Here is a 288,358-nt window from a genome sequence, read left to right as displayed (position 1 = left end):
GAGTTGCAGAGGACTCTTCAGAGGGCACCGATGAGCTGCCCCCCTTGCGATCTCTCTTCCTGGCGGTGGACGGGCTGTTGCAATCGGCCGTTCACCCCGTGAAAACCTCCGGTCATGGCTAGCGCGGTTATGGTGAACGGGCTGACGGCCTCGTCAAAATGTTTCTCAAAACGGATGATTTATGGCCACCACAGGAGTGCCTCGGTCAGGAGAGGTTTGGGCAAATAGTGCAAGGGTACGGTCCATCACTTGTCAGCCGTCAAATTGGCATGTCCACGCCGAGTCAGTGTACGATCAGAGTCAGTGTACGATCCCCTTTCCCCTGTTTGTGCCCAGTGATGTGCTTGTGTTTCCGACCAAACTCCCTTCGGAGGGAAAGGGCAACAGACCTCCTGATTGGTGGGACCTGATGTCATCGGTCTCCTGACGCCGGATTGGGGGAAGTGACTGAACAATGGCCGCGCAGGGCATTAAAAGGACAACGGACGGCGGGAGTGATTGGCTGCTGATACTTCTTCATGAACTTTTTCTGTACTGCTTTGAATTTCTTTTAAATATGTAAATATAAGCGTGTTTGTAAAACGTCCTTGATAGATAGATAGATAGATAGATAGATAGATAGATAGATAGATAGATAGATAGATAGATAGATAGATAGATAGATAGATAGATAGATAGATAGATAGATAGATAGATAGATAGATAGATAGATAGATAGATAAAAATGGTTGAAGTATGCATAGAATGTTCATCGAAATGCAACATAACGCAAAGCACCCACACTTTACAATTGAGGAGATAATAAATGGCTGTTTAATTACTGCTTGGGCATCATAATTTTCCGTGTAAGTAATGTGCGCTTCTTGGTTCAATACACCTGAATGGGTAGGGTCGTGCTATGTGCTTCATAAAAATGTATTTAAAAATTTATTTCGAAGTAAAAAAACAAAGAAAAACAACTGGTACATTAGTAATATCTGTATGGTGCACCTATTTACATCACTCTGTATTGCAGCTGCTGGGAAATGAAGAAGACCTTGTACTGCTGCTCGTGTCAGGAGACAATTGGCTAACATACAACTGGAGATGCATCAGGTCGAGCATGGTCTGCATTGAAAGCCCCAATAGGACGTTTATTCGAGGTCAACGCTACTGGATACCAGAGAACTGGATTAGGCGAGTACACACAAATCCTATATCACTGTCTTGTGTCTGGGTCTTGATTTTTCCAAAAATATGTACGTCAGCCAATATAACTAATCCGCCAATCCAAGAACCATCTATTAAAATAGCTCAAGGAGTTTAGAGAGCCTGAGAAAAAACTGAATGAGTGAATTTTTTTGGGGTTTTTCATCACGTGTGGGCAAGGAGAATGAAAAATATCGAGTAGTTTTTGATGACAAGTTTGTTCATGTTTAATAACAACGAGGAATGCTTCACAAAATCAGAGCGGCAAAAGCAGTAAACAATCTCTCCGTGGTATTGTTAGTGGAGGTATGAATTCACATCGCGTTCCCTCACATGCACCGGCTTCGCGCAATCGAACGTTCTTATATTGTCTAGCACTAACAGGCAATCACGTCAACCCTCTCTCATCAGCACTCCCTCTCACCTCGCGTAAAGTTACACTCAACACGATTTTCTCGCGCTCACATATTCACGCCCACTCGTCTTCATGCTATGGGCCCACAAACGCTCGCGCCCACTCACTTACTTGTAATGGTGGTGATGTGTAAGAAGGCGGGATTAGCCTGGCATATACATAGTCGGTAATCGTTCCGCCTGAGCCTTCTATGAGTTGAGACGCAGGGTGTGTCATCAGGTGTCGAAGAGCCATATGTCTCATATGAAGACAATCAGTAGTCGTTGCACGCTCTTGCTGCTTGCCGCGGGCCCTCCGTGGAAAAAGATGTTTTCAAAGCTTCAGTGCGAAAGGCCATTCTTTTGGAGGCTGTCGACCATCGTTTTTCTTTCTACGAGGGCGAATGAGAAAGTATATTGAAGGTGAAAAGTTCAGCGCAAACACCCAGGACAACCCACAAAGACGAGAGGAGACAAGCACTGGCGCTGTGCTTGTCTCGTCTCTTCTTTGTGGGTTGTACTGAGTGCTTGCGCTGAACTTTTCACCTTCAAATTACTATGTACTAATTAGCCCCAACCGAAGTATTATTGAATCAGAAAGTTTTTGCCCTTATTTCTTAGCCAAATTACGGCTGTGAATGCGAAGTGAAGATATTCATTCCCAGGGGCGGACCTTTCTTGGGCCTGCCCGGCCTTATCTTCCGGTAGCGCCGCTGCATGGCGCTGCTCTTAGCTGTTGAAGATGGCGGTTGTGCTTCACACGTCCACGGCGTTCAAGCAACGAAGTGTGATTAATTTTCTATGAAGCAAGGGACGAACGCCCATCGAAATCCACGGGGAAATGCAGCCCGCGTATGGGGAAAGGTGTCTCGCTTTGAGAAGTGTGAGGTGGTGGTGTTGTGAGTTCGCAAAAGGCCGTGAGGACTTGCATGACAATGAGCGTTCGAGGAGGCCATGTGCGTCACTGACTGACGACATCAAAACCACCGACAAGCTCCGGTCATTTCACTGGGAGAGTATAAAGCACCCACCATACAGTCCGGACCTCGCCCCCAGTGATTTCCATGTTTTCGGTCAGCTGAAGAAGTTCCTGGCAGAACAGCGATTCACGTGCAATGATAAAGCCAAGAGCACAATCCGACGGTTGTTCCACAGTAAGCCAGATGAATTCTACCACAGGGGCATCTCAAATTTAATGCTGCGATGGGACAAATGTCTGAACCGGTGTGAGGGCTATGTGGAAAAATAGGTTAAGGTACGTAGAACAGTGCGTATTGTTGTAATTACATGTATGTACCTTATTTTAGCAAATAAAAATAGGGGCACATACTTTCTGATTCGCCCTATGTCGAACTTCGGGCATAGCCAAACGATATGTTCAGTGTCACCGATATCACCACAGAAGGTACAGAGCGGGAAAGCGCAAGGTACAGCCTTGAATAACCAAGCGCGGAGTCCGTTCTGATGCGGTACAAGAGCGTCGATTCCTCTCGAGCAAGTCCATGGATCACACGGGCTTGATGGAGAGTATTATGGTTCGCCCTAAAGTGATGCCGGATTACGTCCTTAGAGTTCTGAAAAACGCTTAGCGCTCTCACTTTTGGGACACATGGCAGTGCTAGGCATGGAAGAGCGCTAGCTTGTATAGTGTAAGCTGCTATGTGCTCATTCCAATAGCCGTTTCGGTTGGCGATGGAGTCAGCCACCTCCACCGCCACCTGGCTCCGATGTCCGTCACAGCTCTCGCTTAGCGCGCGAGAAGTCACGCGGTGTCACAGGCGCGACACGTAGCGTCGTCGATACGTGCTCACTTTGCATTGCAGTTACATATTGTAGTGCGCACAAAGCCATACGTATGTCAGTGATTCACGTTTTAATGTTTTGTGCATGCACACGCTCAACTTTCCTATTGGGACGAGGTATCCTTTGAAAGGCAGGAAGATGCCGCGTCTCTAGTGCGGCAAGGGCAATGACGATATGAAGACATATCGCCATTTAGAAGTTCAATGGGGAACAACAAGTGACTAGCGCGCGGCATTAAACACTCCGTTCATGTTACTGCTCCTGCGGACTGAGTGCTTTCGACTATCCAGTTTCAACTTGCATCGTATCGTAACACGTATCAAGGAATGTTACATGTACGCCGCGTAGTCTCGCTACTTGTGTTGCCTCTTCGCAGCGCGTTATGGCGCCTCCTCGCAAGGTACGAACAGCTGCTGAAAAAGACTTGTAGAGCTACGCGGTCGTCTGCAACCAGTCAGCGTCGGGCTCAGCACACCACTGTACAGGGCGCCGCGCAAGCCGCAGGTCACCGTTGACGCCGGGTGGACAATTTAGTTCGTTCTCGCGAAAACGATGCAAAAGGAATTTGCGGCGAAGACCCTCCCGTGCGTGCTGCTGAAAGTGCGGCCTGACAGGTTCACCGACGAGACCCTCAAGTGCGTGTTGCCGAAAATGCGGCCCGGCAGCTTCGCCGCGAAGACGCTCTAGAGCGTTTTGCCGATAATCAGGAATAACAGCTTTTACGCGAGCAAGCTCACGTGCGATCAGCCAAAAATGCGGCCCGACAGCTTCGCAGCGAAAACCCTCGTGTGCGTGAAGCAGAAAATGAGGTCCGGGAGTTTCGCCGCGCACACTCTCACGTGCGAGCAGGCAAAAATGAGGCCTGGGAGCTTCAGCCTATACCATGACCGTCAATATTGTTACGCCCACAAAAGGCGTTACTTTGAAGCCGGGTAGAGTTAGAAGCGATGGCCTTGGTCAACTGAGCGCCTGTCGAGATTCAGCGAGCCAGCCACACGTCGTCGTCCTCGTTCACCACCCTTCGGTGCCCCCGCATAGTGTTTGTTGAGGCGTGAACCCACTATGCACCTAAGCGCGTCACATTCGTGAACCCACTATGCACCTAAGAGCGTCACATTTCCCTCCGCGCAGACGAAGCCCGCCGGGCAAGTCAAACAGGCTGTCGAGAAATAAAGGGTTTTAAACGGGCGACATGCGAAAGTTCAGTCTTTGCTGACCGTCGGCCATTTGATGTGAGACGTGCTATGCGGTAGGTTAATTCGCTGATGCGCTCCGTAATAACATAGGGTCCAACATAGTGGGCCAGCAGTTTTTCACATAGTCCACGTTTCCTGGTTGGTTTCCAGAGCAACACTAAATCACCAGGGTCATATATCACGTGTCGGCGTCGGCGGTCGCAGCGTGCCTTCGAGCGGTCTTGTGAAACAAGAGTGCGTAACGAAGCAAGTCGTCGGGCTTCTTCAGCAAGACAGACTGTCTCTGATATACAAAGATTATCGTGGCTGGAAAACGGGAAGATAGTGTCTAGTGTATAACGAGGCGGACGAGCGTAGAGAAGAAAGAAGGGACTGTAGCCCGTAACTTCATGCCTTGAGGTGTTAAATGCGTACGTAATGAAAGGTAGCACGCTGTCCCAGTTCTTATGATCTGACTCGACATACATGGACAGCATGTTAGTAAGAGTTCTGTTCGTGCGTTCCGTAAGGCCATTTGTTTGGGGATGATACGGGGTGGAATGTCGAAACCTTGAAGCACATAGACGAAGCATCTCTTCGACCACGTCTGCAGTGAACTGCCGCCCACGATCGCTGATGATGACTCTGGGAGGTCCATGTCGGAGAATGACAAAACGCAGCAGAAAAATACACACTTCGGTTGCAGTAGCCGATGGTATTGCAGCTGTCTCACAGTAGCGTGTCAAGTGATCGGCACACACGATAATCCAGCGATTCCCATCGGATGAACGCGGGAAAGGACCGAGGAGGTCGATGCCAACTTGCTCAAAGGGAGAGCTGGGGGGTGGCACTGGATGGAGTTGACCAGGAGGAGCACTCGTCGGACGCTTATAACGTTGACACTCGCTGCAGCTGGACACATACTGGGCGGTCGTCTGGCGCATTTTAGGCCAGTAGAACCTTTCTTGGAGGCGGTAGAGAGTTCGCGCAGAACCCAAATGTCCAGATGTTGGATCGTCATGCATAGCGCGCAAGACGGAGACACGGAGACTCTCCGGGACCACCAGAAGATATCGTGGGCCTGTAGTAGAATAGTTCTTTTTGTAAAGAACCCCATCACGAACACAGAAACGAGTGGATGGTGCTGATCGCCTTGCAGTATTGAGCAGTGGTTCTAAAGTTCTGTCTTTTTGTTGCTCGACCTTGAAGGTATTTATATCAGGAAATCCCGGCTCCAGTGATGCGATATAGCAGTCGAAGTTGTCCGCGTCGCAGTCCGTCGTTGGAAGCGGCATGCGCGAGAGGCAGTCAGCGTCGGCGTGTCGGCGGCCGCTTTTATAAGAAACGGTAAAGTTATATTCCTGTAAACGGAGTGTCCAACGCGCAAGCCGGCCCGACGGATCACGGAGATTAACCAGCCAGCAGAGAGAATGATGGTCTGTCACCACAGTGAAGGGGCGCCCGTACAGGTACGACCGGAAGCGCTGTACTGCGAAAATAACTGCAAGACATTCTTGCTCTGTAACGGTGTAGTTACGCTCGGACTTACTTAAAGAACGACTCGCATAGGCGACGACGTGTTCTTTGGTGTCGACGCGTTGAATAAGGACGGCGCCGATGCCAATACCGCTAGCGTCCGTATGAACTTCTGTGGGAGCCGCATGGTCGAAGTGTCGGAGAATGGGATGAGACGTCAGACGAGACTTCAGCTCACGAAAACTAGCTTCACATTCAGGAGTCCATTCAAAGGGAACGCCCTTCTGGAGGAGGCATGTCAGCGGATACGCGATGTTGGCAAATCCACGAATAAACCGGCGGAAGTACGAGCAAAGCCCTAGGAAACTGCGTAGCTCTTTTACATGGCGAGGTTGCTTGAAGGCTTCCACCGTAGCAGTCTTCGCTGGATCAGGCCGTATACCGTCCTTATCCACTAGGTGTCCCAGAACGAGTGTTTGGCGCTCTCCAAAATGACACTTCTTCGAGTTGAGCACCAAACCCGCTTTGTCCAAGCAGTCTAGCACAAGATCGAGACGTGCGTTGTGCTCACTGAACGTGCGCCCGAAAATCACTACATCATCTAGATAGCACATGCATACTTCCCACTTCAAACCACGCAGGATGTTGTCCATGAAGCGCTCGAAAGTTGCAGTGCGACTCCGTGGTACGTTCTGTCGTACCCCGCACCTCCACCACTCTGTTACGCCCACAAAAGGCGTTACTTTGAAGCCGGGTAGAGTTAGAAGCGATGGCCTTGGTCAACTGAGCGCCTGTCGAGATTCAGCGAGCCAGCCACACGTCGTCGTCCTCGTTCACCACCCTTCGGTGCCCCCGCATAGTGTTTGTTGAGGCGTGAACCCACTATGCACCTAAGCGCGTCACATTCGTGAACCCACTATGCACCTAAGAGCGTCACAATATTGATGTAATGGACGAGCAGGTTAATGATGCGGTAGGAAACCTCGCCCACACTGAGGTAAACGAGTCGGGAGTCGCAAAAATACTGTTGCTCAGGTTCGACTGTGGTGCCACAGGTAGAATGGCATCACTAAAGGCGGCACCGTTGCGCAGTGTACGAGGGAGCGCGGTCCGCCCCGAGTGGGTACCAATTTAACAACGCACGGTGACCGCTGTAGGTCGCTAGACCATCAGGTTGACTTCACATGTCACCGCACACAGTTTCCTGTGGTGTAGGATAGTGCAATAACGATTCGTAGGTTTCAGGGTGCCATATTTACCAGCGTTGTTTACGAATACAACAAACGTCACCCCCAGAAACTTCTGTACGTGGCACTGAGTCGAACCACTTCACTTGATGGCCTTTACAACACGAAGGCTGAAGACGACTTTACCTTTAACACGCCGTTGAAAACCCAGGTCGATCTCCGCGTGATGAATTCGATAGGCTCAAACAACATCGCCTTGACGCAATCATGCAACGTTGTTTTGTACTGCTCGATCATTCCTACCGATTTGCCATCTGCTATCTTAAGCGCGTTCTCTGGCTGCACACAGGCTTGACGTCATACACGACTACATCTTAATGTGAGTGAACCTACTCTGTTTCTCCGAGACCTGGGGTTGTACAGATGTCATCACCAGCTACAGGTGTGTCGTGTCAGCAAATAGAACTGCACACCGGGCGTCGGGTATGGCAATATACGAACGAGGAAATGAATGAGTGCCATTCCAACGCGTAGGAGCGTCGGATGTAGACTTTGCCGATGTGTGCGCAGGGCGCAACTCCGATGGTATTGTGGCTGCCTCCGTGTATGTGTCGGTTGGTGGTCAAAATAGGATGATTGCAGACTTCTTGAGACATATCTTCGTTTTCCAACACGATATGCCCCTAATTTATACGGATGTCAACATAAACACGAAGGATCCCCACAACGGCTGTTTCGTACACTGTGTGCAAGAAGGCCTCGGCATGGAATTTCTGTCAAATACACAATGCAGCTCTTCGCACACAGATTCTAGTTTGGACTTTGTATTTACAAGAATCAAAGTAGCTTTACTGCCCCACTGCATGTCTTTCTCGACCTACTTTTCGGATATAAAGCACACTTGAGTGTGTTTCAATAAAAGTATGCAAATAAAAACATGACTTTCCATATAATTAGTACTTGCAGTTGCCGTCTTCAAAACGCTTACGATGGTCTCCTATGGAGACGCTCTTCCAACTTACGATTTGATTGTGCTGCATGTGCCTCGCAGGCCTGTGGCTTTTTTCGTTTCCTTCAATTCCTACGTGGGATGGGAACCATTGTAATTTTGCGTTGAATCCCTTGCTCAATAGATCTTTGGTGGGTGACAGAGACTGCCTTGTAAACTTCTCTCTAGGTAGGCCACGATGGAATTGTTGTAACGCTGACTTTGTCAGCAGCACGACAGATCGTGCAGAATAGGCCCATAGTTTTCATAACGCCGCCTAATTGCGGCGCTTTCTACTGTTGTAGGTGAAACTACGCGATCCAGGCGGCCAGACCATGACACATCAAGGGACGGTACGCGGAGTACCGCTGCGCAGCGATCTGTTTGTGGACTCACCGACCTGTCTGTATACACTTGTAGGCTGAGCTCATGACGGCCAGTACAATAAACTTTGCTTCGGAAGTTATAATGGTGCATTTCATCGGTAGCTGGGGCAAGCTTAGACTGCAGGTAACACCCTAAAAAGACCACGACGGGTCGAGACGACTCTGCTCAGGCTATTCCGATCCTAAATATCGGAAGGTGTTCAGCGCCGCATGCAAATGAGAGCGAGGTCTCGCTCTTAGCCGCCGGACAAGCGCCGGGCCTTAGGGAGACAAGCCCAGCCTTAATAGCTATGTTCACAAGGGCTGAGATGCCAAAAGGCGGACTGGTACAGACTATCCTTCATTCGTAACCTTCTTGCTTGAAGCCGCCGGAGAAACACGCATCGCCCAAGCGAAGACCCTTTCTATGTACTGCCAAGCGCTCAAATTCACTTTTTGATGGTGATGTCAGTGGCAGCTGATAGAGAATAGGGCTTGTAATCAGTGTGGCGTTCAACTTAAGCGTGGACATCGAATTGTTTCTCCAACGAAGACAAGCCATGCTACGAAGTACGTTGACTCTGTACTGATGCAGCCACAACACTTTCAACGCGCGTCTCCACAGTAGCTTGCTCTCGATGATGACACCCAGCAAACAAACATTAGTAGCACGACGAATTGGATGGCCTCGAATATTCAGCGTCAGGCGTGTTGACTGCCGCCTCACTCCCGACAGAAGCATGAAAGCCGATTTTTCCTATGTGAAAGATAGGCCAAGCGTTGATAAGTGACGTTCGATGATGGAGAGTGCGCCCTCGGCTATACGGGCTAAAGGTTTGTATTGGTACCCTGAGATCCATATTGACACAATGAGGTGGGGCTCCCGCACCGCGGGACGGCACGCGCAAGGGCCGGCGCCATGAAAGACGACGAAGCGCGTAAGCTACACGCTCTTCTTCTGGCCCACCATTAAAGAGAAGCGTCTATTTTGCAAGACTCCGTCTTCAACCTACGTTACATTATTCTAATGGAGGTGCGGTGTGCATGCTACCACTCCCAGATCGAACACCCTCTACAAGCCAAGTACGAAGTCCGGTAGAGCTGACTCCTGTTCACGTACAGACAATCCGTCGACTTCAAGGGCTGCCACTTGAGCACGAGCCTCTACCTAATAGTACATCAGTTCCGTCTTCTTCCTCAGCGGCTCCGACCGAGGTCGTCCTTAACCAGCCACGAATCCCCACATCCTTCCATGGGGACACCTTCGAGGATGTTGAGGACTGGCTCGATCACTTTGAGCGTGTCGCAGAATTCAACGGCTGGACTCCAGAGCGCAAGCTACGCAATGCCTACTTTGCCCTCGAAGACTTTGCGCGCACATGGTTTGAGAACCGTGAGGCGGCCTTATCGACATGGGACGAATTCCGACGGCAGTTAATCAGCACGTGTGCCAGCCTCGATCGCAAGGAGCGAGCTGAATCGGCAATTCAGGCGAGAGTACAGCGGCCGAACGAAAGCGTTGCAAGGTTTGTCGAAGATATGTGCTGACTTTTTCGACGCGCGGATCCATCCATGCCGGAAGAAAAGAAGGTCAGGAACTTGATGCGTAGTGTCAAGCAAGAGTTATTCGGTGGCCTAATACGCAACCCACCAAAGACCGTTGCAGAGTTTCTCGCGGAAGCCATATCAATGGAAAAGGCACTGCAGCAACGAACAAGGCAGTACAACCGCGACGTGTCGACCCTATCGCGTGACCCTCTCGCTATAACCTTGGACAATACCGACGCCTTGCGGGAGCTCATTAGGCTTCTTGTTCGAGAAGAGCTCCAAAAGCTTCAGGTGGCTTCGGTATCGGTACCGCGACTTCCTCTGGCTGAGGTCGTCCGGGAAGAAATCAGGCAGGCAGTACAAGTCCCGGAGTGAAGTGAGGCACCACAGCACGAGGTACGGCAGCCACAGCCTCGCATGTCGCATGCGGAAGTTGCGCGATGTTCGTTGTCTCCGACTTTTCACGCTGCGCGCGACGTCCCGGACTTTCATGGTGTGCGCGCCGTTGAACAAGCAACTGGCGACTTCAGGACTTGCCACACGCCATTCATGGCTGAAACACGACCACACCGCAAGAGCGACGTATGGCGCACTGCAGACCGGAGGCCTTTGTGTTTTCATCGCGGTGATCACCTCTACAGGGCGTGTCCTTACCGCCGAGCTGGGCTGCGTGAATGTTCACGGAATGCGCCGTGCCCGCACAATGGTGAACGCCCCCTGGAGATTGCAGCCTACCTCGCAGACGCCAGGAGCTCGTTTGACCCTCGATTCTGTGACCCCCGGTCACCGTCACCTGCCCAATACAGGTCTTCCAGCCCCGTCTTCACGCCGAGCGTAACAAGGCGTCGCTCACTCAGCCCTGCCTCCCGGGAAAACTGAGTCCACCGACCTATGGAGGTGAGGTCGCTGACGTTGCGAACGCTGAGGATCCTCCACTACGAGGACCACGAAATGACGTAATTGAGACGCAGAGAAAGCAGTCTAGTTCGGTGTCAGTATCTTGCAACGTACCAGTTACCATAGAAGACCACGAAGTCACGGCGTGTTAGGATCGGCCTGCAGCTATTTCAGCCCGTTTGCACGTGTTCCAATCCAACCGGACGGGGCGCACTTCAGAGAACTGCGGATAACCGGCAGCCACGTGGCGAGGGCTCAGCTCAGGGGAGTTCTCGAGGGGAGGTAATTTGCGGAACCTCCCCATGCGCTTTTCAAGAGCACTCACCCTCCTCCAAGTAGAGAGGCCCTCCTCCAAGTAGAGAGGCCCTCCTCCAAGTAGAGAGGCCCGTATCCAAGTAGAGAGGCCGTCATCGTCCTACAATTAGAGAGGCCCTCATCCAAGTAGAGAGGCCCTCCTCCAAGTAGAGAGGCCCGCATCCAAGTAGAGAGGCCGTCATCGTCCTTGAAGTAGAGAGGCCGTCAACGTCCTACAAGTAGACTTGTACGGTAGACCCTTTAAGGCTATCAGCGATCACCACGCACAGTGCTGGCTTGCCAACCTGAAGGATCCTCCGGGCAGACTAGCCCGTCGGAGCCTGCGCTTACAAGAGTACGACATAACAGTTGTCTACCGATATGGGAGGAGGCAGAACGACGCTGACTGTTTGTCACGTGTACCACTCCCTACAACGTCATCGGACCCTGACCATGACTTGCGATTTGTCGGCGTTATCGACGCCATAAAGATGGCTGAGCACCAGTGCGCTCACCGTGAGCTGCTGCCGCTGATCGAGCACCTTCAAGAAGTTGAAATTGTTTTAGCCCGCTCGCTCGTGCGCGGCTTGTCATCGTACTACTTGCACAACAACATCCTTGACAGGAAAAACTGCGGATGCGGTCCCGATACGCACCTCCTTGTCGTGCGGTCAGCGCTGCGCCAAGACATTTTGCAAGCTTCCCAAGATGAGCCACGCGCGGGACACCTCGGATTCACTAAGACATTAGCAAGGTACGACAGAAGTATTACTGACCCCGGCTTTATTCTTCTGTGAAACGGTACGTGAAGACCTAGACCTGCCGCGAATGTCAGCGCCGCAAGAAAACACCAGTTAAACCGGCTGGCTTTCTCCACGCTGTGGACCCTCCTCAAGCACCGTTCCAATAAATAGGAATGGATCTATTTGGGCCATTCCCATTGACATCTTCGCGCAACAAATGGATAGTCGTCGCTACCGACTACTTAACCCGGTACGCCGAAACTGAAGCTATTCCGCAAGCAAACTCGTATAAAGTGGCCAAGTTCTTTGTACGCCACATCGCCCTACGACATGGTGCACCGTCTGTTGTCATCACCGACCGCGGTACAGCATTTACAGCCGAGCTTATGCAGGACGTTATCCAGCTGACGCATTGCTCTCACCGCAAGAGCACTGCGTATCACCCTAAAACCAATGGATTAACGGAACGTCTGAACAGAACGCTGGCTGATATGCTCTCCATGTATATCGGCGTAGAGCACAAGACGTGGGACGAGATTTCGCCATATGTGACCTTCGCGTATAAATCTGCTGTACAGGAGACTACACAGTTTACGCCGTTCGAACTTGTATACGGGCACCACGTCACGTCCACACTTGACGCCATGCTACCTTTGGCTGATAATAGCCCGACCAGCGAACACGTAGAAGGGTTCCTACAAAGAGCCGAAGAAGTACGCCAGGTTGCTCGGCATCGTATCCGGAGCCAACAACATACCGACACCCTTCGATACAATCAGGGTCGACGCGACGTCCATTACAATACCAGCGCCTTCGTGTGCGTCTGGACGCCCACCCGTCGCCGTGGACTCTGAAAAGTTGCTCCGCCGGTATTTTGGTCCCTACAAGGTTACACGCCGCCTCAATGACGTGACCTACGAAGTAGTACCCTGCAGTTCTGACCCCGGTTCGCTCCGTCGTCGTCCTCGCGCTGAAGTTGTTCATGTAGGGCGCATGAAACCATACTATGCGCGTACGTGAACGCCGAGATGCACCTGAGGAGCTCCTTTTCTCGTCGTCGCTGAAAGAACTTTTTCATGCGACCGAGACGGTCGCTTTTCGCATGGGGGACAATTGACACAATGATGTGGGGCTCCCGAACCGCGGGACGGCGCGCGCAAAGGCCGACGCCATGAAAGACGACGAAGCGCGTAAGCTACACGCTCTTCTTCTGGCCCGCCATTAAAGAAAAGCCTCTATTTTCTAATACTCCGTCTTCAATATACGTTACAATATTCAGGTGTCATCTGCGTAGATGGACATTTCTACTGCTGTCAAACCTATAATGTTCAGGCAACGTTAAACAGCAAGGGAGATGGGCTATTTCCTTGTGGGACACCCAGGGAAATGCGTCACTTTTCGCTCACTATATTTCCGAGATTAACCCGGACACAGCGATCCTTGAGAAATTCATGTACGAATCGAAGAGCATTTCCAGAGATGGCAATGGTTTGGAGTGCGTTGATGATGCCCGCATGAAGCACACAATAGTATGCTTTGGCAACGTCCATAAAAATGGGGAATGTCTAAAAGCCGTCGACGCGATTGTGCTCGATGCCGCTTAGAAAGTCCAAGACACTGTCCTGGGCACTCATTCGTAGATGGAATCTGGTCATACACGATGGCTATCTACTTCCTTGCTCAAGGTACTAAGTTAACTTTGATACACATGATGTCAGCGATACTGGTCAATATGAGGCAAGGGTCGCAGGATCCTTTCCGGACTTGAGCACTGGCACTACCCATGCGGTCTTCTACGCTTCTGAAGCTCTCCTGTGATCCAGATATGATTAACTAAGTGCAGAAGGGCGCGTCTTCGCTCGTATGGCAGGTATGTCAGCAATTCGGAATTGAGATAGCCAAGCATTTAAAAAGGGATAACAATGCCTTCGGCTGACTGGCGTCCTTAGCGTGTTTTGTGCGTTTGCGCATGTGTATGTTTGTGCATATATATGTAAGATACTGTGTTTTCAAAATAAACAGTTGTGTAAGTGTAGCGCTTGTCCTTCTTTTCGTTTCACCCCTCTCTTTTTTTCTTTTTTTTCGAGCTTTTGCGCTAAAAAGTACCATGTTGAGATATGTCAGCATCTGAGTGCTAATCAAATCGGGACCCACAGCACAGCTTCTTCTTAATTTGCTGAGCACCAAATCCAACGCACGAAAGGTGAATGGCGTATGCATGGTATGGGATGATTGAGATGATAGAGGGTTCCCCCTCCTGCTGATCTGTCAGATATGTATACATCTGCGGAATCTTCTGCAAGGCTTTGTAAATCTTTTCCTTGTTTTAACGCAAGTGCTTCAAGTGACCTGTGCGGGCGAATCTTTCCAGAAAAGCTATTGTTTATTCCCGATGTCCTTGTCATGGGAGAAAACGCCGATAAGCTCTCGCAGAAAGCAGCCCATTGAACTCTTCACGGATGACCGCGTTTATCCTGTTATATTCAGTTTTCGCAGAGGAGTTGCCCCTTTTCTCATTAGTTTCCGCTCCGCTCTCCTACGCACTGCGCAGATTTTTTTTAGTTTCAAGTCAGCAGTAGGGAAATGATCTGGCAGTTTCAACACTGAAGTAGTCACTGTCTTGCTCCGCAACATATCTGCGAAAAGCTCACCAGGGATTCATCCAACGCTTCTCTGTATGTATCCCAGCGTATCACAGTACAGATTTGTCTACCAGCAATCTGAAATGTGGTGATGTTGGTGATTATGGGAAAATGGTCACTGCCCATCCTTTCCGGGGCCGTTGTCGATGATACCAGGTCCGTAAATGTAACACGAGGTCTATGGCACTACATGAATCTGGTGGCCTGAAGAAGGTCGATTTGCCATCGTTCGCCACATATATGTCAACTACATCCGCAGCTGCTACAAGTTTATTGCCTCGACGATCTACGATATTACCTCCCCAGAGCGAATGATGGCCGTTAAAATCGCCACAGATTATTTTAGGAGGCGGGCAACGAATGCAAATGTCCGTTAGAAACGCCTCGATGGAAACGTTCCTTCGTGGACTGATGTACACCGATACCACACTGAGTTTTCGGTTTCCTAGGCATACTTGCACAGCGGCAACTTCGCAAGGAGGTAGAGCAAAGGTCTAGAACTGGTAAGGCGACATGAGGTGTTTCTCGCGGGATGTACATGATGGCACTTCCATTTGCAAATGATGGTATACGCAGATTGCTTTGTCTGGTGCACTCTGAGATATTCCTTCCATTTGGGAGAATGGCCAGCGAGAGGGCTATAATTAATATAAGGACGTCTCAAAAGAACAGATTAAGTTCACACAGACACCACAGAATACCAGCACAGTTCCACTGCATTATTAAGAGCACTTTTTAACGATGGAATGCACCAGGTGAGCGATAAATTGCCATTGTGCTCTAAGTATATGTAGAAGTAGGGTATTACTGATTCAAGAGCCAGCATTGCTTGCAGCATATCTTTCATATATCTCACAGGCATCTTCGCGACGTGTGAGCGTAGTGCAGTGTACAAAGCGCGTATCACATGCTGGCACTTTTCCTTCTTACTGTTTGCAAGTGGTACTTGACGTCAATTCAATGCGGCCGCATAGGTGCACTTTTGGTACTCTTTTGAACCGTTTGCATAGGCTCATTAGCTTCTTTTGTTGGTTTGAGACGTGGGAAATTAGATGCCTACTCTGTTTCCAAGCCACTTAGTTGTGGCACGCTGGACGTCTTCGTATTCGATGGTGCGCTTGCAACCTTTGGACCCAAGAGAAACATCGTATTCCTGGGCTGAGCAGCTTTCCGCACAGGACATCGGCCGTAGCTGGCTGGGTGGTACACACAAAATTGTCTTTACTTGCACACGCTTTAAATTCATGGGGCCCTCACAGCGCTTACATCTCTGTTCCCCACAACAGTACTTAGCGACATGTACGAAGCGCTGGCACTTACAACAGCGATGTGGTGTCTCCACGTAGTCCACAAGTTTGTGTCTGGCAAACCCAAGCTTAATCTTCCTTGGGCGTTCAGAATTTGGAGCAAATGTGAGAACCACAGAGTCAGTGTGCCTTGACTCCAATTCAGATGACGAGGTTCGGACCCGACGGATGATTCTTCTTGCATGGAATACTCCCTGAAGTTCCAGGTGGGTGAGCAGCTCTTCATCTGAGTAACATTTTGGGATTCCTCTAACAAATAAATGCACGTGTTTTTTAAATAACTCTGCGGGACACGGGCAGATATGGCTATACTGCCATTATTCTTGGTCTCTAGAAGGACGTTAGCTTGTCCTTCTGTCTCTGCATCTAAGAGATGTAGAGTCATGAAACATGTAGTTTCACAGCACAGCTCCATGTGCTGTGAAATGGTTCTTGACTGGGGCCCCACCAAGAATGGTTTCAATCTCAAAGTATAGAGCAATATGGTTCACTTGCCTTAAAGGAACTCTTTTGAATGCTGCAGCAATTAATACTGGAATGCCCACCATCCTGCCTTTACGATCGCGCGCAGTTCGAAAGCTACCCTTGTCCATACCTAGGTCTAAGTGGTTCGCCACGTTGTGATCCTCGATTATTGTTCACTCTTCCTCAAAATCACCACTGTCTTGTTGCTTACAGTCAGGCATGTTTGTGCAAACCAGCGGGAGCTTCTGATCCGGTGTCACCTCTGTGGAGGTGATGGCGGAGTACTCGTCGGTGCCAGCTTGGGTCCTTCTAACAAGTTTTGAGGCGGTGGGTGTCGCAGCACCCATCGGTCTCCGATACGGAAGGTACCGTTTTGAGTCGTCCGACGTCAGGAACAGTTGCGACCAATTAAATGACGAGAAACTAACTATAAATGCATGCGGAGCTGCTGAGGAAGGCAGAAGCTGCTTCGTCGTCTTCTCCTATACACGTCCACACTTACATTCGCTCACACTCATCAGCACTTCATCCAGACCCACGCCAATTCATATTTACCAGCGCTTATCTCATCCACAATCGTGCCAATCTTTTTTTCTTTGCTTGCCTCAGCCACGTTATTTCGAGAAATTTTTAAATTATACCGTTGAATCTTAGTATAAATTGATTTGTGGTGGCAGTAGAGTAGAGTAGATTTTAATGAAGGGAAACGAGGGGAGGTTGGTCTGGAGAGCATGTCTCTAGCCTTCTACTCCTCCCTGTGTAAGGGGAAGCGGGAGATAGAGGGAAAGGTAGGTGGAACGCGATTATGATATGGTACAAGGAAGCACTATTTACAAGTTGTACAATACGCGGATCCGCGCTTTAGACACGGTACACACAGGAACAATCTTATCACTACAAAACTTTATCGCGCAAACACATTTCGCACTGTCTTTGTGTCTCACAGGTTCTAGAGACGACAGTCTAAGCCAGTTTCACATAGAAAGTTCAAGAGTGATATTATGGTGCGTTGGGCATCTTTCAACTCTTCTCCACGCGCGGAAAATATTTTCTTCCGACAAGAGGCGTGAGTCCAAGCAGTCAACATTAGACTTAAATTACCTTCGCTCGGCCACGTATTGTAGGCACACACAAAGTATGTGAGCTATTGTCTCGAGGAGGAAGGCGAAGAAGCCATGGAGTGTGGATGCGCGTCGCGTCAGCTCCTCATTTTCTTATAATTTTCGGGGGAAAATCGCATTTTGTGGAAAAATACATTGATAATCAAAATAACATGAAGGACCCCAAGGATACAATTCTCTACCAGGTGGGCCCGTTTTTCGGCCGTCAATTGTTCTTTCCTCTCGCTACGCGTGGCTGGAGATCTAAGCCTAACGCGAACGCCTCGACGCCTCGAACGTCTCCGCTGTAGCGGTGGCTGAGAGAGCTCGGCCTAGCGCGTCGACGGAGATATCCAGGCCCTGCTCCATGCTGGAAGTCGTGCGCGTGGAAGGCGAAGAAATGCTGCCCGAGCAGTTCGGAAAAGAATCAGGTTGGTGTGAACTTAGAAAAGGCACAAAGAAGCGATGCAGCGGTGGGGCCGGTTTGGCGGGACACGAGCAGCAGGGAAGACCCTCCGTTGGGGAAGCAACAAATAGAAACAAATGGAAGGACGAACGCAAAGTGCGACAAATCATCAAAGCAAATAGGCTGCCTAACCTGCCAAAAGAAGACTACAGAGTTATCGGGCGTCCACATGGCAGACTTAACGCATCGGACTAGAAGCTGGATCGCATTTACTGCTGCCTGCGCAACGATGCCGGGGTCGGTTGAGAGACGGTGGAGGAAGACAGCATATGCATAAACAGCAAGCAAACTATAGTGGTGCTCAGCACGCCTTCCGAGGAGCGGGCCAGGGAATATGGGGCTATCAATAAGCTGTGCCTTGGAGAACGAGAATTTGAAGCAAGCGCTTACAGAGCAGCTCCTGATAACACATCCAAGGCTCTCAACAGATGAGTATCCCAGGAGGAGAATCCGGAAGACATAGTGACCAGTCTGGTCACGCCGCGTAATCCTGGAGTCTTGCACGCCAAGAGAATGGTTAACAAAGGAAACGTGGTCGTTTTGTTTGAAGGTTTTCACGTAACAAAATATGTGAGATATGGAACGATGCTTATCCAATGCTCCTTGTATAAAAGCACATCGACATATGCTATGTGTGTGGAAGAACAGGGCACATGGCTGACGTGTGCCCCAACCCTGAAGACAAGATTTGCCGGGGGTGTGGGTGCAAGAATCCGCCCCAGGATCACAACTGCGACGCGGAGTGCCGACTGTGCGGCAAAGACCACCTCACGGGAGACAAGAACTGCAAGGCACGATACAATATACCGTACCTGGTCAGGAGACGCCGCTGGGAGCGACGGAGGAGGGAAGAAGAGAAGGCCCAAGAGGAAGAAGACTACTTCCACAACTACAAAGAAACCAGAGGGAGCAGCAACAATAAGCATAAGACTGTAGTGAGCAAGCAGCCCTCAACCGACAAAGAAGAAACAAGCAGGAAAAACTATGGAATAGACCGCTCCGGTTCCTTCCTGAGACTGCCCAGGAAAGCGAGTCGCGGACGTTGCAAGTCCAGGTCCAGAACGAGATCGTGGACGAGATCAAGGTCGAGGTCCGGTTCGAGAACTAACCGAGGGGGAAACGGGAGCAAAGCGCAGGTTAGCTGGGCAAGTACGGTCTCCGGCACTGCTACTCAATCGCCTAATGTTAAGGGGTCCGCTCTAGAACAGGAAATTACACACATTAGAAACATGTTAGAACAGATTACCCGAGAGAATGCAACGCTTAAAGATGAGACCAAGCAGCTTAGGGCAGAAAGCGCGAAGCTTCAGCAACAAAAAAAGAATGGCAACACACCCTCCGCCAGTCGAGCTCCAACACCCGTTCCCACACAAGCGAACGGGGAAGCACCACCACACAAAAAGAGGGTGCAAGAAACGGTTTAAGAAAAGAGCGTCTTTGCAATCAGCCAGGTTATGGGAACGTTTAAAGGAATGTTCGATGGGTTACAGCAACAAATCACAAACATGTGTGTAGAGATTGAACAACAATTCGATGGAATGGAGAATAGAGTAGCGGCACTAAAAAGCACACCAGCATATTCGGCTGGCAGGCGCAGGACCGGTTAAAAGCAAACCGTATAGCAGACCGAATGCGGTAGAATATAGCAAGGCCACCGCGGAAGAACAGATAAATCAACATGGCGCCGCGTAACCAATACGTGATTTCGCAATGGAACTGCCGCGGGTATCGTCGCAAGCGAGGAAACCTGCAGCAGTTCGTAACCAGTAAGGAGACGCCAGATATCGCCTTGCAGGAGACCGGGGGATGGCAAAATTATCGGGGTATAAATCTTACAGTGCTTCTGGTGAGAAGGCAACCGTCACGACGCTGATACAGAGAAACGTCTCTGCTGTCGAGCACGATACCGGTATGTGCGGCAGAGACCACGTCTTCATTGAAATAATCCCCTCCCGTAAAGAAGAGGGCAGTCTGTTTATTCTTAACATATGCAGTCCACCCTGACACAAGCCCAAATTCGGCCCACTCTTCCGCAAAGTGTTGAGCGTAGCGCACAAGCAGGCGCTAGTCGTGTTCGGCGATTTTAACGCGCCACACGTGGCTTGGGGATACAGCATAGAGAACGTTAAGAGCGGAAGCCTATGGGCAGACGCTCAGCCGGAAGGACTAACGCTCAGAACGGATCCTCAGGCACCAACCAGAATAGAAAATAGCGTAACCTACGACACGACACCAGATCTAACATTTACGAAGAATGTAGCAGATTCTCAATGGACAAACATGCAGGAAAACTTAGGTAGTGGCCACTACATCGTCATCACAACGGTAAAAGCAGGCCCAAGGAAAATGAGGGGTAGAGAACTGAAACTTTTAGAATGGGACTCTTTCCGCAAAATCCGACAAGAGGTTGCGGAAGACACTATAAAGGACATTGAGAAATGGGCAGAGAAACTACAAGAAAGCATTAAACGAGTTACCAAAACTGTTCCAGAGGAGGCAGGGATAGAGGAGATGCATAGCAGGTTATTGCACGTGTGGGAAGCGAAAGGTAGTATGCTGAAAATATGGAAAAAGCAAAAACATAATCGGAAATTAAGGAAAGAGAATTCTGGAATTAAACAAGGAAATCGAGATATATGGAAATAGGTTATCCCAACAAAAGTGGGAAGCCACGTGCGACTTGATGGAAAGGCAGATAGGAATGTTCATGACCTGGAACATTCTCCGATGCTTCTTGGACCCCGGCAGTACAAAAACCATAAAAAGACACAATCTAGAGAAGGTTATACACAACTACGACGGTACAGAAGAAGAGCTCTTTCGAGAGCTCCAAAAATTTACTTTGGAGATGTGGAGAGAGAACGACTCCCGGATTACTTAGGTAACGAGAATCCAGATCTTGATACCCCTATTACGGAGGCAGAAGTCAGATATGAACTTACCAGGCTCAACCCGAAATCTGCTCCAGGACCTGATGGGATAAGCAACAAAACACTCAGGAACTTCGACGATGTATCTATCCGAGCTCTCACGGACTACATGAATAACTGCTGGGAGCAAGGTGGCATTCCAAGCCAATGGAAATCAGCCCAAATCATTTTTATACCGAAGCCTGGAAAGAAAGCACAACTGACGAACTTAAGGCCCATATGGCTACCATCCTGCATCGGTAAACTCATGGAACATGTGGTTCTCACACGCCTCACGAGATACATGGATGATGGAGGACTTTGCCCACATACCATGGTTGGATTTCGACCCAAGTTATCGACGCAGGATATTATGCTCCAACTAAAACATCAGATCATAGATGCGGGTGAGAAAACTCTAGAGACCAAGGCAATACTAGATCTCGATCTAACTAAGGCCTTTAACACCGTCACGCTCAATGCAATACTACAAAATCTCAAAAAGCTGGATGTAGGACGTTAAACATGCGCGTACATCAAATACTTCTTGACGGATTGTCCGCAAAGATTTCAATTGGAGAATCCAAATCGGAGGCGCTCAAACTCGGTAATAGGGGTACCCTGCAGGGTTCAGTCCTATCGCCCTTTCTATTCAACGTGGCAATGATCGGTCTTCCTGCGAGACTCGAAAAGATAGAAGGACTCGGACACAGCCTATACGCGGACGACATCACCCTTTGTGTGGCGGGTGGAAGCGATGGGCATGTGGAAGAGATCCTTCAAACAACAGTAAACACGGTCGAAAACTACGTCAGAGACAAGGGACTGAGATGCTCCTCGGAAAAATCACAACTTCTGCTCTATAGACACGCATGCCGAGGTCGAAAAAGCATTAGCGAAAGGCCAGGCATTGTGGCCACAGTAGAAGGAGCCACGATACCGATAGTGGAGAGCCTGAGAATAGTGGGACTCCGCATATCCGAAAACAGCTATAACGGAGAAACTATTAGACTACTTAATAAATAGTTTTCAACAAACAATCAGACTAATAAAGCGGATATACAACAGGCACTATGGCATGAAAGAGCACAATCGATCATCCGATTAATAGAAACATTCGTAATCAGTCGTATTGTATATGCGGTCCCTTACCTCAAGCTTTACGCTGCGAAGAAAGCCATGATAAAATGCATTATTAAATTAAATTATGGGGTTTTACGTGCCAAAACCACTTTATGATTATGAGGCACGCCGTAGTGGGGGACTCCGGAAATTTCGACCACCTGGGTTTCTTTAACGTGCACCAAATCTAAGTACACGGGTGTTTTCGCATTTCGCCCCCATCGAAATGCGGCCGCCGTGGCCGGGATTCGATCCCGCGACCTCGTGCTCAGCAGCCTAACACCATAGCCACTGAGCAACCACGGCGGGTAAAAAAAAATGCATTACTAGAAGGGCGTATAAGCAAGCCTTGGGGCTTCCGGCAAATACGTCAAACGAGAAATTCTCGGCGCTCGGCGTGCAGAACACACTAGACGAACTTATTCAGGCCCAGAGAGTACCGCAGTATGAAAGGCTTACACAGAGTTTGACGGGGAGGCACATCTTAGATGACATCGGAATAACCTACGAAGCACAGCACTGAGTGCGGAGAGACATCGCAAGAAAAATAAGGGAAGATCTATCAATACCCCCAATGCCCAGAAGCATGCACCCGGAGTTTCACCAAGATTGAAGAATCGCAAGAGAGAGAATTCTCCACAATAGATTCCGTAGTGCCAGGGACGTGGTCTATGTGGACGCGGCGGAGTACGCAAATAGACAGAGTATGTCGATAGTTGGTACGAGTCTAGAGGGTGACTGCAGAGTTAGTGGCACGGTAAAAACAGGGAAGGCGGAGGTGGCGGTGGCCTTAGCACTGGGAATAGCCTCTACGGAGGCTAACATCGTAGCAAGCGACTCCACGAGAACCGTCATGAACTATGCAAAAGGAAGAATCGCGCCGGAAGCGCTGAGAATTTTAAACAACTTTCGTGATGATCGCGACATTCACATTATATGGGCATCCGCACACTCCTCCCTTCCCGGGAACGAAATAGCGCACAACCTGGCTCGAGAACTGACGGGCCGAGCAGGTGACACGCAACAAATACTGGGAACGGAGAGAGACCGGATGACCAGCTTCAACGAGATCACCAAACACTATAAATTGGGAAGGGGCCATTTCCCCCCGGCACTCTTCTCGCTGAGTATAGACGGCAAGCGACGGCATGGCGGCTCTTGCAAACAGATACATATCCGAACCTGGTGGCCTACCACCGCTACTACCCGGACCTTTACACGGATACGCACTTGAAAAACACAGCAGGAAATTTTTAGTCTGTCGTATTTTGCGACGTTGTTTCTGTAGTTCTGTCGTCTGTAGTTCTGTCGGCTGTAGTTCTGTCGTCTGTAGTGTGACGTCATGTAGTCGAAAGTTCCATAGTTCCTGACCAATATTCAATTAAAAATTGACAGAGATCTGTTTAAGGATATGTAAATTTATTAGTACAAAAAAAGAAAAATATAAAAGTAAAAAAAACCCTAGCCACGCAGGATTCGAACTTGGGACCTGAGTATCTTACCATTGCACCACGCCGCACATGTTCGTCAGGGTACATTTCGGCTGCGTTAACAGTAAAAATCGCTGTCTGCGTTGATGTTTCCATTTGTATTTTACAAGCCAAGATGCGCTTTCACTCCACCGCGTCAACTGCCGCATCTCTAGAAGAGCAAAAGTGATGTTACCATCGACAGGTACATAGTGGAGTACGAGAACATCGAATATGCTATACGATATCCATATTGAATAAGAAATCCAGAAATAGACAACGGTGACCAGGGACGCTGTTAGGATTGTTACTGCTAATTTTGACAGTTCTCTCTCGCTCTTTACGCTTTTGAGCGCGCACATAATTTGTGTGTTCAATGCAAATTAGCTACATAAACATTCGTGGATTAGTCTTCATTCTGACAGAATACTGGCTTCTCACGGCAGCGCTGTACCAGATTAATGAGACCCGAGCGAGACAGTTTTTCACGCAACTTTGTGGAACAACTCAAAACTTCTTTCCCGCTTCGCATAAGCTTGTGCGAACATGATAGGCTTCAGAGCAGGCCTTTCGACGCAAGACGCCATGAGGCTGATCAAGGATCAGGTCATCGATCACAACACGAGAGGCACGCGAGCCATACTTGGCCTGGACTTCGATAAGGCCTTCGTCAACATCCTCCATTTCTTTGTCTTGGGAACGATCTCGAGCCTTGGTTTGGGTAAACACTTTCATGACTTCACGAGATCTTTCCTGGCGGACAGAGAAGCCATCCTCCAAGTGGGAGACCTCGCGTCAGACTCGGTTAGGCTTGGTTCTAGAGGGACACCACAGGGGTCAGCTATATCGCCGACCATCTTTAACCTCACCATGATTGGTTTATCGAAGAAACTCTCCGAGGTCAACGGGGTTAACCACACGATATATTGTCACGAGCCTTCAGAAGTACGCTTGGGGGATAATAAACCGCAGAGCAGGTGGCTCTTTGTGTGTTTAGAAAAAGTTTATTTCGGCAAGAGACGATACGAAGACTGAGTGACAATCACGGCACAAATCCACCAGGACGATAACGTGCAAAAAAAAAAAAACGAAGCATTCTATGAACGGTACGTTTTCAAAGTAGTGACCGGGTGCTCACTCACCAGCATATAATCACATAGATAAGCGCGTCCGTCGGGCTTGGCTCGCGTGCAGGGAAGCTGCGCGGCCTTCATTCTTTTGGGCTCGACCCACTCTTGCCGTCAACCCACTACCCACATGTGGCATTATCCCCCTTCCGAACAAAAGCATCATCTCGATGCTGTAAAATAGCCGTAAGCAATAAAAACAAAACAAACAAAAAAGGATACCACAACCCAGACGAAGTGAAAGTACAAAAAAAAAGAAAAAGAAACATACCGCTGGCACAGCCAATGAACAAAGAGGCAAGCTCACGAAGATAAATGAAAAGCAGAAATAAAGAAGTGCGAATGAGCGAAAAAATACGAACGCGCAGTCTACGGTGCGCACAACATGAACTATGTTCGTGCTCGGTTGTCTGTGTCCGGGTCCATGTCTGTGATGATGTCTCCGGGACCACTTTGTAGTTAACGCCACTGACGCGGAGTAGTACTTTATACGGACCAAACTACCAGCTCACCAACGTTTTACAGAGGCCCCGGCGGCGAACAGGGGTTCATGCCCAAACTTGGTCTCCGGGGTTCTAAGACACGTCCCTGTGACGGACGTTGTAACGTTATGCGTCCGCCTGCTGCCACTGGCCGATGTGCAGCCGCGCGAGCTGCGGAGCTGCCTCAGCACGCTCAGCAAATTCATCGGCGTCAGTGGTCAACTGGTCGGCGTCTTGACACGGCAGCATAGCATCCAGCATCGTCTGCACTTCGCGACCTTAGAGGGGGCGAAATGGTGTGAATCTCGTCGTCTCTTGCATGGCGCTGTTATACCAGAAAGTCACGTAAGGCAAGATCTGATACCATGTTTTGTGTTGAACGTCGATGTACATGGAGATCATATCTGTCATCGTCTTATTCAGTTGCTCGGTAAGTCCGTTGGTCTGTGGATGATACGCGGTCGTTGTTCGATGCCTGGTGTTGCTTTATTGAAAAACTTCATCCATAAGCTTGTCTGTCAATGCTGTCCCTCTGTCTGTTATGACAGTGGAGGGAGCACCGTGACGCAGTACGATGTGGCGCATGAAGAATTGCGCTACCTCTGAAGCCGTGGCTCGTGGGATCGCCTTCGCCTGAGCATAGCGTGTTGAATAATCAGTCGCAACGATCACGCATTTGTTGTCGTCGGCAGAAAGAGGAAACGGTCCGAGAATGTCCATGCCGACTTGATGAAAGGCGTGTGAGGTGCTTCAATTGGCAGAAGGAAGCCAGCCAGCTTAACTGATGGTGTCTTTCGGCGCTGGCATTCACGGCAGCGTTTAACGTACTATTTTACGTTTGCCGAAAGACCGGGGCCAATAGTACGTCTCGCTTACTCTAGCGAGTGTTCGTGAGAAGCCTAAATGGCCAGATGTGGGTTGGTCATGGCAAGCGAACAGAACGCATGTCTGGAACCACCAGGAGGTAAGCACGGCTGTTCGAACGGGCATTCTTCTTATACAGCACGTTGTCTCGTAGACAGAAGGATATCAACGAACGGGACAGATGGCTTGGTATGGCTGTGCCGCGGCCCTTTATATAATCGATGACCGGTGGAATTTCAGCGTCGTCACGCTGCCCTCTGATCAAGTCCGACGGAATAATGGCGCCCAGGAAACCGTCATCGTCCTCTGTTTCCTGACTGACAGGATCAATGGGTGCGCTGGACAGTGTATAAGCGTATTCGTGCTTACGGTCAGACTTATAAACGATAGTGACGTCAAATTCCTGTAGCCGCAAGCTCCACCATGCCAGTCATCCTGAAGGGGCACGCATGCTTGCCAACCAACAGGGGACATGGTGGTCCGTCACTACTTTGAAGGGACGACCATAGAGATAAGGGCGAAACTTGATAATCGCGCACGCGACTGCGAGGCATTCTTTCTCCGTAGTCGAATAATTCACTTCGGCACGGGACAGTAAGCGGCTGGCAGAGGCGGCTGACTCTTTCCACTCCATCAGGACGTTGGACGAGCACTGCGCCAAGGCTAATGCTACTGGCGTCGGTATGCACCTCTACATCGGCATCATCGTCAAAATGTGCAAGAACAAGTGCTGACTAGGCGCTTTAGTAATTCAGCAAAAGCTACCTGTTCCTCATTATGCCAGACAAATGCCCGGTCGTCCCTTGTAAGGCGAGTCAGGGGCTCCGCTATCGTAACATATAATCGGAGACATTCCTCGCTTGGGTGTGTGCATTAAAAAAGAGCTCCATCTATATTATGATATACGGTGCGCTGTCGCTATTCAAAAGAGAGATGCACGAGCTCTGCCTCCATGCAGATATTTGTGGCATCGCTTCTGCCTAGCCGCAAACGTACGACTTACTTGCAACTTGGATAAATTTGCGGAATCGTCATTTCCGACGCAAGAAGCAGCGCAGTGCTTGTCTGTAGTTGCGCAACTACCTGCTGTATGCACGATTCAGTAATTTACGCACCGACAGGGCAGCTGAAAACTCTGAAAGAAACGAAAATTATTCTGTAATCACAATTAGTTCGTGATTTGCCATGCTCAAGATATCACGCAGACTGGCCGGAATGACACTCGCTGAAGGGTCTTTGTGATACAAGGGTTGGCGTCATGATGCATTTGCCAATCATAGCCAGCTAATCGGATAGCGGCGTGCTCTGCGGCCACTGGTGCTAGTTTGTACAGGATAAAAGCAAGGTGCATTAACTTATGGCATGCTAAATGAAATTTTTGCATTCGTGGAACGAAGAACTAAACCAAGTACACCTGACTCAGTTTTATGTATGCTTTTATTAATTATTTCAGCTTCGTTTCCAAGACGATTTCAGGCTTTCGAGTTTGAGCAAGGGTTGTTAAAGTATAATTTTAAATAATATTCAATAGCTCTCCATAACTATCTGAATGCCCAAACATAAAGCTTCAGTGTTGTCAACGTAGTTGCGCTGGCATGCAGTTCGCCTCTTCAGAATAATAGGCCCAGATTCTTTTTTTTTTATTCTTTAATGGTTCAATTTGATCGTATTATGTCGCGCGCAAGCATAATATGACGCTGACTTTAAAGTTGCTACAACTTTTTCATTCCTTCGTAATCAATGAGTACTTGCTGAAAATAGTAAAAAACTTGCCCGTTCCGATTAAACTTTTTAGGAATTGTGGAACGTACGGTTATACGCCATTTGTTTTTTCCACAACTGAAAAATAACTTCAAGATGTCCTCAATAATGAAACCAAAAGAAAGCGAAGGAGTTTTCGACGCATTGCTTTTGTTTCACTGTTATTATTTTTCTCATTTCAGTAATGGCAGTACGGAGAAGATGCCGGGGTACGTGCGCAAGATTTCATTCCACAGCGCATCACAATTGGTGCAGCTATATATCACTTGAACCGTAAATCGTTCAGTATGCGAGATGCAATACAATGAATGTTTTCTAAAATACCTTTCAGGAAACTCACCTTCCGGTACGATGTGATTCGCAAACCGAACGAATATACGAAAGTTAACACCACTCTCATAACCGAGTCAAGTAAGATAGCCTTTATTTTATCCTTACCGCGCGCAACAACAGCAGCTGGTAGCAACCTCGCTGACACGTGTTTCAGAGGCCTCACAAAGAAAAAAAAAAGCAAGAGAGAAGGGAAATTGCGAGAGCCAGGAAACAACGAAAACGAATTATTGCCGTGTAGACTGCGTTTAATCGGTTTTGTAAAGGAACTTCAAAAACATTTCTGCAACCTCAAAATAATTCATTTCATCTGAGTTATCCTACGAATTTAACAATTTGAAGACAGCACAACGGCTTCCATATCAACGTTCTTCTACTTATTATTTATGATTCTTGGATTTGGGGTATGACAATATTTATGTATGGGAAAGGGGGTGGTGTGAAAAAAAAGAAGCGATATTTTCTAAATCCATCATCGCGGAGAGATCTGGTTTTCTCCGAAACCAGTTCGAATGTCTGTCATTACTGGCTTATTTTGTCATTGTAAAATAGCGATAATAGCGAGAACTTGTACCTTCTGGTTCATAGTTCATACTTTATTTGAAAACTAATAAAGCGTTGCTCCAGAGAAGCGCCTTCCTTCTCACCTCTAAGGTAAAAAAACGAATTAATGCACAGGCGCGTTAGCAGCTATATTCCCAGCATTTGTGTATACCCGCAAGGTGTTTATGTTATGCGCAAATACTTATCGTTACCTTAAAAGAAGAGGCAAGTGTGTGCCCTGCGTAGGCGAGCATTTTCCACTCGTTTTCTTACCTTCTTCTTATGTTCATGTAGACACCTAGTAGACACAATGCGGGCACGAAGCCTCGTACGTTGTGCACGATCCTCACCGATGTTCATTTTTTTTTCAAAATTATTTTTTGGTATCACGTCTTTCTACAACAGAATGACAAAACAGCACTGTTAGGACCATCTTTGCAGGCGTTTGTTAAAAGGTAGCCGCTGAGGTAACAGTAAAGGTACAGGAAAGAGAAATTTTCCAGGATTATTACAAGGCAGCTGAAGCACGCACAGTCGTCAGATATATCATAGTTTGGAAATGGTTTTGGGGGAGTGGCGACCGTATTTAACCTGATCTCTAAAAAAATGGGTGGTAACGCGAAAGTAGTTAGAAATCGGGTTTTGCTCATAGACAAAGGGCACAATATCTATGTCACTAGATTGCGCGACACTGCAGAGAATCTGAACCGTTCTTCCTAAACTTTTGTGATCACAAAATCAAGCTACCTAACCGAAAGGTTCAGCGAACTATCCGTGCTGCCTCTCAGGAAGAGTACCTATAATTGCCTTATTCTTATATGGACTTCACAGAAACTGCAAAAACCTGTTGCTTTACTTCTTCCTAATTCATCGATGTTATTCCATAAAAATATGTTAGTTATTAAATTGACCCAGTGAATACTCACACCATCTTTATGATAATTATATCATCACTTTATTCTAGCGAGGAGGTCAGTACATGTTGCATAGTAGGCTGCACTGTCAACCACACGTGATCGTGAGTCAGTCAGCATATTGAAAGGAGCTACAATATGTTCGGCTGGCATTTGGGAGTCTTACATTACAATAAATCGCATACAGGTCATATAACCTATTCTAGAAATTACCGATCTAAGATGTCTTTGCTGCTTGCTGAGTAAGCTGGGCTCACTCCAATAGCCGTTCTTGGTGGTGGTGTCCACCGGCCTGGTGCTCGTAGCAGCTGTTGTTTATTGTAAGAAAAAAATTGCCTAAGTGGCAGCCGGAATCGAACACGGCTACCGCGCGTGAGTCGAGTATTTTACAACTAAGAGTTAATATTACTAACAATAGAGGAACAGCTCCCCATTGCGCCCATACATTGAAATCGGTAACCGCAAGGGCTCCGCCATATTGCTACTCAGTGCACGCGCGCAGGCGCATACTGCGAGAAGCGATTCAGACGAGACGGGAAATCAACGGGATCCCGAGCCTCGCTCAGTCCCGCGCACCGCAATCCTTTCATCCTTTCACGCACCGCAAATGTTACATCAAAATTTTATAAATAAACTTCCTTCGGATCTTTTTGAAAGCTACACCGAATCAATTTCACACATTGTCAGTACGTATGTGCTACCTGTAAATGCTTGTTTTTGCACCATATTTAGTATATTTTTAGCATTACAAAATGATGCACATGGCGCAACATGGCGGCACCTTTGCGCTTGTCACTTGCTTCGCTCAGCTTTTCCCCCAGAGGCAGTATAGACCGTATTATTGAGGGCAACGCCATTTTGCAATCACAGCGTCATCTACCGCCCGGCGCCATGCTGGCATGTGGCATCGCGTTGGAGACTACACAGAGGACGTGCTGTTGACGAGTGGCCAGCTTTCGCGTTTTCCTGAGAGGTGTCAACAAGTTTTTGCAATTGAGAAACTTCTTAGCGTGTCGTTGCTAAGCTTTGAGCTAGCATATAGTCCCCATATCGAACGGCGACGGCTCTGAAGCGCTTGCACAGCTCTGCCCGCGATCGGAGCAGGGGGCGAGTCACCTCTGAACATTGCCGACAGGCAACATACGTGCAACGTGTTATTACTGTATACCTAGCCTTTCACTCTATTTGGGTATCACTGAGGTGGAAACAATCAGAGCTGTCTCCGTGCGGCATTCCGTGTGCATCGCCAGCGTACATCCCAATTCATCTAACTCAAGGAGCTCCGGTCAAACATGTTTTGCATACATTTATTTACTACTACTGCTAGCTCCTAACATTTTCGTAGTATGATTATCTAAGCATTGTTTACGTGGAACCCGGGCATCAAGCTTTACAAAGTAAAGAACTGTAAAATAAGTCGACCAGAAGGATCCTTAAAGTGGATCAAACGACCTGATGTCAGGGCCGTGAATATGCCACGATGAACCAGCCGCACGCAAAGTGTAGCACCAGCACCACTTTTTTCGACCAGCTTTTCCTCTAAAGTCGGCATACTAACGCTCTGCTTTTAGAGGCATCCTATCGCGCGAGGTGTCGTGTGTGCAGCTGCGTAGTTGCATGCACTACTTGTAGTTGCACACGGTAGCCGCAAGTGTCACGCCATGTCAACTGAGCGCACTGACTACGTGGCTCGGCTAGCTTTCCTATATAGTCGACAGAATTGCGCAGGCTGAGACTACCATGTCTCTTCGACCCACGCAATGGCGCTTCCTCGCAAAGTGCGGACTGCCGCTAAGAAGCGAAGAAAGCTACGCACGCGGCTACAGCCGGGTAACGTCGGTCTTAACAGACCACTGTGCAGAGAGCCACACAAGCCGCAGCTCGCTGCCATAGGACACTGCATGTTCTACGCGCCCTTTTTTTCCCATCCCAAACCATATCTGACTGTATAAGGATGTATATGTTGACTTTACAGAACTCACTTCATGATCAGTACTTGCAGTAGTCATCCTCAAACAGTTTGCGATGACCTACGAGGAGGCAGCTCCTGCAGCTCACGTTGTGACTGTGCTGTGTGCTTTTTGTTTTGAAACCGGAGACTTCACTTGATGCGTAAGGTACGCGCACATGAACAGGCAGATCGTGACACACCAGTTCTCACTGCTTCTGAAATCGATGAGTACAGCACTAGAGAAAAATGAAGTTTTCAAACGCCACTGTTATCATTTGCCATGTACAGACGGCCCTCGTTTCCCACTTGAGCGCTGGAACGCGGAAGTATAAACGTAGAAGTGTAAAACAGATATACACATGAAACCCACTTGTGCCCGCTGACGAATAACTTTCTCACATACCGGCATCTGTTGGAAGAAAGAATTGTGCTTCCCACCATCGACATTATTCATCAGCAGAAGGTCTTGCGAGTATTACTGTGCTTTCTGCGGTCCACCGGCCTGTGAGAACGCCATTATAATTGCAAGGCGCCTCCTGTTTATTAAAGCGAAACTTTGCCTACCCTCCTGGATTGGGCGTGGATGCTGGCTGCTGAGTAAGTCGGTATCTCGGCGGATACTTGTGGATATATACACTAATATTATATGTGCGCTGAATTAAAGTACCAGCGAAATATAATCCTTGTTAGCAACGCAGCCTATGACGAACACACTGAACCCCTTTTTAAGGAACTTCAAGTTTGTCCTGCAAATTTACTATAAAATTAATTACTCTTGCAACGGTACCTTACGGGAAAAAAGCGAGGAACTCACTTTATTCAACACATATCCAACTTATCCAAAAGCATAAAAAGATTCAATACTCGTCATAATGTGACCTGATTCACACCACGGACATGCACCAACTATGGAACGCAACTACTTTCTTACTCATTACCGTCCTTGTTAAATTCACTTGGTTTCTGATTACTCACTTCGTTCCTTATGTTTCTGCAAAAATGACGAATGTAAATTGCATTACATTGCTTTGATTACGATTCTTCACTGCGTATATTTAGATTCCTCTCTTGTCATAGTTTAAGTGCTACCTAACAATGTCCGATTGGTGTTTCGAATTGTTTCGTTTTTCTGTGCAACAATGATGATTGTCCTTGTAACTACACTGCTTGAATAACAATTTTTTTTTCTTTTCTCATTGCGTACATTTAGATTCTTCTCGTGTCTTTGTATTATGCTACCTAACAATGTCCGATTGCTGTTGCTAATCTTGTTTTCCTTAATTTTGTACACAAATTTTGAAAGGGGCGCCGATCCTAGTCAAGCCAAATTGATTTTAGCTTTTTGTCTGTGCCGCCTACATTATGTATAGATGTGATATAAATTTGATTTAATTTGATTTTATTTTATTTGTATGCTGACAATGAAAAGGCCTGGTCCGTGGAAGAGATAAAAGTAACGTCATCAACATTGCCTTAGTTGTATGCAAGAAAACAGGCGACGAAATACGTAATAGGGCAGCTTCAGCTAGAATCGACAATTTTCACATATTCCAAAACAGCAATGGAAAACCTTGGGACGAAAAGCACTAGATCAAGCAATTATATTTGGTCCACGACATAGCAAACCTACACCTTTTGGCATCTGACGCTGGACATGTGATAGCATTTCAGTGTCTTCCACAACATTGCCGTATGATAGTTAAGGAAAGAGTGGATACGGCAGCCCGCAAAGGCCATAATCCCACAAAATTTATAAAAGTGTTCTTCACTAAAAGTGAGACTTCAGCATTGGCGAAGCCATATGTGCTCAATGAAGGGCACCGAAGATAGTCTTCACCTTCAGGCAATAACAATCTTTTTTTTTTGTTCGCCATCTACCCAGAACTCTAAACAAGGTTTCCACAATGTCTTCCACAGCATTCGGAGACCGTATATCACTGGCTTCGACTAAACATTGCATACGCGAACAGCCTTATTTTTCGCAATAACCAAACTACAAGCATATGTTGTGACAACTGCGGTACCGTGTAATCTCTAGAGCACATCTTGTTTGAGTTCCCAGCTTACCGAGAGGAGCGATATCGACATTAAATTAACACGGAAAAACTCGACCAAGGCCCCTTGACATTGACACGAATTGTGGCCTTGCCCATCAAAAGAGCGAAAAGCTGTTTTGATAGGGAAATTTTTATATATGGATACAATAAGTTTACTCTCTAACCATACCCTCTAACCATACACGTCGGCTCATCAAGACTGTCATTTTATGTTATTTTCATTAGCCGTCAAGTTTTAAGAAGGCTACCTACCTTCATCGCCTAGCTCGGACACTTATTCGCCTGCCGATAACTTCACAAGACCTGCACTTTTTCTTCCCTTTTTCGTCTGCCCACCTTCTTCTAGGGCAGTGGCGCACTAACTATGTTTTCTCACATTGGGGGGGGGGGGGGGGGGGGGGAGGGAGGACAAACTGCATCAATCACATATGGTGAACCATGGAGGACAAAACATTATTTTAATGTATTTTTGAAATTATATACATTATCAAGATGATACAGTGACAAAAGGCAATGAATGCCTGACAGAAGTCTCTGACACCACAGAGTAGCAGTAGTACAGCGCATAAAAATAGACATTTGCTACAATTTTATTCATTCAACGAGTAATATTACTAGATGTATAGGTCTACAGCACAAGCTTACCGCTAGTTAAGGCAATGCTATTGTCAAGGTTATACAAAACAAACTGCAGTCAACATAAAACACTCGCAATATTCAAAAGAAAAAAAAAAGAAAGAAACGTCATCAGATGTTTGAAACCACTTTCCAGCGAAGCTGTTTCTTTCCAGTACTTGAATTAAAATTTTCAATTTCCTTTAATTACACTTTATAAAGTTGCTCGTATATGACGGTTGCGTTTGAAACCTTGCCCGCATGGAACGCTTTCGAGCACTCATTGTTAGGAACATTTTAAAAGCCAGTAATTCATCAACACACATTTGACTTCGCCAGAACATTAACCAGAGCCTCCCCTTCTATATTTGCTCTATTTCAACTCGGTATCATTTCCGATTCTCCCAGAGCAGCGGGATAAATTCTGCTTCTTTGCTTGGAAAAGGCATTGATAGACATCGCTTGCATGCGTAATTTACTGCGAATGTCGTAATTTTCCCCCCACTTTGAACTTAGCTTGCACATTGCCCATAACGCGCTGTTTATTTGGCGAAATATAACTATGGTACCTTCTTACTCCGAGGTCCTACACAAAGGACCTAGGAGAAACCAACTACGAAAATCTTATGACCCATGGATATAGAGGAGAAAAAAAGACGAGGGTTCCGTAATTATTTTCAACGCTTCTAACTGAACCAGGATCGCAAAAATCTTGTCTGACAGAGCACTTATCATGACCACGCCTTCCATTCCCACGAAATACAAACATGCTGTAACCTCTAGCTATGTCAAGATAATTGGAAGCATAGCTGCTAGCGGCCGTACCACATGTTCTAAAAGTTGCGTATAATTTTTTTTTCTTTTTTTGAAAAGAAAAGCTGTGCTTGATGCAACGCATTTAACTCGGCACATAATTATTCCATAACGCTGCACCCATTTTTCGCTAAATTTCATCTCCGTGGCATTTGCGGTCCTGCCAGGACAACGGGCTAAATTATTATCTGTTCGTTAGAGCCACTCGTAACGCTTTAGAGCGTTTGCAAACGGAATTTATTACCACAGCCCCGATTACCCACCCACTACACAACCCCCATTAGCTTGTCTTTACTGTAACCAAACATAAAGAGGCTGCTTCGATTTGTTCACTGAGGACACCAGGTGAATCTAATGCACATACCGCGCGTAACCCCCCTCCCCCCCAAAATATCAGAAACGAGGAATTATTATTTATTCGTAACCCTTATACGCAAACCAGCAATGTTAGAACTTCGCGACACATTGCACTTAAAGGGACACTAAAGCGAAACAATAAATCAGTTTAGACTAATGAAGCATTGTTTGAGAACCCTGCAGGCAGTCATTTCAAAAAAATAGTTTGATTATTAGATGAGAAAATGAAGGTCCAAGTATCAGTATTTGAATTTCGCGCCGAAACCCCAGCGCCGGTACGTCAGCGTGACGTCAGGGATTCCAAAGTATGTTTTCACATTTGGGCCGCGTTGGCTGAATGAAGGTTCCCGAAATTTGCCATGTTTAATATTTGGTTCCTTTAGAACACAATGTAGTCAATCTGTACCGCTATATTTAATTAGTAGGCTCTAGAAGATGCCATCAAAATCCAAGACGTCACAGCCCCCAGGTGCGGAAACTTAAGTAGGCGTCGCCACCCGTATTTCGTTCTCGCGTTTTTTTCTGACTTACCAAACGTCTCATCGTTGTGAGAGTGGTGTGTTTGGTGTTGTAGAACGGTAATTTACTGATGCAGAAGAAATCATCTTTCACTTTAGTGTCCCTTTAAGCTCCGGCCATTCCTTCTAAGCAAAAGTTTGTGAAATGCGAACTTCTCTTGGGAATTAACGAAACGTATACCTGTAACGGCAGCTTGAAACTTTCCAACGCTCGCTAAAGATTTTTAAAAAAAAAAAAGCTGTATTTTATCAACACGCATTTAGCACCACGTACAAGCTTGGCGTAGCGTTCCCCCTATATTAGAAATATTTGACCTCGGTTGTAACTATAATTATGCCAGGGTGGCGGTATAAGTTTTACAACGCTCTCAAGACACTAATAATTCTTCGGACTACTCGAATACGTAACCTATTCCAAAAATGCGCATTTTGCCCACCTATTTGGAACGTTGCCTGCACATTACCAATACCGTGCCTCTAATTGTCCCCACATATGACTAAGGTGCCCTATTTAGTTCACCGAAGACAGGGAGAAACAAACTGTGAGCCTCGTTAAAACGACTAAAACGACTACGTGAAACGACTACGTGAGAGTTTCCCAACACATTAAGGCTGTTTCACATGACGTGATTGGGGCAAAAAACTCGTTCTGCCGCCCATGTCGCAGAGCAATTTTCGCTGACAGCTTTCACGTGCGTTTGTGGCAGCGCGATTTCCGTCGCAACGATGCGCAAGGTTGCCCCCTGCTCACGAAGTATCCATGCCTGCGTCGTTAAATAAAAACAGCATGGAAACCAATCAAATATTCGAATTTTCCTATTATTATTCGATAATAAACAAGTACACCATTTTTTAACGTTTAATAGCGTGCAGACTTTACGACAGCTTGCAGATGGGGTGAGTCAGCTAGACGCTTCCCAACACCGCAAGTATGAACGTGCGGCTTGTGCGGCGTCGGTGGGGTGGTTTCGTTTAGTACACTCTAGTTTCGTTGTTACTATGGAAGCCACAACTTTCTTCCTAGATGAGTATTTGCTTTTGCAGAAGAACAAGCTACTATTGCGTGCGCATGTATAAGCAGCAGCTATCACAATTTGTAGAGACGAAGAGGTTGACGACGGTGGCGATCAAGTGGGTACGTGCCTTACGTTGAAGCGGCGTCCTTCTCCCTACCTGAATAGCGTGCAGTTTCTCCTTTTAAACGAATTGTGTAGGCGGAAGAAAAAAAATGTTTAAAACGCTCAGGCACTGGGGAGTACGCCCTATTAGAACATAACTAAAACTCGCGCGCGACATTGCTCCACAGAGCTACCAACGCGCGGTAAAACAGGAAAGCACCTATTTTGACGGCGCTTTGTTTCGTCACATCGCGCCGATCGCTGCGACTCGGCGACGGCGCGACCAACTTGTTGGAATACAGTCGCGGGAGAGCCCACGACGTCGCGGCAGTCGCTGAGCGACGGAATTCGATGTGTCACTGATTGAAAATCGCCCCATGTGACACAGCCTTTACAAGAAAACATTATCCCTATTTACACGGAATTTGAAGTTAGTACTTCATGTAGTTGTTTTAGGAGTCTGGGAAACATGTTAAATAACGGCAGTGTAACACCTTGGAACGCTTGAATAAATAACTTTCTACAAACCCTGCAATGAACCAACACAGATTAAGCATTTATCGCTCGTGGCTGCGAACCGGATTTCTACGTCAACGAAATATAAACATCGTGCCCTGGATATTTTAAAGAGGAACCCTAGGAAAGCAACTCAATGCTTTGTTAGCGTATAAAAGTTGGGGAAAAGCAGGTATTTAGTAAACAATTTCAAAGTACATAAATGAACTACAGAGGTGAAGCTTTCGGTGTATATATCACCCGAAACGAATATCACCCATTTCGTCAAAATTTGAAGTCTCTACTTTTTTTTTTTTTTTGCTTCTACCAGAGAACGTGTGCTAGCACAACTCTTAGGCTGAAACAGCCTAAAAACAAAATGAACAGACAACGTGAGAAATGACATGCCGACAGAAAAAAAAAAATCAAGGCAGTGCTGTATTGGTATAGTAATAGTAGTGTAATGGCTCTGCAGATTCGACGATGCAGTTTTCTTTTTACCGTATGGAACACCAAACAAAAACGCGATAGGAACCCCGAAACCCGCCGTGGTTGCTCAGTGGCTATGGTGTTGGACTGCTGAGCACGAGGTCGCGGGATCGAATCCCGGCCACGGCCGCCTTATTTCGATGGGGGCGAAATGCGAAAGCACCCATGTACTTAGATTTAGGTGCACGTTAAAGAACCCCAGGTGGTCGAAATTTCCGGAGTCCTCCACTACGGCGTGCCTCATAATCAGAAAATGGTTTTGGCACGTAAAACCCCATAATTTAATTTTTTTAGGAACCCCGAAAGGACGCACAGGACGAACGCGAGCTGCCAAAATGATGGGTCACCAACACGCCCAACTGTCAATATTTGTGAAGGTCAATTTTACCAACATACCTAAGATAACTGATTACATGAAATATCGGAACTATTGAATATATATATATATATATTCAATAATTCCGATATTTCATGTTGAGCGCGGCTGTTCATAACACTTTATCCGGAACCCCTTAAGTGAAATATACAGGCTAATTTTGTGTTTTGAAATGTTATTGGGCGGCCTAAGTAAACTAGGAATGATGCAAGAAGCGCAACGTGAAATTTGTTCGTCGTTTGCTACAGCTCTTCGTGGCGATCTACGAAAGACAATCCTCGCTGCCCAAACAACGGATACGTAATAAAGAATAGCATTGCTAACATGGCTATTGCATTCAGAAAGAAATTTGGCCTCAACTGTTGTTTTGTTTGATTTTCCAGCGTTCAGCCGAAAGAGTCCGATTTCAAAAGGGGGCCGGGGTGGCAAATGGCATAGTTTGCCACTCCACTCCTGACAGGGGCCAAGTGCTCCACCTGCCCGCCCTCTCAGTAAATACGCCTATGTTCTAGGGCCTTTCTTCTCCTTCCCATTCTCTACAGGGTAGCATGTAGGTGAAAATATGCTGTTTATCACTCTGTTTCTCTAAATAAAGAGCTTCATCTCTCTCTCTCCCTCCCTCCCTCCCTCCCTCCCTCCCTCCCTCTCTCTCTCTCTCTCTCTCTCTCTCTCTCTCCCGTATGCTCACTGACGTAGTAGTGCAAATCAGCGAACCACCTGTTCTGTGTAACAAAAAAAAAAAAAAAGAACTGCTTCCCACTTGACACTTTAAAACATCGTCGGTTTACAATATCTGTGAGCCTACAATATTTGAAAGTGTGATCTCTGAAGCACACCGACCTGTTAATGGAATTTTGAATCATATGTAGGATGCCGTGATTTACTTTATTTTCTTTGACTTAACCCTTCGGTATCTGCCACTGTCCTCCCGTGATTGGTCAATCATCCGGTTTGGGTATGTGCCACAGTGACAACACTAGGTACAGAATCCTTAAATATTTATTGCTTTAATTTTAGGTCCACACACCTGTCATCAGAATTCTTCCCTCCACAATCATCACACATCGCTTTTCGCCACGTGACATCCCTGGGTAGGCACCTCACACTGTGTATCCGCCTGATATGGAGTTTGTATTTCAGCACAGCACGTGAGCGGTGCCGCATATAAACAAAAAAATGCGATAAGAATACAGTTATGACCTTTCTGGGGGGTAAACATAAACATTCCTTGTAATTATGCATTGCATAGGTTGGAAGTAAACAAAATTCTACGCATCGCCGTTGGTTGTAAAGCATTTAAGTTACCGCTCCACTTCACTTAGATTCCAACATGTGCGTTGGACCTGCATCGACATTTTTTTCCCCTGTTTCTACATAACTTTTTTCTCTCTCCATGTACCAACTCATTAATCAAATTTCCCTCATCCCTGTGCAAGGTAGCAAACCGGAAGCTGTTCTGTGGTTATACAACCTGCCTTTGTTATTTTGTATCTCTCTCTGTCTCTCATTCGTCAAATGACAACCTCGACACTTTACATTCTACTTCTTTCCAGGGAACTACTCTTATGGAGAATACCCCGTTCACTTCGCAGATAATTCGTGTATAGTTATCGCGGATCCAAAGATGCCAACCTACCTTTACAGTAAGTATACTTTCATTACTCCTCTAAGGATAACTTATGCAAATTAATTTCCGTGCAGTAGAAATTGTGAAAGTGGCTTGTAATAGCAGGCTTTTGAAATGAGATTTTGGTAACTTCATACTATAGTCTTCATGGTTTGCAAATCTTCGTATTGGCAGCCCGAGCGGCGCAAACAATTATACCTACGATTATGCAAGCAAAACGACTTCGCCCTGATCAGTTCTACGCATGGAACCGACGACGCACTAAAGCAGTCGCACTGCATAGCACACGTTCATTTTGCGTGCATATGCCAGTTTAGGGGAAAGAACCTGGAAGATCTTTCTTTCATTGCTGCAACTATTTGTTACTCGTTTCGACTTAATGCCATGGAGAGACCTATATAAGACATGTTTCTTTCCGAAACGTCCGTGCTACAGAAAAGCAAGAAAAGTTATGCCAGGTGGTGAGTACGTGAGAAGACGGTATTTAGAGGTAAATTTCGACCCTAGTATAAACAAGCTCATGTGCGATATCTGATTAGACAATCACAGCTGGCTAGTCTAATGCCTTCAACCCTAGTGGAGCGATACTTGCATACATTTACGTCATCACATTCGTTCACTTATCATCGTTATTATAGTAACACTTTCTCTCACTCGTTATTACTTTGATGTGGTCGGAGTGGGTCCAGTCCTATATGCAATGATTTTTGTTTGTAACCATAGTCTAGCCTGTTTTCAATTCTTATAATTGTCTTGTACCAGTAAAAACGGCCCCGAACAATTGTTTCTCAAAGATTAGAAAGAACACTACATAACCACAGTATGTTTCACCATTTAAATGGAAATATCAGCCCACAGAAACAAAATTTTCGACCCAGACTCAGTTATTTTTACCAGTGAACGTGTGAAGTGTCGGCGTTTTGCGAGATTTCTATGGCACAATGACAACTGACTACGTCGCGGTGCTCTCAACCATGTTTTTGTGTGTCAAGATGGAATGCCTCTGCGTTTCAGCGCCGATTGCAGTTCAGAATAAGCATACAGACTCACATGGTGTTGTATAGTTCTACTATAGATGTCTGCGTTAATCGCAATATTGGCTGCTTTTACTTTGAAAAGAAAAGTAATAAAAAACACGAAAGAATTTTTTTTCTGCATACGACTCGGTGACCCCGTTCAAAGACCCCTTCTTTACCGGAACTGCCTAAGCACGGGCCCAGAGGTGACTTACAAGCCATCGAGTGTCAACATACTACGCTGCCCGCAAGATTGCCCGCACTAACATGCCCGCAAGCTTACGTGCACTCTTGGTGTGCCTTTGGCGTTATATTGCTTTCTGCGTTGCATCTGGCGCACGTACTGAATAGACCTCAAAGCGCACGTACACAATATAGCTAATAATGACAGGCAGTTGTAACTATAGGCTCTTTTGACGGTGATCCCGTGGGCGCCGCCATGCTTGATCACGTGGTGTGGCGCCCATTGCTTGCCTCAGCTGCCTTCTTGTTTACAATGGATGTGAATGACGCCTGTGCAGCTCAGGAAACCTCTGTTCTGGCAGTTATCGTAGACCGTGACTGGGTGGATGACAGGAAGCTCTGGCCGCAGCTTGTGAGAATATGTAAGAGCTTTCAGAGCTTAATACGGTTTGTTCAAATGGCGCAAGCAAGGCATACGTAGGTTGTACTTAATGTGGGGCTAGAAATGTGTTGCAAACTGTCCAAACCTTCCGCTTATCAATTAAACCAGGATCAGTGCGCTTAATTTTTGCTCTTAGTTCTTCGATACACAATTTGAAGCAGCGGTTTGCCATGTTTCCGACTCAGCAAAGTTCCTCGGTGTGGTCTTTATCTCCTAATAAGACACGATTACTAACGTGACAAGACATGGACTAAAAAAACACGGGACCACTCTGGACTTCAACTGAATTTATCACTTGCACAAGGAAGCATATATACGAGGGTTGATCCAGAAATAAGGTCCCCAAAGAGCTCCAGCCACACTGAAAGGTGCGAGGCGAAATCCGGCAACACTGCTGGGTGCGGATGTTCCCTCACTCACGATTCCCCCCAGCCGCGCTTCACAGCGCCGTTCATTCTTGGCTCAGCAGCCTTCTGATATGAAGGCTCCCATTGCTGATCCCGCCAAGAGCGAGATACGTTCCGTAATTCGCTTTTTGCACGCCAAAGGGACTCCACCCGTGGATATTCATCGTCAGTTGACAAAGGTGCATGGCGAGAAGTGTGTGTCCGTTCAACAAGTCCGAAGGGAGTTTAGTGCCGGTCGGAAGGAAGTTCAGGATGAAGAACGTAGTGGAGACCGTCAGTTTCGGAGGCGGTTATCGAGACGGTGCAACGCGAAGCGCTTCATAACAGGAGGATCACCGTCCGTGAACTTGTTGCTCAGATTCCTGGGAATCCTTACGGTACAGTGGAAAGAGCTCTGACGGAAAAATTGGGGTATCACAAGTGTTGTGCTCGATGGGTACCGCGACTATTGACATCAGACCACAAGGACAAATGCCTTGACTGTGTTCGCCAGTTTCTTCAAAAGTGTCAAGAATATAAGGAAGGATTGTTGGACTCCATTTTTACGGGAGGCGAAACGTGGGGGTTTCATTTCACTCCCGAACAGTGGCATCACCCAAACAAAAATTCAAACAGTGGCATCACCCAGAGTCCCCAGTCGCAAAGAAGTTCAAACAATCTCCTTCTGCTGGCAAACATGGCCAGTGTGTTTTGGGATTATAAGGGCATACTCCTGATTGATTTCATGGAACGTGGGACAAGAATCAACTCAGACAGTTATTGCGCAACACTAAGAAAACTCAGGCGAGCTATCCAGAACCGCCGGCGAGGACGACTGGCAGCCGGTGTAACGCTGCTCCACGACAACGCCCGACCTCACGTCTCCCGTCAAACCCACGAACTTTTGACGAACTTTGGGTGGACTATCATGCCCCACCCACCGTACAGTCCAGACCTCGCTCCTAGTGATTATCACTTGTTCCCCAAGTTAAAGAAACATTTGAGTGGCCAACGCTTTCGGAGCGACGATGAAGTCAAAGAAGAGGGGAAACGCTTCCTCAAAGTGTTGGTGGCGGAGTTCTACGACATTGGGACACAGAAATTGGAGCACCATCTACAAGATGCGTAGAAAAAGATGGAAATTATGCAGAAAAATAGAGCAAAGTTTCATCTTTCCAATGATGTAACTTTCGATGAAAATAAACAATGTTGTCTATTTCTAAAATTGATGGGAATCTTTTTTCTGGATCAACCCTCTCGCATCCGCTCAACGCATGCGCGCTGAAAACACGTTTTCACTGGACACCTTAATCAAAACCATGGACCTTATAACGTAAAACTATTCCAATATGTTTTTATTCCAATCTCCTGACATCAAATTTTCGTAACCGCCGACACAAACCTCGGGCGGTGACCCGCAGTGTTGTCTGAACAGACCAATCAAACGCTCTCTCTTTATAGGAGGTCACTTTTGTTTACTTTAAAAAGGAATAACATTTAAACGAACAACAACTAATTGGCTGACAAGAGGCGAGGAGCACGCTCAAGTGGAGAGGGATTCGATGGGGCCGGGACAATGCGCTGAAAATCGATAACCGGATGAAGCGGGTGGTGCCGGCGTCTACGATTGGTACGCTTTCCCTTACTTGGCTTGAGGTGGCAGGTCGAAAATCACGGCGGCATGCAAAGGAAGGTTAAGAATGCCGCTAAAATGGATCCTCAGCAAAGTTGGCAGAGCTAGGTCGTAAACGTGCCGAAAGTGCTTGAAAACGTTAACGGCCACGCAGAAAAGTTCATTGTACGCAAATAAACCCATGCTCTCCGGCAGGTGCGAGTAGCCAGTGCCTGAGCGATCGGCACCAGCCATCTTTCATTCCTGTAGGAACGGAGCAGCCTGCGGCTACTCGCAAAAAATTCAGTTTTGTTCGGCATGTTAATGCATCTTTAACGCGTACACGTCACTTTGACGCGGTGAGTTTTCGCGGTTTTGTGACGTCGCGGGACAGGCAGGTGAAGTAGGTGCAGCCCGAAAACTTTCGTCGGCATCTCGGTGTGTAGTCATGTGGTCCATCTAGAAGGAGGTGATATATATCTTCGTCTACAAATCCATACTCGCATTCGGGGGTTTCCGCATGGCCAATTCTGTGTAAGAAATGCTTTGTGTAGGCAGTGCCTAGCTTTAATCGATGAGTAAGGGTTTCCATAGTTCTGTCTGATGACAATGAAAATTTGAATTCAATAAACGGATCAATATGGTATAAGTCCGAGGTCTTCAAATTCTGGTCAAACCAAGTGTTTTTACACATGTCGAATGACGTTGTCCTTATAATGCAGCGTAATTCATTATTTGATATTGGGAGGAGAACCGCATCATCTTTGAGGTGTGCTTGTCGTGCTGCTTCATCGGCTGCTGTGTTGCCAGGAATGTTACAACTGGTATCCACTGGAATGCTATTGCATGGTTCGCTTCGCTTGCCTTTGTGAGGTTTTTAAGTGTTTCGTATATTATACTATCACTGAATAATTTCCCTTTTGTGCTGCAGAGTGATGTTAGAACCGCCTGTGAGTCACTGAAAATTACCCATTATTGCCCCTCTCTTACTGACAATATAAATTTTATCGCACATAGGATTGGGAACAGTTCAGCTGTTGTGGACGAAGTCGGACGAGTTAGCTGAAATGATTCTTGTTTATTGAGGTGCGGTATAATGAATGATGAAGTTGAAAAGGTTCTTGTACTGGAGCCATCTGTATAGATGTGTGCGTATCCTGAATACCGCATATATATCTGGTAAAGTGCTAGTTTTTGTGCAGCTTGTATGAACATGTCTCTTTTGCTGAATATCCCGTCTACTGACAATTCGATTTTTGGAAGTGTAAGCAGCTATGGAGGATATTCGACGTCTGAGTTCCAAAATTCATTTCTTGGCAATATGTGAATATTTTCTCGAATTTCTATATGAACATAACTTCTACCTCGTTTCATTATGTCTAGAGCCAATGGGTGGCTTTTATGCTGTGTTTGACTACGGAAATAATGTCGGCATGTTTCTGTAGTTCGCATAACTGGAAATGGTGATTGACGAGCCTCAGCTATTACAAGAGAGCTAGAAGTTACTCGTGGAATTCCGAGACACATGCGTAGTCTTCTAGCTAAAAGTTTTGAAGTCGCTCTTCTGATGTGTGGGAAAATCCGTGCAAGATAGGCACGGAATACGCAATTTTTTTGTCGTATTAATGCATTGTAAAAAGTCAGCATGGACGACAGTGATCCGCCCCATGATTCGCCTGCAAGTTTGCGAAGTACAGTCACTATGGCATTGACCTCGTTTTCGAGTTTTCTTATGTGGGGTGCCCAGGATAGCTGCCTATCAAGTATTATGCCAAGAAATTGATGCTGCGTAACAATCATTAGAGGGGGTCCTTCCAGATTAATAGTGAAATCTTTTAACTGCCTCCGAGTGAAAGGCAATACAGCTGTCTTTGCGAGTGATAGAACCATTCCTCTCTCTTTCAAAAATTGGTTAATGATATTTGTGCCGTTCTTGCAATACCATCTGAAACAGTTGAGCATTAGACCCAGATGTCCAAATACACACATCATCTGCATACAGTGAAAACTTTAACTGTGATGGCAGTCTTCGTGTTAAATCAGCCATGACCCAGTTAAAAAGAAAGTCCCTGTTTGACAACATGTTCGGCACTCTTTCCTTCACCCGTCTGAACAAATATTTTGCGACCTGATAAATATACAGAAATCCATCGCAAGGACCTGCCAGACAGTCGAAGTTCTAATATACTTAGCAGAACATGGACGTGACTAACAGTGTCATATGCCCTCTTGATGGTTGTGGGTTCGGTTCCCACCTGCGGCAAGTTGTTTTTTCATCCACTTTTATTTCCATTAATTTATCGTTTCGTTATTTCATTTATTAAGGACAAGTAATTTCCCCTATGTTGTCCTTGGTGTCAGTGTTTGTTGGCTTCTTATGATATGACTAATAAAAATCGGGCCCCTTGGTTAACCCCCTTTCTTCTCGTTTATTACATGACGAGGGTCTCGAATGCGGCAACATTGATGCCTTCAGGTAGCATATGTGGGTTTGTTGACCAATTGCCTTCACCCAAAAGATCACGTTCTCGTGACGCCTGCGGCAAAAAGGACGTTCCACGTCCGCCGCCAAGGTCTAGGAGTGGTGGCGCTGGCTAACACACCCAGGGTTCTATTAGGACACATAAATATCCAGCAAAGTGGATGGGGAAACGGCGCCGCGGTAGCTCAATTGGTAGAGCATAGCACGCGAAATACGAAGGTTGTGGGTTCGGTTCCCACCTGAGGCAAGTTGTTTTTTCATCCACTTTAATTTCCATTAATTTATCGTTTCGTTATTTCATGTATTAAGGACAAGTAATTTCCCCTATGTTGTCCTTGGTGTCAGATTTGTTGGCTTCTTATGATATGGCTCTTGATGACTAGGAATACTGCTATCGTCATGTTTCCAAGTGCACGCTCGTGTTCCACACAGGTTACTGTATCTAATATTGCATCCATTGTGAATCTTTGTTTTCTAAATCCTACTAAGTAGTTGGACAACACATCCGTTTCATTACACCACCATTGATGTCGCGCGTCAATCATTTTCTCCATTACTTTGCATATGCAACTTGTCAAACTAACTGGGCGGAAGGATTCAAGGCATAAGGGCGTCTTACGCGGTTTTAAAATTGGTATGATTCGAGCGACTTTACAAGAGTCAGGTACAGTTTCTTCCATCCATAAATTATTATATATGTCTAAGAGAGCACTTGTACCTGTCGGTCCGAGATTTCTTAGCATATTCTACGTAAGGCCGTCCGGCCCAGCAGCGGACTTTTGGCGACATGTTGCAATTGCACATTGAAACTCGCTTAATGTGAAATTATGATCTAATTGAAGATGTTGGGCCCAGTAGCAAGCAGTAATTTTCTTCTTAGCTAACACTACTGAAATATCAAATTCTGCACATTGCGATGAAAAAGTGGGTCTGGAAATAATCTCACAGAATTCATCTGCAACTATTATCTCCCACGTGTCCCGAGCTACAGCGAGAACACGAAATGGGAAGTTCTGTGTTGTAGGTACGCTTAAAGAACGAATTACTAGAAAAATTCGTGGGACAGGCGTGTGAGGAGACAGCGTGCCGCAGAAATCGCGCCAGCTGCGTTTGCCTAAATTTTCCATGCGTCTGCGCATTACATTGTGTATTTTCTGAGCGTTTATGTATGCTTCTAAACTTCTGCTCCATCGGTACGCTCTTTCGGATCGGCGTCTGATGGCTCTTAGGTGTTCATACTCTCCGTCAACTGCAGCATAATCTTTTGGCGTTGAGACCTTCCTTGTGCATATGTTCATATTATCCTGCAAAAATTCTGTAAATCTTTCCACTGTTGCATGTTGATTAATTTGATCCGTTAGACGATACCGAAAAGCTTGCCAGTTGGTTAGTCTGCTGTAACGGCTGATATCATAGTGCATGCTAGGGTGATTTACAAAGATGGGAAAATGATCACTTCCGCACGTTCCTGTATCTGTTGTCGATCCCACATCATTCACTAGATCATGTGAACACAGGGTAACATCTATGCAGCTTGAATAATTGTATCCACGAATAAATGTTGGCGACCCATCATTTAAAACAGTCAAGTTGCATTTATCTATGGCGCACTCAATAACGTTACCACGTGCATCACAATGATCACTACCCCAGATGATGCAGTGTGCTTTGGAGTCGCCACATAGAGATACATTAGAAATAGCTATGTTGAAGATATCCACTAGCCTTTCTACTGAAATCCGGTTTGAAGGTTGTAGATATAGATCAAGCACTGTTATGCAGAGCTTGCCAAAGGATACTTAACATGCGATGAATTCCGGTAAGTCTGAATCACTGGACTGAATTTGATAAGATGGTAGGTCCTTTCTGACGCACAGGAGCACTCTGCTAACAGCACCTTGACGAGAAGTCTTATATATCACATAATTCGAGAGGCGAAAGTCGTCATTGATTGCCGCCTCTTGAATGCAAAGTATTGGAAAGTTGTATTGCACAAGCAGTTTACGAAAGTCAGCACACTTCCTTCGAAGACTGTTGGCATTCCACTGAAATATGGAAACATTTTTGTAGCGGTTATTCATGTACTGCCTGCCACAGTTTCGGCCCGGATTGTTGACACAATAGTGCTTCCAGAGGCAACAAGGCTTTCACTTCTGGTAGGTTGTTTGCTTCCGACAAAGTAGATAGGATTACCTTAAGAGCTGCGAAAAACATTGGCAAAATTTGTTGTGTCACCAATGCGGTGGTATGTTCGCTATTAGCTGGCGTACCTTCTGCAGTAGGTGCGTAAGGTCGCTGAGAAAAATGTGTGCGAATATTGGGGCTTTCTTGCGTATTACTGTCTCCCTATTGTCGTCTGGGTTTCCGTAGCACTGATGCATAAGACTGCGCGCTTTACTGTGATCCTCTTGATTGGTCTCTGGATTGCACTGTTGGTTTTTCTCTTGGGGAGGAATAGTTTGTTGGTTCTCTTGGCTCTGGTGGTTCTGATGCCCGCTGAGGTGGGTGATCTTGCATTGGATGAACAATCTCAAAGTTTGGGGCGGGTTCATTGCGTCGCGGTTGTCTTCCATGGATAACTTCATCTCGACGCATCTGTGCCGCTGCCTTGTTCCGAGGGCAGCCTGATAAGGAGGCGGCATGGTTCCTCGCACAGTTCGCACATTTAGGTTGAAGAAGTGACTTGCACTCCTTGTGGTCATGATCTTCTGAGCAGATTTTGCGTCGACGTGTGCTGCGGCAGGTTTTCGCCATGTGCCTAAATCTCTGGCAATTATAGCAGCGAAGTGCTGGTCCTAGGTATTCCTTGACAGGATGATTGGTGAAACCCAAGTAAACTCTTCCTGGAATAGAGCGATCGTCTCTGAAAGTCAGAATTACAGTATGATGTGGATGTGACTTTATTGCTGCATCTTCTTGGCGAGAATACCTTATCTGTCTGCGTGCCGATATAACTCCTGCGTCTTTCAAGAAGTCTAGGAGTTGTTCGTCTGTATACTGCAGAAGCACATGTCTTACTTTTCCAACGTTTCGCGTGTTTGACTCAGGGATTAAGGCCTTGACTTCCAGGCCGCCTTCACCTGAGAGCATCAAAAGGCGTTTTGCGGATGCTAAAGAAGCAATGCTGACACTGAAACTTCCATCTCTGGTCATCCCGAAAGACTCTACTTTTTCTTTGGTAGCGGAAGCTATTTCGGCAGACACTCGGTTTGAATTTACTAGCCAAAAAGTAGTACCTTCACTTGTTGGGCGAAAGACAACCGGAATGCCTTGTGCTTGCTTTTTCTTATACGTGACCAAAGTAAATGGTGCATCTTCACCCATCTCTTCTTAATCGCTTAGCTCATAATTCACCCGCCGTGGTTGCTCAGTGGCTATGGTGTTGGGCTGCTGAGCACGAGGTCGCGGGATCGAATCCCGGCCACGGCGGCCGCATTTCGATTGGGGGCGAAATGCTAAAACACCCGTGTACTTAGATTTAGGTGCACGTTAAAGAACCCCACGTGGCCGAAATTTCCGGAGTCCTCCACTACGGCGTGCCTCATAATCAGAAAGTGGTTTTGGCACGTAAAACCCCACAATTAAATTTAAAAATTCGCTCATAATTCGATGTTGCATCATCATACTTGCTGTCTTCTAGGCGAGGTTTCTTGCTCTCGGCTTCACCGTCAGTCATTATTCCTGAATTCACCGAAGTTGCAATTTTTCCCTATGTACCATTTTCCCTTTCATGTACTTTCCTCCACTTGCGGGCTTCGGCAGAACTGACTTCCCATATCCAGTGTCCCAGTGCCTCGAGTTGTCGATTAATTCGCCCTCGCTCTGCAATCGGCTAGCCTCCTGATTAGCTCAGATGGTAGAGCGACCGTCCCGGAAAGGCGTTGGTCGCGGGTTCGTATGCCGGAAAAGGACGAATTTTTCTTCAACTGCGATGCTTCCTTTCTGAGAAACCCGTATGGGTTTCCTTTGTCTCTTCGTGCTATAATTCAGGTGAATGCCAATTTTTCGCTTTCCCTGAGGCTATTCATGCAGCTTTATCAATGAAAATTAGTGATCTTATGTTAAAACTGACCCTCTGTCCGTGAGAGCTGTCTTTTTAGGACTCGTCAGTGAGAAATACAATAGCGCATGAGTGCAGTCACGTGGTTTTATTTCATATTTCGCGGGTTTTCTTTAAACGCTAAAAAAAAAAAAAAAACATGCAGCATGTACGTTGCCACAAAGATTGGATCGGTCGTTTCCGAATCTCCTCTTGAACCTGAGGAAACGCACTTGGCCCTAAAGCGAATATTGAAAATTTTGAGCAATTCATCTTAGTTAATTAACTAATTAAGCGGAATATAGAACTATCTTGAGGAGCGCCACATGACGGAAAACCATGTGTCGTTAATTTTACCCAGCTGCGTTCAGTCACTTCATTTTTAAATCCTTGGTTCAAGATACGCGAAACACCCTGTATATCATTGCATGCTGCCTTCAAAGTGTACTTATTCTTATTGCCACTCCTGTGTTGTTTTACTTTTTCCCGTGACGACTTTGACCAAGTTTTCTCTACTTTCATGTTATCACTCTCTCAGAGACCTACTTCTTTTATGAGAAATTTCGTGAACATTATCGTCAATTTGGTAGCAAGCTGGGCTTATCATTATCACATTCTACACGCGCTGCCAACGCCGCAGTCCATTCGCGAAATGATGCCAGCACCGTCGACTACGATGGCGGATCTTGGATTAGATCCGAGCAATATGATTCGATCCGATTACTGCCGACCGTTCTCGCCACTATCGTTGTCCCTTAAGTGCTACTTTACTTTGGGGACACAAATTCGCCTATTAAATAGTGCGACTAGTCAACTGCAATCTAAACATTCAATATTATACCCGAATGAATTATTTGCTACATGAGGCCACGTTGCAGAACTTGCAGGGTTATGATTCTACCTAACTCTCAACCTGTGTTGTGGCTGTTATAATGCCTTTGATTGATAGAATAATGGCTTTTAATGGCGCAAGGGCTAGTTGTGGCAAAAAAGCGCCATCTAATGCATTTCTTTTTTACTTCTAGGGAAACCTCGTTGCGCATTAAGTTCTCAATACGACACTTGACTTACCGGAGAAATACCGACATTGCGTCTATATTTCGTTTGAGACCTGCAGAACTCCTATATATAATGTATATGCGTGCGAAAAGCAACAATGCACAAAATGGGGCGAACCTCCTGAGCCGTAAAATGTTGGCACTGAAACCCCAGGCAATAAACATTAGGACCGGGTCGAACTGCTTCTTTCTGCTTACACACAATTTAATCACTATAAGGGTAATTTCACACAAAAAAATGAGTACTTAATACGAAGTAATTGAAAAGCATTTGGACAGCGCAAAAAAATCAAGGCCACAAGAAGAAACGAAGACGAAAACAAGCGCTAACTGTCAACAACGAAATTTTACTTCCGGGATCGGTTGTACTTGTACCCCAAACAGCCATGTGCACAGCGATATGATCCATGAAGGTACACCTTCGTACATTATGGCGTGAAAACAATCTTTAGCCGTATAAGTACGACCGATCCCGGAAGTAAAATTTCGTTGATAGTTAGCGCTTGTGTTCGTTTCTTCTTGTGTTTATTTTCTTGCGCTATCCAGATACCTTTCATTGATGACCGACCAACAAGTCCATATTGCCACCCTAGTTTTAATACTAAGAGTCGTGTGTGTAATTATTATTCGCACGTCTGTACTAACATCTGGATCAGACGCCATTACACAGTGTCGTTTACCTCAACAAGGAATTAGGAACCACCTGCATAAAGTAGTTGGTACGGTAGAGAGGCCCAAAGAAACGGCACTATGAAGACAAGTATGAAACAATCAGCAAAGAGGCAGTTCTGTGAAGCGCAGTTGTTTACGACGGGAATATCGATCCGGTCCTTTTGGGATACCGAAAACAACGTCCAATGATATTAAACAGTTTCAGAATAGCGTTCGTCGCCTTACGTACGTTAAACGAAAGCACCTTTGCGTCCAATGACGTCCCTTCAAGACATTTAGTGTAACGTACAGGGCAACGCAAGCATAAGAAAGATGTTACAAGACAGGGTGCAGTCAGGTGCCTCGTGTCTAAAGCATCCAAGCCAAGAGAATCAATTAGCAACCATTTTGTTGTTTTTATGCAGGCGCGCCTTTTTTGGGAATACGGACGCCGTAATCGTCGAACGATCTCAGATATTGGACGCACTATACGCTGGTATATCATATTGACCGCTAGTAAAGACGAAGACAGGGGAAGAGAACACAAAACGACGACCGTCCGTGTTGTCGCTTTGTGTTCTCTTCCACTGTCTTCGTCTTTACTATTTTATTTCTTTGTTTGAGTACCCTAAGGGCCCGTTAGGGCATTACATAGGAGAGGACGAAAAAGTTCAAGCGTAAGTGGAATGTGTACAATGCAAATATGTGAAATGCAAAGCAAAATAGGGGTCAATATGATAGGCAGTAAACAGCGACTAGGCCAAACTCGAGTTCTCAACTATGCGCTCGTAACTAGCGGTTGAGGTGCGTTCAGAAAAAGTGAAAGCTTATTTCAATAGTTGCTGGCGATCAACGAGAGCGTAGCCATGATGAGAATTGACGCTGAAGCGGGAGAAATGGGTGCTGCCATGTTCGACAACGCTATTTCTTAGTGTGTAAACTTAGGAACATTAATTTTTTTCTTGTTGAAGCTTGGGCAAGTTGGTGTGACATTCTTTTTACAACAGCGCAAAGGACTAGAACGACACGAGTGCACATACACAGAGCTGATTACATTAAACTCTCCAAACCATGTGCGTTATCAGAGCGCACGAAACCACAGAAACCCTATAACATACGGAGCATACCCAGTCAGGACAACGCTACTGCTTTACGTACGTAATGCTTGCGTTCGGTTGTGAATGCTACTCTAAATCTCTATTATTTCATTTTCTTGTTAAATTCTCAGCTCACAAGAATGAAGTATTAACTATATAGCAAAGTCTTGAAATGGATTCATGCAGTTCCTCCCAGGTATCGGCGCCTCCTGGAAAAGGTGCTGACAGGCGGCTTTTGCAGCTGTAGTTCTCAAACGCCGGTCCACAGAATTCCTCTGAAAAATATGCACCAAATTATGTGCCAAATGTTCAGAAACTATTGTCGCCGGTGCTCCCTATGAAGTTGTTGTTGAACTTGTCCAGTCAACAAGAGTTAACATTGATTAGGAAACCGGCAACAGAAGATCTAGAGTCATACTACAGCCTCCGCTTTAGAAAAGCTTCAGACTTCAAGATTCGCTCCCAAAATGCCTCGATTGTGCTAAGAATGTAGCAAAATAAATTCACACAACAGTTTTAAGTTGCACTGTTGAGTGACAAGGTAAACGAAGTTTGCCTGGTGCTATGAAATGTTGTGGTAAGCGTCGTTCGAAGATGGCAGATTGATTTAATTGTTTTATTAATTTATTTGGTTATTCATTGAAGTTACCCTCCATTGTTTCGGAATTGGTTGAGGGGGTCAGTACAATAATCTCGTAACAGATTATTGTGACAATAACAAGCCAATTTAAAGAAATTATGCAAGCACATGAACTACACTGACATCAATAAAAATACAGTCAACATTATAGGCATAAATCTGCACGTATCAGGTAAAACTGTGCTAGAAGCATATTAGACATTTGGCCAAGTGCGGTTTGCACGGTGGTTAAGAATGGCCTCGCTCGTGTCAAAGAAATTAGGCGTGTCGTTTTAAGCCGCTAATTCAATAATGCGACGAGCCTCGATCGCAGAATACGAAGTCTTGAACGTTACACTTTGCTCCAGCCTAGTCTCTCGCCCGCGGCGAAGTTTTTTCTTAAGCCTATTATAGTGTGTAGAAAAGAAGGCCCACTTTTTGGGGGGGGCATCAACCGTACAATGCCCGGCAGCACAGAAAAGCAGGCAGCTCATGGAAACTGTGCCCGTGAGACACAGCTTTTTTTTTTTTTTTTTCGAGTGGATTTTATTGCGGCGCATGACTAGGCGAGTATCGCGTGTTTCGACTCGCCCTGTATTAGTCGCCTTTTATTGCACTCGCCCTTGTACGATTTTATGAGCTAGAAGTTCAAAGGAGAGAAAATACAGAATAACTTTAGAGTCTGTGAAACAGTTCTTTAAGCTGTAAAACTAAGATTCTTTTTAAAATAATTTCTTTATTGCGCACGTAGCCGCCACTGTGCGCCATTGGCAATCTAGTTAGTGTGCCGAAAATGCGGTGGCGGGTACGATTCCGGACCGCGGTGGCTTCATTCTAATACGGGCGAAATGCAAGAATACGCGTGCAACGGTGCCCTGGGTGCATTCTAACGTAACCTATAGCCTGTGCGTTGCTTAGTACGTTAAAGCCAATCACTCAATCATAGGAGCCACAGCTAAGCCGGTTTTTAACTTTTTTACAGAGGGTCTATCAAAACCTTCTTGAGCCATAGACTCATCGGACAGATGGCTCAGAGGAACTGGCCGTTGAATTGACAATGAACATCCCAGAATTTTAAATAAATTAAAAATAATTCATAACGTGTCAAGGTAGAGGCAGGGATCCGATGCTGTAGCAAAATCGCTCTTTTCAGCTCATCTTTCAAACGCTCTGCTAAAATTGCACATTTCATTACGACGCGCAGTGCGGTTCGTTCTATGGTGCGTGCGATAGAGAACGCACATACGTCACATTCAGTCTTGTAGAAGGGCAAAAGCTAACCGACCAGCTTATTTGTTCCCGACCGCATCGCCTTGCCCAAAGGTAAGGCAGGACCACGCAATACGGTTTCCGCTGGCTAAGAGGAGCGGACCCTGGTTTTTCCGCAATAATTGGTCGCAATTGTTCAAAAACGTTATTTATTGAACACTGCGTATTTAAAGTGTCTCTTCGTCGAAAGTGACGGAAGAGGACACGTTACAAACTGTCACTGGCCTGAGAACTCAGCGTACGGAAGCGAAGGGGTGTATATAAAAAAGAGAGAGAGATGACAGCAGAGGCAGGCGATTCTTGCATGCGCAGCCGCTTCTTGCGTGTTCAGTCCATGGTGGTGCGGAGGTAGTTCTTTCCGGAAGGCACGTTGTACTGCTTGATGCCCGTCGGGAAGAGCTTGGGAATCTCCTCCTCGGTGACGCTGGGGAGCACCATGCAGGGGGTCCCTTTCTGCATTGCCAGTAATGCAAGCCGTGGCACAGTGTATTAGAATCGGCGATTAGCACGAACAACGAAATAGAAAGAGACACTTGAAGACAATCAGGTAAACAAGAATGCATGGAATAATGTTATTTAAAAAATAGGAGCTGAAATCCCGTTTACGGCACTTTGATATAGCTAATGTGACGATTCACACAATCAATATGGCTGCCGTGTGCACCAAATATATCTTGGCTGTCGTGTAAATGCCGATGAGACGGAAGCAAAGTCAAGCGCGAAAAACTTTGCAACTTCTAGCTGAATTCCAAGTAATGACTATTAGTAATGATGATTACTAATAATGGTGGGACCTTGTGCAGATCGTTAAAAAAAAATGTAAACAGGCTTCCACATATTTTCCAGCCTGTCTCTGGAAACCTCGGCATGCTTCGGGCAGAAAATTCAAGCACTACCCCGCATTCTTCCACTGATTTGAGGCATCTGTCGATATAAAGTCGACCCTAATTATTAGGCAGAACACGCAGCCTTTAAAAAAAAATCTAAAAAAACGAAAATAGGAAACAAAACGAAAGAGAAAGAAAATAAATAAACGAAACCTGCGTACCGGGATTTCGCAAGGAGAGAGAGAGAGAGAGAGAGAGAGAAGTCATAAGAAAAAAGCAGGGAGATTTCCAGCACGTATTACACCATGGATATACGGATGCGTATCGGGATTCAAAAGGAACGCTCGTATTATTAAAAACATCGCATATGCATGTACTGTGTCCTACGATTTTGCTTCTTCAGAGTGTGCGCTTACCAATACCGATGAGCGATGCGATGCCAAAAGAGGTTGAGCTGACGGTACAATTAAACTGAATCAATGTAACTGATATAGTATAAGTGGAGACCCGACCAAAGTCTCATCTTGCATTGACATGAACAAGGCTTCGGTCACTCACCTTCCAACCAGCTGGAGTTGCCACCTTCCTGGTTTCAGTCACCAAAAGAGAATCAGTAGCACGCAGGACCTCGCTGGAATGGGGAAAATGATTAAAACATAAGGGCTGCGCAAGGGATCGATTATTCTCGAGATCAGTCAACGGATGCTTTAATTACAATTGTTCTTTATCGATTACTCCGTTGATATTTCACCCAAACTGCAGAAGCCGTACCTTCAGTTCGCTGCGCTTGTGTGGACAGCTTTCTTTTTCAGCTTTACATTTTTTCCCACGTTTTATCATATTGCCGCTCGCTGAAGCTTTCTCAAGAATGTTATTACAACCGCTGCAAGCTTGAAGCGGTAACTTTAAAATGACTCAAGTAGCGTTAACGTTCGTGTCTACTTTAACAATAGTACGGTCAGCTATCTTACAGTAGGAAAACCTGTTCAGTGCAAAAATTTGTAGATTTAAAGATTGCTAATGCAAGCCCCCCCTTGGTGGTTATTTCTTAGTTCGTCAATTAAAGAATTGCTTCCATATGAAAAAGGTGACCCCCAATACAGCGTATTCGCTGGTCGAAGTTGGGTGCATTCCGACACATCATTCAGGTAACTCAAAGGAATAAAAAGACGGTACACGAAAGTTCAGTGTATACAAATGGGCCCTAAGTTCACGATTCCCGAAGTCGTGCTGCGTAAGTAAAATCACTTTTTTCAAGGCAGACGCATTATTTGCAACGTAAGTTTTTATCGTTCTTTGGCGTGAATTCATGATCACTGTTATAAATGCAGTGTAAAAGATGTTGCTTGATAGCAGCGTACTATACGTGCTTGAATACACTCCGTGTGGGTTCAAAATACAATACGTTTATTTAGCATCATAACAATGTTGGGTGCGTCGGCAAAAAGCCATAGGCAAGTCAGAACGAGGCTCTACGCTTTGCACGCGCTTTTTATTAAAACTTCAGCCTTGTGCAGCTAAATAACCGTTTTAAGTATATGCGCCTTCAGAAAGTAAAAAAACAAAAAAAGAAATAGGAAAGACAGAGAAAAAAGAAAAACTTGCTAAAGTTCATATCGTTAGTGCAAAATTTGACACATTCGCTGAAAAAGTTTTTTTTAACTGTTCCCTAAACTGAGAGCCCTCATACGTGAGAGATTGTACCTGCTTTTAATGTTGATGTTAAAGCGTCAAATGGCCCATCGAGCGAGAAAGCCGGCGGGGTCTGTAGCAGCGAAACGACACCTAACTTCCTGTTAGCTGTGATGCTGGCTCGCGCTTGGTGGCTCAGGCCTGGACGGAGCATAGCGGGCGAAAGGGGACACCTGCTGCTGCCGCGATACTGCGTGAGAGGAGAGGGCATCGCCGCGACGCGCCGACATCCTCGCTGTCGGAAGCCTGTGTTATCCGCGCATTTATTGTACACGCAAGCTCTCGCTTGCGTTCGAACTGCGGCTCGGTAAGGGGAAATCAAAACGCGCCAAGCGTCTCAACGCGCTCGCTTGCCCGCGAGGAGTTCATAACTCGAAGGACCGTTAAGCGGCGTGCAATTGGACGTTAATGCCTTCGCATTCACAACTCATAAGAAGTGCTTAGGTGTCCTCAGAGCTTTTTTGTTCTTGCTTCTTTAATTTCGTCTATGCCCTTCCTCACCTGCAGCTGTAATACCCATGTTAAATATGCAACAATATGCAACGAGCTAGTGCATTCGGCGGGCTCTTATTTGTTTTACGGCGAAGCTGTTTATGGCTAGGCTTCCGTGCATTTTTTGTTCTGCGTCAACAAAAGCCATCATCATCATGAGCAATGGCTCATACCCCCTAAGCAAGAAAAAAATGCACTGGCTTATCCCTCTCGTAATGGCAGGCTGTACATGTACACATATACGTACATGCTATAAATAATGCATGTTTTATATAGATATATTCGTCCAGGCAAACGTATATAAATAAATGTGTGTTCGTACCTTCGTTCAAAATTCTGTGTCACCTCTGTGTCAAACACTGACAAAATTTAGAGGACGCTTAAGCTTCGCCTTTAAGAGTGGAACGCGATAGCGTTCGAAGACCCCTTACTGCTTCTCATGCTTCCCGGCAACTGCAGCTTCTGTAACCGTACCGGAAAACGCTGGCTGCGAACGCTATGCACGAAGGCGACCTTTCTTGTAGAGACGCGGCCTCTTGCGTGGGTTGATCTCCTGTTATTGTTTCGCACTTTTCATATTTCAGTATAAAAAGCTAACCAAAGCTAAAGAATGCTAACATAAAGGACATGCGCTGTCGGTTTTTTTTTTTTTCATTAAATTTGTTTGTTTGCTGCCATTCTCAGAATTCCGAGGAATAACTTTATGAAGAATGAAAGACAAGGTATGAGCAACCTTGGTGGTAGAGAAGTGGTTGGGTATGCGTGGTTCAGAAGGTTCGAAATTCTTGACGAGGCGACGTCCGACGCTGGACGCCGACGTGGGACGCCGGCACGCCAGATTTTCTGCGACACTGGCTCCTTAACGCTGACGCGTTAAATGATAGCACCACACGGGCTCACATGCCTGGAATATAGCGCTGCCAAGTGCGCTCATAAATAACGAAGCACTGACTCCGACCTCAATTATGCTTAGCGAAGCTGCCGAGGCAAGCCGTGCAACCGACAATTGTCAGTTGTTCAGAGGCTATGACCTTCCGCTGTTAAGCGCGAAGTCTTCGGTTTTGGTACCTCGATGTACGGTAGCATTTCGAAGACTGTGCAAGGCAAAAAGCGTTCGTGTACTGAGCAAGGGTGCACGAGCATAGTATCCTAGGCGATCAAAAGGAAGCACTCCACTACTGTTACTCTCAGAGGCCCTGTGTTATCTTGGGGAGTTGAATCGAATCAATCGACGTAGGCTTGAATCTTAGCGGACAGCGTAGAGATTGCGCTTTTAGAGTGTTTTAGTTGAGCGTGTTTATGCTCCGCTAAGCAGCTAAGCGGAGCGGAAGCGCGAATGCGCATGCGCCGTCCGCTTAGTCGTAAGCGGGCTAGCGGAGCGACGAACACTCCGCTTAGAAGCTGCCTGAGCGGAGCGTGCCGAGCAGCGCTTTGGCTAGCGTTGGCGTCAGAAAGGATTGGATTGGATGCAGAAAGCAAGCGCGCTGGCTATCACGTGGCGTTCCCCAAGGCGGAACTTTATTTTCCATTGGATAAAATGGACCGGTAACGCATTACAAGCGCACGTCTAGATACTTAGTGCAGAAATAAGTTATACATATAGATATATACATTTTACTGTATAACAGTGATCAATAGGTGTATTTATTTTCTTTCATTACCCTGAATTTGGCCAGGGAGCGCTGCAACTACGAAAGGTCCGCTCCGCTACGCTAAACGTATAACTAAAACGTGAAAATCGCCCGCCGCTCCGCTGTGGCTTAGCGGGGCAGCTCGGAGCGAAGCGTACCGTAAAGACGCTTAATCTTTTATAAAACGCGCAGAAGTAACTTGCTTCAAACAACCCCATACTTCAGACAACGTCCAAACACCTTCTACACATAAAATTCGGGCCCTCGAATGCCTTTAATTATGATCTTCTTGCATATTCTGATAATTCGAATTTCGCGATAGCCAATTGTACATAATAAGCATACTAAGCATACTAATAATTATAATTACGGCAACCCCACTACCGCCCCTCAGTTCCGTTGGTTTCACATGCTTGCATTTTCAGATGCTTGCAATAAAGCGCTTTGTCACCCAGTTGGACGCGGTTTTACATCCTCAAATTAGAACCCAATTTAAGTCAGAAAAGTCCAACAGCAGCCGGCACGGCACGAGCCCCCCCCCCCCGTTCCCCCCCAAAAATTTCACTTTCTTGTTGAAACCGAACTATTACTGAATGCAATGAAACGAAGCTATTCGCGACAGCTCTATGCCGCGAGCTGTCACATGGTTCATGTACCCACATTGAAGGCGCGACTGAATGGTGAGCTTTAGTAGAAACAGGTTGCGCCGGAAGCATTCCTTTCTGCTATTAACATTGAAATAGCACACGGGAAAAAAAATTCGATGTAGCGTTTCCATTATATCACTACATCGACGACGAAGATGTCGCCGCAGGTGTAAAAAACTTTTGATAGTGCCTCAAGCATTTCACCTACTTTCAAATCCTTCGCGCGTTTCTTTGCTGATCGTCCTTGTGAGTATGTGCCGCAGTCATAGAGGTCAACATCATTATTTCGGGTAATGAGTGCGACCGGTAAGGGCGTCAACGTCCCTGGGACTTCATGACTCCTGCGTAGACAATGCCCTGCCATCGAGCTAGTTGTCGAAGCAGACGACTACGACAACCATGCTACAGAGAGCGTATATGGCTGCCTGTTTCTAATATAGTCAATATTCTGAACCCCCATATGACGCGTAATCGTTGCTTGAAACAAGGTTCGACATACTTCGTCTGATGCTTGTGGTGAATGAACGGTAGGGATGACGTTGCCTCAGAAGTGGAACACAATTAAGCACGACATGCTTACACCTTGTGTAGGATGCTAAATGAACGAATATATAAATTTCAATACTGCTCAACGTGCGTAGCACATACTGCGTCTGTTCTTATTGCACGTGAGTGCACCTAAGGTTTACTCACCGTGCACGCATGCGAACAGTATTCACAGCCCTGAGATAGCGCGCGCGAAAAAACCATTTCAGTCACGATTATGTTATTTTACTTTAGCAAAATAAGAAATTTCCCAGCTTACTCGAAGTTCCTTCCTGTTGTAGCTGGGTACAGCATTGAGAGCTTCATCTTCTTGTCAGGGCCAATGACGAACACCTGCACATGTGAAAAACAAAGAGCAAACGAAACGATTCCCGTGTTATACGCAATGACCCGAGAAGTTCTGACGTAGCTACACTATGCTACAATACAAACACTAATCACGGTGCGGTGTCCGTGCCAAGAGGTACACATTTCGAAATGCGTACGATAAAAAAAAGTTAGAGGGTCCCCAAGTCTAAGTCCACAGATCCTGCTTCGAAACTAAACAAAACAGTTACTGGTCACACGAAATCTCCATACTAACCAAGAGATAGGACATTTTCTCGATTGGATTCAGCACAGCTTTTATGCAGCCAGCCAAGTCTTTCCAACCAAAATATACTGCAATCACTGGCACTAAATTGTAACAGCGCGATGTCGGTAGTCGTAAGCGGCAGGTAAATAATCAGGCAAGGAATGTGAAGCCAACGAATTAATTGCACTTGACTCGTAAAGCGGAGCACGGCTTAGATGCTTAAACGTTGCGCCGGTGGCGTCATTAGGAGGAAGGGTACGGGCTCACGGCCGTGGTTGCAGCCCGCTGAGCGGCGGTTGTGCTGCGGTCGTCACTCGATCCTTTTTCTTCTCCGGGGCTCGTAGCCGGATACGGTAAACGCCTACGCCCGGGGCCCGGTTCTACGAAGAGAATGGGCTGAAGCAGAAGTGCTGACGGAAACGCATGCTTGTGGCAAGCTTTCAAGCACTTGAAATCATGGCGCGAGACGTAATGACGCCACCAGCGTCATACCCGAGACGCGGCGCGCACGCGTGGCTTAGAGTTTCTGTTCTTCACTGCAGTTAGTCGATTCCAAGCAGACACGTTTCGAAGATTCGAAACGTGTCTTAGATTCGAGGATTCGATTCGAGAAACGAAACTTAGATTCGAGGATTTGCCCCGTGTGGCCGTCTGGTCGCATCAAGCGCGCGCCGCTGTGGCAAGTGGCAAGCTGGATTGCGACTGCATGGGAGTACATCCCGGCTGCCGCCATCATGCGCTCGGTACGGAAGTTTGAATTTCCAACGCGCTGGACGGTACAGAAGGCAACGCACTGTGGGAGGAGACCGACAAGAAATTCCGTGGTCTCAACGCGGAGGACCATGAGAAGTGACCGGCTGCATGCAGTAAGCTGCAAAAGATTCACTGCTAGCGTCGCGTGGTGTTCGAAATAAACATCACTTGAGGCTTTAAAAGGTTAGTGCCTTTTTTTTTTCCGTTGGCTTACATAAGAGGATACTTGTATTTTCTATCTAGCTTCTCGATTTTAGGTTGTCTACTCCGATGTAAGCCGACTCTTATTCTGACTAAATATGTTATGTGATCGTTTTAAAAACACTCCGCTAGGCTGCTTACGATAAACAAAATCACCGGACAGGGCCGGGGGGGGGGGTCGAGGCAAGGAGATTACAAAATCCAAAACCAACACTTGCTTCTTTCGGAGAGTGGGAGACGAGCGAGGCTGACCGTCAAATGTATCGCATCTTCCTATTTCCTCGCTCTGTCGCTAAAATATTGCACACACATTCTCAACGTTGTTTTTCCATGTGCAGAGATAGTTTTGAAGGCCAGAAAGCTCGTCGAAGACTGTTTGTTACTAAAACTCCACAAAATATCTACTCTATGCCTACCGGTATGAATCGGAGGCTATTTAATGTATGTTTAACGCCGCCAACGGCTCTGCAGGCGTCGCACCTCAATGGCGTAGGTGATAACAGAGAAGCAAAAGAGTCAGTGTTTGTAGTTTATTGTACGTCCGGCTCGGACCACAGTACGCACCACGGTGCAGTATGCAGACAGCGGAACAGCAGGAACGATAGTGCTTGCGCGCCCAACGCTCATGCCAGCAGCGAAAGACAGAACGCTGCCTTGGCTCTGCTGTAGAGTCGATTGAGCGTAGCGCGAGGGTGCGTCCACTTTGCTTCGTCGTTAATGCAGCCAAATGCAGTGTGCGTCTCTCGTGTCTACGGAGACCTTCTGACGTTCCACACGCACGAACTACGCTATAGCTGGCACCATCGATACCAGGACAGCCCAGCGGCGGGGGCGGCGCCGAGTATCCATAAAATTTCTACTCCAATAACACATGCTGCCCTTACGTGCCAAATACCAATAATATTGGTACATAGCCGTTTTCTTTTAAATATTCGCCTGGGTTGCCACACGGCGCAATGTTGCCATGAAACTACATTAAGCGTGCAGTTTTCGTTTGGATTTTTATAGCAGTCATATACTGCTCAAATTTTTTTCATTACACGTACATAGCATTCCGAGTTTAATCATTTAGGAGCGATATTTGAACTACGTCTTTCACTATTCTCTATCTACGATTCGTCAAAACGCGCGCACAAAGAACCCTGACTGACGGTGGCACCACTAAATATGTGCAGCGTTGCCTTCACGAGGCGCGTAGACAGCGAAGAGTTCAGCTTCGAACAGTGTTTAAGGCATGCGCAGTCGTCGACGGCGAACAGACGGGCGTGTCAGCAGTAGCAATCTACGACGCTACGCGACACATGTTGCAAGCTTCAGCAGCGCAGAGGCTGCTGCGAACCCGTCTTTCTATATACACGTCCTACGACATCGCGCTAAAACGCTTGAAACACGGCACTACACGCTATAATATACTGCTCGCCTCGCTTGACCCAACTGCTACGCTGTCTGACACTGCATTGCATACAGCGATGCAACGCCTGACAGGCATTGTACGTACACAGCCGGACGGTCTCTCGGCTACGGCTTCTAATAGCTTTCAGTCGCCAAGTACCAGTCTCCACGTTGCCCTCGGCCCATATCGCCACAAGCCGACCTCCTATATCAGGACGGTGCACACTGCTTGCGCAAACGTTCTTTATGTGCTTATCAAAGTCAAACGGGACGCTGTGCGAGAATGTCAAGGAAAAAGTCACAATGGCAGTGACCTGCGCTCCAACCGCGAAAGCAGCTGCATCCGTTAGACTTCTGGGCACTGCAACATTGTATGAATAAACAAATAAGTTAACTGATTTTGCATCTGTCCTCCATATGATTGATTGATTGATTGACAACTTTATTGTTCCACCGAGCTGGGGTGCCCGCCTTAGAGTGTCACGTATGCCACTTAACTATGAAGCTAAAATGTTATCCTTGTTTCAAAGAAAATTGACGTAACGTACGAACGTTAAACGCGAATACTACATCTTCAGTATCACCGCCGCATGATTATTGTTTTTTATTTATTTAAATTTTTTTTTATGTCACCGAAGCGTTTTGGTGACATGCACTGAAGCCATGTAGGTACGACTATATGGCGCACCCGTGTAACGACAGCACCAGCTCGTAGCTATGAGCTGCACTCGAACAGTGCACTCGAAACGGTGCCCTCGAAAACAGTTCGGCGCTAGCACGGCCATTATAAGCATACGGCAAACGTGCAATGCGAGTAGGCAATACAATAATGTATCTAAAGAAACATTCTATAGCTTCTGCGACGCACAGCCGTTGCCGCTTTTTTTTTTTAATTATTTCGAAGAGAAATACTTTAAGCTGAAGAAAGCGCAGACAATATTCTACGCTTTATACTTTACTGTGATCAGCTCGGTGCCAGTGGATGAATAGTGCCGAACAGGAACGGTGTACAGTAACCAACCCTGTGGAACACATGCAGGCAGGAACGCATGCGATATAGAAACTCGCCGTTTTATTAAGGCTTCGCGTAAGAAAATTTAGCAAGACCAGGCGTCTAAACATGAGGGGACACTCGTACTTTCTTGAAAATAAAGAGTGCCATATAGTGCCAGTGAAAGCACAGCCGCGGTTTAAGAAAATTTCTAAAGTTGTGAAGCAGAGGAACAAAGCCATTAGCGTGTTAGAAATATGTTCGAAATAAGCAAAAGTATTACATATACACAACAAGTTTGCTTCCACAAATGAAACAATATAAGAACGACGCTCTCCGCCTCATATATGTGGGCACTCAAGTTCCTGTCGGTGCACATTTTCATCTCCACTTTCGTTCGAAATCGACACGTCGTATCGGAAACTTCTGAAAGTTCTACTTTCCATTTGCAACGAACAGTAAACTTTAGCACTGCACTGTCGGACCGTATAGCAGCAAACAGCACAGGATGAATGCCAGAGCCGTCGTGGGCGAGCAAATACTGAAGAAATAAAAAAAAGAAATTAAAAGCGACTTAAGCAAACCAAGGTGCCAGGGCGGAGCTGTTGTCGGCATGCTTTCGCAGTGCGCCGTCTGCAACAGCCTTCCCTCCTCCACCTGCTCAACCAATCTGTTGTATCAATAACCGACGGCGCCTACGCCAGGAGTCTGTTCTGGCTAGCCTTGCCATCGAACGTCCCGCGTTCCCTAGCTCAGGACGTACTAGCAACAGCCTGCACACCCTGGAAAGACAATGCACCGACGCCACCACTGCAGACGGTGGAGGACGCAGATAGACGCGTCTGTAGCGAATGTGATCGCTTTGCATATACAACAGCACTACGACCTCCGACAGATGCCTTTGGTGCGGCACCGAACCGAAGCTGTCGCCCTGAGCGCTCATCTCAGCGGCACCTATACAGCAGCGAGCACGGATCTAGTTTCCTGCGCTACTCGCAGAAGACAATGGCCAGCCGCGCTACTCGATCACGACCGTCAGCGCATTGTCACCGACCTGTGGGAGAACGACCCGCTCGTCTGGGACGCTGTTCAAGGTGAAAACTTCGGCTACGCAGCCTTGTCACTTTCCAACCAGGTAGACAAACCTCTACCCGTATTTGTAATATACGTTACAAACATACCAGTATCTCTAATACCGTTGCGACAAGTGTATTCTAGCTGTCAAAACCGATTTTCAAGTTTTATTCTTTTTTCTGCAAGCTCGTCGCAGTGCAAGCGAGCCTCTGAACACTTGACGAAGCAAATATTGATATTCTAATAACTTTGAGACAGTGTTGTACCGCTGCACTAGAACAATCCCGAAATAGGGTTTTTCCCACGAGACATCAATCTAGAAGATCTTACCCATGGTAGTCATTAGTGGATTTTCGTGAGGCGCTTAAAGAAACATTTATGCAGGGTCACGCAGGACATATGCACAGCTTAGCAAACACGCAAAGAAGCGATTGTGCTTCACTACAAGACATCTGTAGCAATAAACAGTCGAACGCCTTCATAACGAAGCACATGAGAGCTCCAAATATCTTCGTTATACAGGTTACTTCGTGAAAATGGCGCACCGTACCACTCCCAATAGAGCAAGCAAACCATGTTCGATAGAAGAAAAAAGAAAACACTTATTCAACACGACTATAACATATACTTAGTGAAAGAAGTCTCGAATTTTCTTCTGCACACCTCCTCTGACAGAATCAGCGTGTGCAGCCGCCGTTATGACATCTAGGTTCACGGCACGCTCTGCGGTGAAACGTGGAAGCGACGCAAGGCACAGCTTCCGACTATTGCCTCCCGTGTCAAAATGCTTGCTACATCTGCAGCCGCTTCATTACTCCTGCCTTTATCAACCTTCACCTCTTTGCCGTCCTCAATGACTTCGCACAACGTCGTCGGTCGTAAGTTCCGCGCAGTTCATCCATCTGTCGTCAACCACGACGTATGGACCAACAGTCACACCCGACGTCGAGTTGCAAGAAGCAGCGTACAATGCGAGCCATTACTCGAGGTGCGCTGCAGGACTAGAACACTTAGAGCCATCATGCCGATCACTAAGTGGCCACTAAGTGGTTACCAATCATCACTAGCTGATCGTATATTCTCGGATTTTTCAAAAGTATTCGACAAGGTGTGTCACAAACTATTGCTTCGCAAACTAAAACAACTTAACATTGACTGTAACCTTTTGAAATGGATAGAGTGTTCTTCTCAACTGCTCGCAATTTGTTTGTGCTAACGGCATTAACTCCGGTTTTACAGAGGTCCGTTAAGGTGTTCCACAGCTTTCCGTCCTTGGACCCCTATCATTTCTAATTTAGATTAATGATCTTCCCTCGCTTATCAACTCCTATGTCCATCTGTTGCCTGATGATTGCGTCATTTTCAGAGAAATTGCCGATGCTAACGACATTGAATTACTTCAGTCGGACCTTACCACTATAGGGAACTGGTGCAATGAATGGTTAAAGGAGCTAAATATTAACAAATGTAAAGTTATGCGTGTGTCTACGAAAACATCTACCATAGCGTCGTGCTACATTGACATGTCGTTGGAATCAGTTTCTTCATATAAATATGTTGGTGTTTACATCACTTCTAATCTCAGCTGGTGTCTCTTCACTGAAAACATAAAACGCTAATCGCATGCTTGGCTATCTACGTCGCAACTTTTTCAACGTGCCTACTAATTTGAAACTTTTGTTATATAAAACTTTAGTACGACCCAAACTCAAATACGCGATTCCGGTATGGGACCCTGCTCATGAAAACTTAATCACTGATCTCGAGATGGCTAAAAATAACTACGTTTTATTCTTGATAACTACAACCGCACAGCGAGTAAAACTAACGTGAAATCTAATATTTGCCTCCCATCGCTGGCATCTCGCAGAAAAGTGTCTCTTATTGCCCTCTTCCACATGTACTATCATCATACTCTACGAGATCACCTCATCCCTCATCCAATTTATGTATCCCGTCGCATTGATCATCAGTACAAAGTCGACATTTTGTTATGCAACACTAAAAGTTTCTCACAATCATTCTGCCCCGAACATCACGTGACTGGAACCATCTTCCCGCTGAAGTTGTAGGCCTTACTAATTAGGAACAGTTCCGTGAAGCCTTAGCTAATATTGTATACACAGGTGCTATTGAAACGCTCATGTAACCAACTGCATTCGTCTTCTTCATTCTGCTGTATTTACCACTCCCCCTCTGTAATGCCCTCGGCCCTGAGGGGTATAATAAATGAAATGAGAAAGTGCCTCGTTAGCACTTACCGCAGTGCACTGGTGGCAGCGGCGGACCGCGGCGTCGTTACATTCGTTAGTTATAAAGCAACAAATAAATAAGCCGTCGGAGTCGCCTAAATTGCATCGCTGTACACGCAAATCCCTTGATGAACTACACCCATCTCGTGAGTATAACGCTCCGCGAGGCCTTGGTAAGCAGGACCAAGCGTGCCTTCACTACATCACTTCTAGGTGGCTTACTCTTCTCTTTTTTTATATTCAGCGCTATATGCTCATTGGGCAGTGTTTGTGAGGACTTAAAACACGTCTCTATGCGACTTGAATGATTGCTAAAAAAGATGCAAACTAAAGGCACCGCTGCATTTTTTACCGCGACTCAGGCTTGAAAGTGCGGGCATTCATGGCCCGAAGAGAAACAGTGTGTGTGTGTGTGTGTGTGTGTGTGTGTGTGTGTGTGTGTGTGTGTGTGTGTGTGTGTGTGTGTGTGTGTGTGTGCGTGTGTGCGTGTGTGCGTGTGTGCGTGTGTGCGTGTGTGCGTGTGTGCGTGTGTGTGTGTGTGTGCGTGGCAATGGCTCCGGTGTGCAAACCATGTTTCTCACGCAACACGTGGATTAGCATGCCAAGATGTCGTCAGGCAAACATCGCCAGCTTTTTATAATCATGGTCCTCTACGAAATACGGATATATTGGATGTCCGCCGCAGTGCTCGACCAGAACTACCGAAGTACTCCAACGTATATGCTCTCGACTGCTCCGAAATTTAATAATAGACAGCTTACGTTTGTTATATGCTATATTACCATATAACAGACGGTTTAGTTTAGCGGTGCTCATGCTTTACTTCGCTCATGTTTCAAGCACTCAGGCACTGCAGAGAGCCACGTTGATATCATTTTTTTTTCATAGATAGGTCGATGTTATAAGCGTCTGTTTTGGAACGGGGTGGTGGGTTGTGCCACCAAGATCTTGCTGTTGTACTGCCTAGTGTCCTACTTAGGTTAAAAAAGAAAAAAAAAACAAGAAAAAAACACGCATGATGAATTCCCATAACCAAATTTTCTGACCACCTACTGTGAACCTTGTTTTCGTACGTCTCCGTTTTTTGTCGTTTCCCTACTCTTATTCCCCCAATCTTCCAATCGCCTCTTACCAGTCTCCATATTGCGGACATGTTTACTTTCCCGCTGCTTTCGCTGAACCCAAGCGCTTCAAGGAGTCCAGTGGTGCCCAAATCGACCACTGGGCAGATATCTTCACATTCTAATAAAACATGCTCCATCGTTTCGCTAGCTTTACCGCAGCAAGCACATGCTTCTTCCTTCTTATATCTCACTTTATAGGTGCGTGTACTAAGTCATCCTGATCTCGCTTCGAAAAGTAATGAGCTTCCCTTTAGGTTATCATAAATTATTTCTCCCCTGATCTCGTTTTTTCCTCTGAAGTAGTTAGTCACAGCAGGTTTCTTTTCCATTGCAATTTTCCAGCATAAGCGCGTAATAATGCGCCTCCCAGCGATGCTCATCAAAGACGCACCGTCAACTTTGTTGAAAAACGACTAAAATACTGGGTGGGCGCCCCGGAAGACTTCGCTCACTCGGCTCTGTAGTGTAACAAAGACGCGCTTTGCCTACCACTAACAGCATGGGCGATGCACGCTCAGCTAAAGCTCAGTTCTCAGCTAAACATCTCTGAAGTCATCCGATAAAATCAACACGCTCCTTCGTCGCAAGACAGCCCGTAGCAACGACCTGATGGAAAAGTGTAAAGCTATCACTCACAGCACGGCAGGTGAGAGGCAGTCCCTCCTTGTCCTTCTCGACGGGATCCAGCATGCCCAGCTTGACGGCGATCTCGCGCTTCTCATCGGCGATGATGGGATACGGGAAAGGCCCGTCGGGCAGCTCGCCATAGGCCTCTATGTCCTGCAAACGCAGATGTGACAACGTGGAACGTTCTACAGTGCGTCATTCTACACTGGGAAAGGCCATACAAGTTTCTTCAAATAAATCGAGGACTAACAGCTAACTAAAGAAGGCTTAAAAGTAGGCAACATGAATTCCCATCATTCCCGCACAAGCGATGTATAGCCTATAGCTCCCACGAAGTGCGACGATGAGTCGGTAAAAAAAAAAGCAAAAAAGATAAACGAACGGCAGGAGATCACCCATGCGCACGATGACGGACGCAACAGGCATTCGTGGGCTAGCTAGTCGGCCATTATCATTTCAAAGGGAGCACACTTGTTGAGACATCGACGAGCACTAAATCACACAAACACGTATGTGCGAGTTGCCTTTTGGCGACATTTTTCAGCTCAGCCCTCAGGTTTGGGTGATTTAGTGTCCGTCGATGTCTGAACAACTGCGCTTCCTTTGAAATGACGGACACAGACCGGGCAAAACAAAGTCGCAAATGGCGCATCGGTGAAGCTACAGCACAGAACAAGTGCAGCCGTGCGACAGGCAGAGGACTACCGACTATACTCGTGAGCCGACGAGGCCCTCGAGCAGCGGGTGCGCGGTAGCCGAAGATTTGGCGGTACACATTGCAGCGTTGCGAGCTTCCGCTATCTGACAGTCTCAAAATGCTGTGGTTTCGACAGACAAATGGTGAAATTAAAGTCGCGAACGCATTTGTAAAATATGAAACAAAACAGCGCAGGCGTTATTCGCTGAAAGCAGTTCGGAAAATTGTATCTGTCAATGGGCTGCGGTTTGCCCCTAATCAAGAAGACGAGAATAAAACGTTTTATTAGGTGAGATGAATGAAGAACTCTCGACATCACAAAGGCTGGCTGCAACGTACCATTGTTTAGCTTAAGTGAAAGGCCATCTAAAATGATATGCTGGCACCTGTTCAAAAATTGAGCCAACATGGCCGCGCCCGCAGATTTGCGAGCGTCCAGTGGCCTTTTGCTGCTGCCCTTCAGAACACACATCGCCCCCCCGCCCCCCCCCCCCCAGCCGAAAGCTTTCATACACTTTTTGAAGAGTAGATATACAAAGTGTCCTTAATACCGTAACGTCACCTCCCAGTCAGTATGGCTGACAGAGGACTTCATGTCTATACGGCAATAATTCCAGCTGGGCATCACCTTCAAGCAGAGATTCAAGAACGCATATGGTAAATAAATTGGTGCCGTCTACAGCAGCACGCTGCAGATTACGGAAAGCTAATAAGACGAAAAACAAGTGGGCTTCCTAACACTACGGATCGAGGCGCACCGCATAATGTGGCGTGTCAAAACGCGCTCCAAGCCCTCTAGCGGCGAGGAAATTCATCGTACTGTGGATTGAGGGGCCGTAGGCACGAATCCATCAATTCGGCACTTCGTGCTCTGCGTGTACTGTAAACCTTCAGTGCTCAGGTTGCAACAGCCGTCTGTAACCTCATCCAACCAGTGGTGCGTATACCTTGATCCATCCGTGGTGGCTGTCGACGCTGTCGCAGGACAGGGCGATGATCTTGACGCCCTTCTGCTCGAAGACGTGCGCCAGCTGGGCAGCCCTGGCCAGCTCCGTGGTGCACACCGGCGTGTAGTCGGCCGGGTGCGAGAACAGGATGCCCCACCTGCGCAGGCAAGAGCAGAGAGTGCGCGCAAGGGACCGTTATAAGAATGGGTAGAACTTCAAACACAAACTGCGGAATAAAAAAAAAAAATCACGTTGACACAGCTGGAATTATTCATATTATATAGGCACCGTGCGCTCGAGATTTGCACAGTTCGCGCGCGCGCACACACGCACACACACACACGCACACGCGCACACACACACACGCACACACACACACACGCACACACACACACACACACACACACACACACACACACACACACACGCACGCACACACGCACACACGCACACACGCACGCACACACGCACACACGCACACACACACGCACGCACACACGCACACACACACACACACACACACACGCACACACACACACACACACGCACACACACACGCACACACACACGCACGCACACACGCACACACACACGCACACACACACGCACACACACACGCACACACACACGCACACACACACGCACACACACACGCACACACACACGCACACACACACGCACACACACACGCACACACACACGCACACACACGCACACGCACACGCACACGCACACACGTTAACTTCCAGCACATTAAACTTCGTGGTGCACTTTAGTGCCCCTTTAACAGGCGACCCATACTCAATCATATGCCAAATTTGTGATACTTCGATACTGCGTGATCACGGTCATCAAAACATTATTAAAAAGGATTTCTTACTTTTCCTTGTTTCTTTAAACAAGGACACTTGTACGCGCGTGTTTGAGTGAGTGGTCTTATTCTTTAAAAGGATAAAAAGCGACCTGCCAACGTGACCCAGAATTTTCGGAGGCAGCGCCGTTCCGCGTCAGGGCCTTGCAGTAGACACGCCACAGACAAGACCTCCTGACTGTGATCGCCGATCCCGACGACCATCTACACAAAGCGCTATGCCAAAAAGGCAAAAGTTATTTTATGAAGCCCAGAGTAAGATACGCAATGACAGACAGCATCGCCTTATACGACAGTTGCGACGGCAACCCCCACCACCCGCAATCACTTGCGCAAATGAAATGGAATGCATAAGCAGGCATTCAGGTAACTGCAAGTGTGCATCACCACAAGCGAGAATGCGAAGGGATTCCGGGACATGTACATTACGGGATACGGGACAAGTACTAGCCGAAGACTAACGTTGTTCGACGACTGGCTCCAGCGGTCGGGCACAGGCTAGCATCAAAGAAGCACCACGCAGCTTCGCATGTTAAAATTCCATAGTGAGCCACGCTTAGCCCGGTTTCCCCTTCTCTTACCCACTTCCCCAAACAGGCCTAGAGGCATCATTTAAATATATTATTTGTTTCTCTCTCAGCGTGGGACATCCTGGTCTGCACTAGGGCGTGGAGTGGGAAGGTACAGAGCTGTCTTGCTGCGGCCTTGGCGGTGACGCGGTTACATCATGCATCATCCCTTCGACAGCGTCTGGCACAAAGTTTAGTCCCGACATTACCACGCCGGTCTAATGGACGCCGCGCCACACACGCGTCCTTGATTGCATGAAAGCGCGTCAGGCGATACCTAAACAGGCAAGGCCGGCGAGCCAATTACCCGCAGTCGCACGCTGTTAGTATCTGCATTGTTTCTGCGGCACATTTCCTACCCCCGCAGTCCATTATATGAAAGCCCGTTTCCGGGAAAAAAAAGAACAAAGAGGTACCGCATGACTTCGCTAGCAACGAACGCCTGCACACTGCTAGCGAGAGAGTGCGAAAGCGTGAACGCCCAAGTTCTCACGGCTTCACTCAATGCGTACCTCGAACGCTTCATTGTTGCCGCCTCAGCCTTCTTTCTCCTTGACAGACAGGCAGATACTCTGTTTACACGACATAATTACGACCCACGAGTGCGCAGACGAGGGTGCATACCGGGGACAATACGGGGTGATCATTTTTAAGCTTTACGGAATTTCTAAATATGGCCTGTTGTAAATAACCTATTTCTAGTCCTTGAGCTGGATTATACAGAGAGGCGGGCATTACTTGGACGAGAAATCGAAGCACGTATTCAACCAGTTAAAAAGAAATCACTAGGAGGAGGAGGAATAGATTTTAATGAGGAGAAAGGAGGAGAGGTCGGCCTGGAGAGCGTCTCTAGCCTGCTACTCCTCACTGGGGAAAGGGGAAGTGGGAAAGACAGGTAAAGGTGGGTGGCGGGTGATTATGTTATGGTACAATGAGATACTATATACACGTTGTGCAATATGCGGGTGCGCACTGAAGACGCAATACACGTAAGAGTAATCCTGTCCATAATTAATTATTTTACGGCACATATGGCCATTTACGAATTAGCCGGTGAGTTTGCAAGCTGTATCCGCTCGGAATCAATTTCCAGAATGACATCATTTCGGAGATATACGGCATCAAACTCGCCGTAAGAAATGCAGGGTTGTGTCACTTACTTTTATAACGAAACAGACTTTTATGCATCGAAAAAGAAAAGTAACTGGAAAGCCCATGTATTTCGTGCCATACAGGGAAATATGTCAAAGGTGGTGTCATCCTGACAATTCACTTGAAGTCTTCGAAACTCGCCACTGTTACGTTTCGCCTACAACGCGCGGTAATGCCGGCGCGGATGCAACGGACGCCGGGGCTTTGTTCAAAGCGGCGGACATTTTGGCCCGTCCGACGCCGCCGCAACGCCTACCCGCCAAGCGTGCCCAGGCGTGTTTCAGTGCCACGTGTCTTCGTGTGTGCGTGTGTGTGTGTGTGCCCTCGCTTGTCAAAGCGCGGCAGCCGGGGAGCGGAGTTCCCCGAATGAGGAGCCTGGAGGTCTCTCGGCTCAACTGTTCGCGCCGTCGTGTGGGTGAGGGTTGGCGATGCGTCACTACACCCGGTTCAGCAGGTCTCTCGGCCCGACAGTTCGCGCCGTCGTGGGCTCCTGCTGCGCCGTCCCGTGACCTTCATCCCGTGACCTTCCCTCCTTCCCTTTTGGACCGCGACGCCGGGAGTATAAGAGCAGCTGCCCCCGGACGCCAGGAGAGAGGCTCCGATTTGTACTGTTGAGTTACGTGCTCTCCCGTCTCTCCACTTCGGTCGACCTGACCGGCCGCTCTTTTGCTATGTTAGAATAAACAAGTTGTTCTGTTACCAGTCTTCTCTTGCTTTGCCGGGACCTTCGGATGCTTCCAGTGCCCCAGGCCGCCAGGCCAACGCTACCCTTGGGGCTTGCGACCCATTGGCAATATCGGGCGTCAGCACCGAGACCCCAACAACTCGGGCCAGCGGTGCGATTACAACATCTGGTTGCCAGCGGTGAGATCGCGACAACGGAGGCCAGCAGCGAAGAGATGCGGTTGACTGTATGCTGAGCAGCACAACGACCATCCGGGAGCAGTGCAACGAGCCCTGTGTGATGACTGGTTGCCTGCAGCGGAACGACTGCGCTGAAGTCTTGGCTGCGAGGTTTGGTGAGTGCGGGACTTTCTTCTTCTGAGTTTTGCCAGGCTTTTGTTAGTGTTAGAAACAGAGCTGGTAATTGTGGTTGTCGTTGCTACCGGGTTAGTTTGCGGCAAGACAATAGTGGACAGTAGAGAAAGCAGCATTCAGAGCAGCCATGGATTTGAAGTCGTTGCGCAAACCGAAATTGCTGGAGCTTGCAAGAGAGTTGGGTCTGGATGTCTCAGACAAACTCAGAAAACCAGAACTGCTAAGGGCTATTCTTGAGTTAGAAGCTGAGGATGACGAGCTGTCGGAATGCCTTGAGACCATTGAGGAGAGGGAGCGTGAACTTAAAGAGCAAAAAGAGAAACAGGAGCGTGAACTTAAAGAACAAAAAGAAAAAGAAAAAGAAGAGCGCGACCGTCAACACGCTTTGGAAATGAAGCGTCTCGAGTTAGAGATGGAACGCGCTCGTAATGGAAGTCAGGCACACGGTGCAGGAGAACGAGTATTGTTCAAAATGACTGACCTGATGCGGCCGTTTAAGCTTGGAGAGGACATTGGTTTGTTCCTGGTTAACTTTGAGCGAACGTGCGAGAAGCAGGGGTTCTCTCGGGAAACGTGGCCACAGCGCTTGCTCACTTTGCTACCCGGCGAGGCGGCCGACGTAGTCGCTCGCTTGGAGAGAGAGGAGGCAGAGGATTTCGACAAAGTGAAATCGAGTCTGCTAAAAAAGTACCGGCTGTCAGCGGAGGCGTTCCGTCGGAAGTTTCGGGAAAATGAGAAAGGCAAAAGTGAGTCATATACAGAGTTTGCCTACAGGCTTATGTCAAACATGCAGGAGTGGCTCAAAGAAGAGAAAGCGTTTGGTGACCACGAGAAAGTTCTGCAGTGTTTCGGGCTAGAACAGTTTTATAGTCGGTTACCTGAGAACGTGCGGTACTGGGTCTTGGATAGGCCAGACGTTAGTACGGTGGCTAGAGCCGCTGAGCTAGCCGAGGAGTTTGTGACGCGTCGGGCTCGCGGAGCTAAGGACGGTCAAAAGGGTGAATTTGGCTCCAAGTTTGAGAGGCCGAAATTCACACCCATGAGAGCAAAGGGGGATACACGTAGTGCGGATGCGAGTGAAAGCAGTCCGACCGAACGTAAGGAGACGGCGGCAACCGAAGCCGAACGCAGAAAGCGGTTCGAGGCGAGGCAAGCGCGCCTGTGTTATACGTGCCAGAAGCCGGGTCACTTTTCGGCGCAGTGCCCAGAAACAAAACCAAAAGTCGTGTTTTTTTCATTAGGCAGCACTGACGAGAACATCAAGCTTCTCGAGCCTTACATGCGAGACCTCCTCGTGAACGGGAAAGAGTGCCGAGTGCTTCGCGATACCGCAGCCACGATGGATGTAGTTCATCCCTCTTACGTAGAACCCGTTATGTTCACGGGCGAGTGCGCATGGATCAAGCAAGCAGTGGAAGCTCATAGCGTGTGTCTGCCGGTAGCAAAAGTGCTTATTGAAGGACCTTTCGGAGCACTTGAGACGGAGGCCGCAGTGTCATCTATGCTGCCCCCCCAGTACCCGTACCTATTTTCGAACAGGTCCGATCACCTCCTGCGCGAGAAGGGGCTTTTGTTTGGTGAGGCTAGCGTTCAGGCCTTAACCAGATCGAAGGTTCGGGAGCTCGCTGCAAAGGCGGTAGTTGCGGGGCCGACGTTGTTGAACGATGAGAAAGGGTCAGAGGCGCAGCAAGCTAGTATTCAGAGCACGCCCGAACGGGATAAAATTGAGCCTGTAGCGTTAAAGGCACCAGATACTGGAGAGGAAATTCCCGATGCGGGAAAGTTAGAAGAGCTTCCGGTCGAGCTTCCGGGACTAGGCTCAGTGACGAACAGGAAAGACACCGATCAAGTCATTAGTGACTTAATAAGTAAAGCATCGCTGTCGCCTGAGCAGAAAACCGAACTACACCAGCTCTTACAAGAGTTTCAAGGTCTGTTCTCTGAGAGGCCTGGTAGGACTTCTGTCCTTACTCATGACATAGAACTTACCTCCCCAGAGCCAGTACGATCCAAGGCGTACCGGGTGTCACCCCGCCAGAGCGATATTATGGAGGCTGAGGTAAAGAAAATGCTACAGCTCGGTGTTATTGAAGCGGGTGAGAGTGATTATACCTCCCCTTTGATTTTAGTTGAGGTACCGGGCAAGGAACCTCGTCCTTGCGTCGACTACCGCAGGCTTAATTCCATCACTAAGGATCAAATTTATCCGATCCCTAACATCGAGGAGCGCCTTGAGAGAGTGAGTAGCGCTCAGTTTATTTCCACCCTAGATCTTGTCAGGGGTTATTGGCAGGTTCCACTTACAGAAGAGGCTAGTAGGTATGCGGCGTTCATTTCACCAATGGGGACATTCCGTCCTAAAGTTTTGAGTTTTGGTTTGAAGAACGCGCCATACTGCTTTTCAAGCCTCATGGATAAAGTGTTGCGGGGACAGCAAGAATTCGCTTTACCGTATCTAGACGACGTAGCGATATTCTCCGCATCCTGGCCTGAGCATATGGCGCACTTGCGGGCAGTGCTAACCCGCCTGCGCGATGCGGGCTTGACAGTCAAGGCTCCCAAGTGCCAGTTAGCACAGGCCGAGGTTGTCTACCTCGGACACGTGATTGGTCGGGGTCGTCGCCGCCCCTCTGAAATAAAGGTGGCCGCTGTGCGAGACTTCCCGCAACCGCGCACGAAGACCGATATTCGGTCGTTCTTAGGTGTCGCCGGCTACTATCAGAGGTACATCCCCAGGTACTCTGATATCGCGGCTCCCTTGACGGATGCTCTGAGAAAGACAGAGCCGCAAACAGTCGTCTGGGACGAGACAAAGGAAAGAGCTTTTAGCGCCCTAAAGAGCGCCCTAACAAGCCAGCCTGTGCTACGATCGCCCGACTACACAAAAGGGTTCGTTGTTCAGTGTGATGCTAGTGAGCGAGGCATGGGCGTTGTACTGTGCCAACGGGAAAATGGAGAAGTAGAACACCCCGTCCTGTATGCTAGTCGTAAGCTGACCAGTCGTGAGCAGGCGTATAGCGCCACCGAGAAAGAGTGTGCGTGTATCGTGTGGGCCGTTCAGAAATTGTCATGTTACCTAGCTGGCTCGAGGTTTATCATTGAAACGGATCACTGCCCTCTCCAATGGCTGCAGACCATCTCTCCCAAAAATGGCCGCCTCCTGCGCTGGAGCCTCGCTTTGCAACAATATTCCTTTGAGGTGCGTTACAAAAAGGGGAGTCTCAACGGTAACGCCGATGGCTTAAGTCGAAGCCCCTAACGTGGGAATCAGCCTCAAAATTGCTTGTTACTGATGTTTTTCTTCCTGAGGCAGGATTTTTTTTAACTTATTGCTTTTGTGTAGTGTTTCAAAGTGATGATGTGCTTTTTAGTGCAATTTTTCCGATTTGTGGACGCGTTCTGAGTGCTGCTAAACTACTGTAAGGAACTAGGCAGCAGTATAAAAGGGGAAAGAGCCTGGCAGGGCTTAGTGAGGGTTGTGCCGTGCTTGCTAACTGAGCGGTTGACTTTTGGCGTGGTTCTAACGCTTGCCGGAAACGAGAACAAAAATGTCAACTCTCCCGAAGTCACTTTGCAGTGTCCTGTGTGCACCTGAACGTGAGAACGAGGCCTTCTCTGTGCGCTGCGCTCAAGAAACGCCCAAGGACGCCCAACTTCGGTTATGAGCATCATCGAGCGACATCCCTCCGGACAGCGGATGCAGTCCCCTGACCATCGGGATCTCCTTCCCCCGGCGGGGCGGTCTGTTACGTTTCGCCTACAACGCGCGGTAATGCCGGCGCGGATGCAACGGACGCCGGGGCTTTGTTCAAAGCGGCGGACATTTTGGCCCGTCCGACGCCGCCGCAACGCCTACCCGCCAAGCGTGCCCAGGCGTGTTTCAGTGCCACGTGTCTTCGTGTGTGCGTGTGTGTGTGTGTGCCCTCGCTTGTCAAAGCGCGGCAGCCGGGGAGCGGAGTTCCCCGAATGAGGAGCCTGGAGGTCTCTCGGCTCAACTGTTCGCGCCGTCGTGTGGGTGAGGGTTGGCGATGCGTCACTACACTCGGTTCAGCAGGTCTCTCGGCCCGACAGTTCGCGCCGTCGTGGGCTCCTGCTGCGCCGTCCCGTGACCTTCATCCCGTGACCTTCCCTCCTTCCCTTTTGGACCGCGACGCCGGGAGTATAAGAGCAGCTGCCCCCGGACGCCAGGAGAGAGGCTCCGATTTGTACTGTTGAGTTACGTGCTCTCCCGTCTCTCCACTTCGGTCGACCTGACCGGCCGCTCTTTTGCTATGTTAGAATAAACAAGTTGTTCTGTTACCAGTCTTCTCTTGCTTTGCCGGGACCTTCGGATGCTTCCAGTGCCCCAGGCCGCCAGGCCAACGCTACCCTTGGGGCTTGCGACCCATTGGCAATATCGGGCGTCAGCACCGAGACCCCAACAACTCGGGCCAGCGGTGCGATTCCAACACCACCTACAATTCGTAAATTGCAATATGGGCCGTAGATAATTAAGTAGCGATTTTTCGTTTATTAGCTGAAAAAAAAATGTTTCGATTTCTCCTGCTAGTAATGTCCGCGTCTATGAGTAATCCAGGTCAAGGAGAAGAATGATGCTATCCGTCAAGTGTTTAAAAAGAAATCCGTAAAACTTAAAAATGACCACCCCGTTTATATGAGAAGAGAGAATACTTAGCAGAACGCTCTTTATTATTAGTCAGCGGGTAGCTGTGAAGACGCCGCGAACGCGAGCAAGGGGCAAATGAAAGCGCTACACATTTAACATTTCCCCGCACTTAGCGTTCCAGAATAAGAAAATACATTTTTTTAGGTTGAGGACATGGTAATACTCAAGCAAGAGGAAATTCTCACCTAGACTATGTTAATTAATAATAATAATAATAATAATAATAATAATAATAATAATTAACAATATTAACATTAATATTACCAATAATAATAACAATAATCGTACAGTGCCCATACAGTGAATCAGGGAAGAATGGGTTCGTACAGAGAATGCTGACTGAACAGCAGGGTACAGGAGCTATCTTTCGGTGCTTTGCAAGCCCCTGTACAAATTGAATTGGCAGCTTATATGTATAGAGTCACGCAAAATCGTTGCACATGGAAGTGGCGAACAAGATTACATTTTCTCGTAATCTCACTGCGGTGGATGCACAAGGTATACGTATTACACGGTAAACCTTGAAATCCCTTGATGATAGCGCTGGCCGAGACAAAATAGACTTTCTTTGCGTACCTCGTTCTTTGAAAACTTCTGCCCACAAGGGCACAATACATTTCGTAGCACGCAAGTTACTACCCCGTTAAATCTTTGTGCGACTTCGCAACTCAGCTTATAACTTTGAGAGCAATGTGTGGGTTTTGCGAGCGAATATCAGCTGCATTCTGCACTTGGAAGGCGGCTGTATGAACTGAAAAAAAAAAAAAAAAAAAAAGGAAGAGCAAACAAAAGTACGTTTTTTTCATGGGACACGGCGCTCTGACGCTTCTTGAGTTTGATCTACAGACACTGTAACGCGCGAAGTGGTTTATCAAGATGCGAAGGGTATGACGGCTGAGGTCAGTCGCTTGGGCGTCTGCCAGACATAGTTAGGCCAGTCGTCGTCCTTTTTCTAGTCCGTCTGGATGACTGTTAACGCGTAGTCGTCCTTGGTTATAAGGAGGGCAAGTGACATATCCCCCGGCACAGCCGAGGCCTGCCGGGCGAATAATGCAGACGGTCTGATGTTACAACATTTTAGGCGCGGGACATGCAAGACGGAAATTAATTGCGTCACAAAATCGGCTGCTTCCGCTGAGGCGGCTGCATTGCTGTTTATAAGGCTTGATTGCGCACGTGCCCACACAGTGCATCAACGACTTTCGCGCATCAACCAATGGCTCCGATGCTTCTCCACAGCCACACAATACCACTGTGCCGTAGGGTGGATAGTACAGATGACGCGTCAAGGCTTTGTCATTCTGCGAATAGCGTCACTACGGAAGATACGGTCGCCACGCGACGAAGTACATTTCTGCAAGACCTGAGCTGGCACTGTGGCACGGTGGTTCACGATGACTGAGAAATATGCCGCCTAATAAAAGAACGGCCAACATTTCGGGCTGCCAAATGTATAGAGATTGAGCCATTTCCGCTCAGTTTTCGGAAACGTTAATTGAGCTCTGAATGCGACAAAAGGAGACTGGCGTAGGCGATCGACACCGCAGTTGCGTCCTCGTTACCGTTGGGCGAGCACAGCGCTTGAGCCGTGCACAGGCATCCTTTCGATCTTCGATGTTTGCGGACGAGTCAATATGCCCCGTTTTGAAGATTGCGAGAAATGCTCCACCTTGGGCAGCGCAACAAGAACACGAGATGTCTCGAACGAGCTAACGCATTTCGTGTCAGCTCTAACATATATTCATAGACCAACCTATGAGGAAATGCAAGGCGGAACTGGCATGCCCAACGCTGGCACGCCTTGCGCTCTTACAACGAAACAGCAGAAACGTGTCCGTGCGTGCCGGCGTCTGTTTTCTAGCGGCGAGTTAAAATGTCTGATCCGCATAGACGATCTGCTTTCCTTGCCACTTTTTTTTTTTCCCTTCTTTTTTAAGCGAGCTGGGCTCAGCGTAGATGTCTAGAGTCAGTTTAAGGGGCTCTCTTCGCTAGGGAATAATTTTGGTACAGAACAACGAAATTCGACAATAAGGCAGTCGCGCAGGCCGACCTACTCGTCACAACGCAACAAAAGTACAAGAGCCTCTTCGTCGAGGGTTCGAGGACACCTTCATTGAAACCCACCGCGGTGGCTCTGCGGCTGCGGCGCTGTGCTGCTGAGCACGAGGTCACTGGTTCAATTGCCTTCATTGAAGCTCCTGCCATCCAGGATCGACGTCATGGGTGCGCGAGTTTCCGGCTCTTTGCCCCTGAACACAAGGACGAGTGGTCAGTGGTAGGCGTAATGTGTTAGGAACCTATGTCGGGGGTCTGCTCCGTGCATTCTTTAATATACAGTATTGACAGACAGATGCCACAAAACGTGACAGCATATTTGCACTCGACACCACGCTTGTATTCCGCGCCGATGAGGTAAGATGGCGGGGGAAAAAATAGAAAACAAAAAAAACTGACGTGAAGGGAGGGGGCCGGAAAGGGCACGCGATACTTGTGGGGGCTTGCGTCCAATGCTAGGGAGGGAGAGGGGAGGATGTCGTGCAAAAGGATAGAAAGTTGGGCGAGTTGGTACGGTAACACGATTTTGAATTGTAGCGCGAAGCGACACAGCGCGGCCGTCAATAAACGCCCGCCAGCACAGCAGCCAGCGACATAAAAAGGCGCATCAAAGCGCCTGACACGCCCCGCGTACCCCCTAATTGACGTAGCCTTGTCTGCCGCGCAGTCGCCGACAAATTGACGTCGCTCGCTCCCCCGCTACGAGTTGCATACAGACGCTGCCGGAAGCCAGATTCGCCGCCAGCTCCGTACAGAGCCTGTCGTTGAAATGGGAAAACACGTTAACAGCCGCTAAGGGAGACGAAACACGGAATGAGCAGGGCGGCCGCTGGCACTGGTGGATGCGTGGACGCGCAGTCGCTGGCGCCCCGCGAATCCTTACGATGATGTGATGCAAGGCCTCGTCTGCCGATGGCAGCGAAACGGGAAATAGAAGCACGGGGTGTTCGGTCAGCTTCAGGAGAACGGGGAATCGCCGGTCAGTCCCGTATGTGTGCGTAATTAGAAATTTCAGGCAAACTGACTTCACAGGCGCTTATGTTCTCAGTGCGTCTCCCTTTCTGTCCTTGTCTTTCGCGATACTTCACCGCTCAAGATACCAAACCAAACTAACCCAAGCTTCCAGCCTCTTCTTTTCATTGCTTCAGAGTTGCTGGTATTTTTTTTTTTTTCGTTTTTTACAGAAGGGGAGGTGTGCTTTTCAGAGTACGTCAATCGTCATAATTCTTATGCGCAGTTTCCCACTATGAAAGAAATTCAACACTCAAAAAAGCCATCTAGACCCTGATAAAATAGTCTCAAAATTCTATATTCGTAATTTTGCGGTAATAGGATGATTATACGAAAGCATAAATGAAATTTACATTTTTTTTTCATTTCACCCCGAAACCCCAGTGTTGGTACGTATCTGTGACGTCACAGATTTCGATGTATTTTTTTTTCTGCGTTTGTGCGCTTGTAGGCCAGTGAAAGTTTTTGATACATGCTACGCTCATTCTGTGGCTTTTGTTTTTAAGAATACGATGAAGTATATCTTTACCGATAAACAATTAACTAGCCCTGAATAGACGCCATCAAAATCGATGACACGATGGCGAGATGTTGCGGGAATTTCAAGGTGGCGTCGCAGCCGGTCCTTGGTTTTTGCGTCTTCTCTGGCGTATATCAAGCTTTTTCTCCCAGTAAAATTGGCCTCCTCGGTATTGCAGACGGGCAATTTCCCAATACAAGCTGAAGCATGTTTTTTTCAGTGCCGCTTTTAAATACTCAAGTCCACTCGTAACCTCCCCCATCATATGAGCTCCCCCATTGCTGTTATATATATAACTGGCACGTTCGGCTAAATGCGGCCGGCCTTCACGTCTTACAGGAGTGAGCCAACATTAGGTACACATCTCCGTTACACGCAACAACAAGCACTACTTTGCGACCAACACAACCCGACTGAAAATCAATCGCTCCATTTCTGCACAGAATACGTACACATCTGCGAGTGCAAATGTGTTCACTTATTCCAGCGCCCTTGCTTCGAGAAAGAACGAGGCTGTACGATTTGTGCATGTTTGAACAGCAATGCACGCACAGACGTTGTTCGGTCGCATTGTACAACTGTACCATAATAACCCCTCCCCCCCCCCCCCCCACACACAGACAAACAAAAGAAGTGGCTGGGGTTCAACGTGCGTTGAACCTAGTCATACGAGCGAAAGCTCTGTTAAACATGGTTAGACGCAGTTCTTCAGAGCTTCTTCCCGGCGAGCTATATCGGCAGTGTTCTCAGACTCAGCCTGGCGCCTGGGGCACTGAGTTGAAGCGATCGCACCGGCGAAGCAGCTGTTAAGAGGCAGCTTGAGCTCGGGCCCAACTCCGACGCGGCCTATTCAAATACGTGCAAAACGCAAAAACGTTTTTTTTTTTTAAATAACCCCTGGACTGATTTTAATGAAATTTGTTGCATTTGAGGGAGAAACTTACATTCTAGTGACTGCTGGGAGCGGAACTTCGATTTGGGGCCTGAATTTTGTTAAAATGACTTTCAAACTTTCGAAAGTTTGAAAAATATAGAAGCACGAAGTGTACAAGTTCATAGCTCTGCATCAAGAAAAGATATCGCGGTTCGGTAAACGGCACCCATTAGATCATTCAAAGCGGACAAATTAGGTATATCAATTGATATCTTGGGTGATTTGTCCGCTTTAGGTGTACTATCAGACGCAGCACAAATAATTAGTATCATTTGTCCTTGCTGTGTTGATAGTTTCGTTTTGTGAAAATTTTTCTATTTTTTGTCAATTTTTAATAAAAAATTGACAGCATAAATCAAAACTCCGAAACGAACAGTCACTAGATCTTAAGCTTTTCTTTTAAATGCAACAAACCTGGTCAAATTTGGTGCAATGGTTGCCGAGAAAAACGAATTCTCCTCTTTTACATGTATTTATATAGGAGTACCCGAGCTAGAGCTTCCTCTTAAGAGGAAGGTTTAATTTTAATTTAATATGCTTAACTACCCCCTCCACCCCCCCAAGAAAAACTACTGGGCTATAATAGATGCTGTAGTGTGGGACTACACATTAATGTAGACTTCCTGGTGTTCTGGTGGGCAAGCAACAGGGCCTCCGAAAGAGGAATGAAAGCTTGGACATTTCCTCTCTTCTGAGAAATTATTCTCGTGCCAACGTTACAAAGCTGATACTGTTGCTAAGAAACAGCCACGAAGCTCGGAGTAAAATATGGCGGGGTGCCAATACTTTCGTAACTCTCGCCGAGGCTTTGAAGTGGCAGATACGACAGGGATCATTCACTCGAGTCCGCCAGCTTTGTAAGACCAAGGTGCCGTGAACAGATACCCGTAAAGCCAACGCGAAAGGTAAGCGATAAGGAATGACACGTGGGAAACGTGAACTCCGATAGCAGGAAAGCCCGCCTCTATCAAAAAGGCAGCGGAATTCAGACGGCGCTCGCCGAAGCTACGGGGAACAGCGAAAAACAAATAAAAAAGAAAGGTAGTCTTGGCGGGCCAACGGTCACCGAGGCTTAATGAAAGCCACTCGTAAACGATTTCTTCAATACAGCTGCCAGGTTGCGACAGCAGCATACGATGTTGACGCAACTCAGATAAGGCTGTCTGGATCATGCAGTGACAGAGCCACGGATAAAAGTAGACGCTGTGTGCAGTGAGGGAACATAGGAACACTGTCTAGACTGAACATAGACTGCTTTGTGTTCATAGGAACACAAAGGAAAAGGCGCGATTGATGCTCAATTGAATGAAAACCTGCTGTTGACGGGGGGGGGGGGGGGGGGGGGGGGGAAGCCGAGTCATCATTTTGGGAATATTTTCACTTTACGGAGACGTGGTGTCCGCACTGCGCGACGCCGTCACTGGAAATTCCACCCTCTGGCTTACCCTGGTACTCACAAACTATCCTCGACTCGAAGCTCTTCCTCCACTCCACCGTGTTGAGCTCCTCGGCTGAGCAAGACGTTACGCTTCACAAGAACTGCCGTGGAAAGTCAATGAAGCGCAGTCACCACTTCTCTCGAGGGTCGGCGCTGCCACTGACTTACTCAAATCGAAGAGCACTGAAGGAACATTCTAGAATACAGGGGTTAACCGATCCAAAGGAAGGCCACTGCAGACATCAGCATTGAAAGATGCCGTGCTTGCTACCTTATGCAAGACTAGAACGCCGTCAGCTGGGAGCAACGCACAGACCATTTCCTCGCCATTAAAAATTAATCTGGGGTTGTACGTGTCAAAACCACGATCCTATTATGCAGCACGTTGTAGTGGGAAACTCCGGTTTAACTTTGATCGCCTGGGGTTCTTTAACGTGCACCCAATGCACGATAGACGGACGTTTTCTTTTCTTTTCTTTTTTTTTATGCGGCCGACGTGGCCGGGATCTCATCCCGCGACATCGCGTTTCCCCGCCATGCCAAGAAAGTATATACGACACCCGCATATACAAGGCACAAGTCGTGACAAGGACGTGCCGCGACTTTTAGGGATCGAGAGCCTGCAGGACCAATAGCGACTACAGACTCCATGCCCCGAGTGTATACGATTGGAATATCTAGACACTGCCAGTGAAGCCGTTACCAACCGTTTGCCGCTCCCGCTTCTATATTTTTCAATCAGTTGATTGACAAACGTCCCAAAAGGACACTCTGGCTATGGGAAACACAGTAATGGAAGGTACCTTTAACGTGCACCCAAATCTAAATACGCTTGCGTCGTTGCATTTAGTCCCCCGTCAAAATGCAGACGCCGCGGCCGGGAATCGAACCCGTAACCTTGTCCTCTGCAGCAGAACCCCGTAGCCACCGAGCGCCCGCGGTACGTGCTATATTTTCTGCTGCTTACATATCAGCCTCTCAGACTGCTCAGGCTCTTACGGGAAGTGGCTAGTACAAGCAGCGATGAGTCAGATTCTGTGAAAGAATGCTTGATTCCGGTTGCCGACAACGCAGGCTGGTGCATCACCGGACTTGCACGTAAGGAATTACATGGAATTACTTGTGAATTATGCGTTTGGTAATTTTGTAATGTAAGGATTACTTTGTTTATTCGGTAACGCTCATTAATTTAATTGCTTTTTTCCAGTAACCAATTATATTTTTTTGCGAGACAAGCTGTAATAGGCAACGCTTTGAGCCCTTAATGTGACGGGATCTGCATTGTCTAAAGGGACAATAACATTTACCTGGGTTACCTACTTCCCCCAGTCAGCCTCCCGCAGCAAACCCGTCGATCAGCTGAACATGGCAAGCTTGCAGATTGGCACACCTTTCTTGAAGTCCAATTATCAGCTTTCCTGTTAGAATAAATCTCCCTCACTCCCTCCTTCCATGTCTCTCCCACCTAATAGTGCTCTTAAGCGGCCTTGAGAAGCAGCTAGCTCTTACCGCCTATGAATGCTTATTCATATAGTGCATTCTACAATTTCTCCGACATATTGTTGACTGTAAAACTAAGCGCGACTATAGTTTAGACAGAGACACATGAAACAGACGAGGGCAAGCGCTACTATCAGCTGTTTACTTCTATCAACCTGTCAACACACTAACTATTTATAAGCTCTTCAAAGCACATGCGTCAGGCCACTTTTTCGGAAGAAAGTGCGAAGGCGCAACAGCCGGAAGCATCGCGCCCGTCGGATGAAATCCTTTAGAAAATAAACCTCGACCTTGAGCAAAACAGTTGACGCCTCGCTTATGCAGATAGCGGAATGCTTGTTAATAAAAGAAGCTTCCAAAGCCAACCCAGCTGTGTTAGATTTGCATTGCAGATGGTATAGAGAATTTCTTGGCCATATATATATATATATATATATATATATATATATATATATATATATATATATATATATATATATATATATATATAACATTTATGCTTCTATCTGTCTTATATATGCGTGACTTATATGCATCTATTTTCTGCGACTATAACACACGAGCAGCATTTTCAGGTCTGAATAATAAGCAACATTATATTTAACTACATCGCACATTTGGCAACTTTCTCAAGGAACGTGAACGTTTGCTGGCGCCAACGAGTAACGGGTGCCGGAAGGAGCTCCGCCAGATGTTGGCCAACAAATATAAACGACTAGATAGTGATAGCCACTTCGGACGTCGGTGCTGAGGAAAACCACCTATGGACAAATTTTCTGTTTTTCACTGGTCCTGTCGTCTCGCCCTAGCCCCAGCAACAATGAAACGCCGCAACGCTTCATAGAGCACCGAGACCTGAGCAGCACGGCATTGAGTAATCACAATCTTGTGTGCAAGGTTTTCGTGCGCTACAACAAAGCGCTCCTCTCCAGTGCACACATTGCGCGAATTTTCACTGTCACTGCGGATGTGTGTCCATGAAAATGAAACAAAAAATTAATTATGGGGATTTACGTGCCAGAACCACTTTCCGATTATGAGGCACGCCGTAGAGGAGGACTCCGGAAATTTCGACCACCTGGGGTTCTTTAACGAGCACCTGAATCTAAGTACACGGGTGTTTTCGCATTTCGCCCCCATCGAAATGCGGCCGCCGTGGCCGGGGTTCAATCCCGCGACCTCGTGCTCAGCAGGCCAACACCATAGACACTGAGCAACCACGGCGGGTTATGAAAACGAAGACTACCGAAGAAAATTTTTAAAAGCAATTGCTAGTGTAGACGAATAACATGCGAAGTGCTGCAGAGGGCGCATTGAAAGAGCCAGGCCAGCTCATTCTATTTATTGCATTTCTCCAATGTTGATAAACGTAGAGAGGGAAGTAAAATAAAGGTAACTGATTGGGCTTTTTACTAATTGCTGAATTACTTTTGTGGGGCATAAATAGGCAACTGTAATCAATTACAATTTTGGAAGTAGTAAATGTAATCGGTTACTACTTTTCTGTAACGTGTAGAAGCCTGTGCGTCACACAGGCTTGATCACATTGCAGGCGTATCACAGGCTTGCGCATGTGTCCGTCCAACTACTGCCTTGTGTGTATCCAGTACACACTAGCTTCGTTCGTGTCCCTCTATTGCTCCGCGAACGTGCTCCACCACCTCTCCTGCCCACAAAGTGTCAGGTTGTCATGGGCTGCAACGTTTAGTAAGAGTGCCCATGCAGGAACGCCTGACTGTATCCTTCTGTCAAGTCTTGCGCTCTTTCACCGCTCCTTTTCCAAAGTTATCAATCACCGACGAATACCACTTCGGTATGCATGTAGTTTAGTTGCAGAGCGTTCTCAATCAGCTCCCTTATGCACGAGTGTATGCGGCAGGGCGGCAGAGTGTGAGGGAGTGCTTCAGTTTGCAGGGGCGATGCTTCAGTAAACGAACATCGCGTGCAATTTCTAAGCCGTGTTCGAGGAGAATTGAGAGCTCAAACGAAGCGTACAGCGATGTCCATATACACCAAAGTTGTCGCATTTGTTTCGTCACAAGTACGCGGACGGAATATTTTGCGAAACTGTTAGTTCCGATTAGAAACGTAGCATTCGCCAGACACCACATACCGTATAACATTGTGCGGTAAGTTCAGAGCCAAACAGCCAGCTTATTACACGTAACACAGGGGGCTCGGTATTGCTCGGTAGCATTAAAATTTATTCTCATATTAACGTACACAGAACTTTTATTTAATTAGTCGGTCATGCTGAATTACCACAGGACTGTTGAATAATTGCTCGGTTTCGCCAAAATGACACAGTATTGAAGGATATGGCCTTCTAATCGCCTTCACACATTTGTGCAAATACCACGCGCTTTGTGCTTGAACTCTTGAGCGATTGTGACCCTATCCTTATATACAGGACAAATTGCGCATTCGGCGTGGGTGCTTAATGGTTATGGTGTCGAGCTGCTAAGCACGAAATCGTGGGATGAAATCCCGGCCAGGGCGGCCGCATTTCGTAGGGGGCGAAACGCGCAAAACACAGATGTCCCGTGCGTTGGAAGCACGTTAGAGATGACCTGGTGGTCAAAAGTAATCCGGAGTCCCCCGCTACGGCGTGCCTCATAATCAAATCGTGGTTTCGGCACGTGAAACTCAATTCATTCATTCAAATTTGGTGTCAGTTCCAGATGAAAGTTTGTTGTTGATGGAAATTTAGATTGTGCACAATATTTTGTACGAAGACCAAGAGCAATCTAGATTGGCCAAGTCCAAAAAAAGACAGAAAAAAAAAGCGACGTTTCTGCATATAAGTGCTCGTGTTAAAGCAATTTGAGCGTTAGCGCGACCGAAGTCAGTCGGCCTACAATATCGGCGTTATTCTCTGGCACAACGTCAAGTGCCCTAGGTTTTAGGACTGGACGCTAAGTACTAAGCCTGTATCCTCTTCACAGCACTTCAATTACTTGTTCTGTTTTGAAATTTAATATAGACCCAACCTACCCTGATAACGGCTTGCAGTTGAGCCTAGTTAAGTACAACTGCCTATGACGGCGCCCTGGTGTTTCAAGAGAAACTAAAGAGAGCTAGTGGTAAATTATGCTTCTGCAATACCAAAACTGCCACTCTTTCGGTAAAGCTAGGTGACCGCGTCCGGCGCGCCAGAAAAGGCGGGAAGAAAAACGGGCACCGACACCGCGCCGAAGTTCCCGCCAAAGCTTACCGTGAAGTCATCGACACGAGTTCAGTTATTTACTCATTCGCGAAAAAGATCACCAATGCATTCCAAGAAACCAAAGACTTAACCTAGCATGTTTGAAGGACAAGTGCCAAAAATAGCCCAAATATGTTTAAGTGCTTTGGAGTACGTGACGTCACACTGACGTATACCGGCACCGAGCCTCCGGCGCATAATTTAACGAAATGGAAGTGCGCCTTTCATTTTTCTTATTCAGAATCACGTTCTTTCTGTCAGATGATTAAATATAGAGTTTTGAATGAATTATTTATCAATCTCAATTGATCTATCGCTTTGTCATGGTCAAGCAACGCCGTTTGCTTTCCGCGAAGTTTCACGAGTGCGTGGTAATCTGCTGTCTTTCGTAAGTGGATATAGACAAAGATAAGCAGACTTGACAAATTCCCCACTCTGCTGAGCAAGTTCCTTTCCCTTTTGCGCGCGTTTCAGTTCTAACCTAATGCTAATATCCTACGGAGAAATATAGCAAGCTCAAACCGGATTTTGCACAGTTTCTTAGTTAATCAGGAAGTACATAATTTCTTTGTTTATTCTTCAGACTTCTCCAGTCGAGTCTCTTCAGCTTTAATTTATTTTCTGCATTTGTCTTTCTTTATTATTCGCACTCTCACGGATCGTTCCATCACCGCTCCTGAATGGTTCGGCCACGTTTTATTTAATGTAAGGCAGTGTGCCCTCTGGCGCACAACGTAAGTGCACCAGAGACAGCGGTTGTAACAGGATTACTTCAGCACGCGCTCAGGCGCGACAGCCGGCTTCCACAGCAGACCACGTGCTGCGATGCCAGCGTGCCATTCGGGCGTGAAAAATGGCCTCGGTTTGGAGAATGCGTCTCGGCGGGATGAGCTCTCCACCCACTTCCCAAGAAACAGAGCGTCCTTGAGCGGGTGCCGTTTGAAGAGCCAAGGAATGCTGGGCCGAGCAACAGGGGCTCCGGGGGGGGGGGGTCAGTCGCCCCGTCTCCGTGGACCCCCGGCATTCTGCAGACAGTAATACTAGTAGATGCAGGCCGGATCCCACAGCGAGAAAGCCCATGTTGAAAACGGCCACTCGAAGCCCTCCCGCTACGAAGTCCCGCTGCAGATCATTCGTGCCCCACGAGAACGGACTAGGCCAGGCAAACTTCAGCGAGGCTCACAACGTTTGTTTGTTTGATACGTTGATACAGGACGAAAACCAGACTGTCAGTGCAAACACAGCCAAGGACGGGACCTTTCCCTTCTGCTGTTTGCTCTTATTACAGCGGAAGCTGTACACCTAAACCCCCCCCCCCCCCCCCCCCCCAATGCATTTGTCGTGTCCGTGCTCAAAAACTCAACCAATCACAGCGGGAGGCGCGTGCCGCCTGCGCCGCTGGGTACCTTGCAGTACCACAAGATCGCACTCGCCTCCGCGCATCCGCGGCGCCGACCGTGCGGGGCAAGGAAAAAACAGAACGCTCGTCTTCGCGCATAGCGCGAGGTAATTATACCTGGTAGCGAAGCTTCCATAGGAGCCCATACGTTCAAAACATGGCGGTTGATCGGCGGTTCATGGGGCTCAGCGCTACCTGTATGTGGAGGGAACACTTCCGGCAGTACAAAAATAATGTGACGCCATACCCGTGAAAAACAGAAGTGACGTCATCTTATTTTCGAAGGCGCGAAATTTGTTTTGTTGGCCTGACTTTAGAGCTACATATTCAAATGCCCCGCCATGCGACTTGATGGGCGTTTCGAGCTTTCAGCGAGGAAAGCGATGCAGGAAAAGGCCAGCCGTACGGTTGTCGAAATCTCATACCTGCACAGAACCAACTTTCTTTGGAGGCCGACGTAAGCTTTAGGTGTAGAGCGCTGGTCCTATCGTCGGACGCCAAGCCCGTCAGCAAGCGTAGTCAGACGAAAAGAACTAAACAATTATCTGGCGGTCGTAACTCAATATACTTTTGACTGAACAGGTTAAGAAGCGATGAAGCTACTGGCGTCACCAAATTCAGACAAACGTCGACAAGCAAAAAAGCACAATGTGTGAGGGGGGCGTATTTCAACAGGTGAACTTTACGAGCGCGATTTTCTTGCACATTTCAAGAGCTGCATTGCATTGAGAGTGATAGCGGCGTCAACATCCCCTGTAAGGATGGGCGCCGAAAAGAAATGTATTTATTAAAGTAATAAAACTAAATAAACTTGTATTTTCTTAACTCGTCACGAATATATAAAATTGACCAGAATCTTTATTTTCGTTCAATGAATCTATGTCTAGCTTGAATTAAAAAACGCTTTTTCTTTCCCAATGTTTGTTCCTTCCAAACATAGTCGCGCTTCAATCGCTGCTCCCATAACCACCCTTGCTGATGTCGGTGACAATTTGTAAATTAAATTATGGGTTTTACGTGCCAAACCACTTTCTGATTATGAGGCACGCCGTAGTGGAGGACTCCGGAAATTTCGACCCCCTGGCGTTCTTTAACGCGCACCTAAATCTAAGCACACGGGTGTTTTTGCATTTCGCCCCCATCGAAATGCGGCCGCCGTGGCCGGGATTCGATGCCGCGACCTCGTGCTCAGCAGCCCAACCCCATATCCACTGAGCAACCACGCCGGGTGACAATTTGTACTGAACCGCTTTTCGCCCGAAGCTTCGCGACCTATTTAGATCGACCTCGCATAGCGTTCGCTGCAAGCGTTTCCCGGGAAAGATTACGGTTGCATAAGCTGCAGTTGCCGGGAAGCGCCAAATGCATATCATACGAAGCAGGGAGTGACGTAACTACACTTTTATATGCAAAAGAACCTGCCTATCAATTGATTTCATTTATGTTCTGATAGCTCTATGGGAAGGCGGCGCATAGTTAGGACTCTCGAGGAGCAGCGTGAAGACGATGAGCGGCGCGACAGGAAGAGCAACGTCAGCATGCAGAACGGCGTCGTGTTCTGGCTCGGCAGGACCCAGTTAAAGGCTATGTCACATTGGGCTATCGCATCAGTTGATACCACAGCTTCGCTGGCCAACCGCTTTCCCAGCGTAGATTGGAGCCCACGTCTTTTTTTTTTTTTTTCTTTTTTTTTTTTTTTTCGCATGACGAGGATGGCGGGAAAGATACGACTGGCCTTCTCTACTTAGGGCTGCGTGTGAAAACAAAACTCTCCGATCCTCCCTTCCTCTCTCCTATTCTTTATTTCACTATCATATTTCTATGTACCTTTTTTTTTTTTTGCTTACAGATGATCTATTCGTCTCTACATTGAAACGCGCCGTGACAAAGTCACCTAGCCTGCTTCAGTTAATCAGGTATGCTCTACACGCTTGTCATTCTAGCATTTTTCTATACATCTCCTTAATCTTTTTTTTTCTCTTCCTCAAAACTTCTCTATCTACCTTGTACCGCTACCTATGCCTGTAACGGATTCAGTGATATCAATCTCTTTCCTGTTTTTTTTTTTTTCCTCACCGTTACTCTAAACGTCTCTTGCTTATCTCGCCTGGATGCCGACCAGTTGATATTTTCCGTCCACTTCAAATCCAAGCGCTTCTGGAAGGTGTTCTATAACAGGCAGACGTCGTGCGCCTCCTGGTGGAAGCTGCCTGCCAGTTCTTATATCTGTGGTCATTTTCATGTATGCATACCTAATAATAATAACTGTTATTGTACACGAAGCTTCTGGTTACCACGCGTCACGCTAGCCTTTCTAGACAACATTCCTGGAACCTGCAGTTTCGTACCGGACTCACGCTCGACTGTCCATTACGTTCCACACGAGAGATGATCGCTCCCAAGTGCGTTGGGCCACTGTCTACACAATTTCCCTACACGCAATCCTGATAAACAGCGAGGCTGCATTAGAGCGTTCATTTCCACACTGTAAGAACGATCAAATGAAATTTGATGACCGCCGATGAAACAGCAACCACTTGGGAATACTTAAAGTAGACGATTTCGATTTAGTTATATTATTCATTTATGCACTCGACACGCAAGCGTCGAAAGCGCGAGGGTCGTTTTACACTCCGCTGCTAATCAACAATTTCTAGGTGGGGCAGTTGGCGCGGGAATGCTATTATGAAAACAGACGTAAAAAAGAGATTGTAAATGTGTGTGTGTGTGTCTCTTCTCTTGTTAAGTGTCTGCATCGTTTTCAAGACACGTTCTTGCTCCTTATAAGCTAGCTGTATTCCCCTCTCCCTTTAAAAAGGCTCTCTACTATATGAAAAAACAAAACGAAAAAGCTACCTACAGACTATTCATCGGGCAAAGCCCCCCCCTCGTAATTTTCTTTAGACATGTGTCTTAGAGCTCTGAGCTTATTTGTTATCTGGTTGGTCTTGCTAAAATTAAAAATTAGATTATGAGGTTTTACGCGCCAAAACCACGATGTAAAATGGGGCCCGCCGTAGTGGGAGACTCCGGATTAATTTTGACTACCTGGGGTTCTTTGACGTGCACCTAAATCTAACTACGCGGGTGTTTTCGCATTTCGCCCCCATCGAAACGGAGCCGCCGTGGCTGGGACTGGATCCCGCGACCTCGTGCTTGGCACCGCAACACCAAAGTCACTAAGCAACCACGGCGAGTGGGGTGGGCTTCCTATTAAGGGAAACGTAAGCACTAGAGGAGGTTTTACACAATGACAATTTAGAAAAAAAAAATAAACTTGTGCTTCCCTTCGCGTAGAAAAAGCTTTTTCTCTCTCTCGCTCTCTCTCTCTCTCCTGTGGCTCGTTGCGGTTTTGGACCCTTTGTAGCCCGTGGCCTAACTGTGGCAAGTAAACATGATAGCTGCGGATGACAGCTGTAATGTCAACAAGAACGTTTTCAAATAACACATCTGCAATAATAGCTAGTTGGCAACCATTTATGAAGCAACATCCGTTTCGTCCGGTAGAATTACCAATAAAGGCGCCACGAGTACGTATGGCGGCAGGGGAAAGAAAATAAGATCAATGAGGTAACATCGGTAGCGCAGCATTTGTTCAGATCTGTTAGGAAACGAATCAAAGCAACGCGCATACTTCCAGGTGCACTTCACATGGAGGCGTCCGTTCTCCAAGTGGGTGCATATATCACATTGAAGCGTAAATACGGCGCGCCCACACCATATTCACGCTTACAAAACATGTGCGCTTATTCCTTAGCACTGCTCGTGCCTGATGAAGAGGCGACTGCTATTCATGCAGCGTCACGACATTTCTAGCGCACGTGCCCATGCAAGAGGTCGGTACAGAAGAAACGCTACAGCCGGCAGCCAGTTGACGCGAGTCTTGCCGGAGCCGGCGTTTCCGACTTCCCTGGCTTTCCGAGCCACGCCGGCCGCGCTGGGACGCAGCCGGCTTTCCTCGCCGCCGACACCCTGCCAATTGATACCGCGAGTACGCGCAGAAGCGGCAATTCACTTACGAGTCGCCCAGCCACTCGTGGAAGTTGATGGTGCCGATTGTCGTCTCGCAGGTGAAGTTGGGAAATGGATCGCCAAGGTTCAGCGGCGGCATCTTCGCAGGTGATATTTGCCCAGGGAATGCAGACAAACGTGGCGCCGCGCGGCGAATGAGGGAAGCTGCACAACTGGCCTCAGGCGCCGGTGCAGACGCCCTTTTCTTGCACGCCCCGCGCCGCGCACGCGCAGTTTGCGTTCCCGAAGCCCTCGCCTCGCCGCGCGCTTGCGCAGTCGAGGGTAAGGGCTTGTACTAGCGGGCTCCTCTCCAGAAGAATTTGAGGAGAAGGAGGGAAAGGCGCAGCAAGAGAAGTGAAAGGAGGTAGCTTCGGCTTATGTGACAGCTGCGGGCGTTAAGCGTAGCTGTTAAGCGTAGCTTGTTCACCAGCTTGTCCCGTCGCGTATTGTAAACTTTAATGGGACCGCGCTCGATTATAGAGAGAGCGCGTGGTTTGAATTGGCAATGTGCCGAGCGTCTGGAGGCTCGTCTGCGCGTTGTGGCATTCAAGTTCACGGTGGCCGTGTATCCCGCTCTCTGCTCCTTGTGGACCTGGTTCCAGGCTTTGGCTACAGCCTCAGAGCCTTATTAGTTTTATTTGTTTATTATCGCGTACGGTTTGTTATGGAACGTGGCGGCGTTTTCGGTTAGGTAGGTAGGTAGTAGACAGCGTAGCCATTGTCTGGGGTGTTGAAAGGCCGGTTAATTGGTTGGCGAAACGTCATGGGCTGCTGCAGTTACGATCGCCCGCTAGAAGAGCTACCTCACCTCTCGCTGGGGACCGAGAAGCGCCGAGGCTCATTATTTCACTTCCTACCACATGTGATGCGTCATAATTGGTGTTTCTCGTTGACAACATTTTCTTTTTTTCGGCCTTTATTTATCCGCATAAGCTAACATTTCGTGAGTCGCATATTATCGTGTCGGAAGCGCATAGTAAGCCTTGAAAAACGAAGTGTCAAGGCCCAAGTGAGATTAACAAAGGAAGCAACAGCGGTAAATGTCATGAAACCACAAGACAAAAGCAGGAAGAGCTTTAAGTGGGAGGTCACTTCTCTGCAGTTCACGTGCAAGTTAAGAAAGGGTTATAGAGCCTAATTAGGCGCGCTCTTTAAGATTCCGGTGCCACCAACTCACCATTAAACACCTGTACCAAGAAAGTATGTCTCTCGTGCCGCATGCCAAAGTTTCAGTACAGAATGTGCTTTGTTCAGGATCATTGCTGCCATATTACCGACAAAATGAAATTCGTTTCACAGCACTGAAATGAAAGTGTTTTTTTCGTTTCATATCCCTTTCTCTGGAAGCGCCTACTTAAGCTTCGTTTAGATGAACTCGACGTGAGGGGGTCGATTCAGACGTCGAGCTGACCCAGCCCAATACGACCGCATATACATGCATCTTGCCAAGCGTGTTGGGCGAGTCGACCCGTCCCTTGCCTGGGATGGGTCGAGGAGGGGTCTATTTATTGACCGAACCATCATCGGCGCTAGCTCCACCGAACACGCTGGCGTTTACAGGATCCAGATGACTGGATTTAAAATTCATTGAGTTGTGGAGCTTTACAAGCCAAAACCACGATTTCAATATGAGGCATGCCGTAGTGGGAGACACTCGGGATTAATTTTGACCACCTGGGATTATTTATAGTTCACCCAATGCACGGTACTCGGGCGCTTTTGCATTTCGCCCCCATCGAAGTGTGGTCGGTGTAGCGGGATTTTATCCCACGATCTTGTGCTTGGCAGCGCAACGCGATAACCACTGAGCCACCACGGCGGATTGACCGAATTTCGACCCGACAAACCGACTCAACCCGGACATTATCGGGTTGGCTAACCGTAGCTAAAGCCCCTCCAGTTTCAACTTCTACAAGCCTGACGACTCTGCTCTCACATGACGACATCCTGGTACCCCTTGAAAGAAAGATCCAAAGCATTTAGCAAGTACGTTCGCTTTTTGGCAGTCCAGCTCTTGTGCAGAGAGTTTACTACAACCTCATTAGGCAAATTCATCGTATTCGCTGGATCGTTTAAGGCGGCAGAAATCTGGCTCAAATATATATGTAGTAGACAATAACATGAAAAAGACAAAGGTAAACTTAAACAGCCTGGCAAGGGAACAAGAACTCATGAACGCCAGTCAGCCTCTAGAACCGGTGTAGAAGTACAGTTATCTAGGTTAATTACTCAGAGGGGACCCTGATCATGAGAAGGAAGTTTACAGAAGAATAAAAACGGCTTGGAATGCATACAGCAGGTTTCACCAAGTCCTCATTAGGAGCTTACCAGTGTCGTTGAAAAGAAAAGTGTACAATCATTGCGTTCTGCAGATGCTAACATATGGGGCAGAAACTTGAAGGTTAATAAAGAAGCTCGAGGACAAGTAAAGAAAAATGTTAGATGTTATATAAAGTAAATAGATAGGAAGAAAGCGGTGTGAATCAGAGAGCAAACGGGAATAGCCAATGTTCTAGTTGACATTAAGAGAAAAGAATGGAGTTTGGCAGGCCGGGTAATGCGTAAGGCAGATAACCGGAGGACCAGTCGAGTTACACAATGGGTCGAGTTACACAAAGGAGAGGGAAGCGCAATCTAGGACGGCAGAAAATTAGGTTGTGTTTAGAAACGAGGAAATTAGCAGGCGCAAGTTGGAATCAGGTAGGGAAAGACAGGGGTAATTGGAGATCGCTGGGAGAGGTGTCTTCGTCCTAGAGTGGACATAAATATATGATAACGATGATGATGACGGTGATGTATATGTGTGTTCATGTATGTATGTATGTATGTATGTATGTATGTATGTATGTATGTATGTATGTATGTATGTATGTATGTATGTATGTATGTATGTATGTATGTGTGTATGTATGTATGTATGTATGTATGTATGTATGTATGTATGTATGTATGTATGTATGTATGTATGTATGTATGTATGTATGTATGTATGTATGTATAACCCTGTCGCAGCAGGCTATCAATAGATCAACATATCATGAATTACGGGTTCTTTCCATGTCAGTCAGGACACACTCGATGTTCCTTCCCTTCGAGAATTATCAAATATTGATCGGCAAATGGCGAATATAAGTTCGACATTACCTTTGAGAGGCACCCATTCCCATAATCAGCACGCCCGCTGAAATGTAGTTTTCATTAGTTCACTTTTTTTTTTGTGGCTGTACGATTGTCTTGTTCCCCCCTAATCGCGAGCTGCCGCTACAGGCACGTTTTCACAGTGAAGGCTTGACATGCTAGGCCTCGCAACCTATGCGTACAAAGAGACGTGGTATTTCTTAAACGTCACCTAAATTTCTACTTGGCTGCTACGGCCGCTATCAATATGTTCCACTATAGCAAGCTCCTATGGTGAAGGAGATTGCCCTCACAGCAGGCAGTACAAGTTGGCTTGTGTCAATGGGTACTTTCGCGACTGCTTGGCCCACATCCGAACTCGAGGGACTGTCGATTTCTTCGCAGTTTTGATCCATGGCTCGAGATATGACGTGTGGAAATTGCTGAAAGACGGCGCTGCGGACGTTACGTGAGTCCGGCGACGTTAGGCTGCCGTATACACGTTACCGTGCTTCTCATTGCCATCCCATTGCAATACAGCGGCGCGCACTTGCACTCGCGTGAATCTCCGCAGCTATGTGCCGAGAACTTGTAACCACGGATCGTAACCTTTATTTTGTCGTGTTTGAAGTCATATTCTCGCCAGTCCGTGTATTACGCTTTTTCCGGCGGCCTGCCCTAAATAATAATGACAATGATGTTGCCTTTGTATGCATATAAAACGTTATTACTCAGCCCTTTTCTGCATATAATGCTTGCAAGCGTTAAAATGCAGTGTGCCGTTGAAAACAGGTTGAAACTTCGTGCATCAATAAGTAAGGCTGAAATTCAACAGCCCCAATGGAAATCGTTTATCGCCGCGATACAAAACTAAAACATGGCGCAAACCAACCGCAGCAGCATACTTGGACAGCCTACTAAATACGGAAATCATACGGATACGTGTGCTTCAGCATGCAGGAAGCGATGAGACGGTTAGAACTGCATCGGTAAATAGATAATGCACATTTGATATTATGAACCACTGCATTTCTCGAATGAAGAGTACGTTTTGTGAACTGCGGCCTTGTGTAAGCTGAAAGGTAGTTTTAAAAGCGCGCGTTCTGCTTCCGCAGTGTGTGTATACGAGGATAATAGCAGTGCTGCCAACCGTAGTATAATTGCCTTACAGTAGAGTACGTTCGGCATTTTCTCAGCTTGGTAGAGCCGTAGAGCCGTCCCACAATTTTTCAGTGAAATGTAAGGTATTCTGCCCTGCCCTGGTAATCTTTATTGGGAAACTCAGGAAACGCACAAAATCTCGCGAATCATACCTGCTGAAACTAAGAATACCACGTTCAGCCAATATGTATGTAAGTACATTACTTGTTTTAAGGCGAGAGCCTTTCTAGGCTCATGGTGAAGTTCGTGTTGGCAGACCTGACCGCTGGAGTGTCCGCCGAACCGTCATCACGCCATATCAAGACAGATTAAAGACACATTAAAGAATGAAAGGAGGAGGAGGAGACAAAGGGGAGGAAAGACAGGGAGGTTAGCCAGTGGAAGTACCGGCTGGCTACCCTGTGCTGGGGAAAGGGGTAAAGGGAATAAAAGGAGAAAGAAGAAAAAGAGGGAAAAATGGAAACCAGAAAATTCCCACAGTAACGCGAAACTACGGGCTACAACATTCAAAGGCGGTCGCACAATTCACATGTCCTTACAAACTTCAGCAAAGCCCTTAAGGCCTTGAGTGCCGTAGCCCGTCTGGACCAGTGTCCTAGAGCTTTTTCCTCTGTAAAGGTGCGATTGTCAAGTTTTTCGAGCGCGGTCACGAGCACTTTTCTTGGCACTTTGTAACGAGGACAGTTACAAAGGAGGTGCTCAATCGTCTCCTCGCAGCCGCAGGTGTCGCAAGTAGGGCTGTCGGCCATTCCAAGGCGGAATGAATAGGAGTTCGTGAATGCCACGCCGAGCCACAGGCGGCACAAAAGTGTTGCTTCCGCTCGTGGTAACCCTGGTGGTAGACGGAGTTGCAGACGTGGATCCAATCTGTGGAGACGTGCGTTCGTGAATTCACTGGTGTTCCACAGATTCTTCGTAAGCTCGTGGGCGAGGGAGCGAAGACTTGTGGCTGCATCTGTTCTTGACAACGGTATGGGTATAATCTGGGCACCATCATGGGCCGACCGGGCAGCGTCATCCGCGCTGTCATTTCCCGAAATTCCGCAGTGACCCGGTATCCACTGGTAGATGATGTTGTGTCCCTTGTTGGTTGCGTGATGGTGGAGTAGTCGGATGTCTGCGACTAGTTGCACATTTGGTCCGTGGTAGAAAGGGGACATCAGACACTGGAGAGCTGCCTTTGAGTCACATAAGATGGACCATGAATGTGAAGATTTGTGAACAATAAACCCCAGAGCAGCACGGATAGCTGCCAGTTCTGCAGCCGTCGATGGTGTAATGTGAGATGTCTTGAACTTGAGGGTGACACACTCTGCGGGAATCACCAGTGCTCCAGCTGAACGTTTAGAGGAGACAGAACCGTCCGTGTAAACGTGGATGCGTCCTCTGTGCTTGTCATGTAGGAATGAAAGCACGGTTTGTTTGAGGGCGAAAGTTGACATCTCCGTTTTCTTTTTCATACCGGGAATAACAAGAAGAGCCTGGAGTGGATGGAGGCACCACAGCGGTAGAGATGGTCGTGCTGCAGGCCTGAAGCTTGACGGAAAAATTCTATGGTTGGCGGCAATAATCTTGCTAAACGCTGAACGAGGTCGAGCGGCAGGAAGGGAGGCGAGATGATGCGATGGAAGTCGGGCGAAGCGCCTGATATGCATCCTTAAAGTGTCGACTTGAAGATACGTATTGATGGGGTGGTCATGCGCGATGGCTATTGTTGCTGCCGTGGATGCACATCTGGGAAGACCAAGGCAAATTCGCAGAGCTTGAGCTTGTACAGACTGGATGGCGCGGAGGTTGGTCTTACCGGTCCCATCCAGTACAGGTAAGCTATAGCGCAGGAGACCGAGGAACAGTGCGTTATAAAGTTGGAGCATCGCACTCACAGACGCACCCCACGACTTTCCCGCAAGAAATCTGAGCACGTCGGTTATCATGACTAATTTCCTTTTTAGGTAGGAGATATGAGGACTCCAGGAATGGTCTCGATCTATAATCACTCCTAGAAAGCGGTGCGTCTTCTCGCACGCAATTGGCTGTCCATTAATTCTGATAACGTACGGTTTCATTGATTTACGCGTGAAAGCGACTATAGAGCACTTCTCGGAAAACAGCTCCAGACCTCGCACTCGAAGATAACCTGATGTTAGTGTGGCGGCTTTTTGAAGTCTGGCGCGAACCTGGGGACGCGTCGCTCCTGATGACCAAATGCATATATCGTCTGCATAGATCGACACATGGACGGATTGCGGAAAGGTATGAACCAGGTCGATGAGCACGAGGTTAAATAGAGTGGGGCTCAAGACTCCGCCTTGTGGTAGGCCACGGTAGGTGTTGTGTTGTGATGATGCACCATCCTCTGTTTGCACAAAGAATGACCTGTCCTTTAAGAAGCTGGATATCCACCGAAAAACAAGGCCGTCTAGGCCGAAATCGCCCAAGGCGTCCAGGATGGCTTGATGGGTTACGTTGTCATAAGCGCCTTTAACATCCAGGAACATCGCCGCTGACAGTCGCCTGAGGCTTTTTCCGTGCTGAACAGACGAGACAAGATCTATGACGTTGTTTGCAGAAGAGCGTCCGCGTCGAAAGCCTGCCATAGCGTCAGGGTATAACTTGTGGTGTTCTAGATACCACTCTAGACGCGTCAGCACCATCGTCTCAATCACCTTTCCTAGACAACTGGCCAAAGCAATGAGACGATAAAACGCCACGTCTAGGGGTGATTTACCTGGTTTGAGCAGAGGCACAGCAGGAACTACTCCTTCACGCCATGAGTTATTGTACACGTCTAGAAGTGCATGCCGGGCTGTTTGACCGAGGTTTCCAAGAGCTGCGTATGTCACCCCATCAGGCCCAGGCGATGAGGAACGTCTGCACGCTGCCAACGCCGCCTGCAACTCCTCGATGGAAAATAGATTGTCCATACGAGAATCCCGCGAGATTGGAACATCACGGGGATCACGTGTAGCGAACGATGGCGGTAGACCAGCAACCTTGAAACAGAAGTCCTCCGCTACGTCGATCTCTCTGCGACCTCGGTAGAGAGCCAGGCATTTGAAAGGGTGGCGTTGTTGCGGTGAAGTTCGAAGACCACGCACTGTTCTCCATATATGTGACAGGGGTTTATGTGGATCAAGGGAATCACAGAAGGTCTTCCATCTTAGAGACTGCAGGGAGTTTATCCGATGCTGGATCTTCTTCTGTATGCGTCTCGCCTCCCTTAGGTCGTAGATGGACTTGGTGCGCCTGTACCTTCGTTCCGCACGACAGCGGATTGCTCGAAGCCGCTCCAATTCTGCTTCGAATTCAGAAAATTTAGGAATAGGCCTAAAAGATCTTGTGGCTTCTTGAGCCGCAGCGTTAATTAGCTTCTCGATGTTGCCAGGTAGACCGTCCTGGATCTCTTGGCAATTCTTCTCCATGAGCAACGTGTATTTAGGCCAGTCGATGTGATGAAGAACTGTAGTAGAGTGTGACTTGCGTATGCCGTCGATTTTAACATATCTTGGAACGTGGCCACTACCATGCGTTTCGTTGTCCGTGAACCATTTCACACTGGCACTGAGGCATCTTGAAACAAAAGCCAATCTTTGCTTGATCTGGTATTTTTGCCCATAATGTTAACTGAATATACCGTTGCAGTTGTAGAAGGTATATCTGATCATCTACTTGTCAGTATAGATATATCCATAGTCTCTTCCACCCCATCTGAAAAACCTGTGAAGCGTTCCTTCAAGGACTACTCACGCGCAAATGATGCAGCCATAATAGAACATATGGAAACATGTCTCACCGATTTTAACGACAGTGATGTGACAGCACTCTGGCACCGTTTTAAAAACATGTGTAAGTTCTGTATTGATAAATTTGTGCCTGATAAATACAAACTAGTCCGCATATAACGTTATCATTCCCTAACTGTCATTAAAGAATGAAACATGATTGCTAGTGACAGTTAGTGAATGATAACGTTATAATAGAGATTGGTAGAGGTTAATAATGACTAGTAATGACTATTAATGACTACTAATGACTTGTAATCACTCCGAAATGACCAATATGTCTAACAACGGCTTGTAATGACCACAATTGATTTAAAATGACTAGAAATGCCTAGTAATTAGTAGTAATGACCGAAATGACTACTAATGACTTATAATGATTACTAATGACTACGAAATGACCAATATGTCTAACGACGGCTTGTAATGACCACAATTGATTAGAAATGACTAGAAATTTTTAGTAATTATTAATAATGGCTGAAATGACTACTAATGACTATGAAATGATCAATATGTCTAACGACAAATTGTTACGACTACAATTGATTAGGAATGACTAAAAATGCTTAGTAATGACCAGTAATGACTAATAATGACTGAAATGACTTGTAATGACTACTAATGACAACGAAATTACCAATATGTCTAACGACGAATGGTAATTACTAAAATTTATTAGAAATGGCTAAACATGCTTAGTAATGACCAGTAGTAACTAATAATGACTGAAATAACTTGTAATCACTACTAATGACTAAGATATGACCAACATGTCTAACGACGGCTTGTAATGACCGCAATTGATTACAAGTAACTAAAATGCTTAGTAGTGAGCAGTAATGACTAAAAGAAAGAAGTGAAAGAGAAGAGCCAAAGAGAAAGAGGCGAATGATAAGAGGAGGAAGAGTAGGCTTTCGCCGTTCACCTCTTTAGAGAAATCTTAAGAGACCCTGTAATTTTTGGTTGAACTACTTGAGAATTTGCGATAGGGGAAGATGATTCTTGCGTATAACGTTGCCCAAACATGAGTGACGCTTGTCCTCTTGTCACGCAAGCTTTGTCGCTATTGGAAGATGTTTATTTTTGGACGAGGACTGTAAGTGCTGGACACGCGTTAATCGTGGTTGCTACTCGATTTTACCAAGATCATGTTCATTCTTTATGGTGATAGCCCGAGAGTCGTCCGATAAGAAGACGCTTTAGCTCGAGGCCAACTTCGATTTCCTTATTAAGATGCATGCGAAACTCTGAAATTCTCTATTAACAACCGAGTGATTAGAATAATCTCGGTTGCACCTAACAGAGAAATCTAAATTCCAATGGCTGTAGCAAGCAGAATCTTGATTTATGGCCTCATAGTTTTTGCAACAATTTTCTAAAATCCTGTAGTGCGAGATACGCTTTCATTCTAACGATAAGAAACCCGTCTTATGCGTCGTCTCACCCAAATACAGAGTTTCTTCTCTTCCTATCCTCAACACCGCGGTGCAGCTCTCCATGTCCGGCATTTTGCTGCAAGCTGCATAGCGCCTTTTGACACAAATGGTTCTTATTTACGGCTGCCTTCTGTGTCTGTGACGGCGTTCCCCTTGTCATAAAACATGAAATATTCAACCACGGACAAGAAAACCAGGGGGATATTGTTGATAGAACTGCATAAGGACTGGGACGACAGCGTTTCTCTGCAGTTGGTTTTCCACACCACCAACCTCAGGCTTTGTGTTTGCGCACTGATCCCACCGGTCACTGCGACTTGGTTGCAGCCCAGGCAATCCACGCAGCACCGGCTAAGTTAGAAATTGAACCACAAAGCTTAGAATCCATCACTCCATAACTAACCAATCCATCGTTGTTATGTAAACTACATCTGATAAGCATATTAAGCTATTAAGCAGACAAATGTGCTGTATCAATTTTTAAGCTTACGTGAGATTGTCACAATGTTTACGAGGGTTTTGTGAAAGTCACACTCATAAACAAGTGGCAAATTTCAGAGTGGTGTATAGTGTATAGTGTATAGTGTATAGTGTATAGTGTATCAGTGTATAGCATGCATATTTTGTCCCCTTTATATTCTTTAGTCCGTGCAGCTTGCAGAATAGCGATACTGAGTTATGGAAGTTTATCTGTTTATTTTGTGATATTCATCTTTCATCGCAAAACATTGTTGGCCTTAATAAAAAATCGCTTCCGCGCAGTCGGTAGATTTTAACACCTTCCTTTAGACGCCACAGATTTCATCAAATTCGGGGCAATGGATGCTGAGCAGAACGATTTCTTCGTTCCCATGTATTTATGTAGGAGGTCTTGAGGTAGAGCTTCCTAGTAAGCTGGCAAGCATGCTGGAGTGCATGACTTCTGACTTCGATACCAGTTGGTCTATGACACAGCCGTCATCGAGCGTCAGAAAGGACTGTTGTCGTCTGAGCACTTTTTTTTTTGTTATCGACGGACCAGTAATTGTAGCTGTTAGTACGGAGGCCAGAACGAAGCTGTCTATATTTCCGAAGCATATTGCTCACTTGTTGCTTAATATATGGAGAACTCAGCAACAATGGAAAAGCCTGCCTTCTGAATTTCGCCAGTGACTAGAAGACCGGAATCAACTGCTTCATTCCCGGTAAGCATTAGAGAGGTAAATACATAATAATGGAACAGAAGAGTTCAGAAGCACGTCTACCTTGTGCCAACCCGTATAGCATTACATGTATCGCACTTCTTACGCTCCGACTGAAAGAACCCTCTCCAGCATCAGTAATTTGAAAACAAGAAAAGCAGGATAAACTTCAGCTGAAAACCTAAACACGGCAATTTCAAACTGGCTTTCGCTGTGCCTGGCTGGAACTGTCTATGTGAGCTTTGATTTAGTAAGAAATAAAAAAAAATATTATACCCGATTGAAAGGAAATGTACTGAACAAAAACATTTGCTTGAATTTTATTAATTAGTTAACAGGTGCTTGTTCTGTCGGAGTGTGTTCGTTGCAGTCATGGAAGGCAGTCCAACTTAAAAAAATTATCACTTAATTATTGGGCCATCTCCGTTACCATACGCAAAGAATGGCCGCGTGTAATTGTGCCACTACGATCCTCAAAACATTGCCTCAGAAAAATATCCAAGCCTTTCACATCCTAGTTTCCCTGCTGGTGAAGTCAAAGCTCAACGCATATTGTTAGATACGGGGCCGTTTCCTAAGCCTACTTCGAGTTCCCCAGACCACATCGAATCGCACCACCGCTAATTAGGGAAAGCAGAAGCACGGATGCCACATTCCTGAGGCACGACACGTGCAAACAAGTTGGCGGACCCCACTTCGTGTGCAGCCGGTGGAGCTATTCACGGCTTGACTCTTCCAGAAAGCGAGGGGATAGCCCGGCACTGTTGCAAGTGGGTCCCGAAGCAAGACGGCTGTGATGTACCGGGAAGGCCTGGCAGCGTAGCCCCCATACGCCCATTGTGCCGACGCGTTGCAAGCCAGCGAGGCAAGACCGCAGGGAGAAGTAAGACACCGTGAAATTCTGCCCGCCTTGGTCCGCCGTCACCCCAACCTGGCTATTATGACGGCGAGTTGTAAGTCAGCAAGGCAAGACCGCAGGGGGACCAAGCGGCGACTCTCTTCGCCGGGTATGACACCATCGCACGGGCGCCTACCATCGGCCGAAAATGGCGTCATCTGAGCGGGCTCGCCCATTGGTCGAACGTCGTTTTAAGCCAAGACACCGAAGGGCTTAAAAGACGCAGACCGGGAGCAGCAGGAGAGGATTCCTAGAGCATTCCTTGATTCTTCTCTCTCGAACTTCTTGCGACGGGCCGCAGCGTCCGAGTTGCTGCCGGCCCGTAATGACTCTACGACTGTTAATGGACTCTCACTGTAAATAATGTAAATAAACCTCCCAAGTGTTTCATCCCGAAGTCCGTCCTCAACTCCTACAACTGGCGCCAGCGGTGGGATTTCCTCCAACTCCTACAATATGTTCTCAAATGTGCGATACTTAGTCATGGAACATGGCTCGGTAATTGTACATGTAACCTAGGTTGCAAGGAGCTTAACTTATTAGAAAAGGTCACATACTTAATTATTTAGTGGCTGTAGTGATTTGTTACGACAGCCTTTTATGCATTATTAACACTGCTGTTGTTTGAATTCAATAGATAAACGCTTTAACAATAAGTTGGTGCCTGGGATCAAACGCAGGATCAAGGTGAGGGACGCGTACTGTAATGTAGGGCTCTTTCAGTAAGAGCGCGTAGGTTTTTTTTAACAAAAAGCAATTGGCAGCACTGTATATTAGTCACTCTTTCCTATGCTGCAGACTCGACTTAGCGCTATCATTTGGTGAGCGTCGTGATACGTAATAGGCTGGCGTGAGAAAACCTTCACATGTCGAATATCACCAATAAAGCGCCAGTAGTGCGAGATTCACTTTCATTCTAATGATCCGGAACCGGTTATTTGCGTCGTCTCACGAGTTGCGTCATACAGCACACGCTAAGTTATGGTTCTCCACAAAGACAGTTTCTTCTCTTGCTATCCTCAACTCGGCAGTGCAGCTCTCCATGTCCGGCAACATGGTGCAACCTGACTAGTGCCTTTTAGCACAAATGATTCTCATTTACTGCCGCTTACTGTGTGCCTCTGAGGACGTTCCTTCTCATCAAACATTAAATCTTCATCTAGGATAAGAAAACCAGGACGATATAGTTTATAGAACTGCATAGGCGCTGTCACCACCGCGTTTCTTTGCAGTGCGTGTGCACCAACCTCAGGCGTTGCGTTTGCGCAGTGATCCCACCGGTCATTGCGACGTGGTTAGCCACACCAGCCGTTCACGAAACGAAAAGTCGACTCATTCCTCTTTGTCTTGCAGCTCTGGCACATATTTCCCATCTGATTCTGACGACAGGTTTGTTCTCGCTTTCACTCACGGCTTACAGGCACAGGTGATGATGATGATGATGATGATGATGATGATAATGATGATGATGACGACGACGACGACGACGACGACGACGACGACTACCTCAGAAAGCTGAATTTCAGCTGATTTCAGTGACCATGCACTGTATGCCACATTATCAGCACAACAATTTGCACTGTGATATCATCTGAGCTAGAGTTGATTGACTTCATTAGTTTTATATATTAAAACGGCATTAGATATAAATTTAAACTATAAAACCTGCAGTCTATTGGCATAAAATAAACTAAAGTTTATCATTAAAGAAATCATACTGAGGAGTTGAACGACATTGTGCAAAAATTTAGCGAAATTTAGGGACTTCTTTCCATACGAGTTGGAGGAAAACTGCCTTCAGGGGTTGGAAGCATGGCTGCTGACGGATGCGACAGCGAGAAACGCGTTATCTATCTGCAATATTTGCGCAGTTTTTCTCCCAGTTTTGGTGTTTACGCGAGGTACATCAACTAGTAGCGCGGCCTTTTTCGAAAACCTGAATAAATGATGTTGACGTACAGGGTGTTCAAAATTAAGCTTCATGGTTTTGTTAAAATTAGGCACTGGGAGGCACGCGAAGACCTCCTGTGCAAATAAGTTATGTGGCCAGGGGGACACAGAGTGAGTTGCTAATTATCGCTGTCAGCAGCCCAATTAACTAAAATTGAATAATTAACTTTTTCTTTACTGCAGTAAGAGGGCATGCTTGTATTGAAAAGTAAGAGTCAGTCGTGTTTCTACACAGTATCAGTTGGAAGAATTCTTCTAGCGTGTCTGTGCTCCGAGATATACGACTCCAAATTTTAATTGTCGTTCGCATGATTACGCAAGCAAGAGAGTGAGGATCGGCGCAAAGCTGCTCCCTGATGTGGCGCCACTGTTGCGTGCGGCGTTTGGTCTCACAACGGGGTGGAGGCATTGGCAAAGATGATAACTGTCCCCTTTGCCTTCTTGGCTGGCGAAATAAAAAAAAAAATCAAAGAACCCGGAGACGCTGTCGTAACACGCCACCGCGCAGCCTGTAACGATGGCGGCAGCTGCCATGCCGAGATAATGGCGCGAGCGGAGAAGCCCGAGGGCAGCGCACGTGCGTAATGGCGACTAGACGAGCGGACATGGTCCTTGCCTGGGCTACGCAAATAAAGTGACTGCCAATTTCCAAGTATTGTAAGTTTTATTCAAATCAAGGGCAACAACTGCAAGCTATTTGTAAACTAGTAGCGAAGCTTCCATAGAAGCCCACATGTCAAGAAAATGAGGCTCGTTGTAACTGTCGCCATCTACGTATCGTGGGAACAACCAACAGCAAGCAAAAAATAAAAAAATAAAAAGGTCACGTCACAACCGAAAATGGTAGTGACGTCAAGATGTTAAGCTAGATGGCGCGAATGTTTGAATTTATTTAGCGTCCGACGTTACGGCCGCTACGACAGCAGTTATGTTTCTTTTGAGACTGAGGCGAGTTTGCGACTCGCCTGAGCTGAAACGCCAGCGTGTCCTTTAACTATTGGGAGTGGCGTATGTTTCAATGGGAACGTAATTAGGCTGTTATTAACGGCAATTACTCCAGTAGATTCCTTAGGAAGGTGAGCGAATAGGATGGAAATAAATGATACTGCCAAAGAGCTTTCAAAATCAACTTCACTTTTATTCGTCTTGAATAATGCAACCAATATAATTGACCAAACAAAACATTTTTCAGGGATGGAAAGTACTATGGCCAGCACACAGTCATAACGCAAAGCAACCTATGCGAATCCTTTTCACAGAATCATTTGTAATTTCTTGCCACACCATATATTCATATACAACAGTCATCAGACAACATTGCCCTACATTATCATTTTGAAAACATTCCACTTACTAATTTTGCTGCCCGTCGGACACTCAGAGCTTGTGTTACGGAGAGTAAACGAACATACCGCGACGTTTATTTGTGGCGCGTTCCGTATTTATCGTGACGACGAGACAAGCGCGTCGAATGCCGCAGTGTGAACTTGCATGATAACAAAAAACCTGCACTCACACTTTCCGCAAACGAATACAGTCATGCAAAATTTGAAGTGAAGCGCACGCCACAGTTTGAAGTGACGCGCAAGGAGATAATAATAAAAAAAATAAAAAAAAAAACTCGGACGAGACCGCTGCGTTGAAATGAGCAACGCCATTCCTCACGACGCAATAGCTGGCTTGCACAGCCTTGCCAAGTCTGGCGCCAGAATCACTGATTGGTACGGGTCGCCAAGAAAGAACTAATAAATTGTGAAAAAGACAAAAATGAACATTTGTCCTTTTAGTGCAGGAAAAATATATCTGAAATGGAAAATTTACTCGTATGCCAGTATTCCGATTAAAAGTTTTCGAACATTTTCTTTTTCACATAGGTTTTCTAGTTTCAGTGTTTGACCCAGCGTCCAAATACACATGTCGTCGGCCTAGATGGACAGCCTAACGGTGCATGGAAGGATGTCGGCAAGTCCAATGAGTGTTAGATTGAAGAGCATTGGGCTCAGTACTCCGCCGTGAGGCACCCCATGGTTACTGTAATGCTGGGAGGTTGGGCCACCTTCAGTAAGCATGAAAAAAATCCCTTATGTAGATAGCTACTAATCCAGAAATAGACCTTGCCGCCAAGTTCTACTGCCTCTTGCGCGTTGAAAATTGCCTCGTGCGCTACGTTATCGTATGCTCCTTTAACAGGCAGAAACAGGGTAGCAGGTAATCTTTTGCAAGACTTCTGGAGTTCAACGTACGTCACCAAGTCGATAACGTTGTCTATGCGACGCCCATAGCATGCGTACCTGTCACGCCCAAAGAATGTCGTTTCCACAAGTCCACAGAACGTCTTTCAGATATGCGCGTTCCTCGGCCTTACATTTCAATCAGCATTAATTCACAATAGATTTTTATCTAGGCATAAGCATTTGGATAAAGCTGGAAACATCGCTGGAAGCATGTTACAGATGTCGCGTTAAAAAATTTCGCAGCAATCCTTCAGGAAACAATAACGACTGAGGCTTTGTACGTGACCCTTCCCCCGTATTTTCTTTTTTATACAGCACACCCATGTATTTCCCGTGTTTATTTTTTTCATTCATGACTGTAGGTAAAAAATGCGGGTATGAAAATTACATGGACAAGCTGTCGAAACTATTCTAGCTTGGTTTTGGAGCTAAGCATTCTTTGATACGGGTGCAGCTACCCACGGCTACACAATCTCATTCCTTACTGCCCTCATTGCTTGGAAATCTCCCTCCCCAAAATTAAGAACTGTAGCTTTTACGATATATATAATGGGAGTACTATTCTTTATGCCAATGAAATATAAATAATTAACAAAGAACGAAGAATACTAGTTAAGTACGAGTCTGAGTGACGTCTCTTGACTATCATTCCACGTAATCATCACAATTATTGAAATGTTTTTCATACTTCTACACTAGATTTTGCGCATTCTCCTTGAAAGAAGCTGCCACCATATACACCTGAGCCACAATATCTTAATGCTATATCTGTAGCAGAGAAAACGCTGCCCGAACAATTAGGTTTAGCGTTGCGGCGCAACACGACAGGCTGGGCCCTATAATATAAAACTATTCCTATCTATTTTTATTCGAATCTCCTGACGCATAGGCGACAAGTTGTAAATTTTCCGGGGTAAGGAGGGGGAGGGAGGTGGTGGCTGGGGCCAGTCCAGCTTTCCGAACCCCATGAATATATATATATATATATATATATATATATATATATATATATATATATATATTCCGCTTGAAGAAACTTCGTTTGACCTCGACGAATTGTTCACTGAAGTGACGGCCTTATATAAAGATTTACAAGACCTCATAGTAGGAGACAGTTCAATTTCACAGCCTGAGTCCTCTCGCACGTGAAGAATCTCGCATCTCTTGGTGGTGTAATCTTCTTTGGTGTGATTGTCGTATACTTCGCCATCACTAATACTGCTGCCCTTCCCGACGAAACTGCAGCCTTTCTATGTATTTTTTCTTTTTCTCTTCCTGTGTGTCCGAGTATAAGCTTTCCTGCGCATGACTGCTGCTGATTCTGATTTCGAGTGAGTCCGGCTTGGCCTCATTTCGGTTACTGAGTGAATTATACAGGGTTCCCTGACTATCTTGCACCAAGATAGGAAATAAGAGCAGTTGCGTTACTCCAAGGAGACCTAGTGCATATTGTTTACAGTAGAGTGGAGTAGCCGCCAGTTATTCTTTCGTTACTGAGGTTTAATTCGGTAATTGCGACTAATTATCTAACTCGAGAAGTACCGTCCTGATCATAAAAGTGTCAGTGATGCATTTGTAGGCACCCCAAATGACATCTAACTGCGGTGTTTTCAGCGACGTACTAATTGCGCAGAATATTTTCCGACTGGCAAAAGAAACCTCACCAAATATGAAAAATACCACGTGAGTGCGCTCCCACCCGCATCATAAAGCAGCGCCCTCAAATAAGCTGATTGAAAGCAACTGAATTGCCTGTCGCAAACCCGAGGAGACAGCGCATTACCCCGATAATGGTGCGGAAGGAGCACGAACAGCAGGTTTCGCGGCTTCGCAGCTATTCCTTGCTCTCATTTCTAGGTCACACTTATTATCCGTCTCTCAAGGCCGATTGATAACACTAATAACAAAAGCCCCTTGATAACGCGGCCGAAGTGCCGTTCTGACCACGCACGAAATGCGAAAAAGATGTAATAGGCATGGAATGTTTCAAAACCCCGGCTTTGCTCCCACCGCTTCGAAAGAGCGTGCGCGCAGCTATATTTCGCGCCAGCAACTTCTTCGGACAAAAGCCAAATTAAAGTAAAAGTTTTATTTTTAATGAGAGTGTATACGTGCTGCAAGAACAGGTTCCTGCCAAAAAATAAAAGCGAATTAACAGACCGGGAAGCGACCCACGTGTAGAGAAAAGACAAAATTGATGCGTTCAAAAAAGTAAATTCACCCCTTCTAAATCAGCCCAGTTGGCAATCGGGACGTCTGCAGAAAAAACAAAACAAAAACAAAGAGAACACCAGATTTCAGCGTGTCCTTATTTTCTGTGAATTCGAAAGCGCCGTCTAACACCATATGCTGCCTAGAGGACGTGTAGCTTCGCAGTACGTCTGTAGCCACGCAGTACTGAGTCCGCTTTATCACATCTCCCGTGGCTTTCTTGATGACCGACGCAGGAATTCTACGGCAGACATCCGTTATCCTTGCCTTGAGCTAATCTGACGTCCGTCTCGATCATGTAAGCACGATCTTTCACATAACCCCAAAGAAAGAAATCGAGTAGAGAGAGGTCAGGTGACCTAGCCGGCCAATTTACTGGCCCGTGCCTTCAAATCTGTTGCGCATGAAAAGTCGCATCGAGCCTGCTTCGTGCTCGGCTGCTGCTGTGTGCGGGTGCCCAACGTTGCTGATACCACAGAAGTGGAAGACGTGACAGCGGGACTTCGCTGAGAAACTCATCAGCCACTCATTCAAGGATTTCATCGAGGAAACGCTGTCGAGTCAGTATGTGATCGAATAAGATGGGACCGATTATGGCAGCGGCGTAGATTCTGCACCACACGTTGAACGACCACTGGTACTGGTGCCGAGTGCGCTTTAACCAGTATGGATTGAAGTCACTCCAACAGTGTGCATTATGCAAACTTACCTGCGCGTTTCTGTGAAAATCGGCTTCATCTGTGCAAATGATGCTGCTCAAAAAGCCCGGTAGCTCATCGCCTTTTGTGAGGCCCCAATTCTATAAATCTAGACGATTCTACAGGTCCTCGAAGATCTTCCAAGCATTGATGCTGATAAAGATGGCACGGGTGAAAGGCCGTCAATTAGAATCCTCCAAACTGATGACTTGGAAATTGGCACCTGGGCGGGCGGGTTCCCCACGCTTGCATAAGAATTTGCGACCATAAATAAATAAACATCCGTGCGTAGGCTAAGACTCAACGAATGAGTCCTCCGCTAAGGTTTTCTCTAAGGTTTTCATAATCTCTGATGATAGTCGATGCGTTTGGTCTACCACCACACTTCCATAACTGATATATATTTGCGGCCTTCCTCTTGTTTACATTTGCAGCTCCCAAGGCAAGGATCATGTTTACCTTCTCTTCATTACAGAGACATGGTGACTGAGACGAAATAAAACGCACTTTTAAACCTTTGCACTGACGTTTTCAATTCGTTTTTGTGGTGACAGGTTTTGTGGAAAAAAAGGAAAGAAAAAAAGAATACCATCCGTGCACTTTATCTACGCTAAAACAGCTGTCACAGCTTGTTTCCAACTAACACCAAAGGCGACGTGCTACTTCAGCCGGGGCGCGGAAGATAAGAAACTAGCTCAATCAATATGTTTTTCTTTATTTCTTTTATTTCGTTCTGAATAGCTTGGAGGGCGCCTGTTCGAGGGCGTTGCTTTATGATGCGGGCAGGAGCGCAGAGACATGGTATTTTCCACGTTCCGCGGAGTTTATTTATCAGTCAAGAAAATTAGTACGCAATTTATACGTCACTGAAAACACCACAGTTAGATGCCCCTTGGTTGTGCCTACAAGTGCATCAGTGACTATTTGATAATTAGGATAGTACGTTTTGAGTTGGATAATTATTTACAGCTACCTAATTAAATCTAAGTAACGAAAAAATTACTTGCAGCTACTCCACTGTACTGGAAACAATATGCACTATGTTTTCTCCGAGTAACGTATTGCTCTTTTTTTAAATCTTGGTGCATTAGTTAGTTGGGACACCCTGTACCAATTTATGACCTCTGCATGCAAGTGACGATGTTTCCATCCCTAATAAATGTTGTAAATTATTCGAAGTGTTTTTTTTTTCATGAGTCGTTAGCATTACATACTGAAAAGAGGAGCAGTACTAAGACACATATCATACACGTTCATTTCACAAGCCGTTGATGAAAGAATCTGCCGAAGAGGCCACTGAAGTCTACAGGTTTTTTTCAGGGTCAAAAAAGCACGCAAAGCGATTTGAAGCGAGGTGAACATACAGCAACATATTTATTCTCTAGGCATAGATTATCCAAACCTTTACATATAATTCTTAATTGGCCAACTCTTTCTCTTTCAAAAATATAATAAGATTTATCCTGTGCATATATTTAAATATATTGTATATGGGCATGGTGTTTACAGTGGAAACTTAAAACAATGTTGAGGTGGCAAAATACAGATGAGGCAGCTGCCGCTAATACTTCTAATGCGCTTGTCACCCTATTGTCAGGATTTGCAGAAATAATGCGTAAGTATGAATTGAAAGCTGTGCACGTCGGCGCCAACAATGAAGCAGTAAGCTATTAGGCATAAATACATGTTTAAGTGAAGTTGTCGAGGCAACTCAAAAGAAACCTCAGGTGATGTGGGTCACAAAACTCTGGTAATCACACGTTAGCAGGGGGGGGGGGGGGCGCTCGGGCTCCGGAGCCCCCCCGTAGTCGGCGCCTATGTCGCGACGTCAAATTTACGTAATCGCTGACGCGAGCATCGGGCGGTAACCCTCAGCGTTGTTTGAATAGGCCAAAGAAACGCTCTCCTCGTTTATAGGAGGTTACTTGCTTTCGAAAGGAATAGCATTACCTACCTTTAGAGGTTTGTTTTATCTCATCCGCTGACAAGAGGCCCAGAGCACGCAGAAATGGAGTGGATTTCGGTGGAGCTGGGCTAGTGCCGTGAAAGTAGGTGACGGGATGAGAAGTTCAGTGCCGGCGTCGGCGATGGGGCCACTTCCCCTTGCCTATCTTCTGGGGAGGAGGCGTGATGACGCCCTGAACGTGTAGTGCACCAGCTATCAAAAAGTTTTCGTAGCACAGAAGTCCCGGAAAAGTACGAAGGAGGATGAGAAAGAGGCTGTACCACCTTCGGCACTTACTCTATACATTTTATGCGTCCAATGTGGTGTTCTCACGGTGACGTGTACACCTTTTCATGCGGGAGCGGATGCGTTGGTTCCGAGGAAATCGCGAATTTTTTTTTTTTTCTCCGAAAGGTTTGGTTGTCTGGTTTATTCGTTCGTTTTTCGGTCTCCAAACTCGCGAGAACAATTTTCCTCGCGAAGCAGCCATCCAGGCAAGCTCCTCCTCCTACATGAAACCGTATCCGGCTAATTTCATGAACGCTTTTCTATTCAGCTTGGCCATAAGCGAATTCACAGGGCGGAAATGGCTATTGTCATGTGCAACCCATTTAGATGCTCACTACACGAACTTTGCAGAAAAAAAGAAAGAAAATTTACATAATAATATTGATGACGGGTGTTGTTTTTTAGTTTATTCTTATATGAGCCGCAGTGTGATCACTGTGCCTTGTGGCTTACTTTCTCAGTGGAGAAGGCTGATCTTAACCTGTAGCTTCACCGTTATCCTCCAGGTTACGTTTACTCCAATTTAGACAGCTTCTTTAAGCTACCCGCATCTAATAAATGAGAATGCGTGCACTGCAGTGCAGCTATCATGTCTACAAAATTTTCGGCGCACTCATTGTTACGAAACAGAGTCTGCGCCTGGATGCAGTGCGACGTGAACGCATTGTTTCGAAACCACCTCGACCTTTAAGACCTTTATATCAGCAGGGCTTCGTCATGTATGCGCTGGGACGACGAATGTATCGATAGAGTTACAGCTATGCTTTTAGCATCCATCTTCATACTGCCGTTTTGTCAATCATATTGAGAGGCACACTTTGCACCTCCTGGGACTTGTTTACGTCCCTCATTCTGGCGTCAGTCCATCTCTGCTGGCATTTTCTTTCTTTTAGAGCGAAAGCTCTACTCCTCGAGGTACAACTCCCGAGGTCAATCTCGGCGCGCGTGTGGCCTTCAGCCTTCGGCGCGCAAGTGTGAAGGTTCGACATCACGTCACGTGATCCGTTGCGGAGAGGCATCGCAGCTGAACGCGCTCGAGCCTCGCCGATGTGTACCACGTGATTAGGCGAGCGCTTAAGAGCTGCGTCGCCGGCGCTTGGTCTCTCAGTCTCGCCATGGATGAAGCACGCGCCGGTGCGAGCGCGTCACCTCTTCGCCGCAGGCGCCAGGCTGAGTCTGAGCTCCATGCCGATGTAGCTCGCCGAGAAGAAGCACTGAAGAACCGTGTCTAACCATGCTTAAGAGAGCTTTAGCTCGTATGACTAAGTTCAAGGCACGTTGAACCCCAGCCACTTTTTTTTTCTTTCCTGTTGCGTCCTCACTGCTGCCCCCACTTCTGTCGAGTACTAGGACACCGCCTATACCCCGATTAGCGAAGCATCGACGCTAAGTTATTACATTCACTACGCTTCACTTTGTGCACCTAGTTGTCCTCTAGAGAATGTGAAAAAAAGAGGGCTGGGGTTTAGTTGCGAGTGCGTCACAATATGTTCCTAAGCACCATGTTACGTACTCTGGGGTTAACTCGCGCCATACGTGCACCGGCTGTGTACTCGTTCTCTGTTCTCGTGACACTTGCCGCGAGTTATTAGATATAGGGCAGCGTTGTATGGGTGCGACGTCACAACGTTTGCTTCCTGGCGATAGCGGCAAAAAGCAAGATGCTAAATGAGCCTGAAGATCAGCGATCCGCGCAGTGCGCGCTGTGGCGACGCCCTGAAATCGGCGACAAACCCCACTGCCTACGAGCGTAACTGGCATCTCTCCTCGTTGCAAAGACCGTTATGTTTCATGTGACCGTTATGTTGCAGTGATTGGACCTGCTTAATCTCGATGCAGGGGACCACTGTGGTGGCTTAGTGGCTTCAGTGTTGCACATATACTTTGGCTTTGTACTGGTGAGTCAGTTCACAACCAAGGTAGCCGCATTTGCATGGAAGGGGGAAGCAAGACTTTCGGCGTGATGAGACTTCGGCAGCCGATATTTGAGGTTTAGATTAGGGGACATACGTGGTTTGCGTACCCAAGAACCTAAAGAGTGCTTCGGTTTTGGTGGGACCCAAGAGTTCTGAATACGCAGGCCGAACTCAAGTCCTCTTCCATCCCCCAATTTAAAACTCACCGTTCATTCGGAGCCCTGTGCTATATACGTCCTAGGCTTCGTAGTTCAGGTATAGCTTTGCGGCGTAAAAACAAGATAAAAAAGAATACTGCGGCTGGTGTGTCAATTCACTGTGCAAACAGTCATTGCGAACGTTGTGGCACCTTATGAGGCCATCATGTGTCCACGCGTGTTGTTCAGTAAGCCTCTATAAGGGCCATGCCATGGCTGAAGATTATGTACAATCTGCACCTGCCTTGCGACACCACTGCGTCTGCGCCCCAACCTAGGCGATATATTGTGGCTACTGTCAGCATCCTTTGACATTATTTCGAGTAAGCGTACCCCAACGTCCGACGCTGGTTTCGACTACGTCCTGCAACGTAATTTCCATCAGGGAAGAGCTCATATATACTTTAGCGGAGTTAAAATAAATGAAGCGTTAGGCAGGAAAGCAACGCAGTCAAAATGACTGAACTGCGCCTGGAGAAATATCGAAAAACCAGGTGTTTCAGGTGGACAGCACACGTCCGAGTACTTTGTATTATTTCTGGTGCTTGGGCGAATCGGAACATCTTACACAGTGTTCATGCTTAAGTGAGTTTCTCTAAAGTACCGCCATTGTGAAAAGATGTAGTCAATGCCCCTCATCCCAACTGTCAAAAATATTACTAGCCGCGAAAAGCCAGTCATTCTAGCGAAAAATGAAGGGCACGACAACACCTAACACACCGCGGCCCACTCTATTCCTGCAATTTAGGGCAAGAAGTAAAACAACGCAAAAAAAACAGTGAGAAGGAGTAACAAGTGAAAAACCAGCACTGGTGTTCGAGGACAACTTGATTCTTCAAAAATAAAGCCTTGCGAAATGAACTATCGTTGAGATGTTTAAGTGAACATGTGTCCTCAAATCGAGCCTTAGCAATAATAAGAAAATGCGCTCAGCACATGGCTGGAAGAGGATTACTTATCCCCGCAGCGTGTCTTCTTTGGTTTGATATCTTTTTTAGCCCTCTTTCCTCGCGAAGAACAGAAAGTTGGCAGCGGGTTTTTGTGGTTTCTTCATAGTCAGACAAACAGCGCGAAAGTGACGAGAGCACGAGACAAGGGTGCGCCGTTCCTGCTCCATGGCTGTCCACCCGGGTTCTGTCATGCATTACGCGGCATGAACGAAGACGAGATCAACACGGACTTCAGATACGCGACCGTCCCGTCAATTGGTGGAGCTCAGTGGCTCGGATTGTGAAGGCACCTCACAAAGGGTAGCGAATGACTGTTTGGTCCGCTACGCATGGCGTTTATGGGTTACTGTACGTCGTCGTGCGTCCGCCAGCTACAGAACAGTTCGTTGTTCTCGGCCGGGCTCCGGTGTGGCTGCCTTGGCGATCGCTGGATCACTGGAGTGTCAAAGCACACCCCAGCGCAGCTCGCTGGAGTATACCTGTTGAGGCTGTGTTTGCTGCTTGCTTATCGTTCGAGATGGGCTGCGTCCTCCCTAAGGGGTGCCTCGCTCTCTCATTTTCTTTCCTTCTTTTCTTCTCATATTTTTTTTTTGGGGGGGGGGGGAGGGAGGGTTAGGACGCGCAACATCATAACTAGAAGCTCACGTGCTAAAAAAAAGTAACGGGGATGGGAGCAACTGTGCAGTATGGCTGCTATGTATCTTATGGTTGACATTGTCTTTATTGTGCGCAGCTGCGCTTCAGTTATTGTAATTGCTTAGCCAGCTGACAAATCTGTCGCATAAGGACCAAGGAGTCATACCTAAAGTACTACGAAACACTTTAAAACCACCGACTGAACTGTTTTCGACGTGCCCTGTTGGACTTCCTGCATGCTGAGGGCTGGGGCATATATATATATATATATATATATATATATATATATATATATATATAACAAATCAAGATCAGAAAGAAAGACACCTGGACATATATATATATATATATATATATATATATATATATATATATATATATATATATATATATATATATATATATAACAAATCAAGATCAGAAAGAAAGACACCTGGACACTCATTCTCTTTGTTGCGTCTTTGTTGGGTTTGTCTGTTATTTTGTCGTGCCAGTATTTCTTTTGCTGTCGAGATAGCTTTCACGCGTATTTCATTTAGTCCTGTAGATTAAGGCACCCGTGGCGCGCTTACGACCATTGGTGCTTGTTTTCACTTCAGAAACCACCCGCCCACCAAAAAAAAAAAAAATACATCAGAATTTGCTCGTCAGAAATATATAATAAAGCTTCTATCGATGCCCCTTAGAAGTGCTTGCACTATTCTGATTAAATTATTAAATGCAAAGGTCAAATGAAAAAAATACAGAAAGAAAAACGCAATAAACTGGTAACAGCACATAGCTAGCTTTTTTGCTAATAATGTTTGGTTGTCTTTAAGACCAAGTGAAATTTTAGCTGAGACAACTAGTAGTCTTTTCTTTTGTCATAGCTGCAAAGGAGGGTCACCCCTATCGTCGCCGAGCGTGTCATATATATTATGTTTTCCGGACTTTGCCAACATCGAGTGTCGGCTTTACTACAAACGAAGGCTTCTTACCGCAGCCCCAACGCACCGGAGTTGGTGCGCCGCGCTCAAGATAGCAGGTGGTCTTGGAACATTTGCAACATAGGGTGTCAATATCTCAGAGAGAGAGAGATTCTTGTTTGGGAAGGAAAAACATGGGGTAAAGTGCAGCGCAGTAACTGTCTCTCAGATGAGGACACCTCAACCGCGCTGCACAGGGGGGAAGGGATAGAAAAGAGTGGTGGAAGAAAGAGGGAAGGAGCAACAGCGGTCGAACCACCGTAGGCGTAGCGTTGCACTTCTTCCATTCGCTACTTACCTTTGTGAGGCTTAGTGATGCGAGTATTCAGTTGATATGCGAACTGTTGGGAGCTCGGGTTGGTGGAGGCAAGGAATACACTTTTTGACAGCTTGAGAACGGAGAATGAACTGACTTTATTCAAAAGTAAAACCAGGTTTCCCGATTGGCAGTGGTGGCGACTCAGTGGGGCAGCCGCTTTCCTTGCAAGACAGAGCAGGGGGCAATGACCCCCACGGCGGGGACAACGAAGTGACGGACGGTCGCTACAAGGGCTCCCCACATAGAATGCCGGAGGCTTAGGTGTGAATGGCTGAAGGAATGAAGAGTTAATGTTCGAGGTGGGCTGGTTTCACGCGGCCGCACAACACATTCTCTTCTTTGCCGCCAACGTCAATCTTCAAGGTTTTCTCTGAATGCTAAACAACACGAAAGCAACCTTCACAGGATGGAATCAGTGGTGGCTAGATAGAGTCAAGCCGCAGAAAGACGCGCGTGGTTGTGTCCATTGTCGGGAAACTAAACACAGGCTGCCGCGGGCGATACGTGGGGGTGTAGGTCGAACTTGTTCGAGCCAGGAATGTATAGCCTCGCTAAGTGCTGCGCGGCCGCTTGCGGAGTGCCTTGCTGGGTGCCGAAAAACTGGCCTGGAAGGCAGATTGTTGACCCAAAGAGCAGCTCAGCTGCGCTGACTCCGAGGTCATCCTTGATTGCTGTTCTCAACCCCAGTAGTACTAGGGGTAGCCTTTCCACCCAGTGCTGTCTGTCAAACCTGGCGGTCAATGACGCCTTCAGTTGTTGGTGGAGACGCTCGACAATGACGTTGCTCTGTGGGTGTAAAGCCGTGGTGTTATAAGGGCGCGTGTCGGGCAGTGTCGCCGCGGCAAAAAAAGAAGGGAGCGTTCTAATTGTCGCCCTCGGTCAGTAATTATGGGCAAAGGGCAACCGTACCGCTACACCCACGTAGCAACAAATGCTTCCGCCACTGCTTCGGCCGTGATATCTTGTAGAGGCGTCGCCTCAGGCCACCTTGAGTACCAGTGAACACACGTGAGCAGGTATCTGAAAACTTTGCAGGACGGAAGAGGCCTCACCAACTCTCAATACACGTTATCAAAGCGGCGCTCTGGTGGTCGAAACGGGTGCACCGCTGAACGCGTGTGTGGGGTCACTTACACGGCTTGACAGGCTTGCTAGCTTCTCGCCCAGCTTTGAACATGGTTGTTGATCCCTCGTCAGAGGAAGAGGTCTGTAATAAGGCTCTGTGTCTCTGAAGGATGGCTTAAGATGTTGTGAAGGATGTCGCTGAAGGATGGATGGCTTAGCCCACGCAGTGAAACGAATATTGGCCGCCGAAACTGAGGGGGCACGAACGGGCTAGATGATCGCACCAGCTGCCTGCGATGTGTCGCACGTGACCAATGTTGTGTAGGGAAGCGGCACTTCCGCGAGCTGAAGCGACGAGCCTTTCTCCGGCAATTCAATTGGCGCAACTTGGTGTCGTTTTGCTAGGCGGAGGCAAGAGCGTGGAAATCCACAGGGCCCGCAGGCGCAGCGCCGATCCGCGACAGTGCGTCAGCTGCCTGATTTTCTGTCCCATAGATATGACGGATGTGCGTAGCAAATTCGAATATAAAGGAAAGTTGACGAAGCTCGCGTTCTGAGTACGAGGAGCTGTTGTTTTTGAAAACGAAGGTTAACGGCTTGTGGTCGGTCAGAATGTAAAAGTTACAGCCTTCAAGAAAAAAACGGAAATGCTTGACAGCGCAATAGATAGCCTACATCTCCCTACCGAAGGTGCTGTAGCGAAATTCTGTAGATTTGAGGCGCTTTGAGAAGAAGCCCAGCAGCCTCCAGTCTGTGCCATCCTGCTGCTGCAGTACTGCGCATATGTGGTCGACGCGTCTATCATAAGGCGAGTTGGCACGTTGGATGAAGGATGAATCAGCAACACTGCTGTCGCCAACCGCATTTTGGCTTCCCGGAAAGAGTATTCGTGCTTCAATGACCAGTAGAAGGTAGACGTTTTTTTTATTCTAGTCGCGACACAGCAGGTCGGTAAACTGCTGAATAACTTGCGCATAGGATGGTATGAAGCGCCTGTGGAAAATTTTGAGCCCCAGAAACTCGCACAACTTTCTGAAGGAGGTTTGAAAGGGGAAGTCCTTCGTAGCCTGCACCCGTGATTCCAATTACTTGATGCCTTGGGGTGAAATGCGATGGCCGAGAAAATCCAGGACTTCAATTGAGAAAATGCATTTCTGGAAGCTTTAAGACGGCTATGTTCATCCAGTCGCTCAAATAAAAGGCGAAGGTGCTCTTTCTCCTCTTCGTCTGTGTGACTTGCAATGAGAATGTCGTCAAGGCAGACGAAACTGAAAGGGAGTCCGCGCGTAACCTCGTCCATGAAACTTCGAAAAGTTTGCGCCGCATTCTTCAAACCGTAAGGCATACGGGCGAACTTAAATAGGCTAAATAGAGTATAGTGATTGCGATCTTTGGAGTGTCGCTAGGTTGTACAGGAATTCGGTGGTGCATGCTCATCAAATCGATCTTGCTGTATATTTTGGTTCCTGTGAGACGAGCGCCAAAGTCATGTGCGTGGGGAAGGGGATATTGATCCGGAGCAGTGACGACATTGAAAGCTCGGTAATCATCACAAGGCCGCCAGTCGCCACTGTCCTGCTTTAAAACTAGATGGAGAGGTGAAGACCAACTGCCGGAAGAAGGACGAATAACGCCGAGCTAACTCACGAGAGAATAACTCACGGCGGGTGACTTCCAAACTCCATCCAGCGAGCCTCCGTGGCCAAGCGGCGACAGGTGGGCTGGTAGTGGTGATACAGTAAACTCTCAGTTGTACGAACGTCGGTTTGTCGAATATTTCAGAATAACGAACTTTTTAAAAATCCCCGGCAGTTTTCTTATACATTCTATGCAAAAATGTTTCACTTGAACGAATTTCGGAACAGTCAATATTTCAGTTTAACGAACTCGCTCAGAGGACCAAGGCTTGCAATGCACTGCACTGCAGGCGCAACCGATGCCCGCCTTCATCAAACCGCCGCTCCAGCGGCAATGTAACATCGCTGGCGCTACAGCGCCCCTGGGGCAAAGCGGCGACGCGGAAAACGAATGGCAACGAGGCATGGCCTCTGAAATCGTTTGCACAAAACGAGCAAGCATGTAATCTCGGAGGCCATGAACAAAGTAACATTGCTGGCGCTTACAACGCCGCCAGAGCAAAGTGGTGATCTGTCACACCACAAACCACGTGGTGTGTTTTTTTTCCGACCGGCTAGTCGGGGCATGGTCGTAGTCTCTTTCTTTCCAGTCTCGTCGGTTCTGCGTGCGCACACAAACGACCCACGTGGTGTGTTTTTCATTGATATGTACAAATTCCATTTCACACATTTCTAACACTATGGATGCCATGTCTTTTGCTCCATGAATTGCACTTCAAGCTTTTGACTCTGTATGCCATATATGTCTTATGTTGGTCTAGTGAATATTCAGTTTAGTGAACTATATCCTTCGGTCCCTTGAAGTTCACTCAAGTGAGAGTTCACTGTATGATGCGTCACCCTGTGCTTCGCGGGCAGCGCATCCTTTCGTGGCTTCGTGAGTTGCGGGTACTCAGCAAATATCTTGCCGTACGTTTACAGCGGCCGAAACGTATTGATGACCAATGAGGTGATGTTGGGCTGCAGGCCAAGTACATCGCGAGATGTGACGTTATCCTTTAGGCGTCGACAGTGGACACTCACATCTAGGTTGAATTGGCTGTGGAAATCCGCTCCCAGTATGCAAAGCTGACGGTGGTGATCGCAAATACACATTTGTGCATGCGCAGGTGTCCAATGTCTAGCGTTATTGACCGGAGCCCATACGACGTGAAGGCAGTGTTCACTGTGTGGAGCGTGGGTGTGGACTTGCCGCGTTGGCGATCTGCGGCCGTGGCACGCCGTGGCGGGAAAGACAGACAGCTCGGCTCCGGTGTCAACGAGGAACGGGTGCCGGTAATGCGGTCGACTACGAACAATAGGCGGCTTGCGGGAGGGCCGATATCGCATGCCGCCGTTAGCGACTGGCCGGGCACAACTGCCGCGGCGAGTTTCTAGGTGCGCTGCGAGACTGTGAAGGCGAATGGTTGCGCCGAAGTTGGGCACCAGTGTTGCCACCCGTCGTCAGCGTCGTCAGCTGGTGATGTCGGAGGGTGATGTCGACGTGCAGGTACTTTGCGGTCTGGCAAGTGATGCGCCGGAGTTGAAAACGGGCTTCCACTTATACAAACCAAGTTCGGGGATTCTTGGGCTAAAAGCTGGGAAGCTGAAGCTCTGCGGCGATGACAGGAGACGTAATCGTGCCGTCGCCTCTGTCCGCAGTAGTAGGAGCAACGTCGTCCTTGGCTAGTGTTCGAAAAAAAAAAAAAACGTAAATGACCTGGTTCGCCATTTGTTATGAGCTCTGTTTGGCGGAGGCAAGGAATACGCGTTTTGACGCCTTGAGAAGGACAGTAACCTTGAGAAGGACGCCTTGACAAGGACATTCAAAAGTAAAAGCAGGTTTGCCAAGTGGCATGGTGGCGCCCCAGTCGGGCAGCCGCTTTCCTTAAGAATTCCAAGATAGGGCAGGGGCAATGACCCCCACAGTAAAGCAAAGTGGATTTCCGGAGTCTAGCAATGACCCCCACGACGGCGACAAAGTGACGGATGGTCGCTACGGAACCAATGCTACCGCGATGTTTCCAAACATGGTATCGGAAAGCGGAATACGCTCTATCAGTTTTTTTTTCTTTTTTGTACGAAAGGCCAGATGCCAGTAAAGGTCCACTTGATGTGCGAGGAGTTAAAACACAGATATTTACTATTTATTGATTTATTGTTTAACGAAGAAGAAGAAATGCAAGCAGCAGTGGTGCACTGATATATATATACATATATATATATATATATATATATATATATATTGGGCGCGAGTGCTCTTCACTTCATATCAACAAATCCCATATACATTAGGCAGCTGACAAAGTAACGTACTATCGGTTGCTTGTCAGTGTAGCGAGAAGATCGAAGCGATGCTAAGCTAGAGCCTTTCATTATACAGCAGCTTTTCAGTAAATTTCAGGACAGATCTGGCATTTGCGATTTATTGGGGGGACTTAGTGCCGCAAAACAAGCTGGTACAATGCGTCCTTATTTCGCGGCTGCCTGTTTACGTGGCAGAGACTGAGCACTCGCTAATTATTTCTTTTATCTCTCGTGCTATATGCCATGCGACATTGTCTCTCGGGAGACGCGGGGACGTAATTTTCTTCCTACTTGCGTATAAGTGACGCGATACTTTTCAAGCAAGCACGTGCATGTAGCTTACACACTACGTATAGCACCTGGTGTGCGTGAAGTTTTCTACGCGTGCGTGAGTGCACTGAAATCTCGCAAGTAATGCAGGAATATGGAGTCTGCGGTGCAGCGGAAGTGCAGCCGGTCCACGGCCGCATCAAGGGTCAGGCTGGGGTGTGACGCGGATGTACTTTCTGCCCGATGGCACATTGTAGGACGTGACGCCCTTGGGGAACAGCAGCGGGATCTCTTCGTCCTTCACGCTTGGAATCACCATGCACGCCTCACCCGGCTGCGGAGTTCGTCACCGGAAAAAAGAGGAGAGTGCGCTTATGATTACAAAATAAGAGCATTTTGCCATAGTTTTACAGAATTCAAGTTGTTTCGTGCGATAATACACTGACAGTGTGTAAATTGCGAAATTATTTATCTCTCTCTCTTGTCACTTCAATGAACACGAATTCGTTAAGTATTCCAACGTGTACAAAATGATGGGGAGTCGGGAGTGCAACGGGAAATAAAGTCGCCAATTTTGTCGAAACTCTTACACCTATTAAATGAACCAAGAATAAGTGCACACACGAAGACATTTAGGCGTGAAGACTAGCAATGTCCTAAATAAACCTGCCACCTGTTCCACATAAACGAGTAACTTACTACTCGTGAACCCTCCTTGAAAGTGCCCCTCGTTGATTGGGCGCCTTAAGAAAATTCTTCATGGCAAAATCTTACCATTTAATACGGTAGGTGTGTTAAAGGAATGCAGCAGTTTCAACGAAGGCCTATATACAATTGGAGGAACAGCATGACTGGAAATTTTATCATATCGGAAGTGAACAACGTGCGCGAAAAAGCTGGCAAACTACACGCTGAAACGCAGCTGTCTGACTGCGATACAGCCAGAACTGAAATTTTACAGCACAATAATCCTTCATGGTCTGCACACGCAACCTAAAATTGACAGATTCGCTGTAGTGCGTTTACAGGACGCATTTTGCACGTGAAATAGATTTTGTTTTGTTCACACGTATCGTGTTTTCGCGCCTGATAGTATAGAACGAACGTTAGGAACACGATGTGGCCCAGTGATACAAGGCTTCTGCTCCTCGGACCGAACATAATCCTAGTGACACAACGCCTTTTAAAGTAAGTTATTGTTTTCAACCTCTCTGTTACGATTCTACAAAAAGGACTTGCTTGATGAGATTGCACAGGCACACGGTAACAGAAACACTTCCACATATGTGGAGTGAGAGTAAATTTCTCTCGTTCGTTCTCATAAAAGGGTCTATTGTTTTCCTAAATACGTAGATACAGGTTTAGCATCACATGGCGGTACTTCGCCTTCGCTTTTAATCCTGGAATGCTGCGTCGTCTCGTGGCATTTAAAATGTGCAACCCACTCATTTTCCGTCGCCTGTGACGACGCAGCAGTACGTCTCACACAATGCATCAGTGTTCTCTAAAAACAGTGTCAACAATTTATTGTATACAATTGGCATATATGGTGACGTCTGCATCTAGCATGATGTTACGCCTAATTAGTTTAGCATAATTTGACTTAATTTAATTTAAATAAATCTTAATTTTCCATTTGGAATTGATGAAAGCTGTTGTCTACGGCATTGCACACAAGGTTCGAAAAAGTTACGATAAAGGACGCCTGTCGAGGCTCTCCTCTGTCATAAACCTTGTCTCACCCTCCCGCACTGTCTTCCGAACTTCTAACTGTGGAAAAAGTGTGGAGAAATTTCTTGGTCCCTGGCCGTGCCTAGACAAAGAAAGACACGCTTTCAAAACTCTTCGTGTCTTTCTGATAGATAGGCACTTTGCGCAGTCTCTTTTATAGACGTTTCGTTGTGATCTCAATATCTGACTTCATACATGTTTATGTTAACTGGCACTAGCAATTTTATTACATATGTGTTTTATTGTTCGCTGTGTTTTGTTTTTCATGCTGTGACTGTACCGATATACTATTCTGCTAGCGCACGTTGGGACAAGACATTCGCCATGTCGCTGATACAGCGCGCTCTGAATTTACATTTCGTATAGAGGGCTATGCCTGAGTTAAGTGATGTTATAGTCCTCCGCTATTCTTCCTTACTGCTTTTTTGTTTTTCGTGTACATTGATGGAGCTTATAATTGACGATTGAGATAGCCGGCCCTTCGGTGGCCTACCTTCTCAAGGTCTCATCATTTAATGAAGAACAACGAGACAAAATTTATGAATTTGGATCGCATACGTCCTCCAGTTTGTCGCAAGTAGCTTAGCATTACAGAACATTTATCGCAGATTATTTATACAATACGATACTTCAAGCACAACACGTATCTCATTGTTGTTCGTTTTCAGTCCACTTCAGAGCCCTGTCACATATGTCGCTATATCGAAACGTGAATATACTTAACGAATTACTACTTAAGTTCATCATAGTATTGATACATAACCAGTTGGCACATGTGTTAGGCATTAGCCACTTAACGATAAGGTCAACAACGAGAAATGCATATAATAAGTGTGTGCGTGCTTGCGTGGGTATGCGTGTGTATGTGTGTGTTTCTGTGCATGTATGGTGCCTGTTCGCGCGCCCACGCGCGCGCATGTGTGTAAATAGAGGACATTTCCGTTAGTACCCCAAATTCGTTTTTGGCGCGTTACGAAGCTAACGAGGTTGCCAACGTGTTTTTAAGCATATCTTGAGAACTATTTCGCTAGTCTCGGAGTACCGGCTAGATGGAATATACCTTACTATTACAAGACTTCATTTCTGCAGTTTCAAGATGTACACTAAAGCAAATGATTAAAAAGGTATTCGGGGGAGCCATGATTTTTAACTAACCCGACGATGTCGTTTGTATGCGAACACTTTATGTACTTTTCTGCAATCCACCTAAGAGGCGGAACAGTGTTATCTGAAACAACTGTCTTCCTTGAAATTCTTTCGAAAAAAATGATAATAGGCGGTATGTGCGAAAGTCGAAACGCGTCAGAGTGTTTTCGGCTTCACCTGGAATGTTCGCCACTAACACAAAGTGTCGAAGCAACAAGTACAACGACACAGAAACACGTTGTGGTCTGTGGTTGTCCTCGTGGGTTCCGCACTGTATGTCGACGATGCATCGACATCAAGGCAAATGAACGCATTGTTACGCTAACAAGAAAATGAAGACTTAGAAAGAAAAGTAGGACACGATAGGTCGAGCGCTGTACTTTAACTGTTTTTTATTCTTAACCGCCGTGGTTGCTCAGTGGCTATGGTATTAGGCTGCTGAGCACGAGGTCGCGGGATCAAATCCCGGCCACGGCGGCCGCATTTAGATGGAGGCGAAATGCGAAAACACCCGTGTACTTAGGTTTAGGTTCACGTTAAAGAACCCTAGGTGGTCCAAATTTACCAAGTCCTCCACTACGGCGTGCCTCATAACCAGAAGGTGGTTTTGGCACGTAAAACCCCAATATTTAATTTTTTTTTCTTACAGTAGATCGGGGAGAATCAAACAATGCGCATGCGTACATCAGTGTCGCATAGAGCAATTACAAGGATGTTTTTAAAAGCTGCACTTCGTTGTCAAACAGAAAAACAGACGTATCACTAATGCAACTCGTGCCTCTCTGTTTTATGTGATGTGTCTTCAAGAGTTCTCTTGCTAACGTATCACTGCTTCTGCCAATTATTTTAATCTCACGCAGTATAGTAGCTGACAGCTACCTGCCAAGCAAACCATGCAACGCGTAGAATGCTCATTACTTTTGTCCATTATAGACAATTCATGCTCCCGTGCCCAGTCATTGACACATCTCTCCATTTGACCCACGTGGGACTTCCCACATTTCAGCGGTATCTCGTATGTCGTATATAACGCCCGTCGCACATTTCACGTACGGTCTGGCGTGGTTTTTCTGGCATCCTGACTTTTACAGCGATAGCTGTATATGACTTACCTTCCGTAGTTTTTTCGGCGTCCGGTAACAGAAACGGACTTCGCGATTTCTAACAAACCCATGCGGGTGCAGTGTGGCGGCGCCGATATAAAAATGCGGAACAGATTAGAACGCTCCCCTTGAACAATAGCGTGAAGTCCCGGTTATCGCAGTATCTAAGCAGGATAGGTATCGGCGCTAAAAGACAGCTGCGTGATTGATGGGGCGGACACGTATATTTGGTACACCCGAAGAACAACATGCGTACGAGGAGCGCCGGAGGGAAGAGCAACGAGAATGTAAACGGCGCCGGCGCGAAACGATCACCGACGAAGAACGTTCCCGCGATGCTGAACGAAAACGACAATCGCAAGCCCGGGTACCTCCGAACGAGCAACGACGCCAGACTCGCAACGCAAAAAATGACAACCATTCCACTCTGCGAATATGGAATGGCAGCGAAAGCACTTTGCTTTTCATTCGAGAGCTTTGACTGTCGCGACTATTTGCGGCTTTGTTCAAATTGTTCATGTTAATTGTTCAATTGGTCATGGTGAGCTTACGTTATCCTACTACCCAGAGACAAAGAATTAATAATTGCTTTTTTTAGCGGCATATTACTAGGACGAAGCACTTTCAAACATCGCGCACTAAAATTTGCATTAGCGCGATATTAAACATATTAAACTTTGCAAGCGATTTTGAAACACCTCTCAAACAACACACTCTTCAAGTTTCTCAATCTTCCTCACCATCCAATTGGCGGGAGTAGCCACCTTCTTCTCTTCGGTGAGCTTGAGGGATGCCACAGCTCGAAAGAGTTCTCTGTGAAAGAAATGTCATTCGTAATCATGCACTTTTACTGGCCCTATTCTCTTTTGTGTTTTCTCCCCCGATCAGCCCATGTCAGGGTGACTTGTCTACAAAATACTCGAACACTCATCGGCGTATAAAGCTGTGAAGGAGCCATAACCTTTTATTTCTGTCCGTGGTCAAGGCCCACGTGACCACCTTTCACTGCATGACAGTTCCACTGTGCGCGCGTGCATTCCCGAAATATCCCTCGTTTCCCCGTCCCATCTTTCCCCGTGGAGTAGTCAACCACATGCTATTCCTGTTAACTGCGCTACCTTCCTGTTTTATAGTCCCTCTCTCTCCTCGATTAAAGAAGTTACCCCAATTCCTTAGGAAAAGACGCAAAACCTATGAAACCAATGTTTTGAAAAATGCCGATTGAAAGACAAACAAACAAAAAGCACGCAACTGTGCAAGAGAGTTTGACTTTTGTGCACCCCATAGCGTCCTTTTTAAAATATGAACATAAATAGATGTTTCTGTTATAAATAGAAGTGCTAAGGTATTGTGCGAAAAATTACAACGCGTGTTCAGAATAAAGGTAGGACAAAAGTGAGGCAAGAACTTGCACATCACTGCCACTTTTTTTTTTTTTTTTTTGCCTACTGGGGAAAAAAAGCATAATGCGGACCATTCTTAGCATTTCGATTTTGTCGACACTGAAAGGGACGGAACTTTACTTTGTAAAATACAAGATAGAAATTTCTATTTTAAAGAGTGCAGTGTTCCGTTGACATACAAGACCCGGGATAAAATGAAAGAGCTAGGCGGGAGAACGAGACGCTGCGACTAAAAATAAACGTTTGATTATTTGCAAGTGTGACTCCCACATGCTTCCTCCTAGTGCTACCAGGCAGTCTTCGCGGTCGGCATGTGCCTTCCCTTGAGAAGTGAATTCTTACCTAGCTTTGCGTTGTGTCTACATCAACAAATAATGCCCATGAATTAAGGACATTAACAACCAGCGCCAATATAGATACTGTGAGCAACAAGCACAGTTTCTACGGCAGAACGTATTCTTTATATCTTTTTCGGAAATAACTAAGCGCACATTTCATTTCGCAAATGTCTCGATGAAATTCATCCTCCGCGATATGTAGCACATAACCCACGGGCGGTACAGTATCAACTTTTTCTCTTTTTCTTGGACCAAAAACAGTTTCAATGTACTTTCGTGTTGAATACGAACGGTACTAGATTCCATTTTCCCGGTTTGTGGATCGTTTACTGCATTTACGCGTATTTCTTTAAAAGAAATTGCGTATTTGAGTTTTTAAGAGTTTTTTTCAGATTTGAAGAAGAGCCCTTACAATTTGCTCGTAGTTTTACAGTTTGGTTGTGGTATTCTTGTTTATTTTATTGTTATTGTATTTTAGTAGGCCTACACCAAAGCTGTCAACGCTGACTTTGGTCTTACATGAAAAGTGAAGTGAACATGACAGCCTTGCGCAAACAGAAACACATTCCAGAAGGTTACACATTCCAGGCGTACATACTTACGGAAAATTTCTCCCACTGGTGGCTGGGTACAGCATAGAGAGTTTCAACTTCTTGTCAGGTCCTACAATGAATACCTATCGGATCAAAAGGGAACAAAAAACACAAAATGTCATGAATGGTGTAAGGAGCAACCACGGGTCATTTATAACATATACTTTTAATAATCCGTTAGTCTAGCACTGTCGCCTCAATGACTCCGCAGCGAGCCTGGTCCCATGAAGTGATTTGCAACGAGGGGGCAAAGCAAGAACAGCAACCTGCATCGACGGCATCGCAGTGGCCAAACGTCCTTACAATACAGTGCATTAATATTTTTGGTTACTGAAGTGTCAATGTTCCTCGGAAATGTGTACGCTACTGCACCTGCGAACTTTCTGCATTTCTATAACAACAATGTGACGCAGCGCGGCGGCTCAGTGCGTGGCTGTCGTGTTGAACTGCTGAGTTGAATCAACGTTTAAGGGCTGGGCCATACAATGCGTGGGACGGACGCTCGATGTGATGTATAGCTATCTGGTCTGCTTGCAGTGTTAAAATATATGTATATATGCCGGGTTTTACGTGCCGAGACCGCGGCCTGATTTTGAGGCAGGCCGTAGTAGGGAGTGGGGGGTGGGGGGGACTCCATAATAATTTTGACCACCTGGGCTTCTTTAACCTGCATTTAAATACAAGGATGTTTTTTTTTCTTGTATTTCGCCTGCATCGAAATGCAGCCGCCATGGCCGGGATTTGATCCCGCGACCTCGTGCTTAGCAGCGCAACACCAAAACCACTAAGCAACCACGGCGGGTAGCTTGCAGCTTACGTCCTCTCGAATGGGGGAAATGGCGGCATTAGTTGAAGCCAAACGTAGTGCCGATGCCGGGGCCTACAGCTTTTTTTCCGACTTTTTCTGCTGGCCTCCTGCACCGTATACGACTCAGCGTGAAGCAAACAATAATTCATTTTGATTATTACATTATGTTACGTTATATTATTACTAATAATATTACAATTAATAATGTTATTAATATCATTATTTTAATCATCATCATCATTATTTTTATTGCTGGCAGTGCTGAAGGTGCTACTTCAGTTACACCTCCGGTAGAATTCAGAAAATGTCTATTCGCAGTTGATATTTGTATTCCTGAAATACACAAAAAGTCTGAGCTGCCTGTTCTGGTGCTTTTCCAATTAACCCAGTCACACCTATTCGAAAGATTTGGAGGTTATCTTAAAGTATTTACCGACAGATCTGTACACAATGACGGTCAAGGCGCCTCTACAGCTTTCTTCTGCCCTTCGACTGGCATCCGACGGGTGTTTTGCATACCGCGTTCAGCATCATCAACAAATGGGGAGCTGGCAGCGATTGATGCTTCCCTGAAGTATGCGTAAGAGGAGTTGAGCACATCGAAGGTCGTCATTCCTGTGGACTCCCGCTCTGCCTTTAGAAGACTGCAGAGATTTGATGCTGGTCATGCAGTTACACGTAGCGTCACTGAGTGCGCCAGCAGAATTACGTCTCATGGGGCTGGCCAGTGGACACTTTCGCACGTGGGTATTGCCGGAAAGGGACATTGATCGACTCGCTTCCAATTGTTATCTCAGGAAAAGGGGCTGCCGGAAATTCTGTGTAGACTTGACGACGCTCGTTTGTTGATTCATTGATACCTCCTGAAGCAGCACTCAGATCAGCGTGTCGCAAGCGGATCGTTTCTTCCGCGTGTTCGTTGTCGAGGGTTGCCTTGCGAAGCTAGAGCTGTATGACTTAAGGGTTGGCCCTGTCCTGGTGTGTGAAGTTCATACCGGCAAGGACGTGTGGACAGTTCATCATGTGCTTATCGCGATTCCTTGAGCACCTTATATCAGAGCGTCCTGCTTTCCTTGCGCAGCGCACGTCGCTACTTAGCTGGCTACAAGGCGCTAAAAGTTGGCCTGCAGTGCACGAGCCTCGATCATTGCCTGTATCCGAATGATTGTGCTTCTCAACGCGACCAGGCTAGCTGAATATGAATCCATGAATACGCCCCCCCCCCCTCTCCACCTCTTCCATCGCGACTGGTTGACTTTCCCACAAGAAAGTGGCTTGGCTTCCCGTTTGGGAGGCACTTCGCGAGGGACGAAAGCTTTTTGCTAATTTTGTTTTTTTTTTTATATTTTCACATTATCTTATTTTTAGTACGGCTTTTCTGTACCTTCATGCATATGCGTGCTCTGTTCCGACTTGCGCAAATTATTACTTGTCGTTGCTTTACTTTAGCCTTTGTGGCCTGGCAACTTGCTTTATCTCTCCTCTTTAATTCCCTCAATTGCTTCCTGTATTTCACTTCTTCTATTTCTCAGTCTCTATTCCATTCTTCTATTCTATTTACTTTTTCTATTTCTCTCTTTCTATTTCCTTTTTTTATATTTCACTTTTCGGAGTCTGTTGCCAGCCTGTTCCTTCCCTATTTCCATCTCTGTTCATTATGTACGTGTGTTTTCGTTTCGAATAATAATAATAATAATAATGAGCCCGACGTCGCTGATTCGGTTCTCGGCCGAAGGGGGTGGAATGCAAAAACTATTGTGTACCATGCTTTGGGTGCGCGTGCGCGTTGAAGGAATCCCAGGTGGACAAAATTAATCCTGAGCCGTTCACTACGGCGTGTCTCATAGCGCGCTGTGCAATTTCTGGATGTTAAGCCCTATAATTTATTTATTCTTGAATAACATTGTACGGTAATTTATCGGTAATTAACCGATAAATTAATGGAAATTAGAGTGGATGAAAAAACAACTTGCCGCAGGTGGGAACCGAACCCACAGCCTTCGCATTTCGCGTGCGATGCTCTACCAATTGAGCTACCACGGCGCTGTTTTCCCACTCATCCACTCTAATTTGCATTAATTTATCGTTTCTTTATTTCAATTATCAAGCACAAGTAATTTCCCCTATGTTGTCCTTGGTGTCAGTGTTTGTTGGCTTCTTATGATATGACTATATATATATATATATATATATATATATATATATATATATATATATATATATATATATATACATACAAAGTTTCGTTAAACGTCGTGGCCCGCATGAACGTCAGCAGCGCTTTAGTGGCGCGTAACACACGGGGTGTGCTTTGCCAGGGGCCGCGATGTGCCCTCAGTTATATGCTCGAGACTCGTTGAAGGTGCAGTGGCGCCTTCGAAGACTCTCTCTCTGACGCATAGTGGCAGCAGTCGCCCAAAACGTGTTGCAGGTCATCAGGGGCGTATAGTATTGCAGAGTAGGGTATATATATCACAGTAAAGCAGTCGGCATGGCGCCCTTTATAAGTTTAGCCCTCCGTCGATTTTCTGCCTGCTAGAACGTAGTGTTGGGCAAAAATATGTCGGACATATAGTGATATTTCCGGCGCAAAGACGTGACAAACGAGTAGACCAAACAAGACAGAGTGCTGCGGCGATCCGTCTTTCAAGTCTATAGATTTGTGACGTCATTAGACAGTTTTAGCAGAGCGTTTGCTTGCGCTCCGCTCCGTACACGTTTCACGCGCACCGGTGGCTGCACAGAATGCATTTATTTCGCTTATCTAACAAGAGCGTCTTCCAGAGATGCCACTGACGTGCTCTCAGCTTGGCGGTAAAACGATTACGAAAGCAACTACACGCTCCCTGACGCACCGCTAAATCAGGTTCCTAGCGGAACGTGGTCAGCGTCCCACGTTCCGCTGCCGCTATGTGTGCTGTGCGCACGCGCGTCAGTGTTCCCGGTAGCGTTTTGCTGAGCGGCTGCATGCCAATTGTTGTGATAGGCCGGTCTGAGCGGAGCGGACCGTAAACGCTCCGCTAAAACTCTCTATTGGCCTACAGAAGTAGCACTATGCGACAGTGGACGTCATACTTTCGTTCGCGTATTCGGCCGAAAAACACACAGCAACTAAAATATTCATCTTCCGACTGCATGCTTTTCGGCGCGGGCATAAATGCGAGCATATTTCTGGCGCAATGAGGCCATTTTTAAGTGTGCGCCCACTCGTTTAGGGCAGGCATGTGTATACGCACCGCCCGGCAGGTGAGCGGTATGCCCTCGTTGTCCTTGTCAATGGGGTCCAGCATTCCCAGCTGCACGGCCAGCTCCCGCTTCTCGTCCGATATGATTGGAAACGGCAGGTCGTTCATGCGCAGGTCGTTGAACGCGATGATGTCCTGCGCAGTAAATACCGTGCGCCAGACAGAGAGCTTACTGTATGTAAAGCACAAACGGAGGAGTAGATGGCTGATTGCTTGGTCGTTGATTATGGTGTTCGAGTTCGAAATGCAACAACGCTCGTGTACTTAGATTTAGGTGCCCGTTATAGAATCCCAAGTGGTCAAAATGAATCCAGAGTTTCCCCGCTACGTCGTGCCTCGTAATCATATCGTGGTTTTGGCGCGTAAAGCCGCACAATTAAATATTAATAATTAACGAATTCTCACATTTTTCTCCAAGCACTCTCTGTAAAAGCACCATGTTGATTTTGTCAGATTGTTTTTTAAGGTTGCGCTGTCGGTGATGGTTGTCGAAATCCTGTCGGGTAGCCGAATGCCACCGTCTGGCTACTGCGTTGCGGTGAAGCACGCAAACTCTTGCAGAAAAAGCAGCCACTACAGCATCCATACCAGTTCGTCTTTCCATTCGTCGCGAGCCTCAATCGCTTCCATATATGCTAATGAAAACTGACTCTTTGATTGGGTATATCGAAAACACTCACAAAAAACTCAAATTATGAAACACTGTTTGCACTAACAAGCGGATCATTAAAAATTAGGAAAAAAAACATTATTTTATGTTATTTTATTTTATCAATACGCGTACTATATATATATATATATATATATATATATATATATATATATATGTGGTGAATACTAGAAAATAAACTAGAAGGCGCATTTGCCTTCTCGCATTAACCAGTGTGGGCAAGAGTGGTGCGACTCATCCACAATCGCTTAACTTTTGGTTTGGACTTTCAACCACATACAACCTCCCTTTTACGCCACTATCGCGCATCACAACTTCAAGCAACTACGCGCAAGGAGTGGTCCACTCTTGTTTATTGTCGTTCGCGCCTACTTCCGGTCCGACAATATACGTCGTCGGCGTTGTTGTAATTGTAATGATTGCAGTAATAGTAGTAGTAGTAGTAGTAGTTTTTGGTTGTCATTGTCAACATTCATGTTGCCGATTATGGTTTACGTCACTCCTTTGAAGACCAGAATAAGGCCGGCATACCACTCTCAAGCTAGCGCGCAGACAGACGGTTATACGACAGACGAGTGTCTGGAACAAAGCCTGACCGAACGTTGATGCGCACCGGCGCCAGGGAACTGCGTTATCGAGGATCGACGCAGTATTCCCTTACTTCACGCAGGTTCCCACCCGCTGCGGTTAAAGGCGCTGTGCTTGCGCCTCTTTTCATATCGAGACAAACAAACACGACCTTGTTGTCCGCGCAATGCGCACATGACACCGCGTGGGAAATGTCTCTTGCGCCTGCCACCTTCATTGCGCTGGTCTGCCCGTGGAATGCCAGTCATCGGAGCCCGCGCCGCATATTGCCGGTGGAAAGGCACGAGGATGACATATGCGCGCCGACTCTCACGCCGGAGTCGTATCCTTCTAGGCGCGAAGACTGCCAGCGAAGGTGTCTGTGGGAACTCGCGTCCCGACGGCCTCCCAGGCGCCGTTCACTGCCAATACTGCACGTGTAAAGGGGTGGCTTTGTTCTCTGAGAAAACTTTCTCGTCTCCACAGCCCGTCTCCCAATTTCGCTTTCGTTCCAGTGCCTCCTCAGAAATTGCCCCCATTATGCTAGACTGTGCAGCCGTGCGCCGCTCATTACGCTTCGAAGGAAATTTATTGCTCTGACATGCGGACAATCACAACTTACAGTTATACTTACACATGCTGCAACCTCTTTTTGTTTCTCGACGAAATATGCAGGACACTTGTGAAGCCGGACACAGAATACGCTCCATATAGGCAACATTGGGCCATTTACAGCTGGTTTAGGTACAAAAAGGGCGGGGGACATCTAAGCGCGAACATTCGAAAAGCATTAAGAATTAACTAGTTGGGTTATACGATTGCCCATGACATATGTGGGGGAATGGAAAGGCTGGGTCAGTGTTTCGGAGTGCTAGACTCTGGTGGCGGGCTGAGACCGTGATTGCGTGGGGCAAACTGAAGATGGGCAATGACTAGAGTCTAGCTTCGGGGACGCTCTCGCGTTGCCTTAAACACCTTTCCCTCCGAACGCGCGTTCCCTGGTCACGTTTCTGTTCTGAAGCTTAACCTACATCTCATAGTCTATCAAGTATAGTATGTATCAATGGCCTTCTCTCTCGAGCTCTGATTTAAACATTTACTTGGGCTCAGCTTTCACCATCGGTCACGGCAGTCGCCGAGTCTTACTAGGCTTTCCAAGCGCTCTTCTATCTGGCGAAGTGGCGACATGGGAAATTCTGACTGACGTTTTAAGCTGCCAGCTGTACGTCTGCGTGCTAGTTGGCACATTGTCAAAGTGTTGTAGCGTTGACAGTAGGTAGAGAGCTAGCGGTATTCTAGAAATCTCTACAGCCGCCACTAGGAAACTTCCGTTCCCTCGTCGACTGCAAAGTATAGCTGTTGTTGCAAACGGCTTTTGTTGGACACAGGGCAGCAGTGCAGTGCTACGCGTCCTATACTTTGTCTCAGTAGATGCAACTTGATTTGGGCCAATTCGTTCGTCTTGAGTAAAACTTGAAGCAGCGAGAAGAAGACGGAGACAACAATCGAAAACACACACAACAGGACGAGCGCTGTACTGCCAACTGCAAAATTTATTGAAAGATCACACAGTTTTTATAACATGTCAAAAAAAAAAAAAACAATACCCAAACAGTTGAAACGCGTGCGTACGGCCTTCAAGTATAGGTGCTTATGTACAAAATTTATCTCATATTTTGTTAGGCTGAGCGACGCAGTACTAACGCATTTATCTCCGGCTTTGGTAATGTAGAAAGAGTTCTACAATTTCTCTTACGTACCAGCGTAGCAACTAGCGCCCCAAGCGGCCCCGGCACGATACTAGCGTGTTTTCAATGGAACGAGCAGGTTTTTCGCGAATAACAAAAGCTGCAGGTCGTATATTGAAAAAGGCAGGTAGCAGACATGTTCTGGAAGACAATCCACACGAGCCACATGCAGTGATCCCTCTTTGGCAAGCAAGAATTTTGTTCCCAGAGCGGTCAAAGGTTCAGCAATGGAAGCCTGTGGAAACGACGAAAACTTATACTCATTTTCCAGACAAAAAGGGTATCTTTGATAAAACTACGGCGTGTATTATAAAAAACGATGTAGCGTATATAGCCCGGAGACTCAGCTTTCGATTGATGCCTATTTCGACTCTTTACACATGGCGTAACACTGTTTCCAAAATCGATTTTTGAAACACAGTTGTGCAAGTTCACGTGGCATATATAAAAACCTGAGCGTATCACTTGCAGAAATGATAGCAACCGGGGCCGAGTCCTTTAATCCCTCGCACCTATAGTTCCGCAACATGCTGGCAGTGATGCTTTCTTTCAACGCCACGTAGGACTGAGTTCGATAATCTCCCACCAGATGGCCGAAACACAAAACTCAAGATTTGGTTTCAGTTTTGGTTTTTTCAGGAGGGCTCTTCAAATATCATATTTTCTATTTTTACTTCCTAAAACGTAGCAATGGGTTGTTTATTTGTGAAGTCTTCGCTTTTATTATGAGATTTTATTCCTTGGACAACATAACAACAAGCATGCGCATGTCTTTGTGTTACGTTAAAAAAAATAATATCGTGGCTTGTAGCGTGGACATACTCAGGAATTCTGGACATTGCACGTGACCATTCTGTGGAACTTCAAGGCAATACACATGCATAACTAAATGGATAAAATTTTAAACACTTTTATTTCTACATAATAGCCGAGTATCAAGATGTTTCAACTGTCTGCAAGAAGGGTAGTCTTTTGTAACAATATATGCATTTATGGCACTTAGTCCGAACGTTGGTGGTGTGTTAAAGCTGTGTTTTGGTTGGGGATCGGCGGTTATGTCACACGACAGGCGCAAATAGTTTTGCACCCTCTCCGCAGAGGGCACCTTGATGTGAAGAAGCACGAAATTTAAACCCTAAAGCAATTTATTACAGCTGTAGTGCTTAACGAGACCCGCCGTGGTTGCTCAGTGGCTATGGTGTTGGGCTGCTGAGCACGAGGTCGCGGGATCAAATCCCGGCCACAGCGGCCGCATTTCGGTGGGGGCGAGATGCCAAAACACCCGTGTGCTTAGATTTAGGTGCACGTTAAAGAACCCTAGGTGGTCGAAATTTCCGGAGTCCTCCACTACGGCGTGCCTCATAAGAAAGTGGTTTTGGCACGTAAAACCCCATAATTTTAGTTCTGAGCGTAATTACAGAGCGAGTGTCATTCAGTATGTTTGCACGCGTAGGTTTTGTGATGCAACAGGGAAGGGAGTGTTTACGGGTGTGGCACACCTTGAGCGTGCGCGCGCGTGTACTTGCATTTGCGTGTGCGCGCGTGTTTGTGTCTCAGTATTTGAATATGCGTGCCCAGGAGTGCGCGTATGCATGTGCGAGCATACGCGTGTTTGTGTCTGCGTGCAGTTCCGTGTACGTGCGTGTGTACATTCTTGTGCGTGTATACATGCGTGGCCGCGTGTAAATGCGAATGCGGGCGAGCATTTGTCGTATCTCAGTGTGTTTGCGTTTGTGTGAGTGTGTGCGTGTGCAAGTGAGTGAGCTAGCGAGCATTTCCCCACTTACACCTACTCTTACGGATAAATGAGATATAGAGTTTATTTAAACCCATATTTAAATCTATGAGACAACAGTGAATGACATTGCATTTATAGCGTAATCTGTTTCTAAAAGCGAAATCAATGCAAAACAGAAAAGAAAAACAAAACGCTGTTCCCTTCCACTCTATGAAGAAGTATGACGAGTGAAGCAGTGTATGTGGGCCCCTTAATGGCGAACTGCACCTTCGACGGGAGTCGGCCCGGTATTGCACTATTTTCGGGATTGGCCAACGTATGGGGAGTCCTTAATTCCTGCTCCACCTCCTCCGCGGCTCGGGCCGGTATTGCACTAACGTCGTCACCAGCCCACGTATGGGGAGTGTTTATTGCCTGCGTCACCTCCGTTCATGGGTCGGCCCGGCATTGCACTGTTTCCTTGATCGGACCACGCATGGGAAGTGCTTAACACCTGCTTCACCTCCTCTGCGGGTCGGTCCGGTATTGCACTATCTACCGGATCGGCCCACGTGTGGGGAGTCTTTCTTGCTTACCATGTCAACGACACCAAAATTTCCTTGGATGGTAGCGGTATTCAGCTTCGCTGTAAAGAATTAGTGGCACCAGAGAAAGGGCACGAACCCTGGACCGATAGGTTAAAAGCATACCGCTGTACCGACTGAGCCACTCGGGCCTGCAAGGAACACGGCAAAAACTTTCGCCTGCATAGAAAACGCACTATTGGAAAAGAAAAAGAAGCTAAGCCATCATGTAGGATCATTAGGTTAAAAGCTTAATAGTCCACGAGAAAGAGCTACTCGCACCAGCTCAGAAGGGTTCAAAACTTTCGTACGTATAGAAAAGGAAAAAAAATTACGGCCTCACCCGAGTAGGGGGTCGAACCCTGGACCGTTAGGTTAAAAGCCTAACGCTCTACCAACTGAGCTACTCGGGCCTGCAAGAGACGCTGCCCAAACTTTCGCCTGCAAAAAAAAAAAAAAAATACGCACTAGTAGAAAAGAAAAAGAAGCTAAGCCATCATGTAGGACCATTAGGTTAAAAGCTTAATAGTCCACGAGAAAGAGCTACTCGCACCAGCTCAGGAGGATTCAAAACTTTCGTACGCATACAAAAGGAAAAAAAAGTTACGGTCTTGCTCGAGCAGGGGCTCGAAACCTGGACCGTTAGTTTAAAATCCTAACGCTCTACCGACTGAGGTACTCTTTTTTTTTCTTTATTACCGTTTTCATGGAACATACAAGATATACACACTTTACAAATGGTAAAAGTGCCACCAGTCTTTGGTGTGCACGTGGCTTTAAAAACGCCCAAGTATAGCAAGCTCGTTTAATAATCTAATCCATTCTGGTTTTTCATTTTGAGCATCGTAAACTTCTTATATGTAACAGACACTTTCAATAAAATACTCACGAGTACTTCGAGCATGTACATCCGCATGTCTAACGGCCATGCGCGTGCGCCACAGGCTGTGCAACCCTAATAACATAAACATGTCGTAAGGCACTCCTCCTTCGTTTTCCGTTGGGAGAAAACGGATGCCATAGGGTGTTATCGGCAAGTCTTTCTCTATAGTTCGCTGCAGGACATCCCAGTGAAACAAGGCGTCCCAGCAGTCTATGAATATGTGTTCAATTGTTTCTTGCTTATGGCATAGTAAACAGTCTAGAGACCAGGTAATAAAAGTACCTCTTTCCTGAAGCCTCGGTTTTACTGGTAGTGTATTGGAATGTAGTTGAAAAGAGAAAGACTTTGCCGATGGCTTTACAGGCATACGTTTTACCCTTTTCAGCACATTTCTTTCAGTACCTAGAATGAACATCGATCTGTACAGCGGTACTGGCAGTACTACGTACATCACGAAATCCAAGAAAAAACTGCGCAAAAAAAGGGACAGGACACAGAAAGAACCACACGACACGGGCGCAGACTAACAACTGGTTTAATGCACCATCGCCTCTTTCCATCGGTTCTTTCTGTGTCCTGTCCCTTTTTTTGCGCAGTTTTTTCTTGGATTTCGTAATGCTATACCAACTAGCCCCTCACCGTACGCTTCTAGACTACGTACATCAATTTAAACTTTATACTGACGTTTTTTAGGAACGTGACTGAGGTATTCCATCGAAAAGCGTACCTTCAGAAACCGAAATGCCCATATCACTTCTTTCAGAAATCCGCTCATAGGGCCACTGTTTACAACACAACTAGATATAATGAATTCAGGCAGAGCCGTACCTAGTCTCAGTTACATCACATTAATGAGGAAAGGGTCTTTTTGTTCTCTAAGAAACGCAAAACGAAACACTATCTGTTTCAAGAACAGATGTGTCAGTCCAAGCCCTCCTGTTATGACGGATCGAAATAAATTTGTTCGACTGGTTCGCTCCCACTTTGACCCCCATACGTACACTGCCAGTACCCTATGCAAACGCTTCACGCGCAATCTAGTCATAGACAATGCTTGCAATACATAGCACACTTTTGCAACTGCGAACAGGTTACAGACCGTCGCGCGGGCAAATATTGAAAGACTACGGCCACCCCATTTAACTTTCTTTTCTTGCACTTTCTTTGTTTCATCTTCCCAGAATCCCGCAGTCTCCTCGTAGTGCTCAACCGGCACCCCAAGGTACTTTGTCGGCGCAACGGTCCACTTCACATTCAAAAAAATAGGTGGGGTGTTTTCCCATGTTCCATACCATATCGCCAGGCACTTACCAAAGTTTATGACGCTACCCGTCATTTTACAAAACGATAAAACGTCCGTTACCGCGGGCGCGACACTTTCCTTATCGCTACAGAACAAAGCAATATCATCCGCATATATTAGCAGTTTTACTTCCGCTGACTGCAAACGAAAACCCATAATACTGTTGTTATAATTTTTCTGCAGAATGGTTCAAGGTATAACGCAAATAATGAAGGACTTAAAGGGCACCCCTGGCGCACACTTGAGCGTGCGTGAAAGCTCTCACCTACCTCCTTATTTATTATAAGGTTAGCGGTACACCTAGCATAACACGTCCTAACTCCATCTAAAAGCACCAAACCAACATTTACATAATCAAAAACAGCGAAAAGGATTTTGTGGGATACACGATCAAACGCTTTTTGTAGGTCAAGCTGCAGCATTGCTACATGCTCCCCCCACGCATCGCAACATTTTAGAATGGTTCGTGCAACATGAATATTTGTGTAGATTGATCTACCTTTGATTCCGTAAGTCTGATGTGGTCCTACAATTCGTGTTATAACTCGCTGTAACCTCTTTGCCAAGATTTTAGTAGATATTTTACAATCAACGTTAGTCAATGCTATTGGGCGGTAACACCCTACTGACAGCAATTTCCCCGAGTCTTCCGTTTTGGGAATGAGCACTATATGCGACCGGCCAAAGGACGGTGGTGCATATCTTCGTTTACATGCTTCAGGAATTACCTGATGCAAAATTAGGCTCACATCTTTTTTGAAGGCCCCATAGAAGGCCGCTCCCAACCCATCAGGTCCAGGAGACTTCCCTCGAGCTAAATCGTCAATGGCCTCTTCAACTTCCTTCTGGCTGATCGGTTCTTCCAGACATTTGCGGTCAACATCATCTAGTTTTGTCATGTTGGCAAGGAACTCTCGTTCGAACTATTCCGTGCTTCTTCTTCTTAGTCCTCTAAAAACGATCTCTCTATTTTTGCTTGTTCGTCAGTGACTTCATTCTTATAACCTATTTTCCGTTTTACGTTTTGCCTAGCGTAAGCCTTTTCATCTGCAAAGGCTCGCTTTGTGGGCGTTTCGCCGAGCCATAGCTTTTCGGCTCTTGCTCGCATAACCGCTCCTCTGTACTTATCTTTGTCGATAAGCTCCAGTTGGCTTTTAAGTTCATTGATATGCTTTGTGAATGTACCAGGCCTATCGGCTTCCACTCTGTACATAAAATCCAATTCTCGTCGTATTTCTTTCTGCTTTTTTCTTTCTTCGTATTTCATTACAGTCGCTTATTCTATTGCACAAATCTTTATTTCTTCTGTAAAAAAGCTCCCACCGTTCTTTCACGTCATCACTTCTCGCGAATAGCTGTTCGAACTTTTCCTTTACGCACTCTACAAATGATTCATTATGCAGCAGCTTGTCATTAAATAGCCACATTTTCCAATTAAAGCGCGAGGCCTCTTTATGCGTCCCAATTGTGACTGACACCAAACAATGGTCGCTGAATGACACATGTGTAACGGCATAACTATGGCACGCCGCTACTAAATGCAATGAAACGTATACCCTATCCAGTCTCGCGAGGCTCGCACGCTGGTAGTGTGTAAAGACTGGCTGCGTCCCATTAGATAATATATTTCCTATATCTTCTAGATTATGATCTTGCACCATTGCAATAAATCGTGAGGCACTCTTATCCCTTAGTGGGACATTTTTCACTCGATCAGCTACTAAGCAAACACAATTAAAATCTCCAAGCGTAATTATTTGTCTTTCACATATCAGGTACTGCTCCAGCCGTTCAAAAAACACGTCTCCTTCATTTTCGGCGTTCGGCGCATATAGGCAGATTATTCGCCAGCAAGACTCGGACATAAGAAAATCCACTATAAAATTTACCACTTTGGCACACAAGCACGGTCTCAACAACTATTCCTAAATTGTTTCTAATAAAAATGGCACATCCGCCTGACGTTTCGAAAGCATTAGAAACACAAACATCGTACCTTGCTCGGAAAGGCAGCACCATGCGGTCAGTTTGTTCCTCGCTATCTATTTTCGTCTCTTGTACAGCTACTACGTCCAAGTCGTTCTCCAAGAAAAGGTGACGTAGCTGATATTGTTTCTTTCTAGCATTTAAGCCTGGAACATTGATAGTCGCAATTTTTAGTGCTGTGCTGAGATTTCTCGCCATATATTAAAATTACATATACGCCATGGTGCATACGTCGTGAGCGCAGGCACACCAGAAAACCCGCAGCTTATTTCCAAGAAGCAAACCTATTCCCGATGCCTGCAATCCTCGAGCTTCGGCTTGGGTTGCACGGCAGAAGGCTCCAATCATTGTCCTTATTCGATAGTTGATGTGCGTCGATGTAGTCCCTAAGGAACCGCAGAGCGTCGAAGCTCGCGGCTACGTTGACGGTTTCAACACCGCTTTTCTGTCTGGTGGTATGTTGGGCTTGGGCTTCAATGTTGGTGGTTCCACAGATCCAACGACGTCTTGTCTGTCCGCCTCGTCCGTTGTAGCTTCGCGTCCTCGTTTGCCGACTGCGCCTCCGGTGGATTGTACCGTGACGTCCATGCTTTCCGTGTGTTGGCTCGCTGGATCCTTTGAAGGTTCACCGTATTCTGCGCTCACACTTGTCTTTTCAGGCACTTCCCTGACGTCGGGCTTTTCTACAAGGCTATGGTCTCCTTGCTGTTCGTTTTCTTGCGGATACGAGGGCGTGTCTGCTGGTCGCATCTCCTTTTGAGTCACTTGACTCGACGTTCCTGCAGCTTCTTCCGCGTCGGCTTCGTCCATGACGAGCTCTGCTGCGTCAGTTTTTCCAACTGGTCCTGTTACACTTGCGTACGTCTTTACACACGAACTCTCGTCATGCCCAAAACGACGGCACCGAGTACATCGAGGGACACGGCAGTCGCGTCTTATATGTCCTGCGGTGTGACACCGCAAACACACTGGTGCTCTTCCTGGCGCAATTAGCAACGCCAGTTCCCCACCAACACGAAGCTGATGTGGGAGGTCGTCAACCTTGACGCCTGCATGAAGCTTAATGCTCACCGTCCGCGTCATCGTACTCTTCTCGTGGATGCCATTCACACGCCACTTTTCTTTCACGACATCTGTTACCGTCCCGAACATGGCTAGTGCAGCACGTACATCTTCATCGGGAACATTGAAAAGCAACCAGTGAAACTTCAGGCGCAGGGCTTGATTCGCCGGGTCAACTACAACGCAGCGGCGATCCTTCACCTTCATTTCACCGATGGTCAGAGCCTTCTTCACGCCTTCCGCATTCTTGAAGGTGACGGCCCATACGTGACTCATCTGGTACGCCCCCAAGGCTAGCACCTCAGGGAGCAATGCCAGACGGTGCAACGTATCCCTGAAGTCTTCAACTCGATAAGGCCTGGCCCGAATATCGGCATGTAAAAATATGGTATTCAAAACTGTGCGACCTGTAGGCAATGTAGGCAAGATGACCTCGTAATCCTCATGTACAGCAGGCGCCGCATTCCTGTTACCGCGGCTATTCATTGCCGCAAACACCGCCCCATCGGAGCACATGATAACCACGTCCGCTCTCTTCGACAGACGGAAGTGGACTCGACTGAGCTACTCGGGCCTGCAAGGTACGCTGCCCAAACTTTCGCCTGCATAGACAATGCACTGTTTGAAAAGAAAAAGAAGCTAAGCCATCAACCATAACTGTTACGCTAAAAGCCTAATAGTCCACGAGAAAGAGCTACTCGCACCAGCTCAGAAGATTTCAAAACTGTCGTGCGCATAGAAAAGGTAAAAAGTTACGGTCTCACTCAAGCAGGGGCTCGAATCCTGGACCGTTAGGTTAAGAGCCTAATGTTCTACCGACTGAGCCACTCGGGCCTGCAAGCAAGTCTGCCAAACTTTCGCCTGCATAGAAAACACACTATTGGAAAAGAAAAAAAAGTTAAGCCATCATGCAGGACCATTAGGTTAAAAGCTCAATAGTCTACAAGAAAGAGCTACTCGCACCAGCTCAGAAGGATTGAAAACTTTCGTGCGCATAGAAAAGGGAAAAGGTTACGGTCTCGCCCGAGCCCGAACCTTGGTCCGTTAGGTTAAAAGCCGAACGCTCTACCGACTGAGCTATTCTTTTTTTTCTTTATTTCCGAAGTTCACATGAGAAACGAAAAAGTCACAAACAATAAAACACTTCAGCTACACTTGAGCTGAGGCGAGCTAAGATAAAATTTCTTTAACTTCACTAGATCATCAAGAAGTGCTACCCACTGAGGTGGGTCATGCTGTGCCTGGATATATTTCCTAAGGTAAGCAGCGCTTTCAATAAAGTTTTCACGTGCACTGCAGGTATTAATGTCTACATGCCTTACTTGCATACGTGTTGTCCACAAGCTGTGGAGGCCAAGAAGCATGAGCAAGTCAGGGTACATCTTCGTGATCAACCGGTAAAAACCTGATACCATAAGGGTCTAGAGTTAACTCTTTCTTGATAGTTCTCTGTAGGACGTCCCAGTGGAATATTGCGTCCCAGCAGTCTAGAAAAACATGCTTGATTGTCTCTGGCTTCTTACATAACAGACAGTTCGTTGTCCAAGGGACAAAGATTCCCTTTTCTTAAAAAAAAATTAAATTGTGGAGTTTTACGTGCCAAAACCACTTTCTGATTATGAGGCACGCCGTAGTGGGGGACTCCGGAAATTTCGACCACCTGGGGTTCTTTAACGTGCACCTAAATCTAAGTACACGGGTGCTTTCGCATTTCGCCCCCATCGAAATGCGGCTGCCGTGGCCGGGATTCGATCCCGCGACCTCGTGCTCAGCAGCCCAACACCATAGCCACTGAGCAACCACGGCGGGCTCCCTTTTCTTCAAGCCTTGTTTTGACAGGTAGTGTATTAGAGTGTAACTTGAAAAAGGATGTTTTCCCTCCTGGCTTAACTGGCATCTTCTTCATTCGCGTTAATATATTCTCCCCTGGGCCTCCACAGTAAGGAGCGTGGTGCAAAGGCACCGGCAGCATGGTGTCCACGATATCTTTATAAAGCCTTTTCTTGGGAACACTGTGCAAGTAGTCTGGGGAAAAACGCACTTCTAACAACTTATAAGAAAGCACAACCTCGCGCAAAAATTCAGTTACAGCACCGCACATGTTTTCACGAGACGACAGTATGCTTCTTGGGAGTAACCTTTGCAATCGCACCTGTATAACCGTTCTTAAGAAGGCGTCATTGATCACGGAAGAAAATAAAGCATGATACCACTTGACGCAAAAACAAGTGAACCAGTCCAAGGCCTCCACTCTTAACTGAAAGAAACAGGTTTGTTCTCCTGTCTTTTTCCCAGGTCGACTTCCAAAGAAATACCGCATATACACGATGCAATTTTTGAATAGAGGTCCGCGAAGCACGCAACACGTACATGAGGTACCATATTTTAGAAATGAGAAAGACATTGCAGACAAAGGCACGCGAAAAGATAGATTCCTTCCTTGCCACGCTCCCGCTTTCTCTCGCCCTTGACGTCTCTTCATTCAAAGTGGGCTGGGATCGCGATAACATTCTAGGGGCACACCAAGGTATCGCGTTGGCATGGGAGACCATTGCAGCCGCGAGAAAAATTCCGGTGTAATATCCCATTCACCGTGCCAAATCCAGAGCTTTTTTCCCAGTTTACTTGACATCCACTCTGGTTACAAAACCTTTCCAGAATGTTCATAACTTCACAAATGCTATCTCTGCTCGTGCAAAATACCGCTATGTCGTCCGCATACGCAAGAAGTTTCACCTCAGCAGATTGCAGCTTGAAACCCGTGACGTAATCGCTGTTGAGAATGGCCAGACACAAAGGTTCTAGATACGCTGCAAAAAGCAGGGGAGAGAGCGGACAACCCTGCCTCACCGAAGAACGCACTGCGAGGCGGTCAGTAAGGTCACCATTAACTATAATACGCGTCATACAATTTGCGCACGCCATTTTTACTCCTACTATTACACTACCCAGGTTAGCATGCTCTAGAATACAGAAAAGAATATCATGCGAAACGCGGTCGAACGCTTTTGCCAAGTGCAGCTGTATCATAGCTACCTGGCTTCCAAGGGCGTCATCACATTCCAATACGGTTCTGGCCACATGTATATTTGCTGCAATGCTGCGACCTCTGATGCCACAGGTTTAATGCGGCCCTACTAATTTATCGATTACACTCTGAAGTCGTCTGGCTAGTACCTTCATGTACATCTTGTCGTCAACATTAGTGAGGCTGATAGGTGTGTAGGAACTCACTAACATTCTTTTCTCCGGATCATCAGACTTGGGAATAAGTACAGTGTGTGAAATACCAAAGGACAATGGTACCTTTTTACGTTCACAGGCTTCTGTTATCACATGTAACAAGAACTCAGAAACAATGTTTAAGGGCTTTATAGAAGGCAGCGTTCAGCCCATCTGGCCCCGGAGCTTTTCCAGACGGAAGATCATCTATTGCTTTATCGATCTCTTCCAAAGTAATAGGCAATTCAAGACGCTCCCTTACATCATCGTCGAGTGTTGGCATTAGTCGTAGAACATTCACTTCAAACCCTTGCGCATGCTCGCGCCTATTGCTAAAAGGTTCAGCAAAGTGTTCCGTAATAGCGCGCTGACTATCACTAGGGTCGTTTGTAATGTGCCCTTCGTATCTTACTTGCCTGATTTCCTTCTGGAAAGCGTACCGCACCTCTTTTCATCTGATAGCGCCCGTTTTGTAGGCGCTTCGCCTGCGCACAAGTTATGGCTCCTTGAGCATATAACTGCTGCTCTGTACCTGTCAGTGTCAATTCTTTCGATCTGACACTTCACGTCTTTCATTTCTGTACTAAAATTTCCTGGCCGATTGGTTTCCATGCTAACCAAGTACTCGAGTTGTTCGCGAAGTTCCTTTTCTTTTTCTTTCTGTTTATACCGAATTACCCTACTCTTTTCTATTGCTTTGAACTTTATTCGTTTTTTGAAGCTTTCCCATTCAACTGCAAAGCAGTCCGTTTGCGCTGCTAGTACACCATCAAGAACGCTTTTAATTTCCTTGACAAATTCTTCATCGCCTAAAATTTTCTCATGTAGTTTCCAAAGGCACCAATTAAAGCGTGATTTCCTTCCCTTCGTTCCAAAAGTCGCACTCACAAGGCAATGATCACTAAACGACACAGGTTTGACATCATAGGCAGTGCATAGTCACACGAGATTAGCAGAAGCATACAGCCTATCTAATCTTGCGTGACTGTCCCGTTGAAAGTGTGTGCATTCAGGCCGCGTTCCAGCCGAAAACACACTTCCAACGTCCTCCAATAAATAATCGTGCACAAATTTAGTCGACAATTAAGCGCTGTTGTTCCTCGCTGGTCTACACTTCACTCGGTCAGTAGCAGCACAGACAATTAAAGACTTCCAATAGAAGCAACACCTTGTCACAATTCAAGTATGGCTCAATGGAATAAAAAAAATTACGCTCATTTTCAACATTGGGGGCATAAACAAACACAACGCGCCAGTTCGAGAAAGAAAAATCATCAACCAAGAGGCTGCCACTTTCACATGCAAATACAGACTCCACACTTATACCTAATGTGTTGCGAATGAAGAGAAGGCATCCACCCGAAGCCCCAATGGAGTGACACATACTTCAAAGTTGGCGCGGAGAGGAGACACCATGCAGTCAGGATGTTATTGTGACTATATCTTTGATTCTTGCAGAGCTATTAGGTCAAGATCATTATCAAGAAGCAGGCGATTAAGCTGACATTGCCACCTTCGTTCTCCCAGCTCTCTAACATTCAAAGTTGCTACACGCAATGGGGCTCTTAGCTCAACTACCATACGTTTACGTAATAAAAAGGGGCCCGATCCGCATGGTGCCTACCTCTGTCGACCATGTGACTCTCCTGACTGATGTTCCGCAATGATGTTTCGTATGTCTGTCTGGCCACCCAAAGGGTTGTCTGGTGGTTGTCTAGAAATGGTCTGAGGCACTTCCACGTCGCATCCTCCATTTTAGATGCACGCATACACAAAGTGTGAGCCGAAAACACTATGTCGCTGGACGCAAACCGACGCTGACATTCAACGGTACACACAAAAAAATTACGGAGGCGGTTTACCCGCCTGCCACGACTCGGCCAAAAGGTTTCGCCGCGGCTTCAACGACGCACGTCGACTTCCTGTGGTTTTTGGCGGCGGCTCCCCACTGCTACCACCAGGCTGCAGGTTCGCACCGGCGCTCTCTTCGTGGGACCGTTTTCCAGCGGTTAGGACAGTCGCTTCATCGTCGGCGCCCATGGCGTCGACAATGCGAGGCTTCACGCTGTCGGGGGATTTCAACGAAACTTTCGTAGCGGCCACCGCACTGTGACCGCCGTCGTTTTCGGAGTCACGCTGCACTAGCTGAGATGCCACCACTGCAGGAGACGTCTACATTGTCGTCGTCTTCTGCTTAACCAGAGGCGTAAACGAAGGGCCATCTTTCGTCGCCGTTTTCCCAGTTGTCCTTGCTGCCTCTTCAGCGTCCGCCTCATCCATCAAATGCTCCGAGGCATTTCCACTGGTTCCAGGCCCGGCGATGCTCGCATACGTACGGGGGCCATCACCGTCTTCGTGACCGGAACACCGACAAGCTCCGCATAGCGGGACCTTACACTCCCGACGAATGTGTCCCGTACCTCGGCAGCGAAGACATAACGCAGGCCTTCCAGGTACAACGACGAGCGCCAACACCCCCCCCCCCCCCCCCCAACGTTAAGCTGGTGCGGAAAGTCGTCCAGTTTAACACCAGCTTTCAATTTCAGCATAACCATCCGTTTCAGCACACACCAGCGCTCCCGGGCTACCTCGGAGACCTTTCTGTACAGTGCAAGCGCGACACGCATGTCCTCGTCCGTCCGGCACGGTGTGAAGCAGCCAATGGAGCTTGAGACGTACGTCCTGGTTCGCCGGGTCAATAACCAAGCAGCGGCGTTCTTTGACGCGCAGCTCACCGACGCCTGCAATCTTCTTAACGGCATTCGCATCCTTCAGCGTGATGGCCCAGACATGGCTCACCGATACGCCCTCAGGGCGATAACATCCGAGAGCAGCGATTGCCTAGCTATTGGGTCTCGAAAATCGTCCACGCGGTACGGGCCGGCCCTGATATCCGCGTGCAAAAAAACTGTATTTAAAATTAACGCCTGGTTGGAAGACTTCGCAGAAGAACCTGGTAGTCGTTTTCCTGTTCCATAGCCCTCTTACCGGGGCCAGAACTGGCCGCTGAAGCCGCTGCCACGAAGCCCGCCATCATAAGTCCGTCACACTTGGTGGCCGGAAGCAGAATTCCTACCGACTGAGCTACTCGGGCCTGCAAGGAACGCTGCCCAAACTTTCGCCTGCAATAAAAACGCACTGTTGGAAGAAAAAGAAGCTAAGTCATCATCCAGAACCGTTACGTTAAAGGACTAACGGTCCACGAGTTAGAGCTACTTGCACCAGCTCAGAAGTATTCAAAACTTTCGTGCGCATAGAAAAGGAAAAAGTTACGGTCTCGCCCCACCAGGGGCTCGAATCCTGGACCGTTAGGTTAAAAGCCTAACACTACACCGACTGAGCTACTCGGGTCTGCAAGGAACGCTGCCCAAACTTTCGCTTGCATACAAAACGCACTATTGGCAAAGAAAAAGAAGCTAAGCCATCTACCGGAACTGTTACGTTAACAGCCTAATAGTCCACGAGAAAGAGCTACTCGCACCAGCTCAGAAGGATTCAAGACTTTCGTACGTGTTGAAAACCAGGAAGCGGAGCCGAAGTGGAGAACGTCTTTATTCGACGCTTGTAAAACCAACTAAAAAAAATGCAGGCGCGCGCTCGGCTCCACGCTCGTTTCTAACTTAGGCTTCTCGTCTTTTTCGGAGCATAATATTTAACAACAGCTCCCGGCCGAACAATTTGTGTATGCTTGTTTCTTTTCAAGACGGAGCTTGTCCAGCAGATTCTAGGTGGTACAGCATCTGTACCGGCCTGCGCAACGTGTTGTCACTAGAAGTGCGTTCTTTGCATGAGCGAACTTTGCCGTCGCTGCCCGGAAATAATTCTGTCACTTGCCCCATCGTCCACAATTGTCTTCGGGAGTTTAATTCTTTTATCAGTATTATGCCTCCAAGCTTCACTGATTCTGAGTGCATATATAGTTTCATTAATGTGAGCTGAAGGAAGTTCTTGGAGGTACTCACGTCGCCACCGGTTCCAGAGCATGTTTAACACATGTTCTCTGTGTTTCCATCTTCGCTGATGTACTTCGCGTGACGACGATGTCTTTTTTGTTGCTGTGTTCGACAAGTCTGGAGGAAGCATAGTCAATCTTTGGCCTATGAGGAAATCACTTGGCGTAAGCAGCATTGGTTAAGAGGCTTCTGGATACACAAGTTTTATCGGTCGTGAGTTTACCATCGCTTGAACTAGATAGAGCGTGGTCGAAAGTTCTTCATAGTTAAAGAAATTGTTTCCCAGTGTTTTCTTCAATGTAGACTTCACAGATCTAATGAGTCGTTCCCAAAATCCTGTGGCTTCCGAAATACGATTGTTCTTCCCGTGATTCATTAATTCATAAAGTCGCTGGATCTACCTTGAGGCCTTTCTAAATGTCTTAGCATGGTCGGAATATACTATCTTACAAATTTCTCGTCGTGCGACAAATCGTTTAAATGCTCGCAGGAATTTGTCGTAAGTGAGACTGGTGACAAGCTCCAGATGAACCGCTCTGACGACTGCGAATGTGAAGATGAACATATGACACTTCTTCGTTGGTCCTCCGTTATATTTGTGTAGAAGTGGTCCGGCAAAATCAATAGCACTGACTTCGAACGGTGGAGAAGGCTGAACTCGTTCAGCTGTCAGAGGCGCGAAGGACTCCGAGTATTGCTTGCAGGAATATCGCCGGCAGACTGTGCATTCGTGAATGACTTTCTTTACAACCTGCCTGGCCCTCATTATCCAAAAGTTTTCTCTCAGTTCAGTCAAAAGAAAACTGAGTCCAGCGTGTAAAAGTCGTTGGTGTTTCTTCTTGATCAACCACATTGTGAATGTGTCTGACGCAGGAAGCAGAATGGGGTGCTTGGAACTTTCCCGGAGGTTGCTGAACTGAAGACGACCTCCCAAGCGAAGAAGCCCCAATTCGTCGTGATATGGTCTGAACCGCTGGAGTGTAATGTCCATTCTGTTGACATCCGGTCCAAATACTTTATCTTGTGTTCGACGGATCCAATAAATTTTAGCCTCTTGTACTTCAGTTGCGTCTAAAGATGCCTTCTGTCTGGTGTCTGTGTACCTGCAATTTCTAGAAAATCGTTGTAGCAGCGCAGTTACATCCATGAATCGGTTATAAGAGCTGTAGTCGTTGATGTTTACAATTGCAAGCACTGGTCGAGCAGCTACTTTCAAACACGTAGTTTCCTCTTCTAGGCCGACTGTATCCTGAATTGCTGCTGCTGTACAGGTATTTTCTTCTATTTCGACTGTATCCTCGGTGTAGCAGGGCTCGTCGATTGTCGTCTCAGTGTAGAGAAAGTTTCGTCCTTTCCACCAAATTGAACTTTGTAAGAGCTGCTCCGCATTGCATCCTCTTGACAATAAATCGGCTGGATTTTGATCACTCGGACAATGTCTCCACATGTTCAAATCAGTTAGGGAGAGTATCGCCGTAACTCGGTTTGGTACGAGCTGTTCCCAGCGTTTCGCTGAACGGCGTAGCCAATGAATTACGATCATAGAATCTGTCCACATAACTGTTTCAATGCCCTCTAGATTTAGGGCATGTTTCACTGTTGCAGTTAGTAGAGCTGCAACGAGGGCTAATCAGTTCTAATCTTGGCGCAGTTATCTTTTTATAGGTGCGACTCTTGACTTGGCTAGTAGTAGCTGAACTGTTGTGGCTGCCTTGAAGCTAAAGCACGGCGCCGTGCGCAACTGGGCTAGCGTCACTAAAAGCGTGGATTGTAACCTGCACATTCTTATACAGGAGGGTTTGACCAAAATGTCTCTCAACTTCTAGCTTATTAACAGTTCTGAGGCCTTTAGTCCACGCTGTCCACTCTATAAGGAGAGATCCAGGAAGTGGCGCATCCCAGGTGTATTTCTCTAACCACAGCATTTGTATAATTAGCTTCACTACCAGCACGAACGGCGCTAAGAATCCAAAGGGATCGTACATGAGTGAAGCGAAGCTCAAGATCTGGCTCTTCGTAACCCTTTGTTCGTTGAATCATTCCAACATCTTCGTTAGTGATGGCTTTAATATGTCTTTGTTGGTATCGCGAACGAGACCAAGAATCTTCATTCTTTTTCTAGATCGAACTGTACCGTTACATCTGTACTATTGTAAAAGTTTCGTAAGTGCCCATAATTTGTCGTACACTTTGTTAGATGCATTCATGTCTCTTTCAAGATACTGAAACAATCGCTAACGACTTGCTGCACTTCTTCGTTGTTCTTTGCCCCGATAACCAAGTCATCTACGTAGAAACTATCTTTCAGTAGTTTGGCAGTAGAAGGGTATTAGTCTTCTACCATTTGGAAGTGGTGTCGCAGAGTTGCAGCAAGGAGAAAGGGACTGCTGCAGGCGTCAAAAGGAACCCTTGTCATGCGCAATTCTTCAATATTGGAAGACCCTTCTTCAAACCAGAACTAACGAAACGCGTCTCGGTCTTGTTAAGCCAGCGATATTTGAAGAAACACTTTTTCGATGTCGGCGGCAATTCTAATCTTGAAGCTGCAAAACTTCAGCAGTAAGTCGAGGATGTTGAGGTTCGAATTCGGCCCTGTCCACAAGACGTCGTTGAGTGAAAGTGAGTCCGAAGCATGAGAAGAGGCGTCGAATACCACCCGTGCTTTAGTCGTAGTTCTGTCGCGTCGCACTACTGCTCGATGTGGTATATAGTACGTGATATGTTCACTCGTACTGTCCCTTGTGACCTTCTCAGCGAAGCCTTTGTTATAGTAGTTCCTAATGGCAGTGTCATATTCCTTCTGAAACTCTGCTTCTCGATGTAGCGTTCTCTGCAAGGACTCCAGTCTCTTTAACGTGACGTCCCAGTTATGTTTAAGCTGGGAACAATTGCTGCGCCAGGGCAGTTCAACTTGATAGCGACCATTGTTTCTAATAGTTGATTCCACGAAGTTCTTAAGGAGGTGTTTGTTATCTTTCGAAAGTCTCTCTTCGTTAGTCAGTCCCAGATGTTCTACTTCCCAGAAAGACTTCAATTGCTGGAAAACATTGGCTTCCGTTAGGCATATGTTGAAGTTCCTTACGGTTTCTGGCTTGTAGAACTTAGGTGGACTTCTGGTATCTCCATGAAGTGTCCATCCTACAATAGTTTCGATGGCGGTCAAGCAGTCGTCCAGTCGATGAATTCTTCCACTGACGAGCTGCCAGTAATAGTCTGCACCTATAAGGACGCTTATTCCAGGCTCAGGCGAGACCAGAACTGTGTTGACGTCAGCCAAACGTAAGTTCTTGCTGTTCAACTTTGCAAGTACACTTGTCTCTGTCAATGCTGACAAGTGATGGCATATTTCGGGAACTTCTATAGCCTCTACTTCAAGTGAGTTTGAGTCGTACTGGCTATGCAGCATGACTCGTACTTTCCGATAATATTTCCGCGGTGCTGAAACGTTTCCAATTCCCGAGATGGTGAGCTGCTCTTCGGCTAACACAGTGGCTTTCAGCTTCCTAGACAATTCTTCCGTGATGAAGCTGCGCTGACTGCCACCATCAATCAACATTCTTACAAAGCATTTGCTTCCAGTGCCCAGAGCCCAGACTTGGGCGGTCTGCAGAGGAACTGTGTACTTTAGCGAGTCTGTTGACGAGCTGGAAACAGTTGTCTGCGTTCCTGTATTCTGCTTCCATTTTGGGTATTCATAATGTCGTCCCTTGCATTTCGCACAGCTTAGTCTCTTTCAGCTTCGGCATTCCTTAGCTTTGTGAAATTGTCTAGCGCCGCGGAAACAGCAGCCGAATTTGCGTAGTTTCTCTTTTTTCTCGTCTAATGTTAGTTTCGTTGGGCAGACATCCACCGAGCAATCTTTGACTCCGCATAATATACAACTCTCTGAAGTCAGTTTTACGATTAACATAGATGCAGAACCTTGGAAATGCTCATTGGATTGTCGTTTTGCGGTTGAGGCTTGTTCTCTTTTGTAAGAAGTCAGCATTATAGCCTGTTCCCGGTTTCTTACTTCAAGGCTCAAGAAGTCTAGAAGAACAGGCATTTCATTTAGCCTGTCACTAGCAACGGCTGTATTTGTCGAAGAAAAGATACGCTAAGTATAACGGAATACCATTTCTTGCTGAAGATTTTGTATTATAGCAGTTTTCAGAAGCCCTCCATATTCTTTTTCTTCGACACCAAGGTTGTGCAGGGATCTCACGCGCGTCTGCACTTCTTCATGCAACCTTTGAAGCTCTTCGAAATTTCGCAAGAACGAACTTTACGTAGGTTTAGAACACGACGCATGTGGTCGGTAAAAATCAGTGACTTCTGACCAAATCTTTCTTTAAAAAGTTCTATAGCTGTGCTATAGCTTTCGTCAGTTGTCGACATGTCGCTGATGACACCTTCCGCTTTACCCATCAAGTAGCTCCGAAGATATTTCAATTTATCTACGTCTGTGATATATCGGTTCTGGTGAACCGTAGACTCACATTGATCCCCGAATTCTGGCCATTTAATGGGGTCACCATGAAACTTCGGCACATAGAGCTTAGGTAGCTTAACGTGCGTGCGTGCTTGATGAAAGTCATCGTGAGATGCGTCCGTAGTCGCTGTTTGCAGAGCGGATAAAATGCGTTCAGCGTGGGATTTCGCGAGGACGATAGATTTTTGATAATGTCCGACGCTTTGAAGCTCATCCTCAAGGTTATCATCGGTAACATGCTCTTTTACTTGGTTATCAAGGTCCGCAAGCATAATTTCCTTTATCTTCAATAGGTTAAGATGGTCGGTCAGCTCACCAGAAGGTGTTGGTTCCGTTTGCATAAGACTTGTCATGTCGTTGTCGGTGACCGCCGCTCTAACGGTAGCACGCTTCCGTCGTAGTCTTTCCATGTCGTCAAATCGGGTAATCGGAGGCCTCGTGAGGGCGTGAATCGTCCTTCGATTCTGTCCCAGCGTTGCCGCTTTGATCGCGTTGGTCGGTCGTCCTCTTCAGGTAGCTCGCTTTATCGTCAGGGGTCTTCAACTGTAGATCTGATATCCTGGTCACGGCACCATAAGTTGAAAACCAGGAAGAGGAGCTGAAGTAGAGAACGCCTTCTTTATTCGAAGCTTGTAAAACCAACTAAAAAAATGCAGCCGATGCTCGGCTCCAGGCTCGTTTCTAATTACGGCTTCTCATCTTTTTCGAAACCTAATATTTAAAAGTACGCATACAAAAGCGAAAAAGTTACGGTCTCGTCCGAGCAGGCGCTCGAACCCTGGACCGTTAGGTTAAAAGACTAACGCTCTACCGACCGAGCTACTCCGGCTTTTTTTTTCTTTATTGCCATTCTTTGACAACTGAAACAGACATACAGATGGCGTAAGGATGATATGTACAGTGCTCTGGTGATATAACCACCTGCCGTCATTTGGCAGGAGTGCATTGTTAGAACCGCTTTAGACAGACGAGTTCATCTAACAAGGTAGCCCATTCAGGCTTATCTAGTCGTGCATTGCAAGCCTCGCGCAAGAACAAAATACTTTCAGTAAAGTGCTCTCTAGCTGGGCGAATAACCAGTCTTTCATGCCTGACGTCCATGCGTGCTTTCCACAGGCTGTGTAGAATCAGCGCCATAAGCATATCATAAGGAACACCGTCTTCACTGGCAATTGGAAGGAAACGGATGGCGTACGGTGTGATAGGCAACTCCTTTTTTAGTGTAGGTTGCAGAATGTCGCACAAAAAAAGTGCGTCCGAGCAAATCAAAAATATGTGTTCGATCGTCTCTGGTTTTCTACACCTGCTGCAGTTGATCGACCATGCGACAAAGAGGCCTTTTTCTTACAGCCAAGGTTTGACGGGAAGAGTTCCAGTATGCGATTGGAAGAAAAAAGTTTTAACCCCAGATCGCACTGGCATCCGTTTCACTCGCTTCAATACATCTGCTCCTGTGCTCGGTCAATACATAGATCGGTACAAAGGAACAGGCATACAAACGTCAACTAGGTCCTTATACAATTTTTTCCTGCCAACAATCGCAAGATAATCAAATGAAAAGCGAGCATGCAAGAATTCTACGGACCAAGCTACCTCCCGTAAAAATCCGCGGAGAGTTGCGCCATTTGCCGTTCTTGAGCTTACGATAAATTGAGGTAACGCATTTCGTAAACGTAGTTGGCACACTGTTCGCAAGAAGGGATCCTTCTGATCTCGCAAAAAAAAAAAAAAACGAAATCTCGAGACAACTTGCCTCAAAAACAAATGCTCCAAACCAAGGCCTCCTGACTTCACCGACCGAAATAAATTAGTGCGGCTCTCTCATGTTCAATTAGTGTTCTCTCTCATGTGGATCCCCATATAAAAACAGCGCATGCTCTGTGTATCTTTTGGATGGTCATTCTTGACATGCACAGTGCTTGCAGTACATACCAGATTTTTGCAAAAAGGAAGACATTGCATACGGTTGATCGCGCGAAAATCGATAAATTTCTACCACCAAACTTTGTTGTTTTAACTTTAACTTGCTCTACTTCTTCTTGCCAATAGTCTTTTGTATCATGATAATATTGCAGAGGTACCCCAAGGTACCGCGCAGGGGTCGTGGTCCACTGCATATTTTCAAAAATTTCTGTTTTATCATTCCAATTACCATGCCAGATGCCCAATGACTTACTCCAGTTTATCGCACTTCCGGTGACCTTGCAGAATCTGTTCGCCACTTCTACTACATTAGAGATGCTTTGCTTGTCTCGACAGAATATGGCGATATCGTCCGCGTACGCCAAGGTTTTAACTTCTCTGGAGTCCATTGCAAATCCCCTTATGTTATTACTACTAATAACCTTTAAGCAAAATGGTTCAACATACAATGCAAAAAGTAGAGACGATAAGGCGCATCCTTGGCGGAGTGCTGACTTAACTTCTATCATAGCCGTAGGCTGTTTGTTAACTATTAGTTTCGTAGATACGCCAGGGTAGCACATTTTAACACCTTGCAATAGAAGAGAACCTATCTTGGCATGTTTTAAAAAAAAAAAAAAAGGATTTCATGTGACACTCTGTCAAACGCTTTTTCAAGATCAAGTTTGAGCTACTCCGGCCTGCAAGGAACGCTGCCCAAACTTCGCCTGCATAGAAAACGCACTATTGGAAAAAAAAAAAAAAAACAAGTTAAGCCATCATCCAGAACCGTTACGTTAAAAGCCTAACAGTCCACAAAACAGATCTACTCGCACCAGCTCAGGACTAAAAACTTTCGTACGCATAAAAAAGGGAAAAAGTTACGGTCTCGCCCGAGCAGGGGCTCGAACCCTGGACCGTTAGGTTAAAAGCCTAACGCTCTACCGACTGAGCTACTCGGGCCTACAAGGAACGCTGCCCAAACTTTTGCCTGCATAGAAAACGCAGTATTCGAAAAGAAAAAGAAGCTAAGCCATCAACCAGAACTGTTACGTTAAAAGCCTAATAGTCCACGAGAAAGAGCTACTCGCACCAGCTCAGAATGACTCAAAACTTTCGTACGCATAAAAAAGGGAAAAAGTTATGGTCTCGCCCGAGCAGGGGCTGAAACCCTGGACCGTTAGGTTAAAAGCCTAACGCTCTACCGACTGAGCTCCTCGGGCCTACAAGGAACGCTGTCCAAACTTTTGCCTGCATAGAAAACGCACTATTGCAAAGAAAAACAAGCTAAGGTATCATGTAGGGCCATTAGGTTAAAAGCTTAATAGTCCACGAGAAAGAGCTACTCGCACCAGCTCAGGATTCAAAACTTTCGTACGCATAAAAAGAAAGAGGTAATCTCGCCCAAGCAGGTGCTCGAACACTGAACCGTTAGGATAAAAGCCTAACGCTCTACCGACTGAGCTACTCGGGCCTACAAGTAACGCTGCCCAAGTTTTCGGCTGCATAGAAAACGCACTATTGGAAAAGAAAAAGAAGCGAAGCCATCAACCTGAACTGTTACGTTAAAAGCCTAATAGTCCACGAGAAAGAGCTACTCGCACCACCTCAGAATGACTCAAAACTTTCGTACGCATAAAAAAGGGAAAAAGTTACGGTCTCGCCCGAGCAGGGGCTCGAACCCTGGACCGTTAGGTTAAAAGCCTAACGCTCTACCGACTGAGCTACTCAGGTTTTTTCTTTTTTTTTTTTTTTCTTTATTGCCGGATTTCTCCTCGTACAATGGACAGGAATTCTTGCTGGAATTCGACATACATACACTTAGGTTGTATTAAAAACGAGACTCGTACTTTGTCTCGTGTTGTTAGGTTAGTACGGCTCTTGGGTTAGCAACTGATCAAACACAGATAGCCATTCTGGAGGATCGGGAAGTGTCCTGTAGACGTCGCGGACGTACACAATAGCGTCTCTGAAGTACACTTTTGACGGTTGTGATTTAACATTCTCGTGTCTTACATCCATTCGCGTCTTCCATAGACTGTGCATTGTCAGCATAATCAACAGATCACACGGCACGTCCCCTGTCTGATCAAACGGGAGAAATCGAATCCCGTGAGGTGTCAGTGGAAGTTGCTTTTTGAGTGTCCTTTGTAAAATGTCCCACAGGAAAACAGAATCTGAACAGTCTAAAAATACGTGATCGATGGTTTCGGGCTTATTGCATATTGTACAGTTAGTACTCCAAGGGACAAAAATACCTTTTTCTTTAAGCCAGGGTTTTACAGGGAGCGTGCCGGTGTGAAGAAAGAAGAAAAACGTCTTGGTCGACGCTCTCACAGGCACCTTTTTAACGCGACTCAAAACATTACGTTCTCGTCCTAGCACATATAAGGAACGATAGATCGGCACAGGACACATCACATCAAGCAAGTCTCTGCACAATTTCTTCTTTGTTACAGCCGAGAGATATTCAGTCGAAAAGTGGCTTTTCAATAAACGAAAAGCATCAACGACTTTTTTCATAAACCCTTTCAATGGAACATGATTAGTAGAATACGATGACACTATGTATTCGGGTAATGCCTGGCTCAAAAACACTCGACAAATACTCTGCAGGAAAGCATCGTTCTGTTGCCTCAAGAAAAAGAACCGTGTAACAACTTGTTTAAGAAATAAATGCGATAAGCCTAGCCCTCCGTTTTTAACCAACTGAAATAAGTTCAGACGACTAGTACGCTCCCCGTTCGACCCTCAGATAAAAACAGCAAATAGTCTGTGTAACTTTTGTACAGACATCCTTGCCATGCAAAGCACTTGCATCATATAGAAAACTTTTGTTACGATGAACATATTACACACAGTTGCACGTGTAAAGATTGAGAAATCGCGTCCGCCCCATTTTGTTGTTTGGGATTTAACCCGGTCAATTTCACCTGCCCATTGGTCTTTGTTTCCGCGATAGTGTTCCAAAGGAATGCCAAGGTATTTGCCCGGCGTATCAGTAAACCTTATACCTTCGAATTGTGTCGGCCTCTCGTCCCATTCACCGTGCCAGAATCCTAGGCATTTTTGACAAATAATGGCGCTTCCAGTTAGGCTGCAAAATGTTTTTGCTTCCTTAATGGCACTTTCGATGCTTTTTTGAGTTCGGCAAAAGATTGCGATGTCGTCTGCGTATGAGAGGATTTTAATTTCGTGCGTTAAGAAGCGATAGCCGCATATTGTTTTGTTGTTCAGAATTTTTAAACAGAACGGTTCAAGATATAGGCTTGAGGCTGGGCATCCTTGGCGCACACTAGACCTTACTGGGATTCCTTCGCTAAGCTTTTTGTTAATGATAAGCTTAGTAGTACAGTTTTTATATGCCATTTTCACGCCTTCACTTATTACGCTGCCTACGTTAACTTGTTCTAGCACTGCGAACAGTATGCCATGTGCGACTTTGTCGAAAGCTTTCTCTAGATCTAGTTGAAGCATTGCTATCTTTCCGGAAAAAGCGTCACAACCTTCTAGTATGCTTCTGGTGGTATGTATGTTTGTGAATATGCTTCTTCCTTTAATCCCGCATGTTTGATGTGGGCCAACTATAGCTGTAATTACTGATTGGAGTCTTCTTGCTATTACTTTCATAAAGATCTTATAATCTACATTTGCCAAACTTATGGGCCGATAAGACTCTACTGAATGCAATTTGGAAGGTTCATCGGTTTTAGGAATTAGAACTACGTGACTTAGTTTGAACGATGGAGGCATTTGTTTACTATCGTAGGTTTCTGCTATAACATGGTATAGTATTTCTGCTACTTCATTTTTAAAAAATTTATAGAACGCTGATCCGAGGCCGTCTGGCCCAGGCGCCTTTCCTTTGCTCAAATCTTCAATTGCTTGTTTGATTTCATCTCTAGTGATTTGTCTTTCAAGTTCTAGTTTAATATCCTCGTCAAGCCTTGGCATTTGCTTAACATAGTCGTTTATAAATATATCATTTACTTGCACTTCGTTGCCGAGCAAACTACGGTATCGCTCTACAAATGCTGTTTCAATGACGCTCTTATCTGTCGAGACTTCGTTTCGGCAGCGAATTTCATTTATTTCGCTTTTTGTTGCATATTTTTTTTCTTCACCAATCGCCCTCTTGGTTGGTCTTTCGCCTAACCAAAACCTCTCTGAACGCGCTCTAATAACAGCGCCTTTATATTTTTCTTCTTCCATCTGTTCCATCTGTCTTTTAACATCTTCAACTCCACTTTTAAACAAACCCGGTATTGTAGTCTCTGCATTCAAAAGGAAATCAAGTGTGCTCTGTAGTTCTTTTTCCTTTTGTTTTTCTTTATGTCGTAGTATGCATGATCTGTCTATTGCACTTTGTTTAACTTCGCACTTGAATTGTTCCCAAGCTTCGATGAAATTTTTGTGACTCGTGGACACTATTTCCAATTTCTCGCGTACTATTTGGACAAATGTGTCATCGGTTAAGAGCTGTTCATTTAATTTCCACAGTTCCCAGTTGAATGCAGAGACTTTGCGCTTTCTACCTATTTCAAACATTACGAAGCTATGATCACTAAAACTAACATGTTTCACGGCATAGTTACAGCACATAGACATAACATCCGAAGAAATATACACGCGATCTAATCGTGCGTGGCTTTCGCCCTGAACGTGGGTAAATTGCACTTGATTTCCACGGAATATGTCCCCTACATCAACAAGGCCGCATTCATCCACCAACGCTTTAAGCTGTAGGGCACTTTTGTCCCGTACTGGTTAATTCTTAACTGAGTTTTCGGGCATGCAAATACAATTAAAATCGCCAAGCAAAATGAGTTGCCTGTCACACTTTAGAAATCCAGCGACATGATCAAAAAAACTTTTCTTTCTGACATTTGGTTCGGCGCGTACACACATATAATTCGCCATTGTACTTGGTTTAAATAAAAGTCGCACAATGCTAACCGTCCGTCATCAGAGGTGATAACACCCTCTTCAACGATTCCGATACCTCGTTTCAGAAAGATAGCACAATCGCCAGACTTTCCAACGGCATGGCAAACACAAACGTTGAAATCTAATGCGTAAGTTTGGACCATGCGGTCCGCCTGCTCCTCGCTGTCTATTTTTGATTCCTGTAAGGCTAGAATATCGATGGTATTTTCTTTTATCAGACGTCTTAACTGCACTTGCCGCTTTCTTGCCGTGAGACCGCGCACATTCAGAGTGCCAATTCTTAATGCCGATAAAGACGTTGAATTCATAGAAAGCGAAAGGTCAAGCTGACCGCTGGGTGATTGTGCCGAATTGACAGGACGCACACTTACACTGTTATATCGCACTGATTCTGAGTGCTTCGTCAAACATGGCGAAGCCGAGGCGTTTTCCTTGTGGGTTGGCATGGCGACGTTTCGTGCTGCGCGTCCCGCTCCAGTCTAGCGGTAAGGTCGTCCCTCGGACAGCGCCCTCCGCTAACGCGGAGGCCCTGTCGGTGTAGTCCTCCTGTCTGGAGGCACGTTGGGCTTCACCTTCAGGGGAGCCCTACGGTGGGACCCTGCCTTTGGGGGCGGTTCACCGGCGTTGACCTTCTCTCGGTTGTCGTCTTCGATGGTATTTTCCCGTGGTCTCTTTGAGACAGCGACGCCAGGGTTGGTTTTTCCTCCTTCCGAGTTGATGCCCTCCATTGCGGTACCGCTCTCTTCCGTCTCGCTAACGGCAGCACAGCTGCTAGGAGTTAGAAGTTTCCACGGCCTCTGAAGTATTCTGAGGCTCATCGTTCTTTCCATTTTGACTGACCGCAGCTTTCATAGGTCCCTTGTTTTCGGATGGGACAGAAGGCGTGGCACCCGACGTTGTCGGCTTCTCGCCTCCACTGACGGTCTCCTCCGCGTCGACTTGGTCCATGAGGTGCTCATCGACAGTGTCGCTTCGCCCAGTTCCGGTCACACTGGCGTAGCTACGCGCGCATTGACTCTCGTCGTGGCCATAGCGATGACAGAGCTTGCAACGCGGAACTCGGCACTCGCGCCGTATGTGACCGGTGCCATGGCACCGGAGGCAGAGCGGGGGTCTGCCTGGCACGTGCACGAGCGCATGGTCTTCCCCGACGCGAAGTTGATGAGGCAGGTCTTCCACGCTAACGCCTACCTTCAGCCGTAGGGACACCAGGCGCGTGTGGGAGCCTTTGTCGTTGCAGCCTGCAACGCGCCACTTTTCCCTCGAAATTTCGCTGACCTTCCCAAAAGGCGCCAGGGCACCTCTGACTTCGTCGTCCGGAGTCGTATGTAGAAGCCAATACAGCTTCATCCTGACGTCTTGATTTCGAGGGTCTATTACCATGCATCGGTGGTCCTTTACGCTGAAGGCTGGGGCAGACAAAATCTTTTGTTTGCCCTTTTCGTCCTTGAAAGTGATGGCCCAGACGTGGTTCATCTGATAGGCACAGAGGGCCTCCACTTCTGGCATCAGCTGCAGATAGTCAGGTGCCTCACGGAAATGCTCGACTCGGTAGGGCCTCGCCTTCACGTCTCCGTGCAAAAAAACGGTCGTTGTAACTGTCGATCCTGTAGGTAGTTGCGGCAATATAACCTGATAATCTTCCTTCGGTGTGTCGTTCAACCTGAGACCGCGGCCCTGCTGGGCCGCTGTAACCGCCCCTTCGGAGCAAAACATTCCGCGACCGTTCACTGCGGTGGCCGGAAGTGGAATCGACTAAGCTACTCGGGCCTGCAAGTCATCATCATCATCATCATCAGCCTAGTTACGCCCACTGCAGGGCAAAGGCCTCTCCCATACTTCTCCAACTACCCCGGTCATGTACTAATTGTGGCCATGTTGTCCCTGCAAACGTCTTAATGTCATCTGCCCACCTAACTTTCTGCCGCCCCCTGCTACGCTTCCCTTCCCTTGGAATCCAGTCCGTAGCTCTTAGTGACCATCGGTTATCTTCCCTCCTCATTACATGTCCGGCCCATGCCCATTTCTTTTTCCTGATTTCAACTAAGATGTCGTTTACCCGCGTTTGTTGCCTCACCCAATCTGCTCTTTTCTTATCCCTTAGCGTTACACCCATCATTCTTCTTTCCATAGCTCGTTGCGTCGTCCTCAATTTCAGCAGAACCCTTTTCGTAAGCCTCCAGGTTTCTGCCCCATATGTGAGTACTGGTAACACACAGCTGTTGTACACTTTCCTTTTGAGGGATAGTGGCAACCTACTGTTCATGATTTGAGAATGCCTGCCAAACGCACCCCAACCCATTCTTATTCTTCTGGTTATTTCAGTCTCATGATCCGGATCCGTGGTCACTACCTGCCCTAAGTAGATGTATTCCCTTACCACTTCCAGTGTTTCGCTACCTATCGTAAACTGCTGTTCTCTTCCGAGACTGTTAAACAGTACTTTAGTTTTCTGCAGATTAATTTTCAGACCCACCCTTCTGCTTTGCCTCTCCAGGTCAGTGAGCATGCATTGCAATTGGTCTCCTGAGTTACTAAGCAAGGCAATATCATCAGCGAATCGCAAGTTGCTAAGGTATTCTCCATCAACTTTTATCCCCAATTCTTCCCACTCCAGGCCTCTGAATACCTCCTGTAAACATGCTGTGAATAGCATTGGAGATATCGTATCTCCCTGTCTGACGCCTTTCTTTATAGGGATTTTGTTGCTTTCTTTGTGGAGGACTACGGTGGCTGTGGAGCCGCTATAGATATCTTCCAGTATTTTTACATATGGCTCAACTACACCCTGATTCCGTAATGCCTCCATGACTGCTGAGGTTTCGACTGAATCAAACGCTTTCTCGTAATCAATGAAAGCTATATATAAGGGTTGGTTATATTCTGCACATTTCTCTATCACTTGATTGATAGTGTGAATATGGTCTATTGTTGAGTAGCCTTTACGGAATCCTGCCTGGTCCTTTGGTTGACAGAAGTCTAAGGTGTTCCTGATACTATTTGCGATTACCTTGGTAAATACTTTGTAGGCAACGGACAGTAAGCTGATCGGTCTATAATTTTTCAAGTCTTTGGCGTCCCCTTTCTTATGGATTAGGATTATGTTAGCGTTCTTCCAAGATTCCGGTACGCTCGAGGTTATGAGGCATTGCGTATACAGGGTGGCCAGTTTCTCTAGAACAATCTGACCACCATCCTTCAACAAATCTGCTGTTACCTGATCCTCCCCAGCTGCCTTCCCCCTTTGCATAGCTCCTAAGGCTTTCTTTACTTCTTCTGGCGTTACCTGTGGGATTTCGAATTCCTCTAGGCTATTCTCTCTTCCACTATCGTCGTGGGTGCCACTGGTACTGTATAAATCTCTATAGAACTCCTCAGCCACTTGAACTATCTCATCCATATTAGTAACGATATTGCCGGCTTTGTCTCTTAACGCACACATCTGATTCTTGCCTATTCCTAGTTTCTTCTTCACTGTTTTTATGCTTCCTCCGTTCCTGAGAGCCTGTTCAATTCTATCCATATTATAGTTCCTGATGTCCGCTGTCTTACGCTTGTTGATTAACTTAGAAAGTTCTGCCAGTTCTATTCTAGCTGTAGGATTAGAGGCTTTCATACATTGGCGTTTCTTGATCAGATCTTTCGTCTCCTGCGATAGCTTACTGGTTTCCTGTCTAACGGCGTTACCACCGACTTCTATTGCGCACTCCTTAATGATGCCCATGAGGTTGTCGTTCATTGCTTCAACACTAAGGCCCTCTTCCTCAGTTAAAGCCGAATACCTGTTCTGTAGTTTGATCCGGAATTCCTCTAGTTTCTCTCTTACCGCTAACTCATTGATTGGCTTCTTGTGTACCAGTTTCTTTCGTTCCCTCCTCAAGTCTAGGCTAATTCGAGTTCTTACCATCCTGTGGTCACTGCAGCGTACCTTGCCGAGCACGTCTACATCTTGAATGATGCCAGGGTTCGCGCAGAGTACGAAGTCGATTTCATTTCTAGTCTCACCATTCGGGCTCCTCCACGTCCACTTTCGGCTAACCCGCTTGCGGAAAAAGGTATTCATTATCCGCATATTATTCTGTTCTGCAAACTCTACTAATAATTCTCCTCTGCTATTCCTAGAGCCTATGCCATATTCCCCCACTGACTTGTCTCCAGCCTGCTTCTTGCCTACCCTGGCATTGAAGTCGCCCATCAGTATAGTGTATTTTGTTTTGACTTTACTCATCGCCGATTCTACGTCTTCATAAAAGCTTTCGACTTCCTGGTCATCATGACTAGATGTAGGAGCGTAGACCTGTACAACCTTCATTTTGTACCTCTTATTAAGTTTCACAACAAGACATGCCACCCTCTCGTTAATGCTATAGAATTCCTGTATGTTACCAGCTATTTCCTTATTAATCAGGAATCCGACTCCTAGTTCTCGTCTGTCCGCTAAGCCCCGGTAACACAGTACATGCCCGCTTTTCAGCACTGTATATGCTTCTTTTGTCCTCCTAACCTCACTGAGCCCTATTATATCCCATTTACTACCCTCTAATTCCTCCAATAACACTGCTAGACTCGCCTCACTAGATAGCGTTCTAACGTTAAACGTTGCCAGGTTCAGATTCCAATGGCGGCCTGTCCGGAGCCAGGTATTCTTAGCACCCTCTGCAGCGTCACAGATCTGACCGCCGCCGTGGTCAGTTGCTTCGCGGCTGCTGGGGACTGAGGGCCGGGGTTCGATTGTTGTATTCATATAGGAGGTTGTGGCCAAGTACTGCACCAGGGTGGCCAATCCTGCTCTGGTGAGAGAGTGCGTTACCGGTTCTGGTCACCGGGATCAGGCCGCACTCCAGGCCTGTTTGTGCAATTTTCTCAACACACGTTTTTTTTTTTTTGTATTTTCCGGTGGAGAATAGCGCGGCACCGGGATTTGAATCACGGTCCTCTTGCACTGGAGACGGATACTCTGCCGTCCCCGTAGGAGTTAAATTAAAAATTCATTTATGGGGTTGTACGTGACAAAACCACTTTCTGATTATGCACGCCGTAGTGGAGGACTCCGAAAATTTCGACCACCTGGGGTTCTTTAACGTGCACCTAATTCTAAGTACACGGGTGTTTTCGCATTTCGCCCCCATCGAAATGCGGCCGCCGTGGTCGGGGTCCGATCCCGCGACCTCGTGCTCAGCAGTCTAACACCATAACCACTGAGCAACCACGGCGGGTCCCGCAGGAGTTGTACGCCTCATTTAACCTACAGTGGTGCCCTATTTGGTCAGTCAAGGTGGACCAGTCTGAGCTCGGTTATACCGCATGGATGGCACTCGGCTACAGAGCCTGGTATTTATGACCTGCACATGTGAGTGTGAGGCCATACATATTTGAAGATATATATCGTTCTTTTTTTTTTCTTTTTTTTTAGGAGGGTTCCCGTACAGTGATAAAATAAAGGAAAAGACATTAAAAGAAAGAAAAAAAAAGAAAAAGGGGCGAAACTTTCGGCTGCATAGAAAACGCACTATTGGAAAAGAACAAGAAGCGACGCCATCAAGCGGAACTGTTACGTTAAAAGCCTAATAGTCCACGAGAAAGAGCTACTCGCACCAGCTCACAATGACTCAAAACTTTCGTACGCATAAAAAAGGGAAAAAGTTACGGTCTCGCCCGAGCAGGGGCTCGAACCCTGGACCGTTAGGTTAAAAGCCTAACGCTCTACCGACTGAGCTACTCGGGCCTGCAAGTAATGCTGCCCAAACTTTCGCCTGCACAGAAAACGCACTATCGGAAAAGAAAAAGAAGCTAAGCCATCAACCGGAACTGTTACGTTAAAAGCCTAATAGTCCACGAGAAAGAGCTACTCGCACCAGCTCACAATGACTCAAAACTTTCGTACGCATAAAAAAGGGAAAAAGTTACGGTCTCGCCCGAGCAGGGGCTCGAACCCTGGACCGTTAGGTTAAAAGCCTAACGCTCTACCGACTGAGCTACTCGGGCCTGCAAGTAATGCTGCCCAAACTTTCGCCTGCACAGAAAACGCACTATCGGAAAAGAAAAAGAAGCTAAGCCATCAACCGGAACTGTTACGTTAAAAGCCTAATAGTCCACGAGAAAGAGCTACTCGCACCAGCTCACAATGACTCAAAACTTTCGTACGCATAAAAAAGGGAAAAAGTTACGGTCTCGCCCGAGCAGGGGCTCGAACCCTGGACCGTTAGGTTAAAAGCCTAACGCTCTACCGACTGAGCTACTCGGGCCTGCAAGTAATGCTGCCCAAACTTTCGCCTGCACAGAAAACGCACTATCGGAAAAGGAAAAGAAGCTAAGCCATCAACCGGAACTGTAGCGTTAAAAGCCTAATAGTCCACGAGAAAGAGCTACTCGCACCAGCTCACAATGACTCAAAACTTTCGTACGCATAAAAAAGGGAAAAAGTTACGGTCTCGCCCGAGCAGGGGCTCGAACCCTGGACCGTTAGGTTAAAAGCCTAACGCTCTACCGACTGAGCTACTCGGGCCTGCAAGTAATGCTGCCCAAACTTTCGCCTGCACAGAAAACGCACTATCGGAAAAGAAAAAGAAGCTAAGCCATCGACCAGAACTGTAGCGTTAAAAGCCTAATCGCACGTAGTGTTGATACCGAAATCAGAGGACCCAGAAAAATTGTTAGCTGTCGACGCTTACCGCCCGATATCACATGATGAATGTAGACTATAAGATATTTACAAGAGTGCTCGGAAAGCGATTACAGGGAGTGGTGACCGGCATAGTAGGGTCGCATGAAACATGCGGCAATAAAGGAAGATCTATCTACACAAGCATTCATATCGGCAGAAGCATTTTATAATACTTTAACGACCTAGGTTAATACTGCCATATTACAGTTAGATATGCAGATGGCTGTCGACCGTGTGGCCCATAAAACTGTTTTCAGTATTCTAGAACATATAAATGCAGGAGATTTTATCTTAGATGGGGTAAAGATGTGTTTCCAAGACTGTACCGCCAGCCTCATTCTAAAATCTGTGCGCCAGGAGTATGGTTTGTCCCCTCTTTTATTCGCAGTATACCTAGAGCCATTTTGTAGGAAAATCAAGAATGACAATAGAATATCCGTTTCCAGAGTGCAGTCCGCGGAAACGAAAGTACTCGCATACGCGGACGACATCGCGTTGTTTTGTAGGGATAAAGAAAGCGTCGAAATAGCGTTCGCAGAAGCGTTATCATACCGTAGAATGACAGGCAGTGCCATCAAATTTGATAAATCCCTAGGGCTATGGATCGGCAACTGGGAAGACCATCCGTGTACGTTTGCAAATATCCGCTGCACAATCACGCCGGCAAAGTACCTAGAGGTGCCGCTTGAGCCCTACCGTGAAGCGGTTGATTACTGGAATGCCGAAGCTGAAAGGGCTCGTGAGTGTACGCTTAAAAGGGGAGGCCGCAATTTCTCAATGTTTGCTCGTGCGACGGTGTGCAACCTGTTTGCCGTTGCCAAAATTTCTTACGTGCTTCAAGCGTTGTGCATGTCAAGGTCTAACAAACAACGTTTGCACAGATTACTCGCAGTGTTTGTGTGGGGTTCAAGCTGGGAGCGCACCAGTCGCACTAATCTCTTTCGTTCTGTTAAAAGTGGAGGATTAGGTCTGGCAGATTTATTCATTAGGCAGATTGTGTCGAGGTTTGTTTACTTACGGGATCAAAATGACCCATTTTTGTTAACTATGTTTCAAACAAGGCGGAGCGAAGCTATGCCTGAATTCATTGTATCGTCACGTCGGTGCAGTCAAAGCAGAGTGCGTGGTTTCCTAAAAGAAGTAGTCTGGGGTTTTCAGCTGTCAAAAGTTCGCTTTTCCATGGAATACTTATGTAGGGTGCCACGAAAGCGCTTATATAAGGAGCTGATAGACACAATGTTACCGGTGCCATTGTATCGCTCGATGTTCTGCATTGGACCTGAAAAGGACGTTCTAAAGAGAGTAAAACGAATGCCAGTACGCCCGTCGGTAAAGTCCTTTTTTTTTCAGCTCCACACCAATACTTTACCTGTGAAAGCGGTAGGCAGATGAAAAAGGACTTTCTGTGCCTCGGAGCGTGAACTGTTTACTATGCCGGAAACCCTAAACGGTTGAACACATATTTCTTGACTGCTGGGATGCTGTGTTCCATTGGGGCATTTTACAGAGAACGCTAAAGAAGGACTTGCCGATTACACCATATGGGATTCGTTTCTTGCCTACTTTAAATGAAGACAATGTACCGTATGACATGTTCAGGCGGGTATCCTTACATAGTTTATGAAAAACTAGAATAGCCGTGAGACATGCCGAAATAAACGCCCGGCCTGTTAGAGAATACTTTATTGAAAGCATTTGTTATATTGAGGAAATGTATAATTTGCAAAAAGAAAAACCAACATGGCTCAGTTTGGTGACCGAGCTTGCGAATTTCAAGCGTTTTTAGCCTCGTGACTGCCACCCATTGGCAGAGATTCTTGTCGTGACTGTTGTGTATTGTTAGAATGTCTTGTTTTGTATGTTGCCATGTTCGTAGTAAAGAAAAAAAAGTCCACGATAAAGAGCTACTCGCACCAGCTCAGAAGGATTCAAAAGTTTCGTATGCACAAAAAGGAAAAGAGTTACAGTCTCGCCCGAGCAGGGGCTCGAACCCTGGACCGTTAGGTTGGAAGCCTAACGCTATACTGACTGAGTTAATGGGTTTTTTCCTTTATTGCCGGTTGGCAATACATACAAATATGAACAAAACACTGCGAGAAAAATTTAAAAGCATCTGCCACTCTGACGCGAGGTATTTAAAAGCACTTCATAGATGCTAGCTCATTTAATACTGAAATCCAGCCATCGTCCTCGTTTCTTGCCTTGTACACTTCCCGCATGAGGAGCATGCTGTCAATAAAGTTTTCCCTCGACAACTGAATCTTAATATGCTCATGACGTATCGCCATTCGTGTTTTCCATAGACTGTGTAGACACAATAACATGAACATATCATGAGGAACTCCATCATCATTTGATGTAGGGAGAAAGCGGATTGCGTACGGCGTCACCAGTAGCTCCTTTTTCAAAGTTCGTTGCAAAATGTCCCACAAGAATACTGCGTCTGGGCAGTCCAGCAACATATGGTCTATTGTTTCGGGTTTTCTGCATATTAAACAGTTGACTGACCATGCTACAAACAAACCTTTTTGTTGGAGTCATGGCTTAACCGGTAACGTTTCGCTGTGAAGTTGAAAGAAAAAGGACTTGGCTGACGAGCGCACCGGCATCCACCTTACCCTTTTTAACACATTTCCTCCATTTTCTATACAAAACTTGGTCCTATATATTGGTGTAGGCAGCAATGTGTCGACAACATCTTTGTAGAGCTTATTTCGCTTAACACTGTTTAAATACCCTAAAGAAAAACGCGTGCACAAGAATTGGTACGCCCATACAACTTCACGCGGAAAGCCCTTGATCATAGTTGCTCGCGCTAGTCATGTTGACACAACATAATTTGGTAGAGCGTCAATCAGACGCTCCTGAAACACAGTTAATAAAAATACATTTTGTTGATCGCGTAAGAACATAAATCGTGAGACAACTTGCTTAAGAACAAGTGAGCTAGGCCCAGGCCGCCTCGTTTAACCGATGTGAACAAATTGGTGCGGCTGGTACGTTCCCACATAGATCCCCAGATAAATAGGGAAAATTCCCGGTGCAGTTTCTGTACGCTCGTTCTTGATGCGCATATGGCCTGTAGCACGAGCCAAATCTTAGCGACGAGAAAGAGGTTGCATACGGTTGCTCTCGCGAACATGGAAAGGTCCCTCCCACCAAATTGTTTTGTTTTTTCCGTCACTTCTGTGCATTGCTCTTTCCAGTACTCTTTCGTGTCCCGAAAATGCTGTAGCGGTACACCGAGGTACCTAGTAGGGGTAGTCGTCCACTGTACACTTTGCATTTCACTGGCAAAGTGTTCCCAAACCCCGTGCAATATTCCTGCTGATTTTCCCCAATTAACGACACTTCCTGACATTTTGCAAAAATTTTTGGCCACATCAACCGCTTCATTAACGCTTTCTTTATCACGGCACAACACTGCTACGTCATCTGCGTATGCTAGTATCTTTATTTCACTCGCGCCTACACGATAAGGTACAATTTCACTACACAAAAGTACCTTTAAACAAAATGGCTCCAAATATAGTGCAAAAAAAAAAGGTGACAAACAGCAACCTTGTCTCAAAGAAGATTTCAGTTGTATATTTTCCGAGAATGTATTATTAATTATAATCTTAGAAACTATTTGATCATAGCACAATTTAGCACCTCGTAATAACATACATCTAACGTTGACATGTTCAAGTATAAAAAAAAGGATTTTATGCGCCATTCTATGAATGTCTTTTCCAGGTCCAACTGTAATATTGCCACCTTCTCTGAAAAGTCATCACAACACTCTAGGACCGTCCGTGCCACATGAATGTTTGTCATAATAGACCGTCCTTTTATTTCACACGTCTTATGTGGTCCCACTAACTTCTGTATGACCGTCTGTAGTTGCCTCCCGAGAACTTTCGCGTATATCTTGTAGTCCTTATTTATAAGGCTAATGGGACGATATGCCCGCACCGAGAGTAGAGTTTGAGGGTCTTGACACTCTGGTATTAACACCCCATGGCTCTCAAGAAACGAAGGTGGTAGAACTTGTTTCTCATATGCCTCGTTAATTAACTGATGTAAAATTATTGCCATTTCTGATTTAAAAGCCTTATAAAAAGCGGCGCCTAAACCGTCGGGGCCTGGCGCTTTACCTGCAGCTAACTCATTTATTGCTCGTTCTACTTCTGCGACAGTAATTGGCTACTCAAGGCTCAGCCTTGCGTCCTCATCCAACTTCGGAAGAAACCTCAAAAACTGACTATCTAAACCTTACGAGTGCTCGCGTTTACTGCCTAACAACTCGCTGTAAGCTGTAATACTCATATACAGCCCGCTGAATGTGATGGTTCTCACGCACAATTTGTTTCGATATGTGATGGCTTTTACCTCCTTTCGTGAAGCGTAGCTCTTTTCGTCCGAAAGAGCTCTGTTGGTCGATACTTCACCGCACCGTAATCTTTCTGCGCGCGCACGTATAACCGCACCTCGCTATTTCTCTGGATCACCGCTTTCTAACTGAGCTTTTACTTCTTTTATTCCCTTCGCAAAGCTACCTGGGCAAGAACCTTCCATCGTTAAGTAGAAGTTGACACTGCAACTCTTTTTCTTTTCTTTGTTCCTCCTGTCGTAAAGTGCATGATCTTTCCATTGCCATTAACTTCGTTTCCTGCTTGAAAAACTCCCATGCTTCTGCAATACTTTGATGGTCCTTTTCTAATAGGTTCGGCATATGATCTTTAATTTTCTTAACAAAAACATCATCATCTAGTAGCTTAGAATTTAATTTGTACAACGCCCATATAATTTTTTTTTCTAGGGTCCAACGCAAACATAACGAAACACTGGTCACTACATGACACAGATTTTACCTCATAGTTGCTATACCTTGGAATCAAATCAGCAGACATATAAATTCAATCTAATCGTGCATGGCTGACTCCTTGAAAAAGCGTGAACCTTGGATTCGTACCATTTCCCATGACATGGCCCACATCTACCAAATTCACTTCGCCAACAATTTCGGCTAAGAATTGCGCGCTTCCGTCGTGAACAGGCGGGCTTAGCACTCTGTCCTCAGCGTAACACACACAATTGAAGTCCCCCATCAATAAAATGTTGGTTTGACAATTAAATTGGCTTTTAAGGCATTGGAAGAAAATCTTGCGTTCACATTCCTTGTTAGGTGCGTAAACACATATCGGTCGTCACTTCACTGCTCCAATCACAAAGTCGCACACTATTTGTCGGCTATTAACATCACAAACCACGTTTTCAATAACTACGTCCACAGAACTGCGAACAAAAAGGGCGCACCCACCAGACCTCCGTACACAATGTGATACACACACATAATACTGTGGCCGAAAAGCCGCTACCATACGTTCCGTTCCTTCTTCACTTTCGATTTTAATTTCTTGCACTGCGATAGCTGCGATAATGTCAAGATCAGTTTCCACGAACAGCCTGCTTAGCTGGTACTGTTTTGGTTTAGAACCAAGGCCCCTTCATTTTATACTTCCAACACGTACGTAACGCGACATTGGTGGAATTCATTTTGTTATGAAGAAGGAAAGGACCGGCCAGCACCTACATTCACTGCCCACAACCCGCTGCACACTCACGTTTACCGGCATAGAGCAGCGAAAACCATGCTCTGGACTGTCGTTGTTGGATGCCATATTCATGAATTTCCATCCCGAAAATTGCGTCTTGTTGCAGTTGCCCGCTACCTCACCGTTCCCCAGCAACGTCCCCCCTCCCTAAAGAAATAAAATAAAAGGAAAAATTGGAGGACGCGAAAGAGTGAAACGAAAGCATTCCCGTCGGCCCGCCAAGGGGTGTACGATAATGCGCTACGATCACTTACGAGGCGCCCCGCATCGGACTTTGCACCCACCAATCACGCGGTGGGCGTCGAGCAACGCAGCGTTCGGCGCGGCAACGAAACGTGCGCCTGAGCAAGCGGAACGAACCAAAGAACTCAGTGTCTCGGAGGGGGAAACGATCTACGCCAGCCAAACGTCCTGATCGGCACGGGCAGAGAGATATATAGATAGTGATCTAAAGAAAGGAAGGACGCTTGATTCTGCAACCCGTGAGGGAGCACGGCGAAGCGTCGTCAGGGGAGAGGGAGTCGGGGCCGCGACCAGCCTCGCACCGGTCCCCGCACAGCCCCAATGCGCGCGTGGCGCGCCACCTGTCGGGGCAGCACCGTACATAGAGAGGAGGGAGTCTTCTGTGTTTGCCGCAAGATGGCTCTGCGTGTGCGGAAAGCGCAGAAGAAATGTAGTGGAAACGTACTTCGCTACTCGTGTAACTGCAACTTCTGTAAGTTACATGCTCATAATTTCCGATATACACCGCAGTATAACTTTCTACGGCACGTTTCTAAGACAACACCGCATTCACTAGAGGTGCTTTTGTACCGCTCTGCAGCATCGAACTCGTGGCTGAGTGGTAGCGTCTCCCTCCGCCTCACACTCCGGAGACCCTGGTTCGATTCCCGCGCAGCCCATGTTGCAAGTTGTTTTTATTTATGAATTGCCTGCCGGGCTTTTTCGCTCACGGCCAACGCCGCGGTCGCCGACACCGACGCCGACACCGACGACACCGGCTTTTCTGCGACACGAGCTCCTTAACGCTGTCGTGTTAAAACGGAAATCGTTTTTACACACTATTACGCTATACGCACACTATTATGCTATGTCGGCGCTGAAGCCGACGGTTTCCTATCGGGCGGCACTTTCGGCGCCGGCTTCAAAGTCGGTGGCCGGACATTGGTTGTCTTTGGCTCTTTGGACATTGGCTCGTTTTGAACCGCTTTGATTTTCCCTGGTTCGCCGTCATTGCTTTCCTCAAAGGACCTCTTCGCGTCCGTACCACTTGGGTCACTGGTGTCCATATGGGTTGCCTTGTCCGCTGCTGTCTTCGCTTTATCTTTACTGCTGTGTTTTGTGGCAACCTTAGTCACTGCGTCCTTGGCAAACGTTTCCGCGGCCGCCTCTGCTCTTTGCACTTTATCGTCCTTTCCATGTTTTAGAGTGCTGCAGGATCCGTCTGGCGTAGCGAGGACTTTTGTTTTTGAGCCTTGCGTAACGTCTGATTCACCGGCCGCTTCCTCGGCACCAGCGGCATCCATGACGTGCTCTTGTAAGACCTCATCAGACTTTGCAGGGCCTGCAATGTTCGCATACGTCCGCACACACTGGCTGTCTTCGTGCCCAAAGCGCCGGCAAATAGCACATCGCGGTACACGACGCTCCCGCCTGATATGACCCGTGCGGTTGCACCTCAAGCATAAGGGAGCACTTCCAGGGGCCACGAGATGTGCCATCATATACCGGCTACCCGAAACTGATGTGGCAAATCCTCAATGGTCACGGCCGCCTTGAGCTTCAATGTTACGGTGCGTGTTGTCGGAACTTTGTCCGTGATGCCTTGCGCAACACACCAGCGCTCTCTGGTCACGTCAGTGGCTTTTCCATACGCTGCGAGTGCCGCGCGGATGTCTTCGGCCGGGACATGGTGACGGAGCCAGAAAACCTTCACGCGTGTGTCCTGGTTAGCCGGGTCCAACACTAGATACCTTTTATCTTTCACCTCAGCTTTGCCGCACGCCATTTTCTTCGTAGACTCCGAGTTCCTGAACGTAACCGCCCAAACGTGGTTCATCTGGAACGCCCCCAAGGTGACAACCTCGGGCAGTAGTCCCAGACGACCCAGCATGTCCCGGAAATCTTCGACGCGAAATGGCCTTGTGGTAACGACCCCGTGAAGGAAAACAGTATAAAAACGCAGGGTCGTGTAGGCAATTACGGCAAAACAACTTGGTATTCCTTGTCCTCATCGGCAATAATCCTGTTTCCGCGGCTCGGCTGAGCCGCAAACACCGCCCCACCGGAGCAAGTCAACCCTACGTCCGCACCGAACGGTAGCCGGAAGTAGAATCTGTGAGCTACTCGGGTCTGCAGGGAACGCTGCCCAAACTTTCACCTGCATAGAAAACGCGCTATTGGAAAAGAAAAAAGTTAAGCCAGCACGCAGAACCATTAGGTTAAAAGCCTAATAGTCCACAAGAAAGAGCTACTCGCACCAGCTCAGAAGGATTCAAAACTTTCGTAGGTATAAAAAAGAGAAACAAGTTGGGACCTCGCCCGGGCAGGGGCTCGAACGCTGGACCGTTCGGTTAAAACCCTAACGCTCTACCGACTGAGCCACTCGGGCTTGTTGTTTTTCTTTATTGCCGGCTTTGACATACCCAAACAATATACAAAAGAAAAAACATGTCAATAAGGATTTTGCTGGCACGACATATTAAAATTATTTCAATGCTGCAAGTTTATCTAGCACGTCGATCCATGTTGGCTGTTCAGGCAGTGCCCGATGGACATCCCTGAACCGTACTACAGATTCAATGAAGTGATCAGGTGTAGGTCGCGAACTGACATCAGCATTGTTGAACTGCGTTCTAGCTTTCGACAAACTGTGGAGGCCTGGGAGCATTATAGCATAATAGTCATACGGAAACGCCTCCGTTTCTGCCGGCAAGAATCTTATTCCGTGTGGATCTAAATATAACTCTTTCTTTAAAGTCCTTCGTAGCACATCCCAGAAAAGATGAATCCCAGCAATCTAGAAACGCATGCTCTATCGTTTCAGGTTTCTTGCATAAGAAGCAGTTAATGGACCACGGACAAAAATACCCTTAATTGTTATGCATCCATGTTTTCACTGATAATGTGTTAGTGCGTAGTTTAAAGAAGAAAGCTTTTACCGAAGGGTGCACTGGTATTGTTTTAGCCCTTTTGAGGACATCTCCTGGGCCTCCATGGTTTGACATACGGTAAATCGCTACAGGGAGCATAGTGTCAATTAGGTCCTTATACAGTTTTTTCCTAGTAATATTGGCGAGATACTGCACTGAAAACCGCACATGTAACACTCTGTACGCAAGCACGACTTTTAACGGCACCATGCATTGGTTCACACGAGCATACAACAAATCCTGGAAGGTGACGACATAAAAGCACTTGCATGACTGTGCGAAGGAACATATCATTCTGATCGCGAAAGTACATAAAGCGCGACACAACTTGTGGGACAAATAAGTGTGCCAGCCCAAGGCCCCCTTTCTTTACTGGCAAGAACAAGTTTGTGTGGCTGGTTCTTTCCCTTCGCTCGACTTCGGTGGTTAACCACTGCAACAACCTACTTATGAGTGCCTCTGGACTCTTATCGCGACCCTGAGCCGTACTGGAATGAACAAGTGACTGAGCCACTCGGGCCGGCAAGGAACGCTGCCCAAACTTTCGCCTGCATAAAAAACGCACTATTTGAAAAGAAAAAGAAGCTAAGCCATCATCCAGAACCGTTACGTTAGAAGCCTAACAAGTCGACGCGACAGAGCTACTCGCACCAGCTCAGAAGGATTCAAAACTTTCGTGAGCATAGAAAAGGGAAAATGTCATGGTCTCGCCGGAGTAGGAGCTCGAGCCCTGGAGCGTTAGGTTAAAAGCCTAACGCTCTACCATCTAAACTACTCGGGCCTGCAAGGAACACTGCCCAAACTTTTGCCTGCATAGAAAACATACTATTGGAAAAGAAAAAAAACCATTAGGTTAAAAGCTTAATAGTCCATGAGAAAGAGCTACTCGCACCAGCTCAGAAGGATTCAAAACTTTCGTAGCATCGAAAAGGCAAAAACTTACGGCCTCGCCCGAGCAGGGGCTCGAACCCTGGACCGTTAGGTTAAAAGCCTAACGCTCTACCGACTGAGCTACTCGGGCCTTTTTTTTTTCCTTTATTGCCAATCCTCGACATGTCACCACAACACACATTCCTTAAATGATATAAACAAAGACCAAAGAAGCAAAAACGAATGAATACATAAACGGAACAAAGAACAGTAATATTTACATTCGTTGCCGTCCGCTACTGTGGCACGACGTTGTCGGATTAAAATTCCTTTAGTGCTGTAAGGGGTTCAACCCTCGACAGCCACTCAGGAACAGGCTGTTGCAACTTCTGCACTTCCACATACCGTTGCATGCATTCCCGGAAGTATACACGCGCTGGTCGGGCATCCGGGTCACAATGGTAGCCCGCCATTCTTGCGCGCCATAAACAGTGGAGGCCCGTAAGCATGATGACGTCGTACGGGAAACCTTCGTCGTCATATACTGGCAGAAACCTGATTCCGTGGGGATCTATAGGTAGCTCTTTTTTTAGAGTCCTTTGTAACACGTCCCAGAAAAAGACCCCTTCCCAACAGTGGATGAAGACATGATCTATGCTTTCTGCTTTTTTACATATAAGGCAGTGGGTTCCCCATGGCATGTAGAACCCACGTTGTTCAAGAAAGATTTTAACAGGTAGAGTACCGGTGTGTAATTTAAAGAAGAACGATTTAGTGGCTGGTTGAACTGGCATCTTCTTCACCCTTTTCAATACATCTAGGCCTGGGCCTCCACTGTACAGGGCTCTGTACATGGGTACCAGCAATACACTGTCACATAAATCACGATATAACGTTTTCCGTTTTACACTCCACAAATATGCACTAGAAAAACGAACACGCAAAAAGGAAACACTCTGAATTATTTCCCTAAAGAAACCACGAACTGGTCCTGGCATTATTTCGGTGCCTACAACGAATTCGGGAAGTGATCTTGACAACCTCATTTGGATAGCGGTGCGTAGAAATGGGTCATTTGTGTCTCGAAAAAAGAAGAACCTGTTTACTAGTTGACGCAAGAAGAGGTGCGCCAACCCCAGACCACCATCCTTCACGCGCCGAAAGAGATTATCTCGGCTACATCGCTCCCAGCTCGATGCCCACACGAAAACAGCGAACACGCGGTGCAGTTTCTGCACATTAATCCGAGAGCACTGTAGGACCTGCATTACGTACCAGATCTTTGTTACGAGAAACATGTTGCACGCTGTTGCTTTCGCGAACATTGACAGGTGACCGGCGTTCCATCGGTCGGCTTTTTCTTTTATTTCTTTTGTCCGCTCCTTCCAGTACTCGCTACTGTCCTTGTAAGCATCAAGGGGTGCGCCAAGGTACTTAACTGGCGTCGTGACCCAGGTGACGTTCGAAAAGTGGTCTGGGGTGGACGCCCATCCCCCGTGCCAAAACCCCAAACATTTCTGCCAGTTCACGAAGCTATTAGTGGCATTACCAAACAGTCTGACGATACTCACAGCGTTCAATACACTTTGCGTATCTTTACAACATACGGCCACATCGTCAGCATATGCCAATAACTTCACCTCTGCTGCTTGGAGGCAAAATCCCTTAATGTATTCATTTTCAATGATGGCCTGACATAGCGTTTCTATGTAAACACAAAACAGGAGTGGGCTGAGTGGACAACCCTGGCGAACGGAGCGCTTCACGTTAATGGGGGCCCCCAGCCTTTGATTAATTATAAGTCTCGTATAGCAACTCCGGTACGCCATGGTCACCCCCTCAGTGATTATGTGGCCAAAATTAACATGTTCAAGGATGGTGAGCAATATCTCGTGAGAAACGCAATCAAACGCTTTCTCCAAGTCAAGCTGGAGGATCGCTACTGCATCACACATGGCATCACAACACTCCAGCACACACTTCAACTTGTGAATGTTAGTGAAGATTGTTCTTCCGCGAATGCCACACGTTTGGTGTGGGCCGACTACTTCCTTAATGACTGACTGCATACGCCGTGCCAGCACCTTCATCAGTATTTTGTAGTCACAGTTAGTAAGCGCTATGGGTCTATAGGAGGAAAGTTGCTTGAGCTTCTCGGTCTCTTCTGTTTTAGGTATTAGTACTGTATGGGACTGGCCGAAAGATGGTGGAAATATTTTCATTTGGTATGCTTCATTGAAAATTGCGGTCAAGATAGGAGCTAGGTGGCTTTTGAACGATTTGTACCAAGCGGCACAAAGACCGTCTGGACCTGGTGACTTGCCAGGGTTCAGGTCTTCGATGGCCTTTATCACTTCCTGTTCAGTTATTTGTCCTTCCAACGTTTCTTTAACGTCACTCGACAGCTGTGGCATTCGCTGCAAAAATAAGTCCTTGAAACTTTGCATGTTGACGGGCCTGAATGCGAAAAGCTTTTGGAAATGTTCAAAGAAGGCACGCCCTATATTCTTCGTATCAGTTACTACCAGCCCGTTATATTCGATGGCCTCAATCTGTTTGCGTCTGGAGTGCTTTTTTTCTAATCCCAGTGCTCTTTTCGAAGGCATTTCCCCGCATGCTAGTCTTTCTGCTCTCGCGCGCACGAGCGCACCTCGATAACGCTCTTCATCGAAAACCTCGAGCTTTTTCTTAATAGCACGCATATCTTCTTGATAAGCTCCGGGTTGCATGCATTCGAGCGTCACGAATTTTTCCAGTAATGTTTTTAAATCCCTTTCTCTTGCCTTCTCTTCATATCGTAGTACGCTACTTCTTTCAATTGCCTTGATTTTAATAGTTTGTTTCGACAGCTCCCATTCCTCGCCCAATTTCATAGAACTGTCTTTTCCAAAAGAATTCAGAGCATTCACTACCGTCTCGTTAAAAGTATCGTCCCGTAGAAGCTCAGCATTCATTTTCCACAGTTCCCAGACGAATTCGTTTCGTTCTTTTTTGCGGCCCACCCTGCATTTTACCAGGCAGTGGTCAGAAAAGGATACGGCAGTAACTGCATAGCACTGGCATTTTTCTACTAAATGATATGACAGGTAGATACGGTCTAATCGTGCATGACTTGTTCCCTGGAAGTGGGTGTACTTCACTTCTCGGTCAGCCCCGAAACACTGAGCGATATCCTCTAATTCAAATTCATGTATGATCTGCGCCATGATATCGCTGCTTTTGTCGTAAATTACGCGTCGCGTAGACCTGTCTTCGATGTTCAATACACAATTGAAGTCCCCAACACAGGCTATCGTTTTGTGCACAGACAAGTGGTGCCTCAAGTTCAAAAAGAAATTTACCCTTTCTTGCACCGTATTAGGCGCATAAATGCACAGCACGCGCCATTGGACATCGCAATAGCTGAAATCACAAACGACAAGTCGACCGGAAGAGCACGAGAAGTAACCGTCTATAACCAGGCCTGGAAGCTTCCTCACGAACAAGACACACCCCGCCGAAGTCCCTAAGGCGTGGCTCACTACCGTATAGTAGTTGTACGTGAACCTTTGCACCATGCTCCCGGTCTCCTCCTCGCCGTCTACCTTGGTTTCTTGCACTGCTAAAACGTCGAGGTCGTGGTCCACTAGCAGTCGATACACCTGACTCTGTTTCCTTTTGGCGGCCAGACCTCGAACGTTTAGCGTGCCGAGGCTAAGCGACGGGTTGGTAGCCATTACTGATTTAAACGGGAGGGGAGAAGGCCCGGAGCATGGTGCTCACCTTAACGTCTAGCTGACCGCTAGACGCCTCCGTGGCCATCCGGTGGCCGTCGTCCGAGTTCGTCTTTGGTCGGCTTCGGGGTGAGCCTACGGTCAGCCTCCAGGTTAGGCTTAGGCTTGAGGGTGGAGCGCCTGCCGGGTAGCGTCTTAGCTGGCGGCGCCTCGGAGTCACCGCTGGCCTTTCCGTCCACTTTCTCCTCCTGCTGCAGGGACCTCTTCACCGGTGCCGAGACGCTTTCGACGCGGGCGCTAGCAGGGGTCGCGTTGTCGTTTTCCGCTGCCTCCGTAGTATCTGTAGCCGGCTGGCGGCTCTCATTTTCTGTCTGGGTCACCCTGACGCTGATTAGTGCGGTTTCTGGCTCGTCGGGAGGAGGGACATTATTCGGTCCTCCTTTAGTCGGCGTCGTCGTCCCGCTCGCTTCTGCCACCGCATTGCCGCTTCCAGCTCCCTTGGCCGCATCCTCGGCCTCGGTCACGTCCATCATGTGGTCTGATGTCAACGGCTCGCTCTCCGCCGACCCCGCGGCTGCTGCGTATGAACGTACACAGTCCGTGTCGTTGTGTCCGAAAAGCCTGCACCGGGAGCAACGGGGAACCTTACATTCTCGACGAACGTGACCAGAGCCCCGGCAGCGCAGGCACTGCATGGGGCGACCTGGGGCTACGACCAGCGCAAGCTCGCCGGCGACGCGGATCTGGTGGGGCAGGTCGTCGACTTTCAGTCCAGCCTTCAGCTGCAGCAGCACAGCTCGGGTCGTCGAGCCCTTGTCGGAAACGCCATCCACCCGCCAGCGCTCCCGGGTTACTTCCGTGACTTTGCCAAAGGAAGCCAGCGCAGTCTTTACGTCTTCATCATCCACACCATGAAGAAGCCAGTGAAGACGAAGCTTCACCTGCTGTTCTTTAGGGTCGATGACCAGGCAGCGACGCCCCTTGACCTGAAGCTCCTTCAGTGCAGCCAGCTTTTGGGCCATCTCGGCTGTCTTCATCGTCACAGCCCATACGTGGTTGATTTGGTACGCTCCAAGGGCGACGACGCCAGAGAGCATACCAAGAGCTTGAAGCGCGTCCCGAAAATCCTCTACGCGAAACGGGCGAACACGAGTGTCGCCGTGCAAAAAAACTGTGTTTAACACGATGCGTCCTGTAGGTAGACGAGGCAAAATAATCTGGTAGTCCTTATCTTCCGATGTCGAAAGCCTGTTGCCGCGGCTAACAGCCGCATAAGCCGCTCCACTGGAGCTCATGATCCCGCGATCCGTTCAGCTCGGGAGCCGGAAGCAGAATGTGAGCTACTCGGGCCTGCAAGGAACGCTGCCCAAACTTTCGCCTGCAAAAAACGCACTATTGGAAAAAAAAAAAAAGAAACTAAGCCATCATCCAGAACCGTTACGCCTAACAGTCCACGAGCGAAAGCTACTCGCACCAGCTCAGAAGGATTCAAAAGTTTCGTACGCATAGAAAAGGAAAAATGTTATGGCCTCGCCCGAGCAATGGCTCGAATCCTGGACCGTTAGGTCAAAACCCTCCGACTGAACTACCCGGATCTGCAAGGAACGCTGCCCAAACTTTCGCCTGCATAGTAAACGCACTATTGGAAAAGAAAAAGAAGCTAAGCCATCAACCAGAACAGTTACGCTAAAAGCCTAATAGTCCACTAGAAATAGCTAGTCGCACCACCTCAGAAGGGTTCAAAACTTTCGTGCGCATAGAAAAGAGAAAAAGTTACGATCTCGTCCGAACAGGGGCTCGAACTCTGGACCGTTAGGTTAGAAGCCTAACGCTCTACCGACTGAGCCATAAGGCCTGTTTTTTATTGTTTTCAATGTAACAAAACATGACAGAGAAAGCAATATAAACATGTTAAAAGTGCCAACCAGTAGCGTATTGAAGCGACATTGCTAAGAACGCTTTAATGACACTAGGTCATTAAGTACAGGATACCATGTTGGCTGTTGGTCCTGGGAGTGGTACACATCTCGGATATAAGCAATGCTTTCAATGAAATTTTCTCTTACCGATCTTACTATAAGTTCTGCATGTCTGACAGCAATTGCTTTGCAAACGCTATGCATGCTTAATACTATGATCATGTCATAGTGCACACCCCCGTCATTGTTAAGTGCAAGAACATGAATTCCATGTGGTTAAATCTTTTTTCAGCGTTCTCTGGAGGACGTCCCAGGAATATATCTGTTACTGTTTCTGGCTTGCGGCATAAAATGCAGTCAACTGGCCAGGGAACAAAAAAGCCCTTTTCCTGCAGCTAGGGTTTGACTGGGAGCCTGCCACTATGGAGTTGAAAAAAGAAACTTTTCACAGATGACCGAACCGGCATTCTTCTAACTCTGTTTAAAACAGCCTTACCCTGACCAACAGAAAAAAATGGCTCGATATGAAGGTACTGGAAGCATTACATTACTGAGATGTTTGTACAATCGTTTCTTTGATACTATAAGGAGATAATCAAACGAGAAACGTACTTTAAGAATCTTGAAAGCACTTACAACTTCGCGTAGATACCCGTACAAACCGCTTCCGGTAACGCCACACGATGACACAATACACTCAGAAGAGCATTCTGCAGGCGAACTTGAAGCACTTCTCGCAAAAAGGGGCAATGCTGGTCCCGCAGGAAAATAAACCTTGAGACAATCTGCCTCAAAAAAAGATGACCTAACCCAAGCCCTCCTGCTTTCAGTGAATTAAATAAGTTAAGACGACTTGTGCGCTCCCATGTTGAATTCAATACAAACGTTGCAAGAATTCTGTGAAATTTCTGCGCACTAGTTTGTGACATAGCGAGCACCTGCAACACATACCAAATTCGCGCAACCTAGAACGTATTGCATATCGTTGACCTGGTAAATATGGATAAATTTTTCCACCCCATTTCGTAGTTTTCAGGCGCAATCTCTCAGCTTCTTCTCTCCTGTATTCTGAAAGCTCATCATACCAGTTTAAAGGTGCTCCTAGATATTTTGTTGGAGAGACTGTCCACTGTAAATTTTCAAAGACATTGGGCTTCTCATCCCAGCTGCCATGCCAAAAACCGGCGCACTTCTCCCAGTTAACAGCGCTTCCAGACATTTTGCTATACGTTCGAGCTTGTTTAACATCATCTGCATACGGCATAATTTTTACTTCTCTGGCCATTAAACGAAAACCCCGTATTTTCTTACTGTGTATAACTTTTAAGCAAGAAGGCTCCAAATAAATTGCAAAGAGAAGCGACGAAGCCGGGCATCCTTGTTTTATGCTTCTACATAAATTAATGTTACCAGAGACTTGTTTATTTACTAATAAGCTTGTGCTACACCCTTCGTAAGACAGTTTTAAGCCATCTAATATGTTTCCAACGTTCACGTGTTCTAGAATAGAAAAGAGCACAACGTGCACAACATTGTCGAAGGTCTTCTCCATGTCTAGTTGCATCATAGCAACTCTTCGTTCCCAGGCATCGCAGCACTCAAGAATGCTTCTTGCCACATGTATGTTATTAAGTATCGACCGACCTCTTATGCCACAAGTTTGGTGGGGGCCTACTATTGATGCCATCACAGATTGCAACCTTCTTGCTAATACCTTCATGAATATTTCATAATCTATATTGGATAAAGTTATGGGGCGATACGACCTTACTGAGAGCAGCTTTACAGGGTCATAGCATTTCGGGATCAGGACGGTATGGATTTTTCGGAAAGAAGGCGGCATGTATTTTTCTTCATAAGCCTCGGCTAGAACACGGTTTGAAATGGCTGCTTGTTCATGCTTAAATGCCTTGTTGAAAGCCGCGCCTAGGCAATCAGGTCCGGGCGCCTTTCCAGGTTTCAATTCATCAATTGCGGTTTCGATGTCATTCAACGTAATCGGTTCCTCGAGGACTGTCTTCACGTCATCACCTAGTCGCGGCATTAAAGGCAAGTATTCGTTATCAAAGCCAGCTTCCACCCCTCCCATGCAGCTTAACAACTCTGTGCTGTTCGAAGAAGGCACGCTGTATTGTATTACTATCGCTACTACACACGTTGCCATATTCGATTTCTTTTATTTCATTTTGCGATACGTATCTTTTCTCTTCGCTCAAAGCGCGTCTTGTGGGCGTTTCACCGAGCCACAAATGCTCTGAGCGCGTACGTATCACTGACCCTCTGTATCTCTTGACATCAATGATTTCAAGCTCATTTTTTATGTTCCTTATCTCAGTTGAAAACTCTCCTGGCTGTGTGCATTTTATCGACAACAATACGTTAAGCTTACTTCGCAATTCATTTTTTTTCTTTTTTCATTGTAGCGTAACACAGAGGCTCTTTCATTGGCTGTTATTTTGAATTCCTGTTTAAACTCTTCCCACATCGCTATAAACCCCCCGGATTCGCAAGCAAGCACCTCTCGTATACGTTCTTTCATAAACGCGAGAAAGGTTGCGCCGTCCAGAACATTAACGTTAAATTTCCATAAGTACCAATTAAAAGGCCGGTTTTCTTTTCTCTTGCCGAGCGAGAACATTACAAGACTATAGTCGCTGAAGGATACGTGCCTCACGTCATAGCCATCATAACTTCTACACAACGGAACCAGTCTCGCTGATATACAAGCTTGATCTAATCTCGCGTGACTGCCCCGTTGGAAATGAGTAAATACAGTGTGCTTTCCACTGCAAAACAACGCACCAACATCTTCCAATTCACGCTCTCGGGTTGCCGCGAGCAAGAAACCTGCACTTTGATCGCGTACAAGCAAATTCTTTTTTTTTAATACGTCTTTATTTCTGCGTTTAATAGGCCAAGCCTTGCGGCAGAAAAGGGGTGCTCTATGGGGGAGGGGGAGGGGGACCGGTGCTCTCTTCTTCCTCGAGGTGGAGTGGTCCCGAGGTCGGCTCTGCAAAGAGGCGGCCAGGCCCTTCCTTGTCCCTGAAAAAGTCCAGAAAAGCACTCCAAAGCTGGACTGAGTCCTTGAGCCCGATGTGCGATGGCGGGTCGAGCCACTCCTGCAGGGTGCCAGGTCGGTTCCCGCCCAGGGAGCGTAGTGTCCTTTCTCGGACCGTGTCAAAGGCAGAGCAGCTCCACAGAAGATGTTCGGCCGTACCTCTGGCCGGGCATGCCGGGCACTTAGGGCTCAGGTATGAGTGCGGGTTGATGAGGTGTAGCCTTGCTGGTGACAGAAGCTGGCCGGTCTGGGCTCGGCGAAGAAGAACCGTCTCTATCCTGCGAAATGTGCTGGGAGGGCGGCGAAGCAAATTCTTAATCCGGTCGTCAGAAAAACAAGCACAATTGAAGCATCCCAGCAAGATGACATAGCGCTCAGATTTTATATAGACATCTAGATTTCCAAAAAAAGTCACGGTGTTCTCTTTCATTATTTGGGGCATATGTGCAAATTACCCGCCACACAGAATCCCAGAGCGAAAAGTCACACACGACCATTCGACCTTTATCACAAACAAATACAGGTCGCACAACAATTTCTAAAGATTTCCGCAAGAACAAAACACACCCACCGGAATTGCCGACAGCATGGCACGCACCCACTGTACCGCGCTTTAAACGTTTCAACCACTAGTTCGGTTCGCTCTTCACTTTCAATTTTTGTTTCCTATAGAGCGACAATGTCTAAATCATTTTCTTGCAATAACCGGCTGACCTGGTACTGCCGCCTAATGGCGCCCAGGCCTCGGACATTGAGCGTACCAATGCGTACCGCTATTCCAGATTTTGAAGCCATTTCTTTTTTTTTTTTTTAGAAGAAGAAAAACCGGCACTCTAGTTCAATTAAACCCATACATTCTATCGTTTCTCAGAACGCGCAAAATTCCTTTCCTAGGCAAAAGCAGCCGAACTATACAAACGTACTCTGGAGCCCGTTCTTCACCTCGCGTACAGGCATTACTGGGTGAAGCCCACGTTATTACTGGGGCGCCTTCGATACCGTCCAACTGGAATGCGGCGGAATTTGAGGCTTTGGTTTGAAAGATGGACGGCGGTATGAACTTTCTTTTCTGGTCGGCTCCTGTGCATCCCGCCGCCACCTTCGTCACCTTCGGAAACTTTCGCGGGGGCCGTTTCGCAGACGAGGTGTTCGCGAAGTCCATGTCTTCTTGGTGGCTACTCGCCGAGGCTTGAGTGGTGTCAGCGACGTCTTTGACGGCGCACGTTGGCGTAGCGGTAACCTGTCCTACAGATACCACATCACTATTGTCGCTTTCAACACTTTTCACAATTCCCTTCTCGGAGGTTTCAACAGTTGCCGACGTAGGTTTGCTGTCCTTGATTCCCGCAGCCTCCGCCGTGTCCGCCTCGTCCATAATGTGCTGGGTGGGGTCCTCCCGGCTCCTTGGGCTTGCTACGCTTGCTCAAGTTTTAGCACACTGGCTATCACCATGTCCGAACCGCCGACAAAGCTTACACCGTGGAACGCGGCAGTTTCGGCGAATGGGCCCTGTTCGCCGACAGCGCAGGCAAAGCGGTGGTCTTCCCGGTACCACCACAAGGGCCGTAATGCCAGACACCCGTAGATGGTGTGGCAGGTCGTCCAAAGTCACGCCACCCTTCAGCGGCAGATTAACCGTCCGTGTCGAGGAGCCCTTATCGCCGAGTCCTGGTACACGCCATTGCTCTCTGCAAATGTCCGTCACTTTGCCGTACGGTGCAAGAGCAGCGCGCACGTCTTCATCTTGTATGTGATAAAGCAGCCAAAAGAGCCTTATGCAGACAGTATGGGTGCTTGGATCTATCGCCAGGCAGCGGTGATTCGTCACAGTCACGTCAGTTACTGCGAGCAACTTCTTCATTCCTTCCGCACTCTTGAAGGTCACCGCCCATACGTGGTTCATCTGAAACGCCCCCAAGGCGTTTCAGATGAACCTCGCGCAGCAGTTCCAGATGATTCAATGTATCTAGGAAGTCCTCAGCTCTAAAGGGCCTGGATGTGACGCTGCCGTGAAGAAAAACATTATTCAAAACAGACGAACCTAATGGCAGTTGTGGCAAAATAACGTCATAGTCCGTAGATTCCTGTGCATCAGTCATGTTACCAAGGCCCTGCTGGGCCGCATTCGCCGCTTCAAGGGAGCTCGACATTCCATGACCGTACACTACGGTGGCGTCATATGAAATCCCCAGCCACTCGGGCCTGCAAGGAATGCTGCCTAAACTTTTACCAGCATAGAAAACGCACTACTGGCAAAGAAAGAGAAGCTAAGCCATCAACCAGAACCGTTACGTTAAAATCCTAATAGTCCACGAGACAGAGCTACTCGCACCAGCTCAGAAGGATTCAAAATTTTCGTACGCATAGAAAAGGTTACGGTCTCGCCCGAACAGGGGTCGAACCCTGGACCGTTAGGTTAAAAGCCTAACGCTCTACGGACTGAACTACTTGGGCTTTATTTATTTATTTATTGCCGGTCTTCGACATTGTACAAAGCACATAATACAGAACAAAATTACAAAACAACTAAAAAATATTTTGAACAAAATATGAATGCCATCAGTCCAATAAGGACTGGCGTCGTCTTATTAAAATTTTTTTCAATGCTGTCGGAGCATGTATCCTCGACAGACACTCGGGTACACAATCTTGTATTTTGTTTATTTCCATGAAACTTGACATGCTTTCCCGGAAATAAGTACGCGGAGGTCTAGCGTTCGGGTCGCAGTAGTTCCCAGACATCCTTGCACGCGATAAACTATAAAGGCCATTGAGCATTATTAGATCGAACGCAACCCCGTCCTCATTCTTTACCGCCAGGTACCTGATTCCATGCGGATTTAACGGTAACTCCTTCTTCATTGTTCTTTGTAGGACATCCAGAAGAACACCCCGGCCCAGCAATGCAAAAAGGTATGGTCTACTGTTTCAGGTAGCTTGCAAATCAAGCATTGCGAGCCCCAGGGTACAAGGAAGCCACGTTCTTCCATGAATGTCTTCACTGATAGTGTTCCTGTGTGTAATTTAAGAAAGAATGTCTTTACCCCAGTAGGGACCTCCATATTTTTCACTCGTTTAAGGACATCCTGTCCTAGTCTTCCACTGTATAGAGCTCTGTACAATAGCACTTTAAATAGAATGTCGCAAACATCTTTTTATAATGTTTTCCTTTTCGCGCCATATAAATAATCAAAAGAAAAACGCACAGAAAGAAAGCGCAGACTATCCACAACTTCTTTAACATGGCCCGAAGCGTTCTCAGCATACTATCAGTACTAACGATAAGTGCCGGCAAAGCGCCTCTCAATCTTAGCTGGCATACCGTACGCAGAAATGGATCACGCACATCCAGAAAAAACAAGAACTGTTGACGAGCTGTCGTACAAAATGATGCGGCAAGCCCAGCCTCACTTCTTTCACGTGCCTGAACAGATTGGTTCGTCTACACCTTTCAAAGGTAGAGCCCCAGATAAAAACCGCGAACACTCTGTGCAACCTTTGCACGCTTACCCTTGAACAGTACAACGTCTGCATGACGTACCACAACTTCGTAATAAAAAACAAGTTGAACACAGTTACCTTTGCGAAAATTGACAGGTAGATGCCGTTCCACCTTTCTGCTTTTTCTCTAGTTTCTTTTGCTTGATTCGTCCAGTATTCATCGCTATTTTTGTAACTGTCCGTGGGAACACCTAGATATCTGGTCGGGGTTCTTATCCAGCTCACATTTGCAAAATTGTCCGGGGCCGAAGACCACTCTCCGTACCACAAACCAAGAAACTACCCCCAGTTCACTCTACTACCCGTCACGTCACAAAAATTTTTAACTACCCTTATCGTTTCCGTCACACTTTGTATGGTTGTACAACACACGGCTATGTCATCTGCATGTGCCAAGAGCTTGACTTCTGTGGCTGCCAAGCTATAACCGCGTATTTGATCATTTTCAATTATGGCCAAACACATAGCTTCTATGTAAATTACAAACAAAAGAAGACGCAATCGCGGCCTGCGACTGAGAAAAACCTTTTTAAACTTGTCTACATTCGCTTCTTGAAACGCAAAGAGTGACTGATAATACTCAAAAAAACGCTCGGCTTATGCTCTCAAGCGGGGGCTACATGGGGCGTTTTTCTCCTGCGATTATCACGCGCCAAAAAAAAAAAAAAAACCGCGCTGGCGGGACGCCGGCCAGGCTACATGAGGCGTACGGGCGGCGAACGCCGCCGCAGTGTGGCCAGACAAGGCAAAAATGTTTTGGCTACCACTAAATGAACGAACAATGCTTATATGTTGTTTGCTTGTGTTATAATTAATAAATTATGCAATAAATACCCCACTATTATGTCTATACACATTACCAGGTATGTTTAGTATTGTATCGATTTTTTTGTGGATGTTCAGCGGAGAGAGTTGGCCGGAAATGTTTCGTCTGGCGACCTTGTGCGACTGAGACGGGTGTGCGGATTGCACAGAGTTTCTATCTGAGCTTCGTTCTGTACATTGCTTGTGGCTCTCGTTGCTGAAAACCAATTTTAAAAAGAGTTTTAACAACTAATTTTAAAAAGAGTGATGCTTTCGCCGACGTAGCCATGGTGCTGACCAGCGCACGCGCGCGAAGTGTTCAAGGGACGGCAAGGAACGGTGAGACGGCTGGCCGCTCCCGCCGAAAACAGACGGAAGTGACTCCGACAGGCACTTCCGGTAGCGTCAGACGCGTGCGCGCCACGTCAAAATCTAGCCGGTCCTGATCGGCGGCGGCGGCGGGCGTTTTTCTCGACGCCGGGCGTCAAATCGGCGCCGTGAGGCTAAAATCGCCACAAAAACGCTCCATGTATTCCGGGCTTTACTGTCGTCGGCAATTGTACCGTTCTATAAAATCTTATCGACGGGATTTCGTCGACCATGCGCTTTTTCAAGTCCAAGCGCCCTTTTAGTGGGCGTCTCCGCAGCTACTAATGCATTTGCTTTTGCGCGCACAATCGCACCTTCATGCCGTTCCTTGTCAAGCTTCTCGATTTTTTCTTTAATGGTTCGCACGTCTTGTTTATACGCCCCTGGCTCTTCGCACTCTAGCGCTATCAGTTGCTTAAGTGTCTTGCGTAAGCCCCTTTCTTTCATTTCCTTCTCAAACTTTAAGCAGCTTGATCTTTCTAATGCTTTCATTTTTACGTTTTCTTTCAAACGTTCACATGTCTCTGCTATTGTTTCACTGTTTTCTCCACATACCTCCCTAACGGCCTCATGTACTGAATCTACAAATGGCTCGTCTTTCAGTAGTAAGGCATTCATTTTCCATAGGTCCCAATTAAACGCTTCTCTCTTCCTCTCCGTGCTTGAGTGACATTTTACCAAGCAGTGGTCTGAAAACGATACTGGTGTCACAAAATAACTGTGGCACTTTGGTATCACGTCTTGCGATATGTACATATGGTCTAACCGCGCATGAATACTACCTTGAAATCGCGTGTACTTCACTTCCCGCCTCCCTCCCTTCCAGACACTCACACACATCGTCCATTCCATTTTCACTAATTAACGTAGTCAACACACTACTGCTTCTGCCGCGAATACCGGCATTATTGGCTCTATCCTGAGCACTCAAAACACAATTAAAATCCCCCAACAAAACCATGCACTTATCACAGCCAATATAATGAAAAAAATTCGAAAAAAAGGAGGCGCGCTCTTCCACAGCATTCGGCGCAAATAGGCACATGATTCGGAATTCAACTTCACGATAAACAAAATCGAAAAGACAATCCTTCCGGATTGACCTGAGAACACATATTGAACAGCAAGATCAGGCAACTTCTTAGTAAAGAGCACACAACCAGCGGACGTCCCTACAGCGTGGCTCACGACCACATATCTAGTCGTGAAACTCCGCACCATGCTCCCGGTCTCATCCTCTCGGTCAACCTTTTTCTATTGGACAGCTAGAACGTCTATGTCGTGGCCAGTGGCCAACCGTAGGACTTGACTTTAACTACGCCTAGCCGCCAACCCTCTTACGTCCAGCGTGGCAATAATGAGTGACGAATTAGGAGCCATGCTGAACCATGCTAAGGTAGGCCCGGAGCATGGTGCTAACCTTTCACGACCAGCCCTCGGCTAGCCGCCTCCGGGACCACCGGTCTTCTCGGTGGTGTTCGTCTGCTGCACTTCTGCTGTTCGTCTTCGCCGGCGGCCCGTCACTTGAGTTGGATGCCGCGTTGTTCTTGTCACCGGCCTCCTCACGGGGGCGCTTGGATGTAGCACCGAGACTAGCGACCCGGCCCCCGTCGTTAGCGGCCTCGACCTGTTCCATCGCTGACTCGTTGTCATCGCGTTCACCTTCACTAGTGGCTCCCTCCGCAGGGTCTTTGTCCTTCTCGACCCTTGCAGGCCCAGTCACCTGCTCAGCAACTTGGACGGCCTTGGCGTCAGCGACCTCCGGCACCGTCATGGTACTTGTCGTTGCTGGGGGCACTAGCTCTCCGGCTCCCTTAGCAGCGTCTTCAGTCTCGACTGGATCTATGACGTGTACTGTAGCCTCTTCACTCGCCACTGCGCCAGTCGTAGTAGCGTAAGTCTTGATGCAGTCGGCGTCGACGTGCCCGAAGCGTCTGCAACGCGAATAGCGCGGCACCTTACAGTCCCGCCTGACGTGTCCCGTGCCTTGGCAGCGAAGGCATTGCATCGGGCAACCGGGCACCACCACCAAGGCCAACTCTCCGGCAACGCGTATATGGTGAGGAATATCTTCCACTTTCAGTCCACCCTTCACCTTGAGAAGAACTGTCCTCGTGGTCGAGCATTTCTCTGCAACGCCTTGAACACGCCACTTCTCCCGGCTCGCCTCAACCACCTTGCCGAAGGCCGCTAACGCAGTCCGCACGTCTTCTTCCGCCACGCCGTGCAGCAGCCAGTGAAGGCGAAGCTTCACCTGCTGGTCTTGACGGTCGACGATGACACATCGCCGCCCCTTAACCTGAAGCTCCTTCAAGGCCAGGAGGCGCTTTGTTGCAGACGCATCACCGAGGGTCACTGCCCAGACATGATTCACCTGATATGCCCCAAGGCACACAATTTCCGGCAGCAGGCCCGTGGGCGTAAGCGCATCCCTAAAGTCCTCGATCTTGTACAGCCTTGCTCGTACATCACAGAAACACAGTGTTATTAACAATTCGTCCTTTTGGCAGCTGAGGCAAAATAAACTGGTAGTCTTCGTCGTTGCTGAACCTGTTTCCGCGGTCAAAAGTGACCGCTGTTGCCGCCTCACTTGAGGCCATGATTCTACGATCCGATCAGCTCGGCTGTCGGAAGCAGAATACTGAGCTACTTGGGCCTGCAAGGAACGCTGCCCAAACTTTCGCCTGTAAAAGAAAAACGCACTATTGGAAAAAAAGAAGCGAAGTCATCATCCAGAACCGTTACGTTAAAAGCCTAACAGTACAGGAGACAGAGCTACTCGCACCAGCTTAGGAGAATTCGAAACTTTCGTACGCATAGAAAAGGAAAAAAGTTAGGGTCTCGCCCCAAGAGGGGCTCGAATCCTGGACCGTTAGGTTAAAAGCCTAACGCTCTACCGAGTGAGCTACTCGGGCCTGCAAGGAACGCTGCCCAAACTTTCGCCTGCATAGAAAACGCACTATTGGAAAAGAAAAAGAAGCTAAGCCATGATGCAGGACCATCAGGTTAAAAGCCGCATATTCCACGAGAAAGAGCTCCTCGCACCAGCTCACAAAGATTCAAAATTTTCGTACGCATAGAAAAGGGGAAAAGTTATGGTCTAGCCCGAGCAGGGGCTCGAATCCTGGTCAGCTAGGTTAAAAGCCTAACGCTCTACCGACTGAGCTACTCCTTTTTTTTCTTTATTACCTTGTGATGAACATTGTACAAACATAACAGAAAACAAAAATACAGCAAATCCCTAGCCATTCGGCTATTTGGTATGTTCTAAAACGGCTTAAACTTTGGCTAATTCATAAAAAACAGCAATCCACTCCGGGGGATCATTTAGTGCCTTATAAACATCTCTAATATAAGTGACAGCTTCAACGAAATATTGTCTTGCCGATTGGGGATACAAATGCGCATGTCTGACGTACATTCTTGTTCGCCAGATGCTGTGCATGCACATGACAATGAACATATCACAGGGTACTCCTTCTAGTTCAGCACAAGGTGAGCACTGAATTAAGAGAGGGCTTAAAGGCAGGTCTTTTTTAAAGTCCTTTGAAGTACATCCCATAGGAACATCGCGTCATGGCAGTCAAGAAAAACGTGTTCGATTGTTTCCGGTTTTCTACAAATTGGGTAATTGTCAGACCATGGAACAAAGAGGCCTTTGCTGTGTAACTATTGCTTCACAGGTAGTGTGCCGGTATGCACTTGGAAAAAGAAAGATTTCATTGAGGGTTTCACCGGCATTCGCTTAATGCGCTTGAAGACGTCGCGCTCAGGGCCTATCTGGTACAACCCATGGTACAAAGGAATCGGCAAAAAATACATCAAGCAGGTCTTTGTATAAAGGCTTACGTGTCACAGTCGTTAGGTACTCATAGGAGAATCTTGCCCTAAGAATCTGCACAGAAGATAAAACTTCTATTAGGTAGCCAGATAAGACTGCTGACCTCAAACAATACGCTGAAATTACGTAGTCTGGCAAGGAATCTTGTAACCGCACTTGGATTACTGTTCGAAGAAAAACGTCAGCCTGTCCACGCAAGAAAAAAAAACCTCGTCATAATCTGCTTGAAAAACAAATAGTCCGAAGCTAGTCCGAAGGTAGTCCGAAGTTTCGAACTATGTTTCTAAGTTTATGGAAAAGGTTGCAACGGGTCATGCGCTCCCAAGTTGACCCTCAGATAAAAACTGCAAAAGCCCTATGCAGTCTCTGTACAGAAACTCTAGTAATGCTTATCACCTGTAGCACATAATACAACTTAGCAATTAGGAACACATTACAAACAGCGGCTCTTGAAAACAGAAAAATTGTGTCCCCCCATTTTTCTGTTTGTAATTTAACTCTTCCTGCTTCATCGGCCCAATAGTCCTTACTATCCTTATAGTGTTTCAGTGGAACTCCCAAATAGATATCAGGAATGGTCTTCCATTGTATGTTGCTCAACGTGTCTCGAGCGTGTTCCCAGTTGCCATGGCAGAAGCCAAAACATTTTCACCAACTAATCACGCTTCCTGTTGCTGTGCAATATTCCTTAGGCTTTCCTACAACTTCACGCACGCTTCTTTCATCTGCGCGAAAAGCTGCTATATCCTCAGCATAAGCAAGAACCTTAACTTCAGTATTGAAAAAAAAAATGTAGCCACGAATACTCGGATTTGCAAGTACACTTAAACAAAAGGGTTCGAGGTAAAGATCAAAAAAGAGGGATGATAAACAACAGGCTTGTTTTACGGATGCTTCAACGCAAATACTTTCACCCAGTTTCTCATTAATCACAAGTTTCACTGTACATTTGTCATACACCATTTTCACGCCACCTAGAATTGCAGATCCTACATTGACGTGGTTCAGTATGAGGAACAATATTTCGTGCACGAGTCTGTCGAATGCCTTATTCAAATGTAGTTGAAGCATAGCAACTCGATCCTGCATGGCATCACAACATTCAACAACAGTTCTTGCTACGTGGATATTTGTAAAAATGGATGTTCCTTTAATTCCGCAGGTCTGAGGTGGAGCGACAAGAGACTTGACAACACTTTCGAAACGGCGAGGCAAAACTTTCATGAAGACCTTGTAATCAGTATTTGTTAAACTTATCGGTCGGTATGTTTCTAATGAAAGCAGTTTCACCGGGTCATTAGTTTTCGGAATCAGTATGATTTAGGATGTTCGAAAGGAAGGTGGTGTTAGTTTCTTTTCATAGCACTCTTCTATAACTCGGTGTAGAGACTCTTTCATTTCACTTTTAAAGAACTTGTATACAGCTGCACCGAGACCGTCTGGGCCAGATGATTTACCAGGACTGAGATCGTCGATTGCCTGCTCAACTCCTGCGACTGTTATTGGCCTTTCAAGTGACTGTTTTGTCTCGTCACCAAGACTAGGCATGAGCGGCAGAAAAACACTTCGAAACCTTTCAGTATCACATGCTTTCTGACTAAAACGTTTTCCGTAATATTGAACAAAGGCAAGCCCTATCATTTCACTCTCTCCAGTAACGTCATTTCGAAAACTGATTTCGCAAATTTTCTTCGATACTGCATGTTTCTTCTCATCGCTGAGCGCGCGCTTTGTGGGCGTCTCACCCAACCATAGCCGCTCGCACCGCGCCCTTATCATTGCCCGCGATACTTTCCAGCTTCTATGATCTCAAGCTTCGCCTTTACTTCTTTTAGTTCTTTCGAGAACAGACCAGACTTAGCATTCTCTGCGCTGACCATGTAATCTAACGCGCTATGCAGCTCCTTTTCTTGCTCTTTTTCTTCTGCCTTAAAATACTTGCTCTTTTCAAAATGGCGACTTTGAAGTCGCACTTCAACTGTTCCCACACCGGTATAAAAGTACATCTTTGATTCAGCTGCATACCGTTTATATATTTCTTTATATTTGCAACAAAGAGTTCATGTTGTAGTAATTTGGTGTTGAATTTCCACAACTTCTAGTTGAACTTTGATACTTTTTTCTTTGCACCTAAAGTAATCATGACTAAACAGTGATCACAAAGCTCACAGGCTGCGTATGGTACTGGGAACACAAAGGTACACATTCAACAGGCACATAAATTCGGTCCAATCTAGCGTGAGAAACATTTTGAAAGTGAGTGTGTTTTGCTAGGTCTTCATGCGTCAACAATAAGCCAATATATTCGAGTTAATTCTCCTCAATCATTACGCGCAATACTCCTGCACGTTTATCGCTATGATTTATGTTACTGGATTTATCTTCAGGTCAACATACGCAATTGAAGTCACCAAGCAGTAAAACACTCCTTTCGCTTTCTAGACAAGGTCGCATGATATTAAAACAAACTTCCCGCTCATTGATTCTATTCGGTTCATGGACCCAAACAACACGCCAGGCAATTTCAGCAAAAGCAAAATCACAAAATACTAGCCGGCCATTTTCACTACTAGATACAAATTCAGTGACCCCAATGCTTTTTCGAATAAAGATAGCACAACCGCCAGACCTACCAACTGCATGACTCACGCATGCATTATATCTGCTACGGAACACTTCAACCATTTTATCAGTGACATCCTCACTCTCGATTTTGGTCTCTTGGACCGCTCACAAGTCTATATCATTTTCTAAGAGAATGCGATTTAGTTGACATTGCCGTCTTCCTGCAGAAAGGCCTCTTGAATTAAATGTTGCGATACGCAAGACATTTTTAAAGATTACTGCCATATGAAGTTGGGATTATTGCCAATATTTTACTCACATTTTTACGTCAAACAGGCACATGGGCTGACAAAGTTGTTTCCATATATGCTGCAGTTCCAGGGTATTAATGCGCGCGAGTACCCCGCTGACTGAGCGGGGTTCTACAAGGGAAAACAGGAACAAAATAAAGCCACCGATAAGAAGGCGGCGGTATTGAATTACTCCTTCTGGATGACGCAACGCTTGTCGTTGGCTTGAAAGACTGCCGTCAGGACGTTGCAGCCTTTGTGGGAGGTTCTCCAGTGCTTGTTCCATCATCTATTGCAGAGGTGTCTCCAGTTTTCTCTCGGGTTCTCTTTGCAGGTCCGCTGCCAGACGCTGCCATGTCGACATCGGTGGAAATTTCCTCTGTGGCTTTTGTGTTGTCAGGAAAAGAATCGCTGGTGTTGTCTTGGGTGTTTCTTGCGTCTTCTTTCGGTGTGTCTAGGCTCGCTACGGTAGCAATAGGCTCAGGGTCTTCCTCGCTACTCGGTTCCTTGGCGTCTCCGCCTGGGGTGTGCAGAGGCACTGCTGCCTCAGTCTTTCCTTCTTCACCATGTCCTCCGGTAGCACCTTCGGCATCAACTGCGTCCATCATGTGCTCGGAAACCAAATCCTTCCGGGCTGGGCCTGCTACGCTGGCGAAAGAGCGCACGCACTGGGTCTCGTCGTGGCCATAGCGACGACAGAGCCCGCAACATAGAACAAGGCAGTCGCGACGTATGTGGCTGATGCCGCGGCACCGGAGGCAGAGCGGAGCTCTGCCTGGAACGGGGATGAGTGCAGCGTCTTCAGCAACACGCAATTTATGAGCCAAATCCTCCATGGTAACGCCCACTTTCAGCTTCAGTGTTACAGAGCGCGATGTCGATCCTTTATCAATGCAGCCTTTCACCTTCCATTTCTCTCTTGTAATTCCAGTCACCTTTCCAAAGGCCGCCAGAGCCATTCGCACATCGTCGTCGGGCACACCATGGAGTAGCCAGTAGAGCTTCAGACGTACGCCTCTGCCGTAGCGCTCGTTCTTGACATTAAAGGTGTCTGCAGGCAGTATCTTCTTCTTTCTTTCCTCGTTTTTGAAAGTCACTGCCCATTTGGAGATTCATTTGGTATGCCCCAAGGGCAACCACCTCCGGCAGCTGTGAAACACGGTGGAGTGCGTCGCGCAAATGCTCGCAACGATACGGCCTTTCCTTTAGGCAACCATGCGAAAAAAAAGAAACGGTATTCAAAACAGGATCAAATGTGGGCAGATGCGGCAAAACAACCTGATACTCTTCAGCCGGCTTGTCAGAAGACTTGATTCTGTGGCCATTGGCCGCTGTAACCGCTCCGAGGGAGCACATACTTGCACCACCGTTCACTGTGGTGGCCGCAAGTGGAATCGTCGACTGAGCTACTCGGGCCTGCAAGGAACGCTGCCCAAACTTTCGCCTGCATAGAAAACGCACTATTGCAAAAGAAAAAAAAAAACTAAGCCATCATGCAAGACCATTAGGTTAAAAGCCTAATAGTCCACGAGAAAGAGTTACTCGCACCATCTCAGAAAGATTTGAAACTTTCGTACACGTAGAAAAGGAACAAAGTTATGGCCTCGCCCGAGCAGGGACTCGAACCCTTGACCGTCAGGTTAAAATCCGAACGTTCTACCGACTGAGCTACTCGGGCTTTTTCTTTGCGGCTTTATTGCCGTCTTGGACGCATAAAACAACGTAACATATGATAAAACACTTCAGCCACACTTGCGCTGACGCGAGTGGTGCTAAAATCTTTTCAATTGTACTAAATCATCAAGTAGTGGTATCCACTCTGGTGGATCAATCTGCGCCCTGAAACGTTCTCAACACTAAGCTACTCGGGCCTGCAAGGAACCATGCCCAAACTTTCGCCTGCATAGAAAACGCACTATTGGAAAAAAAAAAAAGAATCTAAGCCATCATCCAGAAACATTAAGTTAAAAGCCTAACAGTTCACGAGACAGAGCTACTCGGATCAGCTCCAGAAGGATTTAAAACTTTCGTACGCATAGAAAAGGAAAATAGTTATGGTCTCGCCCGAGCAGGGGCTCGAACCCTGGACCGCCAGGTTAAAATTCGAACGCCCCTACCGACTAAGCTACTTGGGCCTGCAAGGAACGTTGCCTAAAACGCACTATTAGAAAAGAAAAAGCTAAGCCATCATGCAGGACCCTTGGATTAAAAGCCTAATAGTACACGAGAAAGAGCTACTCGCACCAGCTCAAAATGATTCAAAACTTTTGCACCCATAGAAAAGGGAAAAAGTTACGGTCTCGCCCGAGCAGGGGCTCGAACCCTGGACCGTTGGGTTAAAAGCCTGACGCTCTACCGATGAGCTACTCGGGCTTTTTTTTTTTTTTCTGGGCCAGCAAGGCAAGCTGCCCAAACTTTCGCCTGAAAAAAACCCGCACTATTGGAAAAGAAAGGGAAGCTAAGCCATCATGTAGGAGCATTAGCTTAAAAGTTTGATAGTCCACGAGAAAGAGCTACTCACGCCAGGTCAGAAGGATTCAAAACTTTCGTACGCATAGAAAAGGAAAGAAGTTACGGTCTCGCCCGAGCAGGCACTCGAAGCCTGGACAATTAGGTTAAAAGCCTAACACTCTACCGACTGAGCTACTAGGGCCTGCAAGGAACAGTGCCAAAGCATTCCTCTGCATAGAAAAAGCATTATTGGGAAAGAAAAAGAAGCTAAACCATTATCATGAACCGTTAGGTGAAAAGACGAGACAGATCTACTCTTGCTCCAACTCAGAAGGATTCCAAACTTTCGTCCTTGAATTAAATAAATCTCTTGATCTATACCAGTGTGGTTTTGGAGTAGGAAGATCTGCAACCGACCATCTAGCGCGCATCGAAGCAAACACTCGCGACGCCTTCGTGCATAAACAATCCTGCTTCTCCGTGTTTCTCGACCTGGAAAAAGCGTACGATACAACTTCGCGCTACGGAATCCTGCGCGACCTGTCGACGCAGGGCATCCGCGGCACTGTGGTAAATATTGTAGACAGATACCTACAGAACCGTACATTCCGGGTGAAAATAGGTAATACACTGTCGCGTGCATTCATATAGGAAACATGGGTACCCCAGGGAGGCGCATTGAGTTGCACGCTCTTCGTCGTTAAAATGAAGACGCTTCGTAAAGCATTACCATTATGTATTTTTTTTATTCCTCTGCGTAGACGACACACAAGAAGGTTTCAAATCCTGCAATCTAACAGTCTCTGAGACAGCACTTGAACAAAGTTTCTAAGTGGGTATACGAAAACGGGTTGAAAGTGAGCCTCAACAAAAGTTCTTGCGTTCTTTTCACCAGAAAGAAAGGGCTTGCTGCAGATCCCACTGTCGAAATATATGGGCAACAAATATCTGTGAACAAAGAACACAAATTTCTAGGTATTATACTTGACTCCAGGCTTTCTTTCATTTCACACATGAAATCTCTTAAAGCAAAATGTCTAAACACAATGGACTTACCTAAAATCCTATGCCGCAGAACATGGGATAGCGACAGGAAGTGTTTATTGAATCTTTAGAGTAGCCTAGTTCTAGCACGACTGGACTACGGTGCCGTGGTTGATGACTCTGCCGCCCCGAGCGTGCTAAAGATAGACCCCGTCTGCCATCTGGGTCTCCGCCTGGCCACTGGCGCATTTAGAACAAACCCTCTCGGAAGTCTATACGTAGAGTCAGATGAGGGGTCGCTCGATTTTCAGAGAACATACACCAGCTTCACCTATGCCCTGAAAGTGCTCTCTTATAAGGAACATCCGTGTTTCAGAACCGTTAACGACTTGACGCGTTCTGCAATTTTTTGTAATAGATCCTCCATCACTCAACCTTTCTCACTGCGTTTGAGAGAACTTAGCACAGAAATGGATGTCCCAATACTCGAACATCGCCTAATGCCTGCAGCTAAGCTATTACCGCCCTGGGAGGGGCAGGTGATATAATGTTATGTATCCTTTGTAGAGGTCACAAAGCACGCTCCTGAGCTTGAAATTGCTATGCATTTTAGTGAGCTTCAATCCTAGTACTCCTGCTTCGAATTCTACACAGACATGTCAAAATCACATGCCGGCGTATCTTACGCTGCTGTTGGTCCATCTTTTGCTGAATCTGACGTGTTGAACCCCCTAACAAGTATCTTCACTGCAGAAACCTATGCACTGCTGTCCGCAGTAAATCATATAAAGAAATTAAAACTTGACAGAGCAATCATATTCACAGACTCGCTGAGTCTTGTAAAAGCGCTCATGTGTTTACAGAAGCATACAAATCCTGTCTTCAATGAACTTTACTCACTTTTATACAACATCTGTTTCTCACGTATACATCTAGTAATATGCTAGGTTTCTGGCCATAGAGGAATCGAGGGTAATGTGCTTGCCCACGAGATCGCCAGATCAATAGCATCGCAAGGTATTCGTTCTGCTGCTGTCTCTGCCACAGTCATAAAGCCTTTCCTATGAAACAAACTGCGAAGCCACTGGCAACGCTTGTGGGATGCTGAAACGAGTAATAAGCTTCACGTTATTAAGCCGAAGTTAGGTTTCTGGCACCCAACTAAAAAAACACGACGAACATATGTCCTATTCACTAGACGAAGAATAGGACACACATTTGGCACTCATAACTTTCTCTTGACTGGTAACTAGCCTCCAACCTGGGGTAGATGTGATGACAGGCGGACGGTCCTGCACGCCTTCCTGGAGTGTCGGGAAGCCGAAAGATACAGGAGGAAACATTTTCATTTTGCATACCGCTATTGCGTCCCTCTACAACCGGCTATGTTTCTTGGTGAAGAACCGCTTTTTAAGCCCAAAGCAATCTTCGATTTTTTCAATGATGTTATGCTACATGTTACAAGCCCATTAAACTCGTAGCGCATCCTCTTTCCAGAGGATGCCGCTATGATAGTTTTCTTTGTATAGCACATGCCACTAGGCCCTTGTTTTTCAATGGCTCTGTTGAGGCAGTAGTGCTGTAGCGAATTTTAGCATCTCACGTATTTTGTATATTGCATCGTTCTTTCGCAATGCACTTAATGTTCATAGTACACGTCATTAGTCATTGCCATAATTTTATTACATCTAGATTTTATGGCATTTACATCCAATCTTTTAGGCCCCTTTACAGCCACGCCACATTATCTTAGCAGAACCCATCAGTCCACTGCGAACAAAATAACACTAGCATGGCGCTCTTTGGCCATACCTGGCCCTTGCGCCATTAAACATCAAACATTCAACAATGCTCAACCCTCTCACAGGTTACAAACAACGGCGCACAACAACGCATAGCAAACACGCTCCGCCGCATGTTGTGTACTACGCAGACAAACAGCAGTAGTGCACGCAAGGTAACATTTGCCATCAACTCACTACACTCGTATTGCACTATACGCTGAAGAAATCCTACATTCGCAGTCAGCATTACCGCTAATTAACGTCAATCAAAACAAACAACACAGAAAGCTTCGCTTACATCGATTCGAACAGTGCGTGGGATCCGCATAATTGTTTAGACTATGAATTGATATGCTTAACAATGGCGCTCAATAACGCAATATTTTCATTCGCAGTGAGCAAAACTATGAGGTCGCGGGATCGAATCCCAGCCACGGCAGCCGTATTTAGATGGGTGTGAAATGCGAAGACACCCGTGTACTTAGGGTTAGGGGCACGTTAAAGAATCCCAAATGGTCCAAATTATTCCGGAATCCCCCACTACGGCGTGCCTCATAATGAAATCGTGGTTTTGGCACGTAAAATCCCATAATGCATTATGTAACATTCGTTAAGGATGTGCTTGGAAGTCGCACAACTCTATCTGAGATTTGGGTTGAGGCGGAGATCAGATCTATATCATCGTTTTCACCTGAACTCCGACTATGGAAACGGCTTACGATACCGCTTCGGTCAAGTGACAAGTCCACACAACAACTACCGCGGCTCAATTGAAACCGTGGGGCATATCCTCTTTGAGTGTCAAGCGTATGACGACGAGCGTGCGTTCTATGAACATTGCGTGCATTCGCTCACACAGGCACTTTGGCATTTGATTGTGTCTTAGGCTCTTTAGCCTGCTTCACACTACAGAGGCGTGCAACGAACTTTTTATTCACATACTTAGAAAACATTGGTCAACTCGACGAACTGTAGTTCTACTATGCCACCCTCATATACCCTTCACGCAGCGAATTCTGTCACCTCATTGTGGGACAGTGCATACTCTGAAAGACTTTACCATAGCACGCCGTTGCCTATGAGTCAGAAAACTCAGTGCCCACTTTTTTTTATTATTCCTTTCTTTTTCGCCTCTCTCCTTTTCTCTTTCTCTCCCCAATTCCCTTCCCCACGCAGAGTAGCATGACAGCGATGTCTGTACGCCGGCTAAAATCTCTGCCTTTCAGTAAAAGGTTCTCTCTCTCTCTCTCACGCTCATAACACTCCAGAGGGCTTGCATACGTAATGTACTGCGAAAGCGCCATTAACCCGTCTATTTTGAACTTTACCTACACTTCACCCATTACCTGGTCCTTAGAGTCAGCAAACATGAATAAGCTGCCTTCTTTAGTTCAGTGACGACACCAGGCGAACCTAATATAGCACGCATGAATCATTTAAAAAATAAGAAAATGAGGGTTCAGTAACTATTCGTAGCGCTTCTAATAAGCCAGACACGTTAAAACCTCGTGACACATTGCACCTGAAATGCTGGATATTCTTTCAAAGTATAATATATCCGACACGCAGTGTTCTTTTGGTACATTGGGAGACCTAGCTAATAAAAGCAGCGTGATACTTTCGAATCAGTGCGCCCGATTCGATGCTCCCGATTCGATGCTCCCGAAGAATCTGACTTTTGCCCTGATATCAGAGACTTTGTGGCCTGAAATAAAGAACTGAACTAGACTGAATACTTGCTTGCATTTTTTATAACTGTATTTGATCAAAACGCGTTTGCCATAGCACATACACTTGGAGTATTGTTCCCCCTATGTTCGCAGAATTTCACCTCAGTTGTAGTTGTCATTACACCAGCGCAGCTGCCTAAGTTTTACACCGCTCGTAAAAGAGATGAATAATGCTATGGACCACTTGCATGTGTATACTTCTGGAAAAGGCGCATTTAACCCGCCCATTCGGAACATTGCCTACACATTACCGATAGCATGCTCCTCATTTTGCCCAGATACGCGTATAGACATTATACTTTGTCTAGCTCACCGATGACGCCATAGAAACAAACTACAAATCTCGTAAGATGCACGAAAATACATGGAAAAACGATGGTTTAGTAGAGACTTGCATTTAAATCAGGTAAGTGAAAGTGAAAATTTTCCCTATTCCAAGTCCGCATCTCGTGCTGCTGTTAGGAGCCTGGGAAGCACGTGGATAAGCGGCAGTATGACAGCTTGGAATGCTGCCATTAGTAATTTTCTACAAAGCTGTATTAAAATTACACGGAATAAACGTACATCGATCGTCACTCAGAACATTGCTTCGTACTTTGAATAAACTTGCCTCGCACCATGCCTCGCATATTTCACCGAGCACACCCGGGGAAAACAACGAAATACCGTGCATAAAGTAATAAAAATTTAGATAAATGGAGTAGGCAGAAAACTGTTTTCAGAGCACACAAGCAATCTACACAGTTCAAATTTTCTATACACGTCACCAAAATGGGGACCTCATTCCTTCAAAATATGCAATATCTCCTGTTTTCGTTCCTGCCGGGAAACAATATTGTAGCTCGTATTTAGAAACAGTCAGAAAACGAGATCGACAGAGTCAGAAGTGGCACATGCATTTAGAAAAAATTCAAGTCAGTGTTCTATTGGTTCTGAAATGGCTCTGCACGTTCGCCCAAGGCCATTATCACGAACATATCTACGATAAGCACTGATAGCACAATGAAATTCGACAGTTACACGTGTGACAGGGTTGATTAAAATTTCGATGGTGATAAGACTCTGAGACTTAACGCTCTGTAGGCTACCTCTGGAAGGAGATTAAATAGTTACAGCATTTAATAATCCTACTGTTTCATACCGTAAGGCACACCAGACGTTGAGCGCGGCTGATTGTAATAGTTTATCGGAACCTCCCCATCACCCACAGGTTAAATATAGCAAGCTGCGTGGGTCTCTAAATACGGGTATAGCGGTCCCAAAAAACTGGGCATGTTGCAAGTAGCGCAAACTAACATTTATTAGGGCGGGAACAGCCCAGAGCCAGGCCTTCTCCGCAACGCGAGCGTGTATGGTGAATCCCACGCTTTGTCCGCAACAGCGCAACCCGAGGAGGCACAAATGACAATCCTGGCTGCCCAAGCAAGGGGTACGTAGTAAAGAAAAGCATTACTTGCGTGGCCACTCTGTCGACAAAGAAAATTTAGCTGCAGCTGTAGTTTTGTTGTACTTCCCAGAGTGCAGCCGAAAGCGTCCGCTTTCGAAAGTGTGTGTGTGCGTGAGGAGTAGGTGGTGGCAAATGGCATATTTTCCCCCTCACTTTTGGCAATTGGGGGGGGGGGGGGACAAGTACCCCACTTGCCTGCCCCCGGTAAATACACCTATAGACAAGACAACTATCACAGAGCGCGGGCAACCCTTTCTTGAATTGAATTCTGGGGTTTTGCGCGTTCAAACCACGATATGATTATGAGGCACACGGTAGTGGGGAACTCCGGATTAATTTTGACCACCTGGGGATCTTTAACATGCTTATAATGCATGTTAATGCAATGGCGGCCGGACAGGCCGCCATTGGAATATGAACCTGGCAACGTTTACCGCTAGAACGTTATCTAGTGGGGCGAGTCTAGTAGTACTATTGGAGGAATTGGAGGGCAGTAAATGGGATATAATAGGGCTCAGTGAAGTTAGGAGGCCAAAAAAAGCATATGCAGTGTTAAAAAGCGGGCACGTCCTGTGCTACCAGGGCTTAGCGGAGAGACGAGAACAAGGAGTCGGATTCCTGATTAATAAGAATATAGCTGGTAACATACAGGAATTCTATAGCATTAACGAAAGGGTGGCAGGTCTTGTTGTGAACCTAATAAGAGGTACAAATTGAAGGTAGTAAAGGTATACGCCCCTACATCCAGTCACGATGACCAAGAAGTTGTAAGCGTCTATGAAGACGTGGAATCGGCGATAGGTAGAGTGAAAACAAAATACACTATACTGATGGGCGACTTCAATGCCAAGGTAGGCAAGAAGCAAGCTGGAGACAAGGCAGTGCGGGAATATGGCATATGCACTTGGAATAGCAGGGGAGAGTTATTAATAGAGTTTGCGAAACAGAATAATATGCGGATAATGAATACCTTCTTCCGCAAGCGGAATAGCCGAAAGTGGACGTGGAGGAGCCCGAACGGCGAGACTAGAAATGAAATAGACTTCATACTCTGCGCTAACCCTGGCATCATACAAGATGTGGACGTGCTCAGCTAGGTGCGCTGCAGTGACCATAGGATGGTAAGAACTCGAATTAGCCTAGACCTGAGGTAGGAACGGAAGAAAGTGGTACATAAGAAGCCGATTAATGAGTTAGCGGTAAGAGGGAAAATAGAGGGATTCCAGATCAAGCTACAGAACAGGTATTCGGCTTTAACTCAGGAAGAGGACCTTAGTGTTGAAGGGATGAACGACAATCTTGTGGGCATCATTAAGGAGTGTGCAATAGAAGTCGGCGGTAACTCCGTTAGACACGATACCAGTAAGTTATCCCAGGAGACGAAAGATCTGATCAAGAAACGCCAGTGTATGAAAGCCTCTAACCCTACACCTAGAATAGAACTGGCGGAACTTTCGAAGTTAATCAACAAGCGTAAGACAGCTGACATAAGGAAGTATAATATGGACAGAATTGAACATGCTCTCAGGAACGGAGGAATCCTAAAAGCAGTAAAAAAGAAACTAGGAATTGGCAAGAATCAGATGTATGCGTTAAGAGACAAAGCCAGCAATATCATTACGAATATGGATGAGATAGTTCAAGTGGCTGAGGAGTTCTATAGAGATTTATACAGTACCAGTGGCACCCACGGCGATAATGGAAGAGAGAATAGCCTAGAGGAATTCGAAATCCTACAGGTAACGCCGGAAGAAGTAAAGAAAGCCTTGGGAGCTATGCAAAGGGGGAAGTCCGCTGGGGAGGATCAAGTAACAGCAGATTTGTTGAAGGATGGTGGGCAGATTGTTCTAGAGAAACTGGCCAACCTGTATACGCAATGCCTCATGACCTCGAGCGTACCGAAATCTTGGAAGAACGCTAACATAATCCTAATCCATAAGAAAGGGGACGCCAAAGACTTGAAGAATTATAGACCAATCAGCTTACTGTCCGTTGCCTACAAAGTATTTACGAAGGTAATCGCAAACAGAATCAGGAACACCCTAGACTTCTGTCAACCAAAGGACCAGGCAGGATTCCGTAAAGGCTACTCAACAATAGACCATATTCACACTATCAATCAGGTTATAGAGAAATGTGCGGAATATAACCAACCCTTATATATAGCTTTCATTGATTACGAGAAAGCATTTGATTCTGTCGAAACCTCAGCAGTCATGAAGGCATTACGGAATCAGGGTGTAGACGAGCCGTACGTAAAAATACTGAAAGAAATCTATAGCGGTTCCACGGCCACCATAGTCCTCCATAAAGAAAGCAACAAAATTCCAATGAAGAAAGGCGTCAGGCAGGGAGATACGATCTCTCCAATGTTATTCACAGCGTGTTTACAGGAGGTATTCAGAGACCTGGATTGGGAAGAATTGGGGATAAATGTTAATGGAGAATACCTTAGTAACTTGCGATTCGCTGATGATATTGCCTTGCTTAGTAACTCAGGAGACCAATTGCAATGCATGCTCACTGACCTGGAGAGGCAAAGCAGAAGAGTGGGTCTAAAAATTAGTCTGCAAAAAACTAAATTAATGTTTAACAACCTCGGAAGAGAACAGCAATTTACAATAGGTAGCGAGGCACTGGAAGTGGTAAGGGAATACATCTACTTAGGGCAGGTAGTGACGGCGGATCCGAATCATGAGACGGAAATAATCAGAAGAATAAGAATGGGCTGGGGTGCGTTTGGCAGGCATTCTCAGATCATGAACAGCAGGTTGCCATTATCCCTCAAGAGAAAAGTGTATAATAGCTGTGTCTTACCAGTACTCACATACGGGGCAGAAAACTGGAGGCTTACGAAAAGGGTTCTACTTAAATTGAGGACGACGCAACGAGCTATGGAAAGAAGAAAGATGGGTGTAACGGTAAGGGATAACAAAAGAGCAGATTGGGTGAGGGAACAATCGCGAGTTAATGACATCTTAGTTGAAATCAAGAAAAAGAAATGGGCATGGGCAGGACATGTGATGCAGAGGGAAGATAACCGACGGTCATTAAGGTTACGGAGTGGATTCGAAGAGAAGGGAAGCGTAGGAGGGGGCGGCAGGAAGTTAGGTGGGCGGATGAGATTAAGAAGTTTGCAGGGACGACATGGCCACAATTAGTACATGACCGGGGTTGTTGGAGAAGTATGGGAGAGGCCTTTGCCCTGCAGTGGGCGTAACCAGGCTGATGATGATGATGATGAATGCAAGGGACATGGGCGTTGTTGCATTTTGCCCCCATCGAAATGCAGCCGCCGCGGCCGCGATAACGGGTAACCGCGGGTAACCACGGGTAACCTTTTCTTAGAGCATAGTAGCACTGAACATGGGCGTAGAAAGACGCAGCGAGCTGAATGCTGCTCTGTACGCCCGCGGTCTTTCCGATAACCTGCATGTCGCTCCTGTTTTAACCGTTGTAAAACGCAGCTATCCTTGTTTAGAGTGCACCGCAGAGCGCGATTCTCGCGTCATCGTTCTTGAATCCACGATGTTGGCGTTGTCACGCAAACAACCAAACACGTATAGCATATACCGGCGCGGCGGGAGATCCTCAAGCGCGTGACGGCGGCATTCCGCGCGAACATGCCAGCGGGCCAAGCTCCGAGAAGGCCCTTACCGGCATAATCGACGCGTCCTTGCGACAGACGCGAGGCCGTGTGACTCATGCGCCGTCGTCGTCTTGCGCAACCCACGGGCGCAGGCGAACATCGCGGCCCTTCCTCACCACCCCCGCTGTCTGCCGCGCAGAGCCATGCATTCCTCGACTGCGACGCGTCCTCCAGCGTCCTTCCATTCGCGCTGCTGTGGCGGGAGCTTCGAGAATAGAAGAGAAGAAAGAAGAAGAAACAGAAAGAAGAGAAAGAGAAAATAGAAGAGAAGAAACAGAAACGAGAGGGCGGGGGTTCCTACCTAAATGTGTCGAAACATTTAGCGCCCCTTTTTCCCTCTTACTCTGTTGAGGCTTTTATGCATACAATGTAGTGGCTCCAGTGCCTTATCGAAGCCGGCCTGTTCTGCGTTTTAAAGGGTATGAATTCGCAAGGCCTTCTCTTCCTCAAAACAATGTGGATGGCCCCATCCCATTTGCTCAAAGTATGTTGAAACGCAGGTTATTTATATGCGTTCCAAAGAAACGCGCATACATATTTATCTTTGTTCTTCTATCAGGCATACCACGTACCCAGCACGATTTTACCCAGTGTCATTTAGTTAGTGCTGTCAGGGTGGCATCCCCACGCAAGATTCATCCTGCTGTGCAGCTTCACTATATTGTTTATATTGACAATGCTGACTATCGGCGTGTAGCAGATACAAGTCCAAAACGGAGGGTTTGGGTTGTGCGCGGTTTCTCTTCGTGGCCACGACCGCTAGTCCTCCCTGCACTTGCTCTTCGTGAAATCATGCGCGTGGGTTAAGAGTCCAAAAATTTTTTTTAGAAACAATGGCGACGCTTCTCTTGAGAAACCGAATGTATCGTATTTTGCGGGATATAAGACACGGCATTTTTTCTAAAATTTTCGTCGATGTGTCTTATACACCGGTGCGTCTTATACACGCACAAAACCAAGCGTGCTGGCGCGACCAATATACGCGTTTTTTTTTTTTTTTTCACGTGTTCAAGGAATCGTGTGCGGCAGCACTCTGCAAGAAATCGAATCTTGCGTTAACAGTTGAGCGACCGTGGCGACGGATACCAGCTCCGGGGGTTCCTCGTGTAGGCAGCGCGGCTGCCGTAGCGCTGCCATTGTGGCCTCCGTGATATATGTGCCTCCGCGATTGAAGGCATCGCCTACTAGTTTTTTGTTAAAGGTTTCTTTTTTCTTATTTTTCTGTAAGAAGGCGTTAAACCAATGGATCTAGCACAATAAAAAAAGGCACCAGAGTTTTTCATTCTTACGTTGTAGCGCTCGACACCTACTCGAAAAAAAAAAAAACAAGCACCACTTGTTTATCATCATCATGTTTAGGCCTATCTACAGGGGAAGGGCCGGAGGGGGGGGGGGCAAAGTTTGAGGGGGTTACTGTGGAAGTCGAGCTATGCATTGAAGGAAGCACACACACACAAAAACCATTACTGTGATCAAATTTTGAAATTTTATTTACTCATGGTTCTTTATTTTGTACACAAAGAATCTCCTTGTAACATTCTCCTTCGTAACAGCCAGTAATTAGGGCTACCTAAGGTTTGCGGACCAGTGGGTGGTGCGAGAGCACCTAAGAAACCGGAGAGCGCCTAATGGCCTACCTAAGAAACAGGCCAAAATAGGTTGTTTGCAAAGACCACTTTTGAGAACGACTTTGAGTTGAATCTAACATCCCACAGGGATCCGCGCATGCGCAGCTTTTATTTTTAATATTCCATACGACATAGTAACAGATATTTCAGTTAAAATTGAATTGAACGCTGGTGACTGTGATATTCACTCGGAGATCAAGAACGTTTGTAACCAACACAAGCTGAAGACTAGTGAACGGTGTCTAGTGAACTAATGAACGTGTCAGAAGATTAGTGAACGGTGTTAATTCTGCCAAATGTAAGTCAATTTAGAAATACTTTTTATGGCCATTGCTCTGAAACGGTCCCCTACGGAGTATAGGCACTCTGCAAACAATCTGCTTTTCGCTAAAACAACGCACTCTAAATATTTAGGACATTGGATACAAAACACCCATCATTGCCCAAAGCACATAGACCTCGTTACAACTAACCCGAACCGGGAGCTGTCTTTTCTCCGAAGAGCTTTAAAATTATCAACACCTGTTGTTCGGTTGCTGGCCTATGAAATTTTTGTCTTGCGACTACAGACAATGCTTGTATAATCGGGGACCCTCTTACTAAAACTTATATTGACAAACTAGAGAGAGAGAGAGAGAGAATAAATGTTTAATAATCTGAATCAGTCAGAGAGATTGCTTCTTTCTTCACCCAAGGCGCGTGGCCTCCGCAGTCCAGGTAGCCGCTGGCCTTTGCTGCTTCCCTGGCCTGGTTCACCAGCTTGCGCTTTAGAAATTACGACACGCGGATTGCGAGTCGCTCAGTATCACGGCATAACAATATATCATAACAAAAGTTTGGCAACATTGGATTCTATAACAATGTGCAAAGCGCGGCCGACAGAAAAAGACGAAAAAATGAACGGCGAGGGCAAGCGCTTCTTGTCTTCCTCGTTCCTTTCACGTCTTTGTCTGTCGTCCACGCTGTGCACATCGTTATGAAATAACTAGCCCAGTCTCACAACTAGATTGTAATGGTTCATTATGTGTCGCTCACTGATGCACTTTCCAACCTCTTTTCTTCTCTCCCCACATCCGCCCGAAAGCACGCGAGAAGACGGCGCGCATACTCTCCGGTATCCTCCCTTGCGCGCACTGGAATTTGCGCGCACGTCGCATCGAATCACCACCCGTCTCGGCTCACCCTCGCATGCTTTCCTTCGCACTTACAGCATACGGCACGTGTGCGTGATCCTATTGTACTTGGGATTTATACGAAGCCTGAGGATGGAAATTTGCTTGGCGTATCCATATAATTGTCATAGCAATAAAAGACGCACCAAGTTAGCATAGAACTATGTACGGAGCAATAAAAACGCATAATTAGAGCTAAAGGGCCCAAATGAAATCCAGATGCTCTCGTTAAAACTGTGGACGCCTATAACGGGAACCGGAAGTGTGGCATTACTCGATGAATTATATGGGCCGATCCCGAAGGTAGTGAAATCTAAACCAACTTTCTTAGGAATACTTCAGTTTCACAGCTCCGCTCGAGAGATGGCCGAAGTGGGTCACTCAAATTAGTGGCGCTGCGGTTGCATCTTTCATCCCTTCTGCCACTTCTGGTTTAGCTTCTACTTTCATTTCTCTATTCATTTCTCTATTCATTTCAGTGGTGTTGTATCGTCTGTCGGTATACTGTCGTCATGTTGTTGTTGTGTGATGTGGGGTGGATTTGCCCGGTGGAAAGTTGTGTGCAGAAGTGTTCCAGCGTCTCAAACAGGAAGAAGTTTCGTGTGTGGACCTGCTTTGGGCCCACGGCTGCTCCAACGGCCAAATGCATAGTGATGCTGGTGTTCGCTATTTCTTTCGCACCGCAACGACGGCAGAGAGGTTTATATTGAGAAACACATGCTACGCCGAAAGGAATAGCGCCTCACAGATAAGTCCGAAGTGTGGGAACGTCATGTTCAGGACAACGATCGGTATTTTTAAATGTTAATCTTGAAAACAGTTATATTGATGCCTCGCGGGAAATGTGCACGTTGGTCCTGTTGTGCCATTACCACGAGCCCGGATTCCGAATCTAAAAGATGCAGAATTTATCCTGCGAGCGCCCTTTGGACAAACCCGGGGCTGCGCCGAAAGGCACAGCGCCCTAATTCTCCCTTGACAAGTCAAGATGCTGAGCCGTCAGGCAGCGGTGTCCTGCGGAGAAGTGTCGGCGAGCGACATGTCCAAACGTGCAACCAAGTGCCAGACAGCCCGGCGCCGTACCTCCCTTTGCCGGGAGGTCACCGCGCCCGCCAACTTTGAACAGGGTGGCCAGCGCGGTCGCTGGTTGGACCTCTCGGACGACCGTCGAGTGCTGGCTTTGTATTGGGCCGTTTGAGTGACAATGGTTTCTCGGGCCATTATAAGCTGCGACGCGGCCGCCTGGAAAACCGGATCCGCCGACCCACCGGGAGCCAGTGTCGCTCTCGACTGGAGTGAGATGTGTCACGCGTTTTCGCCGGACGTCGCCGTGCGGGAACAGTCGCGTTTGCTGTGAGCTCTCGGCCCCAGTGCCGATCCGATCATGTCCTGTATAATGACCTGTATATAGTGTATAAAGTCCATTTTGTTATTCTCACCGACGCCTGACTCGGAGTCTTCGCTACCAACGCTCTGTCACGAAACGGGTGACGAGCGCTACGGGACCACCTCAAAGTCGTAATAGTGGTGGCACCGGTGCAAAGTCGTAACAGTCCCCGGTGCGATTCCTCCAACTAATGTATCCCGGCTTTCATCAGCACATTACGAAGCCAAGAAATGTGATAGAAAAGCGAAGTTCACCAAGAGAAGGATTTCGATTGTCGGCAGGCGCTTCGGCGGAATCTTTCAGTGATGCGCTTCAGGTTCAAACCAATTGTGCTTGCCTTCGAAGTATGCGCTACTGACTGTGATCAACAAGCTCCTAGCCGTGACTTTGCCTCCTGTACTCTGAAAGCTTGAATTTATTCAAGAAGACGTACCCAGCAGCGCTGTGTGGATCGTTTTATATGAGGTAACTTGTAGGAGGGCGTATTTTGAGTTCTAGAAACTGCTGGCCTTGAAGAGTATCACACGTAACTTGCTGCATGAAAGGCTACAACAAAATGCACAAAATGCTATTTCTAGCGTGTACTACCCTCTAAATCGTAAATGAAATCATCCTTAGAAAAGCAGACAGCTGGAAAATTAAGCACGGATGTGCATGTCACATCAAGCCAAAGTTAAACGGAGACACATAAGGTCACATGTGCACCAGAAACAGTGTGGGGCCAAATCCTTACAGAGGTGTGTGAACGTTATCTGCATCTGCAGAGGCAACTTCGTTCGACCAAGCCTCCGAAACAACACTCAAGCGCCATCAGAAACATGTGATTTATGGGCAATATGTGAGGAATAAAAATGCCTGTGGCTTCAAATGCACGTGATTCTCGACCCCTTCACCCCCCCCCAAGCCTCTTCGTAGAGATATGCAGTCGTTTAAAACAATACTGAGATATTCACTGTTATTGAATGCTTCCAGTATCAATATATTCATATATATTCATCACACATTTGAGTGAGTCCTGTTTCCGGCGATTTATTCTGGAACACTTAGTCAGGCTAGCGAAACTGTCTGTGAGCGCCTGCATCTGGATTCAATGATTTGTAAACCTTGACATGCGTAATCAAGTTTTATGTAGTCACGCACTTAAAAAAAAGACAAGAATAAAAATCTATAATATCATCATTTACATTACAGAGTACGTGCACGCAACCCGCCAGAAAAAGGACAAAATTATTTTGAATAAGATCAAATGAAGAAAATAAAATAAAAATAAAATAAAGGACGTCACAATGTTCTGTGTCAATTTTGTTCGTCGAAAATAAAATTAAACACTCACCTATGAATGTTCATTTTTGGAATCGGTTCTTGCCACTTCCTGCCGATCCCATTGAACGTATACGTGTTTTTTATATCCGTGAGTTACTGTAAGACGCCATTCGCTCTTAATAATGCTGCTTATACACAGGCTGTCGTCGTCTTTATTGCACATGTTAAGAATAAGCTGCCAAAAAAAAAGTCATGAGCCATTCCACTCTGTGAGGGGGTTGACCAGCGAAATTGTTTAGCACACGACGCGGTGGTGACACATAATTTTGAACAAAGGTACGAACTCATTTATAGTCTTGATGGGTGGTCATCGTGACGAGAAATACGTAAGCCTACACTCATTTCTTGTCTTGGTCGGTGGTCATTATTTCACTCGCAACTGCAATCACATCCTTTGATAATGTCAAATCGGTGCACTTACGCCGCTGGGTGGTCGGTTGAGCCGGATCAGTGTGGCATCGCAAGGGATATGCCTGCAACACGGTACGCGTAAACGGTTCCCTTTTCGGTACCGACAAATCCAAATTGAAATCACGGACAACGATAACAGGGGTAGTGTCATCGCAGATAATTCACGCAAAGTCAGTAGCCATGAACATTACGGGACTATGAGTCATTGCACTTTTTCCTTGCTTACGGGAGTATGAATCATTGCTCACGGGAGTATGAGTCATTGATGATGAGTTTTCGACAGGCTGTTACGTATGTTGTATGCGTGATTAGAAAGAATTTAAGCACTGTTCGCTTCACTTTGCTGAATGCTTGTAGCCTCTGCGTTACGGGGCTATGAGCCATTGCATTTTTGCTTGCTTACAGGAGCATGAATGCTTACGGGGGTATGAGCCATTGACGATGATAATTTTTGCTCACAGAGAACAAAAATGCACGGAACCCTGCATATACACAGCTTCGCTGTAGAAAGAACACTGAGTAGGGCAATATTGTGCTTCTGATTTCAGGAAGTTGATTTGAAAGCAGCATCAACGCGCACGGCAGCTCGTTTGCGCAGTACAGCTTCAGCTTCGACGCACCAGCTGCACCTGTCGTTCGCGGTGGGTACAGGGCAATTTTTAACAGCGAAGCTGGAAAGGCCTGAGATCCAGGGTCTCGTGGCGTCTGTATGGAAAAACTATCCTCATGTGGGCCGATCCTGGTGATAGTGCACAAAGGGTCCAAGCTCAATGGCACATACCCCTGTAGACTCGGGGACCTGTAACGCGCCCTTAAACTACCCTTGTCACACCTGGGGCCCAAAAAGGTCCCAGGCACAAGGGTAACAATAGATATTTTACGGCGAAGCTGTATAGGGCTAAGATCCGGGGTTTCGTGGTGTCTGTGTGCAAAAACTACCATCATGTGGGCCGATCGTGGTGCTAGTGCAGAAAGGGTCCAAGTTCAATGACGCATACCCCAGTAGGCTCAGGGACCTGTAACGTACCCTTGAGCAACCCTTGCCACGCCTAGGACACATACTATCATCATCATCAGCCTGGTTATGCCCACTGCAGGGCAAAGGTCTCTCCCATACTTCTCCAACTACCCTGGTCATCATCATCAGCTATGGCTCGAGCGTCGTCGTCCACAGCTAGCTCGTTGGCGCCCCGCAGCGAAACCGCGCGAAGCGCTCATGTCAATGGTCACGCGTTCGTCGTCGTAGTCTTCTTGCACAGCTGGCTCCGTTGCCGCTCATCATTTCAGCGTAGAATTTCACTTCTGTCGTCGTAATGGGGAGGCCGCGCTTACGGGGGTATCAGCCATCTCTTAAGGGGTATCATGCCATTCATTGTCTTACGTGACGGGCACATTTAATAACAGCGGTGATACGCGAATGCGTGTGAGTACCTATATCGTCAAAATTACGACAGATCAGGACAATAAGTATGTTCTTACTTTTGTTCAAAAGTCCGTGTCACCTCTGTGTCGTGCGCTAAACAGCTTCGCTGGTCATTCACCTTCACAGAGCGGAATGGTATAGTATGGTATGGTAAAACTTTATTGAAGTCCTGCAGATCTTGAGTCTTCACGAAGCAGGTCGCTCCCACGTGGGAACCGGGAGGCCGAGCCTCTCGGCCGCATCGTGGGCCAGCTGGACAGGCCAGAGTTGGTCAGCCAGAAGATGGCCGCGGAGAACAACCCCCATCTAGGCTCATGAATTTTTTTTATTGCAATGACAATTATATGGCCACTCCAGGCGCATTTCTGCCGCCACCGTGATGTTCACTATAAAGTCCAAGAGCGATAACACCGTCGCCGCGCGTCGTATGCTGCATGTGCGAGTGAAAGCACGGGAGGGAAGCCGACAGTCGCGGTTCAATCTGGCGCGCGCGAATGAAGAAAGCGGAGAGCAAATGCGGTCTCCCGTCGATCGAAAGGCTGCGGGACGGTGGGAAAGAGGGAGGGAAGTGGGACCGGTCTTGTGCTCTGGCAGCAACTGCGCATTTCGCGACCGAACACAAGGACAACTGACGATCATGGGTCAATCTCGAGCGCGATTATGGAGGAAAGCGGAGTGGGAGCACAGGAGGGAGGGGGGACGGCTTCGACTCCGCCAACAAGTGCGTACATTGTACGGCGGCACGCAATGTACGCGCAAGAGTCGCGCGCGCCGTATCTTGAAAGGGATCTGCAGACGGCTCATACATTTGCGCGCGTGGTGTTGAAGCGATATACCGCAAGATCGCTGGCTTCTTCTGCCACGCTTGCTCACACCAGCGTCCAGCGATTTGCGGCGAGTGTCCGCGCTCATCGAGCGTGATCTGTTCATGTTTGCTTCTGTGCGCTGACACCATGCTTGTTAATTCAGTTAGTAAGCGAATGTTTCCAAGTTTATACTGCCGATAAAACTACTATCCGTACTTCATATAGCTGTCTACTAATTTGCTATCGCAAGCGATGCTTCGCCTTTCAGGCGCAACTGCGACTTTTTGTTGCGTCATCCTTGCCATAAAATTTTGAGGGGCAGTTAAACTACATTCACTGACGAGCAAGCGGTGCACGTACAGGGTAGGGGCGGGGGGGGGGGGGGGTACGATTCATTTCAGCAATCAAACGGCAGACGAAGCACCGTGCATGAAGTCTCTGTTACTTATGTGTGGCAGGTTTGTCACAAAGTTTAAAGTGCGTAGCTAAACTAGATTTACTGATGAACAAGTGTTACAGGCCAGTTGGTGCAAACAACGCATCACAGCAAGTGCAGACGACGCGCGGCGCGTGGTGAAAGACGCGACTGCAGCGCCGGTAGTTCAAGTGACAGCCGCTGCGGCCACGCCGACTAGTGGGCGCCCATAGGGAGTTGTGAAACTGAAGTATGTCTAAGAACGTTGCACCAAACAACAAACCACATGATACAATAATGTGCCCAAGGAGACTTTGCTTTTCTTTGATGTGAACCACCGTGGACTCGCCTTTCTTTTCTTTTTTTTATAGCGGAAAAATTTGTCATTAGTTTGGCACTCTCGCTATACGACGACAAAAACTCAGTGCCAGATTGGTGACAAAACGTAAGCAGAAACGTGGAGAAAAATTACATCCCTAGTCAGCGACACGATTCGACGGCTTCATCATTTGAGTTTGAACTTGATGACAAATCGGAGGCTGTTGTGCTAGTAAAGTTTTGCGACAGGGAATGGAGAGCGCATTCTTTGAGAAGAAATTTCTGTCTTGCGCTCTAATCGCGGTGCCTCGTTTCCGCCTTTCTCCTTTCACCTGCGATTCTCCTTATTGTCTCGCGAGTGACGAGGAGGCCTTCACACTCGAAGGGCATGTGGGATAAGTTACTGGCGGTGACTTTGACGTCAAGTGTGATATGTAGTAGCCCTTGGGTAAAGAAAAAAATATAAGATAAGGGCAACTGATGCCTTTACGTGCATGAGTCGGGAAACATCTGCTCACGTGTGGGAAGCTGTTGCATAACGCAAACTTTCAAATACGGTAATGTTGTGGGCGTCTGCTCAGTATATACAAGGTATTTTTTCGACTATACAGAATTTTATAAAACGTCTATGAGCGTAGCGAACATGGTCTTTTTGAGCAGGAGTTGTAAGGTGAGGCGGGCATAATCTGGCGATATTAACGTGAGTGTCAGAAGACTGATTATCGAAAAATTCGTTAATTATCTATATTAGAACCTTGCGGTAGTAGTTTATTTGGCAGATTTGAAGGCAGTCACATTTTAACGCTTCGACAATTGTTTTTCGAAATCTTTATTACCGCATATAATTTGAGATATTCATAATAGAATTGCAACGTCAATCCAGGCACCGAAACCGAGAGCGCCGAGAGCGCACACACACACAAATAAAAAAATCAGCCCCGCTATTTCGTCTGACGCAAACACCCAAGTAGCTCAGCTATAGTCAACTCACCGGCTACAATTCGTATATTGCAATATGAGGCGTAAAGTAAGTAGTTCAACACATAATTAGTGAGGTTTTGCTAATTAGTCGATTATGCATTCGATTTTTTTTGTGCAAGTAACCTGGGCATCTTCGAGCAATCAGGTTCAAGGATTATATTTATCCTGTCGAGCCAGCCAACGTTTAAGAATTCTCTATAGTCTAAAGAAAAGGAACACCCGGTATAATGTTAAGCTTTCTAGAGGACAGTCACCTCGCTTCTGGCCAAACGTCACAGGATAACAAAACTAAACTCAGCAGAGCTAAAGCTGCAATAACCTTTCGCCGCTCACGGCTACTATAAGTACGTCGTAGTTTCCGAAATAAATTGATCAATCAATCATGCAGCCACATAAATCGATTCAGAAGATGAGCGGAGTGTTCCGCTAAAGTGGCACACCTTGACCCACAGCTTGTGCGACTCGAGCGGGTTGCAGGATAGAGCGATGACGCGGATGTTGTTCTTCTCGAAGTCGGGGTAGATCTTCGCCATTGCACCCAGCTCGGTAGTGCACACCGGCGTGAAGTCCGATGGGTGCGAGAACAGGATGCCCCATCTGAAAAAAAAAAAAAAAAGAGACATTGAACTCGCTTAGAGTATACATCCAGCTACACCGTCTTTAGTCCGCAGCTGACGGTCAATGCTTGCTCCGTTACGAACAGATATTTGTTACTTCTATCGTCAGCAGCCATAGAGTCTGTGCTTGCGCATCCATAGTGCCTTTGCTGCGACCTCCACGACCATCCGTATCTCGAGTCTTACAGTATATTACTGTTTTCTTGCAGTTGCGATGGCATTAGAAATGACTGCACTCTAGTCGGAATACTCCATTATAAACACTTTTGAATGTATTTTGGTTCTTCACAAGGTATTTCACAAATACTTTCGAAAGCAACATTTATATTACTACAACTCAAATACTCGTTAGTGGAACTTAGTACATTCTTCAGGTAGCTTTGAAGATACATCCCCCGGAGTTTAGTGCCCGCAGGTGCAGAAGTGCATTGCCTGGTTCCCCAATGATTGTACTTTAAAATGCTATATTTATTTCAGGTAGCCAAGCCTGTGGCAAATGCGCTTGAAGTTATTGAAGGAGACACGTTATTCCTTGGCTGCTTGCTTCTGACTGTCACAATCTTGAAGCACTATGTTAAGCAGTCTGCACTCGCGCTGTGTGGGTCTCTGCTGGGATTGGTAGACAACAACCATCCCAGACTTCGCTGGTGTTAGCTGCTGCTGCTGCCTTGCTGAACAGCTCTCTCTCTCTCTCTCTCTCTCTCTCTCACACACACACACACACACACACACACACACACACACACACACACACACACACACACACACACACACACACACACACACACACACACACACACACACACACACACACACACACACACACACACACACACACACACACACACACACACACACACACACACACACACACACACACACACACACACACACACACACACACACACACACACACACACACACACACACACACACACACACACACACACACACACACACACACACACACACACACACACACACACACACACACACACACACACACACACACACACACACACACACACACACACACACACACACACACACACACACACACACACACACACACACACACACACACACACACACACACACACACACACACACACACACACACACACACACACACACACACACACACACACACACACACACACACACACACACACACACACACACACACACACACACACACACACACACACACACACACACACACACACACACACACACACACACACACACACACACACACACACACACACACACACACACACACACACACACACACACACACACACACACACACACACACACACACACACACACACACACACACACACACACACACACACACACACACACACACACACACACACACACACACACACACACACACACACACACACACACACACACACACACACACACACACACACACACACACACACACACACACACACACACACACACACACACACACACACACACACACACACACACACACACACACACACACACACACACACACACACACACACACACACACACACACACACACACACACACACACACACACACACACACACACACACACACACACACACACACACACACACACACACACACACACACACACACACACACACACACACACACACACACACACACACACACACACACACACACACACACACACACACACACACACACACACACACACACACACACACACACACACACACACACACACACACACACACACACACACACACACACACACACACACACACACACACACACACACACACACACACACACACACACACACACACACACACACACACACACACACACACACACACACACACACACACACACACACACACACACACACACACACACACACACACACACACACACACACACACACACACACACACACACACACACACACACACACACACACACACACACACACACACACACACACACACACACACACACACACACACACACACACACACACACACACACACACACACACACACACACACACACACACACACACACACACACACACACACACACACACACACACACACACACACACACACACACACACACACACACACACACACACACACACACACACACACACACACACACACACACACACACACACACACACACACACACACACACACACACACACACACACACACACACACACACACACACACACACACACACACACACACACACACACACACACACACACACACACACACACACACACACACACACACACACACACACACACACACACACACACACACACACACACACACACACACACACACACACACACACACACACACACACACACACACACACACACACACACACACACACACACACACACACACACACACACACACACACACACACACACACACACACACACACACACACACACACACACACACACACACACACACACACACACACACACACACACACACACACACACACACACACACACACACACACACACACACACACACACACACACACACACACACACACACACACACACACACACACACACACACACACACACACACACACACACACACACACACACACACACACACACACACACACACACACACACACACACACACACACACACACACACACACACACACACACACACACACACACACACACACACACACACACACACACACACACACACACACACACACACACACACACACACACACACACACACACACACACACACACACACACACACACACACACACACACACACACACACACACACACACACACACACACACACACACACACACACACACACACACACACACACACACACACACACACACACACACACACACACACACACACACACACACACACACACACACACACACACACACACACACACACACACACACACACACACACACACACACACACACACACACACACACACACACACACACACACACACACACACACACACACACACACACACACACACACACACACACACACACACACACACACACACACACACACACACACACACACACACACACACGTGCCTGAATGTTCGGATCAAACTTATGCCTTCCTGCACGAACTCCCGATGCTGGAACCATCAGGCCACAATCAATTATATCTTTCTTGCCTGCTTTTACAAAGGATACAATAATACTTACAACTTTACGAGATATTTAAAACTGCCAACCAATCCTTGGCCGACGCTGAAGCTTTCAAATTCTTGCAGGCATGTACAAGTGGCTCCAATTGGTTGTGACATTCCAGTACAGGTTAATAACGTCTACAAAATTCGAAAATATCTAGCGCTATGTTCTTGGAAATACAGACGAATTGGGCGAATATCAAAACCATGCATTAATCACAGTCAAGCGCTTCCTCCAAATGCTATACCGAGCAATTAACATAACAGCATCAAAGGTACATTATTTCACATGTGACTGGCAAAAAGCTTATGTCATATGCATTTATCGGCAATTCCTTCTTTATAGTTTTTTATAGGACGTCGCAAAAGTACTCGCCCTCCCTCCAGTCCAGCCAGTCTAGGAGGAGGTGTTCAATAGTTTCCAGCTTGCCACATGCGTGGCAGTTAACTCCACGACGTACATACAGACCATTTTCCTTCATCAGCGTTTTGACCGCCAGTGCACGTACCCGAGGGGCACTTGAACAAAAAAAAAAAGGGGGGGGGGGGCTTAGCACCGCATAGACCAAAGGTTGTTTTAACTCCCCGTAAAACACTCTTCCTGGCCCATTCCCATGTATAGTCCTGTATGGCGGCTTAAGTGAGGTTAGATCAACCAAGTCTGTGCGCAATCGTTTTCCCTTTACAACGGCAATAGCCGGTGTAAAGGGAAGCAGTGTTTCCACCACTTTCTACAGCGAAGCTGCATATGGCTAGCCGATTCGCCCGTCCGTCTGTCGCCTGTACGCCGAAAACTCCTCTGGTGGAACCCCATGCGCATGCGCGAAAAAAAAGGAGAGAGCCGCGCGACTGGCGGCGCCAGTATTGACGTCGTTGCTCTCCGTCGCAGCCGAGCGCGTGCGCAACAGTTTCTCTCCGCTCGGAAATGGGTATGGCAGGCGTCATACGTACTCCTGAGGAGCAGGCAGGTTTTGATGAGCAAAGCCGCGAGCAGAACCGGGAACGAGCATGTCTACGCCGTGCCGATGCTACAGCCCGGGCACAAGAACAGGCTCGTGCAGCCGAGCGCAAGCAGCAACTGCGTACCGAGGATCCGGCAGCCTACCAAGCCGACGTTTACTGAACCGTCGGGATTAACCCAGTGGTAAACACCGGGGCCGATCGTTTCAGCTTCGCTAGTTAACCATATGTACGTTGCTTGGGCGCTGATCTTTTTTTTTTTTCATATATCACTGCAGCAGCCAGACGCGTAACTTCAAGAAATGATAAGATCTGGTAGTGCACTCACTAACCGTGTTTGCATCATTCGTTGGTAAAAATGGCCCCATGTACACTTCTCTCCTCATAGCGCATAGTAGCTCTTTCACACAATTTGCCGCATGCTTCACGTCGCGCCGCAGGTGCGCACGATATAGCACGTTAACGCGAAAGCACATGCATGCGCTTACGCCAGCTTCCATTTCACCGCAGACGCTTGAATGAAGCGGGTGAACAATAAACCTTGTCGATGTCGTTCGCGTGGTACTTCTCCCCGCGTACACCTATCCTCACCATTATTCCCTCGACAAACATCAAATATCGCCTTCGACCTCGCAACATTACTCCGTCGATGTCTAACAATGCGCATTCGCATCGACTGCTGTCTGCATTTCGGCATAACTTGTGAACGGTGTAGTCCATAAGAATAAATGTTATACGACATTAAAGTGGGATCTGTGCGGTGCACAAACATAAACATTACACGTTGTACAGGATGACAGTAACGTCAGTTGTACGCATCGCATTTAGTCCTAAATATCCCGCTTAACGAAACCTTCACTGCACATTCATTTGTAACTTTCAGTTGTATGCGTGCTACTTTCCCCAGTGGATTTATTTACCGACTTATGGAACGCATTTACAGTAGTGTGTTGTTTGCGACATGTTTGGTGGTGCGATGACCGACAAATCCGTGATCCGTCCAATACAGCCCTTCCTCGCTTGAGGCTCCACTGCCTATATCGGGCATTTAGCGCCAGTCAGTGGTTGAATTGATGGGATAGGAAGATGGGTATGTTAGCAGCAGCTGGCGCGCAGCGCACTGGATGAAAGGGAACAAGACCCGGCATAGCATGATGGCTTGTTTTTTTTCCGTCCGCAATTATTTTAATTTAATTATGGGGTTTTACGTGCCAAAACCACTTTCTGATTATGAGGCACGCCGTAGTGGAGGACTCCGGAAATTTCGACCACCTGGGGTTCTTTAACGTGCACCTAAATCTAAGTACACGGGTGTTTTCGCATTTCGCCTCCATCGAAATGTGGCCGCCGCGGCCGGGATTCGATCCCGCGACCTCGTGCTCAGCAGCCCAACACCATAGCCACTGAGCAACCACGGCGGGTCCGTCCGCAATTCAGCGGCTGGCGAAATAGTGAAAGTGCAGCTGCGCAACCACTAAGTGCCTACCCTCAGCATGATATTACAGATGCAGTGAATTTAACCTATATAAGAAAGGAAAAGAAATAAAAAAAAACACAAGAGCTCTCATGCTAACGTAATATCGCCATTATTGCTCAGCCTAACAACGCCCTTTGCATTCCATATCCTTCCTCTATATCCTTTTTCTTTTTCTCAATGTTTCGTTCGATTAAAACATATTCTAGCCATACCTGTAAGCTCGCCACCACCCGCTCTCGGTGATAACGCAAGCGGAGCTCCGTTCAAGCAGCTGGCGCAACACGAAAAGGAATTGGGATATAATGCTCCCATTACCGCGGCGGGTAATGTAAGTGGCTATGGCGTTGCGCTGTTGAGCTCGAGGCCATGGGTTCGATGCAAACCACGGCGGCTGCATTTCGGTGGGCTCAAAATGCAAAAACACTCGTGTAAATATTTAGATGCGCGTTAAAGAGTGCCGAGGGGTGAAAATTAATCCGGAAAACATACCCCGCCCTCTCTCTCTCTCTCTACTGCGCGCCTCATAATCGCATCCCCCTCTTGGCCGGCGGAGAGGGGAGGCTTCGTTCCGGCCGCGAAGCTCTCCACATCTCTGTAAGGTGCCTTGTGGATGTCTCGTGCTGACGATGCCCTCTCGGTGAGCGCATATTTCCCCCCCTCATCTTTTAAGAGGTTCAATACATACAAGCATTTGTCTCGCAAACCAGATTTTTTTTCAAGGGAATTTTCCACGTCTCAGTAATTTCTCTCGTCGTATTCGAGTACTGATTGCCGTGTTATAGTTTGTTAACGAAGCTTTCCCCTCAAGTCTAAATATTTTAAGGCAGTTTGTCGTGTGCGTATCATGGCCACGCACGCTTATATCGCCTTCCGTTTCTCTACCACGGTTGCGCTTTAAAACCACGACGCTGCAAGTTTGCTTCAGAGACTATCCTTTCCTTCCCACTTCTCCGCCCTTAAACTGGCTCTCTCAACTACTACACGCAGAGACAAAGCAACAGCGCGCGCATTAGATCCCATAGATGAGATGAATATTTACAATTATTATTAGGGTTATAATTATATTCGAGTGCTGATTGCCGTGCTATCGTTTGCTAACGAAGCTTTCCCTCAAGTCTAAATATTTTAAGGCAGTTTGTCGTGTGCGTATCATGGCCACGCACGCTTATATCGCCTTCCGTTTCTCTACCACGGGATGCGCTTTAAAACCACGGCGCTGTAATTTTGCTTCAGAGACTTTCCTTCCCTCCCTTCTTCTCCGCCCTTAAACTGGCTTTCTTAACTACTACACACAGAACAAAGCAACAGCGCGCGCATTAGATCCCATAGATGAGATGAATATTTACAATTAGTATTAGGGTTATAATTATATTCGAGTGCTGATTGCTGTGCTATCGTTTGTTACCGAAGCTTTCCCTCAAGTCTAAATATTTTAAGGAAGTTTGTCGTGTGCGTATCATGGCTACGCACGCTTATATCGCATTCCGTTTCTCTACCACGGGTGCGCTTTAAAACCACGGCGCTGCAGTTTTTGCTTTTCTTTTTTTTCTTCTTCTCCGCCCTTAAACTGGCTCTCTTAACTATACTACACGCAGAGACAAAGCAACAGCGCGCGCATGCGATCCCATAGATGAGATGAATATATATATATATATATATATATATATAGAAAACTATCAGTCATAGCTCTCGCAGTATAGCCCTCTGGGCCGTTTCCTTTTTTTTTTTCGAAAGTAGTCCTATTAGGGTTATTATAATTACACGAAGGTATTTCGCCCTCATCAGCAGCAGTCCTTGGTATAGTTATTCTGGCGGCTAGCTTCCCACGCTATGCGTGCCGCCATCGCACCTGGTTAAGCTTTTCCTAGACGCTAGAGTTATGCTTTGTCCGCGCAACCTTGAGCGATCGGAAAGCGCGTTTCCCCCTCTTGGCCGGCGGAGAGGGGAGGCTTCGTTCCGGCCGCGAAGCTCTCCACATCTCTGTAAGGTGCCTTGTGGATGTCTCGTGCTGACGATGCCCTCTCGGTGAGCGCATATTTCCCCCCCTCATCTTTTAAGAGGTTCAATACATCAAGCATTTGTCTCGCAAACCAGATTTTTTTTCAAGGGAATTTTCCACGTCTCAGTAATTTCTCTCGTCGTATTCGAGTACTGATTGCCGTGTTATAGTTTGTTAACGAAGCTTTCCCCTCAAGTCTAAATATTTTAAGGCAGTTTGTCGTGTGCGTATCATGGCCACGCACGCTTATATCGCCTTCCGTTTCTCTACCACGGTTGCGCTTTAAAACCACGACGCTGCAAGTTTGCTTAAGAGACTATCCTTTCCTTCCCACTTCTCCGCCCTTAAACTGGCTCTCTCAACTACTACACGCAGAGACAAAGCAACAGCGCGCGCATTAGATCCCATAGATGAGATGAATATTTACAATTATTATTAGGGTTATAATTATATTCGAGTGCTGATTGCCGTGCTATCGTTTGCTAACGAAGCTTTCCCTCAAGTCTAAATATTTTAAGGCAGTTTGTCGTGTGCGTATCATGGCCACGCACGCTTATATCGCCTTCCGTTTCTCTACCACGGGATGCGCTTTAAAACCACGGCGCTGTAATTTTGCTTCAGACTTTCCTTCCCTCCCTTCTTCTCCGCCCTTAAACTGGCTCTCTTAACTACTACACACAGAACAAAGCAACAGCGCGCGCATTAGATCCCATAGATAAGATGAATATTTACAATTAGTATTAGGGTTATAATTATATTCGAGTGCTGATTGCTGTGCTATCGTTTGTTACCGAAGCTTTCCCTCAAGTCTAAATATTTTAAGGCAGTTTGTCGTGTGCGTATCATGGCTACGCACGCTTATATCGCATTCCGTTTCTCTACCACGGGTGCGCTTTAAAACCACGGCGCTGCAGTTTTTGCTTTGCTTTTCTTTCTTCTTCTCCGCCCTTAAACTGGCTCTCTTAACTATACTACACGCAGAGACAAAGCAACAGCGCGCGCATGCGATCCCATAGATGGGATGAATATATATATATATATATATATATATATATATATATATATATATATATATATATAGAAAACTATCAGTCATAGCTCTCGTAGTATAGCCCTCTGGGCCGTTTCCTTTTTTTTTCGAAAGTAGTCCTATTAGGGTTATTATAATTACACGAAGGTATTTCGCCCTCATCAGCAGCAGTCCTTGGTATAGTTATTCTGGCGGCTAGCTTCCCACGCTATGCGTGCCGCCATCGCACCTGGTTAAGCTTTTCCTAGACGCTAGAGTTATGCTTTGTCCGCGCAACCTTGAGCGATCGGAAAGCGCGTTTCCCCCTCTTGGCCGGCGGAGAGGGGAGGCTTCGTTCCGGCCGCGAAGCTCTCCACATCTCTGTAAGGTGCCTTGTGGATGTCTCGTGCTGACGATGCCCTCTCGGTGAGCGCATATTTCCCCCCCTCATCTTTTAAGAGGTTCAATACATACAAGCATTTGTCTCGCAAACCAGATTTTTTTTCAAGGGAATTTTCCACGTCTCAGTAATTTCTCTCGTCGTATTCGAGTACTGATTGCCGTGTTATAGTTTGTTAACGAAGCTTTCCCTCAAGTCTAAATATTTTAAGGCAGTTTTCCTAGCCTCTAAAGCCGCTCGAGTTCGCTCTTCTCCTCGAGCGGCCATTTTTCCTAGAAAGTATGCCTTCCAACTACTACCGCGGACAACGTGAGTCTCTTTCCACGTAAGTATGAGGCTCGGAGCAGGAGCTGTGGCGCTTGAAAGTAGCCTGGGGCCTGACGAACCAACCGACTGAGCTATCTTTCCGGGCAACATCGAAGGGTCACGAGTTCAAATCACCTGTTATGTTCCTTTTTTTTTCGCCCCTTTTTCTTTCTTTTTTTTCTTTCTTTTAATGTCTTTTCCTTTATTTTATCACTGTACGGGGACCCTCCTAAAAAAAAAGAACGATATATATCTTCAAATATGTATGGCCTCACACTCACATGTGCAGGTCATAAATACCAGGTTCTCTAGCCGAGTGCCATCCATGCGGTATAACCGAGCTCAGATTGGTCCACCTTGACTGACCAAATAGGGCACCATTGTAGGTTAAATGAGGCGTACAACTCCTGCGGGACCCGCCGTGGTTGCTCAGTGGTTATGGTGTTAGACTGCTGAGCACGGGTCGCGGGATCGGACCCCGACCACGGCGGCCGCATTTCGATGGGGGCGAAATGCGAAAACACCCGTGTACTTAGAATTAGGTGCACGATAAAGAACCCCAGGTGGTCGAAATTTCCGGAGTCCTCCACTACGGCGTGCATAATCAGAAAGTGGTTTTGTCACGTACAACCCCATAAATTAATTTTTAATTTAACTCCTACGGGGACGGTCGAGTATCCGTCTCCAGTGCAAGAGGACCGTGATTCAAATCCCGGTGCCGCGCTATTCTCCACCGGAAAATACAAAAAAAAAACCGTGTGTTAAGAAAATTGCACAAACAGGCCTGGAGTGCGGCCTGATCCCGGTGACCAGAACCGGTAACGCACTCTCTCACCAGAGCAGGATTGGCCACCCTGGTGCAGTACTTGGCCACAACCTCCTATATGAATACAACAATCGAACCCCGGCCCTCAGTCCCCAGCAGCCGCGAAGCAACTGACCACGGCGGCGGTCAGATCTGTGACGCTGCAGAGGGTGCTAAGAATACCTGGCTCCGGACAGGCCGCCATTGGAATCTGAACCTGGCAACGTTTAACGTTAGAACGCTATCTAGTGAGGCGAGTCTAGCAGTGTTATTGGAGGAATTAGAGGGTAGTAAATGGGATATAATAGGGCTCAGTGAGGTTAGGAGGACAAAAGAAGCATATACAGTGCTAAAAAGCGGGCATGTACTGTGTTACCGGGGCTTAGCGGAGAGACGAGAACTAGGAGTCGGATTCCTGATTAATAAGAAAATAGCTGGTAACATACAGGAATTCTATAGCATTAACGAGAGGGTGGCATGTCTTGTTGTGAAACTTAATAAGAGGTACAAAATGAAGGTTGTACAGGTCTACGCTCCTACATCTAGTCATGATGACCAGGAAGTCGAAAGCTTTTATGAAGACGTAGAATCGGCGATGAGTAAAGTCAAAACAAAATACACTATACTGATGGGCGACTTCAATGCCAGGGTAGGCAAGAAGCAGGCTGGAGACAAGTCAGTGGGGAAATATGGCATAGGCTCTAGGAATAGCAGAGGAGAATTATTAGTAGAGTTTGCAGAACAGAATAATATGCGGATAATGAATACCTTTTTCCGCAAGCGGGTTAGCCGAAAGTGGACGTGGAGGAGCCCGAATGGTGAGACTAGAAATGAAATCGACTTCATACTCTGCGCGAACCCTGGCATCATTCAAGATGTAGACGTGCTCGGCAAGGTACGCTGCAGTGACCACAGGATGGTAAGAACTCGAATTAGCCTAGACTTGAGGAGGGAACGAAAGAAACTGGTACACAAGAAGCCAATCAATGAGTTAGCGGTAAGAGGGAAACTAGAGGAATTCCGGATCAAACTACAGAACAGGTATTCGGCTTTAACTCAGGAAGAGGACCTTAGTGTTGAAGCAATGAACGACAACCTCATGGGCATCATTAAGGAGTGCGCAATAGAAGTCGGTGGTAACGCCGTTAGACAGGAAACCAGTAAGCTATCGCAGGAGACGAAAGATCTGATCAAGAAACGCCAACGTATGAAAGCCTCTAATCCTACAGCTAGAATAGAACTGGCAGAACTTTCTAAGTTAATCAACAAGCGTAAGACAGCGGACATCAGGAACTATAATATGGATAGATATGAACAGGCTCTCAGGAACGGAGGAAGCCTAAAAACAGTGAAGAAGAAACTAGGAATAGGCAAGAATCAGATGTGTGCGTTAAGAGACAAAGCCGGCAATATCGTTACTAATATGGATGAGATAGTTCAAGTGGCTGAGGAGTTCTATAGAGATTTATACAGTACCAGTGGCACCCACGACGATAGTGGAAGAGAGAATAGCCTAGAGGAATTCGAAATCCCACAGGTAACGCCAGAAGAAGTAAAGAAAGCCTTAGGAGCTATGCAAAGGGGGAAGGCAGCTGGGGAGGATCAGGTAACAGCAGATTTGTTGAAGGATGGTGGTCAGATTGTTCTAGAGAAACTGGCCACCCTGTATACGCAATGCCTCATAACCTCGAGCGTACCGGAATCTTGGAAGAACGCTAACATAATCCTAATCCATAAGAAAGGGGACGCCAAAGACTTGAAAAATTATAGACCGATCAGCTTACTGTCCGTTGCCTACAAAGTATTTACTAAGGTAATCGCAAATAGAATCAGGAACACCTTAGACTTCTGTCAACCAAAGGACCAGGCAGGATTCCGTAAAGGCTACTCAACAATAGACCATATTCACACTATCAATCAAGTGATAGAGAAATGTGCAGAATATAACCAACCCTTATATATAGCTTTCATTGATTACGAGAAAGCGTTTGATTCAGTCGAAACCTCAGCAGTCATGGAGGCATTACCGAATCAGGGTGTAGATGAGCCATATGTAAAAATACTGAAAGATATCTATAGCGGCTCCACAGCCACCGTAGTCCTCCACAAAGAAAGCAACAAAATCCCTATAAAGAAAGGCGTCAGACAGGGAGATACGATATCTCCAATGCTATTCACAGCACGTTTACAGAAGGTATTCAGAGGCCTGGAGTGGGAAGAATTGGGGATAAAAGTTGATGGAGAATACCCTAGCAACTTGCGATTCGCTGATGATATTGCCTTGCTTAGTAACTCAGGAGACCAATTGCAATGCATGCTCACTGACCTGGAGAGGCAAAGCAGAAGGGTGGGTCTGAAAATTAATCTGCAGAAAACTAAAGTACTGTTTAACAGTCTCGGAAGAGAACAGCAGTTTACGATAGGTAGCGAAACACTGGAAGTGGTAAGGGAATACATCTACTTAGGGCAGGTAGTGACCACGGATCCGGATCATGAGACTGAAATAACCAGAAGAATAAGAATGGGTTGGGGTGCGTTTGGCAGGCATTCTCAAATCATGAACAGTAGGTTGCCACTATCCCTCAAAAGGAAAGTGTACAACAGCTGTGTGTTACCAGTACTCACATATGGGGCAGAAACCTGGAGGCTTACGAAAAGGGTTCTGCTGAAATTGAGGACGACGCAACGAGCTATGGAAAGAAGAATGATGGGTGTAACGCTAAGGGATAAGAAAAGAGCAGATTGGGTGAGGCAACAAACGCGGGTAAACGACATCTTAGTTGAAATCAAGAAAAAGAAATGGGCATGGGCCGGACATGTAATGAGGAGGGAAGATAACCGATGGTCACTAAGAGCTACGGACTGGATTCCAAGGGAAGGGAAGCGTAGCACGGGGCGGCAGAAAGTTAGGTGGGCAGATGACATTAAGACGTTTGCAGGGACAACATGGCCACAATTAGTACATGACCGGGGTAGTTGGAGAAGAATGGGAGAGGCCTTTGCCCTGCAGTGGGCGTAACTTGGCTGATGATGATGATGATGATGATGATGATGATGATGAATATTATCCCAGTTTATATTATTACGTGGTGCATCTCTGGATATTCATGGTGCGTATACGGTGATGGAAAGGCGCGCGGGAAGGGGCCGCCAAGTACCTTCCCACGGCAACTTCCCCGCTCACGGCAGACCAGATCGGCGGTGGCGAGTTCAGTAACAAAGCCTGGTTCGTCGATCTCATCTCGGCCTTCCCGCGACGGAAGTCGCTGACGGCGGCGTATTGTCCTCCTCACACAGTAGACCTAGTGGCGCCTTTCGGCTGGAGAAAGACGGTGGCTTCCTAGAAAATGTCGACGCCGCTGCCGCAGCTGGCCAGCAAAACTTTGCATGTTGGCACCTCGGCAGGCCATCCCTAACACCGATTCCTCCTTTCGTATTTAGTATACATCTATAATATGTGAAAACGTGTAACTGGTGCCGCTTAAAGCGACACTGAAGTGAAAAATTATTTGTTCTGCACCAGTAAATTACCGTTCTGCAACACCAAAAACACTACTCTTACAACGATAAGACGTTTGGAATGCGAGAAAAAGCGCAAGAACGAAATACGGGTGTCGACGCCTCCTTGACTTCCCGCACTTGGGAGCTGTGACGTCTTGGATTTTGATGGCATCTTCTAGGGCCTACTAATTATATATAGCGGTACAGATTGACTACATTGTGTTCTAAAGGAACCAAATATTAAACATGGCAAGTTTCGGGAACCTTTATTCAGCCAACGCGGCCCAAATGCGAAAACATACTTTGGAATCCCTGACGTCACGCTGACCTACCGGCGCTGGGGTTTAGGCGCGAAATTCAAATACTGATACTTGGACCTTCATTTTCTCATCTAATAATCAAACTGTTTTTTGAAATAACTGCCTGCAGGGTTCTCAAACAATGCTCCATTAGTCTAAACTGATTTATTGTTTCGCTTCAGACCTGTGGTATAAAGGGCAGAAGCATCGCCACGAGCATACACGTAGCTCGAAGTGTGCTAGAATGTTGTGATGTATTTGGCGAGCGAATGGCTATGACGCAACTAGATCTCGCTAAAGCCTTCGACCGTGTTTCCCACGATGTTCTGTTCACCATATTAGAGCATTCCAACATAGGTAGCGTAATAACAGACGGTGTCAGGATGGCGTATGCTAACTGCTGAACTCGGGTCATTGTGAACGGGGACCTGACAGACAGCGTGCAAGTGCTGTCTTCTGTCAGGCAGGGATGTCCGCTGACGCCCCTGCTATTCGTGGCTTACCTTGAGCCTTTGTGCAAGGCCATCCAATACAATGAACGGATAACTGGCTTCAGGTTACAGTCAACACAGGTGAAAATATTGGCGTATGCCGATGACATCGCCATATTCTGTTCAAAGTATTTGTGAGGCCGTGGCGGTATTTGAAACCTTCTGCAAGGGCGCCAGGGCGCAAATAAACTGGGAGAAGAGTTATGGGTTTTGGCATGGAGAATGGGAAGAAACGCCAGACTACTTCGCTCGACTTCGGTGGGTAACCACTGCAACAACCTACTTAGGCGTGCCTCTGGACTCTTATCGCGACCGTATACTGGAATGAACAAGTGGCGACAGCACAGGAAAAGGCTAACGCGTGGCAAGGGCGACAGCTGTCAATGTTCTCGCGCGCCACAGTCTGTAACCTATTTCTTACGTCTATGATATGGTATGTCATGAATGTGCTGTGTGCTTTGCCGATCAACCTCCAAAAAATCCACCGTGTCTTCACCGTTTTCATATGGGCATCGACTTGGGAAAGAACCAGCCACACAAACTTGTTCTTGCCAGTAAAGAAAGGGGACCTTGGGCTGGTACATTTATTTGTGCGACAAGTTGTGTCGCGGTTTATGTACCTTTGCGATCAGAATGATGCGTTCCTTCGCACAGTCATGCAAGTGCTTTTATGTCGTCACCTTCCAGGGTTTGTTGTATGCTCGTGTGAAGCAATGCATGGTGCCGTTAACGGTTACCTGCGGGAAGTCGTGCGTGCGTACAGAATGTTACATGGGCGCTTTTCAGTGCAGTATCTCGCCAATATTACTAGGAAAAAACTGTATAAGGACCTAATTGACACTATGCTCCCTGCACCGATTTACCGTATGTCAAACCGTGGAGACCGAGGAAATGTCCTCAAAAGGGTTAAAAGAATGCCAGTACACCCTTCGGTAAAAACATTGTTCTTTAAATTATACACTGACACATTATCAGTTAAAACATGGATGCGTAACAAGGGAATTTTTGTCCCGTGGTCGATTAACTGCTTCTGATGCAAGAAACCTGAAACGATAGAGCATGCGTTTCTAGATTGCTGGGATACCATCTTTTTATGGGATGTGCAACGAAGGACAATTACGAAAGAGTTACCTTTAGATCCACATGGAATAAGATTCTTCCCGGTAGAAACGGAGGCTTTTCCGTATGACGCTATAATGCTCCTGGGCCTCCACTGTTTGTGGAAAGCTAGAACGCAGTTAAACAATGCTGATGTCAATTCGCGACCTCCACGTGATCACTTCATTAAATCTGTAGTACGGTTCAGGGATGTCCATCGGGCACTCCCTGAACAGCCAGCATGGATTGACATGCTACATAAACTTGAAGCATTGAAAAAAATTTTAATATGTCGTGCCAGCAAAATCCTTGTTGACTTGTTTTATCTTTTGTGTATGATTTGTTTATGTCAAATCCGGCAATCAAAAAAATGCGCCGCTGGTGTAGTGGCATCATGCAAGATTCCCATTCCTTCGTCCCGGGTTTGATTCCTGGGGGGCACAATGTTTCCCTTTTTTTTTTCGCGATTCCATTTTTTTGCCCTTCATTGTCCTTTACTATCGACCCTATCCTTATTATGATCAATGCACGGTTGCGCCGCTGGTGTAGTGGTATCATGCAAGATTCCCAGGCGGCGCAACGCTTCCTTTTTTCGCGATTCCATTTTTTTCCTCTTCATCCTCCTTTACTATCGATCCTATCCTTATTATGATCGATGCACGGATGCGCCGCTGGTCACGTCTGCGACGGGCTCCGCTGGAAACAGCGCATCGGCCCTCGGACGAGGATCACACTTACCGTCAACTACTGATTCTGGTAATTATGAAGTCGTTCTCCCTCGTCTACCGACTGGCAACACTGTTCTCAATTCAGCTTTCCTGCATGCTGACCTGGCAGGGCGGCCGTATCGGGCCCCGGACTTTCGCGATGCACTCCTTGCAGTGCTAAATGCAACTGATATCCTCGACGCTAGAGAATACCAGATGAGTCATTTGTGGTTAGTGATATGTGTTAACAGCATCGCGAAACAGAAACTTGTCGACAAAGGCGAGTTGCTGGTGAAGGGCCTCAAGTGCCTTGTCATAGACCCGGAATGCAAAAATATCAAGATGAAGCTTCTTTGGCTTCCCCCACACCTCGAACAGAGACGGATTGTTGAAGCGCTAGAGCCATATGGCACAGTGCTGTCCATCACAAGAGAAATGTGGCAGTGCGAGGGCATGGAGGGCTGGCAAATGACTAATCGAGACGTAAAGTTTACATTGAAAGATGAAGTTTCAACCTGTAATCTGCCACATCTAATGAGCATATACGGCCACCAGTGGCTTATCTTGGTCCCTGGCTGACCACCACTTTACCTCCGGTGCAACAGAGTTGGGCATATCCTGCGACAATGTAGAACACAGCGCTGCAGTAAATGTCACCGCTACGGTCACCCTGCAGATGCATGCATCGGAACCTAGGTTGACAAGCTTCGTGGAAATAGACCAGCTGAGGATGATGCCATCTCCGATCATCAAATGGACGTGAGTGAAGTTGTGGATGCAACTGGTGAAACACTCTCTGCGACTCATCGTCAAGAACAGATTAAGCCGTCATCGGCTGACATAAGCCTCAGCCAGAAGCCTGCGAGCGAGGATGAGACTAGGGCGCCTGACGACGAACCAACTGTGTCATGGGCAGAATCGCCACCAGTTCAAGATCGCCCACCGTCAGTGGAATCTGGATCGATGTGCGAGGCCGCTAAGCAGCGTCCAGCGCCATCTGACAATCCATCCTTCTGGGGAAAGGGGGCTCGCGTTCCCAAAGTGTCAAAGTTGACAAAACCGCTCCGGGGAACACCTACTCCTGAATATGTCCCTTGTGTTAACGTGCACCAAAAGGCCCACAGTGCATCACCTCATCAAGAAGGGAGTGGTGCACCTCTTGAGCAGCGTTTAAATGCTGCATCTACATAGGTAATCATGGCGGGCGCTCTTACCTTCCATTTGGGTACATTAAATGTACGTGGCTTACCAAGTAAGCGATGGCAAGTACAGCTTCTTCATTTGTTACGCAATAGAAAATTAGATATTGCTGCTATCCAAAAAACAAAGATTGAATCCGACGAAAACACAGAAGTATCTCTATCTCCATTCCTATCTGACTATAATGTTTCTGTCGGCCATGCAGCAGGCGTTTCAGCAGGCTGTATGTTATTTGTTAGAAAATATGTACCATGTGATTTGCTACATTTGTTTACCGATAGGGAAGGGCGCCTAATCAGCTGCGATAATTATATCAGTGGTATGAGCTTTAGATTTGTGTGTGTTTATGCCTCGAACAAGTTACGTGAACGCGAGTGTTTCTTTTATCTCTAGAACATCATTTCTGTACTGATCGTGCATTGGTCCTCTTTGGAGACTTTAACTGTGTATGTAACGCGCAAGATAGTACGTCACTGAGGATGAGACATGATCCCAGTAGTGATGCGTTGCAACGCCTGATATGTGATTATCAGCTTGTGGACATTGGGGAAAATGAAAACGCGGGATGTCGATATACGCACTTCCAGGGTACCTCGCATGCAAGGCTTGATCAATTTTGCGTTTCACTTAGAGCGCTAAATCTTATTTATGGTTACACTGTGCTCCCTATATTCTTTAGTGACCATTGTCTAGTTTCAGCACCGTTTGGCAGCCGTCGGTGCCAAAGTCGGCGTATGTGCTGGGAGCTGTGGAATATTAATAACCAATCAGTTTCTGAAAGGGTTTTACTAAGCTTATAGCTCATGTGTCATGCCGCCAGGACTTGCCACTCTTTGCTGCGTGGGAATTATTCAAACAGGAAGCTCAAACGATAGCTATCGAAGAATCATCAATATTGGCCTTTGAAAAAAGAAAGAGTAATTACAAAGCATTTTATAGACTTCTGAGTGAATTGCATGAGCTTTAATGTCTAAAACCGGGCCAATATATTGAGCCCAGAAATATATAGAGGTGTACTAGTGCGTGCGAGAGAGCAGCGTTTCCTGGAAGAACAGCCTTGAAGTAGGGCCCTAGCTGATGAGCGCCGACACGCGCTGTCTAAACAAATACTAGATATAGGGTAGGGTGGAATCATATTGTTAATGAGCCTATTCTAATAACTGAAGCGTTTTTCGAACATTATCAAAAACTATTTCGAGACCATAAGCAATTGGATACAGATGCTGCCAAAAAAATTGTATCGTTGCTGCCCCAGTTAAATCAGGATGATTATGATTATACAAATGAAAACGTTGATATTAATGAGGTAACTGCATGGATCGATTCGTTAGCGAAGGGCAAGACGCGCGGCCCGGATGGCCTTACTGCCGAATTTTATCATTGTTTTCGATCCCTCTTATCGCCACTTTTACTTCGGCTGAGGCCTTGGAAGTAGGGTACCTAACCACTACAATGTACGAAGGGCACACCGTCCTTATAGCCAAAAGTGATGATGAGACTAAATTGCAAAACGTGGACGGATATCGGCGTATCTCCTTATGCAATGTGGATTGTGAAATTGCTGCAAAGGTATTGCCTAACCATTTGCAAGTTGTAAAAAGATATGCGGTCGGTGATCATCAAACATGTGGCATCAGTATGGTCCATTCAGACGAACATTCATGTTGCGAGATCGGTGCTAGAGTGTGTAGCTGAGGGGATTAAACAGGTGGCAATGGTACAGCTAGATCTGGCTTTAGTAAGATCTTGATGAGGGCTAGTTGGTCCATACTTAGAACTGAGGTTAAACAGCGCGAAAAAGACGAGGAGCCAAGGAAACAAGCGCTTGTCTGTGGTGTTTGTTTCCTTGGGTCCTCGTCTTTTTCGCGCTGTTTAACCTCAGTTCTAAGATCTGGCTAAGGCGTTCGACAGGGTGAATCACTCATTCCTGTTTACTGTACTAGAGCATATAAATATCGGATCCCTGCTCGTTAGAGGTGTCAGGATATGTTATGCTAATGGCTCAACGAGGCTGATAGTGAATGGCTCTCTCTCCGATCGGATTAGGCTTGTATCATCAGTACGACAAGGATACCCTTTGTCACCGCTTCTGTTCTACTTGTATTTAGAGCCACTTTGTATGAGGATTCCTAAAGAAAGAAATTTCCAAGTGTTTAAATTACTGACTAATGAGGTTGGGGTTTTTGCGTATGCAGACGACGTGGCCTTTTTTGTACCGATAAAAAGAGTGTAAAGACTGCTCTTGCAATTACAGAAGAATTTTCTGCGGCTTCTGGTGCAAGCGTTAACGTTGACAAAAGTTCAGTTTTTTTTTTGGATTATGGGCACAATGCCATCACATTACGCAGGCATTCAATGGAAAAAAATCTACGTTGTTTAGGTGTGCCTCTTTCACAGTATAGAAATAGCAACGCTCATTGTTCGGAAGAAGTTGGCTAAATTCAACGTAAAGCGAATTCATGGCGAGGGCGGAATTTGTCAATGTTCATTCGGGTTAAAGTGTGCAGCAAGTTCTCAGCTTCCCGTCTTATGTATGCGCTGTGAGTACTGCACTGCTCATGATTTCGCCTTCAGGTACTGCATCGCGTATTTGCAACATTTATTTGGAGTTCGAGTAGTGAATCTATGCGGCGCAAAAATCTGTTCCTCCCCCTTGAACGTGGTGGTCTTCTATTAGTCCACCTCTTCATAAGGCAAATTGTTTCTCGCCTGTTCTGTTTTCGAGACAGTGACCATCCGTTTTTGCGTGAAATGTTGCAGCTCCGTTTAGTTCATTATGTTCCTAAGGTAGTAGTGCCATCAAATGCCAAAGATGTCACACAGGCTCCTTGGGGATTTCTCAAGGAGGTGTTGACACATTTGATTTCTTGGAAGTTAGATTCAACCTGGAGTACGTGTTCACTGCGAATCGAAAAGCAATTACTGCGGCACTGGTGGACTCTACTGTCCCAGATCCTTTGTATCGTGCACCTTATTTAGGCCGACCTTATCAGGCCGTACTTAAGCGCGTCAGACAAATGTGTGTACCTCCTGGAGTATAAACAGTTTTCTTTAAATTACATTCGGAAACACTCTTTCATAAAACTTGGCTGAATTCGAGGGGTTGCTCTGTGCCGGAGTCAACATACTGTGGACTCTGTCCACGTGCCAAAACCATAGATCACTGTTTCATAGACAGTAGGGATCCTGTATTTTTTCTGGGGACCTTCTCCAACGGACATTTAGAAAGGACATTGACATCACTCCGTATTCAATTAGGTTTCTACCGTTTAAGGTTACGGGTGGTCCTCCCTATGACATGTTCATAGTACTTGGTTCATACAACCTATGGAGATGTTGACTGTGTGATCGCTATTCCAAAAGCCCGCAATCTACAAATCCTTCTTTCGCGAAAGTGCTCCTTATGTAAGAAGTGTGTACGCTGCGCAGGAACCTCCGCCAGATCGGATGCACTCGTTGGATGCATGTGTGTGTTTGCCTGAGCTTTAATTGTGTAATTGTGCCACTTTTTAATATACCTTCAGATTTGTTTTCCATGTAATACAGAAAAAAAAAGGTGTGCCGCTGGTGTAGTGGTATCATGCAAGATTCCCATTCTTGCGTCCCGGGTTCGGTCACCGGGCGGCGCAATGTTTCCTTTTTTATTCGCGATTCCATTCTTTTGCTTTTCATTCTCCTTTACTATCGGCGCTATCCTTATCATGAGCGATGCACTGATGCGCCGCTGCCGAAAGCCCGCGATCTACAAAATCCTTCTTTCGCGAAAGTGCTGCTTATGCAAGAAGTGTGTACGCGGCGCAGGAACCTCCGCCAGATTGGATGCATGTGTTTGTTTGCCTGTGTTTTAAGTGTGTAACTGTGTCAATTTTGTAATTTACCTTCAGTTTTGTTTTCCATGTAATAAATAAAAGGATATGATGCGCCGCTGGTGTCATTTCACTTCCGGCCACCGCCGTGAAAGGTCGAGGAAGGTTTCGCTCCTCTAGGGCGGTGCCAGCGGCTATGTCTAGCCGTGGAAATCGGAATGCAGCCAGGGCCAACCAGGATTATGAAATTATTTTCCCCGCTCTACCAACCGGTGGTATAGTTTTAAACACTGTATTTTTCATGGGGATGTTCGTGGAAGACCCTACCGTGTAGAAGATATTCGTGATGCACTTGGTGCTTTCACAATGCTCCCTGATGTTGAAGCGTTAGGGGCATACCAAATGAACCGCGTGTGGGCGGTGACGCTGAAGACTACGGAGGCTGAGAATAGGTTGCTGTCTGCAACTGAAGTGACCGTGAAGGAGCGCCGTTGTCTCGTCGTAGATCCAAACAACCAAGATGTTCGACTAAAGCTGCATTGGGTCCTTCATTATGTGGACGAAGAAGACATACGGACCGCGTTTGCACCCTACGGGAAAGTCACCGAAGTCGCAAGAGAGCGATGGCGAACGGAAGGGTTATCGGACAAAGGCTCCACAACGCGTATTATCAGTCTTCAGCTCAAGGCAGGCTACACGAAGGAAGACATCCCACATCAACTACGATTAGCAGGTGATCTGACGTTAGTCGTAATGGCTGAAAGAGCTCCACTCTGCCTACGGTGTAAAGGGACTTGACACATACGACAAGAATGCCGTGTTCCTCGATGCGCACTGTGCAGACGTTTTGGCCACGCTGAGGAAGAGTGCGTGAAGACTTATGCGAAGGTTACAGGCCGATCTGCGTGGGACGACAGCGCAGAGCTACAAATGGATGAATCGGAAGCTGAGGATGTTTCCACCAGCAAGACCACAGAACCCGAACACGAGTAAACGCCTCCTTCGTCGCATTCGCGCAACGTAAACAAAGAGAAAGAGGATAACGGTGAGCAAGTTGTACAACCTGCGCTGCCTCCTACGACGAAAAGCAGTGCGTCCAACAGTTCAAGGAAAAAACCCATCAAGAGCCACTCAACGCCTCTGGAGAAATCCGAAGATGTCGACATGAAGGATTTGAAGACCGGTGCAGCGAAGAGAACACGCGAGGAAACAGCAGCAGCGAACGCGGCCTCAAACGAGCCCACTGCCGGCGAACCACCCCCTAAAGCGGCCCAAGGGCGCCGCACGAGCTTCAAGCCAAAGCCCAACGTACCACTGGACCGTCATATTCCGGGGGGCACGAAGTCCCCTGGTTCAGTGAAGCCCGGGTCAGCCTCCTGGTTCCGACGCTACACATGCTAAAAGTGGGCGAGGACAAGCTAAGGGGCTGGAACCTCAGTTCCTTCTTTCTGAGGCACTCAAGGTGTGTTTGCCCGTGGCAACTGAAGATAGAAAAGCTTCCAGTCAAAATTTTTAGCCTCTCACAGAACAAGGTGAGCACCATGCAACCTGTTTGATCATTCTCATAAATGGCAGTAAAACTTGACGCGCCGCTTAGCATAGGCACGTTAAACGTGCGGGGCCTTTGTGTAAGGCGTCGACAGTACCAAGTAAGCCGTCTTTCACTGGAAAATGACCTTGACATTGTAGCAATTCAAGAAACCAAAGTCGAAAGCCAAGATCAAACAGATCGCATGGTAGAACCTTTTACTCGACGCTACTATGTATGTGTGTGCCACGCAGTAGGCTCGTCCGTAGGCTGTGCCTTGTTACAACGCAGCTCCCTGGGAATCGTAGTAGAGACCGTGACTATGTGTAAAACTGGGCGGTTAATTGTGTGTGATTTTCTTTTCTCTGCTTTGAAGTGGCAGGCAATATGTTTGCACGCGCCTAACAGAGAAACTGAGCGCTCAGCTTTTTTTGAAAGCGTTGAATCCTTTTTCAATTCTGAAAGAATGATTCTAATGCTTGGCGATTTTAACTGTGTGTGTGTTTCTGCCGATAGAATAAAGAATGAACCGGCACGCGATAATAGTACCATGAAATTAAGCGCGATAGTTCAGGATCACTGCCTAGAAGATATTGATCATATTGAAGCTGGCGGAAAACGGCCACAGTTCACCCACTTCCAACGCACAAACCATGCACGCTTTGACAGATTATACGTATCTGCAAATATAGTGCCGCTGTGCGAAGCTTACAACGTAAAACATGTTTCATTCAGTGATCACAGTTTGGTTATGGTTTCCCTAGGAGCAAAGAACAAAGGGTCGTCATTCAGTTGGACACTTTGGAAGTTTAATGATAAGCTTCTGAGCAATGATAACTTTGTGAGCAAAGCAAAAGAATGCATAGAAAGACTACTGTTCAAACGGATAGTTTCATCACTGAATGGGAGCTGTTCAAACAAGAGATTAAGATCATTGCAATCGAGAGGGCATGTGCACTACGCCGCAGTGAAAGAAACGAAGAAAATGTGCTCCGTAGTCAATTAGACTATTTGCTGAACGGAGAAAGCATATAACCAGGGGCATTAAATAATGAAATAAAGATGTCAAAAACAAACTGGAATCAATAGATGTCCAAAGATATAAGGGAGCCATTCTTCGCGCTCGTGGTGGAAGACTGTGGTTGGGAGAAACGCCTACCAAGCGCTCACTAGCGGATGAGAAAAGTTATGCCGTCAAAAATGAAATAAAAGAAATACAGTACGAGGGCATTATTACAAAAGACAAACGGATAATTGAACTTGCTTTTGTAGAGTACTTTAAAAATCTGTTAGGTCATAAAATTGATATTGCAACCGGCTTTGAAAATGAGTACCTTCACTTAATGCCAAGGTTAGACGATGACGTGAAGACCCGCCTTGAAGCAGATATTACCGTACGCGAATTTGAAGATGCAATTGATGAGTTATCCGTAGGCAAATCTCCAGGCCCGGATGGCTTAACCAGTTGCTTTTACAAAGCTTTGAAAATGGATCTGGCAAAAGCCCTGCATCATGTAATAACCGAAGCATATAATGAAAATGCAGTGCCCCTATCTTTCAACTGTTCTCACGTTTTATTAATACCCAAGACAGATGACACAGTTAAACTTCTATCGGTCTCGTCCTATCGACTGATAAGCTTACGCAATGTAGATTACCAAATATATATGAAAGTACTGGCAAAAAGATTACAGACCGTGATCACAGTTTTGGTAGGACCCCACCAGACATGTGGGATCAGGGGACGCTCGATATTTACTAACATTCATGTTACCAGAAGTATACTTGAATACTGCGATGACTTTTCAAAACGGGTAGCAATGTTACAGCTTGATCTAGAAAAAGCTTTCGATCGCGTATCACATCAAATTCTCTTTAGTCTTTTGGAATATATTAATGTTGGGTTTGTTATTGCGACTGGTGTGAAAATGTGTTACACTCACAGTTCAGCTAGCATAATTGTAAACAAAAGTATCGGCGAAAGTTTCAAAGTTCAGTGTAGTATTAGGCAAGGGTGTCCATTATCATCATTATTGTTTGCAATTTTTCTCGAACCTTTCTGCTTAAAAATTCTTAATAATGACACAATACATGATTTCAAATTACTCGCAAGTGAAGTTTAAATACTGTGTTATGCTGACGACATAGCAGTTTTCTGTGGCGATAAGGAAAGCGTTAAGGAGACCGTTAAAGAAGCAGAACTTTTTTGCTCGCTCACGGGCAGCATGATAAATTGGAACAAATGTTTAGGCTTCTGGCATGGGCCGTGGGAAAATACGTCAGATTATTTCGCTAACATGAAATGGACTGTGACACCAGTCAAATATCTCGGAGTGCCCTTAGAACATTATCGCTATACCACGCAATACTGGAACGAGGAAACCAAACGTGTTAGGGAACAAACAGATAAATGGGGCGGGCGAGATTTTTCGTTTTCGCGCGCGCTACAGTTTGCAACGTGTTTTTAGTCGCGAAAGGGTGGTATGTTCTTCAGGTGCTTTGTATGTCTGGTACCAATGTGCAGAAGTTGCACAAAGTTTTTGCAGTGTTCGTGTGGCGTTCAACATGGGAAAGATGCAGCAGAACTATTTCGATCGGTCCGTAGCGGCGGACTAAGTTTATGCCATTTATTTCTCAAACAAGTTGTGTCAAAATTTTTTTTTTTGCGCGACCAAAATAACGGATTTCTGCGAACAATTTTACCATTACGAATGAGTGATGTAATTCCTGAATATGTTGTATCAAATGTCACAAAAAAGGGAGTGTTCGCGGTTTTCTTCGTGAGGTCGTTATGTCTTTTCGAGTGCTAAAAGTGAGATTCTCAATGGAGTACCTAAGTAATGTACCTAAAAAGCGTTTATACAGGGATCTGATTGATATGTTGCCAGTGCCCATATATCGTGAACTGTATTGTGTAGGCTCGGAAGGAGACGTGTTGAAACGTGTTAAAAGAATGACAGTCCGCTCCTCAGTTAAGACGTTCTTCTTTCAGCTCCATACCAATACCTTGCCAGTTAAACCATGGTTGCAAGAGAGAGGACTGTTCATACCGTGGTCAGTTAATTGTCTCGTTTGTTCAAAGCCTGAGACTATCGAACACATATTCTTAGACTGCAGGGATGCAATATTCCACTTGGATGTCTTGCAGAGAACGCTGAAAAAAGAGCTCCTTATATCAACCTACGGTATCCGCTTTCTCCCAGTCGAAAGAGAAAACGACGTGCCCTATGACATGATCATGACGCTGAGCCTACACAGAATATGGAAAACACGAATGGCCGTACGAAATGCTGATGTGGACGCCAAACCAGCCGACAAAATTTCATTGAAAGTGTTTCTCAAATAAGAGACGTGTATAAATCTCAGGCGGAACCACCAGACTGGTTACCTGTACTGGATACACTGGTGACCTTAAAGCGTTTTTGACACGAGTATTTCGAGAAGTATATGTAATGACTACGTAACACTTTGTTTTGTTCTTACCTTAGTATAGTCAATGTCCTGTATCTGTGATTATCCGGCAATAAAGAAAAAAAAAAGCGCCGCTGGTGTAGTGGTATCATGCAAGATTCCCATTCTTGCGTCCCGGGTTCGATTCCCGGGCGGCGTAATGTTTCCTTTTTTATTCGCGATTCCATTTTGCTTTTCATTCTCCTTTACTATAGATGCTATCCTTATCATGAGCGATGCACGGATCCGCCGCTGCCGAAAGCCCGCGATCTACAATATCCTTCTATCGCGAAAGTGCTGCTAATGCAAGAAGCCTGTGCGCTGCGCAGGAACCTCCGCCAGATTGGATGCACTCGTTGGGTGCATGTACGTGTTTGCCTAAGTTTTAAGTGTGTAATTGTGTCCACTTTGTAATATACCTTTAGTATTGTTTTCTATGTAATAACGAAATGGGAAAGATACGCCGCTGGTGTAGTGGTATCATGCAAGATTCCCATTCTTGCGTCCCGGGTTCGATTCCCGGGCGGTGCAATGTTTCCTTTTTTATTCGCGATTCCATTCTTTTGCTTTTTATTCTCCTTTACAATCTACGCTATCCTTATCATGATCGATGCACTGATGCGCCGCTGCCAAAAGCCCGCGATCTACAAAATCCTTCTTTCGCGAAAGTGCTGCTCATGCAACAAGTCTTTACGCTGCGCAGGAACCTCCGCCAGACTGGATGCACTTGTTGGATGCATGTGTGTGTTTGCCTGAGTTTTGGGTTTGTAATTGGGGTCACTTTGTAGTATACCTTCAGTTTTGTTTTCCATGTTATAAACGAAAAGGAAACATGCGCCGCTGGTGTAGTGGTATCATGCAAGATTCCCATTCTTGCGTCCCGGGTTCGATTCCCGGGCGGCGCATTGTTTCGTTTTTATTCGCGATTCCATTCTTTTGCTTTTTATTCTCTTTTGCTATCGACGCTATCCTTATCATGAGCGATGCACGGATGCACCGCTTCCTAAAGCCCGCGATCTACATAATCCTTCTTTCGCGAAAGTGCTGCTTATGCAACAAGTCTGTACGCTGCGCAGGAACGGCCGCCAGACTGAATGCACTTGTTGGATGCATGTGTGTGTTTGCCTGAGTTTTAAGTGTGTAATTGTGTCCAATTTGTAGTATACCTTCAGTTTTGTTTTCCATGTAATAAACGAAAAGAAAACATGCGCCGCTAGTGTCATTCCACTTCCGGCCGCCGAAGCGAAAGGTTGTGCGATGATGAGCTCCGTTGGGTACAGCGGCTATTGCCAGCCGCGGCAACAGGAACTTTTCATCTGAAGAAGGCTATGAGTCGATTTTGCCTAATTTGCCAACAGGTCGTTTTGTTGTTTATACAGTTTTTCTTCACGGAGATGTTCAAGCGCGGCCTTACCGAGTCGAAGATTTTCGCGACGCGTTGTCTGGTTTGTCGCTGCTTCCTGAAGTGATCGCCTTAGGGGCGTATCGGATGAGCCACGTGTGGGTCGTAACTTTCAGTAATGCCGGAGCCGTGAAGAAGTTACTCGCCGCGAGTGAATTGAAAGTCAAGGGCCGGCGCTGCGTCGTCATTGATCCTGGAAACCAAGATGTAAGGATGAAAGTGGACTGGCTGTTGCACAACGTTCCAAACGATGACGTGCAGGTGGCCTTCCTTCCTTATGGAAAAGTGACAGAAATTAGCAGAGAGCGGTGGCGAGCACACGGGATCACTGACAAGGGGTTCACGACCAGGTTGGGGTCCATGCGTCTCAAGGCAGGCGTTAAGCTGGAAGACCTACCACACCAGCTGAACGTCGCAGGTGAACAAGCTTTGGTGGTTGTATCAGGCCGTGCGCCGATGTGCCTGCGCTGTCATGCAACAGGGCACATTCGCCGCGACTGCGGGGTTCCAAAATGCAGTGCCTGCCGTAGATTCGGACATGAAGAAGGTCAATGCCCTAAGACGTACGCCAGCGTCGCTGGGCCTTCGAGTGGCGAGGATTCATCCGAACTGTTCATGGATGAGTGGCGAGGATTCATCCGAACTGTTCATGGATGAAAACGGCGCTGAAGAAGCTTGGAAGCCGTCAAAGTACACCATAGTCCAAAATGGTAACGCTGGCAGCCAACAAACCCTTTTTGGAGGAAAGGCGTCAACCAACAGAGCGCGAACGGGATACCAAAGACCAGGCCGTGTAAAAAGCCACCACATCGAAGGACGCCTGTCAACCTACCAGCGAGGATACAAAAGTGGAAGAAACCCAAGAGACCTGCATGGACGTCGTCGAAAGCGTCAGTGGACAGCCCACCAAGCGGCCATTGGAGGAGAGCGTCGAGAAAGCAGAGAAAGGAGGTGAAGAGACAGAACCACCGTCTAAGGGACTCGACATAAGATGGTCTTTTTTGAAGCAGAGGCCGAATTTTTCCGCTGAGCGGCGGCCGGCGGAAAAACCCCTGTCTTGACGCCGACTCTTCGCGCAGCGCAACCTTTGGGTCTTCGAGAGGACGTGGGGACTCTGAGCGAACTCATTTGCAAGTGTCGTGAAGCCTTCCGGTTAGAAGATGCCTATAGCGCACATTGTGCTGTATACGTGATGTGTCTACAAGGTTCAACTTCGCTGTAAGTCTTCTACTTGGCTAACTAATTTTTCAAATTGTAAAGCGGTACTCTAATGCGATCATTTTGCAGAATATAAAAAAAATGTCGTTAAAATCGGGCACAGCACTACGTATAGCGACAATAAATGTCAGAGGTCTGGCGTCTAGGAGACGTCAGTACCAGCTTAGCCGCCCGCTGTTAGAAAATAAACTCGATATCGTAGCATTTCAAGAGGCAAAGGTAGAAACGTAGGAACAAAGTGATCGCATGGTATCACGTTTTAGAAATCGGTACAATGTTGCCATAAGTCATGCAGTAGGTTTGTCAGCAGGTTGTGCTCTATTTCTTCGAAATTCTATTGGGATTGTTGAGGAATCTTTGAGTGTCAGTCAATGTGGTCGTTATATTGTTTGTGATTTCACCTTCGCAATGAAAAATTGGAGAGTGATTAACGTGTACGCGCCAAACAAGGAACATGACCGGCGAGTGTTCTTTGAGGAAATGGAAAAACACCTGCTATGCGATAAGCTGGTCATATTACTGGGGGATTTCAACTGTGTTTGTGAACCAGAAGATAGAGCGAACAAACGACCTATTCGAGATAAAAGTGCAATTTTTTTAAGCGCGATAGTGAATGTACAGAAATTAGATGACGGGGGGTCTTTGTTTTCAAGTAACTTCCCCCAGTTCACTCATATAGAGCTCATATATCGAAAGCTCTTGTACCTTTGAGCAGTAATTACACAGTCAATCATGTTTCTTTCAGTGACCACAGCTTAGTGTCTTTCTCGCTTGGAGCAGAAAAAAGAAAAAGTACATTTAATTGGCAGCTCTGGAAACTTAATGACAATATATTGGATGACAAACCTTTCATAGATTACGCAATGGAAAACTTATATGATTTACTTGAAGATCACCAGAACATAATTGGCAGATGGGAGCTTTTCAAAGAAAAAATAAAGATTAAGGCGATAGACCGGGCTTCTGCACTTAAGCACAGTAAAATAAAACACGAAAAAGAACTGCAAACCCAGTTAGACTTCTTGATCAGCCAAGAAAGTGTTACCCCCGGCCTTCGCAGTAAAGAAATTCGGGACGTCAAGCGACAACTTGAGCTTATCGATGTCGAAAATTATAGAGGAGCAGTGATACGGGCCTTGTGCAGAGCATTTGTGGATGGGTGAAACGCCCACCAAACGTGCCCTTAGTGACGAAAAAAAGATACGCGACCAAAAATAAATCAAAGAAATAAAGTACCGAGGTGTAGTCACAGATAAGAAAAGTGATATAAAAGATGCTTCCGTAGAGCACTTTCGGAAATTGTTTGGTGAAAGGAAAGAAGTAAACGAGGGATTTGGAAACGCTTTTCTTCCACTTATGCCGCAACTAGATGAGAATGCAAAATCAGTCCTAGAAGCCTCAATTACATTAAAACAAACTGAAAAATCAATCGATGATTTGAACCCCGGAAAGTCGCCCGGTCCCGACGGACTGGGTTCAGTGTTTTATAAGAAATTCAAAGCTCCTATAGCTAAGGCATTGCATGCGGTAATAAAAGAGGCATATGACGTAGGAGAGCTTCCCCTTTCCTTCCGTCAATCACATATCATTCTAATTCCTAAAATGGACGACCGACTTAAGCAACTATTGGTAGGTTCTTACCAGCCAATTACCCTCTCTAACGTAGATTACAAAATATTCATGAATGTTTTGGCAAGAAGATTACAAGGTTTTATTAAAGATATAGTCGGACAACACCAGACGTGCAGAATTAAAGGTAGGAGCATAACGACGAACATTCATATAGCAAGAAATATTTTAGAGTGTTGTGATGTTTTTTCCAACCACGTGGCAATGCTCCAAATAGATCTGGAAAAAGCTTTTGACCTTGTTACGCATGAAATATTGTTTGCAATTATGGAATATGTAAATGTAGGAAAAATAATACTGGAAGGTGTAAAAATGGTCGTACACTGGATGCTCTGCCGCAATTATAATTAACAAACAAGTTAGCGAAAGCATCCATGTCGTCTCTTCAGTGAAACAACGGTGCTGCCCTCTGTCGTCACTACTTTTTAGCATTTATTTAGGGCCATTTTGTTTAAAGATTATTCAAAATGAGGAAATCAAGAGGCTTTCGTATTATGGCTTGTGAAGTCAAAATATTATCTTACGCCGACGACATAGCTGTATTCTGTACCGATAGAGAAAGTGTAACAAATGCGATAAAAGATGCCACAGCTTTCTGTCAGTACACAGTGAGCAGAATAAACTGGAATAAATGTCAGGTTTTCTGGCATGGTGAATGGGATAGTCTGCCTGTCACGTACGCCAACATTCAGTGGACGACTACTCCAAGTAAATACCTTGGCGTACCACTACAACATTACAAGGATCCACAAGAATACTGGAAAGAAGAGACAAACAAGGCTCGAGAGAAAACACAAAAATGGGGAGGACGAGACCTATCAATTTTTTCCCGTGCCACAGTGTGTAACATTTTTATTATTGCTCGAGTATGGTATGTTTTGCAAGCGTTGCACATGTCGCGCATGGGTATTCAACGACTACATAGAGTGTTGGCTGTTTTTGTATGGAACTCATCATGGGAAAGGGTGAGCCGCACAAATTTGTTCCTTCCAGTGCGATACGGAGGACTGGGCTTGATTCATTTGTTCGTGAGACAAATTGTCTCTACGTTCGTATATCATCGTAATCAAAGAAATCCTTTTTTAAGAAGTTTTGTGCAAGTGAGATTGGCGAACGCATTGCCAGATGTCATTGTGTCATCATGCGCCCATATGCAACGCAATGTCCGCGGATACATGCATGAAATTGTTGCGGCTGTCCAGTTTCTAAAAGTAAGATTTTCAATGGAATATCTGAGCGAGGTCAAGAGAAAACTCCTCTACAAAGACCTAATTGATGTGATGATGCCTGTGCCCTTGTATCGAAGGATGTACAATCCTGGGCCAGGCAGCAATGTGTTAAACAGGGTTAAAAGAACGACTACACGATCGTCAGTCAAAACTTTCTTTTTTATGCTCCATAGTGGCACACTTTCTACAATACCATGGCTAAAGGAAAAACGGTTGTTGGTACCATGGTTGGTAGACTATGTAATATGCAAAAGGCCTGAAACAATCGAGCACATGTTTCTCGATCGTTGCAGATGCCGTATTCCTATGGGACATCTTGCAAAGAACCCTGAAAAAGGAACTGCCGCTTACACCCTACGGCATTCGATTTCTTCCGGTCGAAAGCGAAGGTGTGCCGTACGATATGCTAATGATTCTAGTAATGCACAGTGTTTGGAAAACCAGAATGTCAGTGCGTAATGCGGACGTCAACGCGAGGTCAGCTCGGGGCAATTTCAACGAAAGCATTGCATATTTACGAGATGTGTACAAACAGAAGGAGAAAAAGCCAGATTTGTGTGTTTATCTGGACGAACTGCTGACCGTAAAGCGGTTTTTAACCCACTTATGCTAGCCAGAGACAAGCTAGCATTTTTAATGTGATATTATGATGTTGTTTTTCCACTGTATTGTGCCAAGTTGGCAATAAAGAAAAAGACAGCCGCTGGTGTAGTGGTATCATGCAACATTACCATTCTTGCGTCCCGGGTTCGATTCCCGGGCGGCGCAATGCTTCCTTTTTATTCACGATTCCATTCTTTTGCTTTTCATTCTCCTTTACTATCGACGCTGTCCTTGTCATGATCGATGCACTGATGCGCCGCTGCCGAAAGCCGCCGCTGCCGAAAGCCCGCGATCTACAAAATCCTTCTTTCGCGAAAGTGTTGGTTATGCAACAAGTCTGTACGCTGTGCAGGAACCTCCGCCAGACTGGATGCACTTGTTGGATGCATGTGTTTGTTTGCCTGAGTTTTAAATGTGTAATTGCGTCCACTTTGTAGTATACCTTCAGTTTTGTTTTCCATGTAATAACGGGAAAGAAAACATGCGCCGCTGGTGTAGTGATGCATTCCACTTCCGGCCTTCACAGCGTACGGACGTGCTATCACGTGCACCTTTGTAGGGGCGGTTTCAGCGGCCCGTGTGGGCCGTGGTATCAGGTGTACTGAAAAGCCGGCTGAAGATTACCAGGTTGTTCTGCCTCATCTGCCCACGGGTGCTTCTGTTTTAAACACCGTTTTTTGCATGCCGATGTGAAAGCTAGGCCGTATCGAGGGGAGCATGTCCGAGATAGCCTTGCACGTCTTTCGTTGCTGCGGGAAGTAGTTGCCCTCGGGGCATACCAAATGAATCACGTGTGGGAAGTGACGTTTAAGGACTAGGAAGGCCAGAGGAAGATATTAGGAGCTGAAGCGTTCAACGTTAAAGACCACCGCTGCATGGTCATCGACCCGCGCGACCAAGGTGTCCGACTGAAGCTATACTGGCTGCTTCATGGCGTACCGGGTGCGAGTGGCTTTGGCGGCGTTTGGAAAAGTGACGGAAATCAGCAGAGACAAGTGGAAGGTCAAGGGCTGCATCGACAAAGGATCAACCACCCGCTCGGTGACGCTGAAATTAAATGTGGGCCTCACTGTGGACGACCTACCACACCAACTGCGTGTTGCCTAGGATATGGCGCTCGTCTTCGTTCCTGGCAGAGCGCCCTTCTGCCTCCGATGCCGTGGCATCGGACTCATCTGGCGAGAGTGCCGCGTTCCACGTTGTGGGGTCTGTCGTCGCTTCGGCCACGATGATTCCCAATGTGTGCGCTCTTATGCCAGCGTTACAGGCCCACTCCAAAGGGACGTAGTATCCGAACACCTGATGGACGCTGCAGATGCCGAAGAAGCTAGCAGGGAGTACAACGACGTGGCGAAGACTCCTGCAAAGCCCCTTGAACCCTCCTCAGGAGCTTTCCAGGAAGTGAACATGGGGGTGAGCCCTTGGCTGCAGCCCCGGAAACGAAGCCAGAGACTGCAACATGTAACGCAGGCGTGAAGGCAGCAAGCGCGTCATCGTCACTGCCGCAAGAAGTCGGCCAGGAAGCAACGGACGTCGAGATGCTCATGGCCGGAAGCATCGCAGCAAAGCGTGTTCACGAAGACACTGGCAATACAGGAATAGCTACTGCGTCAGGCACCGGCGAACCTCCAACGAAGGCATCGACTACGTGGCGGTCTTTGCTTAAACCGACGCCGAACGTGTCGCCTGGCAGTAGGGTGGCCCCTAAAACGCCTCCGCCCTAGCGGAGGACTCGTTCCAGCGGCCTTCAACGATGACCACAAGAACCCCACGGTTGCGATGTGAGTAGGACGCTTGGCCAAGCAACCCCATGAGATGGTGGCTAACTTTAAATCTAGCCTACGCGTTGCGACATTGAATGTGCGAGGAATATGTTCGCGCAGGCGGCAATGCCAAATTAGTCATATGCTTTTAGAGAATGACGTTGACCTTCTGGCTGTACAAGAAACAAAAATCGAGAGTGAGGAGCAAACATAACAAATGGTTCAAATTTTTCGCTCTAGATACAGTGTATGTGTGTGCCATGCTGTTGGACGGTCAGGAGGCTGCGTCATTTTTATTCTCAATAGCATATCGGTTGTTGAAAAAGTGTCCACCTGCAAAAGTGGGAGACTTCTCGCATGTGATTTCATTTTTGTTGGACTACTGTGGCGGGCTGTGTGCGTCTACGCACCGAACAAAATGCATGAACGTGAAATTTTTTTTAAGTATGCTGAAGGGTTTTTGAAAACAGAATGACATGTGTTTCTTGGGGACTTCAATTGCGTCTGTACAGCTGAAGATAAAACGACGAGCCTCAAAGTACGCGATAGCAGCGCTGAGCTGTTGAACGCGATAGTAATTGAGAGAGAGCTTGAGGACATTGGTTATGAAATGACGCGAGAGGGCCAAGCACGGTATACGCACTTTCAAAGTGATTCCCAAGCGAGGCTTGATAGAATATACCTACCGGCGAAGTTTGTACCATTGTGCTCCTCTCATGAAACACATCTCAGTTTTAGCGATCATAGTTTGGTCACGATTACCATTGGCGAAAAACGAAAGAGTCAAGTTTAATTGGTTCCTGTGGAAGTTTAATGAAAAACTGCTGCAAGATGAAGTGTTTGTCACGAGAGCCAAGGAATATCTTTCAAATGCCCTGCATACGGAAACCAACAGCTTCATATCAGTGTGGGAGCAGTTTAAATGCGATATAAAAATTGCTGCCATCGATAGAGCATGTGTATAGCGTCACAAGAAAAGGCAAAAAGAGAAACAATTACACAGTGAGCTGGTGTACATGTTAGGGGCCGAACATGAAGTGCCTGGAGCATTTAAAAAAGAAATGAGAGGTGAAAGCAAAACTCGAGTTGATCGATGAAGTACCGTGGCGCAATAATAAGGGCGCGCAGTGAAAAGTTGTGGCTGGGCGAAACGCCCACTAAGCGTGTGATTAGTGAAGAAAAGAAACATGCTGCAAATAAATGAAATTCAATATCGCAACAAAATTACACGACAAAGGGAAGAGATAAAACTTGCTTTTGTTGAATTTTATACCGAACTTCTTGGAGGAAGAATTTATGACCCCGAGTACTTCAAAGCCCACTTTCTGGCCCTTATGCCAAGATTGGAGGACACGGTTAGAGAATCAATGGAATCCGAAATTACCCTAGCCGAAATTGAAGCGGCAATCGATGACTTGGGTAATGGCAAGTCACCTGGGCCGGATGGACTGGGTGCTGCCATATACTAATTTTTTAAGGCAGAAATGGCAGTGGCTTTATACCGAGTGATCGCTGAATGGTATGAAAAAAGCAAGCGCCTCTCTCGTTCAGGACAGTGCACGTATTAATGATCCCCAAAACTGAGGATCCTGCAAAATTGCTTTCAGTTGAGTCCTACCGTCCCATTAGTTCGACCAATACCGATTATAATATATACATGAAAGTGTTAGCTAGAAGGCTCCAAAACGTTATTAAGTCCCTTGTTGGCCCGCATCAAACCTGTGGCATTAAACGTAGAACAATTTTTACAAACATGCACATAGCAAGAAGTATTCTGGAATGTTGTGACGCAGTGCATGATCGGGTAGCTATGATTCAGCTAGATTTACATAAAGCGTTCGACAAAGTTGTACATGAAGTTCTCTTTTTATTGCTGGTGCACGTAAATGTTGCATCTGTAATTACCGAAGGTGTTTACATGGTGTATCACGATGGAACAGCCAAATTAGTGATCAACAGAGAATTAAGTATGTCAATTCCTGTGCGGTCGAGCGTGAAAAAAGGATGTGCGTTGTCCCCTCTACTTTTTGCGATATACTTGGAGCCTTTTTGTTTACGTTTGTTTGCAACACCATGTATTCGAGGCTACGCATTTTTGAGCAGTGAAATTAAGGTCTTAGCGTACGCGGACGACATAGCCGTGTTTTACACTGATGCAAGAAGCGTACAGGAAGTTGTCGTTGTTGCTAAGGTGTTCTGCACAGCAACTGGTAGCGCGATCAGTTGGCCGAAATTCCTTGGATGTTGGCATGGCAACTGGCAGAGCACATCCGAGGTGTACTGTAATATGAATTGGGCCGTCTCCCCCGGAAAGTACCTCGGTGTCCCGCTAAATAACTACCGCAATACTGAGGAATATTGGTCTGAGGAAAATAAACGCGTCAAAAGTGCTATCGATAAATGGGGAGGCCATAACTTTTCAATGTTTTCAAGAGCTTCGGTTTGTAATATGTTTTTAATTGCAAAAGTGTTTTAGGTGCTGCAAGTGATTACCATGGCAAGAACTTCGGTTAAAAAAATGCACCGTGTGTTCGCGACCTTTATCTGGGGATGGCAATGGGAGCGCACAAGCCAGTGCAATTTGTTTCATAAGGTGAAAAATGGTGGGCTAGGGCTCTCACACCTGCTTTTCAAGCAGTTGGTGAGCAGATTATTCTTTGCGCGGGACCAAACTCATGTGTTTTTGAGAACTGTGATGCAAGCACGATTGCAAGATTATCTATCTGACTTTGTCGTGTCATCTGTTTCTTTGGGAGCTGGACCTCTCAGTCCTTATTTGCGTGAAGTGGTTACGTCTGTACGCCTGCTCAAGGCAAGGTTTCATATGAATACTTGTGTGATGTCACGAAAAAGCGTTAGTATTCTGATATTCTCGATGTATTTTTACCATTACCGGTTAACCGAGCTGCCTAGAGGCTAGGTCCTGAGCGCGATGTGCTAAAGCGTGTTAAAAAAATGCCAGTGAGACCCTCTGTTAAAACGTTCTTATTTAAATACATACCGACACTCTCCCTATAAACCCGTGGTTACAAAGCCAAGATCTTTTTGTACCTTGGTCGGTAAACTGCTTAATCTGTAATAAGCCGGAAACAATAGAGCATATTTTTCTTGACTGCCATGACGCCGTATTTCTGTGGGACGTCCTACAAAGAACACATAAAAAAGAGTGGCCGATAAGCCGTTTTGGAATCTGGTTTCTTCCACGTGCAGAAACAGGGGAAGTGCCGAGTGATATGCTAATGCTGTTTTGCATGCATAGCGTATGGAAGACGATAATGGATATAAGGCACGGTTATACACAGGCTCACTCAGCAAGACACTATTTTGTTGAGAGTATTATATACACACGCGACTTGTTCAGAGCACTATGTGAACCCCCGGAATGGCTACCGGTACTAAACCAATTGGCTTCTGTGAAGCCCTTTTAAACGCCTTACACTGGCCCAGCTGTGGCTGGTGTTTTTAGCATATGTACATGTGGTGTATTTGATCTTTTTGTTTTCATGTGTGAAAAGGCAATAAAGAAGAAAAAAAATGCGCCGCTAGTGTAGTGGTATCATGCAAGCTTCCCATTCTTGCGTCCCGGGTTCGATTCCCGGGCGGCGCAATGTTTCCTTTTTTATTCGCGATTTCATTCTTTTGCTTTTTATTCTCCTTTACTATCTACGCTATCTTTATCATGAACGATGCATCGAGGCGCCACTGCCGAAGGCCCGCGATCTACAATATCCTTTATTCGCGAAAGTGCTGCTTATGCAAAAAGTGTGTACGCTGCGCAGCAACCTCCGCCAGATTGGATGCACTCGTTGGATGCATGTTTGTGGTTTGCCTGAGTTTTAAGTGTGTAATTGTGTCCACTTTGTAATATACCTTCAGTTTCGTTTTCCATGTAATAAAGAGAAGGAAAATATGCGCCGCTAGTGTAGTGGTATCATGCAAGCTTCCCATTCTTGCGTCCCGGGTTCGATTCCCGGGCGGCGCAATGTTTCCTTTTTTATTCGCGATTTCATTCTTTTGCTTTTTATTCTCCTTTACTATCTACGCTATCCTTATCTGAGCGATGCACGGATGCGCCGCTGCCGAAAGCCCGCGATCTACAAAATCCTTCTTTCGCGAAATTGCTGCGTATGCAAGAAGTGTGTGCGCTGCGCAGGAACCTCCGCCAGATTGGATGCACTTGATGGATGCATGTTTGTGGTTTGCCTGAGCTTTAAGTGTGTAATTGTGTGCACTTTGTAATATACTTTGAGTTTTGTTTTCTATGCAATAAGGATAAGGAAACTATGCGCTGCTGGTGTAGTGGTATCATGCACGATTCCCATTCTTACGTCCCCGGTTCGATTCCCGGGCGGCGCAACGTTTCCTTTCTTATTCGCGATTCCATTCCTTTGCGTTTTATTTTCCTTTACTATCTACGCTATCCTTATCATGAGCGATGCATAGATGCGCCGCTGCCGAAAGCCCGAGATCTACAAAATCCTTCTTTCGCGAAAGTGCCGCTTATGCAAGAAGTGTGTACGCTGCGCAGTAACCTCCGCCAGATTGGATGCACTCGTTGGATGCATGTTTGTGGTTTGCCTGAGCTTTAAGTGTGTAATTGTGTCCACTTTGTAATATACTTTGAGTTTTGTTTTCTATGTAAGAAAGAAAAGGAAAGATGCGCCGCTGGTGTGGTGGTATCATGCAAGATTCCCATTCTTACGTCCCCGGTTCGATTCCCGGGCGGCGCAACGTTTCCTTTCTTATTCGCGATTCCATTCCTTTGCGTTTTATTCTCCTTTACTATCTACGCTATCCTTATCGTGAGCGATGCATAGAGGCGCCACTGCCGAAGGCCCGCGATCTACAATATCCTTGTCTCGCGAAATTGCTGCGTATGCAAGAAGTGTGTACGCTGCGCAGGAACCTCCGCCAGATTGTATGCACTTGATGGATGCATGTTTGTGGTTTGCCTGAGCTTTAAGTGTGTAATTGTGTACACTTTGTAATATACTTTGAGTTTTGTTTTCCATGTAATAAAGAGAAGGAAAATATGCGCCGCTAGTGTAGTGGTATCATGCAAGCTTCCCATTCTTGCGTCCCGGGTTCGATTCCCGGGCGGCGCAATGTTTCCTTTTTTATTCGCGATTTCATTCTTTTGCTTTTTATTCTCCTTTACTATCTACGCTATCCTTATCTGAGCGATGCACGGATGCGCCGCTGCCGAAAGCCCGCGATCTACAAAATCCTTCTTTCGCGAAATTGCTGCGTATGCAAGAAGTGTGTACGCTGCGCAGTAACCTCCGCCAGATTGGATGCACTCGTTGGATGCATGTTTGTGGTTTGCCTGAGCTTTAAGTGTGTAATTGTGTCCACTTTGTAATATACTTTTGAGTTTTGTTTTCTATGTAAGAAAGAAAAGGAAAGATGCGCCGCTGGTGTGGTGGTATCATGCAAGATTCCCATTCTTACGTCCCCGGTTCGATTCCCGGGCGGCGCAACGTTTCCTTTCTTATTCGCGATTCCATTCCTTTGCGTTTTATTCTCCTTTACTATCTACGCTATCCTTATCGTGAGCGATGCATAGAGGCGCCACTGCCGAAGGCCCGCGATCTACAATATCCTTGTCTCGCGAAATTGCTGCGTATGCAAGAAGTGTGTACGCTGCGCAGGAACCTCCGCCAGATTGTATGCACTTGATGGATGCATGTTTGTGGTTTGCCTGAGCTTTAAGTGTGTAATTGTGTACACTTTGTAATATACTTTGAGTTTTGTTTTCCATGTAATAAAGAGGAGGAAAATATGCGCCGCTAGTGTAGTGGTATCATGCAAGCTTCCCATTCTTGCGTCCCGGGTTCGATTCCCGGGCGGCGCAATGTTTCCTTTTTTATTCGCGATTTCATTCTTTTGCTTTTTATTCTCCTTTACTATCTACGCTATCCTTATCTGAGCGATGCACGGATGCGCCGCTGCCGAAAGCCCGCGATCTACAAAATCCTTCTTTCGCGAAATTGCTGCGTATGCAAGAAGTGTGTGCGCTGCGCAGGAACCTCCGCCAGATTGGATGCACTTGATGGATGCATGTTTGTGGTTTGCCTGAGCTTTAAGTGTGTAATTGTGTGCACTTTGTAATATACTTTGTGTTTTGTTTTCTATGCAATAAGGATAAGGAAACTATGCGCTGCTGGTGTAGTGGTATCATGCACGATTCCCATTCTTACGTCCCCGGTTCGATTCCCGGGCGGCGCAACGTTTCCTTTCTTATTCGCGATTCCATTCCTTTGCGTTTTATTTTCCTTTACTATCTACGCTATCCTTATCATGAGCGATGCATAGATGCGCCGCTGCCGAAAGCCCGAGATCTACAAAATCCTTCTTTCGCGAAAGTGCCGCTTATGCAAGAAGTGTGTACGCTGCGCAGTAACCTCCGCCAGATTGGATGCACTCGTTGGATGCATGTTTGTGGTTTGCCTGAGCTTTAAGTGTGTAATTGTGTCCACTTTGTAATATACTTTGAGTTTTGTTTTCTATGTAAGAAAGAAAAGGAAAGATGCGCCGCTGGTGTGGTGGTATCATGCAAGATTCCCATTCTTACGTCCCCGGTTCGATTCCCGGGCGGCGCAACGTTTCCTTTCTTATTCGCGATTCCATTCCTTTGCGTTTTATTCTCCTTTACTATCTACGCTATCCTTATCGTGAGCGATGCATAGATGCGCCGCTGCCGAAAGCCCGCGATCTACAAAATCCTTCTTTCGCGAAATTGCTGCGTATGCAAGAAATGTGTACGCTGCGCAGTAACCTCCGCCAGATTGGATGCATGTTTGTGGTTTGCCTGAGCTTTAAGTGTGTAATTGTGTCCACTTTGTAATATACCTTCAGTTTTGTTTTCCATGTAATAAGGATAAGGAAACTATGCGCCGCTGGTGTAGTGGTATCATGCAAGATTCTCATTCTTGCGTCCCAGGTTCGATTCCCGGGGGCGCAATGTTTTCTTTTTTATTCGCGATTCCATTCTTTTGCGTTTTATTCTCCTTTACTATCTACGCTATCCTTATCTGAGCGATGCACGGATGCGCCGCTGCCGAAAGCCCGCGATCTGCAAAATCCTTCTTTCGCGAAAGTGCTCTTTATGCAAGAAGTGTGTACGCTGCGCAGTAACCTCCGCCAGATTGGATGCACTCGTTGGATGCATGTTTGTGGTTTGCCTGAGTTTTAAGTGTGTAATTGTGTCCACTTTGTAATATACCTTAAGTTTCGTTTTCCATGTAATAAAGAAAAGGAAAGTATGCGCCGCTGGTGTAGTGGTATCATGCAAGATTCCCATTCTTGCGTCCCGGGTTCGATTCCCGGGCTGCGCAATGTTTCCTTTTTTATTCGCGATTCCATTCCTTTGCTTTTTGTTTTCCTTTACTGTCTATGCTATCCTTATAATGAGCGATGCACGGATGCGCCGCTGCCGAAAGCCCGCGATCTACAAAATCCTTCTTTCGCGAAAGTGCTGCTTACGCAAGAAGTGTGTACGCTGCGCAGGAACCTCCGCCAGATTGGATGCACTCGTTGGATGCATGTTTGTGGTTTGCCTGAGTTTTAAGTGTGTAATTGTGTCCACTTTGTAATATACTTTGAGTTTTGTTTTCTATGCAATAAGGATAGGGAAACTATGCGCTGCTGGTGTAGTGGTATCATGCACGATTCCCATTCTTACGTCCCCGGTTCGATTCCCGGGCGGCGCAACGTTTCCTTTCTTATTCGCGATTCCATTCCTTTGCGTTTTATTTTCCTTTACTATCTACGCTATCCTTATCATGAGCGATGCATAGATGCGCCGCTGCCGAAAGCCCGAGATCTACAAAATCCTTCTTTCGCGAAAGTGCCGCTTATGCAAGAAGTGTGTACGCTGCGCAGTAACCTCCGCCAGATTGGATGCACTCGTTGGATGCATGTTTGTGGTTTGCCTGAGCTTTAAGTGTGTAATTGTGTCCACTTTGTAATATACTTTGAGTTTTGTTTTCTATGTAAGAAAGAAAAGGAAAGATGCGCCGCTGGTGTGGTGGTATCATGCAAGATTCCCATTCTTACGTCCCCGGTTCGATTCCCGGGCGGCGCAACGTTTCCTTTCTTATTCGCGATTCCATTCCTTTGCGTTTTATTCTCCTTTACTATCTACGCTATCCTTATCATGAGCGATGCATAGATGCGCCGCTGCCGAAAGCCCGCGATCTACAAAATCCTTCTTTCGCGAAATTGCTGCGTATGCAAGAAATGTGTACGCTGCGCAGTAACCTCCGCCAGATTGGATGCACTCGTTGGATGCATGTTTGTGGTTTGCCTGAGCTTTAAGTGTGTAATTGTGTCCACTTTGTAATATACCTTCAGTTTTGTTTTCCATGTAATAAGGATAAGGAAACTATGCGCCGCTGGTGTAGTGGTATCATGCAAGATTCTCATTCTTGCGTCCCAGGTTCGATTCCCGGGGGCGCAATGTTTTCTTTTTTATTCGCGATTCCATTCTTTTGCGTTTTATTCTCCTTTACTATCTACGCTATCCTTATCTGAGCGATGCACGGATGCGCCGCTGCCGAAAGCCCGCGATCTGCAAAATCCTTCTTTCGCGAAAGTGCTCTTTATGCAAGAAGTGTGTACGCTGCGCAGTAACCTCCGCCAGATTGGATGCACTCGTTGGATGCATGTTTGTGGTTTGCCAGAGTTTTAAGTGTGCAATTGTGTCCACTTTGCAATATACTTTGAGTTTTGTTTTCTATGTAATAAAGAAAAGGAAAGATGCGCCGCTGGTGTAGTGGTATCATGCAAGATTCCCATTCTTGCGTCCCGGGATCGATTCCCCGGGCGGTGCAATGTTTCCTTTTTTATTCACGATTCCATTCCTTTGCTTCTTATTCTCCTTTACTATCTATGCTATCCTTATAATGAGCGATGCACGGATGCGCCGCTTCCGAAAGCCCGCGATCTACAAAATCCTTCTTTCGCGAAAGTGCTGCTTATGCAAGAAGTGTGTACGCTGCGCAGCAACCTCCGCCAGATTGGATGCACTCGTTGGATGCATGTTTGTTGTCTGCGTGAGTTTTAAGTGTGTAATTGTGTCCACTTTGTAATATACTTTGAGTTTTGTTTTCTATGTAATAAAGAAAAGGAACAGATGCGCCGCTGGTGTAGTGGTATCATCATTCTGCTTCCGGCTCCCGAGCTAAACGGATCGTAGGATCATGGGCTCCAATGGAGCGGCATATGCGGCTGTTAGCCGCGGCAACAGGCTTTCGATGGAGGAAGATAAGGATTTCCAGATTATTTCCAGCTACCTACAGGACGCATCGTTTTAAACACAGTTTTTTTGCACGGCGACGCTCGTGTTCGCCCATTCCGTGTGGAAGATTTCCTGGACGCGCTTCAAGCTGTTGGTATCCTCTCTGGCGTCATCGCCCTTGGAGTGTACCAAATCAACCATGTATGGGCGGTGACGATGAAGCCAGCCGAGGCTGCCCAAAAGCGGGCGGCCCTGAAGGAGCTGCAGGTGAAGGTGCGTCGCTGCCTGGTCATCGACCCCGAGGATCAACAGGTGAAGCTTCGTATCCACTGGCTTCTGCATGGGGTGGACGACGAAGACGTCAAGACCACGCTGGCCTCCTTCGGCAAATTGACGTTTCCGACAAGTGCTCGACAACCCGAGCAGTACTGCTGCAGCTGAAGACTGTAATGAAAGTTGACGACCTGCCTCACCATATCCGCGTCGCCGGTGAGCTTGCGCTTGTGGTAGCCCCAGGACGTCCCATGCAGTGCCGGCGCTGCCGGGGCTCTGGCCACGTTCGTCGTGAATGCAAGGTTCCCCGTTGCTCGCGCTGCAGGCTTTTTGGACGCAACGATGCGGACTGCGTGCGTTCCTACGCAGTAGCCGCGGGTTCGGCGGAGAGCGAGTCGTCGACGTTAGACCACGTGATGGACGTGACCGAGGCTGAGGAAGCGGCCACGGGAGCTGGAAACGGCAAAGTGGCAGCAGAAACCGGCGCGACGACCAAGCAGGCCGAAGGAGGACGGAATAATATCCCTACCCCCAAGGAACCAGCATCTACAGTCGAGAGCGTTAGGACGGCCCCGCAGGAAAATGAGAGCCACCAGCCAGCTACGGATGCAACGCACGCAGAGGCGGACGACAACGCGACCCCTGCTAGCGCCCGCGTCGAATCCGTCTCGGCACCGGTCAAGAGATCCCTGCAGCATGAGGAGAAAGTCGACGGAAAGGCCGGCGGTGACTCCGAGGCACCGCCCGCTAAGACGCTACCCGGAAGGCGCTCCACCCTCAAGCCCAAGCCGAACCTGGAGACTGACCGTAGGCTTACCCCGAAGCCGACGAAAGACGAACCCAGGCGACGGCCACCGGATGGCCACGGAGGCGTCTAGCGGTCAGCTAGACGTTAAGGTGAGCACCATGCTCCGGGCCTTCTCCCCTCCGGTTTTCATCAATAATGGCTACCAACCCGTCGCTTAGCCTCGGCACGCTAAACGTTCGAGATCTGGCCGCCAAAAGGAAACAGAATCAGGTTTACAGACTACTAGTGGACCACGACCTCGACGTTTTAGCCGTGCAAGAAACCAAGGTAGACGGCGAGGAGGAGACCCAGAGCATGGTGCAAAGGTTCACGTATAACTACTATACAGTAGTGATCCACGCCTTAGGGACTTCGGCGGCGTGTGTGTTGTTTGTGAGGAAGCTCGCTGGTCTTGTCATAGAGGGTTACTTCTCGTGCACTTCTGGTCGACTTGTCTTTTGTGACTTTAGCTATTGCAATGTCCCATGGTGCGTGACAGTGACAGTGACAAGAACTTTATTAGAGTGTCCTGAGGAACTCGATTGGGGGGACCGAAGGCTCCCCGATCAAGTTGTTGGCTACGCCCACGACGGGACAGGGAGCCCGCGACGTCGCGGAGAGTCACCTCCCATGGTGCGTGTTTTGCATTTATGCACCTAATACAGTGCAAGAGAGGGCAACTTTCTTTTTGAACCTAAAGCATCACTTCTCTGTGCAAAAAACGATAGCCTGTGTTGGGGATTTCAATTGCGTATTGAACGCCCAGGATAGGTCTACGCGACGCGTAGTTTATGACAAAAGCAGCGACATCCTGGCGCAGATAATGCACGAATTCGAATTAGAAGATATCGCTGACTGTTTTAAGGCTGACCGAGACGTGATTTACACTCACTTTCAGGGCACAAGTCACGCACGATTAGACCGTATCTATCTTTCATATGATTTAGTAGAAAAATGCCAATGCTATATACAGTTACCGCCATATCGTATTCTGACCACTGCCTAGTAAAATGCAGGGTGGGCGGCAAGAAAGAACGGAACAAATTCGTCTGGGAACTCTGGAAAATGAATGCAGAACTGCTACGGGATGAAACCTTCAACGAAAAGGTAGTGGCTGCTCTGAATTCTTTTGGAACAGACAGTTCTATGAGGCTTGGTGAGGAATGGGAGTTGCTGAAGCAAAGCATTAAAATGAAGGCAATTGGAAGAAGTAGCCTACTCCGATATCAAGAAAAGGCCAGAGAAAAGGATTTAAAATCATAATTGGAAAAATTGGCGAGGCTCGAATGCATGCAACCGGGCGCCTATCAAGAAGATATGCGCGCTGTTAAGAAGAAGCTCGAAGCGTTCGACGAAGAGCGCTTCCGAGGTGCGCTCGTGCGCGCGAGAGCAGAAAGGCTATCATGCGGGGAAACGCCAACGAAAAGAGCTATGGGACTAGAAAAAAAGCACTCGACACGTAAGCGGATTGAGGCTATCGAATATGAAGGGGTGGTATTAACGGATAATAATAATATGGGGCGTGCTTTCTTTGAGCTTTACATAAAACTTTTTTCATACAGGCCGGTCAACATGCACGATTTCAAGAATTTATTTTTGCAACGAATGCCACAGCTGTCGAGCGAAGTTAAAGAAACCTTAGAACGATCGCTAACAGAACATGAAGTGATGAAGGCCATCGAAGACCTGAATCCTGGCAAGTTGCCTGGACCTGACGGTCTTTGTGCCGCTTGGTACAAATCGTTTAAAGGCCACCTAGCTCCCATCTTAACAGCCGTTTTCAATGAAACATACGAACTGAAAATACTTCCACCATCCTTTGGCCAGTCCCATACCGTATTAATACCGAAAACAGAAGAGACCGAAAAGCTCAAGCAACTTTCCTCCTACAGACCCATAGCGCTTACTAACTGCGACTACAAAATATTGATGAAGGTGTTGGCACGACGGGTCTAGTCAGTTATTCAGGAAGTAGTCGGCCGACACCAGACGTGTGGTACTCGTGGAAGAACCATTTTCACTAATATCCATAAGATGAAGTGTGTGCTGGAGTGTTGTGACGCCATGTGCGTTGCAGAAGCGATCCTCCAGCTAGACTTAGAGGAAGCATTTGATTGTGTTTCTCACGAGATATTGCTTACCATTCTTGAACACGTTAATTTTGGCCACATAATCACTGAGGGGGTGACCATGGCGTACCGGAGCTGCGATACCAGACTTATAATTAATCAGACGTTGGGGGCCCCCATTAACGTGAAGCGCTCCGTTCGCCAGGGTTGTCCACTCAGTCCACTCCTGTTTTGTGTCTACATAGAAACGCTATGTCAGGCCATCATCGAAACTGAATATATTAAGGGCTTTTTTCTTCAATCAGCAGAGGTGAAGCTATTGGCATATGCTGACGATGTGGCTGTGTGCTGTAAAGATAAGCAGAGTGTATTGAATACCGTTGGTATCGTCAGAAAGTTTGGTAACGTCACTAACAGCTTCGTTAACTGGCAGAAATGTTTGTGGTTTTGGTATGGAAGATGGGCGCCCACACCAGACCACTTTTCGAACGTAACCTGGGTCACGACGCCAGTGAAGTACCTTGGCGTACCCCTTGATGCCTACAAGGACAGTAGCGAGTACTGGAAGGAGCGGACAAAAGAACTAAAAGAAAAAGCCGACCAATGGAACGCCTGTCACTTGTCAATATTCGCGAGAGCTACAGCGTGCAACATGTTTCTCGTGACAAAATTCTGGTACGTAATGCAGGTCCTACAGTGCTCCCGGATTAATGTGCAGAAACTGCACCGCGTGTTCGCTGTTTTCGTGTGGGCATCAAGTTGGGAGCGATGCAGCCGAGATAATCTCTTCCGGCGTGTGAAGGATGGCGGTCTGGGGTTGGCGCACCTCTCCTTGCGTCAACTGGTGAATGGGTTCTTCTTTTTTCGAGACACAAATGACCCATTTCTGCGCACCGTGATTCAAATGAGGCTGTCAAGAGCACTTCGAGAATTTGTAGTTATGGTATGTTATGCAAGTATTATTCATGTCGCGTACTAACCTACAAAAAATTCATAGAGTCCTTGCAGTGTTTATTTGGGGAGGAAGTTGGGAGCGAACTAGTCGAACTAACCTGTTTTTGTCCGTCAGAAAAGGTGGGCTTGGTGTGTCGCACCTCTTTATCAGATAAAGTGTGTCGCGTTTTATATTTTTAAGAGATCAGTGTGACCCATTTCTGCGTACAGTTATGCAAGTTTGTTTACACAATGGGGGGGGGGCACTAGCTGAATTCATCGTTTCTACAAATAAGACTGCGATGCATCGTATACAATGTTATTGGCGCGAGGTTGTTGTTGCCTTTCGCATGCTTAAGGTACGATTTTTCTTAGAATACTTGAGTACGCTAAAAAAAAGCTCTACAAGGATTTACTGGATGTTACGTTTACTCTGCCAAAGTACAGAACCATATACAGTGGAGGCTGTGGACATGACGTCTTAAAACTGGTTAAAGGAATGCCGATACGGCCGCATGTAAAATCCTTTTTTTCAAGCTCCATACAAACACTTTACCTGTAAAAACGTGGCTACAAGATAAAAGAATCATTTTACCTTGGGCAGTCAACTGCATACTATCCAATAACCAGAGACAATAGAACATGTATTTATTAAATGCTGGGATCCCATATTTCACTGGGACATCCTTCAGCGAACTATCAAAAAGGACTTGCCTATTACACCACATGGAATCCGATATTTACCAGTTGAGAATCACGGTGACATTCCCTACGACTTGATAATGGTACTCAGCCTCCATAGTATATGAAAGACTAGAATGTCGGTAAGACATGCCGACACTAACGCTCGGCCTGTAAGGGAAAATTTTATTGAACATGTAGCGTATATGCGAGAGCTTTACCGTGCCCAGCCAGAACCACCTGATTGGGTAACACTCTTTGATGATTTGATCACTTTCAGAAGGTTTTGAAATCCCTTTTCATGTTGTTTTCTGTGTTATGTAAACAGGCAATAAAGAAAAAAAAAAGCGGCTGGTGTAGTGGTATCATGCAAGATTCTTGCGTCCCTGGTTCGATTCCCGGGCGGCACAATGTTTCCCTTTTTTTTTTCGTGATTCCATTCTTTTGTTCTTCATTCTCCTTCACTATCGATCCTATCCTTATTATGATCGTTGCACGGATGCGCTGTTGGTGTAGTGGTATCATGCAAGTGGGAATAGCAACCACCAGGGTGCCCTCACTCGGCAGAAAGGTGGCGCTGAAACGACACGCGGCGCGATTCTTCTCGTAGCACGTGTGCGTGTGCTGGTGGAAAACATTTCCCTGTAACTCTGTTGTACCTACAGTCGTACGGCCGTGCTGCCCAACACAGCTTCGCTCGTTAACCACCTTCACAGGGTGAAATGGAGTTTCAATTTTTTTCAGATACATGCCGATACTTTTCCGGTAAAGCCATGTTTACAAAGTAAAAGTCTTCTTGTACTTTGGTGAGTAAATTGCTTAATTTGTAACAAACCGGAAATAATAGAGCATATTTTTCACAGTGCCATGATGCAGTATTTCTGTGGGACGCTCTACAAGGAGCTCTTCAAGAATTACCTATAAGCCCATTTGGAATCCGGTTTCTTTCGTGTGCAGATACAGGGGAGGTGCCGAGTGATATGCAAATGTGTTTTTGCATGCATAGCATATGGAATACGAGGATGGATGTCAGGCGTGCTCATTACAGGCTCACTCAGCAAGACACAATTTTTTTTTTTTTGAGTATGACATACACACCAGACTCGTTCAGAGCACAGTGTGAACCCCCAGAGTGGCTACCTGTACTCGACTAATTGGCTCCTGCGAAGCCTCTTCAAACCACATTTGTGGTACCCCATTGCGAAAGAATTTGTTACGGGGAAGCGATTGCGTTTCTAACAGCCTACGTGCTAAAGGTCATGTGACAGCACTTTTATATGTGACAATGCACTGCATATAATTGTGTTGTATACCAAGCAGGCAATAAAGAAGGGAAAAAAACGCCACTGGTGCAGTGGTATCATGCAAGATTCCCATTCTTACCTCCCGGGTTCGATTTCCGGGCGGCGCAATGTTTCTCCGTTCTCTGCGTGATGCACTTTTATTGCTCTTTTTTTTTCTACTTTAGTATCGACGTTTTAATTATTATGAGCGATGTTCCGACGTTCTTCTGGTGTAGCGAGATTCTGCTTTCGGCAGCCGAACCAAGCCCGGGACACTGAGACCAGTTTCGTGTCTTTGCCAATGATAATGCCGCAATCATAAATTGAATTTCACGCCCACCACCTTCGTTAAAGAAGATGCGCTGCTAAAACCTACGCCGAGACCAATAAATTTATTTTACAGAAGCTTTAATAAAATATGGAATAAAAAAGAACTGCAGATGAACGCTTTATAACGTTGCGAACGTTCCTCTCCTGACTTCTTTCTGTCGCAGGAACCGAACCCCTGAGGAGCCTCCATGGATTAGGAAGTGCGCCAATGTCCGCACAGCAACTGGTCTGTGGCCTAGCCGTGCGACCGACCACAGCCATCTCTTTTGGTGGCGCAAACGCCACGCTCAGCCCTGGGACCGCCACCTCAGAGTGGTGCGACTATCGTCCTACGTGGACTGAATTTAGTCGTCGACTGGATCAGCCAACTCCGACGAAGTCTTCCTGGACTCGCTCTTGGCTTTCGCCAGGGACGCGCAGCTCCAGCGACGGCTCCCCTTTCTAGTACGCGTCTCCCCTTTCTAGTCCGCCTGATAGACCACAGAAAGAACCTTTCATAAACACATTTTTATCAGCATCATATTTTGTACATTCTTCCGACATTCTTTAGGCTTTCTTACCGTTTCCCGCCCTCATTAATGCTCTGGCCATCTACATTACATATATACTTCTCTCCTTTAGTTCTACCACGTAAACCTATTTTTCAAATTACTTCGACCTATTTAATCATTCCTTTCGTTGCCGATCACACACTTAAATGACCACCTCCAAAAAAGATTATCGCCACCATCACTGCCACCAGTTATAAACTTTACTGTACGCAATATATTGTCATTCCAATACATTCACACCTACACACGTTATCCTGTGTTCGCATAGATGGCGCCGACGGGAAAGTCATGCACGCTTGCGTGCAGCGCTTTGGGTACTTTCCCTTGTGACGCGTCGCTGTTTTTTTTTTTTGTAATCATGGGGTTTTACGTGCCAAAACCACTTTCTGATTATGAGGCACGCCGTAGTGGAGGACTCCGGAAATTTCGACCACCTGGGGTTCTTCAACGTGCACCTAAACCTAAGTACACGGGTGTTTTCGCATTGCGCCCCCATCGAAATGCGGCCACCGTGGCCGGGATTCGATCCCGCGACCTCGTGTTCAGCAGCCCAACACCATAGCCACTGAGCAACCACGGCGGGTGCGTCGCTGTTTGACGGGGCTGTTGACCACTGTCTCTTACGCGTGCATCAATTGAGCCCATGAAGGAGATCGGGCATTGAAAACTGCCATTAAAGTTATTTGAGGTAAACCAAATCAATCGTCACACCGGGTAGTGAAAAAGGTGAGTACGGACTGGTTGGAACGTTCATTGTGGGTCAACATGAACCACGTGGATGCGGAATTTGACTCAGGAATTTTCTACACACTACCGCATATTTCTCTGAGTTCTTGGAACAAGCTGCAACCAAACCCGCCAACTCCTTTGCACTCCAGCATTTAGTGCTTCAGGTTGCTTTAAAGCATGTGCGAGCGATGCTTTCGATTACGGCACTCGCTACTCTGGTCAATTGTCCCTCGAAACCATAAAGACGTCTCATTGTTCGAGGCAACAAGTAGACGTCTGAGATTTCGAGGTTCCTGCCGTTGTTACCACTTTCAGATTGTTCTTTCCTTCTCGCACGCCAAGCCCAATTAGGTTGGGGCCAAAATTTTCACAGCACAGGAGTAAAACTTTCGCGAGCTGAAAGCCTCAAGGAAGTGACGAGAACAGAGAAAATGATGTGATTGGCTTCCGTCTTCCTCGCACGTACCTTTTTTTTTTCCGGATTCTCACCTGTTCTTAAAGAATTCATGAAGGTCTAAAGTGCCCATGGTCGTCTCGACGGTAAAGTTTGGAAATGTGTCCCCGAGGTTCACCATCTCGTCGAAGCCAAACGGCGGCGGGAAACCCAAAGCCAGCCAAGAAACGGTCGCACCGGGAACAGGACTTCACGCTTGGGAGCGAAACTTGCAGAGTGGTGACTGTCCTTTGTTGAGCCATGTTCGATTAGTCGCTGAAAGGAACCGACCAATCGTATACCACCTCATAATGTCGTCACGGCTCCCTGAACGCCAACGGCCATTTACTCGACCGATCGATCGCGGCTTTCCGACTATTTACCGCGTGACTTTCAAACAGAACACGAGAGCGTCTTAAAACCACATCATATATTTCCAAAGCTTAACTTTAATGTTGTTGGTGTTGCTGTTGTCGTTGTGATTGTTTCACGGCTGGGCTGTGCCCATATGGAAAGAAAGGTGGCTGATGTTGTTTTTGATTGGGTAGGTTGACTTGAGAAAGAAGTAAGCAACGCGCGCTTTAGAATAGTAGGTTTTATGAGAGGTTGGATTGCGCAACATTTTGATGAGACACACAGAAGAGAAACACACACCGCAGAGCCGTATGTGAAACTATCGTTTTATTCCCTTGTCAGTGGAATAAATACAGGAAGATACTCAAAGGGGGAGTGCGACAAAAAAACTTTACAGACGGGACAATCCACGAATGCCAAGCTGGATTGTCACGTGATCATTTTTGCGGCACTCGACATCGCAACTAAGGAACGAGGATACAAAATTTCAGATGAACGCGTGAAGAAATCTATTTCTTTTGCATTAAGGGAGACGGATGGCATGCTTACGCACATACTTCCCACACGCGCAATCTCAGCGGCTTCGATCATCTCTCGCGGTATTTGGCTGCCATCTTTGCTCACAATCTTGCATTTCATAAAGAATGGCTGACATCCACAATCTCTACAATGTATCCCAAGGTGTCAGGCGACTGCTTTTGAAACGTTATAATCGTGCTCCTTTAATCTTTCGTGCAAACATCGTCCACTCTGTGCGATGTACTTTCTGCCGCACTGAAGTGGAATAGAATATACCACTCCTTCATTGCAGTCGACGAAATTCTTTCTGTGTTGTGTTTCACAGCCTCGTTTCTGTGTGGCACCTGGGGTTACATTCGCACACATGCTAAGCAATCTTTCCGGTGCAGGAAACACCACTTTTACATTGCATCTTTCACTAATTTTCTTTGCACGGTGCGTGATCGAATGAATGTACGGCATGACCACTATTTTTTCAAGTGTTCTTGGACCGCAAGGCTCCCTCCCAGATAATGGTGGCCTGGTTCCGATTTCCTTGAGCAATGATTGTGCTGCAGATACTAATACATGGAAAGGATAACCTGCCGCCGTGAGCCTGCGTGTTTGTTGTCAGCAATGCTATGATGGCACGAATTTTGCAATCTAACCTTTAATATGCTATACCAACACGCTTGTCTTCAAACTTGGCAAGAAAAGTGGGATGACAGTAAGACAGAATGATCATAAAACCACGTTTTATCGCCAATGGAAGATATTTAGACAATTAGTAGCCTAAACAATTTCACTTGAATTTTCTACTATTTGTTTTTATAAAACGTGTGTCGTGTGCGCGGAACTTATAGTGGATTTCTCGAAATTGCCACGGAAACAAAACAGGCATTTTGTTTTACCAGACTGAATGTGAACATTATAATACCACAGGATATGGGAGCACCGTCAAGCCGCAGCAATCTGGCTTATCACTTTTCATTGAAAGTCACCTTTTCAGTGACTCTCACTGTGGCTCTCACCATCCGCGCCCCCTATTGGCCTAGGTGAAGTCGACGCGTTGCCAACTGCAACACAATATGGCGGCACCCTCGCCAAGATATCGGTGCACGCACTGCACGTGATCACTGCGACGGGAGGCTTCGCGGCGTTTTTGTTGCAGCCATGTAAACGTGGACAGTGTCTCTGAGCGTCTCGATTCATAAAAATAAACGTAAACCGGCATTTTGATGCACCGAGTCCCTTAAGTGTGCCCCATGAAGAAGACAAAAGCTAGTCAAAAATCAGTCGAAATGAACATAAAGAAAACAGTACCAAAAGTGGCGCAATGATATTGATATCAATATCTTCTCGACTGGCGCTTGAAGACGTCCTCCCCACCGGAATATTTTCTTACAGTGCAGGACAACGTCATCACAATAAGATTTCGAATCAATCCGGCCTTGCGTGAGCCAAATCAACCTCCACCCTTCTAACCAGAAATTTCCTCTCTCATCGCTTTTTCTGCCTGAGACTCGAATACAGCTATGGGACATAATCGCTCTTCAAGTTAATCTTAATTTTCTGCTGGTGTCTTACGAGCGAGAATTTTTTTTTAATTTAAGTAACATGGTTTGATGCCAAAAGCTGCATATTCACGTTCGTGGAAGAAGAAACCATGGCCTCGTGTTTGCTATGGTAAAAAATGCATTTCATTGCCTAAACGCAGATATGAAGATAGAACTGCGTGTACTACTTGTCGTGTTGGTGCTGCGTCCTGGATTTTCCGGCGATCTCAAAGAATTCCAAACATACTTCGATATATCTAGAACACATATTTTTAGTAATCGCTTACGAGTAAATTTTAAAAAAATGAAGGCAATGTGCTATATATACAGGGTGTCCCAGCTAACTTTAGCCAGAGTTTAAAAATATGCGAATGCTACGTAGCTGGACAGAACCAAGGTAATGTTGTTTGCCGTCACTTGTAGATACTCAAATTATTATTTTTTTATTTCGGCTAATTCGATAATTAGTCTTAATTATTTAATCGACTTCCCAAATATTATAATTAGATTAACAGTGCCAACTAGAAAACTGTAGAGCGAGATGAAAAACTCCCGATGCTGCATTCTGTTGCTCAATGCCTGCTGCATAAAAGTGTTTTTCCAAACGTGAAAGTAGTCCACGAATACACACTAAGTGCATCGAGTGGCCATTCGCGCGTCAATTTCGCGTGCATTTGCGGGCTTCTTTCACGCTCGGAAAAACGCTTTTATGTAATACGTATTGAGCACCAGGAAGTTATATCGGGAGTTTTTCGTGTCGCTCTACTATTTTCTCATTGACATTTTTATCTAAATATAATATTTGAGAAGTTGATTAATTAATTCAGACTAATAATCTACTTAGGCGGAATAAAAAAGTAATTTCTGTATCTCCAAGCGACGGCTAAAAATTACCTTTGTTCTGTCCAGCTACGTGGCATTCGCATATTTTTAAATTCTGGCTAAAGCTAGCTGGGACGCACTGTATATTGTATTGGAGGTTACTACGTTCCTGTTCTAGGTGGTTATTACGCTCATCGACTACTTTTCCCTTCCTAGACACCGTTCCTATTACCCTAACAGGTAACTAGGCATTTCGCATGACCTGCAAGGATCCGCCTGCCTGTTTGTCTCAACGCGGAGGTAACTGGCGCAAAATCTTGCCTTTCGGCAACAGGTACATACGGGTCCGTGAACTGAACACGGTGAAATGATTGCTGCTAGCGTGCTTTGAACCTAATGAAATTCTAGTAAATAATTTTTTTCCTTTATTTGCTTAGTATACTTATGTAAAAGCATCAGCACCCGTCACAGATATCAAAGCAAGCAGGACTTGTTCGCAAAAGCAATTAATCTTCCTCAAATAAAAAACAGCATCGGCCGCAGGCGCCGACTACGAGGATGGGGAGGGGGGCGAGGGGGACTCCTGGGCCCGAGCCCCTTCCGGGCTGAGCCCGCCCCCCCCCCCCCCCCCGGCGAAGCCGAAGTTTAATCCCCCTCCCCCCCCCCCCCACACACACCTAAATAGCCATTACCAGAGTTTTTTCACCATCATTTTCATCATTTCATCATTTCATCATTTAAGGTTTCTTTTGAGTTTCCTCGACCTTTTACTTGAAATATTACCGGGGCTAATAGCTTACTGCATCATTGTTGGGGCAGGCGTGCACGGATTTTAATTCATACTTTGCTTTGTTCCTACAAATCCTGACAACAGGAGTACAAGCGCATTAGAAGCACCAGCGCCGCCTGCCTCATCCGCAGTTTCTCACTTCAACATTACTTTAAATTTCCACTGTATACAGCATGCACATATTCAATATATTTAAGTTTACACACATGACAAAGTTTATTAAAATTTTTTGAAAGAGGAGGAGGTAGCCAATTAAAAATTATTTCTAAAACTATGGACAGCCTATGTCTAAGAATGAATATCTTGCTGTATGTTCACCTAGTTTCAAATTGCTTTGCGTGCTTTTATAACTCTTTAAAAAAACCTGCAGACTTCAGTGACCCCTTCGCCAGAGTCATCTATCAGCGGCGTGTAAAATGCACGCGACTGATATGTGTCTCAGTATTGCTTCTCTTTCCAGTAAGCAATGCTAACGACTCATGAAAAAAAGAACTCTTCTAATAATTTACTACATTTATTAGGGATGGAAACATCGTCACTTGACCTCAGGGGCCATAAATATACACACGGTGTCCCAATTAACTATCATGCACCCAGATTTAACCAAAAAGAGCAATTGCGTTACTCGAAGAAAACCTAGTGCATATTGTTCCCAGTGTCTGGAGTAGCTGCTTCTAATTTTTTTCATTACTGAGATTTAATTAGGTAATTGTAATTAATTGTCTAACTAGAGACGTACTATCCTAACTATCAAAGTGTCAATGAGGCATTTGTGGGCACAGCGAAGGGACATCCAAACGCGGTATTTGCAGCGACGTACTAATTGCGTACTAACTTTTTTTTTTCGATTAATAAACGAGCCCCGCGAAATACGAAAGAAATACACGTGACTGCGCTCAGACCCACATCATAAAGCAGCGCCCTCGAACAAGCTCCTTCTGAGTTATCCAAAACGAAATGAAGGAAATAAAGAAAAACATCGTGATCGAGCTAGGTCTTTATCTGCTGCGCCCCAGCTGGAGTAACACGTTGCGTTTGGTGTTAGCTGGAGACAAGCTGCGAGAGCTGTTGTAACGTGGATAAAGTGCACAGGTGTTTCTTCTTTTGACCACAAAACCTATTACCACGAAAGTGAATTGACAAAGTCGGTCCAGAGGTTTAAAGGTACGTTTTATTTCGTCCCATTCACCATATCTTTCCCTAATTAGCAGAAGGAAAACATGTGCCTTGCCTTGGCAGCTGCAAATGGCAACAAGAGGAAGGCAGCATATATTGTTTAGTCATGGAAGTGTGGCGGTATACCAAATGCGTCGACTATCATCAGAAAATAGGAAAACCTGAGCCAAACCGGCAGCTCCAGAAACAGCAGTGGAGGACTCCATCTTTCAGTCCCAGCCACGCGCGGATGTTGTAGCATTTATGGCCTCAAACGCTCATGCTAGCGTGCGGGACGTGGCCGCAGGTATCAATTTCCAAGTCATCATTTGGAGGATTCTAAATGACTCGGCCTTTCACCTGTACCACCTTAACCTGCCCCGATGCTTGGAAGATAGGGACCGGCAGAATCTTCTAGATTTCTCGAATTGTATCCTCACAAAAGCCGATGAGTCACCGGACTTTTTGAGCAACATCATGTGCACAGATGAAGCCAATTTTTGCAAAAACGACCAGGTAAATTTACATAATGCACACTATTGGAGTGACTCCAATCCATACTGACCAGTACCAGTGTTCGCTCGATGTGTGGCTCGGAATTTATGCCGGTGCTATAATCGGTCCTATTTTCTTCTATTACACACTGAGTGGACAGTGTTACGTGGACGAAATCCTTGAAGGAGTGGTGGATGAGTTTCTCAGCGAAGTCCCGCTCTCACGTCTTCCACTCCTGTGGTATCAGCAACATGTGGCGCCAACACAAAGAAACATCTGACCACGAAACTGGTTGGATGCGACTTCTCGTGCACAATAGATTGGAAGGCACGAGCCTGTAAATTGGCCGGCTAAGCCACCTGACCTCTCTCCACTCGATTTATTTCTTTAGGGTTATCCGAAATATCGGGTTTATATGATTGAGCGGACGTCATATGAGCTCAAGGCAAGGATAACCGACGTCTGCCGTAGAATTCCAGCGTCCGTCACCAAGAAAGCCCCTGAAGATGTGACAAAGCGAACTCAGCACTGCGTAGCTGTAGAAGGAGACCTATTCGAATGCGTCCTCTACGCAGCAGCTAGTGTTCAATGACACTGACGAATTCATAGATAATAAGGGCACACTGAAATCTGATGCTTTTAAATGCATAGGCATTTCTGTCCTTACCCAACGGAAGAACCGTCCCACTGTCCGTCCCACAAGATGCTCGTTTTCAGCATAGAGCCCACAGCAGCGAGCGAATTCACCTGCGTGCTACGCCTGTCTCGTCGACGCCAATGAAGCGGCGAGAGCACAGCGCACATGCCGCACTGTGCCGCATTCGCAGATTGCTTTCATATTTCAGATCGCCAGACGTAGCCCCCGCCAGAGCACAGTTGATCACGGTTCATAATTGTTCAGTGCACACAATAAATGTTGGGTGTATTTCCTTCACTTGCTACATCTCCCTGGTCATTTCACCCCACGTCCACATCCGCTGCGGGCTGTCTATAACACCACTGAATATTGGTTCTATAACTCGCCTCTACTCTACGTCGTCTCGTGTGGGCCTCACTTAACAGTTCGTTGTTGCAATCGCGCTTCGCTGATTCGCGGTTCTTTTACTGTCGTTCTCGCAATTCTACAGCAGCATACTACCACGAAACATCACGTCGGTTCTACGAATTGCTTACGCTCATTCAGATAAATCCCAGAGAAAATTCTGCGTCGACGCCTTTATTTATTTATTTATTTAGTTATTTATATTTTGTGCAGACTTCCTGATTGCCAATTCGGCTTTTAGAAATTTGCTTTCTACATTTACTTTCTCGAACGCATCGCTTTTGCCTTTTCTCTACACGTGAGTCGCTTCCCGGTCTGTTTATTTCGCTTTTACTTTTTGCCACGAACATGTTCCTGCAGCATGTATAAACCCACATGAAAAATAAAACCGTTTTGAATTTGGTTTTGGTCCGAAGCAAGTTTCTGGCGCGAAATATATGTGCGTGCGCACTCTTTCGATGCGGTGCGAGCAGAGCATATATATATGCAACCTTTAAAGGGACCCTGAAACGCTTTTGACGATTTTCTACAAACGTACTGAGTCGTTAGAGTAGGTCCTTCTGATCATTAATTGACACATCTAAGTGCTCCGCGTAAAGCGTGTAATTTATTATAAGGTTTTAAAAATGCACAGCGCTGCCGATCGCAGCGCACTGCTCGGTGGAATTTTAAGCCGCCCCGACCCATATGACCGAAGTGAGTGAGTGAATAAACTTTATTGTAGGTCCGGCGAGGACGCGAGCTCGTCGCGCACCCGGTTAGTCCCACGTCGGGACCGGCAGGTCTAGCCCACCAACCCGGTCGCGGGCACGCCGGATGGCCAGGATTTGCTTTTCTAGAGCGGGGCTACGCAAAAGCGAGTCCCACTCCTCCTTGATGAACTTGGGGTATGTCGACCCGCACTCCCAGAGCATGTGAGGTAGAGTGGAGGTCTGGCCGCAGGACGGGCAGGCGTCGTCGCGATACACGTCGGGGTAAGCCTCGTGGAGAGCGGACAGACACGGATATGTGCTGGTCTGTAGGAGCCTAAGCGAAACGGCTTGCGCCCTATTCAACTTGGGGTGAGGGGGTGGAAAGACCCTTCTGGACATGTAGAAATATTTAATAATCTCGATGTGAGTAGCGGGAGCGTCCCTGTGACCGTAGAGAGGAGGGGAGTCAGTGCTCCTTAAAGAGGAAGCGCGGTCGGTGAGGTCACGCGCAGCCTCGTGGGCAGACTCATTGAGGTTCTACGTGAGCGGGAAACTACGTGAGCGGGAAACCAGTGAATTGAATGGTTTGTGAGAGCATGTGGACTCGAGCCGCTAAGAAGACGAACAGCTTCCTTGGCGATGCAACCCTTTTGAAAAGCCCTAACTGCCGTTTTGGAATCACTATAGATTTCGGACCCACGACCGTCTAGCAGGGCGAGGGCGATGGCGACTTGCTCGGCGACTCCGGGGTCTGAAGTGCGAATCGAGGCGCTATTGGAAATGTTGCCGCCCGAGTCGACCACAACGACGGCAAAGGTCTTCCCGTCACTGTACTCCGCAGCGTCGACGAAGCTTGCGCTAATGTCGTGTCGCTTGATCTGTTTGAGGATGGCGGCTGCTCTAGCCTTGCGTCTGCCCTCGTTGTGGACGGGATGGACGTTTCGGGGCACAGGGGCCACTTCGAACTTGTCTCGAATGCGCCTAGGGATCGGGGTACTGACCATCGAGAATCCCGCAGGGTGGTAACCCAGCTCTTCGAGGATGCGTTTACCTGAACAATTTTTCAGTACACCCAAGCACTTCCGGCAAACAGCAATGGTCGTCTACTTGTATACAACGTACCCCATTTTGACGAGAGCTCCGCGGTCAGAGTCGGGCTCAGTCTTTTCGCGAGCACTATGATTCGACTTTGTTGCCTTGTGGACTGCAAAAGTAGCGACTGGCAATATGTTAAGCTGTGATATCGTGTCCCTCTGCAAGGCAGCGTACGAGCGAACTGGCTGCTGCGCATCGGACTGCCGCTATCCGATCGGCGCCAGGATTTGCGCGTTTGTGGCCGTCGCTTTACACCGGAAGATTACTAACGCAATAGCGTTTCGCGAGTCCGGTACAAACGCAAGCGCAAGGGGACAGGGTCTGGCCGCTTGACTGTGCCGTAACGGGATGAGCCATGAGATGAGCAAAAGGGCAAATGTGAATGGTCTGCACGGTGCAGCCACCTGATGGCACAGAGCTCAACCATACACAGTAGCAGCAACGAAGTGTATTCTTCTTTGCCGCTGGTGTGTATTTTTCGCAGGAGTGTAATCATCAACACGTTGTTTTTATAAATGTTTAAAATGTTTTACACTTGGTTAGAGCAATATTAGCGCTTTGTTTGGCTGGTTAAGCGCTGCGCCAACAAGTGTCTGGACCGTGCAGACCGATCAGGCCGCTCAAGTACGTCTACGCTAAAGTTCCTTCATCAGCTTGAGTTTATGCCTCCAGTCATTTGCCGAAATGATCAGCTTGCCTGTGGTTACCGGAATACCAGACACGTTCGGCGCTACGACAGATTGCTCGCAACGCACGCTGCTTCGATAGCTCCGCTTGGGGTCGATGGCCAAGCGGCTAGCGGAGAGGTCTCGCACGGGCGGGGGCGGGCTCCAAAACAACCGGAAGTGGACGATGTGACGTCGCATCGTGACGCCGAACCATTGAAGGCGGAGCTTAGTCCCGCTCGCTCGGCGAACGAGTTGAGGAAAAGCATGGTTAGGGAGGAGGGTAACCTCTAATCTCTTGTAGCTCCATTAATACGTAACGCTTCACTTAAATTGTGGTGCGAATGTCCTACTTAAGCTGTACCCTACGCGTCTACAAAATTTGTGCGAACCGTTTCAGGGGCCCTTTAATAACAGTTGCAGTTGAAGAAACTTCGTGTGACATGGAAGAATTGTTCACATATGAGTATTATTAGAGTTGTCGGACGATCCCACCGCTGGCACACAGTTGTAGGAGTTGTCGGACGATCTCGCCGCTGCCACCAGTTGAAGGGGTTGTAGGTCGTAGGGAGGAACTTGGGAGGCACTAGGCGTACAGGGTTTATTTACAGTAGTTACATTTTAAACAAGAGATACATCGACAGTCTAGCGTGGCTCCCAAATGGAGCACGCAAGACGAAGCATGCAGCAAACGAGCACACAGCTCACGAGCACGAACACGAGCACAGAGCACGACGACGAGTACGAGCACACTTCTCCCGAGCACGAACACGAGCACAGAGCACGACTACGAGCACACTCTAGCAGCGACAAACAGCTGCTTATAAACACTCCGTGTTCCCTAGATCCCTAGGTGAGGGGAAAACGGCAGTTCATCGCCGATTCGCCACGGCAGTCGATCCGCCGGTTGTGCATTATCTTGAGTCTCGAAAGGCGCGTCGGTTCCCTGAGCTGAGCCCCGCAGCGCGGCCGCCGGTTGCCCATTGTCTTGCGCCTCTAAATTCCTGAGCTGCTTTTTTACTGTAGTGTCAGCAAACTGTGACGAATCCTGGGGCCCACATACTGTAAAGCACCCTTTTGTTAGGGAAGCTCTTCTTGCTGCCGAGAGAGACCATGAAGACCCGGCAAATCAACCAACAATACGTTGGGCGCCAAACGTGGCCCGCCCTGCTGCCCTCACCGATTCTCCGAACGAGGTGCATGGTGGATTAACGCTGCAGTAGTCTCCAGTTCTCCGAAGGAAGTTCATGGTTGGTTAGCGCTGTCGTCCTCGCTGGTTCTCTGAAGAGCGCCACCACCGCGGGTCGATCGAAGCACCTGCAGCGGGCTGAGGAAGTTTCGCAGAGCAGTACCCCTGCAGGCCGATCCTAACAGTATATACAAGACCTCATATTACTAGACAGTTCAGCAAAATCTGGCGTCTCTCGGTGGTGTAATGTTCTTTCGCGAAATTGTTATATATATATATATATATATATATATATATATATATATATATATATATATATATATATATAACCTGTAATAACTGTTGCTTTACGATGGTCGATGCTTTGAAACGATGCTTTATTGCCTACGTTTCGGCCGGAGTCAGGCCTTCGTCAGGTCCTGCCTTCGTCATATATATGTATATATATATATATATATATATATATATATATATATATATATATATATATATATATGGGGTTTGGAAAGCTGCTCGGGCCCCCGCCCCCACGGAACAATTAAATCTTTCCGCATATGACATCGTCTATATCAGACTTTCAATTCTGGGGTTTTACGTGCCAAAAGGACTATTTGGCTATACTAGCAAAACGAAATTCCGACGGAACCCATCTGACGATAGATATTGACGATCATACGGTTAGTATTGCTTTGTGTGTCCCCAAAAGTAGGAAAACAAATAAAACATAAAGTGGGGAAGCCCGCACCACCAGTAAGGTATAGCAGGAGTAAAAACCAATAAAACATGAATGAACTCTAGGGGAAGCCTGGGCTATCCAAAGTGAAATTTACGTAAAAGCCAGTGATTAAAATAAAAAATCGGACGCTAGCGTGAATAGGTGGTCAGGAGAAAAATGTGTTCGCCGTAGCGAAACAGAATTGTTTCGCATAGTGGAAAGGCGTGCTCCTATTTAAGAACCCCCCAAAACCGCCCACCCACCGCTCTGACCGCCATGCGCAGCACGGGAGAAGTTTATTAAAACAAATCGAGTCGAGGGCGCAAGGCGCTCTTCGAAGCTTGTGCATGTCCAAGGGTAGGCCAGTGTCGCCAGCGTAGCCGTGTAAGAAGGCCTCAGGTCGTAGGCGCCGATCGCTCTTCAGGGTAGGCCAGGGGTAGGCATTTGACGCCAGCAGAATCCAGCAAGAATGCCACACCAGGCGTTCAGAAGAACAGGCCAGGCAGGTGGAGCCGATGCCTTGGGCTGCACGCTTGGCTAAAGACAGATTATATGGAACGGCCAGAGAGCCCACGGAGACGGAGGAAGGGCCACCGAATATGGAACGGCCAGAGAGCCCACGGAGACGGAGGAAGGGCCACCGAACATAACCAGGGACGAGAAAAGGAAGGAAATGAGAAAAGAAACATGAAGCATGCAGCTAGGGTTAGCTGACACGGGGAGGCCCCGCCAATTGTAGGCTGAAACAGTGCATTTGACAGGAGCAAACATGCAAAAGTAACATGAGTTAAAATAA

General features: G+C 46.7%; 4 protein-coding genes, 26 non-coding genes and 1 pseudogene across 30 annotated transcripts; 12 read left to right on the top strand and 19 right to left on the bottom strand.

The window, feature by feature from the left end:
- Positions 1 to 54,960: 54,960 nt before the first annotated feature.
- On the bottom strand, positions 54,961 to 95,860 carry LOC126548088 (peroxiredoxin-6-like). Its single transcript, XM_050196185.3, has 6 exons — positions 95,673 to 95,860; positions 71,296 to 71,452; positions 69,661 to 69,804; positions 60,923 to 60,996; positions 56,214 to 56,286; positions 54,961 to 55,281 (listed from the first exon to the last, which is right to left on the bottom strand). Exons 1-6 carry the CDS (start codon positions 95,762 to 95,764, stop codon positions 55,156 to 55,158), a joined length of 666 nt encoding a protein of 221 aa, XP_050052142.1. The 5' UTR covers positions 95,765 to 95,860; the 3' UTR covers positions 54,961 to 55,155.
- Positions 95,861 to 126,448: 30,588 nt separating this feature from the next.
- LOC126548087 (peroxiredoxin-6-like) lies at positions 126,449 to 276,703 on the bottom strand. The gene is made up of 6 exons (XM_050196184.3): positions 276,551 to 276,703; positions 224,887 to 225,043; positions 137,168 to 137,311; positions 133,133 to 133,206; positions 131,530 to 131,602; positions 126,449 to 127,143 (listed from the first exon to the last, which is right to left on the bottom strand). The coding sequence occupies exons 1-6, from the start codon at positions 276,634 to 276,636 to the stop codon at positions 127,009 to 127,011; spliced, it is 669 nt and encodes a 222-aa protein (XP_050052141.1). The 5' UTR covers positions 276,637 to 276,703; the 3' UTR covers positions 126,449 to 127,008.
- Positions 142,803 to 142,875, bottom strand: TRNAK-UUU (transfer RNA lysine (anticodon UUU)). The gene has a single exon. It is a non-coding gene; the product is annotated as a tRNA-Lys (tRNA).
- LOC140215502 (uncharacterized) lies at positions 147,052 to 148,212 on the bottom strand. Its single transcript, XM_072286019.1, has one exon. The coding sequence runs from the start codon at positions 148,210 to 148,212 to the stop codon at positions 147,052 to 147,054; it is 1,161 nt and encodes a 386-aa protein (XP_072142120.1).
- Positions 148,458 to 148,530, bottom strand: TRNAK-CUU (transfer RNA lysine (anticodon CUU)). The gene has a single exon. It is a non-coding gene; the product is annotated as a tRNA-Lys (tRNA).
- On the bottom strand, positions 162,135 to 162,207 carry TRNAK-UUU (transfer RNA lysine (anticodon UUU)). Its single transcript has one exon. It is a non-coding gene; the product is annotated as a tRNA-Lys (tRNA).
- Positions 162,395 to 162,467, bottom strand: TRNAK-UUU (transfer RNA lysine (anticodon UUU)). Its single transcript has one exon. It is a non-coding gene; the product is annotated as a tRNA-Lys (tRNA).
- TRNAK-UUU (transfer RNA lysine (anticodon UUU)) lies at positions 162,646 to 162,718 on the bottom strand. The gene has a single exon. It is a non-coding gene; the product is annotated as a tRNA-Lys (tRNA).
- TRNAK-UUU (transfer RNA lysine (anticodon UUU)) lies at positions 162,906 to 162,978 on the bottom strand. Its single transcript has one exon. It is a non-coding gene; the product is annotated as a tRNA-Lys (tRNA).
- LOC140215501 (uncharacterized) lies at positions 166,963 to 167,907 on the bottom strand. Its single transcript, XM_072286018.1, has one exon. The coding sequence runs from the start codon at positions 167,905 to 167,907 to the stop codon at positions 166,963 to 166,965; it is 945 nt and encodes a 314-aa protein (XP_072142119.1).
- TRNAK-UUU (transfer RNA lysine (anticodon UUU)) lies at positions 171,844 to 171,916 on the bottom strand. Its single transcript has one exon. It is a non-coding gene; the product is annotated as a tRNA-Lys (tRNA).
- Positions 172,104 to 172,176, bottom strand: TRNAK-UUU (transfer RNA lysine (anticodon UUU)). The gene has a single exon. It is a non-coding gene; the product is annotated as a tRNA-Lys (tRNA).
- On the bottom strand, positions 172,364 to 172,436 carry TRNAK-UUU (transfer RNA lysine (anticodon UUU)). Its single transcript has one exon. It is a non-coding gene; the product is annotated as a tRNA-Lys (tRNA).
- TRNAK-UUU (transfer RNA lysine (anticodon UUU)) lies at positions 172,624 to 172,696 on the bottom strand. Its single transcript has one exon. It is a non-coding gene; the product is annotated as a tRNA-Lys (tRNA).
- TRNAK-UUU (transfer RNA lysine (anticodon UUU)) lies at positions 182,556 to 182,628 on the bottom strand. The gene has a single exon. It is a non-coding gene; the product is annotated as a tRNA-Lys (tRNA).
- Positions 187,973 to 188,045, bottom strand: TRNAR-UCU (transfer RNA arginine (anticodon UCU)). Its single transcript has one exon. It is a non-coding gene; the product is annotated as a tRNA-Arg (tRNA).
- Positions 198,684 to 198,756, bottom strand: TRNAK-UUU (transfer RNA lysine (anticodon UUU)). Its single transcript has one exon. It is a non-coding gene; the product is annotated as a tRNA-Lys (tRNA).
- On the bottom strand, positions 204,839 to 204,910 carry TRNAK-UUU (transfer RNA lysine (anticodon UUU)). Its single transcript has one exon. It is a non-coding gene; the product is annotated as a tRNA-Lys (tRNA).
- Positions 205,118 to 205,190, bottom strand: TRNAK-UUU (transfer RNA lysine (anticodon UUU)). The gene has a single exon. It is a non-coding gene; the product is annotated as a tRNA-Lys (tRNA).
- On the top strand, positions 251,430 to 251,500 carry TRNAG-CCC (transfer RNA glycine (anticodon CCC)). The gene has a single exon. It is a non-coding gene; the product is annotated as a tRNA-Gly (tRNA).
- TRNAG-CCC (transfer RNA glycine (anticodon CCC)) lies at positions 251,801 to 251,871 on the top strand. The gene has a single exon. It is a non-coding gene; the product is annotated as a tRNA-Gly (tRNA).
- On the top strand, positions 252,175 to 252,245 carry TRNAG-CCC (transfer RNA glycine (anticodon CCC)). The gene has a single exon. It is a non-coding gene; the product is annotated as a tRNA-Gly (tRNA).
- Positions 253,615 to 258,897, top strand: LOC140215500 (uncharacterized; annotated as a pseudogene).
- On the top strand, positions 262,721 to 262,791 carry TRNAG-CCC (transfer RNA glycine (anticodon CCC)). The gene has a single exon. It is a non-coding gene; the product is annotated as a tRNA-Gly (tRNA).
- TRNAG-CCC (transfer RNA glycine (anticodon CCC)) lies at positions 263,096 to 263,166 on the top strand. Its single transcript has one exon. It is a non-coding gene; the product is annotated as a tRNA-Gly (tRNA).
- TRNAG-CCC (transfer RNA glycine (anticodon CCC)) lies at positions 264,219 to 264,289 on the top strand. The gene has a single exon. It is a non-coding gene; the product is annotated as a tRNA-Gly (tRNA).
- Positions 264,968 to 265,038, top strand: TRNAG-CCC (transfer RNA glycine (anticodon CCC)). Its single transcript has one exon. It is a non-coding gene; the product is annotated as a tRNA-Gly (tRNA).
- On the top strand, positions 266,077 to 266,148 carry TRNAE-CUC (transfer RNA glutamic acid (anticodon CUC)). The gene has a single exon. It is a non-coding gene; the product is annotated as a tRNA-Glu (tRNA).
- Positions 266,451 to 266,521, top strand: TRNAG-CCC (transfer RNA glycine (anticodon CCC)). Its single transcript has one exon. It is a non-coding gene; the product is annotated as a tRNA-Gly (tRNA).
- On the top strand, positions 267,574 to 267,645 carry TRNAE-CUC (transfer RNA glutamic acid (anticodon CUC)). Its single transcript has one exon. It is a non-coding gene; the product is annotated as a tRNA-Glu (tRNA).
- TRNAG-CCC (transfer RNA glycine (anticodon CCC)) lies at positions 267,947 to 268,018 on the top strand. The gene has a single exon. It is a non-coding gene; the product is annotated as a tRNA-Gly (tRNA).
- Positions 276,704 to 288,358: the final 11,655 nt, after the last annotated feature.

This window comes from Dermacentor andersoni, chromosome 1 (assembly GCF_023375885.2).
Source record: "Dermacentor andersoni chromosome 1, qqDerAnde1_hic_scaffold, whole genome shotgun sequence".
Lineage (NCBI taxonomy): Eukaryota > Metazoa > Arthropoda > Arachnida > Ixodida > Ixodidae > Dermacentor > Dermacentor andersoni.
The sequence above is the reverse complement of the archived record's forward strand: the minus strand, read 5'-3'. Positions and strand labels throughout refer to the sequence as shown.

Excerpts from the sequence above, each read along its gene's own strand:
- LOC126548087 (XM_050196184.3), bottom strand. The coding sequence starts at position 276,636 with ATGGTGAACCTCGGGGACACATTTCCAAACTTTACCGTCGAGACGACC. Across the intron at positions 137,312-224,886 it reads CGCACAAGCTGTGGGTCAAG|GACATCATCGCGTTCAACGA; the intron begins GTGTGCCACTTT and ends TTTACTGCGCAG. Across the intron at positions 133,207-137,167 it reads TACCGCTCACCTGCCGGGCG|GTATTCATTGTAGGACCTGA; the intron begins GTGCGTATACAC and ends TTGATCCGATAG.
- LOC126548088 (XM_050196185.3), bottom strand. The coding sequence starts at position 95,764 with ATGCCGCCGCTGAACCTTGGCGATCCATTTCCCAACTTCACCTGCGAG. Across the intron at positions 71,453-95,672 it reads CACGAGTGGCTGGGCGACTC|GTGGGGCATCCTGTTCTCGC; the intron begins GTAAGTGAATTG and ends TTGCCTGCGCAG. Across the intron at positions 56,287-60,922 it reads ACAACAGGAAGGAACTTCGA|CGAGGTCCTGCGTGCTACTG; the intron begins GTAAGCTGGGAA and ends TCCCCATTCCAG.
- LOC140215501 (XM_072286018.1), bottom strand. The coding sequence starts at position 167,907 with ATGTTTTGCTCCGAAGGGGCGGTTACAGCGGCCCAGCAGGGCCGCGGT.
- LOC140215502 (XM_072286019.1), bottom strand. The coding sequence starts at position 148,212 with ATGTGCTCCGATGGGGCGGTGTTTGCGGCAATGAATAGCCGCGGTAAC.